The sequence below is a fragment of the Bos indicus x Bos taurus genome, chromosome 26, assembly GCF_003369695.1.
Source record: "Bos indicus x Bos taurus breed Angus x Brahman F1 hybrid chromosome 26, Bos_hybrid_MaternalHap_v2.0, whole genome shotgun sequence".
Lineage (NCBI taxonomy): Eukaryota > Metazoa > Chordata > Mammalia > Artiodactyla > Bovidae > Bos > Bos indicus x Bos taurus.
The window spans coordinates 26500353-26735271 of NC_040101.1; the positions used below are offsets into that span (position 1 = coordinate 26500353).

At 43.0% G+C, this 234919-nt stretch overlaps 5 protein-coding genes and 1 long non-coding RNA gene across 12 annotated transcripts; 2 read left to right on the top strand and 4 right to left on the bottom strand.

Annotated features, from left to right (window-relative positions):
• Positions 1-8935: 8935 nt before the first annotated feature.
• CFAP58 (cilia and flagella associated protein 58) lies at positions 8936-118800 on the bottom strand. Its single transcript, XM_027529223.1, has 18 exons — positions 118725-118800; positions 110132-110413; positions 107687-107835; positions 104100-104256; positions 103012-103206; positions 100887-101024; positions 96112-96271; positions 91582-91664; positions 87532-87723; positions 73783-73944; positions 72990-73136; positions 66625-66765; positions 65440-65663; positions 62182-62293; positions 60227-60331; positions 17006-17125; positions 14047-14180; positions 8936-9652 (listed from the first exon to the last, which is right to left on the bottom strand). Exons 1-18 carry the CDS (start codon positions 118731-118733, stop codon positions 9541-9543), a joined length of 2622 nt encoding a protein of 873 aa, XP_027385024.1. The 5' UTR covers positions 118734-118800; the 3' UTR covers positions 8936-9540.
• Positions 118801-136588: 17788 nt separating this feature from the next.
• Positions 136589-169905, top strand: ITPRIP (inositol 1,4,5-trisphosphate receptor interacting protein). 6 transcript variants are annotated; one of them, XM_027528804.1, is made up of 4 exons: positions 136801-137051; positions 137360-137562; positions 139882-140048; positions 157600-161405. In XM_027528804.1, the coding sequence occupies exon 4, from the start codon at positions 157613-157615 to the stop codon at positions 159281-159283; it is 1671 nt and encodes a 556-aa protein (XP_027384605.1). In that variant the 5' UTR covers positions 136801-137051; positions 137360-137562; positions 139882-140048; positions 157600-157612; the 3' UTR covers positions 159284-161405. The 6 variants fall into 6 exon arrangements, with proteins under 6 accessions (XP_027384604.1, XP_027384605.1, XP_027384606.1 ...); XM_027528801.1 differs by lacking the exons at positions 136801-137051; positions 137360-137562; positions 139882-140048 and adding exons at positions 141678-142102; positions 164744-164859; positions 168407-169905 and having other exon boundaries at positions 157600-162112; XM_027528802.1 differs by lacking the exons at positions 136801-137051; positions 137360-137562; positions 139882-140048 and adding exons at positions 141678-142102; positions 164744-164859; positions 169150-169905 and having other exon boundaries at positions 157600-162112.
• Positions 169906-171465: 1560 nt separating this feature from the next.
• GSTO2 (glutathione S-transferase omega 2) lies at positions 171466-189206 on the bottom strand. The gene is made up of 6 exons (XM_027529171.1): positions 188779-189206; positions 188390-188498; positions 186341-186563; positions 185298-185399; positions 174252-174358; positions 171466-172847 (listed from the first exon to the last, which is right to left on the bottom strand). The coding sequence occupies exons 1-6, from the start codon at positions 188810-188812 to the stop codon at positions 172688-172690; spliced, it is 735 nt and encodes a 244-aa protein (XP_027384972.1). The 5' UTR covers positions 188813-189206; the 3' UTR covers positions 171466-172687.
• A 5403-nt stretch (positions 189207-194609) lies between these two features.
• Positions 194610-203225, bottom strand: LOC113884249 (glutathione S-transferase omega-1-like). The gene is made up of 6 exons (XM_027528603.1): positions 202713-203225; positions 202414-202522; positions 198979-199201; positions 198275-198373; positions 195620-195726; positions 194610-194838 (listed from the first exon to the last, which is right to left on the bottom strand). Exons 1-6 carry the CDS (start codon positions 202744-202746, stop codon positions 194685-194687), a joined length of 726 nt encoding a protein of 241 aa, XP_027384404.1. The 5' UTR covers positions 202747-203225; the 3' UTR covers positions 194610-194684.
• Positions 203226-204266: 1041 nt separating this feature from the next.
• LOC113884250 lies at positions 204267-230634 on the top strand. The gene is made up of 7 exons (XR_003508833.1): positions 204267-204789; positions 207185-207438; positions 214793-214884; positions 221502-221597; positions 227286-227494; positions 227581-227634; positions 230284-230634. It is a non-coding gene; the product is annotated as an uncharacterized LOC113884250 (long non-coding RNA).
• Positions 217078-231181, bottom strand: LOC113884248 (glutathione S-transferase omega-1-like). Of its 2 annotated transcripts, none has more exons than XM_027528601.1 (6): positions 230963-231181; positions 230641-230749; positions 226842-227064; positions 224051-224149; positions 218744-218850; positions 217078-218019 (listed from the first exon to the last, which is right to left on the bottom strand). In XM_027528601.1, the coding sequence occupies exons 1-6, from the start codon at positions 230994-230996 to the stop codon at positions 217866-217868; spliced, it is 726 nt and encodes a 241-aa protein (XP_027384402.1). In that variant the 5' UTR covers positions 230997-231181; the 3' UTR covers positions 217078-217865. The 2 variants fall into 2 exon arrangements, with proteins under 2 accessions (XP_027384402.1, XP_027384403.1); XM_027528602.1 differs by having other exon boundaries at positions 230982-231176.
• Between the last annotated feature and the right edge of the window lie 3738 nt (positions 231182-234919).

Genomic DNA, 234919 nt, shown 5'->3' on the forward strand with positions numbered 1-234919 from the left:
ATATATAGCTCTAATGCTAGATTTTAAATAAGGAAAGAGCTAAAACCAATTACCTTAAGAAGCCATAAAAGAATGGGAAAATAAGATAAAATCAAACCCAAAGTAGAAGAAAGAAAATACTAAGTATTAGAACAGAAATCAATTAAATAAAAAATGGACAATAGAGAAAACTAAAACAAAAAGCAAGTTCTTCGAAAATATCAATAAAAGTTTATTGATAAATTCCTAGATAGACTCTCATAAAGAAAAAAAGGAGAGATTTAAATTGCCAGTATCTAGAATAAAAGAAGGAATATTTGTTCGCATGCTAGCAACATTAAGGGTAGTAAAAGAATATTTTGAACAACTTTAAGTCAATAAAGTTAACAACCTATATGAAATACACAAGCTCCTTGAAAGACACAAATTATCAAAAGCAACCAAGATGAAACAGAAAGTCCAAATAACCCTGTGCTGTGCTTAGTCGCTTAGTCGTGTCTGCAACCCTATGGGCTCTAACCTACCAGCCTCTTCTGTTCATGGGGATTCTCCAGGTAAGAATGCTGGAGTGGGTTGCCATACCCTCCTCCAGGGATCTTCCCAACCCAGGAATTGAACCCAGGTCTCTCACATTGCAGGCAGATTCTTTACCATCTTAGCCACCAGGGAAGCCCAAGAATACTGGACTGGGTAGCCTATCCTGTCTCCAGAGGATCTTCCCAACCCAGAAATCGAACCGTGGTCTCCTGCATTGCAGGTGGATTCTTTTTTTTTTTAATTTTATTTTATTTTTAAACTTTACATAATTGTATTAGTTTTGACAAATATCAAAATGAATCTGCCACAGGTATACATGTGTTCCCCATCCTGAACCCTCCTCCCTCCTCCCTCCCCATACCATCCCTCTGGGTCATCCCAGCGCACTAGCCCCAAGCATCCAGTATCGTGCATCGAACCTGGACTGGCATCCCGTTTCATACATGATATTTTACATGTTTCAATGCCATTCTCCCAAATCTTCCCACCCTCTCCCTCTCCCATAGAGTCCATAAGACTGTTCTATATATCAGTGTCTCTTTTGCTGTCTCATACACAGGGTTATTGTTACCATCTTTCTAAATTCCATATATATGCGTTATTATACTGTATTGGTGTTTTTCTTTCTGGCTTACTTCACTCTGTATAATAGGCTCCAGTTTCATCCACCTCATTAGAACTGATTCAAATGTTTTCTTTTTAATGGCTGAGTAATACTCCATTGTGTATATGTACCACAGCTTGCTTATCCATTCATCTGCTGATGGGCATCTAGGTTGCTTCCATGTCCTGGCTATTATAAACAGTGCTGCGATGAACATTGGGGTACACGTGTCTCTTTCCCTTCTGGTTTCCTCAGTGTGTATGCCCAGCAGTGGGATTGCTGGATCATAAGGCAGTTCTATTTCCAGTTTTTTAAGGAATCTCCACACTGTTCTCCATAGTGGCTGTACTAGTTTGCATTCCCACCAACAGTGTAAGAGGGTTCCCTTTTCTCCACACCCTCTCCAGCATTTATTGCTTGTAGACTTATGGATCGCAGCCATTCTGACTGGCGTGAAATGGTACCTCATTGTGGTTTTGATTTGCATTTCTCTGATAATGAGTGATGTTGAGCATCTTTTCATGTGTTTGTTAGCCATCTGTATGTCTTCTTTGGAGAAATGTCTATTTAGTTCTTTGGCCCATTTTTTGATTGGCAAGCGGATTCTTTACCAGCTGAGCTACCAGGAAAGTCCCCAAATAACCCTATATATATGTAAAACCTTCCCATAAGAAAAATTGTGATTTCAGAGAACTTTAATGGAAAATAATATCAAGTATAATATTTAGGGAAGAAATAATACCAGTCCTACACAAAGTATTTGAGGAAATAGTGGAGAAAGATCATTTCCCAATTCAGTTTGTGAGGGCAAGAAAACTTTGAAATCAAAACCAGACAGAGATAGTATAAGAAAATTACAGACCAATAACCCTGATGAACATAGCTATAAAAATCATTAACAAAATGCTATAAAATCTAATTCAACAACATATAAAGATGATGATATGTATAAAAATGACCAAGTGGGGTTTACACAAAGAATGCAAGTTGGCTTAACATTTGAAAGTCAAAGTAACTCATCATGTTAAGAAAATAAATAGGGGCTTCCTTAAAAATAAATGAGAAAAAAAGTATGATTAACTCAGTACATGCAGAAAAAGCATTGATGAAATTCAGTATCCATGCATGATTAAAAACTTAGCTAACAAGCAATAGAGGGGAAATTCCTCAACCTAAGAAAAGGCATCTATGAAAATCCTACAGCTAACATTACAATTCATGATGAAAGATCAAACCTTCCTCCTAACATCAAGAACAAGGCACAGATGCTGCTTACACCACTTTAATCTAACAAATACTTGAAGTCCTAGCCATGCAAGTGTGGTGGTTATGAACAAAGAAACAAATAATAAAAAGCATACTGATTAGAAACAGAGAAAAACTGTCTTTATTTGTAGAAAACATGTTTACATCTGTAGAAAACACTAAGTATTTCCAAAAAGTTGTAAAACAAATTAATTTAGCACTGTCCTCAGATATAAAAGGAATATACAAAAGTCAGTTGTGTTTCCATATACTGATAACAAATGGAAAATAAGATTCAAAACATCATTTACAATAACATCAGAAATGGCAAAATACTTAAGCATAAATTTAACAAAAAATGTGCAATTTCTGTACACTGAAGACTACAAAATGCTGCTGAGAAAAAAATTTTAATCTAAATAAATGGGGATATGTGCCATGTTCATGGACTGAAAATTTAAATAAGTGGGGACATGTGCCATGTTTGTGGATTGAAAGCCTCAATATTGTCAGAATGATCTCCCCAAACTGATCTCTAGATTCAATGCAATCTCAACCAAATTCCCAGCAGGTTTTTCTGTAGAAACTAAGCTGATTCTAAGGTGTATATAGATATAGATAAATCCAAAAACAGTTAAAAGATATCTACAGAAGAAAAAAGTTGAAGATCTTATACTGTTAAATTTCAAGACTTAAACTTATTGTCATCAAAATAGATACATATCGCACTATACCACAGAACAAAGTTCACATATAGGACTATTCAAATAAAGTCAACTGATTTTCTATTAATACAAATATGCCAAGGTAATTCAATGGAAAACGACGGTCTTTTCAGCAAATGGTGCTGAACAACTGGATATCCATATGGAACAACAATGAACCACTACTCTAACCTCACACCACACATAAAATTAACTCTAAATGGACCATAAATATAACATAAAAACTAAAACTGTAATAAAACTTCTAGATAAAAACATATAAAAATCATTCCTACCTTAGAGTCGGCAAAAATTACTTAGGACAAGAAAAGTACAAACTACAAAAGAAAAATAAGGATAAATTAGACCTCAATAAAATACAAAAGGTCTGCTCTTCAAAATACACTATTAAGAAATGAAAAGGTATGCCACAGACCAAGTGAAAATATTTGCAATACATATATCTTATAAATATTTTGTATCCAGAAGATACAAAGAACTTTTACAACCTAATAAAAAGGTTTTTTAAACAGTCAAAAGATTTGAAGACTCTTCACATACAAATGACCAAAACCACATGGAATAAAGTGCTTAACATTATTCATCATTGGAAAATACTAATACAAATATTAACCACAATGAAATATCACTATATATCCAATAGAATGGCTTAAATAAATACTGAGAATTCTGAATATTGACAAAGATTGGAATAACTGGAATTTACACACATTGTTGGTAGGCATGTAAAATGGCCCAATCAGTTAGGAAAACAGTTTGGCAGTTTCTTATCAGGCTAAATGCATGTGTACCCTTGAAAGACTGAAGGCAGGAGGAGAAGGGGGCGACAGAGGATGAGATGGTTGGATGGCGTCACTGATTTAATGGACATGAGTTTGAGCAAACTGGGAGATAGTGAAGGACAGGGAAGCCTGGAAGGCTATAATCATGCGGTCACAAAGAGTTAAACACAACTGAGCAACTGAACAATAAAAACCCTTGAATTGATTCAGCATTTCCATTCCTTCTTATTTACTAAGGGAAATGATAATATCTGTTCACATAAACACTTGAAAATGAACATTCATAGAGACTTTATTCATAATAGCTAAACATTGGAAATAACCCGAATCCTCATCAACTGGTAAATCAATAGACAAATTGTGTTGTTGATATAATGGAATATTACTCAGCAATAAAAATGAATTACTGACAGAAACAACGTGGGTGAATCTCTTTCTCTCTCTCACACACACACACACAAACATTAAAGTACATGAAAAAAGGCAGGTGCAAAAGAGTGCCTACTGTATGATTCCATTTATATGAAATCTAAGAAAGATATAACTAGTATATGATGGAAAAACAGATCCATCATTGCTTAGGCTGTATGGGGCTGTGAATATTGACTGCCAAGGGACATAAGGGCATTCTTGGGGTGGAGGGGGCATCGATAATTGTGATACTTGTTACTTGGGCATATGCATTTGTCAAAATTCACCAAACTATACACTTAAAATAGTGCTTTCATTATATGTATCTCAATTACATCTCTGATTTTTAAAAACAAAATGTATCTGTATATACTTATTTTAGATGTCCAGAAAGACACATTCAAAATTATAAAATAATAGTATTTCAAAGTAATGTTCAAAACATTTAATAATTGAGAATTACAAGCACCAACTAGTCAGAACAGATGACAGGAAAAATAACTGGTACAGTCAGTCTAGGTGAATGAGACGTGTATTAGCCCAGGAAAACAATAGTTATCAATAGGTGGTGTGATTATTGATGCCTTGTTTCTTCTTTTGCTTATTCTCTAACTTTCTATTCTGTATTTTAATCAGGTACTTTAAAGTCGGGGGAGGAAATCTATTTTTAATTATAAAAAAGAAAAATGGTATACCTGTTGATATCACATTTCATACTGTTATAAAATTCTAATGGGTCTCAAAACCCTAATGGAACTTTTAAATAATAGATATGAGAAATGGTATACTAAAACAGCATTGAATTAGAAGTTAAAAATGGATAATGCCATAAAAATATTTCCTATCTACTACAAAGAAAATAGAGAGATATATTTTTAAACTATTTTACCATCTTAATATTCTAAAATGCCCTCCCTTTGCTCCTATTACAACTAGGTCTCCATACAATCATGAGAGAGAATGTGCTGTGCTTAGTGGCTCAGTTGTGTCCAACTCTTTGCAACCCCATAGACTGTAGCCCACCAGGCTCCTCTGTCCATGGGGATTCTCCAGGCAAGAATACTGGAGTGGGTTGCCATGCCCTCCTCCAGGGGAATCTTCCCAACCCAGGGATCGAACCCAGGTCTTCTGCATTGCAGGCAGATTCTTTACTGTCCGAGCCACCAAGGAAGCCCAAGAACACTGGAATGGGTAGCCTATCTCTTTTCCAGGGGATCTTCCTAACCCAGGAATCAAACCGGGGTCTCCTACATTGCAGGCGGAGTCTTTACCAACTGAGCTACCAGGGAAGCCCATGAGAGAGAATATCTTTCCTCAAATTGTCTAGGCTCTGCAATGCCATTCTGCTCTAAAGTCGTGACATGGTATTTTCTGATGGGTATCTTGGCCTAGGTCAAACTTCAGAATCTGGTTGAGCAAACCAGGAAACCAAACAATAGTTACCAACCCTGGATAAATTTTTATAGCAAAATTATAGCCCATCACAAGGAGAGTTGCTGCCGTCTCCTCCTAGCATGGCCACTTCCATCTCTATGGCTTATCACAGCAACAAACCTTTGCTCTGAGCAATTTCTTCAGAGGTAAGCACAATAAAATCCTGGCTATAACAGCAGTTGCTGAGAAGCTATGATCAGCAAATAATGACCAGGGAGTCCCCTTTATCATGTCTCTCTCCACCAACAGAGAAACCATACCAGCTCCCCATCAGCCCAGTGGAGAGTCAGTGACTGGTTTAGCAACAGGACTCCTTTCTGAAATGCTCAAAACCCCAGGATAAACATGACGCTACTGTATAATCTCCTAATGTTGCTTTACAGTGCAGCTCAAATTTGTGATTTTAAAAGCACCTTAGCCCACTGTGAGTTCACAGTTATCTTTAATGATCTGCAAATCTCAGTGTTTTTAATAGCTCATTTTCATACTGTGGCTACAGTGGCAACACCTGTACCTAAATAGTTATTGCTTGTAATACCCTGGGCTGTCAGGACGTACAGTAAATGAGAGGTAGCAGCAGTATCTCCCACCTTTTGCTAGCCTTAATTTACTCTTCCTCCTCTTGAACATAAGCACAAGGAGCTTACAGAGCTGCCGTGTCAGTTCCCAGAGCCTATGTGATCTCAGCTGATGGGACCAAAATCAGAGGTCATCAGCAGAGGCTGACCACCCTTCTCCATACGTGGATAGAAACAAGAAGATGGCAGCAAGAGGCCACCAGGGTCTTTCCCTCTGGAAGCTCTGACTTCTGAAAGTGAAGGATCTGTCCCCAGATCAAAACTACAAGGAAAATAAACAGATGTTTTCATGAAGTCCCCAATATGGCATTTCTGCAAGATACTAAACTATAAATTACATGAGCAAATATAACTTCCTCCAGACATTTTAATGCCATTCACCCTCTAAACAAAGAATCATCTTTATAATTGATATAGTGAAGTATTATGTAATAACCATTATTCTCAATTTCAAAACTTAAGATATTTCTTACGTAATGATAATGGTAGATACTTACTGAACAATTACTATGTGCCTGACATTGCTCCAAGCATTAACTCATTTCATCTTCAATTCAGTTGTTAAAATGAGCCAGGATTTGAACCTGGCCTCTGTCTCCAGAGTCTCTGCCACACTGCGATAGAACAAGAATCACAGACCCCATGACCCTAGAGAAAGTGAAAGTGAAAGTCACAGTTGTGTCTGATTCTCTGCGACTGGATTACATATACAGTTCATGGAATTCACCAGGCCAGAATACTGGAGTGGGTAGCTGTTCCCTTCTCCAGGGGATCTTCCCAACCTAGGGATCGAACCCAGGTCTCCTGCATGGCAGGTGGATTCTTTATCAGCTGAGCCACAAGGGAAGCCCCATCCCTAGAGAAGTGAACCTAATATAAAGCCACCCAAGGGCTCAGAAGGAAGTTGGTTACAGCTATACTTCAAAATGTCCCTGAATAGCTGGAAAACCCTCCAACGCTGCACATGTCATAACTGCCTTACCTCACCTTACCTGCAAAAGTCTTCTGTCTCAACAGAATACAGCAAATCCCCTACACACCAACAAGTTCTGTTCTGAGAACACATATGTAAGTCCAATTTGTTCATAAACCAACAAAGTTAGCCTAGGTACCCAACTAACACAATCGGCTATGTGATACTGTACTGTAGCAGATTTATAATACTTTTCACACAAATAATACATAGAAAACAAACACCAAAAATAAAGAAAACATTTTTAACCTTACAGTACAGTACCTTGAAAAGTACAGTAGTACAGTACAACAGCTGGCATACAGGGGTTGGCATCAAGTGAACAGGCAAGAAGAGTTACTAACTGGAGCTGGGAGATGGTAAAGCTGAAGGATTGTCAGCAATAGGAGATAGAGGACAAGCTGCAATTTCACTCATGTCTGATGCGGAAGGAACACATGTTCACATCTTTGAAAGTTCACAACTTGAGGGTGTGTACACAGGGGACTTAGCATACAGGTGGTTGGCTCTGAGGGAAGACAGCATCTGTGATTTTCAAAAATAGAAATGCCCCCATCGTGATTCTTTAGGTTTAAGGTTTTCTAAGCAAATTCTCTCGTGTATGTAACCATCCTCATGCTCCCACGTGGTATACAAATTGCTGATGATCACAGCTCATCACAGGGTCACCAGCTACCCTGGAGGTTGATTTCCATCTGCAGATCTCAATTGGGATCATGTAGGAGAAGCAGCAGAGGATGATGCTGCCTGACTCAGTTCCCTGGCACTTAACCACTTCTGCTTTCAACAGTCAGCAACTGCCACCTCTTTGTCTAAGATCTGCTTTGCCTACCAGCAGGGAAGACCAAAAGAAGCCCGCCAGAGCAGTCCTTGGTCAGTGACTGGAAGCCTGAGGGTATAAATACCCCAGCTCCCTCACCCTGATGGGACCAACTCTGAGATGTGATTACATTGTTTTCAGAGGCCCCTGCAAGGCCCAGCAAAAGTCTGCAACTGCAGAACTTGACTTCGTGCCTTAGCCTGGTGTCCCACGTCCCCACGCTTAGGTTGTTTCCTGGGATCACTGCAGAATCAATCACTTTCATGGCCATCATTGCCTTGGGTCTACTTCTGGTGGTGAGCCAAGAGGGAGAGAAGAACATGATTTTAGATCCCTCTAAACTCCCACCTCTGTGGATAATCTAAACAAACATCTTGGGATCCTTAAGTCTCCTGCTCCTCATGATGAATGAAATGAAATTATCCACTTATACTATCCTTGCTTATCCATGAGCTACTTACCCCTCAAACATTTTTTTAAAAATTACAGAGGTCAAGTTATTGTGAGAAAGATGGCCAGGGTGTCCCACACCACTGAACACTCTAAACAGGGGAACTTTGAACTGATGCCCACCTAACTGTGGTTTCAAAATAAAGAAAATAACAATGGATTTAGTTACTCAAAATGCTGGCCTGTAGCCTGGAAGCCAAACAGCTCTCTGTCCCTTGTAACTCTGCTCTCCAAATGTGAGGTCTAGGAAGGACAGCTTTTCAGAGGATACCAGCCCAAACCCCTCATTTTACAGTCTTGGTCCTCTGAGTCACACCTTTGTGTTAAACATTTCTCACAGCAGTTTTAAACCTCACATATTCTACCAAAACAAAGATTGAGATCTCTACAAGGCTTCTTTTTATTTTTTATGATGAAGTATTTATTCATATGTCTTTTTGGAATAGGTTTTCATACGCCAGGCCTGAAAAGAAATTCCACACAGAAATCACTCCAAAACACTTTTTAAATAGTTTAGTGTCCACCTTTCTCATCTCATCAATGACTTGTTAATGAGGAAAAATTAAAATAGATTCTTATTAATAAGAATGCACTGCATTAAAAAAAAAAACATTTTTAAATATAAAATCTATGCACCAGTGTCTGTGCAGAGAAATTAGGGTCGAAAGTTTCATCCACACGGAGTATCTAGATGTGGTGCATTGCAAAATAAATCAATGTGGTAGTAACAAAAGATCTGCTTCATGCAATGGTTGAATTGATATAATTCAACCTGATTGAATAGATTTAATTACACTCTGTTAATATCCATGTGGATTAAATAGAAAGTCATCACTCTTCTATGTACAGGACTATAATAGTTCTGCATTTCTTTCCATCCTGGAATCCGAGGACTGATTTCCCTAAATGTCATGATCCAAGGGGTTTCCAAGAGATTCCTCCAAAATGTTTCAGAGTGAATTCCAATGAGTTGTTCAGAAGGACCCAGCCAGCAGCTTCAAGTTAGGACTTCGCCTTGGATGACTTGCTAAGGGGAAATCCACCCCCAGTAAAACGAGGGCCACTTGGTTTGGCCATTGAAAAGGTGTCCTCCATGCTTATTCTGTCCTTGTTTCTGTAAGAGAGGAGCTGAGAGTTAACTTTCTTTTTCCTTTTCTAAGTTTGTGAGTTAACCACTAAAAACTGCTTTGATCAAAGCTTCCAGTTTGAGACAAAGTGGTGGTTTAAATGTAATTAGGTGTTACTGATAACACATAGAATTAGGGAAAGACACAATTAAACATGCCTTCCTAATGTTGATCTAAATACAGATAGAAGGCCTCATTATAGCTCAAGCGCTGGGGCCCAGAGGCTCCTGACTTGTAATCATCTTCCTATTTTATAAAGCATTTGTTTAGTTCCAAAGATCAGTCAGAGGAATCTTTCTCTTGGCTCAATTATAATGACTAATTCATCATTTATCAACTTTTATAAAAGTTTCCGTTTCAGTGGAAACTTATAAATATTTATCACACACACACACACACACACACACAGGGCATTTTCACCAAACTTGGACATTAATAAAATACAAATTTTCCTATAACTTTAGATGAGAAGCAGTTATTATTAGAAATAGTTTAAAATACAGGAAAAACTGAGAAATATAAATAAGATAGTACATTTGGCAATAGATAAAGGAAGAAACTCCCTAAAATCTACAATATATCTTCTATATAGATCTTCTTTAAATGACCCTCCACACATACACACACACACACACACACACACACACACATTCAGGTTTCCTGCAGAAGTATCTTACAGTTATATAGATTACCTATTGTATAATTAGGGTCTTATAAAAAACATCTTTGGAGTCCCTTTTTCAAAATAAAAATTGAGCAAACTACTAAGATTAAAACTAATTAGATTTGACTACTAGAAATAAGTTACTTCAGAGAAGAAAACTCTACTTTTTGCAAAACAATCTGACTTGTACTGCAGACTCCAGGCCAGCCTGGGGTATAGAGTAGGGGAGTCAAGGATAGGTGGGTGGGGGTATATAGGTCAGGATTGGAGCATGAAAAAATGGTGTTTGAGAAAAATGAAAAAAAAAAAAAGCAAAAAGGTAAAAATGATATGAGTTGCTATTTTATAAAGAGTATGTGTGAGGAGAATATCCGTGGAGATTATTCTAAATTATTCCATTTGGAAAGAATCTGTAGAGGATTGGTTCATCAATTCAGCTGTCTCTTAGCAGAATTGATTTCATTATTATAAAAATCATCCTCCATAAATAGGACAAAAGCTTCAGCCTTGAGTGGATCCAGCAAAGAAGACGCCTTCAAGTACTCTGACAACTTGTCTACCTCCTGACCGTTGTTAGATGCAGGCAAGGACCCCCTCCTCCTGACCTCTCTTGCCTCAAATAACCTAAATTTTCCTCTCCAAAGGAACCAAAGCTTAATGCTTCTGGCCTGACCTAAGCCGACTAACGGGAATAATGTCTCCTTTACATGATCTTTTTAATGTATTTATAGACCATCCTAATGACTCCCTTCAGCCTTCTTCCTTTCAGTCTAAACCATCTCAGCACTTTTGTTCTTGCCTGGTCATATTTTCCTTCAGCTCCTTAATCTTTTTTTTTTCCCTGCTGTTCTCCTCCTAAGAACTCATATTTTTCTGTCTCCCTCCAGTTTATGGATCCCAACTAAATGGAACCACCATTGATGCCCTCTGGAGAGATCAATCACAAGGAATAAGTATCAAGGCAAAAGCAGAGAGTCTAGAGCAGGGTACTAGAACTTTCCATGATAGAAAGTAGAAAAACCCTGTACCTGGCCTGCCAGATACAGCATCCACTAGCCACATACAGCTACTAAGTAGGTGAAATGTGACTAGTGCAGTTAAGGAACTGAATTTCTAATTTGATTTAATTATAATTCACTTTATATAAATAGCCACAAGTGGTGTACTGCCTGGGGCAGCACAGTTCTAGTGGATGGGCCACTGGGAGGAGCTGAGCTATCAGACTTTATTTTTCTGGGCTCCAAAATCACTGCAGATGGTGACTGCAGCCATGAAATTAAAAGATGCTTGCTCCTTGGAAGAAAAGCTGTAACCAACCTAGACAGCATATTGAAAAGCAGAGACATTACTTTGCGAACAAAGGTTCGTCTAGTCAAAGCTATGCCTTTTCCAGTAGTCATGTATGGATATGAGAGTTGGACCTTAAAGAAAGCTGAGCACCAAAGAATTGATGCTTTTGAACAGTGGTATCGGAAAAGACTCTTGAGAGTCCCTTGGACTGCAAGGAGATCCAACCAGTCCATCCTAAAGGAAATCAGTCCTGAATATTAATTGGAAGGACTGATGCTGAAGCTGAAACTCCAATACTTTGGCCACCTGATGCAAAGAACTGATTCCTTGGAAAAGACCCTGATGCTGGGAAAGATTGAAGGCAGGAGGAAAAGGGGATGACAGAGGATGAGATGATTGGATGGCATCACCAACTTGATGAACATGAGTTTGAGCAAGCTCTGGGAGGTGGTGATGGACAGGGAAACCTGGCATGCTGCATTCCATGGGGTCACAAAGAGTTGGACACGACTGAGCGACTGAACTGAACAGAGCTATCAGAGGGGCATCCTTCTGTCAGTCAGTATGTTCTCTTTGTCCAGAAAACTGTGTGTGTGTGTGGTGAGAGGATCAAAAGGCCAAAGGAAACCAGGAACTGTCATCTAAATGTGGAATGAGGGGATATTCTGATTTACAAAAAGGGTGGATTTTTACTGGCAAATGAATTTGCACCTAGCTACTTTAAATAGCTATTTGCCACTAATGAATCACAGGGGATGCATTCAGACCCTCTTTCACCATATCCTTGAAACGTCCATGTGGATGACACACCAAGCCTGACTTTCAACTCCCAGTGTGAGCCTCTGCAGAATGAACTCTATGACTTAGGCAATGCCATATAGCCAAGGTTCAAACCTACAGATTCATCTGGGTCCCCTCATTCACCCCAGGATTAGGAAAACAATAACAAAGTAAAGAGAACATTTGTTCTTGGGCATATAGCCATACTGAAACCCAAAATGTTCACCTGACACGTGCAATATCATCTCCTAGAAGAAAGGCGTCCCATGCTGATACCCTACATCAGATACAGAAGTCAGGCACTAGACAGAGAGATGGTTCAGAAACAGTTTATCTAAAACATAGGTGAAAACCATGTGTGTGTGAACTGCTCATAATTACAGTGGTCCAGCTGGAAGAAGCACAAGCTGGAATGAAGACTGCTGGGAGAAATATCAATAACCTCAGATATGCAGATGACACCACCCTTATGGCAGAAAGTAAAGAGGAACTAAGAAGCCTCTTGATGAAAGTGAAAGATGAAAGTGAAAAAGTTGGCTTAAAGCTCAACATTCAGAAAATGAAGATCATGGCATCTGAACCCATCACTTCATGGGAAATAGATGGGGAAACAGTGGAAACAGTGTCAGACTTTATTTTTTTGGGCTCCAAAATCACTGCAGATGGTGATTGCAGCCATGAAATTAAAAGACGCTTACTCCTTGGAAGGAAAGTTATGACCAACCCAGATAGCATATTCAAAAGCAGAGACATTACTTTGCCAACAAAGGTCCGTCTAGTCAAGGCTATCGTTTTTCCAGTAGTCATGTATGGATGTGAGAGTTGGACTGTGAAGAAAGCTGAGTGCCGAAGAACGGATGCTTTTGAACTGTGGTGTTGGAGAAGACTCTTGAGAGTCCCTTGGACTGCAAGGAGATCCAACCAGTCCATCCTAAAGGAGATCAGTCCTGGGTGTTCTTTGGAAGGACTGATGCTAAGGCTGAAGCTGCAATACTTTGGCCACCTCATGCGAAGAGGTGACTCATTGGAAAAGACTCTGATTGGGGGCAGGAAGAGAAGGGGACGACAGAGGATGAGATGGTTGGATGGCATCACCGACTCAATGGACATGAGTCTGAGTGAACTCCAGGAGTTGGTGATGGACAGGGAGGCCTGGCGTGCTGCAATTCATGGGGTCGCAAAGAATCGGACACGACTGAGCGACTGAACAGAACTGAACTGAGCTACATTATTAGAAAGCACAGCTTTAGCAAACCCAGACCTCTTAACAAAATTACCTGTGGTTTTAAATGTGAGTGTGCTTCAGCCCATGCCACGGTGACTGTGAACCTCCTTTGCAGGCACAGCCCCAAACCGTGAGAACAACGTGGGGGAAAACATCACACTAGGTTTCCTCTGCTCCACAGGAGGTCCACCAGAGAGCTGATATTAATGGATCCCTGTTAGGGTCCTAAGGAGGGGTCAAGTCAGACAAGACACCCATCTTGCTCTGCCAACAACCCACTGGGTGATCCTGCAGAAAGTTATTTGCTCAGCCCTGACTTTGTTTACCCCAGTGAGGTCTGTGACTCTGTAGCTGTCCACAATTATTTTTCTCATCAGCAGTTAAAAGGCACAACAAAACTAGAACATTTGACTAATTCTTACTTCTGAATGTATTCTTTACGTTTCTGAGCAAGGTATTTCTTCTTTAAATTCAGCAGTTCGTTGCTAAGTTTTTCGATCTCATACTTGTATTCTTGGCTCTGTGACTCATACATATTCAGCTCTGAAGACAAAACCTAGTATGACAGATAAAGCAGCATTAACAGAAGATACATGGTGAGACAATATCCTTTTCTGAAAAATCTTTTTAATCTGCTGCCACTTACCTTGGTGAGGCTAGAAATACAAAACCATGCCCAGATTTAATGGTTAATCTGCACGCTTCTACCAGTTCCAGGTCTGTATCTGGGTAAAAATCTGATGAACATTCTGAAGACTCATAATCCAATGACCAACTTAATGAAACCTCATTCCCCTGCTTAAAAGGAGAGCTATCAGGCACATCCAAACAGGCTCACATATGAATGGTGTAATGCACTCAAGAATATTGAGAGTCAAAAAAAGAAAAACTCCCAGATATATACTACAAAATTGCTTCTTAAAGCCTTTTTTAAAATGTTCAGAAAAGTCATTACTAGGCAGTGTGATTCATCCAAGGATTATTGTAAAAACTATTCAGAATCATCCTGCCACCACCAGCATTAAGTAGGCACTCAATTTATGTGTTTTCCAAGGTTGTTGTTCTGCTGAATGTCAATCACCTCTTTACTGCACCCTTTGGGACTATTCACAGGTTCTCTCTTTATCGGAGCACTGGGATATTTACCTCTAAGATGCAGAGGGCTATGACGTATGCATGGGGGAGGGTACTACATGTGAGGGGCTGTGTTAGGAAGCCTAATTTCCTGCCTCTTGCTCTGTTGTGTTCAGTAGATGCTACTGGTTTCAGGCTGGACAAAAAAAGAAGGCATTTACTCATCTAAACAGATGTGTAAGGATGCTCAAGTGAAGGGTGTCCCCAACAAAAATCAAGGGGGAAAAGGGGAGGCTATCGTTGTAAGGAACATGTAATAGATGCAACTGTCTTTCCTCTAGCTCTCTATTTTTTAATATTTACATAAAAGGCGATCTTTATCTTTTGAGTGTTCATCTGCTTCTGAACAGGTGTCTTAGCTGGCACTAGTGGTAAAGAACCCACCTGCCAATGCTAAGAGATGTAAGAGACATGGGTCAGGAAGATCCCCTGGAGGAGGGCATGGCAACCTGGCCCAGGATTCTTGCCTGGAGAATCCCATGGACAGAGTAGCCTAGCAGACTGTGGTCCACAGGGTTGAAGAGTCGGACACAACTGAAGCAACTTCACATACTCATACACACTGCTTCTGAATTCCTTCCTCTTAACTGTTGTGATTCTACCTATCCTATCTGACTAAGGATTCTGACCATGTTATCATAAGCTAGAGAAAATGATTTTCATGTTGGAAGAAAATTTGCCTTCATAGTTAAGCTGTTGAAGCTGAAACTCCAATACTTTGGCCACCTGATGTGAAGAGCTGACTCATTTAAGAAGACCCTGATGCTGGGAAAGATTGAGGGCAGGAGGAGAAGGGGACGACAGAGGATGAGATGGTTGGATGGCACCACCGACTCGATGGACATGGGTTTGGGTGGACTCTGGCAGTTGGTGATGGACAGGGAGGCCTGCTGCAGTTCATGGGGTCGCAAAGACTTGGACACGACTGAGAGACTGAACTGAACTGAACTTAGGAACAAAGACCTTGTTTCCAAATAATGAATGTGGGATTTCTTAACAGAGTCCAGATCATGAGGACAAATTGATGGGCAGGCTTGGTACTATGCACTGCTGTATCTTCCACTAGGGGTCACATGTCATTCAGAGGAAAATATCTGTACACCCTGAGATAAAGGGTTAAAGTGACAAAACCCTCCTATGAACCACTGAATGCAACCCATTGCTAAGAGTGCCCATCTGACAGTAGTGTAAAGAGAAACATGTGCTTTTCTAATCTACACCCAACTTCTGAGAAAATAAGTTTTTACTTTGCTTGTTATATTCAATTGTTTAAAGGGATGAAAATAATCAAAAGATTATGCCTCTTGCAAAACTCAAATTATGTCTCAGGATACTCATGTAAAACGAATGCTTAGAGTGGTAAGTTGAAAATTAATGCTCTCATTACACTTCTGTTTCATCTGCCTTTTTAAAGTAAAAGGATGTGATTTTACAACATTCTCTTTGTGAAAGGATTAGTACCATATTAGTCTCACAGCATCTATTTTACCCCAGGCAGAAAGGCAATTACTATTACCATCGTTGCGCAGGTAAATGCCAGAATTCAGCTAGCATATGCTACAGTCTGTGCATGTGTGTGTAGAAGGCTTCCCTAGCATGCCAAGAATATCTAAGTACTTTTTTAGGAGGTAAAGCTGAAAATAGAGTGGGAACACACAGTTTTTGAGAAAACTTTAAAATGTGTAATTGTAAAACATTTCATCGCCCCAGCTAAGGTTCTTGTGTCACTTAGAAGAGAACTTATGCTAACGGAATCCTAAAATGATTTGACTTCCCCTTCATGGCTACTTATTTAGACAGTCTTGAAGCAAGGCCCTTGGGGACAGGAGAGTGGCCTGTGCTTTGTGTACATTTATTTCAGGTAGATGAATAGTAAAAACCTGCTCTGACACAGTGGTCTGCTTCAGTGGGCCATAGTGTTAAAATATTTGGGAGATGCAAATCTTCCAAATCGTGTTGAGATAATCCACACAAACCCTATTCCCCAAATTTCCATTCCATTGCCATCATCCTCTCTCCAACTGTTTCTCCACTCGTTCGTCTACCTGTTTTGTGGGAGTCTATTAGTCTAGGAGCAGAGGGGTAGCTTTGAGGCTTGCCTGGGACTAGAGCACTAAAAAAGCTGATTTCAATGGAGTGCAGCCTTTGGGAGACTGGCTTCTAGGGCCACGGCGGTGGACTTGTCCAGGGGTGTTCCCCAGAGTGTGGCCATCCTTCAGCTAGGAAGGCGCAGAGGCTCCCACTTACTTTAAGCTGCTTGGTCTTCTCGCGCAGTGTGTGGCGATAGATCTGCAGCTGCTCCGCGGCCTCGGGCCCAGGCTGCCGGGCCAGGATGTGCTTTAGTTCCACATACAGTTTCTCCTTTTCCTGGTGGAGAGCATAACCACAAGTGGAGATAAGCAGTCCCATCAAGACAAGGACAGTGACTTTAACAGCATGGTCAGGATGATTTGAGATCATCCTAAGGTCCTTCTCAGCTCCACACTGATTACATTCACTCGTAGATTCATCCAGTCAAGCATCAAGCCATAGAGGGTCCTGGCCCTGCCCACCAGCTGGTCGGCAGCAGCCTTGCGATCCCCAGACTGTGCAGCCAACCACATGGGAAGCCTGCCCTCCAGGGGACTGGCAATCACCACATGAGGAATGGCCTCACAGCCAGCCTGGCCAGGGACCACCCCCACCTACCAGCATGCCCACAGCAGTCAGCCCTGCTACACAGGAGGACACACACAGTCCACATGGGGGTACCATTAGAGCATACAGCTCTGGTGACCAGAGGGGAGTGTGTTGTTCCAAAGGAGATCTCCTACATAAGGCAATTTTCCCAAGACTGGAAAAGATAACCAACGTACCTAACACATAGAAACAAACACAGAGAACTGAGCAAAATGAGAAGACAGAGGAATATATTCCAAATGGAAGAACAAGACAGAACCTCAGAAACATGACTAAAGGAAGTGGAGATAAGCAATCTATTCAACAAACGACTCAAGGTAATAATCGTAAAGATGCTCACTGAACTTGATAGAAGAATGGATGAATGCAGTTAAAATTTCAACAAAGCATTAGAGAATATAAAGAATCAAACACAGACAAAGAATACAATGCTGCTGCTGCTGCTGCTAAGTCACTTCAGTCGTGTCCGACTCATAGACGGCAGCCCACCAGGCTCCGCCGTCCCTGGGATTCTCCAGGCAAGAACACTGGAGTGGGTTGCCATTTCCTTCTCCAAAGCATGAAAGTGAAACTGGGATTTAAAAAAAAAAAAAAAACACCATAAGGAATCAACAGCAGATTAGATGATACAAAGGAATGATAAACTGGAAGACAGAGTAGTAGAAATTACCAAAGCTAAAAAGAAAAAAATTAATTAAAAAAATAAATGAGTACTAGTTTAAGAGAAATTTTGTATAACAACAAGTTAAAAACACTTGCATTATAGGGGTCCCAAGAAGGAGAAGTGAGAAAAGGGCAGAGAAAATATTTGAAGAAATAATAGCTGAAAACTTCCCAACCTGGGAAAGAAAACAGCCAGCCAGGTCCAGGAAGCACAGGGAGTAGTATCAAACAATCAATCTTAACAGGACCATAGCAAGATACACTCACTACAAGTAAAATGGAAAAAATTAAAGATAATAGGAGTATACTAAGAGCAGCAAGGAAAAAGCAACTAGTTATATACATGGGAACTTCAGCTGACTTTTCAGAAGAAACTTTGCATGCCACAAGGGAGTGTCACAATATATTCAAAGTGAGGAAAGGATAAAACTTAAACAATCAAGAATTATGTACCCGGAAAGGTTATCATTTAGATTAGAAGGAGAGATAATGATAAGCCCATGTTTGTATGGTCAATTAAACTATGACAAAGGAGGCAAGGATATACAATGGGGAAAAGACATCCTCTTCAATAAATGGTGCTGGAAAAACTGGACAGGGCGCCTGCAAAAGAATCAAACTAAAGTAGTTTCTCATAAAGCCATAAAAGTTCCTAGAAGAAAACAGGCAATAAACTCTTTGACATCAGTCTTTGCAAACTTTTTTTTTTTTTTTTTTTGGATCTATCTCCTCAAGCAAGAGATACAAAAATAAATAAACAGAACTACATCAAACTAAAATGCTTTTGCACAGACAAGTAAACTATCAACAAACATGAAAAGGCAATCTACTCAATGGGAAAAGATATTTGCAAATGATAAATCTAACAACGGGTTAATATCCAAAATATACAAAGAACGCATACAACTCTACATCAAAAAATAAAAAACTAAGTGACTCAGTTAGAAAACACTGGACCTGAATAGACATTTTTCCAAAGATGACATACAGATGGCCAACAGACACATGAAAAGATACTCAACATCACAAACCATTAAGTGAAAGAAAGTGAAGTTGCTCAGTCATGTCCAACTCTTTGCAACCCCATGGACTGTAGCCCACCAGGCTCCTCCATCCATGGGATTCTCCAGGCAAGAATACTGGAGTGGGTTCCCATTTCCTTCTCCAGCGGATCTTCCAGACCCAGGGATTGAACCCAGGTCTCCCACACTGCAGGCAGACACTTTAACCTCTGAGCCAAAACCACAATGAGATACCAACTCAGAATGGCTATCATCAGAAAAGACTATAAATAAAAAGTGTTGGTGAGGATGTGGAGAAAAGGGAGTATTTTTGCACTGTTAGTGGGACTATAAATTGGTGCAGCCAACTTGTAAATTGGAAAAGAGTGCGGAGGTTCCACAGAAAATAAAAAATAGAACTACCATATGATGCAGCAATCTCACTTCTGGGTATTTACCTTAAGAAAACAAAAATACTAATTTGAAAAGATATATGCACACCAATGTTCATTGCTGCATCATTTGTAATAGCCAAGCTATGGGAGCAACCTAAGTGTCCATTGATAGATAAATGGATAAAGAAGATGCCTTATATGTATACTAAGTGATATTACTAGCCATGAGAAAAATAAAATCTTGCAATTTACAACACCATGGATAGACCTAGAGGGCATTATGCTACGTGAAATGAGTCCCACAGAGAAAGACAAATACCATATGATCTCATTTAAAGGTAGAATCTGAAAAACAAAACAAGCAAAACAAAACATAGACTCATAGATAAAAAGAACAAGTGGGTAGTTGCCAGAGGGGAGGGGGCTAGAGGGATCCTTAGCTGAAGAGGATTAAGAGTTACAAGCCACCAGTTATAACACAAATAAGCCATGGGGATATAACATACAGGACAAGGAAACTAGTTAATAACATTGCAACAACTTCGTGTGAGGACAGATGGTTACTAGACTTAGTGTCACGATCACTTCATAATATATGCAAATGTCAAATCGCTATGTAGTACACCTGAAATGCACATAATATTGTACATCAACCATATCTCAATTTTTGAAAATTGTGCATATCCCAACCCTGATCAAGGACCCAGGATGTGCGCAGCATTTGGATATGAATAGTAAGACAAATGAGGAAGAAAACATCTCTCTCTACCTAAACTTATGATCACATGACTGAGAGACAAAGATGATAGAAAATTTTGACAAAGTATTATGGCCAATAAAAGCAGGGAGTGACTAACTCTGATTTGGAGGAGTGGGGGAAATTTCACAAAAATGTCATTTGAACTGTCCCTTTAGGAATGAGTAGGATTTTTCTCCAAGCAGAGAGAGAAAAGAAGAGTTTTTTATGCCAAGGTTCAGTGATAGAACAGAGGAAAGGTAGTCCAAGGTACTTGGATGCAATCTCAAAAATGACAGAATGATCTCTCTTCATTTCCAAGGAAAACCATTCAATATCACAGGAATCCAAGTCTATGCCCTGACCAGTAATGCTGAAGAAGCTGAAGTTGAATGGTTCTATGAAGACCTATAAGACTTTCCAGAACACCCAAAAAAGATGTCCTTCTCCTTATAGGGGAAAGTGAAAGTGAAAGTGAGGTTGCTCAGTTGTGTCCGACTCTTTGCGATCCCATGGACTGTAGTCTACCAGGCTTCTCTACATGGGATTTTCCAGGCAACAGTACTGGAGTGGGTTGCCATTTCCTTCTCCAGGGGATCTTCCTGACCCAGGGATCAAACCCAGGTCTCCTGCATTGCAGGTAGACGCTTTACCCAGGGGACTGGAATGCAAAAGTAGGAAGTCAAGAAATACCTGGATTATCAGGCAAATTTGGCCTTGGAATATGGAATGAAGCAGGGCAAAGCCTAATAGAGTTTAGCCAAGAGAATGCACTGGTCATAGCAAACACCCTCTTCCAACAACACAAAAGAAGACTCTACACGTGGACATCATCAGATGGTCAACACCGAAATCAGATTGATTATATTCTTTGCAGCCAAAGATGGAGAAGCTCTATACAGTCAGCAAAAACAAGACCAGAAGCTGACTGTAGCTCGTATCATGAACTCTTTATTGCCAAATTCAGACTTAAATTGAAGAAAGTAGAAAAAGCACTAAACCATTCACGTACGACCTAAATAGAATTCCTTACGATTATACAGTGGAAGTGAGAAATAGATTCAAGGGATTAGATCTGATAGACAGAGTGCCTGAATAACTATAGACGGAGGTTCATGACATTGTACAGGAGGCGGTGATCAAGACCATCCCCAAGAAAAAGAAACACAAAAAGTCAAAATGGTTGTCTGGGGCGGCCTTTCAAACAGCTATGAAAAGAAGAGAAGCAAAAGGCAAAGGAGAAAAGGAAAAATATACCCATTTGAATGCAGAGTTCCAAAGAATAGCAAGGAGAGATAAGAAAGCATTCCTCAGTGATCAATGCAAAGAAATAGAGGAAAACAACAGAATGGGAAAGACTAGAGATCTCTTCAAGAAAATCAGAGATACCAAGGGGACATTTCATGCAAAGATGAATACAATAAAGGACAGAAATGGTATGGACCTAACAGAAGCAAAAGATATTAGAACACGTGGCAAAAATACACAGAGCTATACAAAAAAGATCATCACAACCCAGATAATCACGATGGTATGATCACTCACCTAGAGCCAGACATCCTGGAATGTGAAGTCAAGTGGGCCTTAGGAAGCATCACTATGAACAAAGCTAGTGGAGGTGATGGAATTCAAGTTGAGCTATTTCAAATCCTAAAAGATGATGCTGTAAAAGAGCTTCACTCAACATGCTAGCAAATTTGGAAAACTCAGAAATGGCCACAGGACTGGAAAAGGTCTGCTTTCATTCCAATCCCAAAGAAAGGCAATGACAAAGAATGCTCAAACTATTGCACAATTGCACTCATCTCACATACTAGTAAAGTAATGCTCAAAATTCTCCAAGCCAGGCTTCAACAGCATGTGAACTGTGAAATTCCAGATGTTCAAGATGGCTTTAGAAAAGGCAGAGGAACCAGAGATCAAATTGCCAACATTTGTTAGATCATCAAAAAAGCGAGAGAGTTCCAGAAAAACATCTACTTCTGCTTTATTGACTATGCCAAAGCCTTTGACTGTGTGGATCACAACAAACTGTGGAAAATTCTGAAAGAGATGGGAATACCAGACCACCTGACCTGCCTCCTGAGAAATCTGTATGCAGGTCAGGAAGCAACATTGAGAACTGGACATGGAACAACAGACTGGTTCCAAATCGGGAAAGGAGTATGTCAAGGCTGTATATTGTCACCCTGCTTATTTAACTTATATGTAGAGTGCATCATGGGAAACGCTGGACTGGAAGAAGCACAAGCTGGAATCAAGATTGCTGGGAGAATTATCAATGACCTCAGATATGCAGATGACACCACCCTTATGGCAGAATGCAAAGAAGAACTAAAAAGCCTCTTGATGAAAGCGAAAGAGGAGAGTGAAAAAGTTGGTTTAAAACTTAACATTCAGAAAATTAAGATCATGGCATCTAGTCCCATCACTTCATGGCAAATAGATGGGGAAACAGTGGAAACAGTGACAGACTGTTTTTTTGGACTCCAAAATCACTGCAGATGGTGAGTGCAGCCATGAAATTAAAAGACGCTTGCTCCTTGGAAGAAAAGCTATGACCAACCTAGACAGCATAATAAAAAGCAGAGACATTACTTTGCCAACAAAGGTCCGTCTAGTCAAAGCTATGGTTTTTCCAGTAGTCATGTAGAGATGTGACAGTTGGACTATAAAGAAAGCTGAGAACCAAAGAATTTATGCTTTTGACCTGTGGTGTTGGAGAGAGTCCCTTGGACTGCAAGGGGATCCAACCAGTCCATCCTAAAGGAAATCAGTCCTGGGTGTTCATTGGAGGGACCGATGCTGAAGTTGAAACTCCAGTACTTTGGCCACCTGATGGGAAGAACTGACTCATCTGAAAAGACCCTGATGCTGGGAAAGATTGGAAGTGAGAGGAGAAGGGGACAACAGAGGGTGAGATGGTTGGATGGCATCACTGACTCTATGGACATGAGTCTGAGTAACCTCCAGGAGTTGGTGATGGACAGGGAGGCCTGGCATGCTACAGTCCACAAAGAGTCAGACATGACTGAGGGACTGAACTGAAGTGAAGTCCAATTCAGCAGGTGCACTGGGAAGGTGAGGGGAGAAGAGAGAGCAAAGGTTGGGTGTGTAGGTTGGCAACGTGGTTTGGGACCACATCCTTAGGCAACTGGGAGCCAAGGATGAGCCATGTCTGGGTTTGTTTTCAGAGGAATAACTCCAGCAGGAAATCAGAGAACAGAATAAGCCCCAGTACAAGCAGAAGATGAAGAAAGCTGGACCCAAGATCGCTAGAATGGGGAAGTGGGTAGATGTGAAGAGAGTTCTGAGGTAGGACCAGGGAGATTTGGTGAATGACCAGACAAGTGAGGAAAGAAGGAACAGGAGCCAAGAGGACCTCAGAGTCTTTAACATGGACACTTCGGAGTCTGGAGGGTGATGGCAGTAGAGGCAAAGAGGCTGGGACAGGGGAGGATAGAGAAGGCAGGGAACTGTTACTACATTCTCTGCTGACCTTCAGTGGGTTCCTGAAATGTTAAGGTTGAAGCCCTGTGGGAATATCTAGAAGAGGAGTTGAAAGTAAGTTCTCAGACTTGAGAATTGTAGAGCATGTTGGATCTAGAGATGGGTCTTGCCCAAAGCCACGAAGGTGGATTCATCGGCTAGGATGGCTTACAGGGAGGGCCAGGGCAAGCAGAGTTTTGAGAAAACTAGCAAAGAAGGGGTGGGTAAGTGAGAGAGACCCAGAGAAAGAGAATGAGGGAGAGTAAAAAAGATGTCTAAAAAGGCAGGAATGCTTTGAATGGTCAGTGATATCAAAGAGAAGATATCAAGAGAAGAAACAGGAACAGAAGACTGAACACGGCCTCTGGGGTGGGCTGTGAGGACCAGGCAACCTTGGTCAGAAAGGCAGGCGTAACACATGGGGAGCAAAGGTCACAGAGGCCGAAGACCAGGGCAGAAGTAACAGAAAGAGAGTCTTCTAAGAAATACAACATAGGAAGACAAGAGATCTGGACTGGTTTGAGGGAGTAGTAGAAATCCAGGAAAATTAGGATATGCAAATTTGTAGGACTAAAGGAAAGGACTTCCTAGGACTCCAAAGCAAATCATAATTCTATGACTTAATTAAACCAATAAACAATGCAGAATTCCCACCTGTGCTCTGAAGTTTAATTGCTTGTAACATGTTTTCAAATCCTTGAACTAAGGATATTAGATAGGAGCAAAGATTTATTTCTAAGGTATCTCAATTCTGGATTCCCATTTCTCTAAACTGCACTCATGTGAACAAACATTGATAAAGACTGGTGTGTCTGCTCATTTGTCTCTGTACTTACCGCTCACTTCCTTAAGGTAATCAATTATGTTTAAGGAAAAAAATATAAGTAATAGCCATCTCATTAAATGAAACATTCAGTCAAATGGAAACTAATTTTTACCTAGAGCTAAGTAATCTGACATTGTCATCAAATGACTGGTTAGTGAATTTTCTTTTACCTATTATTTAGATGACATTTATTTTCTCTGGCAAAAAACAGATTATTTGATGATGATGTAAGATTTGTTTTAATTTTTCCTTTTCCTGGACAAATTATAGAAAATTTATTACAAATAACATGACTCTACCTTCACAAGAGTGTATTCAACTTAAAAATTAGTCAGACGGCAATAAGCTTCTAGAGAAACAAATACCAAAATAATACTTACCATTTAAGAAATAATTCCAGAAATGACATGGAAACCCAAAAGCCAGCATGAAAAAGAAAACTTGGACAAATAGAATTACAAAGTGGTGATTTTCCTTTGCTGTACAACACCTCCTGTCACACCTCACAATATAACCTTCCCAGTAAATGGATGCAGCCAGCAATGAGAAAGATATCAGGAGGTGAGTCTATTTTCTATAGCCACTTAACACCTGCTCTGATGGAAAAATAACACGTCTGACAAGACTTCAAGATTCAATTTGGAGAGGGTAATAAATATGTGGGGAAACCCATGAAACTGTTTTGCCCGTTTCTTTAATCTCACTGTTCTCTATACCCAGAGTACAGGAAGACTTGAAAAGTAAAGAATCTCCCAGTGATGAGGGGGAGCAATTTGGGGTATGATAATGTCTTAAACCGAAAAAGGTCATCTTATTCCAAGAACCCTCAAACGTTTCACAGGCATAATTCTTTTCAATTGTTCCTGGTAGGGAAGGAGGAATGAGTCACAGAAAAGCCTTCAAGGAGCGAATATCTTTTCCTCACCTCACAGGTGAGAATCACAAGGTCAACAGGAATGAGTGGTATGTGTGATTCCTTCGACAAGTCAAAAACCTCGTCACAATATTCTGAAGGATCACTGTTCCCGTGCAACACCTCCTCTGGGGCTTGAAGACATGTTACAGCCCTGAATATAACCAATCAGGGTCACACTGAGTTACAGAACTCCTAAAGGCTACACGATTACACGGACATGAATTTGAGCAAACTTCAGGAGATAGTGAAGGACAGGGAAACCTGGCATACTACAGTCCATGAAGTTGAGAAGAGTTGGACACAACTTAGCGACTGAACAACAACAACACAATAACACCAATAGGAGAATGGAGCCAGGTACAAAGCAGGTGAGAGGGAATCAGAGGTCAGAGTATGACTCGGTTCCCCCTTCTGTTGACCCAGCCCGTCTGGACAGGCCTTGCTATGTCCTCTAACAGGACATGCAATCTTCATACATAGAGTGGATGATGCTACCACTTGTCCTGTCTTCTGTAACTTCCTGGGGTTTTATTGTGGCTGTAAAATGAAATGAAGTAGGTTTATTCTAAAGGATAACTGAGTGACTGAATAGTGAGGGTCCACAAGCGTGGAGAAGAAATGAAGAAACTGAGTGAATTATCTGAAAATCGCCTGGGTATTCAAAGTCAAAAAGTGCTGAGAGTGAAATAACCCAGGACAAGTGATGCATGTGCATTCATGGTAGGTGGAAAGAATGCCAAATGATACTTCAGGATGAAGACAGTAGAAGAGGGAATGGAGCTTAGTGGTGGAACTGGGAAGAGGGAATGGAGCTTGGTGCTGGAAAGGAGCTGCCAGGCTTCAACATGCATGGACTTGGGTCTATGCTTACAACAGAAAACCTAGCTTTTGATAAAACCAACGTGAAGCCTGGTCAGCATTAACATTCTAGCTGTGTGTATCATACAGATTTGTATTTGGGGAGAACGTGCTAGTAATTTAGATAAACATGGAGTGTTTGACAGATTGAAGGTCTTAAGTACGATTGTTTTCCAATTTATTTCCCTCCTAACCCTCTACAAGGGCCAACCAAGCTCTTCAAACATTGTGCAATGGTGTGTATAATAACCCCATTTAGAGACAAAGCATGCAATTCTATTATATAGAGAATCTATCTTATGCAACAGAGACTCATTAGCTGTCCGATGTATATTGTCTCCATAAGCCAGCAGTGGAAGAACCAGCTGCCTTGTAATACATATCCTGTCCTTCCTCATTAAGCCACATCCATTTCTTTTTAAACCAAGTCAATTAATTTGTCACTGGGTTAGAAGCGCCATATGCCAATGGAACATCATAAGAAAATCATAAATAGTTTATTATTTCCCCACCAACAAAAGATCACATCTTCGGGTCAGCACTTCTTTATTTATTCAGAGTCTGTGCTTAGTGCACATCAATATTACTTGGTAGCATGCTTCACGCTTTAAATTATTTTATGAACAGTTATATTGGGGGGAAAAAAAAGCTCAGCTATTAACACCAAGAGACTAGCCCTCTCTTTGGCTGAGCATAACATTAACCATACAACTTCCATTCTTGAAACGATGCTCTCTTCCTAGACATCCCAGTCTCTCAGGTGGACAGACTGTAAGATACGTTTATGGATTCTTTTGCTGCAAGAATCACTGCCAAGTGATTCTGGATACCAGCACGGCTCATTGTCAATATTGGCTGAGTACAGTGGTAAGAAATTAATTACAGTATTAGCTTCAAATAACGATGTCATTACATGGTGACAGTCTGAACCCCATATTGGAAACTCCAGATATGGAACCACTCAGACTTCAGGTGTTTGTATTTCATCTAATAATAAATTAAAAGTCTCTGTTCCGAACAGTCTATGCAAATAAGAGTCAGTGCTATTCTGGCTATAATTAGAGGAATAAATTGAGTTGTTCACAGAACTCCTTTCCCCACCGAGCTACGCTTTTACACGCACTGTCTGTTTCTTTTCCATGTCTTCTGCTTTGCCTCTTCAGCTGAAAACAGAAGATAGTTCACAGTGTGCAACTTAATGCTCTTCTTCCTCAGCTCACCTACTTGAGGCAACAACTGACTAAGAGGAACTAATTTATTCTGTTTTAATATGAATCTGAGCTTAGCAAATGCCAGTGCATTGATTCTGTTCACCCTGGATTCATCAGTTTGCTTGGGCGAGCATTGGGAATAATTACCGCACCCTGTGGACTAACTCACTCATGCACAACAAGCAACTCTCCTCCTGATCCAAATACACACCCTTGTCTACATCCGCCAGGGTGAAAAGCACCCACTCAGATGTTTAGATGGCACACATTTCAAAGAAGAGACACCTATCTTGCCTTCACTCTTGCTCACTCAATGGGTTCCAGACAAAGGTGATTTTTTTTTTAATCCCATAACCACTACTTCCAAGAAAGCCTACTTCACAGAGTATACAGAAAATCTCATTTCCAAAATGTCAACAGATGCCATTTGTGTTACTTCAATATTTAATCTTTATGAGTCCATTCTTTCTTTCCAATTGAGTTATGAGGCTTTAAGGTCAGAACCACAACAGATTGCTCTAAAGCTCCCTCTCAACCCTACTACTAATCTAGACACATTCGAGGTACTCAGTAATTTTGTTGCTTACAATTTATATTGTCAGCAAACTATGCCCATCATATTTTAGTAGGACACATCAATAGAGGTAAGATATATTTATGTTGCAGAGAACACAATGGCACCCCACTCCAGTAGAGGCAAAGCAGAAGACATGGAAAGTACTCTTGCCTGGAAAATCCCATGGACAGAGGAGCCTGGTGGGTTGCAGTCCATGGGGTCGATGAGGGTCAGACATGACTGAGCGACTTCACTTTCACTTTTCACTTTCATGCATTGGAGAAGGAAATGGCAACCCACTCCAGTGTTCTTGCCTGGAGAATCCCAGGGACGGGGGAGCCTGGTGGGCTGCCATCTATGGGGTCGCACAGAGTTGGACACGACTGAAGCAACTTAGCAGCATATTTATGTTAAGAACTTTTACTTGAATTAGGCCATTGGGTAACACCTTCCTGTTAACAGAGCTTGTATATAATTCAATACTGTGAGCCAATACTGTAAGTTTCATAGATTTGAGCTAAACTTTTCATTGTGTATATTGTATGTAATTGAGGAAATCACTTGATCTTTTAGTTAAATGTTTACAGTGGTTTCCTGATAGTGCAAGTTGTTTCAAATACTTTTTTTAATTCTTAAGGCTCACAAATGTATCCACTTAATTCTGAAGACTGCTTGTATGTGCACATGCACACTGATACATGTAAGAATGAAAATGCAAGCATAATTCTTAACTACAGTCCTCAACTAAATAATGCGCTGACATTTTTAACAACCTCCTTAAACACAGAAATTCTAATTGCACACATCACTCTTTTCCATAATTAAAAATGCAATACACTTTTGCCTCTTTGCTTGGCTTCAGTCCTTTTCTATCTTTCCACCCCATCCACAATTTTTAACAAAAGACTAAAGCCAGATTTAAATTTTTAAACAAAATTGCTTCCCTCTCTCTATAAAGGCATTCCAGAACACTGCCTAATTTATCTAGGAATGCCTGTTTTCATTAGTAGGAAAATAAATTAGAAACTTTGTAAACATATTACATTTCTATCTAGCGTTTGAAAAGGAAAAAATAATGGCTGATACCTTGGGGCTTTCTTGTTTATTAGGTTTATAACAAAAATGTCAGCTAAACTGAACTCTGGACCTATCTTGTTTATGATGTCATGAAGTAGTAAAGCCCCCTGGAGAGGATAGGAGATGCTAGATTTGGGGATGAAATAGAATTACACAGCTGACTTCCTTATGAGCATGGAACCACTTGGTTACACAGTGGTTCTTGGCTTCAGATGTAGATGATTAAGTGTTTTATGAGGCATGGGAGAAATTTGCATGCACTAACCTTCACCATTTTTGTAACAATAGAAAATACTTTCTATTGCTTTCTGATATGAGCAATGCAGACTTTCTTTTTCCTTCTTCTTTAACACAAACTTTCTTGAGAGATCTTTTCACAAGGGACTTTATGTCCAAATGCAAATATATGTTTAAGAAGACCTGTACAAAGCATGGAGGAGGAAATGGCAACCCACTCCAGTGTTCTTGCCTGGAGAATCCCGGGGACGGCGGGGCCTGGTGGGCTGCCGTCTATGGGGTCGCACAGAGTCGGACACGACTGAAGTGACTTAGCAGCAGCAGCAGCACAAAGCATATAATTGTCTAGAGCAGCCTTAACTTTATTACCACGACTACTGGCTTGTTATACCTTTGTACCTTACCGAGCAACTTAATGTATGTGAAGAATTAGCACATGTTACATAATGATCGTGTTGTCTTTTCTTAAAGCTTGTAATGAAACAGGTCTAGATAAATTCAAGCCAAATAAGTTTTTATTTAGTACCACTACCACTACACGCGATTAGTACTAATCACACGCATATGATTATGCCAGTGTCATACATACAAAGACAAGTAAGGTCAAAAAGTTCAAGGAGCTTACTATTCAGTTGAGGCAAAACAAATAATAAGCCATAAAGCAAGACAGTAATGCCAGGCCTACAGAGAGGTGGTAGGCGTGGTGTGCAGTTTGTGAGTAGGTTCAAGGCAGAGATGAGATTCATTTGGTGGACCACAGCGAGGGAAATATCAATAGTTCAGATTGGTCTTGGTTGTAGTATTAGTAGCAGCAATATTTGTATTCATGAATTAGAGAAGGGCCTCACTATCAAAGGACAAATTTAATAGCTAAAGCCACTTGAAGTCCATCCACTTGAAATGTGATCATTTTTCATAGGAAATAGTAAGGAAGCAAATTCAAATGAGATGTTTCTCCTTGAAAAACTCATCTAAAACTCATAAAAAGAAGTTTATCTTGTCTTATTTAATATTTTATATTTTAATTGTAATGATATACTACTTACTAGAACAAAAATCAATTTAAATGATTGGGTTTTTTAACATAACTAACATTTTTATAGCACAATTTGATGTAACTTCATGTATCTGACTTCTGCAATACATCATTTTCTTAAATTTTTATTATTTAACAACCATACAAAAGAATATCAATACCATATACAACTACAAAGCATAATAACAAACTGAATGCTCATGACTAATCAATCCCCAACTTTATGAAATAGAACATCATTAGTACCTAAATCCGGAGAAGGCAATGGCACCCCACTCCAGTACTCTTGCCTGGAAAAGCCCATGGACAGAGGGGCCTGGTAGGCTGCAGTCCATGGGGTCGCTAGGAGTCGGACACAACTGAGCGACTTCACTTTCACTTTTCACTTTCATGCATTGGAGAAGGAAATGGCAACCCACTCCAGTGTTCTTGCCTGGAGAATCCCAGGGACGGAGGAGCATGGTGGGCTGCCGTCTCTGGGGTCGCACAGAGTCAGACACGACTGAAGCGACTTAGCAGCAGCAGCAGCACCTAAATCAGTACATTCCTTTTTCTGTCCCATCCCTGTGACTACACTACTATTACCGTCAGTCAAGGTAAGCACCATTCTGAATCTCATTATTATCCTTTCCTAGATTTTTTTCATAGAGTTTTATCATATACTATTATTTTAATTTTGTTTTGCTTTGAGCTTTATAAAAACATATCCAAGCCTACCTAGTTTCCTTTGACTTGCTTGTTTTATTCATCATGACGGGTCTAAGATTTGTTGATGTCATCATGTGTTTCTGTTCATGCAGTTCACCTGATGTTCTATTGAATGAGAATTCTACAATTTACTCATTCTCCTGTTGGTGGGCATCCGGGCTGTTTTTAAGGGTTTTGTTTTAACCAACAGTGTAGCTAGGAACATTCTCGTGCATATTCCCCAGCTCAGAAGTACACATGCTTCCAGCATATAGAACTAAAAGTGGAACTGCTGCATCTCCAAGACACATGAATGTTCAACTTTGTAAGACCATGTAAAATAATTTTCCAAAGCGTTGTGTAAAAACCCCCACGGATCTCCATCCCTGCCGTTACTTGGTGTCACCAGGTACACCTCAGCACGTACTCAACTAAGCCATACCCACACTCCTGATCCACGGAGGTTATAAAATAGTCTATATTGCATTAAGCTGTGAAATAGGTGGTGATTTATAACAGAGCAATAGATAAACCTCTTTTATCTCTCTAGAAATTGGAAAATTGTATCTCAACGTAGTTGTATATTTCATTTCTCTGCTTAGAAAATAAAGTTGAGCATTTTTTTCATGTTTATTCATCATTCGTGTTTCCTCTTCTGAGAAATGCCTGTTCACATACATAGTTTTCCTGTTTTTCTACTGAGTTGTCTTTCTCTTATTGACTTATGATTTTTAATATATTTTATATAGAGAGATATACAGAGCTTGTGACTTGCTTTCTTTGACTTCTTTAAAGGAACAGGCATTCTTAATTTTAATGTACTTAGTAAGATTTACCTATAATTTATTTCATGGTTAATGCTTTTTTTATCTTGGTTAAGTGCTCAAACCAGTTATTTTTAAAAGATTTCCCTTAGCAGAAATATTCAAAGCCCTCATTAATTCCTCCCAAATCCCCCTAATCCTTTGATATAAAACATTCTTTTGAGGTACCTATACTTTACTTGTTAAATTTTCTTTTTCTGTCAGATACTGATTCATCTTTTGTACGTGATTGCATCATTTTCCTAGTAGCTCTTGCATTGACTTCATGAGAATTGACATCTTTTACAAAGTTTACAATTTTACTTAACAACTGCTTTACATCGTATTTGCACTTTCTGTTGGGTAGTAATAACACTGGACCATTCTCCTGAAAAAGAGAGACCAGTGATGTCAAGATGGGTAGGAGTTAGTCACGTGATGCTGGTTAGGAGGTCTGAGTAATAACAGTCACATAAATTACAAGCTCATTAGTAAACATATTTACATTATGACAACATTCACTTTCCTGCACAATCTCACAATTTGGGGGAATCAGACAAAGAAAATTGGAAAAAGGGTATCGTAAGCCATAGCAGCAGCTCCCATTTACAGAACAGGTATTATGGATGTGCCAGGCATGATGCTCAATATGTATGTTATTTCAATAACTCATCAAAACAAACCTGAGAACTGATTGTTATTATTCCCGTTTGCTAGATGAGAAAGTTGAGGCTCAAAAGCATCAGTGCCGTAGCCAAATGAGACAACTAGAAAGTGGCAGAACCAAGATCTGAACCGATATGAAAAGAATATTTCAAAGACTGAGATATATCCATTCTGCTCTTAAGTAACACATGTACTGCTTCTTACAGCAAGTGGAGAGTAAAAGAAGAGAAAAACATAAGCAAAGGTATAAAGGTAAAGAGTAGGAACATGAACTCCTGCAAACTTACTAGAGTAAAAAGAAGGATTGATGGGTCTTGAGTGACAGGCAGATGACTATATTTTCAACATAAGAGGCAGAAATCATTGAGGGTTTCTTGGTGGGTAATATTAATATATTATTACTATAGTATTTATACAATATTTTTATATTGTATATATGTATGGCTCAAATTATTTACAAGATAAACATATATATATATATATAATAGAGTATTTTAAAGACTGAGATTAAACTATGTATATATGTATAAATTTTAATATTTTCTTCCAAAACTTAGTAGATTTTCTCAAGTGCTCCACTTTGAAGAACACAGGTCTAAGATAATAGAAATGAGGACCTAAATCAAGGTGATGCCTGGGGGCAAAATATAAGGCTAGGAACAGACGCAAGATCATCTGAAGATGGAATTGACTGACATAGTAGGAGGAGAATGGAAGAATTAGACATGACTTTGGTATTTTAAGCTTCTTCATAGCTGGAAAAACTGCCACACCATGAAAATGTGCATGCAAGCCATGGGAAGAGCTGGATTCAGGAAGATGATGAGCTCAGTTTTAAAAAGTGAATCAATAGGACATCCTCTTGACCAACAAGTATTAAGAAATATGAATCCAAAATGCAGCAGAGTCTAGATTAGCCTCTGAGACTGTATCTATATAAAGGTGAAAATCAAAGCCTTAATTAAGAACAAGATCCTAGGAGGAGAAGGCAGTAAAAGCAATATTCACAGATATGCCTCAGAGAATGGTGACCATCTAGGGAAGCAGAAAAGAGGGAAAAGAGCCAAGAAACAAGAGAGAAGAACAGTCAGCAAGGAAGGAGAATCAGCAAACTTGTGAGCCCTGAGATAACAGAAGAAGAAAGTGTAGAAAGTGTTTGATAGCATTAAATATGGTTGAGGTCAACAAGGACAAGTGTTGAAACCACTGGAATTGTCTACTCACCTATTTAAACATAAATTCCAAGAGCTGCTGCACTCAATATGCCAGCAAATTTGGAAAACTCAGCAGTGGCCACAGGACTGGAAAAGGTCAGTTTTCATTCCAATCCCAAAGAAAGGCAATGCCAAAGAATGCTCAAACTACCACACAATTGCACTCATCTCACACACTAGTAAAGTCATGCTCAAAATTCTCCAAGCTAGGCTTCAGCAATACATAAACCGTGAACTTCCTGATGTTCAAGCTGGTTTTAGAAAAGGCAGAGGAACCAGAAACCAAATTGCCAACATCCGCTGGATCATCGAAAAAGCAAGAGAGTTCCAGAAAGTGGATCACAATGAACTGTGGAAAATTCTTCAAAAGATGGGAATACCAGACCACCTGACCTGCCCCCCTTGAGAAACCTGTATGCAGGTCAGGAAGCAACAGTTAGAACTGGACATGGAACAACAGACTGGTTCCAAATAGGAAAATGAGTACATCAAGGCTGTATATTGTCACCCTGCTTATTTAACTTATATGCAGAGTACATCATGAGAAACGCTGGGCTGGAAGAAGCACAAGTTGGAAGCAAGATTGCTGGGAGAAATATCAATAACCTCAGATATGCAGATGACACCACCCTTATGGCAGAAAGTGAAGAGGAACTAAAAAGCCTCTTGAGGAAAGTGAAAGAGGAGAGTGAAAAAGTTGGCTTAAAGCTCAACATTCAGGAAACAAAGATCATGGCATCTGGTCCCATCACTTCATGGGAAATAGATGGGGAAACAGTGTCCTAATTTCTGGGCTCCAAAATCACTGCAGACGGTGACTGCAGCCATGAAATTAAAAGACGCTTATTCCTTTGAAGGAGAGTTATGACCAACCTAGATAGCATATTCAAAAGCAGAGACATTACTTTGCCAACAAAGCTCCATCTACTCAAGGCTATGGTTTTTCCTGTGGTCATGTATGGATGTGAGAGTTGGACTATGAAGAAGGCTGAGCACCGAAGAACTGATGCTTTTGAACTGTGGTGTTGGAGAAGACTCTTGAGAATCCCTTGGACTGCAAGGAGATCCAACCAGTCCATTCTGAAGGAGATCAGCCCTGGGATTTCTTTGGAAGGAATGATGCTAAAGCTGAAACTCCAGTACTTTGGCCACCTCATGTGAAGAGTTGACTCATTAGAAAAGATTCTGATGCTGGGAGGGATTGGGGGCAGAAGGAGAAGGGGACGACAGAGGATGAGATGGCTGGATGGCATCACTGACTGGATGGACGTGAGTCTGGGTGAACTCCGGGAGTTGGTGATGGACAGGGAGGCCTGGCATGCTGCGATTCATGGGGTCGCAAAGAGTCAGACACGACTGAGCGACTGAACTGAACTGAAGACATGGAAGCAACCTAAATGTTCATTAACAGACGAATGGATAAAGATGTGGTATTTACACACACACACACACACACACACACACACACACACACACACACAATGGAATATTACTCAGCCATAAAAAAGAATAAAATAATGTTATGCCATTTTCAGCAACATAGATAGACTTAGAGATCATAATACTTAATTGAAGTAAATCAGAGAAAAACAAATATCATATGATATTGCTTATAATCTAAAAAGATAACACAAATGAATTTGTATACAAATAGAAATAGACCTGTAGGCATAGAAAACAAACTTATGGTTACCAAAGGGGAAAGGAGGAAGAAGGTAAAATAGGAGTTTGATATTAACATATATATACAACTGTACACAAAATAAGTGTCCAACAAGGACCTATTGCATAGCACAGAGAACTATATTCAATATTTTATAATTACCTATAAGGGAAAATAATCTGGAAAAAGAATATATATAATTTCCCAAGCACTCAAGGGTTTCATCTGCAAAGGCCACCTGTCTGGGTCCATATGCATCTTTCCCCTGGATCTCTCTCTCTCTCTCTGGGATCCTTGCATCTTAGTGATTTTTTCAGAGTGATTGAATTAGGTTGCCTGAACCTTTAGTTTCTAAACCTTTGGTTTCTAAAGACAGTGTTCAGTTCAGTTGCTCAGGCATGTCCGACTCTTTTCGACCCCATGAATCGCAGCACGCCAGGCCTCCCTGTCCATCACCAACTCCTAGAGTCCACCCAAACCCATGTCCATTGAGTCGGTGATGCCATCCAACCATCTCATCCTCTGTCGTCCCCTTCTCCTCCTGCCCTCAATCTTTCCCAGCATTAAGGTCTTTTCCAATGAGTCAGCTCTTTGCATCAGGTAGCCAAAGTATTCAAGTTTCAGCTTCAACATCAGTCCTTCCAGTGAACACCCAGGACTGATCTCCTTTAGGATGGACTGGTTGGATCTCCTTGCAGGGGCATGCTTTAATCAAGCACATATCTAGGGCCTCCTAATCTCTTCTCCTTAAAGCCTGGGGGTGAAGGGTCAGGCCAGACAATGAAGGTCAAGCTTCCTCTCACCAAAGTGCCACTGAGGAAGGAAATAAAAAGAAAATCCTAGAACCATAAAAAAATTAATAGGCCTATCATATAAACTATCCCTTGGGGATTAATAGGAAAAGACAGGATGCTTCCAGTTACTCACAAAATAGTCACTAGAATACTAGCTAACACTTACTGAGCATGTATCACAAGCTTTGAAAAATACAGACACTATGTATGTAATCCTCATACACAAGCTCCATTTCACAGATGAGGAAACTGAGGCTCAGCAAGGCTAAGTAACTTGCACAAGCACACCTATGAGTTACAGAGTCAGGATTCTAACCCAGGCAAGTGCGACTCCAAGCCTGGACCAACACACTCCTGGCTTCTTTCCAGTCCGCTGCCAAACAACCTCCCTCCACTACTCTCAGCACCAGCCAGACCAGAGGGAGTGAGAGATCAGGGAAGAACAGAGCAGCTGTATGTAGAGCTGCATAAAGCACCCTACACAACCAAGTTATTCAAACATGCTATGTGTCCAGTGAAAGGTAGTCAGGGATATCTTGCTAACGTGGAAAATTCTTCAGAAAGTACATAGTTCTGAGTAAGCCAACTCAATATCAAAATAAGAAATACTCTAATGGAATTACATACTCGAGTTTGAAATAACTCCAAGTAACTTAGATTTTGTGATTAAATCCTAATAACAGCTTCCAAGCAAAAATAGAACTATGACATCACAGGATGGGCTCAGAGCATGGAGGGCTCCGTCGATGGGCTCAGAGCATGGAGGGCTCCGTCTTTGCTCCCCTTCAGGTTCCCCGTGAGCCCACCATGCTAAATCATCGTCACTCCCTAATCCTCCAGATTCTTTGAAGCCTTCATGCCTTTGTTCTGGCCACTCCTGTCTCCACAAAGTCTAGTCCCACCTCAGTCCCTGGTCAAACACCTTATCCTTTAAGACTCTGCTCAAAGTAACTTCCTTAGGAGGACTTTCTAATTGCCTCTAATTAACTGCATCTTTGGTGTTATCACTGTGCTCTTGGGTATTTTAGCCTTGGATTGATTTAGTCATATTCTTCAGTTCACGATACATTATTCATCACTGGTCCATCTTTAACTTTATATATGGTATAAATAACACTGAAATATCTACATACACTACATCTTCAGTACAACATTTTATACAACTGACTTATTTTCTCTGAATTAATTTCTAAAAAAGTAGAAATACTAAGTCTGACATACTACTAAATTCTCTTCTAGAACATTAACATCAATTCAAGCTCCACCCACAGTATACAGAAGTACCCATTACCCCTAAATTCTCAGGAGCACTAAGTATATTCAATCTTTTATCATTTTTGCTCATCTGATAGGAAAAAAGGATAACTATTCTTTTTTTTAATTTTCACTCCTTTGATTACTAGTAATGTTAATCATATTGTTATATACTTATTAACCTTTCATATTTTTTCCTTTGTGAATTGCTTACTTATGATCTCTATTAAATTATTCATTGAGGTGATCATCTTTTCCAAATTGATTTACAAAAGTTCATTATATACTAAAGATATCGATGCTTTTTCTGCCGTATTTACTGAAAATCTTTTTTTATTTTTTTGTCTTTTCATTTTTAAAGTGTTTTCAGAGAAAACTATCACTTTTCTTTTGTGACTTCTTCCTTTGGTATTACACTAGAAAGTTCTTCCCCAACCTCTAGGTATATAACCTAGAGGGATGCTCATCTAGGTGTACCAGGAGACTTATATAAGAAAGTTCACTGAAATACATTCACAGTAGTGAACGTTTGGGGGGAAAACTAAATGTGCCTTGTAAAAAAATAAACACAGTAGAATATAAATATAGTAGATAAATAACAGTGAAATATACAACAGAGTTACCTGGAACGTGTATGTGATTCATCATGGATATTTCTCAAAACACAATGTTGAGTGGGGAGGAAAAAAACAAAAATGAATAGTAATACATGTACTTTATGTGTATAAATGAAAGTAATTCTCTATGTTGGGTGTAGATGCATCAATTTGTAGTAAAAGCATAAAAACATAGTGAAGGAATAAACATCAAATTCATGATAGTTGTTGCCTCTAGGAAAGGCAGGGAAAACAATGGAACTTTGAAAGGGTACAAAGGGGCATTCACTCAATGTGAAAAATCTACTCTATCTTCTAATCAAAAACAAATGTGCACCCTGGTCTCACCGCAACCACCCTAAAAACCCCAACCAAGTTTCCTGCCACTGCTCTCTCACAGGCCATTTTTGGATGTGCTTGACAGCCACTCTGATCTCCCCCAAAAGCCTCATCGTGTGAGTAATAAACTTTTTATAATACGTTTGTATTAGGTTTATTAGGTACATTATATTAGGTTTATTATAATATAATAAACTTTTTATAATAACCCTCTCAAAAAAATGTGACAAAACATTAATATTTACCATTCTGGATGGGTAGTGAGTTATTTTCTTCTATTACACTCTATTTTTCTGCATTAACATTTTTTCTCCAAATGAAAAAAAGGAGAGCATATCCTACCTACCAAGAATATATAGAAATTCACTTTTATTTTATTCTACATTTGCAATATTTCTTAAAGTTTATGATATAAAATAGGACTCTAAATGAATGAATGAATAAGTGAATCAACAAAAGCGAGTGAAAGAGTAAATGAATGAAAAGAATGAATGAATGGTTAATTCACCTAAATGACTACATAATTCTCTCTCTCAAATTCAGATTATGTAAATACACTCAGTGAATCAGAAAGAATTTAGCAGCCATGCTGACATTCGAGTAGCTGTGGCCATAAAGCAGGTTGATGCCAATCCATACAGTAGCCACTTGCCATATGCGGCTTATCAAGCACTTGAAATGTGGGTTGTCTGAATTGCTATGTGCTGTAAAAATGTGAAATACATACTAAGATACTCTGAACTTAGTAGCCCCAAAATGTAAAATATCACACTAATAACTTAAAACACATTTCATGTTAAAATGATATCTTGGATCAATTGGGTTGAAAGATGTATACTATTAAAATTAATTTCACCTGATTCTTTTTATCCTGTTATTGAAACTACTAGACAATTCACGGTTACAGATAATGGCTTAATTACATTTTTACTGGACAGCAATGAAATAGAAAAACAATGTTGTTTTAGATCTAAAATTGCAGAAGAAAAAAACATGTTCACTTTTCACATATGCCTAATCTGAATGCAAACCATCCACCTCTTTATATAAATAATGACATGAAACTAGATGAAAAAATATGAGGTCATTTTGCTGCACAGCCGACAACTCGGAAAATCAGACCTTACGCAAATTGTTCTATAAAGCACTTAATAAAATTTTAAGGAAGTGGAAAATTTTGTATTAAGTTCTGTAATACAAAGTAGATTCACTTCCAAAAGAAGATCATAAGGTGAGAATGTAACATGGAGAACAACAGCTGGGATGAAACGGCATTTTGTTGCCAGTCTTCTAATGTTTCTGTTGTCCCGAGTGCCGAGTGCTGTGTTGCTCAGTCGTGTCCAGCTCTTTGCGACCCCATGGACTGTAGCTGGCCAGGCTCCTCGGTCCATCGGGATTCTCCAGGCAAGAATACTGGAGTGGGTCATCATGCCCTCCTCCATGGGATCTTCCCAACCCAGGGATAAAACCCAGGTCTCCCGTATCGCAGGTGGATTCTTTACCATCTGAGCCACCAGGGAAGCTCAAAATGTAGTAAATACAGTTGTCCCAGGGATCATCACTATATGAATTCATGTTATTTCAGTGGTCCCGGGGTTACTCTCTTTTTAATGTGGTCTATTTTTGACTGGAAAGTAATGATGCTAATGAAGCCCTCTTGATACTAAGACCCATAAGGACCAGTCACAGAGGAGTACCATGGCCAGGAAAGTTACAAGTAATAAAAAGTCACTTCAGACTAACTTCACAACTTCCTTGGTATCAACTACTGCAAAGGGGACATATTATCTACATCAGTTCTTAAAATCCCCCTTCTCTCATAATCTGCAGCTATTCTCACATTCCTGACCCAACAATTCCTAGAAAAACTTCACTCATGTGCTGTCTGTCCTTCCCTCCTTCACTGAGATCATGATTATGTATCTCAAAAGCCGGGAGAAAACCAGTCAGACAAGGACAGATCCTTTCCTCCAAGTGCAGAGAAGGGGCTGACAGTGAGAGGGCAAAGCAGAACCCTCTCAAGCAGGCAAAAAAGAGGAAAGGTTGTGAAAAAAAATAAAATTAAGTTTATACTTAATATCCTGTCCAAACCAGCCAAAGCTAGGCTAAGGGTCAACATAGGTGTGTGCTGTGTGCTTAGACGCTCAGTGGTGTCTGACTCTTTGCGATCCCAGGGACTGTAACCTGCCAGATTCCTCTGTCTATGGGATTCTCCAGGCGAGAATACTGGAGTGAGATGCCATACCCTCCTCCAGGGGATCTTCTCAACCCAGGGATCAAATCCATGTCTCCCGTATTGCAGGAGGATTCTTTACCATCTCAGCCACCAGGTAGCTAAACATATTAAAAGACCACATTTTATAAAATAAAAGCAAGGCATGGTATAAAAATGTACCTTGTAGCCATCTTTTACTTAGACCTTGTAGAAATGGAAGGATTTCACAAGTCAGAGAGCATCTGCAATAGTCTGTATTAAAGAGAAATTGAGACTTCTCCAAATATGTGCCATTGGGAGACACAGTGATTTTCAGAAATGACACTAAGGGATGCTTCAGTAACAAGGAAAATTTCATAAACAAATTCAGGAAATAGAGTCTGATATACCACTATAGGCACTGGTGTTTGTGTGTGTGTGGGAGGGGGGTGCTTTGCTTTTATCCAGTTGAAATAGTATACCTGAAATTCCATAGCCAGTTTAATATGAATGTCATTACTCCAAGAGCAGGCTTTAAAATGCCCCAATTCCACGTTCCCCTCTCTGAATGCAGGCTCCTCACTTATTATTTCTCTCACTCCTTCGCTCTCTACCCTCCTGGGATATACTGTCACTCAACCTTCCTGCTCCACACTGCCCATTAGCCTCTTCCTGGCTGTATTGTCCTGCTTCCCCTACCTCTACCCAGAGTCAAATACTTGCCAATGCCCTCTGCACTCTTAATTCCCTCCTCCCCGATCTGCACACCCACCGTGCATACACCCAGTTTGACCTCTGCCCAACAGTCGGGTTTCTCAGCTCTCATGCTACCCAGTACTGCCAGAGCCCACTACAGAATGAACATACCCAGCAGGGCCATTACTAAGTCAAGCTGTGCACGGTGACTTGCTTCCTTCCTCTGCTTAGCAATTCTCACTTTCATTCTTGTGAACACCCAGATGTCACCGCCCCCCCACAGCCTCTCTGGACCCCAGGACTCCAATTTCACCTTGGTCACACTCCCTCTCAGCAGATGACTTGATCTGAACAGACAGAGGTGTCTTAAGAGACCCCAATCTTCATCACAAGACATCAGTGTTAATAAATGTTCTCTTCCTTCCTGTCCATGACAAATGAAGAGCTGGATGGCTTCATCCTCTCTCCCAGTATGTGTGTATAAATAAATGCATGTAGAATACACCCAGGGCTTCCCTGGTGGCTCAGATGGTAAAGAATCTGCCTGCAATGCAGGAGACCCAGGTTTGATCCCTGTGTCAGGAAGATCCCCTGGAGGAGGGCATGGCAACCCACTCCAGTATCCTTGCCTGGAAAATTCCAGGGACAGAGGAGCCTGGCAGACTATAGTTCATGGGGTCTCAAAGAGTCAGACATGACTGAGCGACTAACATCACACTAAATACACCCATGCACAAAAACCACACATATTACACACACATACACACCCAGCACACACACACACACACATCATGCCTTCCTTGAATCTTCTCCTCTCCTTCTTCTGGGCTCACTCTCTGCTCTCACAGCCTGACATGCAAATGAATCTCACCCTTTCTCTCTAAAATGTTTACCAAGGATTGAAAGAGCATGTCACTCCATTACACTTGGAGATGCAAAAAAAAAGGTCAGAAGTGTTGCATGATTAATTCTGTGTTTCTAAGTTCTTTAAATCTTTTATAACAGTTTATATTAATGTTTTTAAATTTTTCATAACAGTTTATATGTATATTTTTAAAAATTTCCCCCCAATCCTTCATAACTAAATGTTTTACACAAGTAACCCAAGTCTATTTCCTCCATTCTCACATCTCTTCCCTTCTGAGCCCCTGGTGGCCAGGCTTCCAAGTCCAGCGACCTCCAGAACTGGACTCTTAAAGGCCACCAGGCTTCCAAACCCAGCGACCTCCAGAACTGGACTCTTAAAGGCCACCAGGCTTCCAAACCCAGCGACCTCCAGAACTGGACTCTTAAAGGCCACCAGGCTTCCAAGCCCAGCGACCTCCAGAACTGGACTCTTAAAGGGTACCAGTGGGCAACTACCTTATGGCCACATCCTTCCCTCTGTCCTACTCTTAAAAACACCAACAGTGATGACCTACCCCCTCTTTGAAACTCTCTTCTCCCTTGGCCTCTACTAGATGAGCTCTGAGGTCCATTATAAAACCAGATACACTTCACTGAAATATCCTGCAAATGATCAAATGAGCTTTCCCTTTCCTTCTCCTAAAATCAAAGGAAGTGAGAGGAGCTGCAGAATGGGAGCCTCTATATGCATGTACATGTGTTTGCTTATGAAACATCATCCTCTAAACTGCACACTACACACACTCACACTATCTTCTCCACTGGCTCCACTTCAGGGGAAAGAAAAAGGTGATAAGGCCACATCAGAGTGTACACAACCCTCAGCATTGCCAAGGGAACTTCTTGTCAGCTGTCCTCTACACAGCCCCCTTCCAGGGCCACAGGGCGGAGCTCTCCTTTCCTGAGCTACTTTGCTCAGTTTCCTGCCACTCCACCCTCTCCTGTGAGGAAGAGGCAAAGATAATGTCTTCCTTGAACAAGATTTTGAGAAATGAAGAGGGGTTCCATGTATGGTCAAGGCAAGATTGGACATTCTCCGTGGGGACTTTCACTTTCAAAGACAAAGTCCGCATGTAGAAAACTACAATTAGATAAGCATTCTGGGTGCACATTAGCAATGAGTGAGGGTGAGCATTCAATGAGGTCATGTAGGTGGGAGAATTTTGCAAACTGTAACTTGCTGAGCAAATGTTAAATCTTCTCACTTCATCTATCTCAGAGTTGTTGGAAACAAAATGAGACAATATATGGAAAATGGCTTTGTCAACTTGAAAAGACATTTATAAATTATATTATGCGATGTTTTGCCTCTAGGTAGATTAAGAGTCAGACTATGGCAATATTGAAGAAAATTAAAATACCTGCTAATTTCTTTTAAATCCACATTCATGGAGCAGTTTATAAACTGAGAATTCTAACTAATTTCCATCTTCTCACCTCTTTTCAAATGAATTGATTGCAATAAGCTTCAAATTCTATTAACAACAGAGTCAAGTTCCTGGTGACTCTAAATTACCAGACTTTGGATTTGAGGCCTAAAAGTCAACTTCTATGCCCAGACCACAATAACAAGGCCAGCCCATTTTCTCTCATGACTATTTCCTTCATTTCAATTGCCTTGGGCATCATAACATTGTGATCCTGTTGCAGTAGCCTCCTGGCCATTCACTCTATCTTTAGCCTCTATGATTTTATAGTCCATCCTTCCTGCTGCTGCTAAGTCACTTCAGTCCTGTCCGACTCTGTGCGACCCCATAGACGGCAGCCCACCAGGCTCCCGTCCCTGGGATTCTCCAGGCAAGAGCACTGGAGTGGGTTGCCATTTCCTTCTCCAATGCATGAAAGTGAAAAGTAAAAGTGAAGTCACTCAGTCGTGTCCGACTCCTAGCAACCCCACGGACTGCAGCCTACCAGGCCGCTCCATCCATGCGATTTTCCAGGGAAGAGTACTGGAGTGGGGTGCCACTGCCTTTTCTACAGATGCTCAAAAAATCAACAGTGTTTTTCCTATTCCAACTAATTTTTTTAATAGCTGATATCAAAAACGAAGTGGTGAGTCAAGAAATTAAAACAAATTGAATAATTATTGAAAAGGAAGAAGAAAATCATCACTTCTTAGAAGAAGACCTAAAAACCCTGGAAATTTTACTGAGAAGCTATGTAGTATGGTAAAGTGAAAGTGAAGGTGAAGTCGTGTCCGACTCTTTGCGACCCCGTGGACTATAACCTATAAGGCTCCCCCGTCCATGGGATTTTCCAGGCAAGAGTGCTGCAGTGGATTGCCATTTCCTTCTCCAAGGGATCTTCCCAACCCAGGAATCAAACCCGGGTCTCCTGCATTGCAGGCAGATGTTTTACCATCTGAGCCACCAGGGAAGCCCCTTGTAGTATGGTAGATTGGATACAAATAAGCATGCAAAAATCAACAGCTTCCCAACATGCCGGAAGTAACCAACTGGAACACACAATGGGGGAAAGATGGTAAAGAATCTGCCTGCAATGCAGGAGACCCAGGTTTGATCCCTGTATCAGGAAGATCCCCTGGAGGAGGGGAAAGATTTTTTCACCCTGGCTGCCAATGCCCACCAGAGGCACAATCAGGAAGAGTGAAAGTGGGAGGAGAGGATTACTGGAGTCTCTCATTATTCTGTGATGGTTACTATCTGCAGCCTTTTTATGACATAGAGTTTCTTTCCTATTTTGCTTTGTATTGTTTTCATCTTCTGTTTAAGATTTAAAGAGACTCGTGGTTCAAGTTTCAGCCTGGGCAGCTCTGGGTTTGGGTGGGGACATCGGGGAGATCATGGGAGAGTAAGAGCAGGATGGATGGGATGCAGCCAACAGGCCCCAGGCCGCAGCCAGCTGCACCAACCTGGGAGTTGTCACTGACAGGGATGGAAAACTGAAAGCCACCTCTAACTCTTCTCCTCTCTACTGCACAGACATTCAATTGCCAAGTCCTATAATTGATCCTTTTAAAGAGTTCATGGATTTACTCCTTTCTCCCCAGCCCTAGTCCTGTCCCTTGCCAATATCCTCAGGAATTTGGGCCCAGATTACAGTCATCTCTTAGGGGCTCCTTCAGCTGCAGTCCATAATTCATGTCCCTTTCTGTTTTTCTTTCTCATCACCTTACTGTGTCACACTCTTGACTGGTTAATATCCTACAGAATGTATGCCTGGAAGGCCAACCAATCTGGGCTAGAATACAAGGTTCATCTCTCACTCCAGACTGAATGGGTTTGAGCCCCAAGTCTTCCTCTGGTTAGCTCTGTGACCTTGATCATATTACTTGATCACTCTGAGCCTCAGTTTCCTCATTTGTAAAACTGGCCTAATGCATGTGTGATAAAAATTATTGTGAGTATTACAAATAATACATAAAATATAGGATCCATCTAGGGATTGGACACACAATAATTCAACAGGCATTCAAAACCCATAACTTCTGCCATGAGAGTTGTGGTCATTACCACAATTAGAGTCTACAGTTGCCTGCTGGAGCAAGTTTAATGCCTATGCTTGTGTCTAAGACAATATAATTTGTCCCCACCCAACTTATCCAAGGCACTCCCCAACACAAAACAACCAGCTCTGGGTCCATGCTACTCAGCCCCATCTCCAGAACCCAAGCATCCTCACCCCATCCCAGAACTTTGACTCTTCATCTTCTTTCAGCCTAACGTGCCCTTTTCACATGTTTCCAAATATGCCTACGTCAAGGACTCCTTCCATCACCTCCCTGCCTTGTTTCCACACTGCCTCTTTCACCCCCACCACCACCATCACACACACTTAGCTCTTACCACCCTGTGTGTCCAGCTCTGTCCTGAGCAGTTGGAATGCGTTCTCTCATTTCATCCTCACAGCAGCCCTAAAAACCAAGGACTACTATTCTCGTCACTTTAGAGCTGGAGTCACTGGGGCTCTGAGAGGCTGAGTTGCTTGCCCAAGGTCACAAAGTCAGCCACTGGCAAAATCAGAACTCAAAAACTAGGTCTGAACTCTCAACTGCAACCCCAACCTTTCTCAACACATATTTTTAGGCAATGGCTGGATGAGTCACCTTAATATGTCAAAATCCAACCCAGTCACATCTTCTTTATCCTTGAGGAAGCTAGTTCCTATTACTTTCCCTGCTCTTGCCTCTTTGGCACTTACAGTAGCTTTAAAGAACACACACCATACTGTATACTACTGTCCTATAGCGTGTCTGCACTGGATAATTGGGCACTCACTTTTGTTGGGGTCTATTACAATGTGATTGTGCACAGTTGGGTATCCTTCACTAAGTGGCACCATGAAGGACACTCACAGTTCGTAGAGACCGATCTCATTTCTTCCCAGATATATCTCAGGAATCTTCTCCAATAGAGTACAAATTTCTTGCAGGGAAGAACCACATCTTATATTTCTTTGTGTCTCACAAACTTCTACAGATATTAGAGATACCCTCAAAATACCTTTTGGCTCATAGTTGGTCTAAGCAGGCTTGCTTAACTAGGGGGTGAGGAGTGGGACTGCAGGTCCCTGGAGGTATGCAGGACAAAAGGAGAAAGAGGGAATGAATGATCTTCTGTTATTTTCTCAGAAGAGAGAGCACAGCTGGGTCCCTAAACACACTGAGGAAAGTGTTTCCAGTTGTCAGAAGCCTGAAGCAAACTGGGTTTGATGACGTCAATATAATGCTTATTATACTACATATTTGGCATCAATTCCAGAGAAGACTGTGAGTCAGGAACTCAGAAAAAGTCTCCTGGGCATATAGGCAGCTCCTGGCCTGTCTCTTCTACATTAAATACACTCAGGGTATGGAATACACATTTTTAAATGCATGAAACATGAGCCAGACTTGACACCCATCTATCAGAGCTGCTTTAAGGATAATAAAATCAGTGCTGCCATAATAAGGAGGGGGAACTTGATGACCCACTGGAGATTTCTTCCAACCTAAATGATTCTATAAATTCCCCTAAAATCATAAAAAAGCAGATTAAGGATTCATGTAGGCATTTGGACTATAAATACAAATTAATTTCTGCTCCAGTTGCAGTTTTTTTCCTCATCTTTGCAAGAAGCACCTCTATCTCTGAGATATTTCTGGGTGAAACACCAATATAACAGCTAAAGATAGATAGGACTCCCCCAGGTTCTCACTGGTGACTATTTTCTTCTAATTTCACAAATAAATCTGCATCTTGAAATGCACTGAATTGAATCTTGCTGCTGTCCAGAAACATTTATCACTGGAAATCTGTTTTGTTTGGGGAGTAAGATGTAATTATATACAGATTCAATAAGAACTTAAATGTTCCATTGAGAAATTCTTTATTGAAAATGTTTTGTTTTAACTCTAAGTAATCTGTTTCCATTTTCAGTTACTAGCCATATTACTGCAATCCTTTTTGAATTTTTAAAAAATATTTCCTTATCAGAGCTCAATAACTAGAAATCAAAAGAAAACTATAAACATTTTTAAAAGATTAACTTATCAATTTATATGTTTTTGGTTCACATACTTGCTCTTATTCAATACGAAGTTAGAGACCAAAATAGAAATGAACAAATGGATTACAGATAATGTTTCCAAATGCATAGGGATAAATGCACATCCCTGAGGAAACGTGCTCCATTATGACATCACAGATGTTTCTCCTATAAAAAGAACTATGTCCTGCAGCAAACTATAATTTCCCAAATAAAGGGAATAAAAGATTAAAGAAAAGAAAAACATGTCAGCAATGGATTTCTCAAACCCAAGGATAGCAACCAGATGCCAAGCATATTAAAATACCATATCTGACAAAGGATTTAAAAAAAGAAATCTTGTACCACTTGAATGCTTAAATACAAAGTATTTCCCCTTTAGATATACCAAAGAAAGGAGACTGTGGTACATTGTTTCAAGAATGGCTGCATGTCTCATGATCTTAGTCCTCTCCCACATTTATCTGGCCTTGGTCTTGTGACTAGCTCTGGTCAATGGAGCACCAGCAAGCATAACATAAATGGAGGCTCAAAAAGCACTTGCATGTTGGGGCTTGTATTTTCTTGCTGCTCTTGGTAATCCGGAAATTGATACCAGTTTATTCAAGAGAATAAACCTAGACTAGCCTAGTGGACACATGCGGTCTGTCACTCCATCACTCTAGCCAGCTGCCAGCACCATACATGTGAATTATGCCATCTAAGTTAACCAGCTCCTAGCAACCTGCCAGCTGACTCTAGAAACACAAGTGAGTCCTGGCAAGCCAAACAGAAGAACTGGCTGGCTGAGCTCAGCCTAAATTGCCAACTGAAGAAATCAAAATCTAATAAATGACTTTGTTTTATTTCCCAAAGTGAGTGTGCCTATGAAATATTGAGTTATATTAAGCCATTTATAAGCTAGTAGTTTGGAAATCCTTCTAAAATCTACATCCCATGTACAATCTATGATATTTAGCAGGTATCACTCATTCACTGCAAGCATGAGGCTATGTACTTGATGATAAAAATGGCCTTGATTAATCTATACAAAAACTTAATATGAAAGGTATTATTATAACCTACATTTTACAAATCAAGAACTGAGGCTTAGAAAGTAAGTTGGTTGGGGTTACGTGGTATTATGAGTAAGCCTGGACTAACACATTTTATTTGCTCAAGAGTCAGAGCTCTTAATCACTATGCTTTTCTGTCTGATATCACCTATACCATATGCTATGAAAGGCTTTTCTTGTCCATTGGGCTGGAGAATTGTCGGGGCTGTGATATTCTCTTGAATCTTAAGTGATCAGGCAGAGCAGACACAATGAAGCCTAGCCACCCAATTGAAGATACAGTGAGATGGATGGTGAACATGGTGGGTCTTGCTCTGGCCTGCTGACCTCTGACACAGAAACTGGAAGAGCAAAAGAGCTTCAGCAGAGGGGCAGGAGCTATCTAACATATGACAACCTGGCCCATCAGCAACAAGGGGCCCAAGTCTCAGGCTATGACCAATAAGATGATTAATGCCCCCCTTTCCAGTCTTAGGGGGATGAGTGTGAGGAGGAAAAGGAGTCTTGGCAGGAGTTAGAGAAATGGGTGGGAAGTTGGGCAGAAGCCCCTTTCTTCTCGTGGGTGTAGAAGGTATTCCCATGAGGAGAGAGAAGAGCCTCAGTATGTACCACAGACTTACTGTCTGTCCGTTCTTTGCTAATGAAATCTCTGGAATCAGGCTTGCTTTGCTCTGGATTTCTGACACTTTTTAAATGCCTCAACCCTAACTCAATACTAAAATGAAACAGGGGTGAGGAGAAAGAAGTTGATCAAGTCAGCCCCTTTCGAAAACTACTTGTTTCAAACCACATAACATGAACAAAACCCTTCCTAACCCAATCAAAGGTCTAGCCCACCAGTCAGCTGTGTATTTCCTTAGGCTGGCTGAAATCACAAGTGTTTAAGGTACTTATGGTTGAAGGTATAAACTGGTTTTTAACCTCCATCTGCCTAATGGAGTCTACCAGAGCCAATCTCTTTTTAAGAAACTCTTAAAGCTTGCAGGACTCTAATGCTAGAGGAAGTTATTGCTGGCACATTTATAGAGAACTAGTGAGAGGGAATATGAAAAGGGCTTCGATAATTGGGAACATTAAGTATACCTAGGCGAGTGTGAAGAGACACAGGCTGAGAAACTTATTTACCTTAAATGAAGCTGAACACAATTTTCAGAAAAGACCAAAACATCTGCATATTAAAATCCTGCTCCCATAAAGGAGACCAATGGGTCCTAGACAAGCAGCACGATTGCCCTATCCCTGAGGGCTGCCAATAATGGCAGAGGCATTTTCTGAGGACCCATAAAGCTCTCTGAACTTTAGTTTCTTGACCTGTTAAATGGGGTCATTACAAAGTTTAAGAGATAGAGAAGTAGTTTCTGATTTTAGATTTCTTGGATCTGAATAAGTCCCCTCCCCAGATCTTGAAAGCATCATTTTGCATCTTCTTTTGCTAAGTTTTGACATGAAAAAGAGAAAGACTAATAGGTAATGTAGTGTCTGCTCTGTGTCTGGGATTGTTCTAAATGTTTTACATATATGAACATAATCTCCCCAGCAATGCTGTGAGATGCGCATGACTATCCCCACTGAACAAATGCAGAAACTGAATTAGTGTTTCTGAGCTGGTGGCAGGCTTGCGGGTAAAGAATTTGCCTGCAAGGCAGGAGACACAGGAGACACAGGCTTGATCCCTGGATCAGGAAGATGCCCTGGAGGAGGAAATGGCAACCCACTCCAGTATTCTTGCCTGAAAAATCCCATAGACAGAGGAACCTGGTGGGCTACAGTCCAAAAGAGTCACAAAGAGTAGGACACAACTGAGCAACTAAGCACCCTGGCACGAGCTGGTGGCACCGCCAAGATTCAAACTCCAGTCGTCCAGCTCCAGGACCCACATGCTCGACAACCAGGGAACTGTCAGGAGCTCTTACCAGTCATTTCATAAAGGAAAGGAATGCACAAAAATAAATACAAATGCTATCATTTCAAAAAATAACATCTTACATCTCCAAAGGCAAGAAAGAAGGACATGGGAAAACAGAGGTCCCCAAAACTGAAAAATAAAACTGACTTTATGCTAGACATTATGCTTGACATAAGCAGAGACATTACTCGGTTAACAAAGGTTAGTCAAAGCTATGATTTTTCCAGTAGTCATGTGTGGATGTGAGAGTTGGACTACAAAGAAAGCTGAGCACTGAAGAATTAATACTTTTGAACTGTGGTGTAGGAGAAGGCTCTTGAGAGTCACTTGGACAGCGAGGCAATCCAACCAGTCCATCCTAAAGGAAATCAGTCCTGAATATTCATTGGAAGGACTGATGCTGAAGCTGAAGGTCTAATACTTCGGCCACCTGGTATGAAGAACTGACTCTTTGGAAAAGATCCGATGCTGGGAAAGGTTGAAGGCAGGAGGAGAAGGGGATGACAAAGGATGAGATGGTTGGATGGCATCAATGACTCGATGGACATGAGTTTGATTTGGCTCCGGGAGTTGGTGATGGACAGGGAGGCCTGGCGTGCTGCAGTCCATGGGGTCGCAAAGAGTCAGACACAACTGAGCAACAGAACTGAACTGCACTCATTGCATTACAGACCAAAGAATGTTTGGAAACATATAGATTTTCCCAATCCTCAGAGGAACATTTGGGAATGACTGAGACAGATATATGGAAGGCACTCTGATAATGTGCCCACCAGACACTAATGGTTGCTGTGGTGCTCTGAATGGTTTCTGTGGTGCCACCCTCTCCAAGCGCTCGCACTGAGGCTGTCTCAGACAAACCAAGTGGACAGAGGTATATGGGGCCCGGCAGGCCACCCACATGGATGTGTACACAGCATTAGCCTCCTGTGTTCTGCACAATCTATCTCCGATTGCTCCTTCCGTGCTCCCTGACGTGGAGCAGCATGTGCCAGACAGCAGGAATTCCCTGGGAAGTTCCAGGAAGAGGTGCCGGGGAAGCAGCAGCCCCTCAGGAGCGCACTGGAAAAGAAGCCCCTGCCACCATTCCCAACATGTTAGATATTCTCTGGTGAGGATGGGAGGCTCTGCAGAAGGTATCTCTCCCTCACTTTATTTATCTTCCCTTTGATGTTAAACCAGAGCAGAAGCCTGCAGATGGGCTTCTAGTCCGTAGCTTCAGCTCACACTGTGCCTTTCGGTGCATCGGTCTCTCTAGGCCGGGAGTACCTTCAACAATTTCAGCCCTGTTTGGGAAGAGTGCTCACTTAGCTATCCACTAACAGAGTGGGCAAGAATCATGGCTGGTGTCTGTCACACCACCAGCGACTGGGACATGATGTCAGAATTCACCTTCCACATCTTAAGGCAGTTCATTAATAATTGAACGATTCCTTTGGAATTGGGGAGAGGGAGCAGTCACAGAAATGGGATGGTTAGTGGCTTTAGGAGGAGGTGTCATAGAACAGTGTTGAGAGGCTCAGTTCTGGATTCCAGTGATGGAAGTTTCTAGGAGGAGGCAGGAAATCCTTACCGTCAAGGGCTGGAGAGTAACTGCTGCGGACTTTGTGGGCCATATAGTCTGTGTCACAACTACTCTGCTCTGCTGTGGTGGCATAAAGGGAGTTGCGGACAAGAGATGAGTGGATGAGCGTGGCTATGTGTCAAGAGAGCTGGATTTGTGGACACTGAAATTTTAATTTCGTATCATTTTTACATGTCACACAATAATCCAACAGGCATTCCACCCAATATTGCCGGGGCAACCTTCAACCAGTGAGGGACGGGAGAGAATGGACGGCGCCAGCCTCTCTTCCTCTGATGGGACGGTTCTGCAGCAGTTCCAGTGAGACTCCTCAGAGGAACACCAGTGTCACCAGAACGTGGATGTCCACAGCGGTGACCAGCTCTCTCGCTCCTGCACTGGCTCTTCCCTCCCTCATGCTCTGCTCCCTCCCTCCCGCTTCCTGGGACCACCTCCCAAACCACCAGAACCCTAGCCCTCATCTCGGTCTCTGATTAGGGGAGCCCAAACTGTGACCTCCGGCCACTCTAGAGCCTTGTTCAGAGTCGCACTGAGTCCTGTGCAGAATCACATGACTTGTCACACTGCCCTGTGGTTACAGAACCAGGAGGGCTGTCAAGGCCAGGACTACATCTGTCTCACCAGGGCCCTGGCATGTTAGCTGAGCAGATGCCTGCCATCCATCTGCTGCCCATGCATCGAGAGGGGCAGGAAGCAGCCCTTGGCTTCTTCGATTCAGAAAACACTTTTCTGTTTCAGAAAAGCTTGTAAAATGAAATTAAGGTAGAGTCATTAGCAGCAGGGGAAACGACATCTTAAGAAGACATTTTCTGTTAAGCCCACCTACAGCTGCCCCCACAAAACACACCCTGCCTACTCTGTCTCTGGGCTTACCTCCTCCGAGGAGTCCAGCCTCACTCACTCCTGACCGCCCATCACTGCACAACCCGTAGCCTCCCCCATCTCCTCCCTCCCCGGCTCCTCTTTCCCTTGATTCTCACGCTGTGTACTTCCATCAAGAAATCATAACAACGGACTAGATCAAAGAAATTGAAATAAGTAAAGCTGATCATGCTGCTGGTGCTCCTTTAAATCTCTTTCTCCCCCAGGCCTTGAAGCTAGAGGCTGCAAACTGCCTCCTATGGGTCAAGGGTGGTTGGTTAATATATTTCTGGGAGGCCTGGGTGATGTTCTTAGAGTTGCCAATATTTTAAACTCAGTATAGTGAACATGAAAATCCATATATCTAACTATTCTTGAAAAAAAATTAAAGATTTGATGAGTTGGGCCTAAAATCAGCTGGGGTGAGGTTAGCTGCTTCCTGGAGAGGGGACCCAAAGCCCCCTGTGCGCTGTAGTCCCCACCACTCCCTTCTGACTCTAATTCTCAGGCCTCTTGTCAGTTGCCACTTATGATCATGATACACAAAGTTCACCTTGCTCTTTCTTGTTACCTGTCTGGCCCTGAAGGTGAGGGTATCTGAGCTAAACACTTGGACAAAATGAGTCCCAGCTGCTATACATGTTCCTTGTGTTTCTAAGTGCCTCTGGCAAGGGATCAGAGCCTCCTACTCCAATGCTAGCAGGACTTAGGCCTGGAAGTCCTTCTTGGAATCCCTTCTTGATGTGATGATGATGATGATGTAATGATACCCCAGTAACAGACAGCAGTTACTCAAGGCACATATGCCTGCCTAATCCTGCAGATGCTTTAAAAAAAAAAAAAAAGAAAGAAATCATTACTACCGAGGGATTTGGAGATGAGAAACAAATGGAGCAAAAACAGAAAGGAGAGGGCAGCAGAAGGCCTATCTCAGCAAGGCCTGCATTGCCCTCACTTCCTTGAATGGGGGAAGGTAGCCTGGTGGGAAAAGAAAAAACAAGCCTTCCCATCCATGCTTTAGATTCCAGTTCTGGCAAGAATACAGACTTCTGTACTTACAGATGCTGTAAAGCCAAGTTCAAGAACCATGTCCATGTTCACCCTGAACAAAGGGAGAAATCTGAGCGCACCGCATGAATTAGCCTGCCTCAGCACGCAAAAACAGTTCTCATCAAGTTTATTGATTCATAAACCACAGTATATCCCAGGCTCCTGCAAAGTTAGAAGTTAATAACAAAAATGCAAAGGCAACAGGAAGAATAATTCCCGTAACCTCTCGTAGCTCAAAGACAGAACGCAAATGACCGCGCCACACACTACTTACTAAAGAACCACCATTCTGGCAGTGTCTAATCAGTCACTAAACAAATATTTGTGCGGGATGAAATAATCATTACAACAGATGCAGGAACTGCTTTGCAGAGCTTATGGTCAAGCATGAAAGTCATTAAGCACACAGTTACAATTATCTCATTAGTTACAAGTGTGACAGTGGTAAGAAAGCAAAGTACCAAGAAACCCAACCTAGAGATCGAAGAGGGACTCCTGAGGAATGAGCATTCAAGCTCAGCGCTGGGCCTCCCAGGCGGCACCAGTGGTAAAGAACTTGCCTGCCAGTGCAGGAGACATGAGACGTGGGTTTGATCCCTGGGCCGGGATGATCCCCTGGAGGAGGGCATCACAACCCACTCCATGGCAACCCACTCCAGTATTCTCGCCTCGAGAATCCCATGGATAGAGGAGCCTGGAAGACTATGGTCTACAGGGTTACAAAGAGTCAGACATGACTGAAGCGACTTAGCACACACACACATGCTAAAAGGTGGATAGGAGTTGCCCAGGCAGAGGCTGTCCATCTTCACTGAGCACCTATTATGTTCCTGGTACTATATCAGACACTGGGGTTAGAAAGATGAATTAACAAGTGCCTTTCCTCAAAGAACTCACAGTCTATTGGGGGCAAATAGACTTCCTTTATGTCTGCTGCCAGGACATGATAGGGGCTCTTCAGCACCCTGGAACAGATTAAAGTCATTTAAAAAATGTTCTGATACTCAGAAGAATTCAACCAAAAATCTTCCTAATTGCAAAATGTTCTGTTGTGTATTCAGAGAACCTCTCTAATAATTTAATAAAACAGAATAAATTGAGAAACTGTCAAACCCTGTGGAGCACCTGGGGTTTCACCAAGATAACAAGGCTTGTTTTCTGCAGATGCTCAAGCTCTGGAAGAAAATTCACAGCAGTCCCAGGGCAGCCCAACCATCCAAAAAAAAAAAAAAAGGTGAAATGAGGAACTGGACAGAGGGGAGTGAGGCAGGCTATTAAACTTTGGAGACCTGGAAAAAATGCTTTTTGGTTAATAATATTAATAATCATCACTATAATGATAACGGTAACTAAACACTCTGATCACCCTGTATGAGTATTTACACTCAGTTCTGTGGGTGGGTCTCAGTTTGTGGATGAGAAAACTAGGGATTAGAATAAATGAGAAATTTCTGTTTATGGCATTACGGCATACTAAATAATGCAAAAACTGAAGTCTACAAAGCATTAGACTTGCTCAAAAAAACAACACACCCTTTCAATCACAAAACGGCAGTTGCAAGTAGTTTGATCGTCAAGTGTCAAAATCAAAGCATGAACTGCACATTAAAACAGTAAATAGATACTGCAGCTCTCCCGTGGGGGGCTGACTGGGACATGTGGCCAGACTTAGTGAGCAAGGGGCTTGGATTTGAATGGCCATAAGAGGATAAACGATGAGGCGCTGAGCCTGCGTGAAGTGGGCAGTTCCACTCCACAGAGACTCCTCCACTTAAACTTAGGGACTTAAAAGAGTTACACCTTCAGTGAAAAGAGACAACAGAAAGAAATTCATCCCCTAGGACAGGAAGACCACAATGAAATCTAACTCTCTCTCCCAGGTTATGGGTGGGAAAAAATGGCTACCCTAAGAATTTGTATCCATGGGTCTTCAATCATAAGAGTTCAGAGTTCTGATATATATTAACTGGGTTACCCAAAGTGAGAATCTAATACAAAAAATTATCCCAAGTAAGTGATATTTCCTCAGGCACGTGACAGAAACAAATGAAAGGATACCCCCTTAACCTGGACCATTCCCAAGTTCTATAAATAAAGTCTTTCCGAAAATGAGTTCCTAATCCAAAAGCCAACACAAAAGGAAAAAGTCCACCGTGAACACCATGAATGAAAGTCAGCAGTCACAGCAAACAGTAGGTAAGAAAATCCCATGGACAGAGGAGCCTGGCAGGCTACAGTCCATAGGATCACAAAGAGTCGGACATGACCGAAGTGACATGACATGCATGCAGCTTAAAGGCATACATTGGAAATTTAAATTTGTACTTCTAATTACCATAGAAGAAATAGTAGATGTTTTAAATAGTGGATGTTTTCTGACATCCACAGAAACTGGGGATATTTTAAGACTTACTCTCAAAGGAGAAACTATTTAGGACTGAATGAAAATGAAAATGCCACTTTTCAAAACCTGTGGGAAGAAACTAAAGTTTTTAAAGGACATTTTGCAGCTGTCAATGCTTATTTATAGTAGAAACATAGGCTGAACATTAACGAGCTGAGCGCCAACCTTAACAAGGTAGAAAAACAACAGAATGAATCCAAAGTACGTAGATGGAAGTTAAAAAGTTAGAGCAGTCAATGAAGTATGAAACAAGCTTCCAATAGAGAGGTCTGGCAAAACACAAAATTTGGTTCCTTTTGGCCGGGTAATGAAGTGACAGGAAGCATGGGCGCTGGAGCTGATGGCCTTGACTGAGTCCCTCCTCTTTCACTTACCAGCTACCTGGCCTCAGTCATGTGACTTTTGGCTGGCACTGGTGGAGCCACAGGACAAACCCTGGATCATGGACCCTGGTGCCCAGGCACTAACTCATTATCCTTACAATAGCAACTCTGAGTCGTGTATTCAGACGGGAGTATCCTCCTCCCATAATGAAACTGGGCATTAGTATCTCCATTTAATCCATCCTAAAGGAAATCAACCCTGAATATTCATTGGAAGGACTGTTGCTGAAGCTGAAGCTCCAATAATTTGGCTGCCTGATGGGAAGAACCGTAAGGACATTTGTAAGGACTCTGATGCTGGGATACATTAAAGGCAAAAGGAGAAGAGGGTGGCAGAGGATGAGATGGCTGAATAGCCTCACTGACTCAATGGACATGAATTTGAGCAGTAGCGGAGGACAGAGGAGCCTGGCATGATGCAGCCCATGGGGTCAGACACAGCTTAGCAATTGAACCACAACAACAAACAAATGGAGAAGCCACAATTGGGGGAATATAAGTAATTCTCCTCAAGTCATGAAATAGAAACTGTTAGAACTGATCCAAGACCAGATTTTTCGGACTCCAGAGTCTATCCTCTTAACTACCTGTGCTCGTCTGTAAAAGATCCCTGTTGGCCACTCACTGTGCACTCAGCTTCAGGGAAAATGTCTCTTCTAATGCAAAATGTAAAATAAGAGGGCCAAGTACCCATTGCTCATATAGAGAAGCTCCTACTTTTAGTAATGATAACCCAGTGGTTAAGATTATGAAGTTTGGAATGATAAATAATAACTGGCAATTTTTATGTCAAGCATAATGTTAAACTCAATCCTCTTTCAACATCCCTTCTATTTTTTTACATCTTGCCAATTTTATTCCATTGATCCTCCATCTCCACATCCACATGTCTCCCATCGCTTCTCCCTTTCCTTCATTTCTTTATTGGAAAATTCCAGAATAAACTCCAGACTACATATCATTTCATTTGTAAATACTTCAGTACATCTCTCATATGAAAAAGGCTTTTTTTTTTAAACATAACCATAATACTCTTATTATACCTCATATCATCAACACTAATTTCTTAATATCATCCAACACATATCCCACATTCAGATTTTATTGACTGCAGAGAAAACAATGAGGAGAGACCCACACCTTGTGTGAGGCCAGCCTATGGAGGGCCCCGGGGAAGGAGGGAGCTACTGTGGCTGCTATGTGGTGAATGGTGACCCAGGACACTGAAGTGCAACCCTTTCCCCACATGGGGGCTGGATGAGAGTGATGAAACCTGAGGGGATGACTGAGGGCAGGTAAAGTGAAGGGAGATAAATGAATTCTGTTGACACAATTACGTTCTAGGTTCTGTGCTGCCCACAGAGTGAAGCCAAGGTCTTTCTCGCATTGGATTACTCGGTTTTGCAGGGAGCTATTGAAGTTCAATGGTTAAACTCCTGGGAACAAGTAGCCTTATATCCCAGAATTATCTACCAAGTGCTGCTTAATTTTATTACAGGGGAGAACCACAGACTTCCCCCATATTGGGCTGCCCTCAGGAATCAGAGATAGGGGCTGGGAGCAAAGTTAGGGAGCTTTCCTCTCACTTCTGGGGAGTCAGGACCAGGAGCATTGCTGTGAGTGCACAAGACAGGGCAAGGCACAATGTCAGGGAGGGGGTTCCTGAGCCATCAGTCTTTCTATGTGTGATTTAACTCAGTAAAAGTTTATTTCTCGTTCCTACAAAGTCCATTATAGGGTTGGGGTCTCTCCAGAACAGGTTTCCCTCCCCAGTATAAGGGGCTTGACATTCCAGATTGTTCTGATCTTGTGGCTCCTCTCTCTGTATGTGCTTAGGAGGCAGGAAAAGATAGCACTAGAGTCCTGTATCAACAAATAAATGCTTCAGCTAGGAGGTGAGATACCTGCTCACAACCCTCTGCTCAAAATTATTAATATCTCAGGATCCTGTCTAACCACAACAAGCAAAATGTCTAACCACTCCCTTCTTATTCTTCACTGGGATACAAGCTCCATGATGATGTGCATTTTGTCTCCTTGTCCAGTACAATATCCTTAGATAGAAGAGTACCTGGGCATGTTATTAAATTGAATGAAGGAATGTAATGCCAGCAAGAAACACACCCTTATATCTTGGGAGAAGAGACAGAGTCCCAGGGGTGTAAGGCTGAGGGTGTTGGGTAAGATCTATGCACACCGGAGCTGCAGAGCTGGCTGCGCTTAAGGAATACTACTACCGTTCATCTTAAGAAAGAAAATGAAATCCTGCTGAGAGCGCCAGACCAACACCTCAGGTGGCTTTACACCATAAAACACTGAAGCCGAGGCAAAAGCAACTGAGCAAACCACCACCACGAGCGCTCAGGTCCCGGAAGGAGCTGCAGTGACCACAAATGCATCTCTGAGCCATCAGTCTTACACACCCTTAATGTCCCAATAGCATCCTTTTTTCAGGTTCTCGTATTATCCCATAATACAGATCAAGAACTTCAGGTGCACAGAAGTTAATTCCACACAGCTACAGATTTGCAGAAGCAGGATTACAAGCCAGGCCACTTCACACCAGAGCTTGTATTCTTTATCCATAATCAAACTCCTGGGGTCCAACTTTCTCGTTCACTGACTGGGAATGACAAACCCCACCATCTCCCCAGAACTGTGCAGAGGAAGGGAGGATGAGGGGATAAAGCCACCAGCACAGTATCTGGCACAATGATGATAATGGTGATCGTAGTGACAACTGGTACTTGCAAAGATACAGATACACAAAGATGTTACCACTGTTGATTGCTTCAGAATAACTTACTACATAAAATCTTCAAAAAGATACCTTTTCTTCCATTTCGCTCTCACAAACCTTCAAGAGGACATTTGTGCTCTATGTGAAGGCTAGTTTTCAAAATCAAAGTCATGGCATTTCACATTATATGAAGATATGAAGAAAAGCGTTTAAAAGAATCTAACAAAACTACAGAGAAGTTGGGGGGAGGGGAGCGCACATTACTCAATGCAGTAGATGTAGCTTTGAACTTAATTTTCTAGAATTCTTGAAATATTAGTGATGGCAGCATAAAAGACCAATTAATCAGGTTGTTTGTTCTCTGTGTGTGAGTCCCTGTTGCCATCTACAGTTAAAAATGGGGCATGCAACACTGCCAACTGTCTAGCTCTAAAAACACAGTAGTGGAGATGATGGTGCTAAGGAAATAGGCTTGTTTGATGAGCACAGAAAACAGAAATGGTACCTGGAGGAGCAGCTCTTTTTCGACCACCTCTTCCGTCTTGCTGATGAGACGCTTCTGCAGTGTATGTATTTTCTGTATCAGCTCAAAGGTACTGGGGTCACTGGCCTATTCAAGGGGAAAAAAATAAAGCAGCTGAGATTATCAGGTGCAGAGCACTGAGGTCCCTACAGAATTACTGTTCTATTAAAATCTATTGCAAAGTTATAGACCCAATACAGACAAGAATCAGAAACAAGCAAACAAAACGAAATGCACTGCACGACAGATGAGACAGTCATCAAAACAGACTGACGTTTGGCTAGTGTCGTCTCTGTTGTCCCGAGTGAGCCTGCAAGCGGAAAGTTAGTATGTTTATTCCACCAGGGGAAATAATAACAGCAGCAGTGATGGCAGCTCCTGGGCCTAATACCTGATTCTTTGCAACATCTGAACACTATGTTAAGTGCTTTTCACACATTATCAAATTTTAGTCACTTGACAGTCCTGTCAGACAGTATTACTCTCCCCTTTTACAGAAAAGGCAACTGAGGCTCGGAGGAGGTCATTTACCCATGCTGATAGAGGTCAGAGCTGGACTCAAGCCCAGATACACCTGGTTCTAAAGCCTGGGCTTCTTAATTACTATGCTCTGAAGTTTTCCCTACCATCATTTGTTTACACTGGAATGAGACAGGGTTCCCTAACTCATTCGGTCTCAGGGTTCTCCTTTCATAATTATCAACAAGAAGATTCATTACAACCTACGATGGGGCAAGTTCCCAGGATGTGGAAGTCTGCTAATTATTAGCAGCAGGACACGACCATGGCATTTAGCTTTTAAAAGACATTATCAATCTGTAAAGCTCTGATGCACCTTCAATAATTATCTGTGTACAATTCAAACAAGATCTACTGTTATACATTGATAATTTGTCCTCTAGACATTGAGCCAAAGGTTCACTTTCAACTACTGACATTTGGAATTAATCTAGCAGCTAAATATTTTCAACTGCCTCCCAGAGTCTGTTTTCCAATTTTTTTAATATAAATTGACATGGAATTGGAAACTTTAAAAGATTTGCTCGAAAACACATGGAATAAACTGATGTGACAGTAAATGAATTTACAGTTTTCATCTCTCTTCCCCAGACACATTCATGTTATTTTTAGTTTAGTAAACTACCCCACTCTTGGCATTTGAAGAGGAATAAATGAGGGTCCAAAAGGCAGGAGATATTCCACTGACTATGACTTTGCTTAAGAAATACTAAGAAGTGCCAAGTGATATCCATATTTTGGAAATAGATTTGGCATACACATTCACTTGGCAAGACTGGACACTGTTAAAATTCAGGCCTTGTGTTTACATAACAATTTATAATGCATTATCCTTAACGCTTTCTTCATTTAAAGGAAAAATAAAAATGAAAAACAAAAACCTACTTGGCTGATTTTCTCCTTTTCCTTGCTCCTTCTTATATCACATACGCCTATTCTCCCAACACTCCAACTGTTAACTTAGTCAAAGCCCCTTCTTGTACTCACATTACTGGGTACTACTAGAGGAGATGAGCATCTTTTTATTGAATAAGCAGAGCTTCTCTATTACTGTTATCTGCTGGTGGAAATGAATCTCAGGAGGTCATAAAATAAAATAAGAAGTTTATTATCCATCATCTTCCAAAGGGACTTTGGCTGTGTCCCCAGATCCTAAAAGAAGGATTCTGACGAACACAATTCTAGTTCTTTGAAAAGAGGGCAAGTTTAAAAGTCGCGCTTCCTTTTGGGAAATAAAAGGATGCAAAGGCTTTTAAAAACAAAACCCATCTGGAACAATCTAATTTACATTTGATCCAGTCTTTCGCGTTTTGGGTGACAATGGCACAGATTAAATAAAACTGCCTGTTACTGCGCTTTAGGTAAGAAGACAAGTAGGGTAGAGAGCGATTTGGGAGGAAGGCTCTCCCAAGTGTTACCTCAAGCTTCCTCCATCTGTGCACGTTCATGGGGTTCTCCAGTTCCTCCTCCAGGGCTCGGCATCTCGTCCTCTCCTTCAGGAACTCTCTTTGCGTGTGAAAAAGCTCCTGCCTTAATAAGTCAAACTTTCTTTAGCAAACAAATTCTCTGCCCAGTATTTGAGTATCCTTTCTTTACATGGTTTCGTGCACGCTACATCTTACAGACAAAGATGGATTAGGGAGACTTCGGGAACACTGAGACCAGCCTCCTAAGGCAAGACACAGGTGATACCAATTCTTGCAGAAGGCAAACTTCAGCTTTAGCTTTAGGAGGGAAAAAAAGTACCAGGAACTGATTCTTGATACCCAGGGAATTTTAGAAGTGCATGAAAAGAACCGGGAAAGGGTAAATCATGAGGATTTTAATATATTGTTCCATGTTTCTAAATGTCTTCTACAGTAGCAGCGAGAGAACAAGCTATGTTCTATCATGAGGTACGGCCCTGCAATGCAAGCAACTGAGGCTCAGGTGAAACCTGACACCCATTAAGACAGTGTATCACCACGCTGGCAACATACTGGACTCACCTGGGGAACTGTGACAACATGCCTTTACCTGGACCGACCCCCAAAGGAGTTCTGCTTTACCTGGTCTAGCACGAGGCTTGGGTTTCATAGATTTTTAAAGTTCTGCTGGTAATTCTATTGGAGAAGGAAATGGCAACCCACTCCAATGTTCTTGCCTGGAGAATCCCAGGGACAGGGGAGCCTGGTGGGCTGCCATCTATAGGGTCTCAAAGAGTCGGACATGACTGAAGCGACTTAGCAGCAGCAGCAGCAGCAGCTGGTAATTCTAATGTGCAGCCAGTACTGAAAAATACTGAATTAGGAGTGATCATTTGTCTCATGTTCCACAACTACACAGGTGACTGAAAAAGTCCCGAAGAACTAGCTCTGGCTCAAATACACTTCTCAAATCTCTAGTTAACAGATGACCATAGTCTACAACCATCCACCGGCTGCCAGTCTATTGAACAAGAAGTTTTGTTGGGAGGCAGAGCAGAGGCAAGCACTCAGGTTGACACGGGCAAGAAGGATATTATTATCTGTCCTTGTCTGCTGCAAGTGTGCAGATTACTAATGCCAAGCCATCTCTTTTACTTAATTGCTTCATTTAAACCAATAATACAACTTCCCCTCATTAGCAAGACAAACCATTAGAATTAACTGCATGATGCTCACTCAACAGGGAGCTCAGAAAAAGCTGCTGAGAATTAAAAGCATATTTTTAACACTACTATTTTCTAAAGTGTCATCCGCAGAGAAGGGAAAGGGTATTGGGAACTGTGATTGATGATTTCTTTTGCATCAGACTCTGTGTTAGGCACGTTACATTTTCGTGTTTAACAAATTTAAAGCTCAAATATGTTGTGATCTGCCCAAGATCACACAGCTTGTAGGTGGCAAGTCTGAGATTGGAATTCATGCCCGCTTGCCTCCAATATCTTTATTAAGTTTATTAAATTCCTTTATAAGGAATTCCTAGGTGGCTCAGGGGTAAAGAATCCGCCTGCCAATGCAGGAGAAGCAGAACATTAGAGTTCTATCTCTGGGTTGGAGAGATCCCCTGGAGGAGGAAATGGCAACCCACTTTAGTATTCTTGCCTGGAAAATCCCATGGACAGAAGAACCTGGCGGTTTACAGTCCATGGGGTTGCAAAGAGTCAAACACAACTGAGCGACTGAACATGCACCTCCCACTATACAGATAAAATCTAGTATCAACAAACTGAGAATGGATAGAATTTGGTGCTTTGCATATGTAATAAAAATAACACATGGCTGGCAAGTTTGTGTTAATCACTCAGTCGTGTCCAACTCTTTGGGATTCCATGGACAGTAGCTCACCAGGCTCTCCTGTCTATGGAATTCTCCAGGCAAGAATACTGGAGTGGGTTGCCATTCATTTCTCCAGGGGATCTCCCAGACCCAGGGATCAAACCCAGGTCTCTTGCATTGAAGGCAGATTCTTTACCAACTAAGCCACCAGGCAAGTTTAGTTATGGTCCTGGAGATCATTCAACAGCGTCTTAGAGTAAATCCAATTGCCTCCAAAATGTTAATGGTGGTATCTCTGGATAGGAGACTTATCAGTGATTTTCTAATCCCTTCTTTACATTTTTTCTGCATGCCCCATATTTTCTACAATGAATTTGTATTACTTTCATCATCTGAAATATGAACAACTCTTTAAAAAAGAGAGTATTGATCTATTGATGGTGGCAACTTCCCTTGTTATTCCCGAACGTATTCACTGCGTCTAAATATCAAAACTATCTAATTCGATTAATTTAAAAAGCAGATCCAGACTGTGTCCTTGTCCCAAGGTGGCCAAGGATAGTGTTCATCTACAAGTCTGCGGAGGATAAGATAGTTACTAAGAAAACACCAGACCTATTATTTGGTTTCCTGCAATTGCCCATATAAAACATGGTGATGTTTTCCCAAAGGGAAAGCAGAGCGTGTATAATGTAAGATTTAAAGCAAGAAGAAGGCGCACTAAGCCCAAGCGAAAGCTTCAGAAGATAAATCAAGAGTGAGATGTAAAATTTGGCTGCCTTCTAAGGAAACAGAGTTTTCAAATAGTGATAAAATTAAAATTTCCCCCTCTTTTCATTCTTTGTGTAATTCCAAGAAAAAGATGTGCAAATGTTACCAGGATTCAATTTAAATATTGATGTTCCATCTCTTGCATACTGCCTTATTAAAGAAATTCCAAAGAGCTCATTGGGGGACTTTTTTTCTGAATTGTAACTACTTTGTGGTTATGATTTAACTGAAATTTCTTTCACTAAATCCAGAATAAAGTTTTCAAAAAACACTTTTGCACTTGCTTACGTTCCCCGGAAAGGAAATGAATTCATTTTTTGTGACATAGAATGGACACGATGTAGATTATGGGTTATGGAAAAGTTGTTCTTATTATTTGCTAATCATTTCAACATAAAAAAATTATTTTATGCAACCAGAAAAAGACTTTCAATGGCTGGGACTACTCCAATGGTCCAGTGGTTAAAACTCAGGGGACCAGTGCAGGGGACCCAGATTTGATCGCTGGTCAAGGAACTAGATTCCACGTGCTGTAACTAAGACCTGGTGAAGCCAAATAAATCTTTTTTAAAAAAAGACCTTCAGTGACCAATAGGAGGAACATAAGGTCCTTAGGAGGTCCCCATAGGCTGCTATGCTCTCACCTCCGAGGGGGTCTTCCGTTACCTGAGTTCATCGACATTGGCCACACTCCTGGCAAGAATCCCTTTCTCCCGGCGAAGCTTCTTGATCTCAAGTTTGAGGATTCTCATGTCCTCCAACCTCTGGTTATACTGGCTCTCGCCTTTATTCAGCACAGACTGCTGAATCTTGATCTTCTCATAGAGCAAAGCCAACTCATCATTGCGCCGAACTAGCTGCGACCCAAGGATATCTCTCTCGCTGATGACCTAGAAAGGTAGGGCAGGGCATGGCCACTGGGGGACAAAACGTCTCACGTTTCATTACAGCAGCAGCAGTCAGAGAATCAGTGAACACCCATCCAATGCCCTCATGTGCTAGGCACTCAGTAGGTAAGGCACTGAAAATAGCCTGCTAGACAGCCAATACTGGACTCCTCCCACCAGAGTTGGCAGTCTTGTTGAAAAGAGTACAACAAATTATATTATTAATAATAATACTCTATGGCCCATGGGTTTTTTCCAACATGTTATTGTATGTGTTTAAGTCTGAACATCTTTAGGGTGGGCAAGCTCTTGCCAAGTTCTACCACTCCTTACTGTCTTGTACCACACGCTTCCCTGGTGGCGCAGATGGTAAAGAATCTGCCTGCAATGCAGGAGACCTGGGTTCAACTCCTGGGTCAGGAAGATCCCCTAGAGAAGTGACTGACTACCCACTCTAGTACTCTTGCCTGGAGAATTCCATGGGGAGAGCTCTGGCAGGCTACAGTCCATGGAGTCGCAAAGAGTCGGACATGACTGAGTGACTAACACTTTTACTTTCACTGTCTTGCACAAGCCAATGTCTCTTTTTTTTAACCTGCTAGATCTCTGAAAGCATTTAAGTTTCTAACCCCCAAAATTATGTAATTATTCATTGTAATTATATGCAACAATGATATTATGCTAGAATGTAAACCCCCTGAAGGCAGGGTAACTTATTTTCTTGTTGGTCAGTATATCCCCAGAGCTTAAAGGAGTGGGTGACACACAGGAAGTGCTTGTAAATAGGAGCAGAATAAATGAATGGATATTTCATAATTAATCAACAGGAAGTGGGCCTCTGGGGCTGTTCTGAGAGACTCAATGGAAGAGCTCAGAAAAGAATGAGGTTTTGTGAGGAGCTGAATCAAACAATTGTGTCTGCTGATAGAATCTGCAGGTCTGGGGACGTGTGGTCTCTTCCTACCTGGTCCAATTCCTTCTTCTGTCTCAGCCTCTCCCCATCAGCCTCTGCTATAATTCGCAGGAGTTTTCTCTCCTCGGCTTCCTGCTTTTCAATGAAGTGTTTGGTCTCCAGGGCTTGTTGTCTCAGCTTCTGCAGCTCGGCCTGACGAGTGAAAGACACAGGCCAGTTTCACTCTGTAACAGCACAAACCAGGTCGACAGGGCCCAGATAGATGGATAGTGTGCTTCTTATACTTCCCTGCGATGTCTCGTTTAGCATGCTTTGATCACCCTCGCAAGCAAAGAAAGCTTAACACACACACGTATACACGCACACGCACACACACACACACACACACACACACACAAGGCCTGTAAAGAAACAACAATGCATATTACGGTGATCATGTTTATTCTATGAGTTGTGCCCTTGAGGGATTTCCACCATTTTTCTATATCAGTATAGCAGGATCCTCATTGGTATTCAACAGCAGTTCTCTTACCAGATAAACATGAGGAGAATCCACAAATAGTACAGAGAAGGATGTGGGGGGTGAGCATGGTGGAGGAGGGACTGGGCGGAGGTATATCTGTATGTATCAGCTCCTATAACAATCCTAATATCATCAGCATATCAACTGCAGAGATAAAGTCTATTATAAGCAAAATGTGAATTAATAAAGATAACAACCAAACGACTGTCTTATAAAACATCCTGATGGAACAGAAGAGATGTTATAGTATAAAAAGATATATAGATCCTACTCCTAAGATGATTCCAATCTAGATAAGAAGATGAGATATACAAGTATTATGCAAATATTAACAAGTCCAGGCAATAATGTTTCAGGATTTTTTTTGTCACACAGAGAGTGAATTGATGCCACAGGAGGTCAGAGGACTGCAGCACTTAGGAAGGCTTCCTGGAAGAACTCAGATCTTGAGGTTCTTGAGGCTACATGGAAATCCTAAGAGAAGCAAGGAAAGGATGCTTTGACTGGTAAGTTTCAGAAGGAAAATTCCTCTCATCACAGGACACATTTGCTCCAAATCCTTAAGTATATTTGTGGCTTACAACACCTCTTGCATGATATTAAGTATTGTGCCTAGCTACTCTTGTCCCAATTTCACAAATGCAATTAGAGACAAAGAAGAGCAAATCAACCTGCTCAAGGTCACACAGCTAATAAGAAGCAAAGTTGAGATTCCAGCCTAGTTTTTCATTCCAGAGTTTCTGTTCCCTTTGCTATCACCATACAATAGTTTCAAGTCAAATACAGAAGATGAGTAAGACCTGAGGGATTTACCACCCACTGGAGATGACAAATATAACCAACCACCCTACAGTGTAGAGATGCTCTCCACTGTGAAGAAGGACATGGGAGTACAGGATGGAGTTCCTATTTCTTCCTGGGGATTAGAGAGAAAAACAAGTCTGGGCATTGGAAGTTGACAGTTATTTCTAAAAGGGAGATGTGTGTGCTGGGGGAGAGCAGTCAGTGGTCAGACTCACGTGAACAGAGGCATGCAAACTATAAAGCACCTGGTGTGTTTACCAGATGGCAAAACACCCAATGTGGCTGAGTTGGAGTACTAGGTAGGGGACAGCAGGAAGTAAGCCTGGAAAAAGAGCTGAGACAACCTGAGAAGGGCCTCGTACGCCATGGGCCGTGGAGAGTATGTCCTTGGGAGCCAGAGAGTTAATCATATTAGAGGAAAAAAGAATACAGCTTCGAGGTTCCACGCCCATACAAGGACAGGTGGTATCACAGCCAGGTCAGCACAAGAAGGAAAGACGGAGGAAGAAATCTGCTTTTCACCCACACCTGAAATCACAAGGGAGAGGACAAGACAATATTAAGCCTCCAACTTTTCAATGGCCTGCAGGTCAACATGTGAAAATGAAAAAGTAGTAACTTTTTCCTTCAAGGAAGAGTTGGGTTCCCCCACCTCCACCCACCCAGAAATGTCACAAAAGGGATGACAGAAAACCAAATATTTGCAAGTGAATGCCTATGAACCAACCCAACTCTAGTTGCTACCTGCCTCTAATCCATGAAGACCAAGAGTCATTAATTCCATAGCTCAAATTTATCCAAACAGTACAAGATGCCACACACCTAGCAATAGACCTGTAATGTCACAAACTAAATGCAGCTAGCTACCATAAAACACAGGGTTTCCTTTATGACATTTTGTTTGCTCATTCATGAAATATATGTTGGTCCAGGGATAAGCAAAGGGAAACACTTAGTGAGAAAAGATCTGGTCTGGTATTGTATTTACTACTTTGGGGGATTGCCTGTTAGGAAAGAGAGTCAAGAACCAGCCTTTCTATTTCTGTAATCATTTAAGGTGACAGCGAAGACAGCAATAAAATACCTGTTTGGCTCATGCTTTCTTTAATAAAACTTTTATTTTCCCAGATGTGCAGCATTCACTTCCCTGTTCCTAAGTGCCGAGAGCTGATCAGAATCCATCAGCAGAACAAAATGAAACCACTGTGTTATTAAAATGCAATCAATGGTGTGTAAAAGTATCTGTCTGAAATGTAAAACCATTCGTGTGTTTGGCATTGCTTGGTGCTTTTTCTCCTAATATATCAAAATTCTGAGTGGTCTCCTTATGTCATAAATTTATGGGCTGTAAACAAGATGTGGCGTTAGACGTTGGCAGCAAATGTTAACATCAACAAAATACCGTAGGTCTAATGCATCTAGCAGTTGTAAATCTGAGCTGTCTCATCCAGGAAAGATGGTAACAACTACCGTGCACCCAAAAGCTCATCAAGCAACATTCTAGACGGGACCCGAGGCATAAAGTCGTAATGCGATGGCAGGACGTGCTCTTCAGTCACCACCTCTACAATTACACACTTTTGTGATAGGTGTTCATGGCGTATGTATCACCCAGTCTGGCTGCGGGCATAAATCATATCTCAAGAACCATACTTGGGAACTTCTCCGGTGGTCCAGTGGTTAAGAATCAGCCTGCCAATGCAGGGGACACAGGTTTGATCCCTGGTCTGGGAAGATTCCACATGCTGCAGGGCAACTAAGCCTGTGGGCAGCAACTGTTGAGGACGTGTTCTAGAGCCCGGGAGCCATAGCTACAGAAGCCCGGGCACCCCAGAGCCTATGCTCAATAAGAGAAGCCACTGCAGTAAGAAGCCTTGGCCCCCACAATGAAGAGTAGCCCCACGCACAGCAACCAGAGGGTAGCCCCTGCTCGCTACTAGACAAAGCCCTGTGCGGCAAGAAGACCCAGTGCAGCCAAAAATAAATAAATAAAATTTTTTAAAAAAGAAGCATACTTGAGGGAGTTTGACCCCTTCATACGGGATCCCAACATTCACTGGGTTTCACAGAGATCATCTGTTTATATCCTGCAAAATAAATAGGACCATCTGAAGTCTTCTAACCATGAGAATAATTAGGCTTTCTCTCTCTCTCCCTCCCCCTCCCTCCAACAGTTCCCATCCATGTTGCTCTAGAGAGTCCACTGAGTATTAGGATACGGTGCCCTGAAGCCAGTTGCTAATGTGACGCTGAGCTCTGGACACAGAGAATTTGCTGCTGAATTATTCACCAAGAATCAAAGTGCTGTCAGATTGATGTGGGATGATGGGGTGGTGATGAACAGAATCGAGAGCTTGTTAGGACTGGAAGGCAGACACTCCACATGAGATGGCCCCTTTAGTGCTGATGAAACAAGACGGGGACAGAATGGGCAGATGAACACAGATGCAGCAACATCTACAAGGAACCATTGACATCCTGTCATAACCATCATGTGCTGATAATGTCTAGAATCCTGAGGAGTCTGTAGAGCCTGGCAGCAACTGAAAAAGAAACACGGAAGAAGCAAGACTTTTCTATCAGGGGCGGGGGGGCGGGGGGGTGGTGATGAATGAGGATGGGGATGACTTACGGACAATTGTTTGTCGTGGGCTTGGAGAAGCGATAAATTGGGTTGTCCTGTCAAAAAGCATCTCATGGTCTACCAAACAAGCTAGGGCTTGCCCTTCTGGGAGGGATTATGTACCAACGTAGCTTTGTATAACTCACTATAATAAGCTACATGTTTCCCATGGAGTAAAGTTACTAAAAAAAAACAATCTGCCCTTTCCTCCAGGGTTTTGGTTTGCAAAGCTCAGATGCATGAAATTCAGAGACCTCTGTAAATGTGATTCATCTTTGAGGCTAAAAAAGTTAAGAGGCTGAAACTCAACATTTGAGCTGTCATATTTTTCTAAAGGATGTCAAATGGGCTTAATGATAGGCCAAAATTATCCAGTCAAAGCACCATTGCAAGTCACCGTTGGATAACCTCAAATAATAAATCAAGGAGGCAGCCTTTTTCTCTGTTCCTAATTCTTGCCTTAATGGGAAAAGCTGAGGAAAAGGCATCCTAGTTTCACAGCAAGTCCAAAGCAATCATCTTCCTGTAATCGATGACACAAAGCTATCCAGACCTAGGATTCACCATTTGGAGCAGACTTTCTAGAACAGAAGCCCTTTAATCATCTCCCTTAGTCACCAGCTGCCAAGTCTGCTGGCACAGGACCAAAGAAACAGAAACTTCATTTTATTATGATTAAAGTAATATAAAGTTTATGATTTAAACCTTATTTTATTATAAGCTTTATTTCTTTATTTTATTATGATGCTTCTTTGGAGTTATATGTATAGACGTCTAATGATGGAGGGTGTAATCGAAACAAATATTAACCAAAGTCCAACTAAGGAATCAGGAATAATCCCTTTTTGCATAGGACATTGCTTATTCTAAAGCAGGACTTCGTCTTCCTTGGACCCCATTATGCAGCAATAATTAATCTTTTGAAAAGAGCATTCCTTGGAAAGTAAGAGATGAGGATCAGTGTCACCCTCTGAAAGGGAGAGATGATGTACCAAATCCAGTTACACTGAAGCCTTGCTAAGGCCTCCATGAGGCCTATGAGTGAAGCAGTGTTTGCAATAAGATTCTTCTGATTCAGCCAATGATAAATAAACACCACCCCACCATAGATTTCCAGGGTGGAACAAACAACCTCCTATTAAACTATTAATATGCTTTCAAACAAGGAGAATAAGGGCAAAGATGCAAGGTATTTTCAAATTTTAGAATATATAGTTATGTTTCTTTACATCTAAATAAATTTTAGTACAGAATTTTCTGTTTTTTTCTATCATGAGCTAGAGTGAGGAGATGAAAGTCTTAGGTAAATATATCAATTGCCATATCTTTATTGTAAAGCACTTTCACTACATTTTAATTTCTCTCCATCCTCATGTGCCTTAACTTAATTTAATGTAGTAGTCTATTTCCATGAAGACCTATCATTAAGTTGACAAAACCTATTGTTAAACTGAGAGTGCGTATTTCAGTCTACAGCATCATAGAATCAAGGAAATTTTACATTAAATCTGTCCAATGCTACATATTCATTTTCAAGATAGGAACTATCTTTGAAGATAATCATGTGCAGAAATTCAATCTTTCACTGGCTATAGAAGTTTCTGCAAATGGCTCATAAACATACACATTTAAAAAAATAAAAGTGGCACCATTCTCTTAGAAGTTTCTTTTTAAATTCTTTGGTCAAATGGATTAGAAGGGAAATTTATAGGATTGGCTAGGAAATTCATTAGGTTTAAAGAATATGTATAGTAAAAAGTATTTAATTCAAAGTTTTGATATGGTATGATTATTTGGCATATATTTGGGGGATGAGTCTTTATATTAGTAGACCTAGAATGTTCTAAATTTGTAGATTTAAAAGGATATATCTAAGTAATGTGTGAAGACAAAGGTGGTTCCCTAGAGGAGTGGTTGCAAAGTTCTTAGACTCACAGAAGTAAGGTGATCCATGAACCCAGTTGAGGGCCAAACAAGTAAGGACAAAGTCTGACACCTGGTAGACAACGATGTCGCGGGCAGAAACAGCACGTGCACATGAAGTAAATAAGTATCAGGGCAGCGGCACAAAGGATTCTGCCAGCATTGTCTCATAGAAGCCCCGGGGAGGAGCGTGGGAGGGTTGAGTGCAAACAGAAGGCTGGACTTGAGTTGTAAATGCAAAGAGAGCCTGAAAGTTCCAGGACTTCCTGGGCACTGCTGACCTGCTAGGTTCTCTTCCACTGAGGCCATGATAACCAGCACAGGTAATCTAGGAGCTCAGCACCTCCACTGGCCCCTTCCCGTTCTAGCTGGGAGCACTCCCTGCAGGGAAGACTGACCTCCAGGTGGTGGAGTGCATCCCCCTGGTGCTTTGGTTCTCCCTGCCCCCACCACCCCTGGCTATCCTCACTGAGCACGGAGCCTGGCCCCAGTGGGTCTAATGGACAGACAACTGGTCCACCGCCTTTATTGTAAAGTCTGTACCTTCAACGTTTCCTTCTCCTTTTCTATGCGCTGCTGCTCCAGATGTAGTTTCACAAGTGCCGACTCCTTAGCTGAGATTTCTTCTTTCAATTGATCTACCTGATGGGTCATAATCTTTAATTTTCTCTTCATTTCCGTTATTTCATCCTAACAAAATGAAAGGAGATGTGTTTGAAAGTGAACTAAATAGACATCATCCACTATGGAAGCTCAACGCATAGTCAAGAGCTTTTAAGGGAGATTCATTTAAAACAAGGATTTCCTGATCAATTACAACTGGGTATCTTTGTATCTTGTGCCCATAGACCTCAAAGTATTTCATAGCATTAACTCTCCAAATATTTTCATGAGATAGATGTAAAAATACATAATGAATATGCCATACACATACACACATGCACACACTTTACTCCTCACTGTAAGAGACAATTTGGAATCACAACAAACATTTTTAACTAAAAAATTACAAAGCAAAACTCTGCACTTAAATGACAAGCGTATGCTGCTCCCCTCTGAGTCATGATAACTATTAGCAGTTTTAAAAATGAGAAGCAGGAGAATGGCAATTCTACAAAATAATTAAAACTGGGGCCTCAATCTTCACATCTGATCAAGTTGTGTCATTTCCATTTCAAACAATCTGACAGTTCTGCATAAACTGATCTTTTCTTTCAGGTGAATTCCCCGATTTCTCTCTCAATCTATTGTAAATTCTGCTATTAGAATAACAGAAACTGCTTTAAACCCAGCATGGGAAGGGACAAAATGTAAAGACATAAATATATTCTTTTACCTGAGCCTCAACCAGATTTTTACTATACAGATTCCTATCTGACCTCACAGCCTCATACAGGTTCTGTTGCTGTTTTAATTTAGTCTCTGATTCAGCGATTTTTTTCCTATAGTCAAAAATCTGCATTTCACGGACTTTTATGTCTTCCATGTTCATGAGGACCTGGAGGAGAAAGAAGTAATAAAGATGGTTAAATAGCCCATCTGTGGTTATTGGTTCAGGACAAACAGATTTTGCATCTCAGGGTAGCCAGCAGAAATGCCAGCAATCAGAAAATCTGACAGTGGCTATAATCGTTGTGGTATGACACAGAAGTTCAGCCCAGCTGATTAGGGGCAAACATATACTTTATCTACAGCACCGTTCTGCTAAAGCATGAAGGCTTAGCATAGTTATTCTGTGATCACAAAACAGAACAGAAAATAAATTCTTTCAATTCTGAAAACCTCTCTTGCCCACCCCAACCACCAAAAAAGGAAAGGAATAAAAAAAAGCACAAGCTTAAACAGATCTTAACACAAAGCACTAGGAAGGGTAAGAGATAGATTAGCTGTTTGGCCACAGTCGTGGCTTTATAAGGTTAACCACAAGAAAGAAAAGTGACCTCTGACACTGATAGTAATCATAACTCTATCTTTACCAATGTCAAACTCACTCCCATCAGGGAAATCCAAAAGACTTCATAAAAACATGTGTTCTACTGTGTGCAAAACACTTTGAGGCAAGATGAGATGCAGAAGTACCTGCCTCTTTTTTGCAAGTATGGAAAACCAAGGCCCAGAATTCCACCGTGAGCCAATGCTTCTCGACAAGCAATCCACACAGTAGAAATGACATCATCATGACTCTTAGCTGCAATGACCACGGACATTGATTTTCTAAGGACAATCTTCTAAAATTCCTTAAGAAAAAAAATTTTGCAAGGAAAACTGGTTGAATGAATAGAGCTTATACTTTAACAGCTAGAACACACCAGGAGAAAATTCTTAAGAATATTTCACTGCATTTCAGTGGAATTCTCTTAATTAATGACTGCAGTTGAAGGAAATAAACAGAGGAACATGACAGAGAAAGAAGGAAGGGGATGCACTTGAAATAACACGGCCAGGGAAGCTTCCTTGAAAGAACAGATTTACCTAGAACCTAAAGGTCAAAAAGGATCTCTTTGTCATGGTGATATTATAATCAGGTTTTGGATACCTGTGAGCATCATGTTCCCGATCCCCAGTCATTGCAGAAGCGAATCCTTTTACTCTACTTGTAGAATTAGTATTCCAGAAAATATATTCTAAGAAACCCTCTTCTAATGTTTCCCCAACAGAGTTAATGATGGCTGGTGCTTAATATATGTCCCTTTATATCTTTAAATAGTGAAAGAAATGTTAGTCGCTCAGTCATGTCCAACTCTTTGTGACCCCATGGACCAGAGCCCACCAGGCTCCTCTGTCCATGGAATTCTCCAGGCAATGTTACTGGAGTGGGTTGCCATTCTCTTCTCCAGGGGAATCATCCCAAGATTGAACCCAGGTCTCCCGCATTGCAGGCACATTCTTTACCATTTGAGCCACCAGTGAAATCCAATATCTTTCAAAGTTTTCTTAGATTTATATTTAAGGAAGGATGGAATCAAATTTTAACAAATGTCTTTTTAGCATATATTATTTTGCACTACACTATCAGTTCTATTGATCTGATATACTTAGTAACAAATGTCTTCTTTTACAAGTATTCTGATTTTATTTCTTTATTCATAGTCCCATATGCCATAATTCTAAATAAGTGCATAAATGGGAAATAAACATTTATTTTCTTTTTCTTAGCTTCCCTGGTGGCTCAGACAGTAAAGCATCTGCCTGTGATGCAGGAGACCTGGGTTCGATTCCTGGGTTGGGAAGATCCCCTGGAGAAGGAAATGGCAACCCACTCCAGTACTATTGCCTGGAAAATCCCATGGACGAAGGAGCCTGGTAGGCTGCACTCTGTGGGGTCGCAAAGAGTCAGACATGACTAAGCAACTTCACTTCTCTTTCTTATTTACTTGAACCTTCTTCTCCCTTCCACCCACATCAGTCCCTCATTGACATAGAAAGAAACCAGGTTAATGATCCAGTATGTGTTCTTCCATATTTTTCTTTGAATTCTGCATATTCTATTTAAGTCTACTAATGTCATTATCGTAATAATAGCTAATATTTCTCAGGTACTTTCTATATACAAGGATTTTACAGGTATTAACTCATTTAATCTTCACAAAAATCCTCATAGATGTGCATTATCATATCCCAATTTTACAAATAAGGAAACTGAAGTCAAAAGAAGTAATGTTGTTCACAGCTAGCCAACTAGTGAATATACAGGTTCAGGGCTTTGTTTTCCTTTTGCTTTCTGAATTTGGTCATTATTTTTCAGCACAGTGGGATCCTCTTATATATTTTTATGCACCTTGCTTTTTATACTTTGTGGGAATTCTCCAGTGCAGGTGAACCCCTCCCCTCTGACAGGCATTCATTGGTTTCCATTTTTTTGCCAGTTTGAACCATGCTACAATAAACATTTTATACATGTGTTCTTATGCACCTGTTCTCTTACTTCTGTTGGGATGGATTCCCAGAAGAGGAGTATGTGGCTCAAAAGACATATATATCTTTAATTTTAATAGATACTGCTAGATTGCTTTCCGGAGAAGGCAATGGCACACCACTCCAATACTCTTGCCTGGAAAATCCCATGGGCGGAGGAGCGTGGTGGGCTGCAGTCCATGGGGTCTCGAAGAGTCGGACACGACTGAGCGACTTCACTTCCACTTTTCACTTTCATGCCTTGGAGAAGGAAATGGCAACCCATTCCAGTGTTCTTGCCTGGAGAATCCCAGGGACGGGGGAGCCTGGTGGGCTGCCGTCTGTGGGGTTGCACAGAGTTGGACACAACTGAAGTGACTTAGCAGTAGCAGATTGCTTTCAAAAATGGCTGTAACATTTTACATTTTCATACCCCCAGCAATAGCTTTCTTAATAGAAAACTATCCTTGTGGTTTCAGGATAAATCCTCTTTGGTCATACTGGATGATTCTTTTAATGTACTGTTGAATTTGGTTTGCTAGAATTTCATTTAGGACCCTACATACATATTTATAAGCGACCTAAGTCTACAGTTTCCTTTTTGGTTCTGTTTTAATATCAAGATTTCTGCTAGTTTCATAAAGTGAGCTGAGTACCCTTTTGTTCATTCATTCAACCACTCGCCTACTTATTCATTCACTCACTGAACATGCATTGAGGGCCCATCTATGGCAGGCACTATAAAAGCACCAGTGATGTATAGAAAAATAAGATGCATTCCCTACCCTCAAATTCACTCCTAGTGAGTGACTCCACTGTAAAATGATAATCAAGGAATGGATACAACCAATAATCTGAGATATGCACAGGGTGTTATGAGAGAATTAAACACTGGGAGGATAATAGGGTGGCCATAAACATCTTATCTAAGAAGTTAATATTTGGTATTTACATAATTTGTGAGAACTACCTCTTCCTTCTTGTTCCTAGATCATCCCACCCAAGGACCCATTCATCCCCAAGCTTTCTTCAAGGCCTGGAGTTTTTGTTCACTATCACAGCAGAAGGCATGGGTTAGGTCAGTAAAGTAACGCCAATCAATATTACCCCTAAGACCAACACAACACTGTAAAGCAATTATCCTCCAATAAAAAATAAATTAATAAAAGAGAAAAATAAATGAAATACAGAATTCCAACAGAAAAAAAAAATACCCCCAAGAATATATATATAATACATTTTTCTAAATTCATATAGAGAAAAAAAAATTTTACATAGCCTGGGAATTATCTGATTCTTAAAAGTTTGAAGGAACCCAATTCTAAAATAATTAGACCCCCAGTGACAACACTGGAGCTAATTCTCTCTCAGATGTTTCGGTGGCTTCCATGGTTATTAATCTTTCTATGGTTTCTACTTCTCCTTGAGTCAAGCCTTGATGTGTGTACATATTTTCAAGAAAAATATCTATTTTAAGCAATCTTTTACATTTATGCAACCAGAGTTGCACAAAGTACTTTTTTATATTCATTCATTCATTTATTTGGCTGCACCGGGTCTTAGTTGCAGCACGCGGATCCTCAATGCTTAAGGCGGCATATGGGCTCTTGAGTTGTAGCATGCAAGGTCTTTTATTTGCAGCATGTGGGATCTAGTTCCTTGAAGTGAAGTGAAGTCACTCAGTCGTGTCCAACTCTTGGTGACCCCATGGACTGTAGCCCACCAGGCTCCTCCATCCACGGAATTTTCTAGGCAAGAGTACTGGAGTGGGTTGCCATTTTCTTCTCCAGGGGATCTTCCCAACCCAGGGATCAAACCCAGGTCTCCGGCATTGCAGGTAGACACTTTATCCTCTGAGCCACCAGGGAATCCCTAGTTCCTTTGATCCCTAGATCAAACCCAGACCCCCTGCATTGGGAGTGTGGAGTCTTAGACACTGGACACAAGGGAAGTCCTTGTACAAAGTATTTTATATTATTTTGCTGTTTTATTTTTATTAATTTCCATCACCCACTTTGTGTGGAAAGAAAATGGCCCAAGGTAAGAATACATACAGACTCAGTGGTGAATGGCTTGCATTGTTGGTTAGGGGGCTTAAAGGAACAAAATTAGAAAACTTGAGAAGAGGAGGCCTGCAGAAGAGGCATGTGGGTAGATCTGAAATGAAAAGACATTTCACTCCTTCTTCCATCGTCTCTTTGATCTATCCCTTGAAAATGAGTAGCAGGTGGCCTTTTAAGGTACCACCACTAGCAACTAAAAATGTTTAAGTTAGGAACAAACGGGAAACCTAAATAAGGTATCCATTCCTGGATCTGTTACTTGTTTGATTTTTTTAAAGAAAGACACTATCTTAGCCCCAAATGTAGCCTTTCTATGGACATGACCATCTTTCTTGGGGTCAGGGAAATGAATAGATTGAAAATACTTTGAACAGCATCATCAGCATTCAGAATATCAAGCAGCACATCAGAGAAAAGAAAAAAATTGCTTGTTCAATAACTTTGAGAAATATTACAGTAAGAATAATCCTTTGCACAGACAGAATAATGCTCCAGAGAAAAGATGTAACCAAGGGCATTTCTTTCTGGGGTACCCAGCTGCTGCTGCTGCCGCTGCTGCTGCTAAGTCGCTTCAGTTGTGTCCGACTCTGTGCGACCCCATAGATGGCAGCCCACCAGGCTCCCCCGTCCCTGGGATTCTCCAGGCAAGAACACTGGAGTGGGTACCCAGCTAGCCAGGTTCATCTTTTTGCAAACAACAGTACACAAAGTCTAACTTGTTTCCAGATTCTTGAAGCTGGGGATAATAGGAACCCATCATGATACCAAAAAGATCAAAGGTTATTTTGTTTAAATAACAGCAAAAATTTTTAAAGTAGAGAAACAAAGGGAAAAGACAATTCACAAAGCAATTTAGTTCCAAGTGTTGGGACTCAATTTGTTTTGAGGGAAATCATTCAAACCAATGTCACATAGAGGTTCAAATCCTGAAAATTCATAAAATGTGCAGAGTATTAGGTAGACACAAAACCCTTCATCAGCAAAATGTTCCCAGTTTAAATGGCTATATCAGAGAATGCAGAATGCCAGCTATGGGCCTGGAGCTTAATTAATTGATTATACTTTAGATACCTCAAACCAACTCTGAGATAAATCACATCCAAATGTAGAGAGTTCTATTACAGCCAGAGGGTTGGAGAGCTAGCGTGTGGAGGCCTACTTCAGAGGAGACCAGAAAACGCTTACAGTGCACTCTGAGGGTACAGGCTCAGTTTATAACCTACTGCCTTTTCTCTTCCTGTTAAAACAACCTGCCAATAGAAATAATAGTGAGATAAAAATCAATAAGGTGTGCAGGAAATCTGCAGCCATAGTCAAAACATCCTATGTACTAAGGCAGGAAGAGAAAGTAGGTCATTGAATTTGGAATCTTTTAACTTGCAATTGATGAAATATCAGTACAATAAACTTTTAAAGTAAGTTTTTCTGACTTGGTGTCAATGGTTTGAATGCTGACAATGCCTTTACTTCCATAAGAAAACTGGAAAACTCACTCTCAAAAAAAAAAATCTTTGTGCCCAGTCATGTGAAATTTTAAGTCTTCTCTATTTGTCTTGCTTTCTTATTTTATCCTCTATCTCAAATTCAGGGAGGCATATCTATTTTTCTATCTGTTTTTAATAACATGTTATGCTACAAATGAAAGCTATAATATCTGCCTAGGAGAGCTATAATGAGGATAACAGTGAGAAGAATTATATTTATACCATAATATAAGTACCAGGCATATCATAATTTAATCATTTAATAAATGTTAATAGACTATCATGGTATGTTAACATTATGTGATATTATATAATATTAGCACTTAAAAATCAATTTGGTTTTTTCTATGGATTACTCTGTTCTCCTCCAGGAAAAGAGTGATCCATAGTACACTTATTTCATTATAACATGAAAAGCTTATAATTTGTGTATGTCCCCTTGAAGGCTCTCTCCAGAGTTCTATCCTATTAAAGATGCTCTGTATTAAAAACTTCAAATTAATATTGAAAATACAGAAACTTCATTTTATTATGAAGTACCTATTTAGTGAATGATATTTCTTTGATCAACTTCTGCTATCCTCACTTACTTCTAAATCCTTGAAAGCACATTATTATTCATTTCTTGGAACCTCTGTCTATGAGAGCTTTGCTTGACATTGTTATAAGGCAAATAAGCAGGGAGCTAAGAAACTTGTCAGTAGGAATTCATTGTGAAAAATGCTTTTCAGTATATAAGAAAAGGGAGGGGATAGCTAGAAGTTTAATATTTAGAATGAAAAAGAAGGGGGTCCTAAAATGAGCCAAATGCATAATGTGCAGAATGTTCCCCAGTTTTAATCATTAACTAGGAAAAAATCTTAGCTAAAATTTATAAAAGTCTAGAAAAGAGTAAATATGGTGGACCATAACTTATAATTGGGCTTCTCTAATAGCTCAGTCGGTAAAGAATCTGCCTGCAGTGCAGGAGACCCAGGTTCGATCCCTGGGTCAGGAAGATCCCCCGAAGAAGAAAATGACAACCCACTCCAGTATTCTTGCCTGGAAAATCCCATGGGCAGAGGAGCCTGGTGGGCTACAGTCCATAGCGTCACATGAATTGGACACGACTTAGCAACTAAACCACCACAACTTATAATGCCACTCTTGGTGCCTCTCAATGTAGCTGAAAAATAAATTTATACTGCACCAGAGGAAAAACCATGAAGATAAAAAGTGCTGAATATATACTGTGTAAAATATGTAGTAGGGAGCTGCTGTGTAGCCCAAGGAGCTCAGCTCATTGATGACCTAGAGGGATGGAATGGGGTAGGGGGAGGCTCAAGAAGGAAGGGATATATATACACATATAGCTGACTCACTTTGCTGTACAGCGAAACTAACACTACATGGCAAAGCAATTATACTCCAATAATAAAAGAAAAAAAGTCCAACTATAAAGAACAAGTGCTGAAACACTATTAGTTTTGTCATGGCTTGTCATGGCTCCATGAATATTTGCTCCCACCACCTCTATGGGAGGAGTCTACTTGCCCTTGCTGTTGAGGCTGGGCCTGGACACGTGACTTGCCATAGCTGATGGGATGTCAGAGAACATTAGGCAAGTAGAGACCCATGAACTGTGCTTGCGCAGTTGGGTCTGTCCTTTGCATTCCTTCCATTCTCCATGAGAACAGTGTACACATCCTGAAGGATGAGAAGCACACAGAGAAAATCTGGACCCAACCCACAGCCCCAGGCCAAGCCCAGGCAAGCTCAGCCCAGATCAGCTGACCCTTGTCAACTGTAGGTGTGTGAGTGAGAAAGAAGTGCTTGTTTTTGCATGCCGGTGAGACCTGGTGGTTGTTTATTATGCAGTAATATCATGGCACATGTTGACTGAGACAAACACATAAGGAAAGGCTTGGGATTCTGAGCCATCCAATTCTGGCACAAAAAGGGATCTTCTTTCTCATTTGCAAATGCCAAGTCAAATTAATAAAATGTAATGTAGGGCTTTCAGCAGCTTAGATTTCACCTTTTTTCCCTTCTAAATAAAAATAATCAGAAAGCAAATGTTGACACTGTTTTTGTAGCCCAGAAGGAAGAGGAGATCAGGCCAGCTAAAACTGCCAACGATAGTTAAGATAACATTGTCCATCATGGCAACCTATTTCAAAAGAATTTAAAGGCGAGCAGACCCATAAGTTTAAGAAAGTTTAGGCACTCAGTCATGTCCACTTTGTGACCTCATGGGATAACAGATTACTGAAGAAGAATTTAATATAGATACCTAAAAATAAGTCTTTGGTTGATTCAGTTGTCTAATTATGCTTTCCGTTCACCCTTTCAAAATATATTTAGATACCTATTTAATGAATAAGTAACATAAAGAGCTCAAGAAGACTTGCCCTTGAGGAACTTGTAAATGGCATGAGGCATACTCAGAAACGCAGATACTGTAATAACATCAGATTTCTTCACCTGCCAGAGAGGGGAACCAAGTACAGATGGATTAGAAAACATTTTAAATAAAGCTCCTCTAAGGTTTTATTGGTCCTTGACTGAAGGGCAAGGTTTTTTAGTATTTTTTCTTTGGATCGGGATACTAAAGTAATACATATTCATTTCAGAAAATTTGAAGAACACAAAAATCACACAAGAGGTAAATTAAAAATGATCTGTATCCCTACTACTCAGAAATACCTAGTTTTCACATGTTGATCCATTACCTTCTACTCTTTTTCCTGTTAAAAAAAAAAAGGAACTAGACTTCAGCTTTTTCTTCTTGCCTAACTCTCAGAGGGTACTTTTCTTTATCTTTGTTGGTTAAACAACACACACACATACAACTTTCTCCCAGAGCAAGTCTATGAGATTTCTCCAGTCACTGATTTTGCCAGAAACATGTTCAATCTGCATGTACAGTTCTTTCTTCATCTCCAGAAAATATTTTCTGTTAAATCTTTGATCTGGTGCTCAGTTCCTCCATCAGAGACCAGCAACCTATACGATGCTTTTTATTCCCTGTCCTTATCTCTTATCCACTCTTTGATCATTTTTGTTTTTTGTTTCCACCTATATTCTAAGAGTATGAAGAAAACCTTGGAAGAAAAGCTATGACCAACCTAGACAGCATATTAAAAAGCAGAGACATTACTTGGCTGACACAGGTCCATCTAGTCAAAGCTATGGTTTTCCCAGTAGTCATGTATGGATGTGAAAGTTGGACCATAAAGAAAGCTAAGCACTGAAGAACTGATGGTTTTGAACTGTGATGTTGGAGAAGACTCTTGAGAGTTCCTTGGACTGCAAAGAGATCCAACCAGTCCATCCTAAAGGAGATCAGTCCTGAATGTTCATTGGAAGGACTGATGCTAAAGCTGAAGCTCCAATACTTTGGCCACCTGATGCAAAGAACTGACTTATTTGAAAAGACCCTGATGCTGGGAAAGACTGAAGGCAGGAGGAGAAGGGGACAACAGAGGATGAGATGGTTGGATGGTATTACCAACTCGATAGACATGAGTTTGAGCAAGCTCCAGGAGTCAGTGATGGACAATAAAGCCTGGCGTGCTGCAGTCCATGGGGTCACAAAGTCACAAACTGAGTGACTAAACTGAACTGAACATTCTAAGAGAACTACTCAAGTTTGCACTCCACTTCACTGATTCCATTTTCCACATCAGTTCTTTCTTTATTAACTTACTGACTTCAATGTGGATTTTAAATCTACCATTGCTTGCTTTGGGTTGGTTTGAGGTTTGCATGTGTTTTAGTCTCTTTACAACTGGTCCTTATTTTATCCATCACTTCCTTTCTTTATCTTTGTTTTGTCTTAGAAGTAATGTCATCTTGGACTTATAACCCAGATGATAGTCCTCTATCCTACTGGGGTCACACTGTTCTTAACCACAACAACAGAACATCTATAATCTTCATTTTGTGTGCTAGGGAGCCCAACATGATACCTCGTATCTCTAAGAATTCTTAGAGGAATTATATTTCTCCTATTCACTGTGGCTTTGATTTCCTATTTCAATAGAATTCCAGATTCTCGATTGGCACTTTTCTCTGGCACAGATGGTTCCTTTTCTAGGTGTGTTACCTCATATCCCACATCCCTCATCACCCCGTCCCTGCCCCCACAAAGCACAATCCAGCCACAGGGTTGATGCAGACTGTCACTGTTGCAGGTACAGAGCAAGTAAAGAACTTAAACTTGACCATCGGAGGTCCCATGCTTAGCACTTCCTCGGTCATTCCTGCCCTGGGAACTGGTCCTGTCTCCCAGAAGAGCCCAGCCTACTCTCTCATCTTCTCCTATCTCCCCCCATTTCCTGCTCACCACTGCCGCTCTCCTTCCCAACTGCAAGCAAGTTCGAGGGATTGTGAATTGAGGGCCAGGTGGATTTTCCTCAGTTCACCTCTACTGGCTTTAAAATTCTCATCCAATCTCTTTTCTTCTATTGCAGCATGGCCTTATGTCAACCTTAGTGTTTGATGCCATTAAAACTTTTCTCCTCTGTTACTGACATTTAACAAGCTGAAAATAGCTACATTCAAATGCCGCTTTGAACAAAAATTCTGGGCTGTTTATCTACAAATTAATTATTTACTTGCTTATTTATGAAATGTTTCATAGCATTTACTATGTGCCAGAGATCATTCTAAATACTTTACCGACATTACCTCATTTAATTTTCACTATCCACCCCATGATATAATGACCCCAATCCTTTTTGTCTGCAGACAGATAAAATTTAGGTCAAACCATATAAATAATTTTGCATTTTGTTCTTATCAGATTCATATTGTGACCATATTCCCCATTTAAAAAATATTTTTCAAACATGTGATTTTAATGGCACAAGGCAAATTTGCACAATTTATTTTGAAGAATATTCTTTTATAAAAATCTGTGCATTCTTATTCTTCATATACTCAGTTTTTACAAAAGAAATTGTGGGGTCAAAAGGATAAACTTGGAACAACCCACTTTAGAAGGAGATGAAAATATCAGTTTCATACATCTTCCCCCAGTCCTTGGTATTATTCCTCAACTTCCTATAAATAGGATACATGACAGGGAGCTTTCTGTTTGTGGGAATGAAGTACGTGTGTGTGTGTGTGTGTGTGGCAGTAAAGAAAGAAATATGAGGTGTCAAAAAGACATACATGTTTTTAATAAGATGTCCAGAAGTGACACAAGTTGCTGTAGCAACTGATACACGCTGTCAGGAGTTAAGTAAGAAAGAAAAATTATAGTTGATAAATAATATTTTAAGAACCTGTGCTTAAATTATTTAGGTGAGACATTATGCAACCTTGTGCAGTTAAACATCAGAAATTGTGAAAACCCGTTACCAGGAAAACTTGGTACCAGTAGCTCTCCTTCATAAGGAAAGAAACACACAAGCCTATTTTAAAATCAGTGACAGCAATCTTCTTTTTATCACTCATCATCTGTCTATTTGTGAAACCCAGTTTTGGTACCTACTATTTACAAGCATTTACTATGTGCTGGAAATGAAGAGAAGAATAAGAGAAAGTCCTTGCTCCCAAGAGCTCACTACAAACAAAGGTATAAATAAATAAGTACTCTAGAAGATGGTAAGAGCTCTTCCAGAGATATCAACAAACCCATTAAGTAGGAAGTGACTAGCTCTGCCTAAGGAGTTAAAATAGGTTTGACCCCAGACATGAGCATTTGATCTGGGTACTGAAGCATGAATAAGAATTTTTCATTCCGAGAAGGGGGAGGAAAGGGCTTTCCAGATAAAACAAAGAGCTTAGCCTCTGTTGCATAAGTCAGAATATATGAATTGCTGTGTCCTGCATGGGTTACAGGTATGTGACAAAACACTGATTCACTCTACCCGTAGGTGGGCCAGGTGGCATCCCTGGGTGAGCCCCTCCAGCCCTGCACAGGCTCATCCCCCTCATTCCCACATACTGTAGACATGCTATTTTCTACAATGCTGTGATGCAAAGAATGTTAGGAAGCACTGCCCCAGGTTGCTGAGAGATGACTGAGGTTTGTAAGGCTGGGAGTAATAATAAGATTTCACTGGAATTTTGAACAACTCTGACAGTGTGATGGCAGCCAGGAGTGGTGGGAGACTGACTGCCAGGAAGGAAGACGTAGGAGGTTACAACAGATTATGCGTTCAGATGTAGTCTCTGTCTCACCAGGTAAGGCCTCTCCCTCAGTAGGATCACACTGCTGCCCGAGGATATCAGGCTTGATCACGTAACTCCCTTTGATCAATGAAATATTGATCAAAGGGAGTTACGTGGACTGACCCTTTACCCTTCCTTTGCCAACAGAAGCTCTGAGAACATATCAAAGGTTCACTATTACACAGTTTTCCCTCTGCAAGAGGCCAATACACTCCAACAGAGTCCATCTGCAATGAAGAGGACGTGAAGCAGAGCTGTGGCTGACCCTCAAAGGTCATTAATGTGAACAAAACATAGATCTCTGTTGCTATAAACGACTGAGACCTGAGGGTTATTCGCTACAACTTAATCTGACAGATTCAGAAAACAAAGATCATGGCATCCAGTCCCATCACTTCATGGGAAATAGATGGGGAAGCAGTGGAAACACTGTCAGACTTTATTTTTCTGGGCTCCAAAATCACTACAGATGGTGACTGCAGCCATGAAATTAAAAGGCGCTTACTCCTTGGAAGGAAAGTTATGACCAACCTAGATAGCATATTCAAAAGCAGAGACATTACTTTGCCAACAAAGCTCCATCTAGTCAAGGCTATGGTTTTTCCCGTGGTCATGTATGGATGTGAGAGTTGGACTGTGAAGGAGGCTGAGCACCAAAGAATTGATGCTTTTGAACTGTGGTGTTGGAAGACTCTTGAGAGTCCCTTGGACTGCAGGGAGATCCAACCAGTCCATTCTGAAGGAGATCAGCCCTGGGATTTCTTTGGAAGGAATGATGCTAAAGCTGAAACTCCAGTACTTTGGCCACTTCATGCGAAGAGTTGACTCATTGGAAAAGACTCTGATGCTGGGAGGGATTGGGGGCAAGAGGAGAAGGGGACGACAGAGGATGAGATGGCAGGATGGCATCACTGACTCGATGGACATGAGTCTGAGTGAACTCTGGGAGTTGGTGATGGACAGGGAGGCCTGGCGTGCTGCGATTCATGGGGTCGCAAAGAGTCGGACACGACTGAGTGACTGACCTGATCTGATCTGAATCTGACGGATACAGAGGCTAACAAGCTTAGCCACACTAGAGAACATGAGTGCCTGAACTGATAACTAGTCCTCTCAGAGTCAGTAAATCAATCAGTGGAGCTTTTTACATGATCAAGTTGTAAGAGGAATATGCTGTTTTACAGTGGCTTCCAGCCAGAGGTATGAGGATCACGGGGCATCTTTTACAAGGAAGACATGTCCTCCTAGGGATGGACTGATCACGTGTATTTGTGTTCCTCCAAACTTACATTCTGCAAATATCTAATCAGCATTTGTTTACTCTAAATGGGCAGTAGCTGATTTGCTAGCAGAGCTTATTGCCCACTATCTTAAAGCATGTGAACCACAAGCTGCAATCTGAATAATCTGTCTTTGCAACAATGTGTGGCAATCAGAAATAATGCACTGATGCTCAACCCATACCATGGAGGACTAGCTTACCTTTTGGGTAAGGTCACTGGCTTCATTGATGTACCGATCTCGCTCTTTTTCCAGTTGAAAGATGATCTTTCTCTGCTTCTGAGCTTCCTCTTTGTAGTTTTGGATTTCTTCCTCCAGATTCCTCTTGGCTTGTTCATGGAGCTTTACCAGGTCTATCTGTTTCTGGGTTGCACTGACCGCCTTAAGCATATTCTGAAAATAAGGACAGCACCGAAAAATGTTTGTGGGTTTTGGGTTAAATTTACTTGTTGCCTTAATCCTAAAATAATTAGGTGCATTGTTTGGGAGATGAATAAAAATAATCATATTTTCTACAGATTACTAAGAGCTTGTTATGTTAATTTTGCACAGAGCATTATAAACACACATAAAAAGGCACTGAGAGACAACATCCCCAGGAAGTGGGCTTATATTGCTCCCATATTAGGGGTAGGAAACTGAGAATGAGAAGATAAGCTACTTGCCTACAAGTTCATGGGCTTCCCCAGTGGCTCAGTGGTAAAGAATCTGCCTGCAATACAGGAGGAGCAGGAGACACAGATTCGATCCCTGGGTTGGGCACATCCCCTGGAGGAGGGCATGTTAACCCACTCTAGTATTCTTTCCTGGAGAATCCCATGAACAGAGGAGCCTGGTAGGCTACCGTCCATAGGCTCACAAAGAGACAGACATGACTGAGCACATACACACGCACACACAAGTTCACCCAACAGGGGAGTGACAGAGCTGGAATGTGAATCCCGGGCTGGCTGACCCCAAAGCCAATCTCTATTCCAACGCTAGCCTTTCACTTGTGAAGTTAGAACAGCTGAACCTAATCATGTATCACAGGCTTTGACTGCAAAATAAAATACAAACCTTCTTATTAAAAATACAGACAGCCAGAATTAACATATGATCCAACAACATCACTTCTGGCCATCTACTCAAAAGAACTGAAACACGTGTTCAAACAAAAACTTGTACATGAACATTCACAGCAGCTCTATTTATAAAAGCCAAAAGGGGAAAACAACCCAAAAGTTCATCAACTGGATGAATAAATAAACAAAATGTGCTATATCCATACGGTGGAATACTACTCATCCATAAAAAGGAATGAAGTAGACAGTACAACATGGTTGAAGCTTGAAAGTATTATCCTGAGTGAAAGATGTCAGACATAAGAAGTCACATATGGTATGACTCCAGTTATATAAATATCCAGAATGGTCAAATCCACAAAAACAGAAGCAGATGAGTAACTCCCAAAGATGGGAGGAGGGGAAAGTGGGGTGAGACTGCCTGACAGGTACAGGGTTTCCTTTTGGGTGACGAAATGTTCTGGAAGTAGATTCATGATGTTTTACACAACATTGTGAATGTATAAAATGTCACTACTGGCAAATTTTGTTTTCTGTGTATTTTACTACATTAAAAAAGAATTAACCTGGTTGTTTAAAAAAAAAAAAACAAAACACAGATGCTCACATCCCAACTCCAGAGATCCGTGGATCTGGGATGGGACCCTGGCACCTACATTTTCTGGGGGCGGGGGAAGCTGCCCTGGTGGTTTCTGATGCTACTACAATGGAAGTGCCTTGGTTTGGCTGTGCAAGAAGTCAGGTTATTCCTCTGGAACACAGAATTAATACAGTGCAACTCTGCAGCCATGCGCGTGATGGATCACAGCATGTCTGCTTCTATAGCCACAGCTGAATGGACCCAGAGACTTCCGAAATAGAACCTCTAGATTTTTGTATCTCAGTAGAAGATGTAAACTCAGGAGCTGTTTATTGGCAATAGCTTTTTTCTGCCATTTGGACAGGGAAACAGAGAGAGAGAGATGATTTCACTGAAAGACAGAAATGAAGCCATGACTCAGCTGGAAGTCTAGTGGTGGAGGGAGGGGCTTTCTGTGCATCCCAAGAGTGAAAGGCCAGGTTTTCATCGTTCCTGAGGCCCAGCTGTATCCTTAGGTTCTGTGTTGCTGCTTAGTTGCTAAGTCGTGTCTGACTCTGTGAACTCATGGACTGTCGCCTGCCAGGTTCCTCTATCCACAGGATGTTCCAGGCAAGAATACTGGAGAGGGTTGCCATTTCCTTCTCCAGGAGATCATCCCAACCCAGGGATAAAACCCACATCTTCTACACTGGCAGGCGGGTTCCTTACCACTGAGCCACTTGGAAAGCCCCCTGGGTTCCACGAGGCACTTCGTAATCCCTTCCCAAATCTCTAACCAATACAGACCTGCAGTCAGGACTGAAAACCACTGGAATATAAATTGGTTTAAAAAAAAAAAAAAGGACATGAAACCTTGGTCGGATGATGACGTAGAAAAATGGAAAAGGTCAACTTTACTTTCAAGTACTGAATTAAACATTTGCTCTATGAAAGATAAAGTCCCTTCAACACGACACTGAGAGAACCAAATATATGAACATTGCTGCCTGTCAAAACTATGTCACTCATTCATTGAATGAAGGTGGCATTCCAAGTCAGTGAGGAAAGGATGTATTATCAATAAAGGTTGACTGCACACCTGCAGAGGAGCAGGCACACTGTCAGGCACTAAGGATGCAATGGCTGGGAAAGACAAAAAAAGTTTAAAAAGTACCTGCCTTGTTGAAAAAAATTTGAATTTTCAATGGTGACAGTTTGGAAAGGATGCAAACATTTGGAAGTAGTGGTGGTGCATGAAGTGCTGAAGTTTTATATGATTTTAATTTGTACTTCTGAGTTCATATCTATATTGGGATTCAGAGTAAACAGCATATAAATAAAAAAAAAAAAGTACCTGCCCTCAAGACCAAGCTGATGTAGTCAAATTAAACAAATAAGTGTAAAATTAAAGTGTTAGGTGTCCTATTGTGGCAGAAAATCCAAAAGTGGTTTACCAGAACATACAAAATATAAATGGATTAAATGTTGTATATGTTACAAAAAAATTTTTTTAATCTAACTCCAACAATAGTATTTATATTATTATTTATATTATATTATTTATATATTTATGTTATTTATAAATTTATGGAATAAAGGCACAGTTCTAGGATTATGCAAAAAAAAAATTAATGACTTTCTGAAGGAGTGATCAGAATGTAAAGATACTTAATCTTCTACTCTTTTCTGAGATTCCCTAGTCTGCTCTAAACTACAGGATAATCTACTTCGTTAACAATTATTCATTTCTGGGAAACCTAAAGAAAAATTAAAATAATAAATATTAAAGTAATAAAAAATTGAAATGAATGAATATAGGCTGTATCTTCTTTGATAAGATGAAGCTCTATTGACCAAAAGCCAGCAAGCTGTCTGCTGTGGAAGCAGCCTCCCCACTCTACACCTGGCACATCGCTTCATGCTTCATTCTCCCTGGAGGGAATTCTTGAGCAGGAACACGTACCCTAGACCTGTGAATGTAGTTAATCTCCTCAGAGTGACTGTCAATGGAGGTAATCCTCTGGAAGGGGCTGGGAGAGGAAAGGGGCATGGGGGCAGGGTCTGTAAGCCTCAAGCTCCCCACAGCCTCTCCCTCAGCTTTGGACCATACTGGGCTCAAAGACTAGGAGGAATAAGCACCAGAAGCAGAAACCAAGGCCTCCAGCACTCGGGAAAAGATGGAGGAAAGGTTAGAGACTCATGGTATGGCCAACCGGCCATCCTTGAAACACCTAAAAGTTAAAGTTTATTAGAACTCACTTGTATTTTCTGGATTGGCACAAAATTGCAAATTATAGATATTAAAATCAGAAATCTTGATCAACTGCTTAGGTGCCAAATAAGACACCAGCAATAGGAACAGAAACCACAAGACTCTCTGAAATCCCCTGCTAGTTTATATGATAATTCTTCAAAGTGCCTTTGTGCTCACAGGTGATACTGTGGTTTCAATTCACAGCCAGTGAACATGGATGTGCATAGCTGCGTAGAGGACAATTGAGCACTATTATTAGTTCTAATCTACTTTTGTTTGGCTCAGAGTTTTCTTTCCCCTGCAACCGGTTATAGGCAGATATTACAGCACTAAAGAAAGACATTTATTCACCAGTGTTACTGTAACAAACGCACCTTATTCAATATGTCCCTTTCTCTCAGAAGCTCATCCATTGCTTTCTTATCAAGTTCTGCTTGTTTCTTTGAGGCCTCCACCTCTAAATCACCAGAGAGAAAAACAATAATAAATATAAAGAGAGCCTGCCAAGAAAGAATCTGCCACAGTGACATGAAAACTGCTTTATATATTTATCTGTAGCTATAAAACTGCTTTCTGTTGAGTGGTACATGATCTTCATTATAACTCAGTGAGGTAAGTCTTCCCATCCCACTAAAGAGATGGAAACTGAGGCTTAGAGACCCATACACCAAGGGTCTGCAGCCAGGAGGTGATAGGGCTAGGGTTGGGAGTTTGGTCTTTCTGACTCCAAAAAGTCCTAGTTATTTAGTCCCTAAGTTGTGTCCAACTCTTTTGTGACCCCATGGACTGTAGCCTGGAGAGCTACATGACTCCTCCAGACACAGGATTTCCCAGGCAAGAATACTGGAGTAGGTTGTCACTTCCTTCTCCAGGGGATCTTCCTGACCCAGGGATCAAACCCATGTCTCCTTCACTGGCAGGCAGATTCTTTACCACTCTGATGCTAGGGAAGCCCCCAAAGTCCTTGCTCTCCTGAAATATTTTTTATTATACAAGTAATTAGAAACACAGGAAGAAATTGGAAAATAAACAATTCCAAAAACTAAAGGGAAAATTTTTTTAAAAAATCAGAATCTAGGAGAGGACATATGTATACCTGTGGCTGATTCATGTTAATATTTGGCAGAAACCAACACAACACAATACTGTAAAGCAATTATCCTTCAATTAAAATAAACAAATTTATTTTAAAAAATCAGAATCTACTTAAGATTTTGATGTGCCTCTTTCCTGACATTTTCCTATGCAAATACATATGTGTATATAAATATATTTATATACCACATACACCAAGATGGAGCCATAACACACAGTCTTGTAACTTGCTTTTATAACTAACCAATATAAATAAATACCTCTCTATAATATAAATGTGTATCTACATCAGAACATTTAAAGACTTCATATTTCACTGTATAAAAATGTTTAATTTATTAAGCCAATCCTCATCTTAACACTTAAATTGCTTCTTTTTATTTTTTTGTTGTGCAATTACAAGCAATAATCTTATGAAAGTTCCTGCTCATTTGGTCATCTAGGAGAGGAAGTCCTTGAACCAAAAGTGATTTTCTTTTTAAAGACCTTTTTCTCCAGCTGCCGAATTTCTCTCCAAAAATTAATAGCAGTTTAAATCCATACCCAAACTAGAACAGTTATTACCATTCTCCTTGATCTTTGACAACCTGATAGCTTTTCCTAAACCAGTATGTTTATATTTAATTCACATATCTTTGATTGGTAGTGAGGTCGACTACTTTCTCATGTTTCACAATCAATTATTTGTTTTCTGGTTTTCAAATTGTCCACACTAACTCTCTGCCCATTTTTCTCATGAATTATTTACCTTTTAGTGAATTCGAAAGAGCACCTTATATATATATATTAATAATGATGATACTAACTCTTTGGCAATGTTTTAGTCAATTTGTCTTCTTATACAGAGTCTTTGGGGGCTTCTCTGGTAGCTCAGTGGTAAAGAATCTACCACCAATGCAGGAGACACAGGTTCAATCCCTGGGTCGAGAGGATCCCTTGGAGAAGGAAATGGCAATCCACTCCAGTATTCTTGCCTGAGAAATCCCATGGACAGAGGAGCCTTGCAGGCTACAGTCCATGGAGTCACAAAAGAGTCCGGCACAACTTAGCAACTAAACAGCTATAGAGTCTTTTGTCGCTAAAAAACAACAACAACAACAAAAAACAACAACACTGTGTAGTTTTTGAGAGAAATTGAAAAATTCTAGTCTCTGAATAAAATATATGGTTAAATGAGCTAAAAACAATGAAAAAGACACCTGATGTCTCAAGATACCATTGAACGGTTGAATCAAATAATATAAGAATGCCGAGCTGTATGCATCATAAATGTGTGAAATTTGTGTACAAATGTTGTATTGATTACCAACTTTCAGACTCACAAAGTGATCTCTCCTGTAGGTTATTAACATTTAATTTCATTAAATCTCTCCATCTTGGCTTTACTGTTCCTACATTTGACCTTAACTTTTTTTCCAAAAAAGTAGTTTATTATCTTACTGTCATTTTCTTAATAATCCATACTGCACACTGGTATGAAACAACACCTTTATCTTAGATGATAATCACGGTTCTTTTTGTAGCCTTTCCAATCCTTTCCATTGATCTGTTTATTCACACATTTTCACTAAACTATTTGATTACTAAAGCTTTATAATACATTTAAACACCTGGTAAAGGCTAATGCTCCCTTCTCACTCTTCTTTTCCAGAATTTTATGGCTATTGTCACCTGTTTATTCTTCTGGAGGAACCCTAGAATCAGTTTTCAAGTCCCAAGCAATATAACTCTCTGAAATTTTTATTGGAGATATTAAATGTGCAGATTAATTTGGACAGATTTATATCTATACCATATTGAGTTTTCTCATCCAGGAACTTGGTGTATTGGTCCATTTTTCAAGTCTTCCTTTTTATACCCCTCAAAAGAATTCTGTAGTGTTTTATATATATAGGCCTTACAGATATTTTGGTAACTTTATTCATAGATATTTTATTACTTTAGTTGCTATTGTGAAAGGGGGGTCTTCCATCATACACTGTAACTGATTCTTTGTAGGAAAGAAAGCCATTGATATCTATATATTTCTTTTATAACCTGCCACCCTGTTGAACTCCTGTTAGTTCTGGCAATTTTTCAGTTCGCTTCTTGGATTTTGTGGCAGGAAATCATAACATATGGGGGCCTCGTGCTCCTAACCATTATGTGCAATATCCCTGTCTGATAGGACACATCAAAAGGAAGTGCTCCCTAAGAAGAAATAATGATGCTAACGAGATCCACAAAATAACCAGAAGAGAGAGCACGATGACTTCTTTAAACATGATTTAAGAATGAAGAACTGCGGTCAATACTTAATGGGGAAATTTTTTCTGCAGGCAGCTAAAAACTATTGTCTGCAAAAATACGGAAGTTTTAATATGGGAATGCTTTTGAAATTCACCAAGCCAATTACAAAATGTGCTCTAGCAGTTCTACCTTTGTGTGTGTGTATCTGTCATTGAAGATACTAGATTATAAACTCATGCTACACTGTAAGCATCCTGAGGGCAGGAACCTCCAGGCACCCAATGCCTAACATAATGCCTCCTCACAGCCTGGACTCAGTTTATTGAACGAGTACATAAATGGAGAAATGACCAATATCAACTGCAACTGTGCCTCAGTAAAAGATTGTTTCTGATGTCTTAGAAGGAAATGTATTGGCACTTCTCAAAGACTTTAGTGACAAATATTTCTAATAATCTTATCTAGACATCTAGATTTTACTTAACTTTTAGGGAGGCAATGTACATGTTTATGCTTCTGGGTATGTCATCTCAGTCAGTGAGTTATGGCTGAGTTCAGTGAGGTGTTCCTGCCTCACATTTTCTGGTGCAGTCAGAAGTCAAATCCCAATCCCTCTGTCTCCAAGTCTCTGAGCTGTTTCTACCACACCATATTTAACTAGTATATGCCATATTTTTAATTATATTCTTCTTCAGGAGGGGATAGCATTCTCTCATTACTTTTATAAGCAGTAATATATCTGGATAATAATAGATGACATTTAGTAAGCACTTACTACATGCCAGGCACTGTCCTTTCGATATTAGCCATTTTATCCCCAAAAGCTAAATGAGAAGGAGGTTGGATCTGAACCGAGGCACATCTTCAGAGTCTGTATCCTTAACGATGTTTCTATACTACCTGGCCTCCTGTGGCACTTAAATTTTCCCTCCACAGGTCACAGTGATAGTTGGGTAGAATAGGGATTTGCCATATGGTAAGAGGAAAGGAGTTGGAAGCCATTTATTTTTGTCTTGCTGATTCCGGGTACACTATTGTCTCATATACTGCTCATGGGGAATATTCAAGTTTCATTTCTCCTGCATCTTCTGTGAAAAAGAAAACTGAAGGAAAGATCATGTAGAACCCAGACTTAAGAGTATACGTGTGTGCTAAGTCACTTCAGTAGTGTCTGACTCTTTGTGACCCTATGGACCATAGCCGGCCAGGCTCCTCTGTCCACGGGATTCTCCAGGGAAGAATACTGAAGTGTGTTGCCATTTGCTCGTGCAGGGGATCTTCCCAACCCAGGGAGCAAAACAGTGTCTCATGTCTCCTGCTGTTACTTACTTCATTGACAAATACTGAGCAATACTTTGGGCTCAATATAATCCGTTGAAGAGTTTTTTAAGGTAAGAAAGTTCAAGGTATACAAAATGATGTCTCCTCCATATTATCTACTTACTAGTTTCAATGTTGCTTCACTGAATTCATTCCGCATGGTTTGTGCTTATACGCGTGGAGTTGTCAAAAGACATAAGTCACCAATGAAATTGCTTATAATCTAATAAAAACAAAACACAAAATGATTCTTGGTTTACCTCTCTCTAGTCCCAAGATCTGATTTTTCAGGGTTTCCTTGTGCTGTTCCACCTCTCCCTTTTGATCTTCAATCTGGTGCAATTTCTTATGGATTTGTTCTCTAATTTTGTTGAGCTTCCCAATGTCAAGGCGCATCTGATGGACTTCTTCCTCTTTGGCCTGTAATTAGTGAGAGAGGATTACCAGGGATACTTGGTCAGTAAAGGACCGGTGATTGGATGATGGTAAACTCAGAATCAATAGAAGAACATTCTTTCTAGGTCAGTGCAGAATTATTCTGTGGGATTAAATCAAAACACACACTGTGTAGTTTTTGAGAGAAATTGAAAAACTCTAGTCTCTGAATAAAATATATGGTTAAATGAGCTAAAAACAATGAAAAAGACACCTGATGTCTCAAGATACCATTGAATCATTGAATCAAATAATATAAGAATGCCGAGCTGTATGTATCATAAAGGTGTGAAATTTGTGTACAAATGTTGTATTGATTACCAACTTTCAGACTCACAAAGTGATCTCTCCTGTAGGTTATTAACATGCTGTAAAATATTGGTCTTTTGGATCCACATTGCCACTGTGGAACAACTACATACAATAGAAAAGTCACTGTCCCCTTCCTCGAGTACATTAGTCTTGTTGTTCAGTAGCTCAGTCATGTCTGACACTTTGAAACCTCATGGACTGCAGCATGCCAGGCTTCCCTGTCCTTCACTATTTCCCAGGGTTTGCTCAAACTCATGCCCACTGAGTCAGTGATGCCATCCAACCATCTCAACCTCTGTCGTCCCCTTCTGCCTTCAATCTTTCCCAGCATCAGGGTATTTTCCAATGAGTCAGCTCTTCACATCAGGTGAATACTTGGCGAAGTATTGGAGCTTCAGCTTCAGTATCAGTCCTTCCAGTGAGTATTCAGGGTTGATTTTCTTTAAGATTGACTGGTTTGATCTCCTTGATCTCCAAAGGACTCTTCACCATCACACTCTGAAAGCATGAATTCTTCAGCACTCAGCCTTTTTTATTGTCCAGCTCTCACATCCTTACACGACTGCTGGAAAAACCATAGCCTTGACTAGATGGACCTTTGTTAGCAAAGTAATGTCTCTGCTTTTTAATACACTGTCTAGGTCTATCATAGCTTTTCTTCCAAGGAGCAAGCATCTTTTAATTTCATGGCTGCAGTCACCATCTGCAGTGATTTTGGAGCCCAGGAAAATAGTCTGTCACTGTTTCCATCGTTCCCCCATCTATTGCCATGAAGTGATGGGACCAGACGCCATGATCTTCATTTTTCGAATGTTGAGTTTTAAGCCAGCTTTTTCACTCTCCTCTTTAACCTTCATCAAGAGGCTCTTTAGTTCATCTTCACTTTCTGCCATAAGGGTGGTGTCATCTGCATATCTGAGGTTATTGATATTTCTCCCGGCAATCTTGATTCCAGCTTGTGCTTCATTCAGCCTGGCATTTTGTATGATGTACTCTGCATATAAGTTAAATAAGCAGGGTGACAATATACAGCCTTAACATAATCCTTTTCCAATTGGAATCAGTCCATTGTTCCATGTCTGGTTCTAACTGTTGTTTCTTGACCTGCATACAGGTTTCTCAGGAAGCAGATGTCTTTAAGAATTTTCCACAGTTTGTTGTGATCCATATAGTCAAAGGCTTTAGCATAATTAATGAAACAGAAGTAGATGTTTTTCTGGAATTCTTGTGCTTTTTCTATGATCCAAAGAATTTTGGCAATTTGATTCAGATGATCATTATATCTACTACTGTAGGCAAAAATCCCTTAGAAGAAATGGAGTAGCCCTCATAGTCAACAAAAGAGTCCAAAATGCAGTACTTGAGTGCAGTCTCAAAAACAACAGGACGATCTCGGTTCCTTTCCAAAGCAACCATTCAACATCACAGGAATCCAAGCCTATGCCCTAACCACTAATGCCAAAGAAGCTGAAGTTGAACAATTATATGAAGACCTACAAGACCTTCTAGAACTAACACCAATAAAAAGATGTCCTCTTCATCATAGGGTACTGGAATGCAAAAGTAGGAAGTCAAGAGATACCTGGAGTAACAGGCAAGTTTGGCCTTGGAGTACAGAATGAAGCAGGCCAAAGGCTAACAGTTTTGCCAAGAGAATGCACTGGTCATAGCAAACACTCTCTTCCAACAACACAAGACAACTCTACACATGGACATCACCAGATGGTAAATACCAAAATCAGACCGATTATATTCTTTGTAGCCAAAGATGGAGAAGCTCTATACAGTCAGCAAAAACAAGACCAGGAGCTGACTGTGGCTCAGCTCATGAACTCCTTACTACAAAATTCAGACTTAAATTGAAGAAAGTAGGGAAAACCACTAGGCCATTCGGGTATGATCTAAATCAAATCCCTTATGATTGTACAGTGGAAGTGAGAAATAGATTCAAGGAATTAGACCTGATAGACAGAGTGCCTGTAGAACTGTGGACAGAGGTTTGTAACACAGCACAGGAGGCGGAGATCAACACCATCCCCAAGAAAAAGAAATGCAAAAAGGCAAAATGGTTGTCTGAGGGGGCCTTACAAATAGCTGTGAAAAGAAGAGAAATGAAAGGCAAAGGAGAAAAGGAAAGATACACCCTGAATACAGAATTCCAAAGAACAGTAAAGAGGATAAGAAAGTCTTTTTAAGTGAACAATTTCAAAGAAATAGAGGAAAATGATAGAATGGGAAAGACTAGAGATCTCTTCAAGAAAATTAGAGATACCAAGGAAATATTTCATGCAAAGATGGACACAATAAAGCACATAGGGTATGGACCTAACAGAAGCAGAAGATATTAAGAAGAGGTGGCAAGAATACACAGAAGAACTACACAAAAAACATCTTCACAACCCAGATAATCACGATGGTATGATCACTCACCTAGAACCAGACAGCCTAGAGAATGAAGTCAAGTGGGCCTTAGGAAGCGTCACTACAAACAAAGCTAGTGGAGACAATGGAATTCCAGTTGAGCTATTTCAAATCCTAAAAGATGATGTTGTGAAAGTACTACACTCAATATGCCAGCAAATTTGGAAAACTCAGCAGTGGCCACAGGACTGGAAAAGGTCAGTTTTCATTCCGATCCCAAAGAAAGGCAATGCCAAAGAATGCTCAAACTACTGCGCAATTGCACTCATTTCACATGCTAGTAAAGTAATGCTCAAAATCCTTCAAACTAGGCTTCAACAGTATGTGAATTGAGAACTTCCAAATGTACAAGCTGGATTTAGAAAAGGCAGAGGAACCAGAGATCAAATTGTCAACATCTGTTGGATCATAAAAAACCAAGATAATTCCAGAAAAATAGCTACTTCTGCAGAGTACGTTAGTCTATGACTGTCCGTATGGACAGGACAGGGTGGCATTCATGAGCAAGTGTACATGATATCAAAAGGTATCAAAATGACAATTCTAGCAAAGTAAAGCACCAGATTTTTGTCTCTGGACTTCAAGTTTTATGAATTTTTTTAAAAATTTGCCATTCTTAGAAACTAGTTGATTTTCTGCAAATAAAGAGTGGCAATTATCCTCAGTTTTTATAATGAAGAGACTGAACTTAGCTGGGCATGTTATGCTCAGAGCACTGCTAGAAACAGAATCCCAGAGGTTTAGGATCTGATAACAAAATACTCCATTTTTCAAGGTGCCTCATGCACATTACCAAAGGAGAGAATTATTGACTTAAGTATTTTTAATTTCACCTTAGGGGCTAATACATTATTTTGCCTTCAGTAGTCATTTCATTTCTGCTTTAACATGGAGCATTCTCATAAAGAACAGTGAGTCAAGCCTTTCTGGACTGCTTAAATGTTCCTCAGCCTCAGATCCTGTGGGGTCCAAATTAGTTCATCTAAGATCCCTTTCAATTAAAAAAAAAAATGTTCTAATTCACTAGTTATTCATCTAGGCCTCCTAGTGATACTTCAGAAAAATTTCTAAGACTGCATGCAAAATAATATATAAGATGTACAAATATTAGTAAGTGTGTGTATGTATGTATGTGTGTATGCATGCACACACATGCTTTTATCAGATTCCCAAAAGGGGCTGTGACACAAAAACTGTTAAGATTTACTACTCGAATCAACGTAGTTTTGTGATTAGTCATTGCCCAGTATTCTAACAATACTAGAATAAGGTTTATGGATTTTTCAAAACTGCTGATAAACATAAAGCCACTCTGCTAAGCATGTAGGCAGACAATATGTATCCAAGTATAAAACGGTTATCCAAACTTAATTTGCAAGCACTCTTCAGTGAAGGGAGACCATTCTTGAAATTTACACTGGACAGAAGTGAAAATCATGATTCTGCAGTCCTAAGAGTAGACACCAAACAGTACCAGTCCATCCCCCACCCCTCCCCTTCCATACAAGCAGTGAAATATAATCTGACTTCTTTGTCACTCACATGTGTAAATGGTTTCTAGCTCTGGGCTGCTGGTTACTTGCAAGGCTGAACTACAGAGATGAACATCTGAGCTCGCTTTGGAAAATATCTGCATAATCATATGACCAAGAATCAGCTTTGCAATGTTATGAGAATGGACGCTATTATATTAAACTGCTTCTGGGCATCAAGCAATCACTGTAGGTTTGCACCTGCCTCTGATGGACCAAGGCTAATGCAGGTTATGCAACCAAGGGCTCCCAACAGCACGGATCAACCTGCATTTACACTACTAGGGAATGAAAAAGGGCGTGCCAAAGGAACAGATATGTCACTCCGTGTTTACTTTGAGCTCCAACGCCTTCTGCTGGTTTTCTTGGGATAGCTGCTCACAAACCAAACTGTGCTGTTCGTTCTCTTGCTGAAGTTTAGCATTTCTCATCTGAAACTGCTCCAGCTCCTTTGCGGCTCTCTCGTTGAGTATCTGAAAGATGCAGAACAAGCTGGTTAATGCTTTTACGGGGGCTGCATACCCACACAGGAGGCCAGGCAGACTTCCTGGGACAAGGCAAGGCAACCACCCATTTTTTCATCTTTGCAGAAATGGTTCTCGCTCCCCAGTGAAAGCACAAATGCACTCAAATATGATGACTGTTAAATGGCTGAGGGAAATGATGCCTTCTAATGAATAACACAGAGAGCATAACTTTTTTTTCTGGGAGCCTTGGGAAGCCTTGTTCACAGGTGGTGGATAAATATTTTAATGCCTGTTTGCCATTTGGCAGGCTTCGCATATGCAACAATCGCTATAATCATTGCAAATGAGCTAGAGATTCAAGCAGGCTTTATCGGCTATGGGGCTCAGAAGCTACATCTTCAGAAGCAAATCCTGCATTAACATGCCTATACTTTCGTGAACAGAACCTTTCACTAAACACCAACACAAGAGACAATTCTCCTTAATCCAACTTAAGTCAAAACTGTAGAACAGTAGTGGAATGATTTATAACTGCCTGACTTCAGAGTCAGTTTGATTTTCCTCTTCCTTACTTTGACTATCCTAAGAAGATATGGTTTCATAAATACATATTTATAAACACACATATTTTGGGAGGTCATTTCTATTGGGAAAATACTGGGGAGATGAAGGGATATCAAAAAGGTTAAAGGGGGGGAAGGGGGAGAAGATAGTTTAGAAAACACTTATTCCAATAACTTCCATTCAAGCAAAAGTTAAACACAGAAAGAATCCATCCAACTTCAAGCTTTTCCATGGGTCCTGACTATTGTTTTATGATGACCAAAAACCTCTCAAAGAAAGGTTTTCATGCTCAAAGAAAGCCTCATATTTTTCTCATGTATATTGCACATCATATATTATCTACTTGATTTCTGGCTTTACATAAAATTAATAAAGCAACTGACAAATGAATGTGCTCTAATATCTAATTTTTTAAGTAGAAAAATGCTGGACGGCTTGAAAAATAGTTTGGAAACTTCTGAAAAGGACATACTTTGAAGAAATGACTTTTTTAAATTACATGAATTGGTTCTTTAAGAAATTAGAAAAGACAGATTAGTATTTATGTTACCTTAAACTGTTACTAGAGAGGAAATATTAGAAAACTATCATATTTAGAACGCATAAAGACTGTGTGTGGTTTTCCAGACTTGAAACTTAAAAATAAGCATGTTAAAAATAAATCATGTTATATTTACAGGCTGGAATGCTCTGTCCAGTAGAACTTTCTGCAATGAACTAAATGTTCTCTGTTCTTCGTTATCTACTAGTCCCATGTGGCTGTGAGCACTTGAAATGGTGCGACTGAGGAACCGAATTTTTTATTTGATTTGATTTTAAATAATTTACATGTAAATAGCCATATGTGGTTAGCTACCACATTAGACAGTGTGGTTCTGTAACTGTGACAATAACATAAATGAATCTCACAAACACAATATGAGGAGAAAGACATTAGACACCAAAAGAGTACTTCCTGTATGATTTCCTTTCCGTAAAGTACAGAAGCAGGCAACACTAATGTCTGCTCCGAACTCGGAAGAGAGCTGACCTTTGTGGGAGGGGGTGATTGGGAGGGGGCGCAAAACGAGGAGGCTCTTGCAGTGCTGTTTCTCCCAGGCTGGATACAGGTGACCAAGATGTGTTCAAGGGCAGAAAATTTATCAAGCTGTACACCTGTGACTTATACACTTTTCTATGTGTTACGTTATACATCAGTAAAATGGTAAAAAGAGATTAACCTGTTGGAGTATGGGGTGGGGGGGGAGGAGAGGGCATAGGACAGGGGAGGACATCTCTACCATCAGAGTCATTCGAAGACCAAACACAGCGCTACGTGCTGTGTTACCAACATCCATCAACATCCATAGTGAAGGGATTTGCTGCTTTCCAGAGGAAATTCAAGAATCACCTTTGGCCAGACCCCACGGCGCAGCCCTGCCCAGCCCACCTTCTGCTCTTTCAGCTGCTGCTCCAGCCTCTGAAGCTCCTCCTTGCTCTTCTGCACGTACTGCTGCAGCGCCCTGATTTCCGTCTGCCTGCTGTCCATGTCCATCTGAATCTGCCTGAGCTCCTTCTCTAGTTTTTCTTTCTTCCGGGTCTCCCGTGAAGCTTCATTCTGACGTTGCTGGATTTCTTGTTGGAACTACGGGCATAGAAAGGACAGGCGGGGAAGAGATGAGCCCCTCTCTAGGACGAGCGTCAACAAGCTGAGCTTCTCCCTCTCTCGGATATTTTCAGGGCAGTGATGTTTTAGTAGTATTTCTCCTGTAGGAGAGTCATCTTTGAACCCCACTGTTCAAACTTTTCAATAATATTCTGTATTGTTTTTCAGAGCCTCGGCACCAAATGTATACCCTGATGGTGGGAACAAATCTACAAAGAAAGGTATGAAGTCCAGTTAAATATGGAAGCCCAGAGTTCTAGGGAGGTCAAACATGGAAAGAATTCATCCAACTCTCCATCGATAGAAACAAAGTAAAATGTAGCCAGCTACCCTAAATATGCAAATGTGTTTTCCATGAGTCCTGGATATTGCTAAACACAGTACCATATAGTTTTATCATGATGGCCAAGTTCTGTGAAAAGTCATTCTTTTATCTCAGGCTCGAAGGAGTCTCCTGTTATTCTCCTGAAGCTTGCATTTGTGTACTATCTATTTGACCCCTGGCTTTACAGTAAAGTGTATGGAAGGATTCATAGATGGCTTCCTCACAAAGGAGAAAGCCCAGGGGAACTGCTTCCACCATCCCCAGAGGCAGGGCATCCTGGCTGTCACAGGGGACTCCTTCTTGGGCCAGAAACGTAAGCAGTGCCCTGTCTTGGTGACTTCTCAGGCAAAGGCTATTGAGAAGAATGACTCAAGTAAAACCGCTCTTGCAAAAACCAGAGAAACAAGCAGAACCATGGATGCTTCATCTGGGGAACAGGGGGGTAAATCAGAGAGAGGAACAAGACGGGAAGGGAGACTGGAGAAGGACAAAAGCTCCTTCTGGAAGGTGATGTTTCTCCATCTTTCTCTCCGTGTTCAGAGCAGACCTGGATGATGGCCTGCTCTGCCTCTTCCCTGGACCGCTCCATTTCTTGCTGCTGTTCAATGGTCTGAGCTAAGCACTCTCGCAATTTCACCACTTCTGATAACAGCTGGTCTCGCTCCTTTGTCACTTCTTCTTTGAACTTCAGCAAATCCCGGATACTACGAAAGAAGAACACGAGAGTCAGACTTAGCAGCCACAGCCATCTGCTCAGAGATCCTGTTTATCATCCTCTGAACTCATTTTCAGAGGAAACACTTTTGGTCAAGGATCAACACTATTCAAGTGTGAAAGAGAGTTCTTTATCTCTGACACGGGAGCTATTTGTGAGTTGTTAACTGGAAAAAGAAGACGTTCCAGTAATAATATGCATAATATGATCCCTTTTCTTGTTTTTAAGCAATTACAGTCCATGTGTGTGTGCTATAGGCATTTTTATATCAAGATTAGGCACCAAACTGATAACCAGTTATCTCTGAGGAATGAAGTTTAAAGTGGAAGAGTTGACAGGCTGATTTTTACCTCTGACTTCCCATATTCCTGTTGTATTTGAATTTGTTACGATAAAACTGTAGTTAACAAGAGCTACTGTTAGCTCTTGTAATTAACCCTAAGGAGATGTCAATTTAGGAAATTATTTGCTTAATATATTCACTGGAGAGCTATAACCACAGCTATAAAGTCTAAAATGAAGCAAAAGCCTAAGCAAACAATACACATTGTCAGTTTTTTATTCATTCATTCATTCACTCTCCCAAAGGGACATACCACATAAAATGTTCCCAAGAACAAAATTTGGAAAATGATTAGTGATGCCAGTTTTGGAAGGGTGCACGCATGCCTGCTAGGTCACTTGAGTTGTGTCTGACTGTGCAACGCTATGGACTGCAGCCCGCCAGGCTCCTCTGTCCATGGGATTCTCCAGGTAAGAATACTGGAGTGGGCTGCCATGCCCCCCTCCAGGGGATCTTCCCGACTTAGAGATTGAACCAGCATCTCTTATGTCTCCTGCACTGGCAAGCAGGTTCTTTACCACCTGGGAAGCCTTTTAGGAGGGTATGCAGTAATGTTTATTGATATAAATTGTAAACCAGTTACCTCAGCATTTCAAAAACAATTGCATATGGTTTGGCATGCTGTTCTTCAGAATTAGCATTTTGAAAGTAGAAAAACTGTCTGATAAGACCACTACCGCAGAATTCATCTAGAACAAGGCAGCTACTCGGAGAAGGCAATGGTACCCCACTCCAGTACTCTTGCCTGGAAAATCCCATGGATGGAGGAGCCTGGTAGGCTGCAGTCCATGGGGCCGCTGAGGGTCAGACTCGACTGAGTGACTTCACTTTCACTTTTCACTTTTCACTTTCATGCATTGGAGAAGGAAATGGCAACCCACTCCAGTGTTCTTGCCTGGAGAATCCCAGGAAGAGGAGCCTGTTGGGCTGCCATCTATGGGGTTGCACAGAGTTGGACACGACTGAAGTGACTTAGCAAGGCAGCTACTTTAGAGCTAAGGAACCAGAGAACTTGCATTTAAGATGCTTGTAGCTGACAGTCATCAAATGACTATTGGAAGCACAGTGATTGGGTAATACATACTGACTATCCTTTGCTATGATTGTTTAATAAGGAACCCTCAAAATCGCAAACTCTTCTCCAAAAAGACGACCTGGAATTCTAAGGTTACTGCAAAGATAGACCGCGACATCTAAGTACACTGTGGAAGATAAAATGCAAGCTGGGTTCCTTCATCAGCTCTCCTACTCATCATGTTCTAATTTTCGTTAAAACTCCTCCTAACGAAATCAGGTCCCTCATGTTGCTCTTCAATAGCTACTCTGATTGTATGTGACTTCTTTAACAAGAAAACGGAGTCATTATGAACACCACATCTTCTTTTTATTTTTCCTATTCCCTCCTGCATTTAGAACTGTCTATCACCATTGGAAAAATGTATCTAGAAAGCATAGGAAACCTAAACAGCAGGTAAACATTGCCAAGGATGCCTAAGGAAGTGCATGCTCATTCCTGGTTCATTAAGGTTTTGCATGCCCTGCAGAGTGCTAGGTTCATAGAGGAAAGATCAAGATAGCTTTCTCCCTTCAAGGAGTTTATAGCTTAATGGGCAGAGAAATGCAAATCATTTAAGTACAACATGATAAGTGCCATCTTTGAGGGAAACATTGGGTCCTATGACAGGGTTCCCACCTGGCTCAGGTGGTAAAGAATCTGCCTGCCAATGCAGGAGCCACAGGAGACATGGGTTCAATTCCTGGATCGGGAAGATCCCCTGGAGGAGGAAATGGCAGCCCACTCTAGTATTCTTGCCAAGATAAACCCATGGACAGAGGAGCCTGACAGGCTACAATCCATGGGGTCACAAAGAGTCAGACACAGCTGAGCACACAAGCATGACCTGTTGGGTCCTATGGAAAACAGGGAACACAATGACTCCTCTGCCTGGTCATTAGGTCTGGGGCTAGGGACGAGGCTGAAATAGGGAAGCTGATGGTGATAAAGTTAAGATGGTGCTTAAGATGGGTCTTGAAGGATGAATAGTTGTTTACTGTGTGGAGAAGGGAAGAAAGATCCGTGGCATTGAGAACAGTATGGCCAAACGCATAGAGACGTGGGCAAGCATGATGCTGCTGGATGTGAGTCTAGCAAGGCTGACTGGGGCAGATCTACAAAGGGCTTTGTATGTTCAAGACTTTGGTCTTTATCCTTTGGAAATGGGTAGTTGTCAAGGGTGCAACGTGTTGGCAATGGAAGCATGCAGTAGTACATGTTTGAGGAGCATAAGGCTAGTATGGAAGATGGTAAAGAGGGGAGATGTCTCCTTGAAGGCAGAGAGAACAGTTAGGAGTCTGCTGCCAAATCCTGCAGAGAATGGGGCACCCAGTGGTGATGGGGAGGAGGGGAAGAATGAAGTGATGCTTAGAAGACTGAGTCAACAAGACAAAACTTTAAGGGATGGAGGGGTAACAGGTATGAAGAGCAAACTATTTTCTGGCCTAGAACCTGAGGAAGTAGGAAGGATGGTGGTACGGCTAATCATGGGTCCAAGGACATTTGGGAGGCACTGGGAATCTGAGTAGAAAGTCAGCCATTTCCATTCCATACAAGTTTCATAGAAATAAACTTAAAATCTTTACTCATTTTCAAACTGTATCACTGACTTTATAGAGCCGGAAGTTTGATGTAACCACAAATTAGTCCTGAGGGGACGTCCCTGGTGGTCCAGTGGCTAAGACTCTGCACTCCCAATGCAGGGAGTCCAGGTCTGACCCCTGGTCAGCAAGCCAGTTCCCACATGCCACAGCTAAAGAGTTCACATGTTGCAACTAAGACCCAGAGCAGACAAATAAATAAATAAATGTTTTTAAAAAAAGAATACCTTTATTTAAAAAAGAAAAAAAAATGAAGTTCTTGGGTGTGGAAAAAGGGAGTATTAAAAAGAAAAAAAAAAACAGTAATAGACAAGCAACTATCTCTGGGAACCCAACAAGGGAGTGTCTTACATTCACAAAGAACCAGCAAGCCCCAGGCTGTCTGTTGAAGAAGGAGGCCTCCACAAGTAAAATGACCTACTTGCTATCTTGGTCCATAGACAGTCCAGACCCTTGCTCGACTAGTTTGGTTAGGTTCACTATTTCCTCCTTCAGGGCAAGAATCGTCTCCTTTGCCTTCTGCTCTTTATCATAGGCTGAATCCACCATCTTCCAGGCCTTTTCAATTTCCTAGATGAGCCATGGGATATCAGTGAGAAAAACCAAACTAGGTTCCATATGCAACATAAATTGAATAAATAGAATAATAAAATAAGTACAATATAGAAGTTATTTATAGGGACAGAAGATTATACCTTATACACTATGTCTTAAATGTATATTGACTTACTGCATTGTTTGGCATGAGTTAGTCAATACTGAAGAGCTGTTTTAAAAATGGAAACTGGCAAAGGATATTTCTTGTGTAGGTGAATGTAGTTACAGGGTTCACATACTGCAAGAGTTGCTAGAATTAGTGGGATTATTTCTAATAAAGATGTTAAGATATGTTCACAAAATCTAAAATGAAAGTTTATGTGCTTTCCAAGTCCACATATTTTATAGGAAAAAAAGAAAAAAAGGAATGGTCTTGGACCCAAGTCCTAAATGTGAAGCTCTTCATAATTTCATATTAAAAATATGTTTTGCCCTCAGGCCCTAAGTGAGCTCCTGGATGGCAATGTGAACTTTAGAGCCATCCATGGAAACGAGGCCTTGACTGTCACCTAATTGTACACAATAGCCTTGATAATTCCCATTTCCAGAAACCCAAGCTTAGCCTTCTCATCAAATGCTTATAGGGGAAAAGCAATACTATTCTGAATGCAATGTGGTACACTAACAGAAATACTTAAAAGAGAATCACAGGCTTTAGAGTACATGGATGAAGGACAGTAAATGTTGCAACAGACTTGAGTTTTGCCCTCCGACTTAATTTTCTTGCAAAATTTCATCAAGTGGAATGTGAGCCCCTTTACACAAATAAGAATCTATATGTTTAAGGTGAAAATATTTTACTTTTATGTGACAAGGAATAAAATGAGTGGAAGAAAGTATTTAATTAAATAAATTCATCCCATTACATTAGAAAGAGATGATTCTTGGGTAACTGCAGCACATAATTAATGATTCAAAACAAAATGTCAGTTCATGGGATATTTTTTTCTGTAGCAACCATATGTACTATTTTCAGCAAAACAAAAGAAAGATATTTAAATGAAAATATGATTATATGAGGTTCTTGTCTGAAGCAATTTCACCAATTATATTTTAGTCAATTCATGACTTTAATTTTCAGTTTTTTAATTTACAGTAAAAAGTGGGAGGGAGTTCTCATCATAAAATGATTTAAAGCCTTATATTGGTACTCCTGCAAAGATTAGAAGAAAATAACAATAGAGAGAGAAAGACACTGAAAAAATTGGGGTATGTTTAACTGTATGATATCAAGGGAATTATCTAAACATTTTGTGATTATTTTTCAGCTCTAGGGTTTCGATTATAAAATATCTTAACCTCTTATCATCCTACAGTCCACAAGGAACGTTTGTGTTTCACCTTCAAAACAATGTAACATACTTGAGGATGAAAAAATAAAGTGTAAAATAAAGCCATACTTCCTCAATAACCACTCCTCCAGACTGAATCCCTATTCTCCCATTATGAGAAACTGGGACAATCATTGCAGAAGCAAAAGGGTGATAAGAGAAAAGACCACAAAAACTACCATCTGGAAATTCTCAAGGTAATCTCTCCCAAAATATTGGAAAAAATAGGGATATGAAAATATCTTTAATAAGCTATCACCATAAGGTATTTAAATACTTATCTTTCTTCAAACAAGAGATTCTGAGATTCCTAATATTGCACTTCAGTTCAGTTCAGTTTAGTCGCTCAGTCACGTCCGACTCTTTGCGACCCCATGGACTGCAGCACGCCAGGCCTCCCTGTCCATCACCAACTCCCGGAGTTCACCCAAACTCATGTCCATCGAGTCAGTGATGCCATCCAGCCATCTCATCCTCTGTTGTCCCCTTCTCCTCCTGCCCCTAATCCCTCCCAGCATCAGAGTCTTTTCCAATGAGTCAACTCTTCGCATGAAGTGGCCAAAGTATTGGAGTTTTCAGCTTTAGCATCAATCCTTCCAAAGAACACCCAGGACTGATCTCCTACTTATGGCCAAATGTTTTTGCTAACCCAGTATTTCCTAGAACCAAGTCAGTAAGGTTCTACATTATTTTCTACATAGTGAAATTCACTCAAGCAAATTATTTTCTTTGAAAATGAAAATTTTCATTATTTTTCATAAAATTTTCAAAATTTCCATTATTCCCTAGGCTTAATGAATACATAAATCATGTAAATTTTTACTTAATAACTCTTTTACTAGAGCCCAGAGCTGCCAATATAATGAAAGGATGATGTTTTAAAGATGGGATGCATTTATGGCAGCTCGCCATGGTTCCTTTTCTAGAAGATGACTGACCTTCTTCAGGGATGCGATGGTGGTCTGATCATCCTGAGAGAGCTTCAGGGCAGTGGCGACCTTCGCAGAATTAACCACGATCTCCGCATTCAGCTCTCTGCACTTGGCCATCAGACGCTTTTCATTGTCATAAGACTTTTTCATGACAGCATGAAGCTTCTCATATTCAACCCTAAATTTCTCCAAACTTCTGTCACCTGAAAGTTCATTGAGGACCTCCTGAAAATCCCTTTCGATTTCTTCATATGCAGTTTCCTCCAGCACTAGCTTTTCAGTCTTTTCCTGTTCAAAAAGTCAAAGATGAGAATGAAGATTGCAATATTTACCTCATCACTATTCAGGAATGACTGTTACTATCCGTGAATAAGACCTTCGTACAAGCAAAATAAAAGCTACTGATAAGCAGGCGATTTATATGAAGATCTGCATATACGTGGGCTTCTCTGATGGCTCAGTGGTAAAGAATCCACCTGCCAACGCAGGAGACTCAAGAGACGCTGGTTTGTTTCCTGGGTCGGGAAGATACCCTGGTGGAGGACATGGAAACCCACTCCAGTATTCTTGCCTGGAGAATCCCATGGATGGAGGAGCCTGGCAGGCAAAGAGTCGGACACGATTGAATGAACATAAGCATTCTGCATATATGTATACATAAGCATAAGGATAATATTTCCTAATATTTCCTCCCACATACAGCTAAGGATTAGATTAGATGGGATAATTCACGTTAAACACTTAGCCAAGTGCCTGGCAAACAGAGTTACTCAATAAATTTTGAGAGCTGTTATGATTATTCCAAGCCTGCTTCTTACCATCCCCAGGACTGCAGAGGGAAGCCACAGCATGCTGAAGTCAGATATAACATAGATACCATGAAATCACACTTACAATGAAATCTGTCCAGAATGTACAGTATTCTATTTTAAAATATTCCATCATTTTTACCCCTTTAAAAATTAGCCTAGTTCATCTCCACAAGAATTTTGAAATGCCCCGTGGGCAATGGTCATGGGCTTTCTCCACATTTGCTTTCCATGATTAGCTGGGCAGCAAATTATTTAAAATAAAAGCATATAGATGTAATTTAAGCAAGTCTAACTTAGATGAGAACCAGGATTTAGTTATATAAGAATTCATATTTCCCTAGTCTTGTGGGCAGAACTGTGTACCCTAGAGAAAGGACATGAGTGAGGCGACTTAGCAGCAGCAGCAGAAAAAGGTTTGATGAAGTTCTAAACCCCAGTAACTGTGAATGTGACTTTATTTGGAAATAGAATCATTGCATATACAATTAAGTTGAAGTCATACTGGAGTAGGGTGGGTCCTAATACCATATGACTAGTGTCCTTATAATAAGGGAGGGATTTTTATAATTATGTGGGGTAATAGATGTTAACTAAACTTATTGTGATAATGACTTCAAACTGTATACATAAATCAAGGGGGCTTCTCTGGTAGCACAGATGGTAAAGAATCTGTCTACAATGTGGGAGACCCAGATTCAATACCTGGGTCAGGAAGATTCCCTGGAGAAGGGAATAACAACCCACTCCAGTATTCTTGGACTTCCCTGGTAGCTCAGTGGTAAAGAATCCACCAGTAAGGCAGGAGCTGCGGGAGACACAGGTTCGATCTCTGGACTGGGAAGTTCCCTTGGAGGAGGGCATGGCAACTCACTCTAGTATTGTTTCCTGGAAAATCCCATGGAGAGAAGAGCCTGGTGGGCTACAGTCCATGGGATCAAAAAGAGTCGGACACGACTGAAGCGACTTAGCACACACACACATATATCAAATCATTATGCTATACACCTAAAACTAATACAATGCTACATGTCAATCATATCTCAGTAAAAAAGGTGGGGAGGCATTTGGACACAGATACACACACACACAAGAACCCATGTGACAGGTGGAGGCAGAGATTAGACTGATACAACTGCACGCCAAGGAAAACTCAGGATGGCTGGCCACCACCAAAAGCCAGGAAACGGCAAGGAAGTATTTTATTCATTAGTCTCAGAGGGAGCATGGCTCTGCAGACATCTTGATTTCAGACTTCTTAGTCTCCAGAACCGTGAAATAATAAATTTCTGCTGTAAGCTATCCAGTTTGTGGTACTATGTTACAGATGCCCTAGCCAACGAATACACCTATTTCTTACTACAAAGGGCAAGACAGTGAAGTGAAAGTGAAGTCACTCAGTCGTGTCCGACTCTTTGCGACCCCATGGACTGTAGCCTACCAGGCTTCTCCATCCGTGGGATTCTCCAGGCAAGAGTACTGGAGTGGGTTACCATTTCCTTCTCCAGGGGATCTTCCTGACCCAGGGATCGAACCAGGGTCTCCTGCATTGGAGGCAGACGCTTTAACCTCTGAGCCACCAGGGAAGCCCTACAAACAGCATAATAATAATAATAAAGAATGAGTATGGTTAATATATTTATTCAGGAAATATTGATTGAATATCTTCGGTATATAAGTTGGAATGAAGAGGCTGGAGGAGATACCAAAGTAAGGAATAAACAGCCTTCCCATAGGAAACGTGTACATTAAGAGCTGATGCAGTATGTATGCAGAAAATAGAAGCATGGAGTTTGATACCTGCCATAAAATAGATTCAAAATTCTATGAGGACCTATAGGAAGATGGAATTACTTCCAGCAGCAAGAATTAAAGCCAATTTCATAAAGGAAGTGGCATTTGAGCAGGCATAAAAGGGAGATTGGAGTTTTCACAGGTAGAGGTGAAGAGAAAGGGCATTCCTGGCCCATGGCAAAACTTGATCAAAGACTCAGGGCCAAGCAGGTGTCCGTGATTTGAAATTGGTTAAGAAGTTCAAATTAGCTAAAGAAGTATGATGTGGAGAGGGACAGAGACTAGACAGGGAGTTAGGAACAGACTGGACACCTTGAATAGCATTCTGAGGAATATAGAGCAAATTATTCTGGAAGCCACAGGTAACCACTTAACCTTTTGAGCAAAGAACTGATAAGTTTTGAAAGGTCTTATTTATGTTTGTAACATTATGCTTTGATATCTCCACTAAAACAGGCTTTAAAATCGAAACTATTGCTAACACTGTTGATGGGAATGTAAATTGCTGCAGTCACTATGGAGAACAGCATGGGGGCTTCTTAAAAAAACTACAAATAGAGCTACCATATGACCCAGCAATCCTACTCCTGGGCATATATCTGGAGAAAACCATAATTCATTCAAATAGATACATGCATCCCAATGTTTATTGTGTTAACAATAGCCAGGACATGGAAGCAACCTGTCCATCAACAGAGAAATGGATGAAGAAGATGTGGTACAAGGGATGGGGGAAGGGAGACTCAAGAGGGAGGGGATATATGTGTACATACATACAGCTATTTCACTTTGTTGTACAGCAGAAACTAACACTGCAAAGCAATTAAACTCCAATACTAAAAATTCTAAAAAGATGTGGTACATATATACAATGGAATATGACTCATATTACTTAGCCATAAAAAGGAATGAAATAATGCCATTTGCAGCAACATGGATGTACCTAGAGACTGTTGTACTGAGTGAAGTAAGTCAGACAGAGAAAGACAAATATCATATGTTATCTCTTATATGTGGAATCTAAAAAAAAAGGTACAAATGAACCTATTTATAAAACCAAAATAGAATCACAGATGTTGAAAACAAACTTATGGTTATTGGGGGAAAAGATGCAGGGGAGGGATAAATCGGGAGATTAGGATTGACATATACATACTACCACATATAAAATAGATAACTAATAACCTCTATTGTACAGCACAGGGAACTGTACTCTTACACAATGTGATGACCTACATGGGAAAAGAATCTTAAAAACAGTGGTTACATGTGTATGCATACCTGACTCACTCTGCTGCACACCCAGAAGTAACACAACATTGTAAATCAACTATATTCCAATAATTTTTTTAAGAAACACCTCTATTGCTAGTCAGAGAAATTAACTGACACAATCTCTAATCCCAATAATAAAGTAAAATTCAGATTCACCCTGCAGACTTTGGGTAAGTTGTCTAGTTTACCTTCTGCCTCGACAAACCCGTCTTTTCCAACATAGAGAAAGTTGACATGCTACTGGTCTTCAAAAACACCTGTACTGTTGATCACACTTCTAAATATGATATGCAAGCAAAACAGAGTCTATATCTTAAACCAGATATGGAGTCACAAGCATGTTTATAGAATGCTTTGTGTAACGTTAGTATTAATACTAACATTACACTCAACAGAGGTTTTCTTCCTGACTAAAAAGCAGATTATTGCAAAGATCACAATACAGAAATTCCACAAAGCAGAAAAACTTGTATTAAGGAATGCTGCTGCTGCTGCCGCTAAGTCACTTCAGTCGTGTCCGACTCTGTGAGACCCTATGGACAGCAGCCCACCAGGCCCTTCTGTCCACAGGATTCTCCAGGCAAGAATACCGGAGTGAGTTGCCGTTTCCTTCTGCAAGGAATGGTGCTGCTGCTGATCAATGCTTTCCGCTTGTTGATGTTAACATGAACACACAACAAACATTTATCCCAGCAATGTTCTTGGTTCCCTCCCTGTAAATGGTATTTACCGGTCATGGAACAACAGATTGGTTCCAAATTGGGAAAGGAATATGTCAAGGCTGTATATCGTCACCCTGCTTATTTAACTTACATGCAGAGTACATCATGCAAAATGCTGGACTGGATGAAGCACAAGCTGGAATCAAGATTGCCAGGAGAAATATCAATAACCTCAGATATGCAGATGACACACCACCCTTATGGCAGAAAGTGAAAATGAACTAAAGAGCCTCTTGATGAAGGTTAAAGAGGAGAGTGAAATAGCTGGCTTAAAACTCAACATTCAAAAGACAAAGATCATGGCATCTGGTCCCATCACTTCATGGCAAATAGATGGAAAAACAATGGAAACAGTGACAGACTTTATTGTTTTGAGTTCCAAAAATCACTGCAGATGGTGACTGCAGCCATGAAATTAAAAGACGCTTGCTCCTTGGAAGAAAAGCTATGACCAACCTAGACAGCATATTAAAAATAGAGATATTATTTTGCCAACAAAATAATGGTCCATCTAGTCAAAGCTATAGTTTTTCCAGTAGTCATGTATAGATGTGAGAGTTGGACAATAAAGAAAGCTGAGCACCAAAGAATTGATGCTTTTGAACTGTGGTATTGGAGAAGACTCTTGAGAGTCCCTTGGACTGCAAGGAGATCAAACCAGTCAGTCCTAAAGGAAATCAATCTTGAATATTCATTGGAAGGACTGATGTTGAAGCTGAAACTCCAGTACTTTGGCCACCTGATATGAAGAACTGACTCATTGGAAAAGACCCTGATGCTGGGAAAGATTGAAGGCAGGAGGAGAAGGGGATGACAGAGGATGAGATGGTTGGATGGCATCACCAACTCGATAGACATGAGTCTGAGCAAGCTCCGGGAGTTGGTGACGGATAGGGGAAGCCTGGCGAGCTGCAGTCCATGGGGTCACAGAGTCGGACAGGACTGAGCAACTGAACTGAACTGAACTGAAATGGTATTAACATCAACACTTGATCACTAGCCTAAAGAGTTGTTCACAAGAAAGGTTCTCCCTGTGCACCTGGCACCTAGCACAGGCATGGAAAAATATCAAAGAAAAAAAGCTGTAAAGAAACTTTTACGAACAAAAGAAATTTGTTTGTATTTTCATTTTAAAATATATTGCAATTCAAAGCAAAGCAAAAACAATCTTTTAGCTGTGACCAATAACCAGTTGGTATCTACACTGTTATAGCATATAATAGTATCTACTTCAGAAGCAGGATTTCAACATGAACTGATCAGAAAGGCGCTGTGATGCTCCTTCATACAACACTGATTTGGGTGTGTACTATTAGCTGAGAGTAGGGGAAAAGGGAAAAGAAAAAGCAAGCTGCAGTGAAAAATGAGGCTGCATGGAAATGAAGACTTATGAAAGCAAAAAGTGAAGTTGCTCTGTCGTGTCCGACTCTTTGCGACCCTGTGGACTATAGCCTACCAGGCTCCTCTGTCCGTGGGATTCTCCAGGCAAGGGTACTGGAGTGGGTTACCATTTCCTTCTCCAGGGTATGAAAGCAAACGTGAGGAAAATTTGACTGAGGTCAAATGAAAATAAAAATAGATGAAAAAATGACAGCAGATTATGAAAGGGAAGAGAGGAAACAATTAGTTTATAGTATTGATATCTGGGGCTTACATAGGGAAAATGAAGAATAATGAAATAAACCAAGAGGACTAGTGGGGGGAGAAAAGGAAATAAAGGAAAAAATAAAGGAAAAATTAAAGAACTAGAAGGAACAGGAGGAGGAAATGGGAAGAAAGAGGTATGAATGAGTGTGGGTACTGAAGGTAAGAAATTTGGCCTTGGATGGACAAAAAACACATGAAGAAACGCTCAACATTACTCATTTTCAGAGAAATGCAAATCTAAACTACAGTGAGGTATTACCTCACACCAGTCAGAGGGGCCATCATCAAAAAATCTACAAACAACAAACGCTGGAGAGGATGTGGAGAAAAGGGAACCCTCTCGCACGGTTAGTAGCAATGTAAATTGATAGAGCTAATGTAGAGAACAGTATAGAAATTCCTTAAAAATCTAGGAATAAAACTACCCCAGTAATCCCATGACTGGGCATATACCCTGGAAAACCATAACTCAAAAAGATCCCCTATGTTCACTGCAGCACTATTTACAATAGCTAGGACATGTAAGCAACCTATATGTCCATCTACAGATGAATAAAGAAGCTGTGGTACACACATACAATGGAATATTACTCAACCACAAAAAGGAGCAAATTTGAGTCAGTTGAACTGAGGCAGATGAACATAGAGCCTGTTACGCAGAGTAAAGTAAGTCAGAAAGAGAAAAACAAGTATTGTATATTAACGCATAAACATGGAATCTAGAAAAACGGTACTGATGAACCTATTTGCAGGGCAAGAATAGAGACACAGATGTAGAGAATGGACTTGTAGACATAGCAGGGGAAAAGGAGAGGGTGGGATAAATTGAGAGAGTATCAATGCCACGTATACACTACGATGTGTAAAATAGATAGCTAGTGGGAAGTTGCTGTTAACACAGGGAGCTCAGCCCAGTGCTCTGTGACAACCTATAGGGGTGTGATAGGGGGTGGGAGGGGGGAGGCTCTAGACGGAGGGGATACATGTATTGATTGATGATTGATGATTGATTCACATTGTTGTACAACAGAAACCAACACAACACTGTAAAGCAATTATCCTCCAATTAAAAGTAAATTTTTTAAAAAAGAAAGACATTTGGCAGGGTGGATGAGAGTGATGGAGACTAGAGAGGGAAGCAGATGGAGAGTATAAGAGGGATTGTATAAGGAGAGAGAGTTGTTGACCGCAGGAAGATGGAATTTGCAAGGGCAGACTAGGTGTGGAGGAGATGGAATGATGAGGGGATGTGCAAGGTGTAAAGGAGACCAAAGAAGGAATTAGAACAGGGTATGACGGTAGTGAGAGACGCTGGGACCAGGCCTGGCTTCGTGGGTGTGTGAACTATTCAGATGCAGGAGCCTCCTTGCTAAGATGTCCACCCTTGGTTTACTGTTCTGCTCAAACCTGTTAATTTTTTTTAACATGAGACTCTGCATTTTCATTTTTCCTTGAACCCCACAAACTATGTAACTGATCCTGGCTGGGACTGACCATGTGATGAGAGAGACTGGGGAGGTCTCTGATGGAGTGATGAAGGATTTGAATTAGGGCCATAATGGATGAGGACTGGGACTGGCAAGTAAGGACAGGGATCTGAGGTTGTCCAGGTTATAAATGAGGGTGCTAAGGGACAGGCCGATGGACAGGGGAGCCGGGTGTGCTGCAGTCCACAGGGCCATAAAGAGGCCCACACGACTTAGCTGCTGAACAACAATGGACAGGCAAGGGGTCACTAGAGAGTTGCAGAAATAACCTCTCATCAGTGAGGCTGAAGTTGGAGTGTGTCACAAAGTCGGGGAGTGAAAGGAGGGCATAAGATATTAACACAGTGGTCAGTGACAGCAACAGGGCAGTTAGTGATGGGCTGAAATGAGTAATGGGTGATCAGCTGATAGGGAATCGTGGTGCGACGTGGTCAGTAAATAAGGGTGACACTGGATATATATGAAGCCTTCTTCCAGGTTTCCCCATTCAGCAAGACATCAATATTTCTGTGTATCTCTCCTGTGGTTTCACCTTTCGACTCAAAATCTAGAAGTGGGGGCCTGTCATGTGTGAGGGGGGGACCTTATGAAAGTCCTACCGCACTTTGCACCATGTGAGTTTAACAGGGTCAGGGGTGGGGGGCAGGGGAGGTGTCCACCCAATGGAAGGAGGGGCAAGAAATAATGGACCCAGCGCCAACGGGAACCCGAGGAGGGGGGCGGTAGGGAGTGAGGTTGTGGGAGGGGATAGGATGCTGACTGAGGGAGTATTCGGAATCGGTGGATGTGACACGGGATAGCAGAAAAGAGACGACGGGGAGGGGTCGAAGGAGAGGCGACAGAGAAGGGGGCGCTGACTTCTGACCTCGGCCATCCTGGGGCGCTCTGCGGGTGGCCTCAGAGGCAGCTGCGGAGACCGTGGAAACTGGGCCGCAGGCTGGGAAGGGGGGCCGAAACCCGGCGCTCCGCGCGTCCCCCGGTCTCCTGGCAACCGCCTAGCCCTCTGCGGGCGCTAGCGAAGGTTCGAAAGGGGTGGAGCCTCCGAGGCGGGCACCCGGGCTGTGCTCCTCAGAGTCGCGTGTGCATCCTATATGGGGCGGGACCAGGGCAATGAGCCGCGGTGTCTCTGAGCGGCTGGGAGGAGTCCCGGGGTGTGCAGAAGTGAGCAACACCCAAGACCAAGAAGACTCGGGTTGAAACCCGGGATTAGACGCGGGAGCCGGCAATGGAGAACCAAGGACTGACGCTTAGAAGATGTGGATCAGAGGGTTTGAATGAAGGAAAGGCTGGCAGTCTCCCTCTGCCTTCTGTCACAAAGTGACTCGGTCTCGGGAGCAGGAAATATTCTCGGTTCGCGTCAATTCCAGCCCTTGAGAAGCAGCTACTGTGTGCAAGACATAAGGTGGAGGGGGTGGGGGGAAGAGAACTAAGGTAGAGGAAACACAGACCCTGCCCCCAAAGGCTGTAGTCACTTGTGGTGAGGAAAATAGGGTGCAAAGGTCGAAGCACCCTGAAAAAATACGTGGAGCCACGTCCTGAAAATCTGCCTGGTATCTGATTTCTCTCTTCCTCCCTGCCCCTCCTCCTCCACTCCTTTAGACTTCAGGTGCAGGGTTGGAGTAATTAAACTCTTTAATTAAAGACCTCTCTCTTGTTTCCTTTTTTTTTTTTTTTTTTTTTCATTTTCCCCACACCTCAACTTTAGCCTCCATAGGAATTCATGCTACTGTGCTTGGCTATATGGGCTTCCCCGGTGGCTCCCACCTGCAATTCAGGAGACCTAGGAGATGCTGGTTGGATCCTTGGGTGGGAAAGATCCCCTGGGTAAGACCATGGCAACCCACTCCAGTATTTTTGCCTGGAGAATCCCATGGACAGAGGAGCCCAGCGGGCTACAAAGAGTTGGGACACGACTGAAGCGACAGCCCGCATGCACGTGCCTGGGTATATATTTTTGAAAAAAATGTATAGAATTTTCATTAGTGCGTGTTTTTCATTGTAACAGTGGTATTGGACTTTAAGGATCATCCTGTTTCCTAGTTTTCACTCAGCAATCTTTTTAAGGTTCTGTCCCTGTTTTGTAGGTGTTGTAATCCCAGGTCATTGCTTCTCACTGTGGCACTGCTTTCTGTGTTGGACGTCCTTACCTTTTATGTTCAGCCCCCCAGTGCTGGATACCAAGGCTGGCTCCACCTCTCCAATATCATAAACAGTGCAGCTATGGTCCTTGTCAGTGGTCTTTTATGGACCTATGAACAAACTCCTCTGAAATATATGCCTAGGAGTGCAATTGTTCAAACCAAAGGCGATGCACGAGGCCACCATATTCAACTTGTCCTGCACAGACGCATCCAGCCAGCCAGCCAGTGGGGGCTGAAAAACAGACCCCACCCTCTTGCCCATGTCATGTGCTCTGCTGGAGGAAGACATGTCCTTTCCTTCCCACCAAAGTTTTGTTCCTTAGTCAAGCCATGAACCTATAGGCTGTGATTATCCAGAGGGTATACCCTCTTCAAATTCATACTGTGGTGGACAGTATTTTCCAATGGCACAAAGGTGCCTAGTAGCCTGGTGGAAGCCCTGGGTACTTGACTTCACCAGTACTGCTAGATGGCATACCAGAACTGCTGCCCTACACCACATTCCAGGGTGTCCCCTACTCCATCCTTACCAGCATGCAGTGCTTTACTTATTCATAAACAGTCATATAGTGTTTACTAAGTGTCAGATACTATTCTCAGGGCCTTACCAATACTGATTCATCTAATTAGCCAGGTTCCTAATTTGTGTCAGTATCATGGAATTCATGTCAGCACATTGTTTTAATTTGCATTTCTCTCTGAGTGAAATTGAGCAGTTCTTCGTACATTTATAAGCCACTTGGGGTCCCCTTCTGTGAATTGTCTATTTATAGCCTTTGCCTATTTTTCTATTGCTCTTTTTGATTTGCAAGAGGTCTTTGTAACATCTAGACATTAATCTACTTTCAAAGACTGGCCATGTTGCTTGTGATATCCTTTGTAGAAGAATAATCTTTAATCTTATAGCCCTTCATCCTCTTTATGCTTTTTAGTATAATTTAATAAGTCTCTCTCAATCCCAAGGTTATAAACATATTCTCTATCATCCTCTTCTATTAGCTTACTAATTTTACTTTAACATGTCTAGTTCAATCCATCTGGACCCATTCCCTTCTCCAGGGGATTTTCCCAAGCCAGGGATTGAACCCAGGTCTCCTACATTGCTGGCGGATTCTTTACCAGCTGAGTCACAAGGAAAACCCAAGAATACTGGAGTGGGTAGCCTACCCCTTCTCCAGTGGACCTTCCCGATCCAGGGATCAAACCAGGGTCTCCTGCATTGCAGGTGAATTCTTTACCAGCTGAGCCATCAGGGAAGCCCAATTAGCTTAATAATTTTCCTTTTACACATTTAGTTCTTTAATCCATATGTATATGGTGTGAGATAAGGTTCCAGTTTTATTTTTCTCAATGGAGTGAGTCCTTTTTCCAACATCTTCCCAAATATAGATGGGTCTGTTCTGAACTCTCTGGTTTATTCCCGTGTCAGCACCACAAGGTTTTATTACTATAATTTTGTAGCCAGTCATCATAGTTAAAGGACAGAACATGCCTCCCTGCTCTGTCAAAATTGCATTGGCTATTCATGAATCTTTATTGCCCCATATAAGTTTTCAGGATATTTTTCAAATTCCTCATGACAAGTGTTAATTGGAACTTCATTGAATGTATGAATTAATTTGAGGGAAATTAACATTTGCACAATGATATCTCATTCATGAACAGAGACTGTGTATCTGGTGGACAAATAGAACAAAATATGACTGAGCCATAATGCGCAGGGAAATAGTGAAAGAGGTGGCACATGAAGCTGGAGAAGCAGGTTGAACCAAACTTTAAGCCAAGTTAATAGAAATGAGGTGGAGATGGAGCAGGAAACATGACTCAGGCTGCTCTGTGTTAACAGAAAACTTGATTACAACACTGGGACCAGCTCGTGGGACCACCATAGTCCAGAGAAACTCCATAATAACATTGTTAAAGGTACGCAGCCATAAAGGAAGACCTAGAGGGCCCTGGCCACCCGTATCTCGTACTGGTGTCTCTTGCAGAGCCATGTGTCTTCCCACTGCCTGGGAACTGCCTATGGGACAGTTTCACAAGCAGATGGCCTGCCAAGGTTGCAGCAGTTCAGTGCAGAAAACACTTTGTTTAAGCAACTACTACAGAACAACAGCTCCCAAGGCTGGCCATAGGAGCCACAGCAGTGAGTAAGACAAAGTCACTGCCCTTTGGCTTTAGGGGGAAGAAAGAAAGAAAAACCTACAATTAATTCTAACATGATGTGATGGTGTCATTTACAACAGACTCTGTCAACAGAAAGCACTGTGAGTGCTCGGGGAATCTAGACACTGATACCTGAGCATAGTATTTACCATGTGGGGACAGAAAGGCAGAACACAGACACTCAGGGAACCACTGGAGGTGGACAGGAACATGACATCTTTAATTCGCAGGAAAGAGATGCAGGAGGACATCAAAAAGGATGTATGAGTGAATGAGAGGATGGGTGGCTTGATAAATTAATTTATGCTGATGAAAAAAAAAATGCTTTGTGTTCCAATTTTCCAGATTACAGTCGAAGACTACTCACTACCAGGCTCCCCCTTTGTTGCTGTAATTAAAAGGAGCACTAGGTGGCATCGTACTACCAAAAGTCCTCACCTTCTAGAGCCTTTGGGAGAAACTCTCCAGACTGGGTCAGCCCCTAATTTAGACAAGAGTGCTTCCGTCAATCTCAGGTCTCATTACACCCACTTAATTTGTTTACTGAGCACCTGCTATATCCCTTCACACCATGGAGACTATGAAGGAATAAAGTCTCCCCTCCCTAAAGGAGCAGAAGGGGACGTTAAACATGCAGTGCCCCCCTCCTCCACGCATAAAAATCAGTCCAAGACACGATGCAGTAAGCATTGTCAGGACAGAACATCCTGTGTAATCTGGTCCCGTCAGCTATCTGCTGCCTTCTCCCACCACTCACTTCTTGCTGCAATATCTTCTTTTGATTCCTTGTATATGTCATGTTCTTCCATGCTACCAGTATGGAATAACCGACCTTCCCTCTTCAAACTGGCTGACCGCCACCCATCCTTCCTTCAGCTCTAACTAACTTAGATGACATTCCTGACCTGCCCCCAACACCACACTACCTCTTCAAGTACCTCTTTCTCTGCTTCTTGGACCATCCCATAATGTTAATTAACTATGGATTCAAGGAAATAGTTGTTTCATATCTGTCCTTGTTGTTGAACCCAAGTTCATGTCCCCAATGCACAGTGAGGCCAAACTGAAATATCAGAGTCTCTTTATTTAATGGGCAGACCATGCTCAGAAAGCCAGAACTCCCTGATGATTTGGGGGTCAGGGGCAGGCTACAAAGTGTGTGACCTTTTTTTGATTGGTTGGTGATGAGGTAACAAAGGTGGTATTCCAGGAATCTCAATCATCAACCTTCAGGTTCCAAACAGTCCGGGTTCCTCCTGATTGTGTTTAGAAAGAAGTTACCATCCCCCACAGGTGGATGCCCTAGAAGAGATCAGTTCAGTTCAGTTCAGTCACTCAGTCATGTCCGACTCTTTGCAACCCCATGAATCGCAGCATGCCAGGCCTCCCTGTCCATCACCAACTCCCAGAGTCTACTCAAACTCATGTCCATCGAGTCAGTGATGCCATCCAGCCATCTCATCCTCTGTCATCCCCTTCTCCTCCCGCCCCCAATCCCTCCCAGCATCAGAGTCTTTTCCAATGAGTCAACTCTTCGCATGAGGTGGCCAAAGTACTGGAGTTTTAGCTTTAGCATCATTCCTTCCAAAGAATATCCAGGACTGATCTCCTTTAGAATGGACTGGTTGGATCTCCTTGCAGTCCAAGGGACTCTCAAGAGGAGATACATTATATTATTATGTATACCATCTGAGGAAGAACTAGGACCCTGCTTTATGGCCGTGAAATTGTTTCTCTTTTGTTTCTGCATTCCCTCTGCTCCCCAATTAGTAACTGTTTGAATCTGCCCTTTGGTACTCAGGGAGGATCTAGGAGTTGGAAGCCTTTTTCCTACAATTAAGAAAGGAGAGATAGGCTTTTGTACCCAGGAGGGTACTGCTCAGTTTCATCTTTTCTACCAGGCTGTCAAACAAGAGAACAAGTATCTCTTTCTTTCTTGTTCAGCCTGTCTCTATTGGTGTTATGGGCTAAACTGGATCTCCCTAAAATTCATATGTGGAATCCCTAACCCCCAGTACCTTGGAATGTGACTGTATTTGAGAAATACGGTCTTGGAAGAGGTGAATAAGTTAAAATGAGGCCATTAGGGTGGGCCCTAATGGCCAAATCTGACTCCTGCTCTTATAAGAAAAGGAAATCTGGGCACACAAAGAGACACACAGACGAAAGATACAGCAAGAAAGCGACCATCTGCAAGCCAAGCGGAGAGGTCATAGGAGAAACCAAACCCTCAGACACCTTGATCTGGGATATCCAGCCTCTAGAACTGTGAGCAAATGCCTATTATCTATTGTAAGCCACCCAGTCTGTGGTTCTTTATTATGGCAGCCCCAATAAACTAATACAAACGGCCATCACGCCTCTCAGTACGTAACTATTAAGTGAATGACTATTGAATGAGTTCTGAAATAAGGAGGACCTGTGAAGGATGGATGGTATTAGTAAGGAAAGGTACATGGTAGATGTGGTTCTTAAACTTGACTGTAAGTGATACATGGAGACGTGGAAAAGAGAAATAATCCCAAGTGTGGAAAATAGCACCCAGCAGATACCAAGGTAAAAAGGCAAAAATCCTCTCAGTTGTTCAAGAAGACTTGAGGTAGGAGAATGGTGGGCTCTGTTCAGCCTGTTATCAGCTAAAAAAAAAAAAAAAAGGCAAAAATCCTGCTCCAGGAAGGGTGGGGTCCATATCAGGGACTCGTGGACATTAACGTTGATATGAGGGTCTGGGTGAATGTGGAGCCTTTGGAAGACTAGCAGAGACATAGCTATAAACTCAAGGACCGGGGACAGCAAAGGACGTACCCATTTGCTCTGCTAAATAATTTAAATGTATGATCATGATCTGTAATACATATGCAAAGCTCCTTGTTTAAACCTGGATATCGTTGTTGAGTCACTCAGTTGTGTCCAACTCTTTGTGACCCCATGGACTGCAGCCCTCCAGGCTCTTCTGTCCTCCATCGTCTCCTAGAGTTTGCTCAAATTCATGTCCATTGAGTTGGTGATACTATCTAACCATCTCATCCTCTGCTGCCCCCTTCTCCTTTTGCCTTCAATCTTTCCCAGCATCAGGGTCTTTTCCAGTGAGTCAGCTCTTCTCATCAAGTGGCCAAAGTATTGGAGCTTCAGCATCAGACCTTCCAATGTGTATTTAGGGTTGATTTCCTTTAGGATTGACAGGTTTGATCTCCTTACAGTCCAAGGGATTCTCAAGAGTCTTCTCTAGCACTATAATTTGAAAGCATCAGTTCTTTGGCACTCAGCCTTCTTTATGGTCCAATTCTCACATCTGTACATGACTACGGGAAACCATAGCTTTGAGACCTGGATATAGCGCCTCTTGTTTAGCTTCCTTGGGACTTGCTATGTGCTATGACTCAGTAATAAAAGCAGCATTTTCTGTACACAGTGCTCACCTCTTCAACAGCATTCCATGAGGCTATGAAGTGAAACTCCAGAAAAGCAGAAAGAAACATGGATATGCGCCTCCACATGGAAATTCCAGCTTGCAATACAAAATGACTGTGTCCTAAAAGAAACCTACTCCTCCAATGGATCAGAGAGCTCCTAGAAGCAATTTGCGGGAAAGGCAATGGCACCCCACTCCAGTACCCTTGCCTGGAAAATCCCATGGATGGAGGAGCCTGGAAGGCTGCAGTCCATGGGGTCGCTGAGGGTCGGACACGACTAAGCAACTTCACTTTCACTTTTCACCTTCATGCATTGGAGAAGGAAATGTCAACCCACTCCAGTATTCTTGCCTAGAGAATCCCAGGGACGGGGGAGCCTGGTGGGCTGCCGTCTATGGGGTCCCACAGAGTCGGACACGACTGAAGTGATTTAGCAGTAGCAGAAGCAATTTGGGGGGAGTCTGTGGAGCCTAGAATCCCCATCCAGAAATATGTTCCTCCCACCTCCCCGCTCCACCTCTGGCCATAGCTGAAAGGGTCAGGAGTGGAGACTTAACCCACGTGACCCATTATCTTTCCTGGGAATTTATAATTAGGACCAAAAGTTGCAAGTCGCTCATTATGGAGCCTGGAACTGAGTACGTGCCACCCAAAAGAGGCAGAGAAGGCAGGCTGCATAGAGGGAAGAATAAATGAACAAGAAGGGGATTCCACAGGCTCAAGAGAGGGAGGAAGAATTGGGGGAGGGGCTCCCTTGGTTGTTGATGCCGTTTCAGATGCTGGGTGCAGTCTCTGAGGGGGCCCAGCACACCTGCTCTCTTGGCTTCTGCCAGATATTTTGCATCCTCCTAACAAATTCACCTTATTTGTTTAAGCACCAAGTTTCCACTATTTATCTGCCCACCCAACCCCACCAAAAGAAAAAGACAAAATAGGACCCACACAGGTCCTGTTTGCACAGGCATGTGATGTCGCTGGATTTAATGTCCATGAAATCTAAACACTGCTTTTGGGGCTGCAAACAACACGGGAAAAACTCCAGTCATCAGAGCTAACACTTTTCCTCCAGGCTTTTGGGAAGATTAAAAGCCCACGTGTGACAGAAAATTATCATTTATCAGATGACCCCATGCTCACCTTAAATGACAAAACAGAGTCCCAGCTGGCTAGTACTCTCCAAAACTGTTTGGGCCATATTTTATTCCTTTAATCTGCTTCTTTTCCACACTGCTGCAGACCTAACTTAACAGAACATTTGCTGAGCATTTGACATCGATTCCCAAAGGGTCTTCATACAAATGCCTCTCTTGATACCCTAGGAGGCAGCAAAGCTCAGGCAGATTTATTAGGAAGATTGAAAGTCGGGCACAAGGTGGAGGCAGCGTGCAATCTCCACTGTCTGGGATCATTTTTACAAGGAGACTGTCACAACCCAGTCATCTTAACTGCCCCGCTCCCACTGGGTCAAGTTCCTTCTGGATGTGACTGGATAGATAAGCTAGCTCACTCAGGGGGTGCTTCTTGCCCAAGAGGCCAGGCCAAGGTTGCAGTTTGACGTCCTACCTAAAACTAGTGAAGATTTACACAGACCAACCAGCTAACCGAACCAGCTTGCTGAAAAAGACTGAATCGATCCACACAACCTGTTCCCACTACAAATAACCAAATACACTAAATGAATGAAGAAGTAAATAAGTAAATAAACAGAATTTTTTAAATCACCTTAAGAGAGAAAACTGTAAGCGAAAAAAAAAAAAAATCAAGGCACAAATCCCTTGATGATGGGCCACTGCTCTTGTTTTCTACTATCCCCTGAAAACATCGTATTTTCAACATACATCTAGTCTTAACGTGTGCTGGTGCCTTGTCTAGAATATCCTATGTCTCCTTTGTCCAGTGAGTTTTTTCAAGAGTCAGCTCTGTGCCACCTCCCCGAGGAAGTCTTCCCCTGTTTGGCACACCTTCTCTGTATTACTAGAAAATCTGAGCATCCCTCCATCAATGTACTGTATTGTAATCATGTGTTTATATCTATGTCTGGAAAGACCAGTCTTTTCTTTAATACATCTATGGTGCTGACCCAAAAGAGACATTCAAAACAGAAAGTTTGTTAAAGGAAGGAAAAATGGAAAGAAGGATGGAATGGAGAGAGGGAGAGAGGAAGGAAGAAAGGAGAAATAGAAGCAGCTTATGCACTCAGGCACACAGCAATCACTTTGGGAGTGATTAGTGACTAGCTAAAAGCTATTGGAACATAAACATTTAAGATTCTAAGGTAATTAAATAAAATCATCTCCAAGTACGCACTAGGCCCTCAAATAGAGATATTAAGTATCTCATTTCTCTTCCCATCTTTGATGCAAGTGTCAAAGAACCAAGGCTTTTCTTTTTATCCACAGGGTTCGATGCACAGTAGGCACTCAACAAAAGTTACAATTTGCTTCTCTTAGCAAAGATAAGCATCTGTAAAGTGAAACTCTTTGCTGTCTTAAAGGAATAAATTCTTTCCACCCTGTAGATAGGTTGCTTTATTTCCAATATCGGCTGCCAAATCTACCTAACAGTTTCACTACCGAAAAATGCCTGCTGAGTTAATCTACTGCGGGCAGGTGTTCTCTGAGGCAGTGCAAGGGAGGCAAAGAACCTCCACACTCCCTCTCCAATGCTGCCAAAGGAACTGGAAACACAGCATAAGCTAAATAGGACAATGCAAACATCCAGGATGGTAGAGACCAGCCTAGAATACCACTGTGTTCTAGAATCTAGCACCATAATCTGCAAACTAGGTCTATAAAGAACCAGATTAAGAAATATTTTGGCCTTCACCAGGCCACACATTTTCTGTAGCAGCTATTTTCACTCTGCCGTAAGCACAGAAGTGGCCCAATATATAAATGAATGGGCTTGGTTGTGATCCAAGAAAACCTTATTTACAGAAACAGTGGTACTCTGGAGTTGGCCTGCCAGCCAGAGTTTGCCAACTCCTGATTTAGCACAATGCCTGGCATATAGTAGGTGCCCACATATTGAATGAACGAATGGATGAGGGAATGAAGATTTTTCTAAGGTAATGGCACGGTGATTTGTCTTAAAGCATTCATGTACCATCATTAGACATTAACTACGAGGAGAGCAATGAATACCTCCTGACCAGAAATACACTTGATAGAAATTATCTGACAGTCTTTCCCACTCCAAGTGGTGTGTATGAATGGAAACTTAACAAGTAAAACCACTAACAGCTTTAGAGATGTGAACCAGAAGATCAGTTTAAAGAGGTATTTTTCCCAAACCATGGATCATGACTCTTGAGTAAGTTGTAGCCTGCGTTTTTTTTTTTTTTTTTTTTTCAAAAAAGGATAAGAGATGCAAGGAGAAACAGAACAGGGAATACACCACAGTCTATTACATGTAGTAAGCATAAGGATTGTTTCTAAGGTGACTGTCTTTCATCTGTAAAGTACTTGTATGTGAGAGTATTCACATTCTGGGGTAGAATGTATTTTCAAAAAAGGTTGGGAAAATGTTCTATTATAATCTCATTCTACTATAATCCCATTCTTGAGGAAATTCAGTGTATTTGTACATTTGAAGGGGATTTACTTCTTCATAGCAAAGTAGTTGAAGGCAAAATTCTGGAGCAAATTTCTTGACTCTCACTTGTTAGCTGTGTGATCTTGGATAAGTTAATTAGCTCCTCTGGGCCTCAGTTTCTTTACCTGTGAAATGGGAATGCAAATGATACCTATTATTGTTGTTTAGTTGCTAAGCCATATCTTAATCTTTTGTGATACCTAGAGCCCACCAGGCTTCTCTGTCCTTGGGATTTCCCAGGCAAGGATACTGGAGTAGATTGCCATTTCCCTCTCCACGGGATCTTCTCAACCCAGGAATCAAACCTGAGTCTCCTGTGTTGCAGGTGGATTCTTTATCGCTGAACCACCAAGGCTTTCCAACAATACCTATTACGGTTATTATGAGAATTAAACAAGTTATCAATTGCCAACATCCGCTGGATCATAGAAAAAGCAAGAAAGTTCCAGAAAAACATCTATTTCTGCTTTAGTGACTATGCCAAAGCCTTTGACTGTGTGGATCACAATCAACTGTGGGAAATTCTGAAAGAGATGGGAATACCAGACCACCTGACCTGCCTCTTGAGAAATCTGTATGCAGGTCAGGAAGCAACAGTTAGAACTGGACATGGAACAACAGACTGGTTCCAAATAGGAAAAGGAGTACGTCAAGGCTGTATATTGTCACCCTGCTTATTTAACTTATATGCAGAGTACATCATGAGAAACGCTGGACTGGAAGAAACACAAACTGGAATCAAGATTGCCGGGAGAAATATCAATAACCTCAGATATGCAGATGACACCACCCTTATGGCAGAAAGTGAAGAGGAACTCAAAAGCCTCTTGATGAAAGTGAAAGAGGAGAGTGAAAAAGTTGGCTTAAAGCTCAACATTCAGAAAACGAAGATCATGGCATCTGGTTCCATCACTTCATGGGAAATAGATGGGGAAACAGTGGAAACAGTGTCAGATTTTATTTTTCTGGGCTCCAGGAACACTACAGATGGTGACTGCAGCCATGAAATTAAAAGACGCTTACTCCTTGGAAGGAAAGTTATGACCAACCTAGATAGCATATTCAAAAGCAGAGACATTACTTTGCCAACAAAGGTCCATCTAGTCAAGGCTATGGTTTTTCCTATGGTCATGTATGGATGTGAGATTTGGACTTTGAAGAAGGCTGAGTGCCAAAGAATTGACGCTTTTGAACTGTGGTGCTGGAGAAGACTCTTGAGAGTCCCTTGGACTGCAAGGAGATCCAACCAGTCCATTCTGAAGGAGATCAGCCCTGGGATTTCTTTGGAAGGAATGATGCTGAGGCTGAAACTCCAGTACTTTGGCCACCTCATGCGAAGAGTTGACTCATAGGAAAAGACTCTGATGCTGGGAGGGATTGGGGGCGGGAGGAGAAGGGGACGACAGAGGATGAGATAGCTGATGGTATCACTGACTCGATGGACGTGAGTCTCAGTGAACTCCGGGAGTTGGTGATGGACAGGGAGGCCTGGCGGGCTGCGATTCATGGGATCGCGAAGAGTGGGACACAACTGAGCGACTGATCTGATCTGATCATATGTGAAGTGTTTAGAGCAACATCTAACACAGAGTATAAATTTTAGCTATTATTATGCGGCCTTCCCAGGTGGCCCTAGTGGTAAAGAACCTTCCTGCCAATGCAGGAGACATAAGAGACGCGGGTTCGATCCCTGGGTTGGGAAGATCCCCTGGAGGAGGAAAATGGCAACCTACTCCAGTATTCTTGCCTGGAGAATCCCATGGACTGAAGAGCCTGGAGGGCTACAGTGCGTAGCATCGCAAAGAGTCGGACACAACTGGGGCGACTTAATACATACACGTGCATGCTGTCACTAACCAATAATGTGACCTTGAGTACGTGACCTAAATTCTCTTGGTTTCATTTTTGTTGGTAAAAAGATCTCCAAAGGCCTTGCTGGCAGCAACATTCCAAGAAGGGATGGGAAGTGGTTTCCCAACACAAACCTTGAGGAAAGCAAATGCAAATCATCTTTCCTGTTCAACGACACTTTTGAGGTCTCAGCAAAGCAGCCTGTTTCAGAGAAAAAACCAATGTAAGCCAATTTGTTATTATCTCTCAAAACTGCATGCACAGGTGAATCAGGATGGTAAGAGACTGACCAAATCAAGGGAAAAGCTCTTCTTTCCGTCCATCCAACCCTGCAGGACCAGCGTTGGCCTCCTGTCTCTTCCACTGTCGTGTATTATTCCATACACTGGGATAACCACAGCTGGGGGTGAACAGGAAACCTGTCCCCGTTTGTTTCCAACATTCCTGACTGTGAAGTATAGTGTGAGGCTGCCCTGCAGTTGTTCTGGGGTTGATCACAAGTCACCTTTCACTGTGGAATTTGAAGCCCTGTTTAGCACCAAAGACCATTAAAAAAAAAAAATCCATTTACTTTCACACACACAAAAGAAGTCGACAGAAAAACAGGTGAAGTTGTTACTGATTACTCACAAACAAAATGGTCAGTAATAATGTTCTGTTTAGCCCCATTTGTAATTAAAGAAATGCACAGCAAGACACTGAGATATTTTTTACCTATAAAAGAGGCAAACTAATTAAAGTCAAAAAATAGTCAATGCAGAAAAAGATGCAGAGACACAAACATTCTCATGCTTTTATGAGAGTCTAAATTGGTGAAACTTCTTTGGAGGACAACTTTGCGATAAAGAGCAAAACAGTAAATATGCATAACCTTCAACCAGCCCCAAAACTAGGAAGGTATTGAACAAAAGCAGCCTATATACAGACTTCTCCTTTGAGAAAAATAAAGCCCTATTTGTTTAATTTCTTGTCTTAGACACACATAAAATTATAGTCAGGTAATCTATCAGAGATCAAATTGCCAACACCCGATGGATCATGGAAAAAGCAAGAGAGTTCCAGAAAAACATCTATTTCTGCTTTATTGACTATGCCAAAGCCTTTGACTGTGTGGATCACAATAAACTGTGGGAAATTCTGAAAGAGATGGGAATACCAGACCACCTGACCTGCCTCTTGAGAAATCTGTATGCAGGTCAGGAAGCAACAGTTAGAACTGGACATGGAACAGACTGGTTCCAAATAGGAAAAGGAGTACGTCAAAGCTGTATATTGTCACCCTGCTTATTTAACTTATATGCAGAGTACATCATACAAAATGCCAGGCTGAATGAAGCACAAGCTGGAATCAAGATTGCCGGGAGAAATATCAATAACCTCAGATATGCAGATGACACCACCCTTATGGCAGAAAGTGAAGAGGAACTCAAAAGCCTCTTGATGAAAGTGAAAGAGGAGAGTGAAAAAGTTGGCTTAAAGCTCAACATTCAGAAAACGAAGATCATGGCATCCGGTCCCATCACTTCATGGGAAATAGATGGGGAAACAGTGGAAACAGTGTCAGACTTTATTTTTTTGGGCTCCAGGATCACTGCAGATGGTGACTGCAGCCATGAAATTAAAAGACGCTTACTCCTTGGAAGGAAAGTTATGACCAACCTAGATAGCATATTCAAAAGCAGAGACATTACTTTGCCAACAAAGCTCCATCTAGTCAAGGCTATGGTTTTTCCTGTGGTCATGTATGGATGTGAGAGTTGGAGTATAAAGAAAGCTGAGTGCTGAAGAGTGGATGCTTTTGAACTGTGGTGTTGGAGAAGACTCTTGAGAGTCCCTTGGACTGCAAGGAGATCCAACCAGTCCATTCTGAAGGAGATCAGCCCTGGGATTTCTTTGGAAGGAATGATGCTGAGGCTGAAACTCCAGTACTTTGGCCACCTCATGCGAAGAGTTGACTCATTGGAAAAGACTCTGATGCTGGGAGGGATTGGGGGCAGGAGGAGAAGGGGACGACAGAGGATGAGATGGCTGGATGGCATCACTGACTCGATGGACATGAGTTTGAGTAGACTCTGGGAGTTGGTGATGGACAGGGAGGCCTGGCGTGCTGCGATTCATGGGGTCGCAAAGAGTGGGACATGACTGAGCGACTGAACTGAACTGAACTGAACTGAATCTAGTCCTTGTAACCTAACACATCCCTAATTGACAAATCTAAAAAAAGTGGAGGGGGGTGGTGAGAGGACATTCTCATCTTGCACTAATTTTAACATTTCCCATTAAGCATAATATTGGCTTTGGAGAAGAATTTCACTCTCTACTTTTTTCATACTACAGAAATGTTTAACTGTGTTTGGATGATGAATTTTTTCAAATGGCTCTTCAGATCTTAGTGATGGTCTTTCAGTTTTTTGTTTTTGATCTATTTGTGATGTAATATTCTTTTGATGTGCTATGGAATTCTGTGTTAATATTCTATTTAGAATTTATAAAACAGTATTCACAAGTGAAATTTGTATGTTACTTTTATTTTCCTCTTTTTAATGAGTTATTTTCATTGGATTTTTGCTGGATATATTACCATTGACTTAAGAAAAAAAAAGAATTCTACCCTTGAGGGTTTTTATGTAAATGACTAAAATTTTATTTCTAAATATTATATTTGTACTTTTCCAAATCTGCCCTGTTTTTTTCATAGTGGTATGTTCTATCCTTCTGTCTCTGTAATTATGTTGAACATAACTATTTTAGTCTTTTTCAAGTTGTCCTACTGCCTCAAGTTCTTAAGGAGCTAATTCTCCTGTTTATCACCGATCCAGGCCCTCATGTGGTTCATTTCCTAGTTGAGTTTATAATTTCTTATTATAAACTCATCTCGAATGGGAGTTTTTTATCTGTCAGAGATCAAGAAAAAAAAATTGTGTTTTGCATTCGCTTCTGACAGGATTGGGGGGATTCATCACTTTGGAATCAGCTTCTATGTTCTTTCTGGACTCCAGGGTTCTCTCAACACGTGGGTAATATTGGGACCTCACAACTAATCATGGCAAAGGCAGGCTAGTGGTTTCAGTCTCTATAGCACACATTTTAAAATTCATCCAGAGGCCCCACACAAATCACAAACTTCTTTGGTGTGGCCCTGGATAGTGGGAGACTTTTTTCTCCTAAGATCCTTCCCAGGGTGTCAGCTTTAGGCAGGAGTCTCAAGTCCAGATCTCTGCTTTTCTAGAACCCAAGGTTTGTGTGGGTACCAACCCCAGTCCTTAGCCATTTGTGCTTATATTCATGTCAAATAACCCTATTTGCCTTTGAGTTCCTTCTTCCTGTCTCACACCTAGTGATCCCCCTTTCTTTTTTTCAATTGTTGATTTTTGACCCAGCATTTCTGTATTCAGCAGAGGTTCCCTGAATTCTTGGCCCCTCACATTCCCAGAAGATGAATCTTTGCACATTCCTGTCTTTTTAAAACTTTACTTACTTGGCTGTGCCAGGTCTTAGTTGCAGCACACAGGAATCTTCATTGCGACATGCAGGATCTTTTTTTTTTTTTAACCTGTAGGATCTTTTTTTTTTTAACTTGGGCTTTCCCGGTCACTCAGTGGTAAAGAATCTGCCAGCCAATGCAGGAGACACGGGTTTGATCCCTGGGGTTGGGAAGATCCACTGGAGAAAGAAATGGCAACCCACCCCATTCTTGCCTGGGAAATCCCATGGACTGAGGGGCCTAGCAGCAGTCCATGGGGGTAGCAAAAGAGTTGGACCAATTTAGCAACTAAACAACAACTCAGGATCTTTAGTTGTGGCATGCAAACTATTAGCTGTGGCATGTGGGATCTAGTTCCCTGAGGAGGGATCCAACCAGGGCCCCCTGCACTGGGAGCTTGGAGTCTTAGCCACTGGACCACCAGAGAAATCCCTGTACTTTCCTGTCTTTTAAAAACCTTTCTTAGAATAAGCACAACGTGCTATGGAAACTACATGGGGGAGGGGAGTGTCTAACCCAGGCGTGGGGGTTCAAAGAAGACTTCCTAGAGAAGAAATCACCTATTCGGAGACCTTAAGACTAAGCACACATTAGCCATGCAAAAAAAAAAAAATGTGTGTGTGTACATGGGGGATGATAGGTTAGAGGAAAAGGTGGCGTGAAGGTTGCAGACAGAAGATAGAGCCCATGTGAACATCCAAGGGGGGGAAACAAACCTCAGATCACATTCGGAGAAGCACAAGTTCCAAGAACTACAAGAATTTTAGTGTGGAAAATGGAATGAGATATGTGCTTGGTAAGATAAGTATTAAGAGAGGCCAGTTCATGAACGACTCAGGTGCCTAGATAGGAAAGTGGACTTAAGGCTGAGAACAGAGTGGTGCTGAAGGTGACCATGCGGTCGCGGAGAGTGAAATCAACAGGTCTGAAAGGAAAACAAATGTAATAGATTTGTTGCCCCATCAGTAAATAGAAACCACCGTTAGAAAACGCTGAAACAACTTTGCTTATAGGACAATCCCAGAGGGCATTCAAGCACTGTTCTCGGCATTCTACCGTACATAATATAACCCTGAGTTCTACCCCAAGGACTACAAGGCAGGGTAGTGGTGCTCAATCCAGGGTCCCCACCTCCCAGGAATTTCTCCCCCTACTTGGGGGATGGGTGGTGGGTGAATACCTCACCCATCCAACTGGCAGACATTTTCAAAATCACCACCCTTTCAGGAAGGTTTCCACAGATCACCCCATTCCTCACCTCTCCCCGACAGCCCTCCAAAACTCTACTATAACCGTCTCTGATATAAGGAAAGAACTGTGAGCAGCAGCAGAAGCTTGAAAACAAGAGTAACCTGGGCCAAGGGCCAGGGGGTCTATTTTTAGAACTTGTTCTCATTGCCTGTTTATCTTTCAGACTAAGCCTAATGTCTTCCAGGCGACTGTGAAAGCTATTTGGCTGGCTTGCGGAGGAGAGGAAGAAGGTGATCTAAAACCAAACAGCAGTGGCAATGGTGATAATCATTTAGCCAGTGTGTTCTCATAATTTCCCCCAATGTACCCTCAGTGGCCTTTAATTCCTGCAAAGCCACTTACCTAGGATTTATTCAAGCCCTTCCCAGCCACTTCTAATGGCTGTGGAATTTGGGCAAGTCACAAAGTGAAGACAATAGGCTGTGGATTTCATAACCCATCAAGTCTGACCAGGGTACTACAGTCCGTCCTGGCCTCAGCTCCTCCTTCTAAAATAGTGGCTAACATCCCTACCGTAAACACGCTTTGGACACTAAAGCGCCCTCTACAGATGAAAGTATTTAGTAATAATGTTCCTTTGTGCCTAGTTACTCAGGAAAAGGCAAAGATGCGTTCAATTTGATCATAGAATTTGGTGAGCTATTTTAATCCACTTAGAAGTCGAAAAAAAGAACCGGCGTTGTGTCTCGACTTATATTTCCCTCCAAAGGACAAAATAAGTGGCCCCTGGAATTCCACCGCTTGTAAAACGCGCCGCTGAAAACCCAGTGTAGGCGTGCAGGGACTTAACTCCTTCCTTTCCGCCTGCCCAAACACACTTTTAAGGGCGTCCTCTCCTGATTCCCTGTCCATTCGCTCCAGTTTAAATCCAGCAGCCAGATTCCGTCTTGCCCGATCACCCTCCAGTTCTGCTGGCTCCTGTGGAGTTTCTGGGGTGGTCGATGCGCAGATTTCCGCGCCGGACCCTGGGTCAGCCGCCCCCTAACCCTCACGGTCCACCTTAAGGAGCCTCCGCGGCGGGGAGGAGAGGCGGGTGTTTGTTCTTATATGGAGGAAAAGTTTCTTTGACATCTAGGAAATGAGTAACTCTGAAGTCCTCTAGAGCCCGGCGGATGGGGGCCAGAAGGCGGGAGCCAGCCGAGGTATCGCCGCCCCCGTCCCTCTAATTGTCGGGCGGGAAGCTCAGCCTCAGCGGCGGCCAGACAGCGGATTCCGGGGCCCCCGGGACCCGCGAACGCAGCCGGGACTCGTGCGATCCCTCCCGCCTCGGGGAGCGGAAACCGAAGCCGAAGGTAAGTACCGGGCCCGCGGCCGCGAGGCTCTGCGTCCTCCCGGAGCATTTCGTGGATTGGAAGGAAGAAGAGGGACCAGGGGAGCTGCGCCGGAGATGGAGGCGGATTGGAGGGGCGCGCCCGCTCGGCCCCCCCCCCCCCCCGGGTTGGGACTGACTTGGGGGACTGGGATACGGCGCCCGAGCACAGCGCGGGTGGGGGAGAGGCTGCCCTCTTCCTCTTCGCGCCGTGCGGGGTCCTGCATCCCAGCCTCGCCTCTGTGGCTTCTTCCCGGCCGCGGAGACCCCAGTGAGCGATGTCCGTTGCAGCCCCGCGCGGCGGCAGCCCCTCCTCCCGGCTCACCGAACCGCGATGCCGGAAGCGGGACCACGTTGTTGTTTCTACCGCCCCGAAGATCCGTTACTTTGGACCGTGTGAGCAGAGCTCTGGAGCTGAAAGAGTAGTCGAGTCGCCCTGCTTCTTAGCCAGCTCCCTTCCATCCTTCCTTCCCCCTCCTGGAAGGAGAGAGTAGGTATGAAGTCTTTGTTTTCTAGGTTTAACGTAGTGAAGCCATGAGGTTGCTGGAGGCGGGATAAAGCCCCCGCCGCTTCCTCTTTCTGGGCTATTAGTGGAGGAGACCCCACGCCGTGCAGAACTTTCTCTTGGGGCTGCTGCTAGTCTCCACCTGACCTCTAGTAGCATCCTAGACCCCTTCCCAGTTTCCAACTTCCTGGCTGCGATTTGGAGGAACTCGGATGCCCCAGGACTGGGCTTCCCATCCAGAACGCTCCTTTTCTTTAAAAACAGAAGTGCTGTGTCCCAGGAAGGGCAAGTATTTTACTGAACCCCTAAGGGACCACATTTTGCCTTTTGCTCCTCTGAAAGCTGTGAGAACCATCCCTCCTTATACTCCCCCCACCCAGCTCCCCAAAACTAGAAGAGTACCAAGTACTGGTGGATCCTGGACCCTGTCCTTTTGAATCTAAATCAGTTCAGAGTCCTATTTTTGGTGGGGAGGAGGGAGTGGGGAGGTTTTTCTTTTGGATTTGACCCAAGGTTCTTCCCTTTCATAAACTAGTTCTACTGCTGAGTGGCTGCCAGGTAAAGCAAACCTGTGCAGGGTGCAGTCCCAGGTCCAAGCCAGCCTTGCAAAAAGGCCTGGTGGGCAGGTAGAATTGCTGCCATTCACCTCTCCTTTATAGCATAATGGGCTGTGCTTTTGAGTCCTCCCTCCAGCCTACGTGCCTGAAGTGGCTTTCACTGTTTGCTAATTCCCTGTGTGCTGCTGCTGCCGCTCCAGGCCGTCCTGCCCTCACATTTTCCACTTGTGGGTAACCGTAAAGTGGTTAGGCTGACTCTCCAATGGAAAGAGTTTTGTGCAAGTGCCATCCTCCAGCTCGGTAATTTTCAAAGATGCAGCAGTTTCAAGCTCCAACTTTCGGGTGGCAAGGATCTGAACTTTTAACCTCATGCCATCAGCCCAGAAGTTGTCAGCAAGAACACCTCCCAGCTCCTGCAGCACTCATGAGAGGGACAAAGATGAGGGTTTGTGGGTGAACTTTTTATCTGAGGACAAAAAGTGGAGGAACTTCTGGTAGAGGCTTCTAGCAAAATTGCCCACCTGAGAAGGTATTGTCTGGGAGGAACCTGGTCTTGTGTTTTTTTCCTTCTTGGACCCCCTTGGGATCAATAAAGGGAAAAAGATGGAGGATTCTGTCTGGAGGAGACGTATCTCTGGGTGGAGGGCTGGAGTGCACAGCCCTGTTCTCACTTGTCTGCAGGGGAGAGGTGGAATGCCATGGGAGTTGGGAAAGTGTTTCTTGTCAGGGAGAAGGGAATGACTGGCAGTATTTCCTCCAGAGACGAGAAACCTAGGGGAAGGTGGCTCTGGCCTTCAGGAATTTCCCACTTTGTCACTCGAGAGAAGGAGACTTGCTCTGTCTGGCCTTAGAGATTCACAGGGTGGGAGAAGCAGGAGATGGATTTCACTTACTCAGAAATAAGGAGGAACTTGCTGACAACTGGAGCACCTCAGTAGTTAAGGCATTGCCATCACTGGCAGGAGACAGGTGGCCATCAACAATTATGAAGGAGAGGGTCCCTCCAGAGTCCAAGACTCTGTGGCTCCATGTTTGGGGTGCAGAGTCCCTTCAATTGGAGGGCAGCCCTGGGGGGCCCTTGGGGAAAGCTTCATCCCACGAGCCTGCTAAGGGAGGGGTAAGTGCTCCAGATGTGCTGGACACCTGAGGAGCAGGACCTTACTTGTGGCTGGGACTAATCTTGTCTTGCTGGGAAAGGGATGTACCCGAGAGAGTGCCAAGAGCTGACAATAATAACCTCCAAGACTGCTGCTAGCCTGTTCCGTCATCTGCATGAATTAGAATAAGGTACTTCCTCTTAACAAGAAGATGGCACCTTGGTATCATTTAGAAAACAGGGGCCTCATCTGGGTGGACAGAGCCAAGGCACATAGCTGTGCAAGCTGGCATCTGAGCTTGATTCATCCTTTCCACTCTCCTAGCCAGGTGTTCTTGAGCAGTATACCACCCATACAACCGTACACAGCAGCCTGATAACCAATTACCGAGGGCTTAACATTTGCCAGGCTTTTTTTTCCCCAAAATCACTTTGCCTGTATTAACTCATTTAATCTTCTCAGTAGCCCGGTGACATAGGTATTGGTATCCCCATTCTATAGTTGAGGAAACTCAATCACAGAGAGATATAGTGTTCAGAAGCCTGAAAGTCGCTGAGCATTCACAGAGCAAGAAGCAGGTGAAGTTTCAAAAGGTAGTTTAGTTGGGGCCCCTCGTGAGAAAGAGATAAGAGCGATTGGTCTTTTCTTTGTCAGAGGAAGGAAACCCACTGTCAGCTCCGATGGAGGAAGATGGAAAACTTACCTGGCAGCTGAAGGAAAGGAAAGAGAGGCAGGGCTGGCCCAAGCCTCAGATGTCCTTCCTTTTTAATCACTGGGCAGTGTGACATCGCACATCCAGTCTGGGGCCTGTCCTGAGGGTGGTGAGTAAGTGCTGCCTGGGTGTGGTGCAGAGGAAAGGGGCCATGCAGGGTCCCTGACCTGGGCAGAGAATGCCTGAGGGAATGGAGGATGGAAAAAGTATCTGAACACGCTGTCCTGACACTTGCAAGCTCTATAGCCCCATCCCTGTCCAGTGCTGCTCATCTGCAAACGCCCTTCCCAACTCATCCAGAAAGACTTCCAAAACTGCATCTCACAGCTCTGTATATATGGTCACTTTTTTTTCACCCTATACATTACAGCACTTAATTAGCTGGAACGGAGCATTTTACTATCTACTATCTGTAGACAGTATTTTAAACAAAATAGACTTCTCAGCTAATGGGAAATTCATCATCGCCTTGGAAAGGGACGACTGGTGCCTCGCCGATTTCCCAGGCATGTGACCCGCCCCAGAATCTGGCTCTTAGCTGCACGCGTTCAGAAGCCCTGTCTCCACAATTTTCAGAACAGTTTGGACTTGAGCTACTGAGTCATCTACAGAGAGCTCTTGTACACTACAAAGTGTACAAATAAAATTGCTAGCATATTAATTTGCAAGAAGACTTCGTAACCATTGTAGAGCCAGTGATACTGGCTTCTTGAGTTCTGGGCAAGCCACATGGGAAACTAGAAATCAGAAGGCAGCTTGTGGTTGGCAGAGCTGGATTCAGGTCAGGGGAGGCAGAGGGCAGGGGCAGCAGTGGTCCAATAGCATGGACTCCGTTCGCTTCTGTGGCCCCGTCACCAGTGGAGAGATGCCTGCCAGGTAGATCAGCAGTCCTGTATGTTACGTATATCTCCTTAGCCAGTCCCTCAAGGGCAGTGTTTGCCAGTAGGATGTCTCCCTGTCCTCTTTCATAATTTAGCATTTTTTATTTTATTTACTTATTTCATTTAGTGCTTTCTAAATAGTAGCTCCCAGCTACATTAAGTTGTATTTGCATAAGTTAAATAACTACTATAAAATTTCAGGGTTGTAGGTTCAGGCCACAGGGGTAAATGCAAACCAAGGAGATGGTCAGGTGGCCTGGATGGGTCAACAAGAAGTCAAGTACAGAGCAAAGAAACATGGTCCTTAGTCAACACAGATACTCAACGAACTGGAAGGGCCAGGACTGACCACTTACTGCAGCCCCAGTGTGAACATGAGGGTGATACAGTCCTAAGTCCTTGCTTTGGCTGTCTGAACCACCTGGCCTGCCCAGCTGGCCTCTTTGGATTTAAAAGGTTCTCCCTGGCCTCTGTCCAGGCCCCCTCATGGCTCTTCTTTAAAGCCACAAGCCTCCAGGTGTCCCAGAGCCAAGGAGGTATGACTCACATCGACCTTGACTTAGGGCAGGCTTGGGTTGAGTCCTGGCTCCAGAGCTCAGGAGTTGGGCAAGTGCTTTGACTGTTCCAAGCCTCGGCTCTGTCATTAGTAAAATGTGGACAATGCCTCACAGGGTCTGCTTATAAGCCACTGTGATGGTGCCTGGTGCAGACCAGTGTCTGGCTGGTATGAGCACTTAAAGATGGGAGGTCAATGGAGGATCATCATTCTCTGCCAGATTGGGACCTCGCTTCCCCACTGCTTCCTCCTCTTAGCTCTGGGCAAAGGGCAAGGCCACAAGGACCCAGACTCTCCCAGATGGTGAAAAGGAGATTGGTGCCCTGGTGTGGAGTTCATTCAGAGTTGAGGGTAAAGCTACCCATCCAGACCTTTCCACCAACACTAGGAGAGGGAAATGAGGCATGGCCTGAACAGGCACCCAGAGGGGAGAGAGGGTGAAGTTTTTCTGGGACAGGAAGAGGATCATTTGGTTGTGCCCACGAGGTATACAGGGTCCACCTGGGCAGTTTGGAACCTGGGATGTCTTCCTGTAGGAAGCTCAAACCCCTTCATCCTTGTGGCCCACCCCGTGACATCAGCAGAATGGAAGCACCTCACCAGTGACATCACTGTTGCCCAAGGCAACAGACACCTCCACCTTAAGTTATACTGGGAGGAACGAGAACCACCCAACTGTAAGACACATGTTGAAGGGAAGGAGCGCTGCAAGTGCTACATCCACAGGTGTGTTCCTCGGGATGGGCTAGGGGAAGAGGGCAAGGCTGCAAGTCCGAGGTCTGGGCTATGAGCCTTTTGGTGGAGGGTCTTTGGGCTTTGGGTTTGCTCCAGGCCCGAAGTACTGACAGCTGCCTTCTTGTTTGGGTCTCTGAGCTGCAACTCACAACAAGAAGGATGCCTCCTGAGGGGCTTCTTGTGGCTTCCATGGCTCTGAGCCTCCCTTCTACAACCTGAATCAGTCCACAAAGGGAGTAGGGCGAGAGCAGCCAGGAGTAGTGAAGGGGAGGTCAGAAAAGGGGCTTTCCCTTCTTCTTCACCTCCTCCCCCTAAAGGAAAGTAAGAAACATGGTCTCCTTCCTGGGGAGGCTGACCTAAGAGAGAACCTTCATTCATTGATGGAACAAGTATGCTCTTACTGTGCACCTACAAAGTGCCCGACACTGTGCTGGGGCTTCAGTAGCCTCACGGGGCCTTGTGATCAGATGCACACAGAGGAAGATTGTGCAGAATCCACTGCCCCATGGGTGGCTACCAACTGGAAGTAGAAACAAGGTCTCTGAGTCTGCCTCTCACCCAGCTCTGGCATGCCCCGGGGAATTCTAAGTGGGTTACATGAGACCTGTGGAATGCTTTCCTCCCCAGCAGTTTATGTAGGAATCTGAGGGTGTCTGAGATATACTGGAGATTTGGTGAGTGGTGTTAGCGAGCACAGCCGTGGGTGTCCATGGTGTCCTGCCTAAGGACAGAATCTGACAAAGTCTGAGTGTCAATGGTGAGGGGACAACAGGCAGACTGCCAACCCCAGGTCCTCTCTTGCTCTATGATATTGACGCACAGGACTCAGTTTCTCTGTCTGTTTAATGGGGACAGTAACAATCAGAAGCAGATAATACTCAGTACACTTGAGATCCTCTGATGGAACTCCTAAGGAAAAAATTGAAAACCCACAGTGTTTAACAGACTCACTTCCAGGTGAATAGCACAGCAGGACCCTTGCTGTGCCCAGGAGGAGGGGCTCCCCTTTGTAGCTCTCCTGGGCTTCCTCCCTCCAGGTCACTTCCCTGCAGCGCGGATGCAGGAGCGTCTCCTACCCCTGCCTCAAACCACAGGGAAGGCGTTGTCCTCATAATTGCCCAGCTGGTTGATGCAAAACCACGTGCTCATAACAAAAAGTTCTCCTGGGAGCTTGTTTCAATAGCCTTCTTAGTAGCAGTCTGGGAACCCGCCTGGAGTTCCTGAAAAGGTCCTTTGTTTGCTGACTTTGTTTCAGAGTCACTGAGGAGGTAGGCATGCCTGGGCCGGAGGGGAAGACAGCGGGGATGCCTGGGCCCCACCCTTGTGTGCCTCCTCTGAATGCCCCCATGCATCCATGCCTTTTCCTCCTACTGCCTCACCCCTAAACGCACTGCCCAGGGTCTCAAGAGACCTCAGTCCTCTTTCCCCATGCACTGCGGAGGAGGCTTCCCCATCCTTTGAACTGAAAAGCCATCTCAGATATCCAGGGTCACACACCCAGAATCTCTGGATGGAAGGAGCATCATAGCTTCATTAAGTCTGACTCCTTGCACCATGCCCACATTTCACCTAAATTGTCACCTGTTTTTCCAACGGACAGAAGAGCCTGGTGGGCTACAGTCCATGGGGTCGCAAAGAGTCAGACACGACTGAGCACATTGAGCAAGAGAGTTTCCCTAAATGGTACAGGGAAGGAAAGCCCATAGGTGCGTGTCTGATGTTTCATAGCTCACTGAGCAGCACGGTATCACAGAAGGACCAGGGGCTTGAACGTTGGACAGTCCTGGGTTCAAATCCCCGCTCCGTGATGCTGGTGTGGGTGGCCGCCCCTCTCTGTGCCTCCTTTAGAGGTTTATTGTGAGGATGATATAGCAAAGTAAAGTGTTTTGCATCATGCTTGAATCTCAATAAATGGAGTGCATCAGTTGCTGTTTACTAAGCCCTGCCCTGGGTGTCAGGGCCCTGCAGCTTGTCTGGTGTCCTCCAGAGAGACCAAGCTGCTTGTCACTCTACCAAGGATTGCTCTTCTGCTTCTTCCCTTGCCTGCTTTGCATCTCACCCTGTCATCCTTCATTTGTCTTCCTTTTCTCCAAGGCCCTCAAGCGAGGAGGTGGGTGTCAAGGGGAGAGGTAGCTGAGGGTCAGATAACTTGTGTCGGAGTTCATTCTTGGGACGTCATCGTGGTCGGTGGTGGTGGTTAGCCAGCCTGCAGTTAGCAGAAAGCTGTACAGACCTAAAGTGGCTGTGGTCTGTCCCAAGGGGTGTGCTCACATTTCCCAAGGCACTGACCACTGTTAGGGCTTTACTTTGCTTTTCAGATGGCAGGGTGCCTCCCAGGGGGAAAAAAAAACTTAGAATTTACTTTATCCAGGATGCCCCACTCCACTCCCATTTCAAATTCCTCCTCCAGGGAATGCAGTGAGGTTCTTTTCCTAGTCCTGACTTCATTCATTCATTCAGCAAGCATCCATGCAGCACCTTTAATGCCAGGTATCGGAGACCAGCACTGGTTTCTCCTTCTAGGTGCTCAGAAATGGTGGAGGAGCTCTCATTGTTGCTGCCAGATGGGCAGGGCAGGGAGCTGTGAACTTCCCAGGTGCCAGACTTCCTGCTCTCCCTTGGTGGCAGCCCCTGGGGCCTTTAGAAGAAAACAGGAGGTAGAGGTGACAACTTTCCCTGTCCCCAGGCTTCTGGGGTTGCTGCAGGAATGTAGGCCATCTCACCTCTGCCCAGAGGAGTCTCTAAGATGCACCCAGCAGGATTTTACAAATCAAAACGGAGACCTGGCCTCCTCACCAATACCAATGCCAGTAACAATGTCCTTTACGGAGCACGACCATGTGACTGCCATGCCATGAAGTAGGTGCTATTGTTATAGCAAGTGGGAGAGCCAGGATTCAAACCAGGCCTCTGATTCCAGAGTCTGGCCCTTCTCTAGGAAGCCTCTACGAAGTGTTAAGCCCTTCTGAGCTGAACAGCTTTGGGCTGTTTCTTTCTGGGTAGCCTTGGGGTTGTAGGATGTCCGGTAAGCTTGGCAGTATCAGTGGCAGTTTGCAGCGTATCCCAGCCAGACCCGTGTGTACCTGAATTGGTTCTGGGACACCTACTGTGTGCCAGGTGTAGCCTGGGGTAGAAGCTCGGACAGAGCGTGGGCATCCTCACAACAATGTCATCCCTCCAACCCTGTGGCTGGAAAACCGTGTGGTTGTAGATTGTGGTTTTGTGTAATTCACAGGGAGGGTGACTGTGTTCCTGGGTAATTCTGGGGGCTGTTTTTCTCACAGTTCCTAGGTCCCCGTGGAGGAGGAGGACTGGTTTGCTCTGACTGGTTTGGCCCTAGTGAGGGAGGTCCCTGCAGCGGAGAGCCCAGCCAAGAGGGCCAACCGCAGCTCTTATGTTTTTTACAGCTGGGTTGGCCTCCTTCTTGCCTTTGAGTCTCTTACTGTTCCCCTTTATTAAGATGAAAGGGGTCTTTAGATCTTTGCAGTCACGGAGCAGCGTGTGTGTGTGTGTGTGTGGGGGGGGGGGTGTGTGTGTGTGTGTGTGTGTGTGTGTGTAGGAGGCCCAGAGCGTTTCCTTTCCTCCCCACCTCTCTCCCCCTCTCCCAGCCCAGCTGGGGCCCGGACCTTGTGTCAGGTACGCCCAAGCCTCAGGGGACCAGGGTGGGAACACCGCCTGAGATTTCACTGTGGTGGGGGCCAGTACCCCTCGAAGCCTGAAGTCAGAGGCAGTGGGGAGGGTGGGGAGAGGGAAGAGGCGGGGAGTGGGGGAACTGGCTGTTCTGTGGCCACAGAAAAGCCCCTGGAGCCCATCACTGTGGGTCCTGAGCTGGGCTCTTTGTTCCAACCCAGGGAAGGTGGGGCACAATCAGCTTAATCCCTCCATCCCCTGCTCAGCTCTGAGAGGGGCCAGTGGGTGGGTGGGAGGGCCTTCCCTTCCCTTCCCTTTGTTGTCCTTTGTATTTACTCTTAGCTTCCTGCTCCACCCCCTTGAGTCCCTCCCCTAAGCCTGTGTGTTTGCTGTGGTCTGGAGCCTGCTTCCCACCCCCTGCTGCAGACTGCCCTCTGTGTCCCAAAAGCGGGGTCTGCCCTGAGCATTTGCTGTTGTGCTTGGAGGCCTGGGGTGTAGAAAACACAGGATGCAGGGAGAGACAGCGGACAGTCTGGGGAGCCCTGGTGTGGCCACCCTAAAGTAAGTGTTCATGTTCCCTCCGGGCAGCTGCTCTTGGGAGTGAGATGGGGCCCAGGGGCAGAGGAGACCCCAGAAACTGCAGTTTAAGCCAAGCCAATGTCTGACAGTCAGAAGGACTGCTTCGCTGTGGGACACGGTTAGTACTGCACTTCTGTTGTTAAAATGCACCCTGTAACTTCAAGTCTAGAAACCTGGTGTGGGAACTGGGTTTCAAGGGAAGCCCTTGGGTACATTCCTGCTGTAGGAAATGCATGGAGGGTGTTTATAGATGCCTTTAGAAAGCAGTGTCTCCATATGTAGGGTGTAAGCCAGTGGGTCCCCAGGGTCGCCATGTCCTTGGCACAGTGAGCAGGCGGCCCTGCATATGGTCTCTGCCAGGTGCTCTGCAGAATGTCAAGGCATACAGGCCCGCCTTGACCCCAGAGGAGCCCAACCACAGAAGGCAGTGATATACGACCAGAGCTCAGGCCAACAGCTCCTTGTGATGAAGCAGCAGCCTGGGTCCACTGGGGAGACAGCAGGGTCCAGAACCGCAGGCCTGGCACAGGCCTCTGGCTCCTCTGCTCTCTTCCTACTTGTGTGACCTTGAGCAATGGCTCAACCTCTCGTTGCCTTGGGCTCCTGCCTGGGAAATGGAGCTGCTGCACAGGCAGATGAGCCAAGAACAAAGCCTTGAGGAGCAGGTCTCTATTGGGTCCCTACTTGGGTCACATTTCTGGAGATACCATCTACACTGGTGCCAGATGCCCGCCTACACTTGAGAGGTTTAGTAAATAGGCTGTCTCTTCCCCTTGTTCATCCGTCCCCTTCAAGAAAAGGATTTGTCTCGAGTTGGGGGAAGAGATGATCCCGAAGACTTTGGCAAGTGGTTTCTGAAATGGGCTGACTGTGAGCACTGTACGATGGGGTTAGGTGTGGGCGTTGTAGGGAATGGTGGGGGAGTAAGTCTAGGAGGTGTTCAGAGGACAGTAGATAATTTGAAGTGGCCCTCGCAGGAGAGAAGGGAACAAAGGGGGTCCCCTGACTGAACTAGAGCTCAGACCCGTGTCTCATGGACACAGGATCTCCCTGAAGTGGGGCAGGGAGACCTCCAGGGCCTGGGCTACCTGAGGTGGCTGGGAATTAGGGGAGAGCTCAGAGGAGCTGATTCCAAAGGACGATACCCGGCCAGGAGGGAGAGTGTGGCATGCCCAGTAGTGTGGCACCCTATAGTTGGAATCCCAGGTGATGGCTGGTTTGCTGCTGGTGACCAGCAGAAATGGGAAGCTGGGTGGCCAAGCTGGGATGCGCTGTGAGATTGCATCGGCCACCTAAGGGCTGTTGTAACTAAAGATCACAAACGTGGTGGCTTGAAACAACAGGATTCTGCTCTCTCATAGCTGTGGAGGCCAAAAGTCAAATCAAGGTACTCCAAGGACCACGCGCCCTCCAAATGCCCTATGGAAGAATCCTCTCTTGCCTCTTCCAGCTTCCCATGGCTCCAGATGTTTGTGGGCTATGGAGCATCACTCCAACCTCTGTCTCCATCCTCCACCTTCTCCTCTTTGTCTGTTTTCTCCTTTTCTGTCTCTTTAGAAGGACAGTTGTCTTTGCATTCAGGGTGATCAAGAAGTGTCTCATCTCAAGATGCTTAATTAAATTACATGTGTAAAGACCCTTTGGGCAAATACAGCCCCATTCACAGGGTCTGGGTATGAGCACATGGACTTGTCCTGTTGAGGTGTGCCATTCAACAGCAGTAACTTGTATTCCAGGAGCCTTGGGAAGGATGAATGAGAGAGGAGGGTGTGGGCCCCAACTCAGGGCTTCCAGGAGAGCCCTTCCTTGTCTCTGTGACTGCAGCCTCCTTGTTATCCCTTAGCCCCTGAGACCCCAGGCCTTAGTCTGTCTGTCTCTCCGTCCCAGAAATTTTACTGTGATTTTCCATGATGCCCTGTGGTTCAGGGCCTCAGTGGTGGGGAAGTCAGGCAGCATGCCTGGACAGAAGGAGGCCCTGTCCTTCTTGGGAGACTGCTGGCTTCCCTGCCTTGTCCATCCCTTGCTGGCCGAGGGACGTGCATGGGATGCGGTGGAGGAGCAGGAACAGGAGGGATGTGGGCTGTCCCATCCATCTGGGCAGAGTCCAGCCCATTGCACCTGGACTTGCTGCACCCGGGCTGGCCGGCTGCTTGACCCCAGTCCAGAGGATGGGGTTGGCATCCTGGTGGCATTGTGGAAGCGCCTCCCTTTTCTGAGAGTGGGCCTGGTGGAAACTCCACACTCTGGCAGAGTGAGTAGCCTCCCTCGAGGAGTCTGGCCAGTGTAGCCGCGTACGGCCACAGCAGAGCTCCCATCAGTGGAAAGGCTGCTCCCCCCGCGTGTCCAGTTCCCACGGGCCCATCGGTAGGTAGTCCACCTCCCCGGGCGTGGGGGTGGGTCTGCTCTCTCCCTTGTTCTGCCCTGCTCCCCCACCCCCACCAGGGCCAGGGCCAGTCTTGACCCCTGGCATTTCCCAGGGTTAGGAAGGGGTGGTGAGGGTGCAGCTCTCGGTCCTGAGAGAACCACAGGCCTTGGACTGAAATCTGAGTGCTGCTCAGTGCCTGCCTATTAGACCGCATGGTCACTCTCTTTCCTTCTCGTCCCTAGAGAGGCCATGGGGAAGGCGCATGCAAGCCCCAGGCACCGGCTGGTTAGGATTAACTGAGGGTGGTTGCTGGGGCCGACGGGAAGACACTGGAATGGGGTCAGCACTGGACTAGGAGTGAGAAGTTGAGGGGGGGTGAGCGGTGGGGGGAGGTATTTCAGGGAGTCCCGGATGCAAAGGCTCTAGCTAGCAGGTGGCGGTGTGGCTGAGGGGGAAAAGTGAGGAGAATCCCGGGGTCACAGGCAGCCTTGAGTGGAATGCTGGGCGGGGAGTGGGGGGCGGCAGTGGGCAGGGAGAGGAGGCATGTGAGGGGCAGCAGACTGGGTGGCCCGCTGATACAGTTTTTTTGGCTCACGTGGATTTCAAAGAATTTTTGAAAGAGTGGACAGCAGAGTAAAATTGAGATGCTGGTCAAATGCAGATTTCTGGCTTCTCTTGGAGGAAACAGGAAAGATCATGCCATTTTGGGTGCAGTGTGGTGGCTTCCCCAGAGAAGGCCTGAGTGGCCCAGCTGTCCAGCACCTGCACTGAGCCATTTACAGTGGGGAAGTGTCCCCTCCCCACTCCATCCCCACATCACCACCACTCCTGCCCCCAGGAAGGCGAAAAAGAGATAAAGGAAGGAGCCCAATGGCCACAAAAGTGGCAGGTCTGAGAAGTGGCAGGCTGAGGCCAAGAAGGAGGTCCTGCCCACCATTGGGAGGAGTTAAAGGTGATGCCGTGGAAGGTAGGGGTGTTGCAAAGACACTGAAAAGAGGAAGCCCTGGGGGCCCAAAACTGCACCCTTTCTACCCACTTTCTCAACTGATTTTGGTCCTCTTCCTTCCCCTTTCCTTGCCCGCCCCTCCCTCTCTGCCCAGGCCTCAGGCCAGCCAGCACCCAGTTCCCACCCCGAGAGCTGTTTACCCTCTCCCTGAAATTCCCCTCCCCCATCCACTTGCGGGGTGCAGGTGAAGAGACCCCAGCCTGAAATGCACTGGTGGAGGCTGTCTGCCTTGCCTAGGGGGATCTCTCCTCTCCAGCAGGGGTCGCGTCCTGAAAGGCGGCAGCCAGCGCCTGCAGCGCTGCCCTTATGGCACCGTCTGTGCTGAGTCTGTCTGTCCCCTGGCCCAGAGTCAGGCGGCGAGGAAGGAATGTGTGGAGACCTATCACTCAACATGGCGGGCCATTCCTCCCAAGTAGGTGATAAGCCAACTCCCCCTAACACATTCACCGCCTGCAGGTGTCCAGCCCCGTGTGTGGTGCCTGGAGGAGGTAGGGGTGGGGATGCAGATGATGTTCAGCTTCGAGCCCTTGCTGGCACTGCAGGTAGAAAGGCAGGGACACAGCGTAAACCCACACAGTAAAGAGCAGGGATGTGGCCTGACCCACGGGGTTTGGAAAAGGGCAGGCTTCCCGGAGGAGGGACCCCTGAGCCGGCCCTGAATGGTGGGTGCTATTGAACAGCAGGGAAGCTGATCAGACACCAGCATGAGACATGGCCTCTGCCAAGAGAGAAGAGTGGAATCGGGCATGAGACAGACAGACCGTACGTCACCAGGGCTCAGACAGCCTGCCCCAGGGGCCCAAACTGCAAACCAAGACTCGGGGTCAAACTCGCACTCTGCATTCCACCTCTCTTTGCTTATAGTCCTGTTTCTCCAAGGCCTAGGAAGCTTGGGGTCAGCCAACCTGATGATTTTGGTGATCACCACTGGCAGGGAACCCAGGGAGGTGTCACCAGGCGGGGGAGGTTTCCTATCAGCCCCTGCGGGGATGGAAGGAGTAAAGCACAGAGAGGAAGGCAGGCTTCATCACAGACTGCAGTCCAGGAAATATTGGAGGCCACCCAGTGAAAGTCCCAGACCACCAGTCTCTTCACAAGATAGGGATGCCGCAACCACCTATCTGGTGTTCTGAAAATTAAATGACAAAACACACGCAGAGTAATTAGCTTCCTGTTAGCTGTTAATGAAAACATCACCTTTCACTAATCCTCTTCTGCCTGCGAGGGTCCACAGTCCACCTGGACCACTTCCACCTTTACCCACTCTCCCAGTCAAGTGTGTTGCCGCATGATGCCTCAGTTTCCCCACCTGTAAAATGGGGCTTAGATGAGTACCGCTCTAAATTCTGACTTTCTTAAATTTGTGGGTTTATTTCCCCCTAACAACATGTATCTCATTGGCCAGGACTGTGAAACTCCAGCACAAGGCCAGGGACACAGGAGGGGTTCAGCCTAAACTTTGGACAGTTTGGGTCTCCTTTAGCCACTTCTTTCTTGGGAGGCCCAGAACCTAAGCAACAGGAAAGGGACTCCAGTAACCCCATAGGACCTGGGCTGTCAGTGCGTTCCCCTGCCATCAGCCCACCTCCCTATTCCATTTTGTAAAGACACATAGGTTCTCCTTTCAGCTCTGAAGATGACGCCAGGGCCTGAGCTACATCTGCCGTGGTAATTAGCAAAGCTAATTGCATCTGAGAGGCTAGGTGTGAGGTAAACCCTTGGCGAGTGCCAGGATCTGGGCTGCAGGGACACTGTGGAGTCCCACCCTCCTCCTCCCTAGAAGCCTGCCTGGCTTGGGAAGGGGTGGGTCTCAGACTGGAGTGGGCATTAGAACCACCTAGAGGTGCTGGCCCCACCCCTGGAATTTCTGATCAGTAGGTCTGGAGCTGCACCTGAAATCTGCTTTTCTAGCACATCTCCAAGTGATGTTAGGGATGCTGAGCCACAACCACATTGGAACCACTGTCCCGGGGAGGCGGAGGCCCTGGCTGCTGGGCTGCTAAGAAAGGCACCCCCACTGCTGAGGCCACAGTCAGCCAGCCCCAGGTGAGGGCAGGTGGGTGACAGAGCCAGGCCGGTGTTGATGAACACGTTTATAGGGCTGGACACAGGCTCCTGCTGTTCTCGATTTGTAGTTGGAATTCTGCCTGGAAGGAAAGGGGCGTGGTGGATATGGAACCAGGTCAATGGGCGCAGAGATTTACAGATAAAGAAGTTCCTACAAAGAACAGCAATGAAACTCCCTCTGAAATGCTGTAGCCTACTGTTCATTCTGTCTGCCTCTTGCATGGATTGTAGTGTTTTCACTACTGAGGATCATGCCATCCTCATCTTTGTGGGCCCTGTAGCACCCAACCTTGCACACTATTAAGTGTGGGAAGATCCCCTGGAGGAGGGCATGGCACCATACTCCAGTATTCCTGCTGGGAGAATTCCAGCACTTTTACTTCACTAGGATGTGCTGGGCACTGCTCACAGCAACCCCTGGAACCTTCTAAGTGGTGGGTTGTTACCCCTGTTTCACGGGTGGGTTAACCAAAGCCCAAGATGAGAAGTAATTTTCCAGCCACACAACTAGAAAAGGCACAGCTAGGCTGAGAAAGCTGCTCTGACTGCCTCCACCAAAGCCCAAGCTGCTTCCACTGTGTTAGGTTTGTGCGTGAGGGCTAAGTTGCTTCAGTCATGTCCGACTCTTTGCGACCCTATGGACTGCAGCCCTCCAGGCTCCTCTGTCCATTGAATTCTCCAGGCAAGAATACTGGAGAGGGTTACCATGCCCTCCTCCAAGGGATCTTTGTGACCCAGGGATTGAACCCAGGTCTTCTGCATTTCAGGCAGATTCTTTACCATCTGAGCCACCAGGGAAGCCCCACATCCTAGTGAGGGCTGGATAAAATGAAGTGTATCACTATTTTGGGGGGGCCATGTGGCATGCAGAACCTTAGTTCCCTGACCAGGGATGGAACCTATGCCCCTGCATTGAGAGTGCAGAGTCTGAACCACTAGATCGCTAGGGAAGTCCCACTATTAACCAACTCGTAGTGGCATTTATTGGATTAAGCTGTGGTGAGGGTGCCTCGGGGGCCTGGGGGATGTGGAAGTGAGGGATCCACAGAAGGAAGGGGAGGTCTTAGATTTCTCCCCCAGGGTCTGGGGCTTGCAGCCAGGCTCAGAGTAAGGGTTTGAGTAGACCATTGGTCCGGGCTAACCACACACAGCGCTCCGCCCCAGCCCCAGTGACCTTGGACATTTGCCAGGCTAAGTTTAGCCGTGACCTGCATGGGCTGCCACGCTCTGTGGGCAGGGGCGGGGGTGGAGAGGAACTCAGCAGGTTTCCTCCCTGCTTCCTGGCAAGCAGACCCACAAAAGCCCTCCAAGTGACCCAGGTTTATATTCAAAACTGAACCCAGCTGGATGTCTCAGACTACTTGTATGGGGCAGCCTTGCAGAGGTAAGAGATTTGGGCCAAGGCAGAGGTGGAATACTTAAGTCTGGGGAAAGGGACCCTTTGGTGAGGAGTGTGTGTGTGTGCGCGTGTGTGTGCATGCATGTATCCACGGTTTTGTGAGAGGTTCTAGCTGCTGTCCTGCCCCTGTGGTCTCCAAAAGTCCCAACATCCAGATTCTCTCCCTTATTCTTCTGACCCCCGAGGACCCTGGGGCAGAGTTCTTGCGACTTGGCTTGGGGAGGGGAAGTAATGGAGGCTTCTAGCCCAGCCCCACCTAGTGCGCACTCAGCAGCTCCGTCCTGTTCCCCATCACCTAGGCGCCACAGGCAAAGCCAGCCTGCACAAAGGGTATCAGGAGCAAGACAACAGCTGGGAGCCCATCCCATCCCCAGAGGGTGGAGGTGGTTTAAACTAGAAGTGAGTCAGAGGGAACTCCACCTCCAGGAGGATCCAAGGCTCGGAAGGCTTTGCCGCCCCACTGCCCCCACCCCCACCCCCTGTTACTGGGGGGCAGGGTGGATGGAGTGGTTTACCGAGGAACAGCAGGCTTAGGGAAGCATTTTGTGCTTTCAGAGCACTTTTGAGCGTGTGTTCCTCCATACCCCTGGGACTTGGGTAGGGTTGGTGTGCTTAACAGGTGAGATAATAAGCCCCTAGAGGCCAAGGGGGAAGGAGCTGGTGTTGTAATGTGCTTACTGTATGCTGGGCACTGCTCAGCACCTGAATTGGATGGTCTTGCTTAACCTGAAGGAGGGCCTGCTGTTAGCTCCATTTCACAGGTAAAGCAGTGGAGCCCTAGAGAAGCTAAGTGACTCACCCACGACCCCTCGGCAAAGGACAGAGTCACGGTTCAAACCTGGGCCTCTCTCTGCAGCCCAGGGTCCTTTGTGATTCCTGCTCCTTTTGAGTCTTGCTGTTAACCTTACTATTGCTAGTGTTCTCTGGCTGCCTACATCTCCTGTAGGGGCATTTGTTTGTCCCACTGCATCTGCAGACCCCTGCAGGCAGGTTCATCTATTACTCCCATCCCATTACAGCTAACCTTTTATATGAAAATTTGCTCAGGGGCAAACATTTTGGACTTCCCTAGTAGCTCAGATGTTAAGCATCCGCCTGCAATGCAGGAGACCTGGATTCGATCCCTGGGTTGGGAAGATCCCCTGGAGAAGGAAATGGCAACCCACTCCTATATCCTTGCCCGGAAAATTCCGTGGACAGAGGAGCCTGGCCGGCTGTAGTCCATGAGGTTGCAAAGAGTTGGACACAACTGAGTGACTAACACACAAGCATTTTGCTGAGTGCTTTTTATGCATTATTTCCTTTACAACAGCAGGTATTATTCCAATTTTACAGATGAAAAGACTGAGATTCTGAAAAGTTGAATGGTTTGTCAAGGTCACATATCTAGTAGTGCACATGCTGGTGCTAACCCAGTCTGTCCCCTCTAGAGTCCATCCTCTCATCACAGTGCCGATTGCTCTAGCTGATTTGGAGTTTTGAAACTTGGCTGCCCTAGTTTAGCACATCATCTTATAGCAGGCATGAGGACATACACAGGGAGCCCTGTGGAAGCTGTTGGATAGAGAAGAGGAGGACTTCCCAGTTATGGGACTTAGTGATAGCACCCCACTCCCCAGCTGGTGGCATCCTACCCTGGAAACTGACCTCAAAAATCAGGTGTTGCCAAAGACTTTGGCTGTGACTTATCAGGGCCTGCCTGTGCCCAAATGTGGCCGTCTGTAGTACAGGCCCTTTAGGGCCTCAAAATGCCCAAATTATCTCCTGACTGACTGCTGCCTGTATGTATGTTGTATGTGTTAATCGCCTGGTCGTGTCTCACTCTTTGCAACCCCATGGACTGTAGCCGGCCAAGCTCCTCTGTCCGTGGGATTTCCCAGACAAGAATACTGGAGTGGGTTGTCATTTCTATTACTAGTACTCCACACCTTTATCCTAAAGTTCTGATCCATGTTTATCAGCCAGCCTTACAATCTCATCCTGGACCACCCTGGTCAAATTTTCCACTGATGTTTCTCTAATGTAGAAACCAGAGCTGGCCTGTTCATGCAATTATCCTGCACGCTGCTCCTTGTCTTGGGGCAGAGAAACTGGCTGGCTGCCCCCTGCCCTTTTTCCTCACCCTACCTCTCTCCCAGCCCAACTTCCTCCACTGTCTCCTGTCCTCCATTGACTTCTCAAGTGGAAATGCATAAGTGTCTCAGAGTTCACCTCTTAGGCCTGAACGTAACTACACTGAATTCTGCTGCTGCTGGACCTCCCCAACCCCAACACTTTTGGTTCCTGCTAATGAGGAGGGGTCACCTCTGAGCAGCAGGTTTTACCCAAGTGTGAAAACTCAGGCTACCTACATCCTGGCACTGCCAGGTAGAACCTGCAGAGGTGTTGTTGTTCAGTCACCCAGTCGTGTCCAACTCTTTGCAACCCCATGGACTGTAGTATGCCAGGCCTCCCTGTCCCTCACCATCTCCTGGAGTTTGCCCAAGTTCAAATTCATTGCACCGGTGATGCCATCCAGAGGTGTTCTTAACCTACTGATAGATACCTGCTTCTTGGTACCATTAGGGTAATAACCAGAACATGTGACTTTCAGGGTGCAAATTCAAGGTCAGAGAATGGGGTTCCTATCAGGTCTGTTGGCATGCACTGGGGCAGGGATGGGGGCTCTTGGTTCTCCAGCAATGACCTCCTTTTTCCATTTGCTTTCCTAGCTGAGGTCCCCAACGGGAAGTGGGTGGGGCAAAAGCCAAAAAGGCCAATTGTTACTTCCCAAGGTTCCAGCCAGGGGAAAGAGAGGGTATAATATAAGGGTTACGATGTGAGATAGTCCTTCGAAGACTTTAATGTAGATGGTATTAAAATGCAGATTCTGGTTCAGTGGGTCTGGGGTGGGGCCAAGATTCTACATTTCTAACGGACTCCCAGGGGATGTTGCAGCTGCTCAGTCTGAATAGCAAGTATTATAAGAGGTTAGTCCTTACCCCAAAGTCACTTGAGACCTAAAAATCCTGGAGGAATGGCACGTCTCCTTTCACAATTAAGAAGTCAGGTTAGAAGTTCAGATGACTAGTGAGAGGAAAGTCAATGACTCAGTCACTCTGGTTGTTCCCTAGATTGGCCAGGGAAAGATCCAGGATCAGCCAGGAGAACAGTGTCTGAATTTAGGGTGGGGTCTTCCGATTGGAGTGAGAGGTTTTCACTGGGGGTATATATAAGGGCTCAAGACTGTTTCAGCTGCTGCTGAGTAAACATGCTGTTCACCATGCTGTGTAGGCTTTGGAACCCAGCCCTTCTGTTCTTAAGCACTAGGCTATACTATACCGAGGAATCAGCCATTGACTGAGGGGGAAGAAAGGATGTCTTATACAGGATTATTTTGGTTTCAAGTGTTAGAAAAGAAACTTGACTTAAACAAAAAGAGAATATATTGAGAATTCCCTGGTTGCCTAGTGGTTAGGATTCTGGGCTTTCACTGCCAGGCCCAGTTTCAATTCCTATTGATCTCAGGGAACTGAGATCCTGCAAGCCATGCGGTGCAGCCAAAATAAAAAAGGAATGTATTGATTTATATGACTACAAAGTCCAGAGGTACTGGCTTCAGGCACTGCTGGGTCCATGTTGGCACCTCTCTCTGGCAGATCTCCCTTTGAGGTAGCTAGAGAGCCAATCGGAGAAGGAAATGGCACCCCACTCCAGTACTTTTGCCTGGAAAATCCCATGGACGGAGGAGCCTGGTGGGCTGCAGTCCCTGGAGTCGCTAGAGTCGGACATGACTGAGCAACTTCACTTTCACCTTTCACTTTGATGCATTGGAGAAGGAAATGGCAACCCACTCCAGGATTCTTGCCTGGAGAATCCTAGGGACGGGGGAGCCTGGTGGGCTGCCATCTATGGTGCGCACAGAGTCGGACACGACTCAAGCGACTTAGCAGCAGCAGCAGAGAGCCAATAGCAGGTGTAACCCCTCAGGGTTCCCTGAGCTACCCTAGGCAACAGGGTGAGCCTTTCTCCCCATTGGTCCCAATATATCCTACCTCTGTCTCCCACTGGCCAGAGCAGGTCATAAACTCATCCAGAAACAACCACTGCCAGGGTGAGGAGTATGAAGTAGTCAGGCCGGGGTTATATCCTCACCCCTTGACTGGGGGTGGGTTCATCCCCTCATCCCCTCCCAAATCATGAGGACTAGGAGTAGAAAAGATTCGGTTCCCAGGGGAAGTGGGTGCTGCTCCCACAAAGAGGACTGTTTGGACAGACAGAAACAGGTCCACCAGTGTGGTGGTTTAGCCAGGATGCTGGTGTGGGACTTCAGGGTTCCTGTTCCCAACAAGGCTGGGCTGTGGGTTGGGTGGGGCGGAGGTCCGCGGGAGGGAACGACAAGGGAGTGAGCAGTGTTGAGGAAAGCTAGGTGTGACCATCCGTGTCTCTCTCTCTGTTCCCAGGAAAGCTGCCGCCATGGCCCTGGGGCTTTTCCGGGTGTGCCTAGTGGTGGTGACGGCCATCATCAACCACCCACTGCTGTTCCCGCGAGAGAACACCACAGTCCCCGAGAACGAGGAGGAGATCATCCGTCAGATGCAGGCGCACCAGGAGAAGCTGCAGCTGGAGCAGCTGCGCCTGGAGGAGGAGATGGCGCGGCTGGCAGCCGACAAGGAGGCTGAGAAGGAGGCATTGGAGCGGGTGGCGGAGGAGGGCCAGCAGCAGAATGAGAGCCGCACCGCCTGGGACCTATGGAGCACTCTCTGCATGATCCTCTTCCTGGTGATCGAGGTGTGGCGGCAAGACCACCAGGACGCGCCCTCACCCGAGTGCCTGGGCTCGGACGAGGACGAGCTGCCCGACCTGGAGGGCGCCCCGCTCCGGGGCCTCACCCTGCCCAACAGGGCCACGCTCGACCACTTCTACGAGCGCTGCATCCGGGGGGCCACAGCAGATGCCGCCCGCACCCGGGAGTTTGTGGAAGGCTTCGTGGATGACTTACTGGAAGCCCTGAGGAGCCTGTGCAGCCGGGACTCGGACATGGAGGTGGAGGACTTCATCGGCGTGGACAGCATGTACGAGAACTGGCAGGTGAACAAGCCTCTGCTGTGCGATCTCTTCGTACCCTTCATGCCCCCGGAGCCCTACCACTTCCACCCAGAGCTCTGGTGCTCCAGCCGCTCCGTGCCTTTGGATCGCCAGGGCTATGGCCAGATCAAGGTGGTCCGGGCCGATGAGGACACGCTGGGCTGTATCTGCGGCAAGACCAAGCTTGGAGAAGACATGCTGTGTCTCCTCCACGGCAGGAACAACGTGGTGCACCACGGCAGCAAGGCAGCAGACCCGCTGTGCGCCCCCAACTCCCCGTACCTGGACACCATGCGCGTCATGAAGTGGTTCCAGACCGCCCTCACCAGAGCCTGGCACCGCATCGAGCACAAGTACGAGTTCGACCTGGCCTTTGGTCAGCTGGACACCCCAGGGTCCCTCAAGATCAGGTTCCGCTCGGGGAAGTTCATGCCCTTCAACCTGATTCCCGTGATCCAGTGTGACGACTCCGACCTGTACTTCGTCTCCCACCTTGCCCGGGAGCCCGGCGGGGGAACCCGGGCATCCAGCACCGATTGGCTTCTGTCCTTCGCTGTCTATGAGCGCCACTTCCTCAGGGTAACCTCGAAGGCGCTGCCCGAGGGCGCCTGCCACCTCAGCTGCTTGCAGATCGCCTCCTTCCTGCTCTCCAAGCAGAGCCGCCTGACCGGCCCCAGCGGCTTGGGCAGCTACCACCTGAAGACCGCCCTTCTGCACCTCTTGCTCGCCCGGCGGCCTGCCGACTGGAAAGCCGAGCAGCTCGACGCTCGTCTCCACGAACTGCTCTGCTTCCTGGAGAAGAGCCTGCTGGAGAAGAAGCTCCAGCACTTTTTCATCGGCAACCGGAAGGTGCCACAGGCCATGGGGCTCCCTGAGGCCGTGCGCAGGGCGGAGCCTCTCAACCTCTTCCGGCCCTTCGTCCTACAGCGAAGTCTCTACCGGAAGACAGTGGACTCCTTCTATGAGATGCTCAAGAATGCCCCAGCGCTCATTAGCGAGTACTCCCTCCATATCCCCTCAGACCATGCCAGCCTGCCCCCCAAAACTGTCATCTTGTAGAGCATCCATGACCCAGAGGGCCAGGACACAGGGCATCCTGTGCGTTCACACCCCTGGGGGCACCTGCAGGCCCTGTCCTGGGAAGATGGCAGGCTTTATAGGGTGCCATGGCTTAGCCTGCCGGGGAAGCCAGACCCTATAGCACAGAGCAAATGCAATTCCAAGCCAAAGCTGGTTTGCGTTCATGCCCTTGGGATTTGCCAGTTGAAGCTATTGTCTGGGTTTAGGGACTGATCCTTTGCAGCTGACTTGTGGATCACTACCAATGACAAAGATGATGATAGAACTCAATGGATTCTGAGTTGCGGGACAATGCAAACAGCGATTTGGGTGTGATTCTTTTTATATCCCAGGTCCAGTCTTTACTTGAATATCAACAAAGGATCTACAGGAATGCTAACAGGAACCCAAGTTAAGACCCTGCACCCTGATTTTCCAGTAGCAGCCAAACAGTGGACGTCAATATGGGTATTTGCAGCATTCAATCCATAGCCTGCACTATAGGGATCCCCACTGTGGCTGCCATTTTTATACTGTTTGGAGAAAAGACAGATTCGCAGCCCAAGTGGCTAACGGCTCTGTTGTACGGAAGTGGGTACCTGGCAGAGAGAAGTTGAAGTTGGCCGTTGCTTCAGCTCCACATCTCACTCAGGGTGCACCCATTTCTCTCTGCCCCTTCCCCTTGGATGCTGCGTTTTGGACCCAGTAGGGGCCACATACCATGTGGGTACAAGCTCAGTGGCTCCTCACCCTCATTTGTCTCCACAGCTGGTCTCTCCAGCCACCAGTATGTTGGGAGGTGGAGGCACTGAAGGCGGAAGATGAGAGAGAAAGAGGGCACTCACAGGGTGACTGGGGTGAAGGACAGAGCCTGGTACCTGGGGTGCTGGGGTCTGGCCTGAAGTCTGGCCTTCAGAAAAGATGCCCAGTTCAGAGAAGATCATAGAGATGAGGGATGCCATCGCCCTGGGTTTCCCTCAGGGTTCCATCCTTAGGGCAAAGGGTGCCTGCAAGCAACATCTGTTGTGGAATCCCAGCTCCACATGCAGACCCCCACATTCCCTTGGTTGTTCATTCCAGTGGGGTTCCCTCACTGCACAGAACCCCCCTTTCTGGATGGGCTTTGCTGGCCACACAGATGACCAACACCCGAAGAGCGTGACAGAGCCTTGGCTGACTGGGACACATGAAGACAGACTATAGGCACAGCCCACAAGCCTCAGAGAGGGCGCCTTGGCACTACTGGGCCACGGCCCCGGGGCAGGCACAGAGCCTGTGGTCAGCATTGGCCTCCGCCTCCAGGCCTGGCTCAGGGGGCTTGAAGCTGCTCCCTCCTCCGTTTGTGGCTTCACTAGCCCTCTGGGAGCTCCTCTCTTGGCATCGCTTCAGTCACCCTGCAGAGGGCCAAGCAGAAAGCAAGGATGAGTGCTCCTTCTGCAGCACTCTCCCTCCAGGGCTGAAGCTGCCCATACCGCCCAGACTCATGCCTGATTCCTTGGGGGTGTCGGGCTTACCATGAACGAAGAAAAGATCCTGTCTCTGCCCCAGGAGTGCTCTCACCTAGCCTTGGAAATTTCCAGAAGATGGACAGTTTGCCTGACAGGGTTAATTCGCAGTGGTTGGCTCAGCTGTGATGAGGCATTACAGACTGTAGGAAGCTGCAGGAAGCTTTCCATGTGAGCTGGGGTTAGACTGAGCAGCACCTGGGCTTGCCCCTCTCCAGGCCCACGTGGTCTCCAGCAATAACCCTAAGCACCCATTCTGTGGGGATTCATTTCCAGAGTTGGGGTGAATTTCCTTATTTATTGTCACCCATGCCTTTACTTTCTGATCTTCATCCTCATCTGATGTACTTTGAAGAGACCCCAGTGACCAAGAACCAGTCTCCTTAAGCCAAGATCAAGCCTCAGTCTCCCCCAGCTTCCCCTTTGCTTCCAGAAGAAAATTCACCGAAAAATTACCTTCTGGCCTCTTGTTTATACAGAGACAACAACTCAGCGGGGAAATGGGGATCTTGTATGCACCAAAGCTGCTTCTGAAGCAGGAAGCAGCGGGACTCTTGGTGTTTCATGCTGCCTTATTTATATTAAAGGAAGAATTAAATTCTTGCAAGGAGTAGAAACTGGTCACAGTATTTGTTTTTAACTTCAGGAAATCTGTGAGCTTCCCAGGGCAGAGCTGGGGAGAGGGTGGATTTCCTATTAACAAGAGGAAGCTTTCACTCCCTTTTTTATTCTTATGCTTTTGGAAAACTTTTTAAAATTGCAAAATCGAGTATTTCTGGCCCATCTCTGAGGCAGCCTGCAGAGTTTCAGAAAGGGCCTTTGAAAGCCAGCTATAGGCTGGATTTCAACACAAAACCATGTTTCACACAGCTGATTGTGTGCAGACTGTGGGGGCCTGGGAGTAACAAGAAGCTTTTGGCTTGAAGAAAACAGATTGCCTTCTAAACAGAAGAGATCTAGGCCTGTAGGGCCTTTTCACTAAGGACAACTTTCTCCAAGGAATCTCTTTTCTTCCCAAGGATGCTAGACTTTACCCAGCGTCTGCTCACTTGCTATGCCAAATGCCCAGGACTTTTTCTGTGCATCTTGGCAAGTGAAATGAGTAGGGCTGGCCTGAAGCCACAAGGTTGGTTAGGTTGAAGGAGGACCCCTCGTCCCTCCTCAAAACCCCAGCCCCTCTCTCTACCTTGTCAAAGCACAGCTTAAGTTCAGAACCTGCTTTGTAATCAAACCAGCACTGGTTTGTAATCAAGGCTGACATCAGAATAACATGAAGAGCTAGGTCAAATGCCCAGACACCAACTTGAACCTACAGGGCACCCAGGTAAGGCTCCTAAAGCGCCCTCAAGTGACCGATGATACCCCCTAGTTGGCTGAGCATGGCTTTTCACTTCCTTTCCAAAGCTGTTAGAACACAGACCTGGTAGAAGCCAAGGAGCTTGCTTGGGATCTGTGGTCCAAGGGGAATCTGGCATGCCACAGGCTTCTGAGACTACACTAGTATGAGAAGCAGAGAGGATGCGGAAGGCAAAGCTGGTGAGCACTCCTTTCTGGCAGGTCAGGTCTGGGTATCACTGGCAGGCGACTTCCTGGGCCACACAGCAGACTTCAGTGGAGTCTCTTAAGAGTTCAGTGCAGGAATCTGCCTTCTGCCAAGTTCCCCAGGTGATGCTGGAAGTCCAAGAACTCCTGATAACGAGGATTAGGGAAGGCCTCACGGTCAGGCACTGCCGGAGACTGTTTCTCAAAGCTGGGCAGGACTGACCAGGAAAAGCATTTCAGCCAGAACCATGGAGTGAGAGCAGGAAAGCACCTTGTGTGTGTGTGTGTGTGTGTGTGTGAGAGAGAGAGAGAGAGAGAGAGAGAGAGTTGCTCAGTCATATCCAACTGTGCCTGCCAGGCTCGTCTGTCCATGGAATTCACCAAGCAAGAATACTGGAGTGGGTTGTCATTTCCTCCTCTCGGGGATCTTGCTGACCCAGGGATCGAACCTGGGTCTCCTGCATTGCAGGCAGTTTCTTTACTTTGTGAGCCCCCAGGAAAGCACCATGGACATAGGCAACATTTAAGCCACCCCTGCTATGCAGCAAGCACCCTTCCAGAGTGGGTTTGGTGGCAGCAGTCAGCAAATGTCCCGGAAGTTCTAACTGAAGTCATTCTGCAGACTGTGATTCAGAGCGTTCTCATGCCCTGTCTGGTCTCTGCCCCATGGGATAGAGCCGGAAGATTGTTTGGTTTGGCCAGTGGATGACAAGCAGAGAAAGCCAAGAACCAGTGACAGAGTGTGGGCCTTCAGTTCACCTCCCCCATCCCCTCCCCTGCCTCACTGCCTCACCCTCTCTCACTACCCTGGAGGGACATCTTTCAGAGTTAACATTTTTCCTTGCCATCCAAAGATAGCTTGTTTTTCTAACTCATGGTTTGTTTTTTTAAACAAAAACAATGTAGTCATTATTAAAAAATCCAGCCACTGACCAAAAAATTAAATAACAGATAAAAGCCCCCACTCTTAACTTCTCAACCCGTTTCCCCCAGTGTTAATGAATAGGAAGTGACTTGTGTATCCTTCCAACATCTTTCCGTGTGGGTGCGTGTTAAGTCACTTCAGATGTGTCTGACTCTTTGCGACTCTTTGGACTATAGCCGTCCCCAGACTCCTCTGTCCGTGGGATTCTCCAGGCAAGAATACTGGAGTGGGTTGCCATGCCCTCCTCCAGGGGAGCGTCCCCACCCAGGGATCTAACTTCTCTTACGTCTCCTGCATTGGCAGGCAGATTCTTTACCACTAGCGCCACTTGGGAAGCACGTTTTTCTGTGTATGTGTCACATGTGTCGATGCATCCCTTTTCTTTTTTTTTTTTTGGCCACACTCTTCTGCATACAGCGCCCAGCTCCCCCAAAGCAGGGATCACATCCATGCCCCCTGCATTCAGAGTATGAAATCTTAACCACTGGACCACAGGGGAAGTCTGCCTTTTGTTCTTTTTCACTTAAATTGCACCACAGCATCTTAACTTTTCTTGGACATCTTTTTTGACTGTTTGATCTACCTTAGTCTTTAAAATAGCTGTTGGCTATCACCCTGTGTGATAGATGTACCCTAATTTACCCACCCTCCCCTGAGGAACACTTAAGTATCCTCACTTTTTTTTTTTTTTTTTTTTTGCTGTTTAAACAACACTGCAGTGAACATCTCTGTATTAAACCTGCTTTGAGGTGAACCTCTGCTAATAATTGCTATAATCTGTACTCACCAACTTGTTGCATATGGATTTACCACCAAGCATCTTAAGAATAACCCCTTTATTCTGGGATTGATTTAATCACCATGACTCTGGAGTGAGGAAAGAGCATTTTTTTTTTTTTTTTTTTTTAACCAAGGACTGAGTAACAGCTTGTGTTCCACCCTGGGTCAGATGATCTGTAGGGAACAGAAATATAAAACAAGGGGAGGGCTCTTTCCCCAAGGAACTGGGTCTTTTAGGAAGGTAAGAACAACGTCCACAAAGTAAGCCAGAGAAAAATGAAGTCTGGTAAGTAATTGAAAGTGAAACAATTCGGCTCTGAGGCCTGTGCAGGGAGACAGGAATATGAGCAGCTGGATCAGCTTAGGGTTTGAGCTGTTAAGACAAACACACATCTCTTCATCATTCATCCAGTCATGTGTTCATATATTTGGCTCTTCACAAAACATCGAGTGGCTATCACTGGTATATGCCAGGCCCTGTGCCAGCTGCTAGGAAAACGAAGTGCAAGTGAGACCCTTTGTCCTTTTAAACAGGAAAATGTGAAGAGCCTCCCCAAAGAAAATCAAATCTGTGCGATTGTTGTTCCAGCACCAAATGCCTGTGCTAAATTCATCTAAGCCCCAGGACTGGTTTATTTTCTGCACAATGAGGAACCCTACTTTAGAGATGACAGTGGTGTTTTCTATCCCTTTGGTGTTTCTCTACAGCCCTACAAAGAGACCAGAAGATAAAACTGTCAACAACAAATTCTCTCCCACCAAGATGGAACCACATAAATCTCAGTGATGTTCAAAGATACTTCTTTTTTCCTAGATCAGAACAGGTAGGTCTTAGAAGTTGCAAGGTGAGATTTTTCAGGCCGGGGGTGGGGTGGGGATAGGGAGTCAGGAAGAATTCAGTCTCATCTGTCTCTTTAAAACCCACCGATCCGTAATATTTAAGATTTCTCTTAGGGTCAGTTTATTTGAAATAGAAATAGAAAGCAGAGACCCACTTCCTGCCACTTCTTACAAGCTTCCCTTGGGCCTGTCTTCCCGGAGATGACTCACACAGCCCCCAAGCCTCATTTCTCACCTATTGCTGGAGACGACTGAGCTATGGTAGACCAAAGGTCTCTTGGGACATTGGTTGGACCTCCAAAAGCTGAAAATGGCCTTGGATCTCTCCCAAAAGGCATGGCTGGTGCTGAATCATCCCCCAGGAGTTGAACCTCAGGTCCAAGAGGCCCCTGTCAGAGACCAGGAGTTAACCCATACATGCCCCCAATTCCTGATACCCCCAGAATCAGGGCCAGCAGAGGCGACAGCAAAAACTTCAGTGGAGCCAGATTCAAGGCCAGAGAGGTGGGTGGCGTCCAGCCCCCTTGACGACACAGCTCCCACCAGAAGAATTCCTGAGATGCTCTCTCCACACATCTGTCTCCTCACAGTATTTTGTAATCCTTCAGACAGGGAAGCTACTGAAGCCACACCCCTCCAGGACAGGACAAGACCTCAAGCAGTAAGATTGCTTAGCTGAGTGTTCAAGGAACCAGAGAGACAGGAAGGGAGGTCCCCCGGCCCCTTTCCATGTGTCTGCTCAAACTGGAGGACCGCTGTGAGGTTCTGCCCCTGGGAGACCCAGATTTCTGTGACAAAGCCATGCAAGAACCAATAGGACTGAGATTCCAGACAGTGCAGATGGCACAGGGGCTAAGAGCTTGGGCTCTGTGGTCAAGTCCCAGCAGTGCCACGTCCTGCTCAGCAAGTCAACTAATTTCTATGAGCCATGGTTTTGCCTCCATCTCTTCTGCAAATTGGGAATAATGCTGCCCATCTCGTGGAGTCATTGAGAAGGCTGAGTGAACAGGCCACACGGGAAGCACTTAGCTTAGGGCTTGATGAGTAATAAACAACAAAAACAGCAGCGGTTATTACCCTTGCCCTTAGGAGGGCTCCTTACAGCCAAATTCCTACTTCGTGTTTCCCCCACTGATGATGAGGCTGTCCCTCAGTACCCACTCTCCCCACGTGAGTCTGTCTTCCCTGGGTTCCCTCAGCACACAGCACGGGACCTGCAGGACCTGTTTCCTTCACACCTACCTTAGGGCCAGGCGCATGCTCAGAAATTACACTTGCCCGTAGTGTCAGGGCACTGTGCTTGGCTTCTCTGCCTCCTCTGCTTTCTTGGTCCCTTTGCAGAACAACCACAGCTTAGACCAGCAGTTGCATAGAAACAGTAGAGCCAGAGAGAGGGTACCAGGCAGAGCATCCCTGTTTCTCGGGAGATCAGGTGCTCTTCTGGGCAGCAAAGAGGGGAATCAGCTATGACAGCTGCCTGGAAGCAGCCCCTGGAGGCGGGTGCAGGTTTCTATGTCGTCCGTACACCCCTTCATTCTGTCATCCATGCAATCACATCTGCCCTTTTACAAAACACTGAATGGCTATCACTACTATATGCTGGGCACTGTGCTAGCTGCTAGGAAGTCAAAATTTAAGTGAGACACTATTCTTACCTTCAGAGAGCTCCCAGTCTAGAGAGGTAAGCAGAAGGAGAAGTCAAAGGAGGGCAGGAGGCAAGTGGGTATGGGTGAAGGGGGAGCAGAGGCGTGCAGAGGTTAAGAGCATGGCATCTGGAGTCCACTTCTTGCATTCAAACCTGGACTTCGCCTGTTATTGGCCATGTGACATCTGGACATGTTACTTCATCTCAAAGCCTCGGTTTACCCATCTGTAAATGGGGGTAATTAGCAGTTACCTGAAAGACTGTGAGGTATCACTAGGATATGTAAAGTGCCTGACATATGGCAGGCAAGCACTCAGTAAATGGAAGATTTTCTGTTGTCTGACTCTACCCTGAGCTCCCTCCTCCATACACCCAAAGCCAGTCTTAGATGAGAGCTTCCTCCGCAGAGCCTCAGCTCTCCTCCCCTGGCTTCAGGCTCAGCAGTGCCCCTGTCGCTGCACCTGGGAAGACTGTGTGTACCCACCCCTGCTGCCAGCAGATTACCAGGACAGTGTCCCGGATAAAGACCCCAAGGGCACCTTTCTGTTTAGCACATGAATGGCCAGTACTTATTTCAGGATAGAATTTCTTAACTATCTATCTCCTGCTCTGATCATTTATAAGTTTCCTCAGTATTCATCCTGGTACTTTGCTCCTTGACAGAGATACCCAGAAACACACACACACACACACACACACACACTTTGAGAGGTTTTCCTAAACCCGTGAAGTATAAATGAAATATTCCACAGCTTTGGAAGTATAAACCCAGATTTAGCAAAGTCTGGGGGCTTCCTGGTGGCACTAGTGGTAAAGAATTCACCTGCCAATGCAAGAGATTCAGGAGACATGGGTTTGATCCGCAGGTTGAGAAGATCCCCTTGGGCAGGACATAGCAATGCACTCCAAGGGGAGCCTTGCAGATCGGGGTCAAAAAAGAGTTGTACCCAACCAAGTGACTTAGCACACACACCCCTGCTAGCAGACATCTACCCTCCTTGCTTCCCAGCCCTCAGTCCTGCGCTGCTGGCGGAGGGGTGCCGCACTCAGTCTCCCCAGGGCAGGCAGCACAGAGCCTGCCTCAGTTGCTTGTCCTGCGTGGCTGACGGATGGGCCTGTGAATGGCTCTTTCCCACTGGCTCCAAGCCAGTGAGCTGACTGCTGCTCTCCCTTTGAGGAGGCTGTCTGCTACTAACAAAGTGGGCTGGGGGACTCTTGCTGCCCGTGAAGGCATTCTTGGTTGTGGTGGATCCTTGGGAGGAAATGATATGGCAGAGTAGCCCACAGTTGTTGCCTGGAGCACGTGATAATCATCCTTTCCGTTAACAACACGGTCCCAGCTGCTTTTGTGTTCCATGCAACATCCAAGCTGTCTGGTAGCTGGGCAGGCCTTGCAAACCCCTAACCCTCTCACCCGTGTAAGGTGGTAACATGCTCTAAGAGGGTAGAGAAGCAAGATTCTGAGTACTCCTCCATAACATGGGAGAGAGTATTTATTTTACCATCTTCAGCAACATGGAAAGATTCCAAGAGGCACGATATTAAAACTAGACTTTGGATGCACTGAATGGGAATGGGGGAAGGGAGCATTTGAGATTAAACCTACACACCCAAGTGAAAGTCGCTCAGTTGTGTCGGACTCTTTTCAACCCCATGTACTGTATAGTCCATGGAATTCTCCAGGCCAGAATACTGGAGTGGGTAGTCTTTCCCTTCTCCAGAGATATTCTCAACCCAGGGATTGAACCTAGGTCTCCCACATTGCAGGTGGATTCTTTACCAGCTGAGCCACATGGGAAGCCCAAGGATACTTGAGTGGGTAGCCTATCCCTTCTCCAGGGGATCTTCTCAACCCAGGAATCAAACCATGGTCTCCTGCATTGCAGGCGGATTCTTTACCAACTGAGCCATGAGGTAAGCCCCAAAGCCACCCGAAAACAACTCTAAACCATGGATCAAGCTGTGTGCAATCCTGTTCGGCGAAGTGTTGGGAGAATGAACTCAGAGTTCATGATTGACCATCCGCAGAAGCCTCACTCACCATGGTGTTAGGGTTGTTGTCCATTCACTGAGCATTTCCCTGGCAGATGCTAAGTCCTGACATGGATGATCCCATCATTCTTCAACAACCCTATGGAACAGGTCCTTAGTGGTCCCGTGTTACAGATAAGAAACTAAAGCTCAGAAAGCTGGAGCAACTTGCCCATGGAATTTAATGAGTGGCAGAGTGAGAATTGGAACCCATTCACACAGGCCCCTTCTTATCCTCTATGGTATACCACCTCTTTGCCCAAAGAAGAATTCTTATCTGAACTTTGCAAGAGAAAATCTAGTTGCAGAAAAGCACCAGGAGGCTGCTCTGAGGAAGATTCAAGAATGGAGGAAGCAGCATTTGCAAAGGCTCTAGAGGTCTGACAAGGCGGAGGCAAGCAAAATGTTGGTAAAGACCAGATGCTCAGCCTTCCGGGGACTCACAGATGTGAATGAAAGGGAAATGGGCGGGTGGGGGCTCCCGGGTGGGCCCAGTGCTCACTATGTGTGTGAGGGGAAGAAGGGGCTGAAGGCTAATCGGTGAGAAGCCCCTCGGGCTGGATGGTTGACTGTTTGTATAACTTTTGATAACAAACAGAACCAAGCTGACATAAACCACAGAGGAGCCTAAGGCAGAGCGGTGATGTCCCCTTCCATCAGGACCATTGACTCGGACAGAGGAGATGTGGACCAGGTGGTACACGAGGTGAGAACTTAAGGGAGAGAAACACCCCATCCCCACCCCGACCACCAAAGCTCCAACGTGGAGAAATGTGGAGGTACCTGAGGGGAGTCCCTGTGACAGTGAAGATGCTCCACCTTGGACTTGACTGTTTAGATTTAATCCACTCTAACCCAGCCACTCTGCTTGCTGTCCGCCATCAGAAAGGTTTAGAGCTAGAAGGAATCTCAAGTAACCCTTACTCAACATCCCCACCACCCACCCACCACCATAACCACGGCCAGCTATCCTGATCACTCCCCCTACACTGTGTCAGGATGTAACTGGACTCAGCCCAGATGGGCTTCTGTCCAGAACCGCGAAGAAAAGAAGTCCACATGACTCCTCTGATCATCAGCTCTGATATTAACATCGTCTATGACAATGAGGCTCTTTCAGTGTGGTGGTTTAAACTACTTTTTTCTAATTTGCTGGACATAGAGAACAGATTTCACCCTAAATCCACAGTTCAACATGCTTTTATAAGATATTCTTCAATTGTCAAAAGTGGTTCTCTCTGGGACATGGGATGATGCACAACCTCCTGTTTCTTTTTCACTGAAGTTTTTTTAACCCTGATGTATTATTTCTACCTCCCCTACCGCACCAATAAAATAAGTGGTTATTTTGAAAGCTCCTCATGGAGCCTTATTTTAATTGTCTCTTTTATCCAGGCTAAATGTGCCTAGTTTCATCCAGAGGTCGATAATTCGGATCCCTCTGTGGTCAGACAGATGACATAAAGGATTGAGAAGGAAGTCATGGAAGGCCCAACCTGCACACTTCCCATGGGCACTCTCCTCCATCCTTTATTTCCTGGTTCTCTAAGCTTTCTAAATTAGCACGTGGAGCCTCAGAAGAGAATATCTTTGGTTTTAGCCATCCAGCGACAGGCCTTTATTTGTTGTCTCAACAGCAGTCTTGGTCCCGTGCCAAATGCTGGCCAGCACACAGGATTTACACCTGCAAAGATGATCAGTCCCTGAGTCCCAGGAGAGCCACGGAAGCCGAGCAAGCATCTCAAGGAAATGTGACTCGCAGACCTCACTCTGCGTTGGCTCAGGTGCCATGGCAACAGAGCACCCCATCCTGAGCAGATGGCACAGCAGACTGCCTGGTCACGTGGTGCCTGCTCTGGCAGACTGGCTACCTCCCCGAGCTGGCTCACTCTGTCCAGCTGGCACGGAGTCACACTGGTAACTATTTACATGAGTCAAAATCCACCAGGCGGCAGCAGATGGCCAGGTCAGGATGAGACATGGGGAGTAATGGGCAGGTTTGGGCCGAGTCAGAGGCAGAAGTAGCACACAGCTCCTCCGTGGGCACTAACAAGTCTGAACATTGCTCCACATCGCTCCTGCCACTGCCTGGTCTCAGCGTGGCTAGAGGCTGGGAAAAGATCCCACGTGAACAAAGCAAATGATCACCGGCTGATCTTGAGACCCTGAGATAAAATGGTGTTGGCCAGGCCTGTCCCACTCCTAAGGCACCTGTCGTCACACCTGGCCATCCTCTGGGGCTCCTTATCATCTTTGGAGGAGGGCACATCTGGACAGAGCCCGCCAAGGTGCCATGCCTGCCCAATGGAAGCATTCCAATACATTGGTGTGGCTTCCCTGGAGAACAAATGAAAATTCCTTTAAAAACTAAAAATAAGAGTTACCATATGATCCTGCAATCCCACTCCTGGGCATATATCTGGGAAACATGAAAACTCTAATTCGAAAAGACACATGCACCCCAATATTCATAGCAGCACTATTTACAATAGCCAAGACATAGAAGAAACTTAAATGTGGACATTTAGAATAAAGAAGATGTGATATATATATATATATATATATATATATATATCACATGTTGTTTAGTTGCTAAGTGCTGTCTGACTCTTTGCAATGCCATGATTGTAGCCTGTCATGTTATTTTGTTATGTTAGATCTGTCCATGGGATTTCCAAGGTAAGAATACAGGAATGGGTTGCCATTTCCTTCTCCACGGGATCTTCCTGACCCAGGGATCGAACTCACGTCTCCAGCATTGGTAGATGGATTTTTTTACCACTGAGCCACCAAGGGAGAGTAATGAGTAATATTACTCAGCCATAAAAAGAATAAAATACTGCCATTTGCAGCACCATGAATGGACCTAGAGATTATCATACTAAGTGAAGTAAGTCAGACAGAGAAAGACAAATACTATATATCACTTATGTATAGAATTAAAAATGCAATACAAATGAACTTAGTTGCAAAAGAAAAAAAGACTCAGAGACATAGAAAACAAGCATGGTTACCAAAGGGGAAATGCGGGAGGGATAAATGAGGAGTATGGGCTTAGCAGATACACACTGCTAAACATAAAATAGATAAACCATAAGGACCCTCCTATATAATACAGGGAACTGTGTTCATTATCTTGTAATAATCTATAATGGAAAAGAATCTGAAAGAGAATCTGTATATGTAACTGAATCACGTTGGTGCATACCTGAAATGAACACAACATTGCAAATCAACTATACTTCGGTTTAAACAACCTTTTTTAAAAAGAGAAACCTTCCCACTACAAGGCAAGCAGCTCCAAAGCTCTAGGTGTAAAATCTCAACCAGGATCAGTGAAGAGATCAGGAGCTCTGGTGTCTTTGTCATCTTGGTCACTCACGTGGCCCAGGCTTGGTACACAACAGGCAGTCAGGGGCATGTGTTGGGGTGAATTGAAAGCATCTGTGACGCAAATCCAACAGAATGACCTTTGCCTGGGACCAGGTTTAGGGTATGTGTAATTTTTTAAGGCAGGATGTCGACTCTAGAACATTTTGTGAGCCATTCTGAGCGCCGAGAGCACCGGTGATATTCTGACGTCGTTAGTCCAGGGTGATCTGGGTGTTTCGTTTCCTGCTTTGGAATTCTTTCTGTCACAAGACCTCGGTGTCTCCCAGGCCCACAGCCAAAAAGCTGGAGCCAGAGAGAGACTCATGCACGCCCACAAGGACTGCAGCTCTCATCTGCCAAATGGAGAGTATGTGGACTTGAAGCGCTTTCTTCCTTCTCATCTCTCTCACCAGGAGGATATGCAGGGTACCAATCTGTAGTGACAGCATCAGCGATGGGGCGGCCTTGAACCTCAGCATCAGCATCGGCACCAATAACCTGGAGGTCAAACTGGGGCAAAGGTCATCAAGCTGGGAGGCACACGGTCTCCCTAAACATCTCTGGATGTTAACACTGAGATTTCTAGAGAATGATTAGATGCTACGGGCTACAGGAGTCATAAAATGATTATCAGAAATGATTCTGTCTCCATGTTTATTTGGAACCTTAAAGAAAATGAAGAGAGACTGACTGCCCCACCAAAAGAAGTGCAGAATCACGACAGGCTTGGGAATTCTGGGTGGTGAAGGGGTGGACTGCAAGGCTCAGCAACTTAGCCCGTAGTCAAAGGCACCGGGGTTGTTCTGAAAATAGAGATTCAAGAAGCCCAAGAAGGTGTTCTTATCTGTGAGAAGAGAACAGACTGTGGGATCCTGCTTCATGGCTGCAATCCAGAGCCGGAGCGCAGGGGTGTGGTTCACACAGCTGCAGGACAGGAGAGAAGCGTTAGCCGGTCTGAAGGTGAAGGGGGACGCAAGTCACTTTTTAGACTACAAGCTACAACGGACGAGTTTATTGGGGCAACAGAGCTATCTTAGTTACCTTCCTATCAACTGAGCACAGTCACTTACTGGAGGAAAATCTGACTTGAAATGGCTATGTGTCTTTAGAATCACCAAAGTTGTTGTTTTTAACCCTGCAGTTAAAACACTTGTGGACTGAGTGCTCTGGGGAAATAAGGTATCTGTTTTTTACTGTTTACCAACAAAAAGATGCATTCTTCAGTCATTCTCAGATTTTACTTTTGGGGGATTGAAAAAAAAAGTTTTCAAAAACACATTTTTAAAGAAATGAGTAAAACAATCATGAAACCTTGAAATAATGGAGCTGACTGGGCCCTTTCAGGGACTGATCAGGACGTGTAGGTCTCGGATCTGTAGTGACTTGCCCAGACAGTAAACTTGTTAATGGAAAATCCAGGAGGAGAAGGTTCCTAATGTGTGGTTCAGCTCTGTCCCCAGAGGAGACAGGTTTTGGCAAGGTTTATGTTCTGACATGGTTTAAAATATCCAAGTCTGTGACATCTGACCTGCCCTAAGTGAGGAGCTTATAAGATGAATCCTGGATAAACGCAAGCATGTGCATTATAAAAGTCTAGATGCAGTTCCACCTCAGCAGGACGGCATTCCCCAACACCAGAATAGTCCGGCACCCGCCATGTGACTGGCTGGTGTGAGAGCAGAGCCAGCTCAAGTTCAGGTTCTCCTGTGAGTGTCGTGGGAACAAAGCACATGTCTGTCCGGGGCCCCTGTGTGGTCTCCCTGAGTCTACAGGGCAATTTCTTCTACTTTATCCCTATACTCGTGTGGTGTATATGGCTGGCCTTTTTGTTTCTCTGATATCAAGCATATATTACTTTAAAATCATTTGTTTTTTAAGGGTATGCCTATCTGGAGAAAGATTCCTCCAGTAACTAAGGTGCCCTGTAAGGGATGTGAGGTCCACAGGGTGACACGGCAGGACCAGGCAGAGGGCCACCGACGGAGCTGCAGACAAGCCACCAAAACCCTGTGACTGAGACCGTCCACCTGCTTCTACACTCACCCCCAGCTATGCTGGATGCATGGTGAGGACAGCCAGCGGCTCTGAAACACTGGGGAGGCTCTGGGATGCAGTCTTAGCAGCAGCAACATGGATAAAATGTGTGTCCGCAGTTAGTGGCACAAGAGCACAGGTGCATTTTGAACAAAGAAGCACACAGTTTAAAGCTCTACGTTCCACATTCACGTGAAACATGTCCAGAGGAGGACAGATGGCACAAAGATCATTTGAAGCACTGCTACCCAGTGCGACCCTCGGAATCTATGACCATACAGCTTAATGTCTTACTCGGCTATTCCATATACTTCCAGCCGCTCAAACCAGGGCCAAAAGAGGTAATCAATCATGGATATACAATCTCCGCCAAAGAAGACGGTGTTCTGATAGCCAAGAATCTGGAAGTTTAAACAGAGCAAAAGCAAGTTAATTAACCCATCTGCTAATGTATTTATAGGCACTAAATACAAATATCAAATTAAGTCCCAAAGAAGGAGACCCAAGGCTTGGCGTCGTCTTCCATTTGGTTAGGTGAATGCTTCTACCCTTTTTCTGAGGTTTCTTCCATTTCCTTTAGGGTCTGTTGTCCAGGCCACACTTAGCCCCGCCCTCCTTTCAACCCTGGAGTATCCCAGCGGCTCATCTGATTGGAGGATTTGGAAGAACAACCCGCCTCTCTCAGCCTAGAACAGGCTACCCCCTGTTCTAAGCTTTCTAGGGCTCAGCCCCTGGAGAGGGGCCCTGCCTCTGACCAGCACTGCCCATTACTGGGAGGGAGGGGCCACATAAGGAACCTCACTTGTTGTGGTCGTGCCCCCCCCATTCTCCAGGATCCAGTTTATCTGTAATAAAGGGGATACCATAGCCTCCACATGTCTTCCTCTTTAGCCTTATTTTTCAGCCAATTCAAAACTAAGGCAAGGAAGAGCAGGGCTATCTGATGGGCTCTCTCAAATCCCAATACTGTCTTTCTACCATATTTTCCTTTTTTATTTGAGCTTTTTGAACTTCATATGTGTTGGCCACTCAACATTATCAAATTTTTGCATTAAAACAAAAGTTCTCATTCCCAAATGGGACAAATCAACACAGATAGATGAACCATCAAGAAAACAAACTCTTGACAGAGAGCTAGCCAAAGACATTGGTGGCGGGGGAGTGGGGGACGGGGAGGTACTTGAAAATTTAAAAGGCAATAGTATTTAGCAGAGGTTATTGTTGGGCCAGTTCTTCCCATTGAGAAAAGTATGATGCCAATTATCTAGTTAAGTCAAACAAAAGACTCTTTGGACTGACATAATCCAAATGTCATAACTGGACTCTCATAATGGACTGACATAATCATAATCAATTATATACTTCCCTGTAGCAAAATATCTAGATCCCTATATCCTTTATCTAGATTCCTATATCCTTTATCTGGACTTCCCAGGTGGTGCTAGTGGTAAAGAATCCACCTGCCAATGCAGAAGATGAAAGAGACGTGATTTCGATCCCTGAGTCAGGAATATCCCCTGGAGTAGGGAATGGCACGAAGAAGGCAATGGCAATCCACTCCAGTACTCTTGCCTGGAAAATCCCATAGATGGAGGAGCCTGGTGGGCTGCAGTCCATGGGGTCGCTAGGAGTCGGACACGACTGAGTGACTTCACTTTCACTTTTCACTTTCATGCATTGGAGAAGGAAATGGCAACCCACTCCAGCATTCTTGCCTGGAAAATCCCAGGGATGGGGGAGCCTGGTGGGCTGCCGTCTATGGGGTCGCACAGAGTTGGACACGACTGAAGCGACTTAGCAGCAGCAGCAGCAGCAGCAGGGAATGGCAACCCACTTCAGTATTCCTGCCTGGACAGAGGAGCCTAGAGTGCTGAAGTCCATGGGCCACAAAGAGTTAGACACGACTGAGCAACTGAGCACGTCCTTTACCTAGATTTCAAACTTCCTATCTCTCAGGCTTGATTCTTCATCCTTCAGGCCAGCTTGTTGCTTCTATGAGGTAGTCTAGGGGTGGAGTTAAGAATGAACTCTAGGGCTGGCAGATCTGGTCCTCTCCTGGGTTCCGCCTCTCATTCAACATGAAACCCAGACAATTTACTCACCTTCTCCTCCAAGCCTCAGTGCTCTCATTTGTATAATGGTGGTAATGTTATTGCCCACCTTAGAGGTTACGGTAAGGAATGATGGAATCATGCCCAATAAGTGTGAGCTCTCTTGATGAAAAATCACAGAAACCTCTAGAGGTTACATCTACAGAAAGTAAATCCTTCGCCACCACCCTTTTCAGAAGAGAAAGCAAATATTGGTACCCTAATGTCTATGTCTTCATTATCTCCTGGCATGGCATAGAGGAGTTCCCCTGGCTAAGCTGAAATAATGCTGCTGCTGCTGCTGCTGCTGCTAAGTCACTTCAGTCATGTCCGACTCTGTGCGACCCCAGAGATGGCAGCCCACCAGGCTCCCCGTCCCTGGGATTCTCCAAGCAAGAACACTGGAGTGGGTTGCCACTGCCTTCTCTTTGGATCGCTGCTGCTGCTAAGTCACTTCAGTCCTGTCCGACTCTGTGCGACCCCGTAGATGGCAGCCCACCAGGCTCCCCGTCCCTGGGATTCTCCAAGCAAGAACACTGGAGTGGGTTGCCACTTCCTTCTCCAATGCATGAAAGTGAAAAGGGAAAGTGAAGTCATGTCTGACTCTTAGCGACCCCATGGATTGCAGCCCGCTGTTTGAAGAAGATGGTACTGAAACGGCAGAGCCTGGCCAATGAAAATTTAAAAGAGGCTATTTTCAATCATATGTAGTAAGACCTGATTTACAAGGAAGAGGAACCATCCAGTTTTCATGAATTCCAGAAAGCCCTAACCCTTCTTTATATTCAGGATCAGATAATAATTACCCAAACATTTATCACTGGCTTTGAAACGTATATGTCCAGCTTATTATTGGCCTTCATGGCACAAATCAGAACTGAATCTGAACTGACTGACTCTGGAACTTTTATATAACTCTTCTGCTTTACAGAGCAGAGATGCTCTTGAGAAAGTCCTTATCAAAACAGACCATATATGGGTATTTATTAGAACCCATGATAAGTCTTTTGTTAAGGTGATGAAAATATTTTGAAAATGAATAATTGCTTAGTAATTGATGTTTATTTAGTATATTTTAAAACCTTTCATTTACTCAAAGTTAGAGTATGTCTTTGAATACATATCATCATTTGGATGCAATGAATTTTTAACAGAATGGTACACTTATTCATTCAGACATTAGGAACCATCGAAACTGTTTTACTTCTATTTATCAAGGAAGTCTGTCCTCTGTTTTTTAGGAATATCTTTGTAAAACTACCCTCAGCCGTGTAAACACTCATAGGGACTTCCCTGGCTGTCCAGTGATTAGATTCTGCACTTCCACTGTAAGGGGCATGGGTTCAATCCCTGGTCAGGGAACTTAAGATCCTGCATGCCAATGCAGTGTAGTCAAAAAAAAAAAAAAGCCATTCATAATGTAATTCAACCTTTATCAAGGTATTCATTACAATAAAAAGTCAAGACAAGTATATGGATGAGACTGATGTCTTCTGCCAGCCTCTCCCCTGCCCCTGTGATACATTTACACATTCCCTCAGACTTTCTTAAATCCAAGTGTGACATCAAAATTCCTTGGAGTTCTTGATACAGGTGCAGATTCTTGAGCCCTGCCTCAAACAGGCATTTCTCCACCAGATTTCATACAAAGCAAGTCTAAACGTCCCAGTAGAAAAGCAGTCTTCCTATAAACCAAAGTGCCAGCTTCTCTATAGACACATCACAGTGACCCAGGGGCACATTCTGGCTAGGCCTCTTTGGAAGCTCATTACCATCTTTAGGACCTTCAATAGGAGAGCTCCCTTCTCCGCAAACCTGAGACATTCCAGACATGTACAAAGACTTGTTCCCTGAGAATCACAAAACTTCAGTACTGGAAGGGCCCCTGGATTCATCTAGCATAACTCCCCTTCCATTTTTCCATTTATTTATACCATGCTCACTAGACAAAGGATTGGAGGTGCATTGTATAAAAATGTGTACACTAAAATATTAAATATGAAAAATCATGCTAAGAAAGGCAAAAATAAAAGAACATAAGGTCAAAATAAGGAAGGAAAATGGTCTCGAGATATCAAGCCAAGGCTCCTGCAGAGTTCCTTAATAAATAAAGCTTTGAATTTGACTTGAGTTTCCTGGCAATTCAGAGAGGAAAGCATGCTAGTGAGCTGATTCTTGTCTCCTGTGTGGAAGACACTCTTGCTTAGAAAGAAGGAAACTCTGTCCCAGGGAAGTAAGAGGGCTCTCTGGTTCGTGCCAGAGCCAAGACAAAGACACCATTCTCCTAAGTCCCAGCCTAGTGTCAACCCTGTGTCAACGTCAAATATGTATGTATGAGGACTGTAATCACAGAGGCTTTCCCAAGTCTCTTGTGAATTCTTTGTCTGTTCCTTAAATTTAAGTATCAGCAACAAGCTCAGAATCAGCAAACCCCGAAACCCTCTTTCCTTCTGCCAAGGACCGGCCCAGCTTTGAGAGTCCCTGTGAGGACTCCCCCCACCCCCGCCTCACAATCTTCCTCTTTCTCCTTCTCTCTCAGTCAGGCAACTAACTGATGGAGAGGTGAGATACAATCATGGCAAAAGAGCTTTTCAAAATTCTCTCCTTCCTGTCTCATTCCATGGATAAGACGGTCTTCAGGAAACTTGACTTAAAATAGTTCTTCCGTATTCTCAGTTTAAACTAAGTCCCTTTTGTGGTTGTTCTTCAGTCCCTCAGTCGTGTCCAATTGCTTGCGACCCCGTGGACTACAGCATGCCAGGCTTCCCTGTACTTCACTATCTCCTGGAGTTTGTTCAAACTAATGTCCACTGAGTCGATGATGCCACCTAACCATCTCATCCTCTCGCCACCTTCTCCTCTTGCCCTCAATCTTTCCCAGCATCAGAGTCTTTTCCAATGAGTCGGCCCTTTGCATCAGGTAGCCGAAGTATTGGAGCTTCAGCATCAGTCCTTCCGATGGATATTCAGGGCTGATTTCCTTTAGAATTAACTGGTTTTATGTCTTGGGACTCTCAAGAGTCTTCAGCACCACAGTTCTAAAGCATCAATTCTTTGGCACTCAGTCTTCTTTATGGTCCAACTCCCACATCTTGACAAATTTAGGACAGTCAGAAGTAAAATAATATGACAGTGTTAATTTCCTATGTCTTATCTTTCCTAAATGATCTGTCATCAGAACAGGAAGCTGCAGCTTTGCCTCCACCCACTGAGCAGTGGCTATGCTAATAGCCAATGTGTTTAAAAAAAAAAACAACTCTGTTTTGTGGTATTTCTGTCACCTGCCTGTCACATATAGTGATATTGGTCATTCTTAATGTTGAATAACTTTTCTCACAATGGACTCTCTCATTCTCAGAAATACTGCCCTTCAAGATGGCCTTCTTAGAAAAGATACTTTCCACCAAGGCCCTAGGCCACACATGGCCTGGGGAAGAAACTGAGCCTCTAGCTTCAAGCCCTAGGATTTCCTTAATGTATTAACACATCTTCCATTCAGATTAAGATGTGAGCTATTTCAGGAAAAAGCCATTTGACGTTCTGGAATAGTAGAAAACGTTATTTTTTAAATTTCTCTGTTCTCCAGTTCACTGAAAAATGACTACAGATCCTTCTCTTGGTTCTGGATGTGACTCGGAAAAAGGAATGAGCATGCAAATGAAGAGGGAGAGACTGGTTGGTGACACCTGAGTACGCTGTTTTCACCCCTGAACTTGAACCCTGAAGGGCCGCTTATCTGCCTCGAAGGCCTCTCGGGCTCCCCCAGGCGGACAAAAAGAGGTTCCCGCTAGAGCGCACGTAGAAGGAAGAAGCGCGCTGGGCTCCCCCGCGTGGCCATCGTGGTGAGGCGCACTGGCCAAGGCTCCCCAGCTAGGACGTTCACCAAGGAGGAAAAGGAAATCTGCAAAATTTTTTGTGAGGGACAAGATTATAAAGAGAAGCCCAGACTTCCTCAAACCAGACATCCTAAGAATCATCAGTCTACAGTCTTGGGCGCTCAAGTGCAGCGTCAATAACTGCACTTGTGGTCTTAATGCACCACCTGCCCTGCACACAAGAGAAGTCTCCTGGCTCTAACCAGGACAGCATGCTGGCTCTGGCCTGGCTGGAGGAGGAAGGAAGCGGTTTTTCTTGATGGAAACAGTTCTTATGAAGCAGAACCAGTCCCCTCCTATAAAATACACAAAGCCACCTGCTGTTACATCAGCAATGCAGACCCTAACCAGAAGCAGAAATACTCAATCCACTCCAGGGCAGATATCTTTTGAGTTCGTACAAGATAAGGGAAGATTCTCAAGATTTCAAATTTCAGGTGTCTGCTCCACTGACATACTATAGCTGAGGCTGAGCTAATGAAGATTAACGGATTCTCCTTAAAACAAACCAAGGATACAGAACAAACTTAGAGTATACATAAAACCCACTTCTCTGGAAAGAAGCCTGAGAAGCAGGGTCTGTGCCAAACACACCCCTCCTGCTGGTCACCACTTACAACCAGGAGTTTCCTGTGAAGATTCAGAATGCAACCTGTCAACATTTGGCCACCCTGAAAATTCTATCCTGGAATCCCTTTCATAGGTTTAATTCTTTTTGTTGCAATATATTTGTAAGATAATAGTGGAGGGAAGCTAGTGGGACAAGGCTTGACAAGTCAAATATCTTTAAAGTGATGGGTGGTAGATGAAAATATAAAAGCATTTTATCAAATTTCTGAAGGGGGAAAGGATTTCCTATGTACAAAAGCAGTGGAAGAAATCACAACAGGAAAGATCACACAATATTTTTAATGTTAAATTTCTATATGTACAAAGACGACAAAAACTTAAAACAATGTATCTTAAAAGCAGGCCAATGTCCTTTACATATAAAGAACTCTTAAAAAAATTAACAAGGAAAATCAGGAAGATCTTGACAAACAGATGGGTAGCAGACCATCTGCACAAATAAAACACAAAGAAATGGAATACTTTGGGGAAAACATACCATCTCACTATCAAAGAAATATACATTAAAGCAACTATGAGAAACTACTGTTTCTCAAGACAGGCAAGTATCTTTTTAAATGAAATCTCCCAACAGTGAAAAGGGATTGGTTCAAAGGGCATTTTGACACTCAGAGGGTAGGGGGTATACAGCACAAGTCTTGGGGGAAGCAATTTAGCAACATCCAGCTCTAGCTTCTAAAATGGTCATACCCTTTGATCTGGTAATTCTGTTCCTGGAAGTCTGGCCTAAGGACATATTTTAAAACAGAGAAAGGGCTTTTTATGCAAAGGAGCTGCTGTTTCTGGGAGGCATCATTAATAATGATAAGCAACTGAAACAATCTAAATAACCCTAATGAGTGTGCTGGATACATAATTCTGGCTTATGCATATGGCAAATTATGCAGAATGAAAAGTTATTTTTTTCCATCTTTAATAATTACACATATAATAGAGAAAAATATTCTCATTATTAAAAAAAAGATTCAAACACAGAAAGCAGTATAGAAGGCAAAGGCTCTCCTTTCCTATCCTTGCTCTGAACCACTCTTCTTTCCCACCCCCAGGCTAATCCCCTTCCAGTAGTAGGCACCAGCCAAGTCTGATTTGAGTCTCTCCAGACATTTTTCTAGGAGTTTATTTACATTTGTGCATATAATCTCAGATATGCAGATGATAACACCATCCTAATGGCAGAAAGTGAAGATGAACTAAAGAGCCTCTTGATGAAGGTGAAAAAAGAGAGTGGAAAAGCTGGTTTAAAATTCAACATTAAAAAACTAAGATCATGGCATCCAGTCCCATGACTTCATGGCAAATAGATGGGGGGAAAATGGAAACGGTGACAGACTTTATTTTCTTGGGCCCCGAAATTACTGTGGATGGTGACTGCAGCCATGAACTTAAAAGATGTTTGCTCCTTGGAGGAAACGTTATGACAAACCTAGATAGCATATTAAAAAGCAGAGACATCACTTTGGTGACAAAGGTCCGTCTAGTCAAAGCTATGGTTTTTCCAGTATTCATGTACGGATGTGAGTTGGAACATAAAGAAGGCTGAGCACTGAAGAATTGATGCTTTAGAAATGTGGTGCTGGAGAAGACTCTTGAGAGTCCCTTGGACAGCAAGGAAATAAAACCAGTCAATCTTAAAAGAACTCAACCCTGAATATTCACTGGAAGGATGGTGCCAAAGCTCCAAAACTTTGGTCACCTGATGCGAAGTGCCGACTCATTGGAAAAGACCCTGATGCTGGGAAAGACTGAAGGCAGGAGGAGAAGAGGGTGACAGAGAATGAGATGGTTGGATGGCATCACTGACTTAATGGACATGAGTTTGAGCAAACTCAGGGAGATAGTGAAGGACAGCCTCTGCAGTCCATGGGGTCGCAAAGAGTCGGACACAACTAAGCAATTGAACAACAGAAAAATGTATCTCAAAGACCTATAAAAATAACATGGAAAAATGAGGTTATATAACAAGCACAAATAAACCTTCAATTTTGATGATACTTGTTTGAAAGAAAAATGTAAAAGTCAAACGGCATTTATTTAAAAAGAAGAAAACGTTAGAGTATAAGGCTGCCAACTTAAACTGACCTGTTTGCTTGTGGGTAACATGGACCATTATACACTGGTCTCTTGAGTTGCTTATCACTCAAGACAGTCCATAGATATTTAAAATATTTTCAACTCACAGAAAATCCTGATTGTACAAAACCATGGAGAAAAAATTGTACACATCATCTCTATAATAGAGAGAAAACATCTCTATTAGAATTATTCTGACAAGTTTCAATTTCACTAGAATCTCCTAGAGTCAATATACTGGTATTGAGAGGAATGTATCAAATAATTCAAGCTCAGTGGGCATCTTTCAGATTCTGATATTACCTATGTTGTACTTACAATTCCTACTAACATTCTATGGGACAAAACCCAATTCAAATCTGGAACAATATTGCATATTCAGTGGTCCTTAATTAGCCCTGGCTAGCACCCCACTCCAGTACTTAGCAGCAGCAGCAGCCCTTAACTAGCCAGAATTTCACTGATGCTACTTATTACATCTGAGAGGGTCATTGGCAAGATTAAATAAGAGGAGTATGCAAAGCAACTTTAGCATCATGCCCAGCACGAAAATACAGGCTCACTTCCCTGGAAGAACCCAAACTAAGAAGCTGTGCCTCCATTGTAATATTATACATGTACTTAGCAATCTGTAATTTTCAAAGTTCATCCATCATTCAAATGCAGAGTAGGAAAGAGATGGGTCAACCTATGTTTTCAACTATCTTTGAATTTAAAAGATTTTGTTTCAAGGTTCCTTTCCCTGGCCAAGCATTTAACTTGTAAGAAGGTAACCAGACATGATAAAATCAGTTCAGCTAATCTTTGAAAATAAAGACCATAAAAATTCTCCATGGGCAACAGCTATCAAACTTCTTTTTCAAAGCAAGGTCCCCCTCCCTCTTCAAATTCAAGCTTATTAGATGTCTTGTTAAACACAGTGTCGAAACCAGGGCTGGTCTGGCTGAAGCAGGCTCTAAAACCACCAGCAGACCTCCTCTCACTGGGCCGTCCCTCTGCAAAACTTGTGAACACACCTTTTAAAAGACCCTTTCTTTCTATGAATGTGGAAACGAAGGCACAGAGAGGTCCAGAACTTTGATGAAGGTTCTGGAATCCCATAAAGCCAAGCCCAGGAGCCAAGACTCTTTCTACCTCACCCTACTTGCCTCCTCAGAGTTAAGACCGCAGTCTGAGTTCTCAGGACCAAAGGCTGACACTTCTTACACATGATGCTGAATCCATAAATGCTGAAACTATATAAATCTAAGACAGGCAGCTGTAACTGTAAATAAATTTAACAGCTTCCACTTCACAAAGGTCATATGGAAGAATATTAGTAATCAGCCTTCTTCTAAGGGGATAAAAATAGCATTCCCTGGCTGCCAAAGAATCACAACCCACCCATAGGGGAATTTATCAGTTTCTAGAACAAAGATAATGGAGAAGGCAATGGCACCCCACTCTAGTACTCTTGCCTGGAAAATCCCATGGACGGAGGAGCCTGGTGGGCTGCCGTCCATGGGGTCGCACAGAGTCAGACAGGACTGAAGTGACTTAGCAGCAGCAGTAAAACAAAGATAAAGGAAGTCAAAGGACCACCTTCCAGACTATAAGAGAGTTACAGGGTAAATAGCCCTATTACTGCTAGACACATGGAGGATCTGGTAACAAAGATTACCCATAGACACTCCCCCCTTCTTCCTCTTCTTCTTCTTTTTTTTTTTAACATTTATTTATTTGGCTGCTCAGGTCTTGGTTGTGGCATGTGAGATATTTTTAGCTGTGGCATGTGGGACCTAGTTCTCTGACCAGGGATAGAACCTGAGCCCTCTGTATTGGGAGCATGGAGTTTTAGCCCCTGGACCACCAGGGAAGTTTTCCCCCTTCTTTCTTAATTACAGAACTCTGATATATGCAAGGTGGTCCCAGCTAAGAGATTAAATTTCCCAACTTCCCCTGCAGATACTTATAACTCAATGACTACGTTCTGGCCAATGAAACTTAAGTAATCATTGGACAGAACTTCTAGGCTTGTGTGTGTGTGTGTGAAAGAATAAATCCTTATAAGTTTTTAAATCAATGCTATGCTATGCTAAGTCACTTCAGTCGTGTCCGACTCTGTGCGACCCCATAGACGGCAGCCCACCAGGCTCCCCCATCCCTGGGATTCTCCAGGCAAGAACACTGGAGTGGGTTGCCATTTCCTTCTCCAGTGCATGAAAGTGAAAAGTGAAAGTGAAGTCGCTCAGCCGTGTCGGACTTCTAGCGACCCCATGGACTGCAGCCCACCAGGCTCCTCCATCCATGGGATTTTCCAGGCAAGAGTACTGGAGTGGGGTGCCATTGCCTTCAATACTAGAAGCCAAACACAATCCCTAACCAATATTGACCCTGGACTCCTAAGCAGAAGCTACAGAATCCGTGCAGAGATAGGTCAGGAATGTGGTGATTCTGGGACAGGAACAAGTTCATCACATGCCCTCCCCTACCCCTAGGCATATTTTCAAGAAAAATTCCAGAGGAGGTCAGTGGAGCGCAAGTACCTACAAGTTAGATGACCAGTAGTTGAACTTATCAAAGTCTGACAGGAGAAGTATATAAGTCTGTGAAAGCGGAGGGTGTCAGGGTGACCAGGGTGTGGACCTGCATCACTTTATCCACCACATCTGGCCAGGAGAGGGCCCCGTTTTTACCTCTTCCAGGTTGCAGAACTCCTGACGCAGGGCCAGCTTCAGATCACCGCAGTCTCTCCCGCATCTCAATGCTACCAGACACTCCTTGGTCAAATGTGGGACCTGATCGGAGGACACAGGTTCTGAGCAGAGAAGTCCGAGGGCACTCCGTGCTCCTGCTCTGCCTGACAGTGCAGCCAGAGCTCTGTCACTCTGTCAACAGTGCCACCTGATGGCCATCTCAATGGTTTCAGGAATCCACTTGTCACAGCACTCTGGTAAACAAGGTGCTTTAAAGGGGGCTCTCTGGTACGCCTTACTTGTTCAGCTATTTCCATACTGTACAATCTTAGGTGGGGCATTTTCCTTCTTTAAGCCTCGGTGTTCTCATCTGAAGAATGGACACAAGAATAGTACCCACCTTAAAGGGTGGGACCTGATGAGGGCAGTGATGGGGATCAAACAGATTAACGTTTATAAAATAGTTAGAACCGTGCTTGGCACATGGCTAGGGCTCAGTAGACATCAGTCACTAATATCATTGAGTCATTTTTGTTTCTTTAAAAAAAAAAGCTATCATAAAATTTCTCCATCACATTCTCTCCCAATATCAACAGCTGTCTCCTTTTCTCTCTTCTTCACATTTCCTGGGCAGTCGGCACTCCTGTTCCCCATAAAGGGCAATCTCCTTCTGTGCATTACCTTTTTCACACCCCGATATTTTTTTCACCTGAGACCTTGGAAATAGCTCCTTCAAAGTATTACTAGTTTTCTACTCTTTCAATATTCCTTGTCTCAAGTTACACAGTCATAACTATGCCATAATCATAACTCTTGAGACTGTTCGTTCCACTGGAAAAGTAGTTATTGGCAAAGACTTTAACCTTTAATATCAGAGGTCACAGCTTTACTATAATTCCACACGAGTTATCCTCCTAAGACACACACAGGTATTAAATCAATTTCACCAATGATTTGACTTTTAAAATGGACTGGAGTTTGAGAAAGACATACAAAGTAAAATAGAGTGTTAAGTGTTTTTGTTTTTCTTTAAATGGATATACCTTATAGAATAGCTCCAATAACATCTTTTGGCGAGCTCGCTCGTAAGGGTCATACGGGTACAGCTTCCTTCCAGGGTAAGCGTCATCCAGGTACTCACAAGCGATGACAGACTCATAGATCAGTTGACATTTGCTGTTCTCCAGGACAGGAATTTGGCCAAAAGGATGCTTTGTAAAGTACCACTCAGGCTTGTTTCTCAGGTTAATGTTGATAACTTCATGTCTTATAAAGCAAAGGGAAAACAGGACAGAACAAAAATGAGAGGATTAGGCAGACACTCATCTTTTTTTTTTTTTTCCCCTGAAGTGCACAAAGACCCTCTGTAAGATCTTCGTGTCTAGACCAGGGATCAAACCTGTGCCCCATGCAGCGCAAGTACAGAGTCTTAACCACTGGATTGCCAGGGAAATCCCCAGACACTCATCTTGAAAGCAGAAACAATCAATCTATAAAATTAAAATTTGCAACAAGGTTTTTAAATTGAGGTTTGTACAAAGAAAAATACATAACAACATCATTCTTCAACAGTAGGATGTGTTCAATGTTTTTTATGCCTTATTGCATTCACTCTCCATGATTCCCATGAGATAAACTAGGGAATCATGATGAGGTGCAAACAAAGGAAGGCAAAGAAATCATTTAACACATCCCTTCTGAGAGATAAGGCTCCTTGTGGTTCAATCCCTTGCCCAATATTACCCACCAGGAAGTAGCAGAGCCAAGATGGAAGGCCAGGCAGTCTGACTCAGAGCTCACAAGCTTAACCACGGCACCACAGATTTTAGTACATTTTAAAGTTTGAAAGTACAAATCTGATATCTGGAGACATTTTTTGTTTGCCACAACTGGAGGGAGGGGGATTCTACTGGCACCTAATGGGCAGAGGCCAGGGACGCTGCAAGATATCCAACAACACACAGAACAGCTCCTCCCCCCTCACCAAACACACAAAGCCAGGAATCATCTGCCCCAAATGTCAGCAGTGCCAAGGGTGAGAAACTCTGCCCTAAAGAAGGACTTCCATCAATTCTCAAGCTGCCACTTCATCACTGTGGGTAAAACATCAATCTGTTGTTATTTTTCTTTTTTATTTAAAAAAGTAAACTTTGGGCCAACTAGAATTGAGCAAGAGGGAATAACCTGGAAAAAGCCATAGACACTCCACAGAGCAGAATTATATAATTTTTTTTTAAAGTCTCTGTAACAGTCTCTGCGTCTCTATAACACAAAACTCCAAAGTCATCCCCTAATGATACACACTGGAGGCTGAAGTAACACTTTAGCTTTGAGCTGGCTCCCTGCAGCCTCCCCCGTTCCAGTAAAGTTGCTCTGCCTTCAAAATCCAGACCTGCTTTGCAGGAGCTCGTCTTGCAAAATTACTTCTATGACCAGTGTGCCCCCATTTTTCAGGTGTGTGGGAAACCTCTTGATAGCAGTCCTTTCTATTTCTTTGTTTGAAACTATTTGTTCTTTCATTCAAAACGTAGTTTTAAGTGCCTATTATTGGCCAGGTTCTCTTCTAGCCCATGAATAAGAAAAAGTCCCTGCCTTCAAGAACATACATTTGTGTGTGTGTGTGTGTGAGAGAGAGAGACAGTGTGTGTGAGTGTGTGTGTGAGTACAGGTGTGTGGGTGTTGGGGGAGGGGCAATGGAAGTGAGTCTGGGGAGTGTGGAGGAAAAACAGATAAGTAAGGAAACGTTGTTAGTGCAATAAAGGGAACAGAACTAACCTGAATATAGCTGGGGTGGGGTCTGGGCTGCATTTCATAGAGCTGTCAGAGAAGGCCTCAGTAGCCTCCGCGGTCCGCTCTTTCACAAACTTTAGGGAAGAAACCCAGCTCACCAGAGCATCATTCAGTTTACTCCGAGTGGTCCTAACAGTTTCCTGCAGAGACCTGATTCTGCATTTCAGGATGGCCCACTCAAGAACCCACCTGCCCTCTGCTAACCGTTTATTGACTTCGTCTCAGAAGAAAGTGACAGACAGCCTGTGACACCTAAGCGGGGACCCCCGGATGGTGAACCTATGGGGCCTCCCACCGCTCACCTGATGCCTTTGGCCCGGAGGACCAGGCGCGTCCTGTGCGCGTAGGGACAGAACCTCATGCTGTAGAGGCGGATTACGCCTTCAGGGACCGGCCCTGGGGGGATGCTCCCTGCGGGTGGAGGGGGGACGGGGACGCGGATTAGCTCTGTGTGGAGAGGGGCTCACTCGCCTTCCCAGGACCCCACGAGGGCCGCGGTCCTCCGCCTCCCGGGCCCCAGAGAGGACACCTTTTTTTTTTTTTTCCCTGCACGTGTCTTTTTTGCGGAGGAACCGCGATCCTCCTCGCCGCTGCGCTGATCGGCGAGCCAAGGACCGGCAACCGCCTCTCCAGAGCCAACATCCAGCCAGCCGGCACCCCCAGCCCGCGGACAACTGTCAAGAGGACTCACCTTTCCCCAAGGTCCTGGTCGCGTCGTCAGTCATGCTCTCCCGGCGTCTGCGCAACGACCAACGCTCACAGTCTTTGCCGTGAGGCTTGCTGCCGCCGGCGCAGGGTCCAAGGACGGCAACGTTCCGGCGCGCCCCGCTGGCTCCAAATGCAACTTTGGAGCAACAGGGCCGTGTCGGGGTGGTAGGGAAGTGATCCAGGACGGCAGCTAAGATAATTCAACCTGAGGAGACAGAGCCCCAGATTCAGAAGCCAGTGTAGCAGGAGTGGGAAAAACAAACAAACCTGAAAAGTACCCCTTGCTTTGAACTCACAACATCCTGCGCGGTCTTTTCTCTGCATCAAGAATCTGTGAAGAACAGGCATGTGAATTTCACTTACTCCAAGGGAGTTTAATACAAACTGACCAGGGTGACACTAACGTTTTCTTTCTCATTCTAAGCCCTCCCTCCTGTCCATACTCTGTACATGAGTGTACTTTATCTTAAAATAAGGCCAAGGATTTCCCTGGTGGCTCAGTGGGACAGGACTTGGATCTCTGATCAGGGAAGATCCCATATACCCAGAAGCAACTGAGCTCATGTGCCACAACTATTAAGCCTGTGCCATAGAGCCTGGGAACCACAACTACTGAGTCCATGTGCCCTAGAGCCTGTGCTTGGCAAGGAGAGGCCGCATCGATGAGAAGCCCAGGTACAGCAAATAAAGAGTAACCCCCTGCTTGCCATCTATGCAGCAATGAAGACCCAGCCTAAATAAATTATAAAATAAGGCCAAACTTTTTCATTATCTAGCAGATAAGAAGAAAAACTTAGTGTTAAGATCTTGCATGACCCTAAAGTGTCCCCTTTAATTTTATGTCCTCACTACTCTAGTTCCAGCCTTATTTATGAGATTTTACTCAAGTTGTGAAAAACTGGTAATGAATAGGAAACCAGATATCTAGAGGCAGAGACAAATCTGTGCACTCTCTTCAACTCCCAGTATACATTTCAGAGCAGACCCTTTTTAATTACTAAGGACATACTGCCAACAGCCCAGCAATACAGAGGTCACTTGGATAGCTCCTTCATCTACATGAGATAAAGGGGTTAACTAGCCTTTGCTCTGACCCTGAATCACTGCAGATGGTGATTGGAGCCATGACATTAAAAGACGCTTACTCCTTGGAAGGAAAGTTATGACCAACCTAGACAGCATATTAAAAAGCAGAGACATTACTTTGTCAACAAAGGTCTGTCTAATCAAGGCTATGGATTTTCCAGTAGTCATGTATGCACGTGAAAGTTGGACTATAAAGAGACCTGAGCACCGAATAATTGATGCTTTTGAATTGTGGTGTTGCAGAAGACTCTTGAGAGCACCTTGGATTGCAAGGAGATCAAAATAGTCAATCCTAAAGGAAGTCAGTCCTGAATATTCATTGGAAGGACTGATGCTAAACTGCAACTCCAACACTTTGGCCACCTGATGTGAAGAGCTGACTCATTTGAAAAGACCCTGATGCTGGGAAAGATTGAGGGCAGGAGGAGAAGGAGACAACAGAGGATGAGATGGTTGGATGGCATCACCGACTTAATGGACATAAATTTGAGTAAACTCTGGGAGTTGGTGATGGACAGGGAGGCCTGGCATGCTGCAGTTCATGGAGTCGTAAAGAGTTGAGCGACTGAACTAAAATGAACTGACCGGTACATAAAAAAGAAACAGTCAACATACCCATGTCATGTGAGAGCTTCTGGTAGACAAGGAAATTAGTCCTGATCAGGTAAATGTGACACTCACATAAAGGAAGTATAGTATTTCAAATAGTTGACTTTCATATAAACAGATTCTAAAGGGAAAAGCCATATGAGGAATGTGAAACTCTCTAAATTCAAAGTAAATTATACTAACATGTATTTAATGCTTTATGTGTATTAACTCACTAAATCCTTAAAATAATCCTACAAGGATTCTCTTCTTACCTCATTTTAAAAGATAAGTAAACTGAGACTAGCAAGGTTAAGTCACTTGACCAAAGCCTGATAACTAGTAAGAGGTGGAAGGAGGTTTATGAAGCCTGGAAGTTTGATTTCCAGGGCAAGTCACTCCATCTAGAATCTTAATCTATATCAGAGATGGGCAAACTTTTTCTGTTAAGGTCAAGACAGTAAACATTTTAGGCTTCTCAAGCCATCTTGTCTCAGCTACTAAACTCTACCCTCGTAAGGTGAAAATAGCCGTAGATAATATGTAAATAAATGGGCATGGCTGTGTTCCAATAAACCACTATTTATGAATAGTAAGTTTGAATTTCATATACAGGTATATTTTAACAGACTACTTTTTAGAGCAGGTTCACAGAAAAATTTAGCAGAATATAGAGACGTTTCCTACCAACCTATCCCCACACATGCATAGCCTCCCCATCAACATCCTGGATCAGGGTGGTACACTTCTTACAATCAATGGATCTATATTGAAACATCATTATCACCCAAAGTGTAGTTTGCATTAGGACTCACTGTTGGTGAATTTCACGTAGTTTTCACATGTTATAAATTATACTTCTTCACTGAAATGTTTTCCCCTAACTATTCTTAGCTCTTGAACTGCAAAGAAATGAGCAGTGGGCTTGGCTTGACCCTCTGGCTTTAGTTTGCCCATCCCTGGTATACACTGATGATGACTGGATTAGCAACCAAGCTGAGGATTCCATTGGAAAAGTAAAAGGTTCCTGGGTCCATCTTTCTACTATACTAGAAGAGAATGTATTTTCATGTTGTGTCCCCTTATTCCCACCTTTTCAATAAAACCAACTCTGAGAGCTGGTAAATATTGTTTATTAAAAATACAGCTGACCCTTGAACAACTAGAGACTTCAGGGCACTGGTCCTCCACTGTCAGCCCTTCACATCTGTGCTTCTACACCTGCAGATTCAACCAACTGCAGACCATGTAGTACTGTAGCATATATTCAGTGAAAAAAATCCAGGTATCCATGGACCCTTGCAAATCAAACCCATGTTGTGCAAGGGTCAACTGTATACTTGTATTAATATATGGGAAGTCATGGGGTGAAGGTCTATTTGATGTAGTCAGGGGAGAATGGACAAAGAAGTGGAATGTTTTTCCTCTGAAGGGAAGGAATATTGTCAAGGTTCTCACTTGGCACTATATTCAAACCCTGACCTTGGCACTTAGGCAAGCTATCTAACCTCTATGATCTTCATCTTCCTCACCTGTTAAATGAGAACACGAAGTACCTACTCGATGGGTTTTGAGTATCAAATGCAATTGTTCAGGTGGCTATCTTCAGTATAGTAAGAGTTTAGTCTACTTCAAAATTAATGATTAATCCTAGTGAATAAGGACACATTTTTGATAGTATAGTACATTCTGATTTTATATCCAAAAAGATAAAATGCACTGCGATTGAGCTTTGCCTTGCACATCAGAATTAAAGTTCAACTCAGAACGCTTATTTCACCAGTTACCTATTTAACAACAATTGAATGGGCTGAATGCTGCAGGTTACATTTCAGTTTTTAATCTTACCACTGAACAATATGGTTACCCTAGAAAGGTTTTAATTGTGACATTTAAGTTTAACCCTATTTTCTCATTGAGACTCAGTAAGTACCGCTTGGAAATCCTCTTTGTAAATTTCCCTTGTTTGTTATTATATCATGTTTACACCTCTATTATACTGAGTCACTCAAGCAAGGAATAAATGGTAATTGGGCTACATTAAACCTACTCCAAATTGGTTTCCAGAGACTTGAAGTATGATGGAATCTGTTTTGAAAATGTGGAGATCTTCAGTCCTGGGTGAAGATGTCTTAAGCTTTCTAAGAAAAAAAAGTGCCACCACAGAAATAATCTTTTCACTCTATTTACATGAGTCTCTGTTTTGAGGAGAGGAAATGGGGTTTGCATTTTGCAATTTTTCAAAGTTATTTTGTCATACTAATCTCGGATAGTGGAAGAACTTGGAAGACATTCCTCTTAATGTTTCAGAAGCTTGATTTACATGACAGATTATGTTACTGAGAGTTCCACTATTGTTCACCAAGTTCAAAGAGTTAGACAAGTGAGGAAAAAGGCTCTTTTGCAAATGGGCCTAGATTTAGGACTTTTCCCCCCTTTAAGTTAAAGGTATTCGCTTTAAAGACCTGTTTCTTATTCTCAAAGTAGCTTTTTTTTTTTTATGTTAAAATCTTTGATGAAACTTTCGTGAAGACAGTTGGGCTTCCGTAGTTGGGCTTTCGTCTAAAAGTGTTAGGCAAAATTAAAAATCGGCAATCCCATTCTGGGTCCCCAAATTCATGAAAAAATCTCAAGTTTCAGAATTGACGTCAAACCCCTCTCCCCTTCAATGCTACGCAGGGCCAAGCAACCCACCCGGTGCATGCAAAATGATAGACGCCCCCGAGGCACCTCCCGGCGCGCGGCAAACGGGACCGGATATGGAGCTGGGGGAGGGGGGGGGCGGGTCGGAGAGAGAGGCGGGGCACAGGCGGAATCCGCCCCTTAGAACGCGACTCTATCCGCCAATTGGCTGCGGCGCCCGGAGCTTCACCAATCCGCCAAGCCTTTGGAAGCGCTCCGGTGGAAAGCTGAGCTAATGGGCGGCCGCGTTACAGGCTCCTGGGTACCGGAATCTTGGATCCCAACGGGTATGTGGCTGGCCAAAGTGGAAGCCGAATAGTGGCTGGTCGTGGCACCTCAGCGCCCGGGTCTACATCCGACTGAAGTCCGCCCGCAGCGGACCCGGGCTTGTTGGGTGGGGCAGGCGGACGGCAGCAGAGATGAGTCAGCTCGGAGCGTGGGCATTGGTGGCGGCGGAGGTGGGCGGCTGGAGACCTTTTGTGAAGTCAGTCAGTTCGCTGCTGCCTCCTAGGGTGCGGCCCCCAGGTCGCCTGCATCACCATAGGACGAAAGACCCATTTCATATATGTACTCCTGGGCCCACCCGGACCTACCGAATCGGAAATCCAGGGGTGAGCCTTAGGGGATTGCTAGGCGCTCTTTTAAGAGTATGAGGGCAGGTTGAAACCGCTCCCTAGTTCTGATATAAGAGCCCTGTACTGCGTATGTTCTCCAGCACTTTCCTCCAGCATCTTAAGACTTCAGTTAACCTCAGGACTTTAATTGAATCATCTGTAGAATGAAATGATGCTCTCCGGACCTACTTTCTCATGGAGGTGATGTGATGATAGAAAGTGAATAGTAAGAAGCCCAATGAGCTATGGAAGTGTATAAAGACATTAGTATTTCTGAATTACTCATCCAGCTTTAAAATGGATGTGGCCTTCTCAGCATTTAGTTATATACATGGAACACCTTTTGTGCTGGGCAGCATAGGATTTGGTAGGAAGGATTTTGAAAGGGTTAGTGACTGAAGCCTGAGAGAGCCAATAGGAGACCACCTAGTCACTTGGCTTTGAAGTTAATGTGGGTCTGGACTTCAGTGGCAACAGCAGTTATTACTGTTGTATAAAAGGCATGAAACTGAGTCAGACATGGAAATGAAAGAATGAGGAATTGAGAAGTTCTTAACTCAGAACCTAGAAGACAAACTTGAAAGGGCATCTCTTGCAATGACAACACAGTATCTATTTGGAAATGTCCTATGGGCAGTTAAAAATCCAGATTGACTTCCAGCTCTCACTAGAGGTGACTTAGAAATTTTCAGCATGGAGTGTGATAGAACCCTTAGAGTCATATGAACACCCTGAGACAGGAAATGTGTTTATATTGCTGCAGGGGGGCCTTGAGGAAAGCCCACAGTGTGGCCAAATTTGGTGTCAAATCAGAGGTGATTCAGTAAGACATGAGAGCACGTGGTAAAATAAAACCATGGTATTATTCATATTAGTGAAGGAAAGTATCAGCTATGTCTTCATTGCTGACTCGTCCCCATCAGAGTCCATAGTCATAAGCCTCAGGGCTGTTCTGCAAGTAGAGGTTGAAGAAACCTTGAAAGGTCTTCACGTCAGTGAGGAGAGATGATACTGTGGGATCCTTCTTCATGGCTGCCATCCACAGCTTAAGAGTTGGAGCGTGGTCTACACACCTGTGGGAGATGGAAATAATGAAGGGATGAACTAGGCTAAGTAGGAAGGCATTGCAAAGGCTCCTATAACTCTACAGTTTCATATCATTTTCCTCTAATCTTTTCAAAGCATTCTTTAGAAATACTTCTTTAAGATGTGCATAATCATAAAATATGAGATTTGGAAGATATTGTAGAGGTCCTTGTTTTGTGGAAGAGGAATCTAAGACTAGAGTGAAGTGACTTGCTCAGTTAACCTGAGAACTTGTCCAAACTAAGAGACTGATTTTTTTTAAAATGAGAATGTGAAAGACAATCAAGAACATGACATATTTATTACTCTGTGGTCAGACCATGACTAATAGCAACTGAGCAGTTCTAAGCTCTAGGAAATGGGAGTAAGCCAAGGTGGCTGCTAAACTTCAAAACATGGAGTTTGGGAAACAGTGTGGGACTCTTGCTGGTAAATGGAAGGTGGCATTGGTCACACAATCCTGCCTGATGTCCTTACGAAAATGTGCATCCTTATGGGTTTTTAACCAGGAGGGGAGAAGTAAATCACTTTTCAAACATTTTACTACCTGTTACAGAATTCCCCACCCCTGCCCAGCCCAGAGATGGGAGAAAATGGAGGGTGTAGGTATAGGACATGCTCTGGAAAGTCCAAGTCTCCTCCTGTCTGCTTGTTCCCATTCATGTCAGTTGAATGAGATACATTAATTTTTGTCTATATGAAAGGTTAGTATATATTATTCTGGTTATCACTGTCCTAAATTATGCAAAAAATATTCAAGTGTCTTACTCATTCAACTCCAGAGCTTCCAGACGTTCAAACCAGGGCCAGATGAGGTAATCAATCATAGAAAGAGAATTGCCACCAAAGAAGGTTGTCTTCTTATCAGTCAGAACCTGAATATTAAACAGCATAAGAATACTGTCCATCAGGACTAAAATGGATAAACTGTGCAGTAGTCATATGCTGGAACACTACAAAGAATAGGAATGAACTATACACAACACACACAACCTCAGAAACTTGACCTTGTATGAAAGAAGTCAGACCCCAAAATGTATATTATATGATTCCATTTGTACAAAGTACAGAAATCATCCAAAACTAATATTTACTAACGTTCACTTTGTAAATTCAAGCTGTACTCTTACGCTTTGGGTAAGTCTCTGCATACGATACGTCAATAAAAACTTTACTGAAAATAAACTGGACACAACTAGATTAACTATTAAACAATGCCATGTAAAATTCTTTGAAAACCAAGTACAAAGTATATATCTGAAATTTAAGGAGGTGAATTAATATTATGGTTTTGCAAACAGAAGATTGAGAATATTATCTGGCTAATAAACACCAAAGCATTTTATAAAACATCCATGATTTTTCTCAGGGCCCTTATAACATCCTACATTGTAGATAGATTATATCTACCTGAGTATTTATTTTTGGTCTACTATCAAACCAATTATCTAAACAGTATGGACTGCCTCTCACTTTCTACCTCCCATACTGTTGAGCAGAGTGCCTTGTAGTTACTAGGCACTCAGAATTGTACAATGAACCAATATTGTCTAGGTCTGTCCTTAAATTGTAGGGCCTGGTAATTATATTATGCATAAGTTAAATTAAGTATGATAGTTTCAGTCAGAAGGAAATACTCTCTCAGCAGCCTGAAACATGGAAATAGTACCACTTACTTTTACCGCATGAGTCCTTAACCTGGAGTCTGAAATTAGATGGGAAGAAAATTATATGTCCCCCAACTAACCCCAAATTTAGTAGGTAGTATGTGGATTTTCTACTGCTTGGGGACTTGGCACCTTAAACCTCTACCTTGTTCAAGAGTGAGTTGTAGTTGTACATAGAGATTTTTTTAAATCAGGAAACATGATTCTCTTTCTGTATATATGAGAATATGAAATATGTAACTTTAAAGAAAAATATAAATTACAAAACTGATTCATTACAAATGAATTACAATTCATTACAATCCAATTACAAAACTGGAATACAAAAATCCTAAAAATCAATTAACATTAAGGAAACTGAACTACTGATAAAAACTCTACCCCTATAAAATACACCGGACTCAAATGTTTTACACAAATTGCCAAACCCTATCAAATGGTTTCAGAACTTAGAAAACCAAAGAAAGTAATGGGACTCATTTTATGAGTTGAGAAAATCCCTGATACGAAAACCAACTAGTGAATTCCCTGGGGGTCCAGTGGTTAGGACTCTGTGCTTTCATTGCCCGGGGCCTCCTGGCATGGCCAAAATAACAAACAACCACAACAACAACAAAAAAAACACAAAGATATGATAAGAACAAAGTAGTCTCTTTTATGAACAAATGTGCAATAATCAAATATCAACTAGTTTTAAAATATATATGAAAATCCATTGAAAGCAAGTGGGTTTTACACAGTAATACTGGCATGGTTCAACACCAGAAAAATCTGTCAGTGCTACCATAACTATTCACCAGATTAAAGGGAACATATTCAGTGAACATTTCAGCAGATGTAATAGATGAAGACAAAACACTCAATAAAATCCAACACTTTCATGACTTTTTAAAAAATATTCGCAAACTAGTAATAGAACTTTCTTAATGGGAAAAAAAGCTTTGAAAAAATCTACAGTAAATGGCAACCCACTCCAGTATTCTTGCCTGGAAAATCCCATGGACAGAGGAGTTTGGTGGTTTATAGTCCATGGGGTCACAAAGAGTTGGACACAACTGAGTGACTTCACTCACTTTACAGTAAACTTCAAACTTACTGATAAAAGGTTAGGATGCATTTCCATATGAGACAAGAACTGTGTCTTCCCTCAGTAAAAACCTAAGGCTGACTGTGAATGGAAGAGAATTCCATATAAAGGTCCAAATAGCATCTCTCCCACAAAGGAGGAAAAAACACACCTGGGTTTCCCCAAGCGTGTCTAATGGCAGACTCTTGTGGGAAATGTTCATTATATAATAAACATTTTTATATAATTTTAAGTTTTAATGTATAAAATAATTTTATTTCCATAAAGTTTATTATATAACATAAGTGGAAAAAACCACAATGACTTATGTTCTGATTATAGTTAACGTTTTAAATATATGTTCAAGGATTGAAAACAAGCATGGAAAAACATAAACAGGTGTAAAGCTGTGGAAATTTGGTTGAAATTTTTCCTTAATATTTTGTGTCAGTGCAATAAAAAGTTTTAAAAGCAGGCCCATGACAAAACATTTTTAGGTATTTTGGTTTGTATCTTAAATACAGCAGCTTACAGCTGCTATCTGTTGTAAATGAAAATTTCCTATTTGATGCTATTTCTAAGTACCTTAAACTCATTTTGGAGATGGGAGTATGAAGAAAAGAGGAGAAATGAGTGTGGGTATAATATATCACTTAATCCAATAAGAATCAAGGAGAAGGGATTGATTACCTCCTCTAGCTTGGTGATTTCTTTATGCAATTCTTCTTTTAGGCCAGAGCAGTCTTCCTTATTTTGTGTTCTAAGAATCTTCAATATCAAAGGTGGTACCTAGACAGAGAATAATGTCTTAGTTTATCAGTGTGAGGCTAACCATACTGACCCTGTCACATAAAGGCAGGATAGAACCCTCACAGTCCGTGTCAGGGTATTCTATACACTTGATATGTGCACGAGTTCCTCTTCACAGAGGTTATATACTGATCCTAGAAACAGTTTTGTTACCAAAGATGCTATACTGTTCAGGATTTTATAAGCTGCAAATAAGCCATTTTGGTGAGTCTGAATCAAATATATCTTAAAAGGACACTGAATGGCATGTACTGTACATGAAAGAGACTTGAAGACAATTTGGCAAAGTGAGAAGGAGAAAGAGTCTTTTAGCAAGAATAGAGAAGAAGGTGGCAAGTTTGGGAAAAATAAAAATATTCAGCATGACATGAATATAAAGTATTAGGAGAACAGTGAAGAGATGTAACTTTGAAAAGTAAACAGGGTCCAGATTATGAAAGAGCTCATTGGACATGTCAGAGCTGGCAAGAGCATAATCCTGTTTGTCTTTCCCTCCCAAATCACTGAACCTAGAGTGACAGCACTGATTCAGCTTTAAAAACAAAGATATTTTCAATAGGAGCTGAAATTTCTTAAACACGCACCTTAGAAAAGGACTCCAAGACCATCTTTTGGCAAGCTTTCTCATAGGGGTCGCCTGGCAACAGCTTCTTCCCTGGATATGCTTCATCCAGGTACTCACAAGTGATGGCAGATTCACAGATCAATTGACCCTGACTGGTTTCCAGAACCGGCACCAGGCCTGAGGGATTCTTCTTGAAGAACCACTCAGGCTTATTTTTCAGGTTGATGTTGATGACTTCATGCCTGAAAAACACAGAAGACAGTGAAGACAGTAACATTTTTCTTGTATTCCTGAATAAAATGTCATTGGTCCCATCACCCACTGAGCTGATCAGACCCCAATTTGGGAGTCAGCGTGGCCTTTATTCCTTCCCCCTGCCCCCTCTTCCTCAAATCACCTGGATCAGCAAGACCTGTCAGCTAGACCGTCAATTCAGTCTGACTTCATCTGCTTCTCAGCTTTAACACTTGCCACCTCGTTCAAGACATCACCTGCCTCCTGAATCTCTATAGCAGTCCCACTGGCCCCTGTGCTTCCCCTGTGACCTCCCTATAGTTCATTCTCCACATCCATTTACAAAAGTAAATTGGAGGAGGCCACCTCCTGCTTGCTTACAGCCCTCAAGTGCTCCTCACTGCAGTGAGGATAAACTCTAAACCTCTTCCCATGCCATGTGATCTGGCCCCTGCTTACCTGTCACATGTTTCCTATGACTTCCGGTTTGGTCATTATGATCTGGCCACAATTACCTTTTTCAATATTTCTTGAATTACTTTCTCCATTGTACTGATGATACATAACAAATTACTTTGCTCACTTAATTACATGTTTGTTATGTCACCTCCCTACAATATAAGCTCCAGTAAAGCAGTGATCTTGTGTGTCTTGGTCATATTCATAAACAAACATGTAAGTCAGCAAAGTTTTAAACAGATTTATATGCTATGAAAAAATATATAAACATTTTCAGATTGGTACTCAGTACACACTGGTTGAATAAATAAGTGGAAATGCTTCAAGACTGTCAATTAGATATTCCATTTGGGACTAAGATGTATCTTAATTGCAAAAATAAATCAGCCTACTAATTGAGTTTGTCCACACCCGCTATATAGAATCAATATGATAAATTCCTTTTGCTAATTTGAATAGAAAGCTAGTCATTTTTTATAAGAATATTAGAGAATCCAAAAAATTCAACCACAAAATAAGCTCCCAGATTAAATCTCCATGCATTGATATTTTTTAAAACTGCCACATGGGTAAACACACTAAGTAAACCCATAAAGAAGAAACAGGTGAAGTCCAGACTATACTAAGATTGTTTTTAGATCTAACTTCTCTCTTGTCTGAGAGATTTTAGGGGAAATAAGCGGAAGGGAAGTTTCATATAATTGCTACAGCCAGATCCATATCATTTCAAAGCTGGATGAGTGTTCAATAGAACAGATTAGTTACTCAGAAATAATATACCCTAACATCTTTTGTTTCCTTTCTCCCCATCCACCTCAGAAGCTACAATAGTATTTAGCTTGAGGTACCATTAAATACACAACCCCACCCTCTCCACCATGGAAACAAAGGAATAGCCAGATTGAATACTGGCATCTGTGTGTATGTATTACAGGGTTCGTCTGCTGACAGATTACTGTATACTCAGACACAAGCCACTGTAAGAACAATGAGGCTCCCTGCCAATCAAGATTTCTGCAATTTCATACTGTGAAAAGAAAGGGTAAATCCTGGGCTTTTGTAATAAGGCTCTCAGAACACATATGCATTTTGGTATCTTGGTAATGATGAGCCAACAGGGCGACATACCTGCTGCAACAAGTTGGAAGATGAGAGAAAACCGTGCTTTAGTAGATTCTGTCATATGGTAAAGTCTACCACCTCTCTAATCAAAGTCTCCTGGGACTTAAAACTAACCCATGAACATAGTATGTCAGTTGCTCAGTCATGTCCGACTCTTTGCAAGCCCATGGACTGTGGTCCACCAGGCTCCTCTGTTGTTTGCACTGTTCGGCAACAGTTACCACCCTTCACTCTCCATACGTGCACTTTTATGATAAGATCACTTTAATTTTCCTTTGGAAAACTGTCCCAGAAAGATAAAGTTTTCAATCTAGAGTTCCAGAGGGGCACTAACCCAGAACTCTGTGCCTCCAAATTCAGCTGTCTTGATCCTGAACTTTTCAGTTGTATGAGCACAAGATATGTCATTTTTCAATCCAATTGAATTGGATATCTGCTATGTATTGATAAATGTTACTAAACGTTAAATATTTTGCTATGTATTTAGAATCAGTTTCATCTAAAGACACAAGAGTTACTGAAGTGATTAATCCAAAAATAATTTGTTTTTTTTTCTTTAGAATATATAGCTTACTTTTTTTAGGGAAAAGTATTGCCTGCTTAATTCTCCCTCTAGCAGGCTAAAGTTAATTTTAAAACTCTAAGCATATAGATGAAAAGTTTCTTTGGAATGGGGGCTATGTTTTAAACTCCCACATCACAGGTATTTGATGTCTGTTCAACAGATCCCAAAGGTCACTGGAAGAGAGGCAGTTCCAATGGCTGTTCAAGTCAGAGAAAAGTCAATGACTTGGATATTTCCTGTAGATAACTAGTTTCTGTGGGGCTTCCCCAAAATCTGAATCTTAAGACAGAGACACTTTATTTTATTCAAAAACTCAAGCTATAAGAAAATGCACCATATAGTTAATTCAGCACTCTACCAGTAGGATAGTCAAGGTCTGGACTCTGTAGTAGGGTAAATTACCCACTGTTCAGGAAAGGGCTATATCCTCAGAATAAATGCAAACAATATATAGATAAATAGGATGTGAATGAAATGGGATGAAGGAGAAGGCAGTACAGAAGGATTTAGGGATGTGCCAGAGCTAAAAGAGCCGTTGCCTGTGATTCCCATTCCAGTGATCTCTGCATACCACCAACTTTACTGGAGCCCCAGCTTTGCTGACCCATAAAACGGTTAGGTTAATCTAAACGAGATGTCCTCAACTGGTGCAGTGGTCTATGGCATTCCTTCCACTCCCCACCAGGGGAACAGAGTTCATAGCTTTCTACGCATGCAATAAGTCGCTTCAGTCCTGTATGACTCTTTGCAACCCCATGGACTGTAGCCCGCCAGGCTCCTCTGTCCATGGGATTCTCCAGGCAAGAATACTGGAGTGGGTTGTCATGCCCGCCTCCAGGGGATCCTCCCAACCCAGGGATCCAACTCGAGTCTCATTGTCTCCTGCACTGGCAGGCGAGTTCTTTACCACTAGGCCTTTATCACCCCGCAGAAGGCTGAGAATAGTGTATTTGGCAGTAAAGAAAGCTGTGGGGACCCTATCAGAGATTCTCATACCCCGCCCACGGGCTGCCCAAGCCTCCCCAAGCCCCTGGTTCCGGGCAGGCTGGGAGTGGCCCCTGCCTCGGTCCTCACCGGATACCCTTGGCCGTCAGGACCAGGCGAGTCCTCTGGGCATACGGGCAGAACCTCATGCTGTAGACACGGATCAGGCCCTCGGGGACGGGCCCCGGGGGGGCGCTTCCTGCGGAGAGAAGCGGACGCGGTTACAGCCTGGACCGCAGTGGGGACATCCAGCATCCGGCTGGTTTCCCGCGAATGTGAAGTCTCCTAGGCCGCTCGGCTCCGGAGCAGAACCACCCCACCGCCCCCACCCTCCCCCACCCCCCCACCCTCCCCCCAGCACGCGTCGGATCACGGTCGGCAGGTCTCACCCTTGCCCAGGCTCCTAGCTGATCCTCCGGACATCTCGCCGCCGCACAGATAAAGCTGGCACCGGGGTTCGTAAGGGTTTGCAGGCCAATTAAAAAGTCGATCGCCCCGCCTTCCCTCTTTCCCTCCCTCCCTTCCTATCAGAAGTAAACCAAACCCGCGCGCAGAAGCCCTCCGGGGCGGCCCTGCCCCGCACTCTGCTGCATTCCCCACCCTCTGCAAGAAGGAACACGCCGCAGCCCGCTCGCCTGGTGGGTGATCACGGCCGGACGCCACCCCGTAAGCCCTGAGGCAGCGCCGGCCTTCCGGGTTTGGTGGGGGTTAAGTCTTAATTAAAACATCTCAGGTGGCGACTGTGCCAGAGTTCATCGTGCTGGCCAAGAGGTGCTGACATATCGAGATGCACAAATGACGCTCAAAATCCTCAGAGCCCTTTCCTGACCCCGAAGGATGGTGGCCTTCACTTTGTAAGTGAGTGGATCCACGCTCCACCCAGACCCTGACCTCCCACGCCAGGCGCCCTGGCGGCGGAAGGCGAGCTCTGGCCGCAGTCACGTGGCTCTGACTTAGTTGCAGCTCTTCCTACCCCAAGGTTTCCAATACTTAAGGGCCTGTGGCCTGGGCTCCAGTGCTTGCTCAAGATTCCAGAACATGCTCTCCCAAGGTTCCTTTCCATAGCCCAGGGCCAGTCGTGGAGCCACCTGGAGAGCCTTTTCCCTTTTTCTGTCTGGACTAACTTAATATGACTACTGGGAGGGTTGCTGTCCCTACTGTTACTCTTAGGACACATCCTTTTAATTTTAACCCAAAGGAAACAGTACAAATTTGGATATTACTAGTATCTGAAGGATAATGCTGCTTTCAAAAATCTACTAACTATGGGGATTTTGAAGCTCTAGAAGGCGTACATGCTCAAAGTCAAGTAGGTTAGTGGATTTAGTCTATAGGTCTATGAAAATTGTCTGGCCAGGTCATCCACTCATTCAGCCCCTCTTAATTAGGAAAGAGGGGCTTCCAGAGCACATAATACAGATACTGGAAAAGAGTACATGCTCAATCGCTCAGTCGTGTCTGACTCTTTGTGACCCCATGGACTGTAGCCTGCCAAGCTCCTCTGTTCATGGAATTTTTCCGGCAAGAATGCTGGAGTGGATTGCTATTTCCTACTCTCTTTGGAAAAGAGTAGTCAATGTTTTATTTGACTACTGTGCCATTTATTTATTATTATAAAAAAAGCTGAGCGCCGAAGAATTGATGCTTTTAAACTGTGGTATTAGAGAAGACTCTTAAGAGTCCCTTGGACGCCAGGAGATCCAACCAGTCAATCCTAAAAGAAATCAGTCCTGAATATTCATTGGAAGGACTGATGCTGAAGTTGAAACTCCGATACTTTGGCCACCTGATGCAAAAAACAGACTCATTGGAAAAGACCCTGATGCTGGGAAAGATTGAAGGCAGGAGGAGAAGGGGACGACAGAGGATGAGATGGTTGGATGGCATCACCAACTTGATGGACCGAGTTTGAGCAAACTTAGGGATTTGGGGATGGACAGGGAGGCCTGGCGTGCTGTAGTCCATGGGGTCGCAAAGAGTCGGACCCAACTAAGCGACTGAAATGAACTGAACTGTTCCATTTATTTGGGAAGGGAGAGGCATGGTGTGTTTTTATTTTTTATTAGCTCTATTACTGGAGCAGCAGACTGTGGTAATTAATAAACACATCCATCTTGGAGCCTTCCTGCCTGAGTTTGATTATGATTCCATGCCTGTCTTAGTTTGCTGGGGCTGCCATTATCAAAATACCCCAAACTGAGTGACTTAAACACCAGAAATTTATTCTCATAATTCTGGAGGCTAGATGTCCCAGATCAAGGTGTGAGCAGGGTTGGTTGTCTGGTGGAACACAATTCAACTGCTTCTTGAGTCTGTCTCCCAGCCTTTCATCCTCAGTATGGCTTTTTAAAAACCTCTTTTCTATTCCTAGAATAGATTGGTTTATTGAGTACTTCCCTCTACAGTTCCAACTGACTAGCAGAATGCACAGGAGAAACTCAATCAACATTTCTCAACGGAATGAAGGTAAGAATTTGGCAAGACAGGAAGGAGAGCCCTAAAGAAGGGAAGAGGGGAGGATTGGAGGAGAGGGAAGAAAGAAGGGAAGAGAGGGCAAGTAACGGTCTGAGAGGGAAGGTCAGAAGTAAGGCAAATTGCTAACCTGTCTTATCAGTTACTTCCAGAAGCTGTCCTTGAAATAGCCGAGGGTACACCACAAAGTGTACATTAATTGAAAGTTTTGCATATCAGACTTGGCTTTAAAGTCTTTTAAATTAGCTTTGTAATTTGTAAATTACTCAGCTTTGTAATCTTGGGGAAATTGTCTTATCCTCCCTTTCTTTTTCTGTAAAACGGGGCTAATTGGGGATTTGAATAGTGAATGAAATTATGCCTGCACCGGCGCTTGGACGGTCAGCACTCAACGTTAAAGTCGACTGTCGTTATCTACTAACGTAACTATTTGCCCTAGCCTGGGCCACTGCACAACCCACTGGAGGCCCGCCCCCCTCCTTCACTCGCCGCTCTCCCGTTGGTTGAGACAGCTCAGCGCTGCCACCAATCGGCTTGGTTCGAGGGGGAGCAGCCGAGAGGGCGGAACCAATGGGCGCAGGGGGCATGGGAACCTAAACAGTGAAGGCTTCCCGTCTGCAAGCTGGGGGCAGTCCCGGGCCTCAGAGTAACAGTTAGACTCACGGCCCCTGGCCGGGGTGAGAGACACCGGGCCCTTGGGGCAAGGCTTGGAGAGAGGCCTACAGCGTTACGTCTTTGAAGTGCGGCATCCCCGGCCTCGCTGCTCACAGTTTGGTCTTGAGAAAATTCTTCTCTCAGACTACATCCTCTCCCTTCCCTCCACCTCTTCCCGGTCAACCCCCAATGCCTTCCTGCACACTTCCTTTCTCTGTAACTTTTCTCCCGCCCCTCCCCGCTCCCATCCCCAGCGCGTCCAGTTATTCAGTGTTATTCACTTTAATAACAGCTCTTTCCCGCCTTTGGTGATTTTCCCCGTACTTAGGGCCATCAGTCCCTTCTGTCTCCTATCCACTGACTCTGGATTTGTTTGCACTTACAGTGCATGTGAAAAACATAAAACGCTGCACAGGTGTAAGTTGGCATTGCTTTCCTTCCACATTCTAGAGTGTTACTTGTATTCCAAACAGCATCCACCACGGGTCCTGATTGTACTATTCCCTTGAAGTTTATCTCCAAACCAGTGTCCTTCTCTTGTCCTCTCCACCATCTTTAAGCTTATCTTTAACATTTAAATAGAGGTAGACTCCCCCCTCCTCTCAGACTCTCATTTCTCTAGCTTACACTCATCACGAACTCCTTACTTTAAAATATATTCCCTTTGTGTTCTCACCTTTTTCATCCATGTCCTATGATTATTCCTTTTACTTTCTGCATTTATCTCTAAGTTTTAAATCTAAAATATGGCTACACACGCTCCTTTTTTGTAAAGAAGCAAAATTTCCTACTGGGCTTACAACCATAAAGCAGGCTGTCGTATTCGAAGTTGCTTTTTAAAGTTTATTTTTAAAATTAAAACTAATTTTAAAGGTAAGACCCAGAATGCACCCTGTTTTCTTTGAGAATTAAGCTCTTTTCTCTGTCGTTTTCACATTTTCTTTTCCATGTATACAGGACTTCAGAAATCCTTCCAAAATTTTCTTAGGTTTGAACAGAGATTGTGCTTCACTGGAAAAGCTCTCTGAAGAAGGCTTTTGAGACCTAGAGAATTTTCAGTCTGCATTTAAGTTTCTATAGTGCCTGGACTGTAACTGTCCAGTTCAGAACACACAGCAACCTCGTGTGTTCTTTTATCTGAGAGATTGTTTTGGGCAGAAATGGGGTGAAAAGGGAATAGATGAGTTTCAAAGATGTTAATGATCTATTGCTTGTGTTAGGTAGTTAGACTAGGGGAAAGGAGTTCAAAATGGCGGTGGCTAAAATACGAGGAAGGGAAAAACCTGTGAAAATAGAACAAAGGAAGGTCGGAGGACCGGAGTGAAGACCTCAGGTAGAACAAACAGCACTCCTGGCTAAGCCCAATTTGCGTAAGGCAGGCCCAGGGGGAGGAAAAAACATATCAAAGGAGGAGCCAAAGCACTTTCTCTGTCTCTCCCCAGCGTGGGTGTGCTGTTTATCTTGGTATGCCCTCACGTTTTGAGGATGGATTCTCCTGCTAACTTCTAAATAAAACAGAGCTGTAACACTGATTTGTCTAAGAGCTATAACACGGTCTGTGCAAGACCCGAGAGCTGTGACGCACCAAGGGCTTTAATGTCCATCACTCCAAATCTTTGTGACGAGACAGAACCGAGGAGCATACACTCGCCTGACACTTGCATTATTTAAAAAAAAAAAAAAATGAAAAGTATTTAAAATGTATTTTATTGATGGCGATTGTATCTTTTCCTAGGGAGGTGCAAGTATTCCCCAAGAAGAATGTTCATTTTGTCAAGAACAGCACCATTTGCCACCCTTGTGGGAATTTCATAGTACTTATTAGTATTGAAATCAAGAAAAAGACTGTACTCCAGTGTATGAATGGAACTGTGGGCATCCTGGCAACTAGTGTTCCTTATGAAGTTGTGGTTTTTCTGACCAGCAGCTCTGTTCCCTCATCTACATATACAACTTCCTCTGAAATGACCAGAAAGATCAAATTAAAAGGTATCTTGCAAAACTCTTCCTTTACCATGACCAAAGGATTGTATTAAAGATGTGACCAAATCTAGTTCTTATAAATGTAGGGTTTGGGGGTTTTTTTGACTGGTTGGGTTTTTTTTTTTTTTTGTAATAAGCATTTTTAAGGACCAAATCAGGCTGATCACATAGGATTTAATTAAGTAGGCTAGAGCCTTGCTACTCAAAGTGTGGTCTGCTTACAGTCAACATTGCATCACCTAGGATGGCTGAAACTCTGCTCCCATCACAGACCTATGCATCAGAATCTGCATTTTAACAATATTTCCCCGGTTAATTCATATGCACTTTAAACTTGAGAAGCACTGGACTAGAACACTACTAGAGCACTAACTGCTGTTTTAAAACCCTTTTTTAGAACAGTTTTTTTTTTTTCCCTTTTGTTAGGTAGGTAGAATAGGGAAAAGGAGTCCAAAATGGCGGTGGCTAAAAGACAAGGAAGGTCCGAGGACCAGAGAGAAGACTTCAGGCAGAACAAACAGAACAAACAGCACTCCTGGCTAAGCCCAATTTGCATAGGGCAGGCCCAGGTGGAGGAAAAAAAACATATAAAAGGAGGAGCCAAAGCGCTTTCTCTCGGTCTCTCTCTCTCTCTCTCTCTCTCTCTCTCTCTCTCTCTCGCGTGCGCGCACTCTCTCTCTTTCTCTCTCTCTCTTTCTCCTTCCCCATGCACTCCTCCACTCTCTTCTCTTCGAGTCTTGGATTCTCCTGCTATCTTATAAATAAAATGGAGCTGTAACACTGATTTGCCTAAGAGCTGTAACACGGTTTGTCCAAGACCCGAGAGCTGTGATGTGCCGAGGGCTTTAATGTCCGTTGCTCCAAATCTTTGTTGTGATGAGACAAAGAACCGAGGAACATACACTTGCGTGACACTTTCCTGATGATTTATTGAAAATCTGGCTGAAGAGATGTGTATAACTTCTAAAGATAAGTCTCTGAGCCTCAATTTCCTTTTCTATGATAAAGATAATGGTATCTACTGTCAAGACTGTGCTGAAAAAATTGAAATTATATATAACATATAACCTTATATGTTATGTATAATTAACATATATGTTAACACATAAATTACATGTATAATATGTCACTTATGTAATACGTCAATCACTGTTGTTGTTGTTCAGTCACTCAGTTGTGCAGAGGGAAGGAAGAGACTTTGATCAGAAAGCCAACTGACAGAGAAGATGGCAGGCTAGAGCCTCACAATAACCATCTTATTGGGGTCTGGATGCCAGACTCTTTTATAGATCAGAGAGAAAGAAGCAATGAGGAACTAAAGTCAAAAGGCAGAATAGAGAGGGTGATGCAGTGGGGAAGTAAAGTTGAAAGGGTGTTCAGTCTTGCAAAACATCTCCAAGGGAATGGCCTGCCTTTGGAAGGGGTGTGTTAATCTCTCCTTTCACAGGTGGGTAGGGACAAAGTTTCTCTCCATGTGCTGAACAAAGGCACTTTAGTTTACAGTCAAGCAGAGGAGCAGGGTCCTCCAGGCACACCACTAAGTATGATAATAATAATAAAAGCAATGAAAAAGCAAGTCAGAGAGACAGTTTCCAACATGGAGTCAGAATTGGCTTCCTCCCTGTAGCAATACAAGGTATGTCTACAGGCATACCTTGTTTTATTGTTTGCAAATATTGCATTTTTTATTTTTTTGTGGCAACCCTGCACTGAGCAAATCTGTTGGCATCGTTTGCTCAATTCGTGATTCTGTCCCATTTGGTAATTCTTATAATATTTCAAACTTTTTATTATTATATTTGTTATGGTGATGAGTGATATTTGATGTTACCATTGTATTCATTTTTGGAGGCAATGAACTATACTCATATAAGAGGGAAAACTTAATCTCTAAATTTTTTGTATGTTCTGACTGTTCCATCAAACAACCATTATCCTGTCTCTCTTTCTTCATGTCTCCCTATTCCTTGGGACCCAACAATGTTGAAATTAGGCCCATTAATAACATGACAGTGGCCTCTAAGTGTTCAAGTCAAAGGAAGAGTTGCATATCTCTCACTTTAAATCAAAAGCTAGAAGTAATTAAGCTTAGTGAGGAAGGCATGTCAAAAGCTGAGACAGACTGGAAGCTAGGCCTCTTATACCAAATAGTTAGGCAGGAATCAACGCAAAAGAAAAATTCTTGAAAGAAATTCAAAGTGTTACTCCAGTGAACACACAAATGATACGAAAGTGAAAAGGTCTGGTTGCTGATATAAGTAAGTAAGTGCAGTCGCTCAGTCGTGTCCAACTCTTTGCGACCCCAGGAGTCTGCCAGGCTCCTCCATCCATGGGATTCTCCAGGCAAGAATACTTGAGTGGGTTGCCATTTCCTTCTCCAGCGGAACTTCCTGACCCAAGGATCAAACCAGGATCTCCCACTTTGCAGGCAGACTCTTTACCATCTGAGCCACCAGGGAAGCCTACATTGCTAATATAGAGAAACTTTATATTTCTTCTGGATAGAAGATCAGACCAGCCTTAACATTCCCTTAAGCCAAAACCCGATACAGAGCAAGTCCCTAACTGTCTTTAATTCTATGAAGGCTGAGAGAGGTGAATAAGTTGCAAAAGAGAAGTTTGAAGCTACCAGAGGTTGGCTCAAGAGGTTCAAAGAAAGATGCTATCTCCCTACCATAAAAGTACAAGGTGAAGCAAGAAGTGCTGATGTAGAAGCTTCAGCAAGTTATCCATAAGATCTAACTAAGTGGCTACACTAAAAAGATTTTCAGTGTAAACAAAACAGCCTTATATTGGAAGAAGACATCATCTAGGACTTTCCTAGCTAGATAGGAAAAGTCAATTCCTGGCTTCAAAGCTTCAAAGGACAGACTGACTCTCTTGTTAGAGGCTAATGCAGCTCGTGACTTGAAGTTGAAGCCAGTGCTCATTTAACATTCTGAAAGTTCAGGGGCCTTTATAATTATAATAAATCTCCACCTGTGCTCTATACATGTAACGACGTAGCCTGGATGACAACACATCTGTTGACAGCATAGTTTACTATTTTAAGCTCACTATTGAAACCTACTGCTCAGAAAAGAAGATTCCTTTCAAAATACTGCTCATTGACAATGCACCTGGTCACCCAAGAGCTCTGATGGAGATGTACAATGGGATTGATGCTGTTTTCATGTCCTAACACAACATCCTTTCTGCAGCCCATAGATCAAAGAGTAATTTCAACTTTAAAGTCTTATAATTTAGGACGTGTATGTTGTGAGACAATAGCTGCCATAAGTAGTGACTCTTCTACTGCTGCTGCTGCTGCTAAGTTGCTTCAGTCGTGTCCGACTCTGTGCGACCCCATAGACAGCAGCCCACCAGGCTCCCCCGTCCCTGGGATTCTCCAGGCAAGAACACTGGAGTGGGTTGCCGTTTCCTTCTCCAACGCATAAAAGTGAAAAGTGAAAGTGAAGTCTCTCAGTCATGTCCGACTCTAAGCGACCCCATGGACTGCAGCCTACCAGGCTCTTCCGTCCATGAGATTTTCCAGGCAAGAGTACTGGAGTGGGGTGCCATTGCCTTCTCCGGAGACTCTTCTACTAGATCTGGGTAAAGTAGATTGGAAATCTCTGGAAAGGGTTCACTGCTGTAGATGCCATTAAGAACATTCATGACTCACTGGAAGAGGTCAAAATATCAGTATTAACAGGGGTTTGGGAGAAGTTGGTTCTAACTTTGATGGATGACTTTGAGGGGTTCCAGATTTAGTGGAGAAAGTTACAGTACACGTAGTGGAAATAGCAAGAGAACTAAAACTAGAAGTTTAGCCTGAAGATGTGACTGAATTGCTGCAATCTCATGATAAAACTTGAATGGATGCAGAGTTGTTTTTTTATTGCTAAGCATAGGAAGTGCTTTCTTGAGAAGGAAACTACTCCTGGCAAGAACGCTATGACGATTGTTGAAATGGTAACAAAAGGTTTAGAACGTTATATGAGCTTAGTTGACAAAGCAGTGACAGGGTTTAAAAGGATTGACTCCAGTTTTGAAAGAGGTTTTATTGTTGCTAAATGCTGACAAACAGAATTGCATGCTATAGAGAAATCATTCATGAATGGGTGAGTAAATCAAGCAGACTTCATTGTGGTCCTATTTTAATAAATTGCCACAGCCACCCCAAGCGTTAGCAGTCACCAACCCCAGTCAACAGCCATGAACAAGAAGGCAAGACCCTCCATCAGCAAAAAGCTTATGACTCTAAAGGCTCAGCTGATGGTTATTATTTTTAGAGATAAAGTATTTTTTTAATTACGTTGTATAAATGATTTCTTTAAACATATTATTACACATTTAATAAACTATATTATAGTGTAGACATAACTTTTATATGTATTGGGAAACCAAAAAATTTGTGTGATTTACTTTATAGGAATATTTACTTTATTCCTGTGGTCTGGAGCCAAACCTATAATATCTCTGAGATATGCTTCTATATGGACTGTATCTACTCTTCATCTTTAAAATACTCCCAGTTTGGTTACTTGGTATAGTCTTATCAAAGGAATTGATAGTTAATTCAAACTAGTAGCCAACATTCATGTTGAATCATTAAACTCTAAAGGAATCCATAATAAAATTAGGATTAAATCATCAAGGATATACAGTGTTACTACTGTTATTTAATATCAACTTGGAAGTTCTAGTCAATGCAACAAAATATGAACATATAAAACTTATAGCTAGGAGAAAAGAGATAATGGATAATACAATAATCTTCTAGGACTGATAAAAGAATGCTCAGTAAGATGCTGGTTTCAAAATAAATATCCTTGCAATTAGAAGATTTAAATATTTAGGAGTGACTCTAATGAAGAAAATTACAAGAATCACTGACATAATATTTAGACATATAGAGACATACTCCTGCATGGCAAGTCTGGTTATCATACATGTAGTTCTGATATTCTTTACAGAAAGAAATTCATAGTTTTATCAAATGTTTTAGAGACCAGGAGTACATAAATGAATGATTTCAAGGTTCATCTAGAAGAACAGAAAGTAGAGAATGGGGATAATTTGAAAGAGAATATGACAAGGTAGAGGGCCCTCCTTAGCATTATGGTGCTGTCATCATATAGGGTGTGGGATTGGTTCAGGAGTCAATCAGTGAAAGAATTGAAGAGTGAGGACAGGCTCTGGAATACATGAAGCTAAGTATATGAAGAAGACACTCCCAGAATGATACCCATACACAGTAGATGATATGAATTATTAAACAATGGTGTTAAGAAAAATATTAGAACAAAAGTATCAAGTTAAGTCTTTATGTTAGACTGTGTATCAAAACATAAATCAAACAAAAGCAAGAGAGAATATAAACAACAAACCTATTGAAAAATAGATGAAACTGTGGTAGAAAATTGAAATAATTTAAGGTTGAAGAAGGACTTTTTGCACAAAGGAAAAAAGTGGAAATAGAAAGATTGAGATATTTCATTATATACAAATTTTACTCCTATGAATATTGAAAATACCATGAAAAGTTAAAAGGCAAATAATACACTGAAGAAAGTATTTGGGACAAATATGGCAAAATATTTTCAGACCATTTATGAAATAAGAAAAAAGATATCTCATTAGAACAATGGATAAGGAACTCACCTAAACCACAAAACTACTAATGACCAAAAACATAAAAAATGTTTCATTTGAATATTCATTTTATAAAGTGTCATTTAAACAAAGGTGAGGTTTTTCTACTTATCAAAGTCACAATTCTTTTAAAGCTCATATTTGCTAGCACAGACTGCAGTGAAACTGGGAGCGCTCTTTTCCTAATGGTGGGTATATGAATTCATACAAGCTTCCCGATAAGTAAATATCTACTCTATATCCACTTCAAGAACTATTCAGTTTAAAGGAAATAATCAGAAATAGGGCCACACATTTGTGTGCAAACGAATTAAAAGCACTGTCATAATAGCAGAAGATTGGAAGCAACCTAAATTTCCAGTAATCTGTGAATGGTTAAATAAGTTAAAGATCCCATAAAGAGGTACTATGCGAATGTTAAAATTCGTATTTTTGAAAAATTATTAATGATAAAATGCTCAAAGTAAACAAGCAAAAAAAAAAACTCAATAGAAGTCATGGAATATATGATCCAAGTTCCATTTCTAAAATGAATTATTATGTAGGTTATTTATTTAATCCATGATTATTATAGCTATAAAAAGCAAAGTTATATTAACAAAAAAATGTATTTTTATAAGTAAAAACACAAGAAAACACCAAAAACAAATTTATCAAATTTTGTAGTATAATTAAGGAGTGTTTGTTTTTCTTCTCTGGATGGCTAGTGTGTGTGTGTGTTTTCTTCAAAAGTCTTGTGTTTTGTAAAATAAATGTAAAGAAAATATAAAATTAATAATCTTCAATTATGGGAGGAAGTGTCTGTCTAGCAAGGATAGAAAATTATTCCATTAAAGCCCCTGTCCAACAAGAAATTATATTTATTTTTGCACTGGATCCTCAGAAAATATAAGCTGTTTTTATTGATCAGACTATGCTAAATAAACCCAATAAATGATAAAGTTTAGTGGAATAGTAAGTTCAGTTAAAGTGAAAAGTGTAAAAATGCAGAGAACAGGGCCATTAAAAATATGCAGAATGAGCAATAGAGAATTGAATGTAAAGAAGACAGACATAGGAGAAGGCAAAAGTTGTGTCTATGGAACCACAGTGAAGAACAGCAGCTAAAGGAGGGGAAACTAAAGCCTCACACACAAGGAAGCGGAAGCAGACACCTCCCTGCATTAGCATCCTCACTGTGTAGATTTTAAACACATTGTTGCTAAGACTTTAAAGTCAAGTTTCATTTGTTCAACTGTAGGTACAAATGAGAAAATAACTTTTTATAGTTGTTCTAAGGACTGGAAGATATTAAGCTAAGGGCCAGATATGGCCTAAGGGACAGAGACATGCAATTAAGCTAGAATTATTGCAACTGCCCAGTGTATTTCAAGTTGTTTGAATAACTTCTCTAATTACCATGTTTCATATATTTATGGAATATTTTATGGTTCTTGGGCCATTTCAAGGCACACAGGGACATACATAGTGCAGTGTGCTTAATTCAGCACTGAAGTCATGAGACAGTGACCTCATGGCCTTAGTTCACTCAAAAATCTTTTAAACAGAGATCTTAACTTTGCTCATAGCTTTCTGTTAATAGTGTAAGAAACCAGCCTAGACATTGCACGAGGCAAATATATTTGAATTATGTGAAAATTATTAAATAAAAGAAATTAAACTATAAGGCTATAGTTAACCTGAACATAATGATTAAATCCTTGCACTGTATTTTATATTATAGGCAATGTTCTCCTGGACTCTACTTTCCTTCAGTTACTGTGGCACCTACCTGCCTAGTTACTCCTCCCTTCCAGAATTTGAACTGGCCCTCTGGTAAGTTGCAGCCTCCTGCAGAATTCCTTTCATTGGGTCACATTTTAATTTATCTTTCTGGATTTTATCAAAGCACGTCTACATGAGAAATTGGAACAAGGAAAAATGGAAGGAATAAAAGTCCTAATCATAAGGCTTAATATAATCAGTACTTTCAGGCAGCAAATTGGCAGGGCAAAAGCTAACAGATTAATTACTGTCTTTCTCATCAGTGTGTTATAATATTTCCTTTGTCAAGTAAAGAATACATGAATAAGTACATAAAGTTTCATCTTTTCCTAAAAGGGTACCTATGAATTATTTTCATTATTTCCACTAATGCTGAAATTAAGATGGTCTTCATATTAGAGCCCAGTTTGAAGTAACTGTTTTTAGGGACATTAAAACAATTAAATGTTCAGAGACTGGAACATTATACTGCATTTCCCAGCTGTATAGGAAATACTTGTGAATAAGACACACATCTGGTCTTTGCTGGATCACTTCATGTGGTCACCTTCAAAGATGCATTCACTGTTCTATCCATAATATAAACTCCTTTGGGGGGAAATTTGTCTTATTGAGGGGAAATACTTAATATTCTCAATCCAAGAATGATTGTGAATACTTACATACCAGCATTTTTCATGGAAATATGTAACAATCTTGATTCATAGAATAATATTTAGTTTATGCAGAATTTCTTTACTGTTTGTGCAGAAAAATTTTACTATTTACTGGTGGTCTAGTTGTTAAGGCTCCATGTTCCCACTGTAGTGGACACAGGTTTGATCCCTGTTTCGCAACTATGATCCCTCAATCGGCCAAAAAAAAACCCACAACAACTTTCAGTTCAGTTCAGTTCAGTTGCTCAGTCATGTCCGACTCTTTGCGACCTGGTGAATCGCAGCATGCCAGGCCTCCCTGTCCATCACCAACTCCTGGAGTTTACTCAAACTCATGTCCATCGAGTCGGTGATGCCATCCAACCATCTCATCCTCTGTCATCCCCTTCTCCTTCTGCCCCCAATCCCTCCCAGCATCAGAGTCTTTTCCAATGAGTCAACTCTTCACATGAGGTGGCCAAAGTACTGGAGTTTCAGCTTTAGCATCATTCCTTCCAAAGAACACCCAGGACTGATCTCCTTTAGAATGGACTGGTTGGATCTCCTTGCAGTCCAAGGGACTCTCAAGAGTCTTCTCCAACACCACAGTTCAAAAGCATCAATTCTTCAGTGCTCAGCTTTCTTCACAGTCCAGCTCTCACATCCATACATTACCACTGGAAAAATCATAGCCTTGACTAGATGGACCTTTGTTGGCAAAGTAATGTCCCTGCTTTTGAATATGCTATCTAGGTTGGTCATATCTTTCCTTCCAAGGAGTAAGTGTCTTTTAATTTCATGGCTGCAATCACCATCTACAGTGATTTTGGAGCCCCCAAAAATAAAGTCTGACACTGTTTCCACTGTTTCCCCATCTATTTGCCATGAAGTGATGGGACAAGATGCCATGATCTTTGTTTTCTGAATGTTGAGCTTTAAGCCAACTTTTTCACTCTCCTCTTTCACTTTCATCAAGAGGTTCTTCAGTTCCTCTTCATTTTCTGCCATAAGGGTAGTGTCATCTGCATATCTGAGGTTATTGGTATTTCTCCCGGCAATCTTGATTCCAGCTTGTGCTTCTTCCAGCCCTTTACTGAGATATAATTGATGTATAATTCACTGTATGTATGTATATATATATGTGTGTGTATATATATATATATAAACAACTTTATATGTATATAAACAACTTGATAACTTTTGACTTACCCATAAAAGCATCACTATAATTGGGATAATGAATATATCCATCATCTCCAGAAGTTTTTCTGTGCTCCTTCAGGTCCTTCCTTATTGGCTCTCACCACACATACCCGTACACCACTGAAGCCCTGCCCCTCACTCCCAGGGAATCACTGATGTGCTTATTCACATTCTGGGTTAGTTTGCATTTTCAAGAATTACACATACATTATATACTCTTTCTTTGGGGTCTGGCTTCTTCCATGCAGCACAATTATTTTCTAATTCTCCCATGCTGCTGTGTTTTAGTTGTTGATTCCTTTCTATTCCATGGTATGGATATATATCACAGTTTATTTACCCACTCACCTTTTGATGGCTGTATTAGTTTGCTAGGGTTGCCATTAACAAAGTACCACAAACTGAGTGGCTTAAACACAGAAATTTATTGTCTCAGTTCTGGAGGCCAGAAGTCTGAGATCAAGTGTCAGCAGGATTGATTCCTGCTGAGCTACGATGGAGAATCTGTTCCTGATTGTGAATAACTGTCCTTGTGTTCACATGGTGTTCTCCTTCTGTGTGTATCTGTCTCTTAATTTCCCTTTTTATAAGGATACTAATCATACTGGAGTAGGTCCACATTAAATTACTTCATTTCATTTCATAAAGACCCTACTTCCAAATACAGTCACATTCTGAGATACTGAGAGTGAGGACATCAACCTACAAATTTTGAGGGACAAAATTCAATTCCTAGCAATACTTAAAGGATGAGCTTTGTGATGAGGCAAAGGAAGAGGATTCCAAGCAGAGGAAAGGCATATGCAGAAGCCATGAGGTCAGAAAAATTTGAAGATCTAATTAAGCAATCATAATGATGTGAACAAGAGATCAGCTATGAGAGGCAAGCACAGGAACAGTCTGAGGCCAGCTCATGATCAGCCCTAAGAATAAGTGCACTGCAGTTTATCCTCCAGTCTATCAGCATGGACTGTGATAGCCCTTAGAGTCATTTGAGCATTCTGAGACAGGAAATATGTTTATATTTCTGCAGGAGGGTCTTAAGGAAAGCCCACAGTATAGCCAAATTTGATGTCAAATCAGAGAAGGTGATCCAATAAGACATGAGAACACTTGGTAAAATAAAAGCATGGTATTATTCATGTTAGTGAAGCAAAGTATCAGCTATGTCTTCATTGCTGACTCTTGTCTCCATCAGAGACCATAGTCACAGGCCTCGGGGCTGTTCTGTAAGTAGAGGTTGAAGAAACCTTGAAGGGTCTTCACATCGGTGGGGAGGGATGATACTATGGGATCATTCTTCATGGATGCCATCCAGAGCTTTAGATTTGGAGTGTGGTCTACACACCTGCAGGATTTGGAAAGAATGGAGGGATGAATAAGGCTAAGTAGGAAGGCATTGCAAATGCTCCTGTAACTTGCCAGTTTCATATTGTTTTCCTCTAATCTTTTCAAGTAGTCCTTTAGAAATATTTCTTTAAGATATGCATAACCATAAAATAAGAGATTTGGAAGATATTGTAGAGGTCCTTGTTTTGTGGAAGAGGAATCTAAAACTAGAGTGAAGTGAATTGCTCAGTTAACCTAAGAACTTGTCCAAACTAAGAGACTGATATTTTTTTTAAATGAGAAATTGTGACTAATGGTAACTGTAAGCTCTAGGAAGTAGGAGTAAGCTAAGGTGGCTGCTAAACTTCAAAACATGGAGTTTGGATAACAGTGAGGGACTCTTGCTGGTAAATGGGAGGTGGCATTAGTCACACAATCCTGCCTGACGTCATTATGAAAATGTATATCCTTATGGATTTTTAACCAAGAGGGAAGGAGTAAATCATTTTTCAAATATTTTACTACCTGTCACAGAACTCCCCACCCTTGCCCACCCCCAGAGATGGGAGAAAATTGTGAGTATAGGTATAGGACATGCCCTGGAAAGTCAAAGTATCCTTCTGTTGGCTGCTCCCATTAATCTACTTGATGAGATACATTAATTTTGTCCATAAAAAGGTTAGTGTATACAATTCCAGTTATCATTATCTTAAATTATGCAAAAAAATATTCAAATGTCTTACTCATTTAACTCCAAGGCTTCTAGCCATTCAAACCAGGGCCAGATGAGGTAATCAATCATAGAAAGAGAACTGCCACCAAAGAAGGTTGTCTTCTTATTAGTCAGAACCTGAACATTAAACAGCATAAGAATACTTCTTATTTCTGCATCTGGTAAGGCAAGTCAAGTAAGTGACAGTAGCAACTTTTGCCCTGACATAGTCAAGTTGGGGTTTGTCTGATTAGTTTAAGCTTTAGAATCTCTTGGTTTGGGATAACGCAAAACAGTCTATTTTACTGGAAAGGGGAAAAAAGTAAAACAAGCCACAGAATACAAGATCTTTGCAATACACATACCCAACAAAGGACTGGTATTCAGAATATAGAAAGAACTCCTGGGAATCAATAAGAAAGAGGCAAACAATTCATCAGAAAATTGGGCAAGACTTGAATTTCACAAATGAGAAGTTCCAAATGGCCAATAATCATTTGAAAAAGTGCTCAGCTACATGAGTCATTCAGGAAATGCAAATTAAAATGAAAATGTCATACCACTTCACATCCATCAGAATGGCTAAAAGGAATAAGATGAAGTTAGTAACTCTGTAGACCCACTGCTGACAGGAGTATAAATTGGTTTAGCCTTTTTTTTTTTTTAACATTGTCTCCTAAAGCGGAGTGCATGCATACTCTATAACCCAGTAATTCTACTTTTTGAAAATGTGAACATATAGTCACTAAACCATAGGTATAAGAATGTTCATCACAGCACTATTTTATAACCCCAAATTGGAAATGTTTACTGTCCATTAGGACTAAAATGAATAAATTGTGCAGTAGTCATACATTGCCTGGAGAATCCCAGGGACAGAGGAGGCCGTCTATGGGGTTGCACAGAGTCGGACACGACTGAAGCGACTTAGCAGCAGCAGCAGCAGCAGCAGCATACATTGGAACACTATACAAAGTATAGGAATGAACTAACTACACGCAATATAGATGAACTTCAGAAACTTGATATTATATGAAAGACGTCAGACCCCAAAGAGTGAATATTATGATTCCATTTGTATGAAGTACAAAAATCATTCAAAACTAATATTCTCTTTCTTGATACGGGTGCCAGTTTCATGGTTGTGTTTACTTTGTAAATTCATCAAGCTATACTCTTACGCTTTGGGTAAATCTCTGCATATAATACTTCAGTAGAAAAGTTTACTTAAAATATATTGGAAATAACTAGATTAATTATTAAACAGATGCCAAGTAAAATTCTTTGAAAACAAAGCACAAAAGTGTATGCCTGAAATTTAAGAAGGTGAATTGGTATTATGGTTTTACAAAGAAAAGAACTGAGATTATTGTCTAGCTAATTAACACCAAACCATTTTGCCATTTACAAGATATCCATAGTTTTTTTTCAGGGCCCTTATAATATTCTGCATTGTAAACAGGTTGTTTATACCTACCTGAGTATGTTTTTGGTCTACCACCAAATTAACCGTCTGCATAGTATGAACTGCCTCTCACTTTCTACCTCCCATACTGTTCAGCAGAGTACCTTGAATTATTAGGTACTTAGAATGCTACAATGAATCAATATTGTTTGGGACTGTCCTTAAAACTGTAGTGACTGGTAATTGTATTGTGCATAATAAAGTAAGTATAGTTTCAGTCAGAAGGAAATAACCTCTCAGCAGCCTGAAACATGGAAATGTATTAGTCCTTAACTGGGAGTCTATAAGCACAGATGGGAAGAAACTTATATGCCTCCCAACTAACCCCAAATTTAGCAGGAAGTGTATGGATTTTCTACTGCTCAAAGGGTCAGCACCCTCAGCCTCCACACTGTTCAGGGCCAACTATAGTTGTACACAGAGATTTTTTGAAATCAGGAAACATGATCATCTTCATGTCCATATATACGAAAACTTAGATGAAATGGACAATTTTCAGTAAAAATAGAAATTACCAAAATTGATTTAAGAAAAAATACAACACCCCCCCAAATTAATCACCATTAAAAATTGAACTCTACCCACATAAAAGACACCAGACTCAAATATTTTACAGAAATAGCCAAAAGATATCAAATGGTTTCAGAGCTTAGACATCCAGAGAAAGTAACAACTCATTTTATGAGGTGAGAATATCCTTGATATATAAAAGCAAATAAAGATACTATTAGAACAAAGTAATCTATTATATAAACAAATACGCAAATATTCTTTAAATATTAACTAATTTTAGAATATATATGAAAACCATTTAAAACAATTAGGTTTTATCCCAGTAATACTAGCATAGTTCAACACCAGAAAAATCTGTTAGTTATACTATACTCTTCAGTTTAAAGGGAAAAATTTTTTATGAACATTTGAAAAAATGTAATAGGAACAGACAAAGCATTCAATAAAATCGAACACTCATTCATGGCTTAAAAAAAAAAAAAAAAAAACAGCAAACTTCAAGACTCAGTTGGTAAAGAATCTGCCTGCAGTGCAGGAGACCCAGGTTTGATCCCTGGGTTGGGAAGATTCCCTGGAGAAGGAAATGGCAACCCACTCGAGTAGTCTTGCCTGGAGAATCCCATGGACAGAGGAGCCTGGCAGGCTACAGTCCATGGGGTCGCAAGAGTTGGACACAACTTAGTGACTAAAGAGAGAGAGAGTAATAGAACTTTCTTAATGGAAAAAAAAAAAAAAAAAAAAACGGTTTCTGAAATAATCTACAGCAAAATTCATACTTACTGATAAAAGCCTGCATTTCCATATGAAACAGGAACTGTGTCTTCCCTCAGTAAAAACCTAACGCTCAGTGTGAATGGAAGAGGAATTCTCGTGTAAAGGTCCAAATGGCAGTTCTTCTGCAAAGCAGGTAAACCATATCTGGGTTTCCCCAAGTGTCTGTCTAATTCATGGCATCTCTTTGTGGTGGGGAATGTTTATTATATAATAATAAGTAGAAAAAAGAACATGAATGATTTATGCTCTGATTATGGTTAGGATCTGATAGAGTGCCTGATGAACTATGGAATGAGGTTCGTGACATTGTACAGGAGACAGGGATCAAGACCATCCCCATGAAAAAGAAATGCAAAAAAGCAAAATGGCTGTCTGGGGAGGCCTTACAAATAGCTGTGAAAAGAAAAGAGGCGAAAAGCAAAGGAGAAAAGGAAAGATATAAGCATCTGAATGCAGAGTTCCAAAGAATAGCAAGAAGAGATAAGAAAGCCTTCTTCAGCAATCAATGTAAAGAAATAGAGGAAAACAACAGAACGGGAAAGACTAGAGATCTCTTCAAGAAAACTAGAGATACCAGGGAACATTTCATGCAAAGATGGGCTCGATGAAGGACAGAAATGGTATGGACCTAACAGAAGCAGAAGATATTAAGAAGAGATGGCAAGAATACACAGAAGAACTATACAAAAAAGATCTTCATGACCCAGATAATCACGATGCTGTGATCACTGACCTAGAGCCAGACATCCTGGAATGTGAAGTCAAGTTGGCCTTAGAAAGCATCACTACGAACAAAGCTAGTGGAGGTGATGGAATTCCAGTTGAGCTATTCCAAATCCTGAAAGATGATGCTGTGAAAGTGCTGCACTCAATATGCCAGCAAATTTGGAAAACTCAGCAGTGGCCACGGACTGGAAAAGGTCAGTTTTCATTCCAATCCCAAAGAAAGGCAATGCCAAAGAATGCTCAAACTACCGCACAATTGCACTCATCTCACACGCTAGTAAAGTAATGCTCAAAATTCTCCAAGCCAGGCTTCAGCAATATGTGAACCGTGAACTTCCTGATGTTCAAGCTGGTTTTAGAAAAGGCAGAGGAACCAGAGATCAAATTGCCAACATCCGCTGGATCATGGAAAAGGCAAGAAAGTTCCAGAAAAACATCTATTTCTGCTTTATTGACTATGCCAAAGCCTTTGACTGTGTGGATCACAATAAACTGTGGAAATTCTGAAAGAGATAGGAATACCAGACCACCTGACCTGCCTCTTGAGAAATTTGTATGCAGGTCAGGAAGCAACAGTTAGAATTGGACATGGAACAACAGACTGGTTCCAAATAGGAAAAGGAGTACGTCAAGGCTGTATATTGTCACCCTGTTTATTTAACTTATATGTAGAGTACATCATGAGAAATGCTGGACTGGAAGAAACACAAGCTGGAATCAAGATTGCCGGGAGAAGTATCAATAACCTCAGATATGCAGATGACACCACCCTTATGGCAGAAAGTGAAGAGGAACTAAAAAGCCTCTTGATGAAAGTGAAAGTGGAGAGTGAAAAAGTTGGCTTAAAGCTCAACATTCAGAAAACGAAGATCATGGCAACCGGTCCCATCACTTCATGGGAAATAGATGGGGAAACAGTGGAAACAGTGTCAGACTTTATTTTTCTGGGCTCCAAAATCACTGCAGATGGCGATTGTAGCCATGAAATTAAAAGACACTTACTCCTTGGAAGGAAAGTTATGACCAAACTAGACAGCATATTAAAAAGCAGAGACATTACTTTGCCAAGAAAGGTCCATCTAGTCAAGGCTATGGTTTTTCCAGTGGTCATGTATGGATATGAGAGTTGGACTACAAAGAAAGCTGAGCACTGAAGAATTGATGCTTTTGAACTGTGGTGTTGGAGAAGACTCTTGAGAGTCCCTTGGACTGCAGGGAGATCCAACCAGTCCATTCTGAAGGAGATCAGCCCTGGGATTTCTTTGGAAGGAATGATGCTAAAGCTGAAACTCCAGTACTTCAGCCACCTCATGTGAAGAGCTGACTCATTGGAAAAGACCTGATGCTGGGAGGGATTGGGGGCAGGAGGAGAAGGGGATGACAGAGGACGAGATGGCTGGATGGCATCACTGACTTGATGGACACGAGTCTCAGTGAACTCCGGGAGTTGGTGATGGACAGGGAAGCCTGGCGTGCTGCAATTCATGGGGTTGCAAAGAGTCAGACACAACTGAGCGACTGATCTGATCTGAATGTTTAAAAATATACATAGAACAAGCATAGAAAAATTAAAACAGGTGACAAATTGTGGAAATGTGGGTGACATTTTTCCTTGATATTTTAATGTCAGTGCAATAAAATGTTCTAAAAGCAAGTCCATGACAAAACATTTTTAGGTGTTGTCATTTATATCCTAAACACAGCAGCTTATAGCTATCTGTTGTAAACTAAAATTTCCTTTTTGGTGTTATTGCTAATTACCTTAAAGTGATTTTGGAGATGGGAATATTAAAAAAAAAGAATAGAAGAAAAAATGGATACCATGTATTACTCCCATAAAATCAAGAAGGGGTTGATTACCTCCTCCAGCTTGCTGAATTCTTTATGCAGTTCTTCTTTTAGGCCAGAGCAATCTTCCTTATTTTGCTTTCTAAGAAAGCTTACCATCAAAGATGGTACCTAGACAGAGAAAAATTTCTTAGTTTATCAGTGTGAAGCTAACGATATCAGCCCCTTCATATAAAAGCACCACAGAACCCTTATAGTCCCAGAGTCAGGGTGTTCTGGAAACTTTAGTTTCTGTACTCACAGAGGTCAGGTACTGATCTTAAAAACAGTTTTGTGGGCTAAGATGCTGTAAGAGTCAAGATTTTATAAGGAACTATTAGGAGAAGCCATCTTGTTGAGTTTGAGTCAAACATATCTTGAAAGGACACTGATAGAATTGTTGCTCATTGAATTGTTGAGAGGCGGAACAAACAGGTCTGGAACTGAACTGGACCATTCCAAAATCATGGTGGAAACGGACCTGATGGGAAGCATTCTTTGCCACCAGTGAATTGAGCACTCAGTGCTACAGTTTGTGCCCCTGCCAGATGCTGGACTATAAGGTTAGTGATGCCAGGCTGGAATTGAATCTTGCAATCACCCCAGCTCCTGAAAGCCAGGAGCTCTGCTATCAGCCACTCTCATCAGCAGAACCGGTGCCCCAGCCCATGCCTACTTCTCCACATGTCTCATTTCTGAACTGAACCCTAGCATGTGTGCATGTGAGAGGAAGAGCGTAGATCCCAGGCCTTGGCACGAGCTGCAAAGAGAGCTGGGAAGGAGATTTTCCTGATCTCTACCTTGGGACAAGCATGAGAAGACAGCTCAAAGTGGCTGACAACCTGAAGACTTGACAGGTGTAGCAGCAGATGCTTTAATGCTTGTGGTGGAGGTGTTTGTGTTTTAATGCTCAGTCTTTGGTATTGTCTCACTGCAAGAGACAGAAATCCACTTGTCCCAGTGTAAGTAAACAGGCCCTTGTAAAAGTACAGGAGAATGTCCAGAAAGCCTATCCATGTTGGTACAGCTTGCCTTCATTGGAACTGAAGGTTTGCAGGCAGCCTTTCCTTCCACATTTCCATCTGGGTCTGGATGGTCTTTCATCTCTGCTTCTCCTTGAATGTCTGCTTCATATTATTTGCCAAATGTCAGTTCCCTTTGCAATGTTCTTAACCTCTGCTTTGCTAAAAATTCTTTTTGTGTGTGTCTTTGGTTTGTTAGGTCTCCAGTGATATAAACGTACAGCTCCAAAATCTCAACACCTTTATTGTCTTAGTTTGTGTCTCATTCCCAAGTTCTCAGGAAAATAATTATTGGTCTGGGGTACGGCTGGGGGCGTTTCTGGCTTCCTGAGCTGTGGTCAGGAGGATGGGGTCATGCGGTACTTAAGCCCACCTCTTCTCTGAGTGTGAGCAGGGAAGAAACGGTGGGCGTCTCCAGCTGTTAGCGCCTTTTCTTTCTAGACAGTACAAGGAATCTCAGTATTATGATTCTTTAATTCTCCAATATCTTTCTTGTAAACACCATATCCCCTGTCTATCATCTTCGACAGTGGAAATCTCTAGCATTCTTTCACTGTCATTCTGCTAAGCCAGCCAACTCCCTCTTCCTTCCCCACTGGTTTTTCCCTTTTCAGTGTTTCCTTAGACAATATGTTCTCCCTACAAGTCTCACTTTGTAGATTTTTTTTTCACCATTTCTTTCCCTAGAGACAAGATGTTTCCTATTATGCTGACATATATCCTGATGAACTAACAGAATTATACAGACATTATATAGATATAACCTGATGCGGCTATTCACATTGTCTGCTCTTGGTCATTTCTTTTTTGATACTAACTGTTTGAACTAATCTAACTGTTTGAATTAATACTGATGCTAGTTCAAACACAGGAAGTTCTCTACAGGAATGCCATTACTCAGCCCATAAGGAGCTGTTGCCAACACGCAGGAGATGCCCACAGATAAACACTGTGGCTAGAAGAACAAGAGCCAACACTGAGTATTCACCATGTATTGGACTTCAGGTGTTTTATATTAACCGATTTTTTTCAGTGGCACAGGAACCCTTATTATACTCATTTTATACATGAGCTGAGGTACAGAGGTAAATAATAAATAACTTGCTTAGAGTCACACAGCTAAGGAGTGGCAGGGCTGGTGACAAGCCTAGGCAGTGAGCCAGCAGTAATGGAAACACGGCTCTCATCCTCAGAAGCTCACAGCCCTGGTACAACACACAGGCATACAACTTACGTACAAGTCAGCAGTCCCCACAGACGGAAGTTAGCACATGTGGGAACACAGAGCTGGGTACTAACAAGCTTCTGGAAGACAGCAGTCTCCAGACAGGTACAGTGGTTCCTTAGTGTTTGCTGGGGGTAGCACGGTTGGGGTGGAAGTGGGGGTTGGGTTCCAGGACACCCTGCCCCCAGATAGGAAAATCTGAATGCTCAACCCCCTTATATAAATCGGCATAGTATAGTCAGCCCTCAGCCTCTATGATTCCACTCATACAGGAGTGCAGACTGCACAAAAGAGAACCTGAGACAACCAGGCAAAGTGAGAAGGGGGAAGAGTCTTCTAGAAAGACTAGAGCAGAAGGTAGCAAGTCTGGGAAAAACTTCAGCATGACAAGAATATAAAGTGTTAGGAAAGTAAAAAGGATTCAGATCATGAAAGGGCGCGCGGGACATGTCAGAGCCGGCAAGACCATAATCCTGTTTCTTTCCCTTCCAAATCACTGAACCTAGAGTGATAGCACTGATTCAGCTTTAAAAACAAAGACATTTTCAATAGGAGCTGAAATTGCTTAAACACGCACCTTAGAAAAGGACTCAAAGACCATCTTTTGGCAAGCTTTCTCATAGGGGTCGCCTGGCAACAGCTTCTTCCCTGGATATGCTTCATCCAGGTACTCACAAGTGATGGCAGATTCATAGATCAACTGACCCAGACTGGTTTCCAGAACCGGCACTAGGCCTAAGGGATTCTTCTTGAAAAACCACTCAGGCTTATTTTTCAGGTTGATGTTGATGACTTCATGCCTGAAAAACACATAAAAGACAGTGAAGACAGTAACATTTTTCTTGTATTCCTGAATAAAATGTCAACGGTCTCATCACCCACTTAGCTGATCAGACCCCAAAATTTGGAGTCAGTGTGGCCTTGATTCCTTCCCCCTGCCCCCTCTTCCTCAAATCGCATGGATCAGCAAGACCTGTCAGCTAGACCTTCAAATCACAGTCTGGCTTCATCTGCTTCTCAGCTTTAACACTGCCACCTCGTCCAAGACATCATCTGCCACCTGGACCTCTACGGTAGTCCCACTGGCCCGTCTGCTTCCACTATGGCCTCCCTACAGTCAGTCACTCTATCATGCCTGTGTACTCAGCTGCTAAGTCGTGTCAGAATCTTTGCAACCCCAAGGCCATGGACTGTAGCCCACCAGGCTCCACTGTCTATGGGATTTCCCAGGTAAGAATACTGGAGTGGGTTACCTTTTCCTTCTCCAGGGGATCTTCCAGACACAGGGACTGAACCAGTATCTCCTACATTGGCAGGTGAATTCTTTACCACTGAGCCACCTGAGAAGTCCCCACTCTCCATATACAAAGGTAAGTTGAATGAGGCCACCCTCCTGCTTATTTACAATTGCTCCTCACTGCAATGCGGATAAACTCTGAACCCCTTTTTATGCCATGTGATCTGGCCCTAGGTTACCTGTCACATCTGTTTCCTATGACTTTTGCTTTGGTCATTATGATCTGACCACACTGGCCTTTTTTATATCTCTTGAATTACTTTCTTCATTGAACTTAAGATATGCATCTGAAATTACTTTGCTAACTTAATTACATATTTGTTATGTCACCTCCTTAGAATGTAAGCTCCATGAAAGCAGTGATCTGCTTGTGTGTCTTGGTCATATTCATAAACAAACATGTAAATGAGCAAAGTTTTAAATAGATTCAAATGGTATGAAGATATATAAACATTTTTAGATAGGTACTCAACACACATTGGTTGAATAAATAAGTGGAAATTCTTCAAGATTGTCAATTAGATATTCCATTTGGGACTAAAAATATCTGAGCTAACTAATTGAGTTTGTTCAGGTCTCACTACATGAGAATCAACATGGTATTAATAAAATTCAGTTTCTTTTGCTAATCCGAATAGAAAGTTCATCAATTTTTACAAGAATATTAAGGAATCCAAAAAATTCATCCACAAAATAAGCTTTCAGATTAAATTTCCATGCATTGATTTTTTTTTAAATGGCATATGAGTAAATTACACTAAATAAACCCATAAAGAAGAAACAGGTGAAGTCCGAACTATATTGATTGTTTTTAGATCTGATTTCTGTCCTGCCTGAAAGATTTAGGGGAAACAAGAGGAAGGGAAGGTTCATATAATTGTTAAAGTCAGGTCTCAGGTCCATATCATTGTCAAAGCTGGAAAAGTGTTAATAGAACCAATTAGTTACTCAGAAATAATACACCCCAACGTCTTTTGTTCCTTTATCCCCATCCACCTGAGTAGCTACAAAATCATTTAGCTTGAGGATTAAATACACAATCCTACCCTCTCTCCCACAGAAAGAAAGGAATAGCCAGAACGAACAGTGGCGTTTGTGTGTATGTATTAAAGGGTTTGTCTGCTGACAGATTACTGTACACTCATATACAAGCCACTGCAAGAATAATGAGGCTCTCTGCCAAGGAATTATCAAGATTTCTGAAATTTCATACTATGAAAAGAAAAGGTAAATTCTGGGTTTTTGTAATAAACAAGGTTCTCAGAACACATGCATTTTGGTAATCTGGCACGATGAGCCAACAGGGTAACATACCTGCTGCAGCAAGTTGGAAGATGTGCCTTTCAGAGAAAACGAGGCTTTAGTAGATTCTATAATGATCCAACCAGTCAATCCTAAAGGAAATCAGTCCTAAATATTCATTGGAAGGATTGATGGTGAAGCTGAAACTCCAGTACTTTGGCCACCTGATGTGAAGAACTGACTCGTTGGAAAAGACCCTGATACTGGGAAAGACTGAAGGCAGGAGAAGGGGACGACAGTGGATGAGATGGTTGGATGGCATCACTGATGCCACGGACATGAGTTTGAGTAGGCTCTGGGCGTTGGTGATGGATAGGGAAGCCTAGCACGCTGCAGTCCATGGGGTCGCAAAGTTGGACACAACCGAGCGACTGGACTGAACTGCTAATGCTGTACAGTCAGTGTGCATGCATGCTAAGTCGCTTCAGTCATGTCTGACTCTTTGCAAGCCTAAGGACTGTAGCCCACCAGGCTTCTCTGTCCATAGGGATTCTCCAGGCAAGAATATGGAGTGGGTTGCCGTGCCCTCCTCCAGAGGATCTTCCTGACTAAGGGATCGAATCTGCATCTCTTAAGTTTCCTACATTGGCAGGCAGTTTCTTTATCACTAATGCCACCTGAGAAGCCCCATAGTAAAGTCAGCTACCTCTCTAATCAAAGTCCCCTGGGACTAAAAACTAATCCATGAACATAGTAGACCTCTGTTGTCTGCACTGCCCAGCAGCTGTTACCACCCTTCACCCCTTATCACACATTTTTATAGTAAATCAATCCCGTTTCCCTTTGGAAAACTGTGCCAGTAAGATAGGGTTGTTTTCAACTTAGAAGTCCAGAGGGGCACTCACCCAGGACTTGGTGCCCTCAAATCCAGCTGTGTCTTAATGCTGAATTTTTCTTTTTAAAAAATTAATTTAATTTTTGGTTGCTCTGAGTCTTTGTTGCTGTGCAAAGGCTTTCTCTAGTTGTGGAGAGTGGGAGTTACACTCTAGTTTTGGAGTTACACTCTAGATTCTTCAATTGTATGAGCACAAGATATGTCTTTTTTCAATCCAACTGAATTGGATATCTGTTAATTGCAATAAGAGATTCTAATACAATAAATATTATGATATTTAGATAAGACAATGTTTTGATAAGTGTTACTAAATGTTGAATATTTTGCTATGTGTTCAGAATCAGTTTCACCCAGAATATGATGGAAATCTTACTGCAGTGATGACTAATTGATAAATAATGTGTTTTTTTTACCCTTTGGAATATATCTTACCTTTTTTAGGGAAAAGGAATTGCCTGCTTAATTCTCCCCCTAGAAGACTAAAAGTAGTTTATACATTCTAAGCATATAGATAGAAAATTTCTTTGGAATGGAAACTATCTCTTAAAACTTCCACACCACATATATCTAATGTTTGTTCAACAGATTCCAAAGGTCACTCTAAGGGAGAAGGTTCCAGTGGCTCTTCAGTGTCAGAGAAAAGCCAATGACTTGCAGATTTCTTGTGGAAAACGCCTATGTCAATAACCTTGCTGTGTGGCTTCCCCAAAGCATGAATTTTTAGGCATAGACACTTTATTTGCTTCAACCAATAACCCAAACTATAGAAATATGCACAGTACAATTAACTCAGTACTCTACCCAGAGTCAAGGCCGGGACTCTGGACTGGGATATAGGGCAATATAGCAAGACTCAGGGATCTGCCAGAGCTCAAATAGCTGGCCTTCCTCAGCAGCTGGTTCATGGCCAAATCGGGGAGCAGCCCCCTCCATGGTCCTCACCGGATTCCCTTGGCCCTCAGGACCAGGAGCGTCCTCTTGGCGTAAGGACAGAACCTCATGCTGTAGACACGGATCAGGCCCTCGGGGACGGGCCCTGGGGGCGCGCTTCCTGCGGGGAGAACCGGACGCAGTTACAACCCAGAGAGTGGCAGGGACCCCCAGCCTCCAGCTGTTCCCCGGACCCAGCGGTGGAGAGGTCCCGCGCGCTGCGGCCCCGGCCTCTTTCCCCGGGCGGGTGCCTTCCCAGGAGGTTCAGCCGCACGCCGACCCGCGGCCGAGGGTCGCCCAGATCCCCGCTGCAGATCGCGGAGGGCAGCCTCACCCTTCCCCAGGCTTCTGACCGTTCCGCCGGACATTGCAGCGCAGCACAGGCCGAGCTCCCAATGGAGTTTAAAGTTCAACCAGGAAGTCGGTCGCGCCTCCCCTATTTTTCTCAGAAGTGCCAGGCTGGGGCAGCCGTCAGCCCGCCCTGGGCTGTGTGCGCAGGGACCCGCGCTGCCCGGGCGCTGAAAGGAAATCTGAGCGCAGAGGCCCCTGGGCGACCCGACCCAGCGCGCAGGCGGATTCCCCACCCTCTCCAAGAAGGAAGACCCAACTACCGCAGCCTGGGTGCCTGGAGGGAGATCACAGCCGATATTCCCACTGCAGGCGCCTTTGCAGTACATGTGAAAACTGGAGTCTTAAATTCACCCTCTCTGAGCCTGTTTCTTCTGCAGTATGGTTGTTGGAAGGATTCTATTTTTACTAAGTTCTTAATACATAGTAGGAACTCAATAAATTGAGGTTTATTATGACTACTATAAAACGGATCAATTACAGGAAAATAAGTAGATACTCTGTTGCAACTGCTTACCTTTACTGTAAAAACTTTGATTATTTACATCTTTCTATCCAGAGAAATGATGCTCACATGTTGCTTTCTCAATTTTCTTGTACACATTGCCTTTCACAAAAAGCAAATACTTGTCTAATACACAGAAGGTCATTGATACGTGTACTTAATAAATGGAGTAATTTCCAATATGCTGTATAATCTTTTTCCATGTTTAAAGATCCTAGAAAACCTACTTCATGGGTGAACATTTTAGCGAGATGAGAAAAGTCATCTTTCAGATATCACAGACCTTGGCTACAACCCAAGAAAAGCTGAGAAGCTGGGAGTGAGATGAATTCTTCTTGGAAAATAAATGTCCTTTGTTGTTGTTTTGTTTTCCTGTGGATGGTTCTGGACAGGTTTTGGGTTTTAGAGCTCCATAAACTCAAATAGACCTTTGCTCTTTTGGCCTTTAAGACAAGCTGAGATCTACAAAGGGATAAAACCTCAAGGTGAGGATTAGGCTTAATCTGTCCAGGACTGGTCTAGTGATGATGAGATGGAGATTTGCAAGGAAAGAAAGTTGAAAGAGCTAAAATGGGTTTAGGAGGATTGCAGGCTTCCTAAAAATAGTGAAACACACTGCTTATCATCTTTGGAAGCTCAGGGCTGCTCCTTGCATCACTGATTAGATTAAAAAATTATGGGTCTTAGATTTTATTTCTAATATCAAAAATCATTCACAGTGAGAACTCACCCATTTTCCTCAATTGTCCCTCCAAGTCCATTTTCTGGGATAGTCTGTCTTTCACCTCCAGACTAAGAAAGAAAGAGCACTCCTCTTCCTGTGATCTGCACGGTGTAGAGGTCACGGCATCTCCACCTGAATACCAGCCACAGATATTCCCCAGAAACCCAGTTAGAGACCTCCATTTTCATCTAAAACCCAGTCAGATTGCAGAGAGTAAGACATGCTTTTCCAATGCTTTTTCAATTTGATTTTGTTCAGTTTCTCCTTTGCTCTAGCAAAGGGCAGGTTCGACTTCCCAGGTCATGGCTAATTCCAGCCCAGATCAGTATCTCTTTCCTAGAGTTCACACTTCTTCTCACCTTCTGCCTCACCTACCTGCCATTTACTCTGGGAGCAGTAGCAAGATTTGCCTCCTCACCTTCTTTTCTAGTGATGGCTTTAAAATGCTCAAGTTGTAGTTAAAGGAATATTGTGTTTTCTGGGGGTGGGGTGGGGTGTAGGGAGGGCTTGATGGAACACAAATAAGTCAACTAGTGAGGGAGTGGCAACAGAAACTATCCTGAGCTTAAGAAGTACTTGAGAAGAAAGTTTGACTGTTGTCCAAGCCACTTCTCTCTGTGGCTCAGCAATGTGGGATTTTGTCAGCCAATCAGTGCAGACCCTTAACACCAAGCACCACCTGTGTTTGGCACTCACATTTCAGCAAAGAAATTCTTCAGAGCAGAAACACATAGCTCTACTCTTTCCTCATCCCATGTCAGCAAAGTGCATCACCATCTCTGATTGTGATAATCAGACTCCCAGGAGCATCCTGGATTCTTCCTTCTCTCTTACCCCTCTTTATCAATCCATCACCAAAGCCCATAGCTGTTGTTGTTATTGTTTTTTCATATTTATGTATTTGGCTGTGCCAGGTCTCAGTTGCAACATGCAGGATCTTTGATCTTCACTGTGGCATGTGGGGTCTTCAGTTGTGGCTTACAAACTCTGAGATGCAGCATGTGGGGTTAGTTCCCTGACTAGGGACCAAACCCAGGCCCTCTGCACTAGGAACAGAGTCTTCTTCACTGGACCACCAGGGAAGTCCTGATATAGGTTTTTACCTTTAAAATATTTTTAACACATTGCCTCCTCAATGGCTTTCAACTGGGGGTGATTTTGCCCCCCCCCCCAAGGGAACATTTGACAATATCCACAGACATTTAAAAAAATTATCTTACTTACTTATTGTTGGCTGTGCTGGATCTTTGCTGCTGTGCAGGCTTTTCTCTAGTTGCAACAAGTGGGGGCTGCTCTCTAGTTTCAGTACACAGGTTTCTCATTGCGGTGGCTTCTGTTGCCGAGCTCGTACTCCAAGGTGTCGAGGCTTCAGTAATTGTCACACATGGGCTCAGTAGTTGGTGCTCCCTGGCTTAGTTGCTCTGAAGCATGTGGGATCTTCCCTGATGAGGGATCAAACCCATTTCTCTTGCATTGGCAAGTGGATTCTTTACCACTGAGTCACCAGGGAAGTCCCTATAGACATTTTTGACTGTCACAACAGTAGAGGTGCCCTAACAGGGATGCTGCTAAACATCCTGCAGTGAGACTCACCCCCATATCCAGTCCCAGATGCCAGTAGTGCTCAGCTTGACAACCCTGCTTTGCTTCCCTTGTTAGAATCATGAAATCAACTCCTAACAGATCTTCCTATTTCTATTCTCCTCACTCTCCTACCCAATTGATAATCCTCCAGCCAGAATGATCTTTTATAAACATAAATCTTATCTTGTCATTCCTCTAAATCATTTAATGTCTTCCCCGGAGAAGGCAATGGCACTCCACTCCGGTACTCTTGCCTGGAAAATCCCATGGATGGAGGAGCCTGGTAGGCTGCAGTCCATGGGGTCACGAAGAGTCGGGCACAACTGAGCAACTTCCCTTTCACTTTTCACTTTCATGCATTGGAGAAGGAAATGGCAACCCACTCTAGTGTTCTTGCCTGGAGAATCCCAGGGACAGGGGAGCCTGGTGGGCTGCCATCTATGGGGTCACACAGAGTCAGACACGACTGAAGTGACTTAGCAGCAGCAGCAATGTCTTCCCCTGGCTCTTAGGATAAAGATCAGCATTCACAACTTGGCCTTTACTTGTCCCTTGCTCCTTCTCCAGCCTTCAGTGTTTTCTACTGACCTTCCTCTATTTCAATAACACTGCCCTTCCCAGTTCTTACCATCTGTTGTCCTGCCTTGATACTTTTTAAAAAACTGTCCTCTATTCCTTCCCCATCCCCTGCCCCTCAGCCATCACTCTTTATCCTTTAAATCTCAATGAAAACAGCACATGCACACAGCAATCAGCTCTGACACTGCCCATGCAACCAGGAGAGAATTACACCATAAGCCCTCATAATATCGTTCTTCTTTTCTTCTTAATTCAATCTACCATTCTACCTTTATGTAATGAAATGGATGTCTATTCCTCACTCGCTGGGCCCCACTAAGAAGGAAGTTCTTCTAAGTTCCACAAAGAAAGAAACTGTATCTGGTTTGCTCGCTATTTTGTTCCAAGCGACTAGCACAAGTAATACTCAGTAAATATTAATATGTGCGAGTGAAATGAAGACGAGAAGATGGCAAGATGAGAAGGAGAGACGTAAAGAAGGGAAGAAAGAGGACCAGAAGGGAGGGAAGGAGTGCAGAAGTAAAGGTGGGGAGGGCAAGAGAGGGAAGGGA

What these genes read in the sequence shown, in the direction of transcription:
- LOC113884248 (XM_027528601.1), bottom strand. Translation starts at nt 230,996, where the DNA reads ATGTCCGGCGGAACGGTCAGAAGCCTGGGGAAGG. An exon ending in GGTCAGAAGCCTGGGGAAGG is followed by an intron (nt 230,750 to 230,962) that starts GTGAGGCTGCCC and finishes TTCTCCCCGCAG; the next exon opens with GAAGCGCGCCCCCAGGGCCC. An exon ending in TCTTTGAGTCCTTTTCTAAG is followed by an intron (nt 224,150 to 226,841) that starts GTGCGTGTTTAA and finishes TTCTCTGTCTAG; the next exon opens with GTACCATCTTTGATGGTAAG.
- LOC113884249 (XM_027528603.1), bottom strand. Translation starts at nt 202,746, where the DNA reads ATGTCCGGAGGATCAGCTAGGAGCCTGGGCAAGG. An exon ending in AGCTAGGAGCCTGGGCAAGG is followed by an intron (nt 202,523 to 202,712) that starts GTGAGACCTGCC and finishes TTCTCTCCGCAG; the next exon opens with GAAGCGCCCCCCCGGGGCCC. An exon ending in GAAGCTCTGGAGTTGAATGA is followed by an intron (nt 194,839 to 195,619) that starts GTAAGACACTTG and finishes CATCTCCCACAG; the next exon opens with GTGTGTAGACCACGCTCCAA.
- ITPRIP (XM_027528801.1), top strand. Translation starts at nt 141,774, where the DNA reads ATGAGGCATGGCCTGAACAGGCACCCAGAGGGGAGAGAGGGTGAAGTT. An exon ending in TGCAAGTGCTACATCCACAG is followed by an intron (nt 142,103 to 157,599) that starts GTGTGTTCCTCG and finishes CTCTGTTCCCAG; the next exon opens with GAAAGCTGCCGCCATGGCCC.
- GSTO2 (XM_027529171.1), bottom strand. Translation starts at nt 188,812, where the DNA reads ATGACTGACGACGCGACCAGGACCTTGGGGAAAG. An exon ending in TATTGGAGCTATTCTATAAG is followed by an intron (nt 185,400 to 186,340) that starts GTATATCCATTT and finishes TCCTCCGATCAG; the next exon opens with GTCCCACATTTGACCAAGGA. An exon ending in GAAGTATATGGAATAGCCGA is followed by an intron (nt 172,848 to 174,251) that starts GTAAGACATTAA and finishes CCTGTCCTGCAG; the next exon opens with CTGTGTGAACCACACCCCTG.
- CFAP58 (XM_027529223.1), bottom strand. An exon ending in CCATCGCATCCCTGAAGAAG is followed by an intron (nt 107,836 to 110,131) that starts GTCAGTCATCTT and finishes TGGCTCATCTAG; the next exon opens with GAAATTGAAAAGGCCTGGAA. An exon ending in AAAAAGAGCTGCTCCTCCAG is followed by an intron (nt 17,126 to 60,226) that starts GTACCATTTCTG and finishes GCTCTCCACCAG; the next exon opens with GAAAAGGAGAAACTGTATGT.